This window comes from Canis lupus, chromosome 4 (assembly GCF_048164855.1).
Source record: "Canis lupus baileyi chromosome 4, mCanLup2.hap1, whole genome shotgun sequence".
Lineage (NCBI taxonomy): Eukaryota > Metazoa > Chordata > Mammalia > Carnivora > Canidae > Canis > Canis lupus.
Genome location: NC_132841.1, coordinates 64,798,410 through 65,086,767, shown reverse-complemented (window position 1 = coordinate 65,086,767; position 288,358 = coordinate 64,798,410). Strand labels below are relative to the sequence as shown.

The 288,358-nt window shown below is 36.7% G+C and overlaps 1 protein-coding gene and 2 long non-coding RNA genes across 8 annotated transcripts; 1 reads left to right on the top strand and 2 right to left on the bottom strand.

The window, feature by feature from the left end:
- The first annotated feature begins 51,512 nt into the window (after window positions 1-51,512).
- Window positions 51,513-224,287, top strand: PARP8 (poly(ADP-ribose) polymerase family member 8). Of its 6 annotated transcripts, XR_012030145.1 has the most exons (28): window positions 52,682-52,864; window positions 52,953-53,054; window positions 54,038-54,092; window positions 142,101-142,138; window positions 149,448-149,537; window positions 150,336-150,406; window positions 151,913-151,990; window positions 153,468-153,562; window positions 163,190-163,250; window positions 163,684-163,774; window positions 169,358-169,424; window positions 175,315-175,440; window positions 175,914-176,478; window positions 178,145-178,195; window positions 178,293-178,388; window positions 188,782-188,874; window positions 196,533-196,658; window positions 197,932-197,997; window positions 200,530-200,597; window positions 202,290-202,338; window positions 203,434-203,546; window positions 203,752-203,824; window positions 205,037-205,106; window positions 207,364-207,437; window positions 208,574-208,643; window positions 209,534-209,618; window positions 218,758-218,973; window positions 219,686-224,287. XR_012030145.1 is itself a non-coding variant. In XM_072824660.1 (27 exons), the coding sequence occupies exons 2-27, from the start codon at window positions 52,964-52,966 to the stop codon at window positions 219,786-219,788; spliced, it is 2,565 nt and encodes an 854-aa protein (XP_072680761.1). In that variant the 5' UTR covers window positions 51,513-51,884; window positions 52,953-52,963; the 3' UTR covers window positions 219,789-224,287. The 6 variants fall into 6 exon arrangements, 4 of the variants coding, with proteins under 4 accessions (XP_072680761.1, XP_072680762.1, XP_072680760.1 ...); XM_072824660.1 differs by lacking the exons at window positions 52,682-52,864; window positions 218,758-218,973 and adding an exon at window positions 51,513-51,884; XM_072824659.1 differs by lacking the exon at window positions 218,758-218,973 and having other exon boundaries at window positions 52,684-52,864.
- LOC140632546 (uncharacterized) lies at window positions 129,373-132,902 on the bottom strand. Its single transcript, XR_012030148.1, has 2 exons — window positions 132,828-132,902; window positions 129,373-129,962 (listed from the first exon to the last, which is right to left on the bottom strand). It is a non-coding gene; the product is annotated as an uncharacterized lncRNA (long non-coding RNA).
- LOC140632545 (uncharacterized) lies at window positions 207,081-237,263 on the bottom strand. The gene is made up of 2 exons (XR_012030147.1): window positions 236,240-237,263; window positions 207,081-231,345 (listed from the first exon to the last, which is right to left on the bottom strand). It is a non-coding gene; the product is annotated as an uncharacterized lncRNA (long non-coding RNA).
- Window positions 237,264-288,358: the final 51,095 nt, after the last annotated feature.

Below are 288,358 nucleotides of genomic sequence, written 5' to 3'. Positions count from 1 at the left end.
TCTCTTTATATTGAAACTCACGTCCTTTACATTGAAAATCAAAACCAAAATCTATAACATTCTTACACTGAATTTTCTTGTCATTATCTATGTCTTTAGAGCATAATTTTGAATCGCAACTGCATAAATTCACACCAGTTTCCTGTTGGATTGTCAAAATAAAGTTGGTTATCAACAGATATAGCTATTTTTAGAAACTATATAACAAACAGGAGAATTTAGAATTGGGTCTGTAGATGTGAAAGAGTAAAATCTGTCTGGAACCCAGAGACTAAAATCAGCTTGGATTGAAAAAGAAAAAAGCACCCCTGCTGTTAATCGGGCTGGGAGGACAGACACAGATAAAGCCAGCTGCAAAGAACAGGGAATGTTTTTGCCAAGGTCATGCAGCTCCTATAAACTGCTATCATGACCTTCTCTTTGTGAGACCACTCCCTTGTTACCAGTGAGGCCCTGGGCCCTGCTTTGCTATCCCCATCCATCTATTTTTGGGGATACCCAGCTGCTACACCGCCCTCACCTCATGACAGTGCCTAACCCCTAGTTAATTTCTGCCTTTCCTAATCCTGCTTCAGAAAGAGCATCCAACCCAGAACTGGTTTCCCTTCCCTTAGAGCTTCCTCAGAATGCTTCAGCAGGAACCCTAAGCCTTTTGAAGGACAGTGCTGCCCCCCCTCCACCCCCATCCTGAAGAGTCCCATCTACAGTTTTGGAGTGGGCTTTCTTGCTTGCAAGTCAATAAACACAATTTTGTGAAAGTACAGGTTTGAGTTTGGTAGATTTTGGCTGGTTGAGCTTTAACAGATGTCAAGTAGAAGTTGGACAGTTTTAATGATTTTTCTTGGAGATTTGCAGTTTGGAAATAAGATTTCCCAAATGCTAGAATTTTTCTTTTTTGGTGGTCTATAATTTGTAAGAAAAAATGTCTTTTAAAAAAATCAAAATCCTTTGAGACATAATTAAATTAGTATCTGAGGCTTCATGACTTTATCTAAAACTGACAACTTCAATAATAAATAATAAAAATTTTCATTAATGGAGACATAACTTTTCTAAAAGGCTTGACAGTTTGGCTAAGAAGGAATAAATTTCCATCTAGTGTTTGATTTAATTTTTTAACAAGTTGAATTAACTCGGGTTTCCCTTCTCTAGAAAACCTTGGATCTCCTCAGCAAGCACCCAATATGAACATTTATATGCCTTCACTCTTCAAACAGGTCCCACGTTGTATATATTTGATTCAAATGTATGCTCCAGGTATGGCCTATTTCTGACGTATCTATTATGTTCTGTAATTTGTTTGTATACACTCTTTCCTCTGCTTTATGCACTACAATTTCAAAATACATTTTATATCTGGTGGGAAAAACCTCTCCCCACCATCCTATTCCTTTCTCAAAACAGTCCGAATTATTCTACCAAGTACGTTTGTTAAAACTTGGTTCAATTCCAAAGGAAAATTATGTTAGAAACGTTCCCCACTTTACCAAAAATGACATTAAACTTCTAAATTGATTCTGAAATCATTGAATTTACATTCTCAGGACTTATTATGCATCTTTTCTAAATATTATGTTGTTTCTCAGCAAAGTTCCTGTTTTAAAGATATGTATATAATATTTTTACTATTTTAAATACAAAATTTATTATTTTTCTTTAATAAAGAAAATGCACATGATAGAAAATTTGGAAAATACAAAAAATATATTATTATACTCTTCTTGCTCCTATTAGGCCATAATATCAACAATGTTCAGTTTTAAATTCATATATATATTTTGTCTTTTTTCTTAAAGATTGTATTTATTTGTTTGAGATACAGAGACACAGTGAGAGAGAGAAAGCATGAGCTGGGGGTGGGGAACAGAAAGAGAGGGAGAAGCAGATTCCCCACTGAGCAGAGAGCCCAATGTAGGGCTCTATCCAGAGACCCTAGGATCATGACCCCAGCTGAAGGCAGCTGCTGAACCTACTAAGCCACCCAGGTGCCCCAAATTCATATATATTTTCACATTTGTATTAATTTAGTATTTGACCACTTTATTCAATTAGATTAATATTTCTATCGAGCTTCTTAACAAGTTCTCCTTTCTATTTCCATTTCACGTGTAATGGGCAGAATAATGGCCTCTCAAAGATGTCCTTGTCTTAATCACCAGAACCTGTGAATATGTTATGTACTTGGCAAAAGGAAATTAAGGACGCAGATGGAATTAAGGTGCTAATCAGCTGACCTTAAAAGAAGGAAATTATTTTGATCTGTCACACGAGTCCTTAAAGTGAAAAGACCCTTTCTCAACTTCCGCCTGAGAAGGATCTGATGACAGAAGAGCAGAGAGATGCGTCATCTGAAGGATTCCATCTGCCATTGCTGGTGGTGGAGATGGAGGAAGGGAGCCATTAGCCAAAGTGCAGGGGTGGTCTCTCAAGGCTGGAAAAGCTTTCTCCCCTAGAGCCTCCAGAAGGGAATGCAGCCTTGACTACACCTTGATTTCACCCAGAGAGATTCCTGCCAGACTTCTGATTTACAAAACTGTAAGATAATGCATCTCTGTTTTATACTACTAAATTTGTGATAATCTGTTACTGAAGCAATAGAAAACTATTACATATGTCTTCCTACATTGATGTGAACAATATTAAAAATTATGTCAGATTTGGGGTAGAGAAAGAGATGTTAAAGTTGAAAAAAATGAGGCTATCCTCTCTCAGCAACAAATGATGTAGGAATTCTCTTCTACTTCATTAAATTTAATTAAATTTCTAACCTAGTTTTATTGATCTGGTTTCTAATGATACATTTTAATGTTTCATATTTCATCTCTCTGGTTTACTTCATTTATTTTTACATATTAATTTCTTGAAGTACCATTTTCAAAGGATTATACAAGATTTTTCTTCATCTTATTTTATTATTTTATTTTTTTATTCATGAGAGGCACAAGGAGAGAGGCAGAGACATAGACAGAGGAGAAGCAGGCTCCCTGCAGGGATCCTGGGATCATGCCCTGAGCCAAAGGCAGATGCTCAACCACTGAGCCACCCAGGTGCCCTTTCATTCATTTTTTTAAAATAATTTTATGGGCATCTTCTCTAGTGGGTTCTTATTTCAAATACATGATCATCTTAAAATATTGGCCCCTTCTGGTACTCCTGCTATCATGTCTCTCTGTATTTAATATGACAAGAGTCAGGTCTTATGTACATATTCTTATTTTCATCTCTTAACTTTTCTCACATTTAAGCTGTATTTCTAAAGTTAGAATCTAGTCATGGGTTGAGTGAGTAAGCTATTATCTGCTCAGTAGCCCTTCCTCCTCCTTTTTGGAATAGCACACAGCCCCAAGACTGTAAATCACCGTGCCTCACCCCTTCTTAACTAACAAGGAGTATATAAACCAAGATTCTTTCTTTCCTGGGAATCTGAATCTTGAATAGAATAGCACGGTGTTCTTCAAGTTGTTCCTGGCACTCAAAAGTAACTGAGTTTCTGACTGAGGTGCCAAAAGCTATTCTATTTTTTTTCTGAGGATTTTTTTTTTTGGTATTTTTTTTTATTGGAGTTCAATTTGGCAACATATACTATAACACCCAGTGCTCATCCCGTCAAGTGGCCCCCTCAGTGCCCGTCACCCAGTCACCCCATCCCCCCGCCCACCTCCCCTTCCACTACCCCTTTTCTGAGGCTTGATTATCCTGTTTGTCGTTCTATTGTGTAAGCTAAGCAATATCCTTTTAGATACCATCATTTACTTTTACCAGAGGCATTTTCTAATGTTTTCAACCAAAGGCCTCTGTGATGTTTCATTACAGGAGACATTGGGCAAGATGATATAGAACATTGACACCTACTTCTGAATGTAATGGACTACTGCAAAAATGTTTCTTTGAATGCTATCTTAGTTAAGAATCTCTCGGTTCTAGTGTAAGACTAGAAACAACAAGAAGAAAGAAAATACGTCAAATTAGTATAAAAAGGTGTTAGAATAAGAAGAAATTCTAGTAGGATCTCCCCAGTGATTCCAGTGTTGTCAAATCTGCCTTCCAATTAACTCCTGTTTTCTCCCAGAGTAAAAGACTACTCCGTGAAGGTTGGAGTGAGATTAATGGAGTATTTACCTTTTTACTTCCTATTTTCAGTATGGATGTTAGCAAACTTTTCCCAAGTCAGTCCTATGTGACTCTCAAATTAAATAAAAGTCTCTAGCAGCCATGTCTGTGTCAACTCACTCCAGCCCTTGACTGCTGAATGGTGACATAAAAATAAGGGTGACTTCAACATAATGTAGCTTAATGGCCCACGTGGCAAACAAGGGCAAGACATCCGATGGCAAGGAAATGAGTGATAATGAGGGCAGCCCTAGAGGGAAAAACTAGAATGACATATTGGCATCAGATGTGCTAAGTGATAAACATTAGGAAATATAGGAGATTTATAGTGGGTCTGTTACTTTGAGCTCCTTTGGACAGAAGAACCTCTCTCTCAACCATTAGAACACCCACTACCTTGCCTCCCCCATGAACATTTATAAATATGAGTTATAAATCCCTTTTACGGGATTCCTGGATGGCTAAGTGGTTGAGCATCTGCCTTCGGCTTAGGGGTAATCCTGGGGTCCTGGGATCCAGTCCCACATCGGGCTGCCCACATGGAGCCTGCTTCTCCCTCTGCCTATGTCCCTCATGAATAAATAAATGAAATATTTTTTAAAAATCCTTTTTACTGAGATTAGTCTATGAGAGAACATTTCAGAGACAAGAAACCAATGGATATACAACTTCATTTATCTGAAGGGAGAAAAGAAGAATGTTTTGAAAGTTACTCAGGTATCTGCAAATCTATGGGAAGAGTGGAATATCTATTTTTTAAAATATTTTATTTATTTGTGAGAGAAACAGAGAAAGGCAGAGGGAGAAGCAGGCTCCATGCAGGGAGCCCAACACAGGACTCGATCCCTGATCTCCAGGATCACATCCTGGGATGGAGGTGGCGCCAAACCACTGAGCCACCAGGGCTGCCTTTGGAAAGGCTCTCGAAAAACAATCCTACCACAGGACTCTCATGGCTGTAACGCTCTAGTTTCAATGTTTCCTCTTTCCTTGTTTTTCCTTTTTTCCCATGTAAACTCCATTACTCTTTGATTTTCATTCTCTCTGTCTTTGGTTTTTCTCTATGACTTAGATCATTCAATTGCATTTTGTAATTTTGAGGAAAATTAAATCTTTCACTTCATTTTTTTCTCTTAAAATTTTTATCATATTTTAAATTATTTTATAATTCTCCAAAATTCTTAGAGTTGACAAGTATCAATAGTTTCCTTTCTGGTGTTATCTTTCTTTAATATACATGATAGATTAGGTGTAAAGGTAAGGTACAAAAACTAGGGTGACAACCTCTTATTTTTATAAAAATAATGTGTATATATATATGTATATATATATATATATACATATATATAATAGTTTTATACACCAAGATCCTCATCTAAATACCATTTTTCAAAAAAAATGTAAATGAAAGAGGAACAGAGTAAGTCAAGTGACCCTACAAGGAAGCAATCAACCAAATTCAGAATGTGGGAGATTGTTCAGAAGAACAGATCTAATTTCTTCAACTATAAATGTCATAAAAATTGGTGAAGGGAGAAGCAATCGATTATAAACTTAAAAATTTGGTTTGTCCCAAAATCCTCAGAGTTATCCTCATTTGGAAAAAAAACAATAACAATTAAAACACATTTTTGAGAAAATCAAGGAAATCATATTAAGAAATAAATGTTATATTTGTTGTGTGTGATAATGGCATTGTGGTTGTATTTTTGGTTTTCTTTTTTTTTTTTTTTGAGTATTTTAATTCTAGTATAGTTACCATATAGTGTTACATGAGTTTCAGGTGTACACTTTAGTGACAACATTTCCAGATATCACCTGTGCTCATCACATCAGTACGTTCCTTCATCCTCATCATGTGTTTCGTCCATCCCCCCACCCACCTCCGCTCTGATAACCATCAATTTGTTCTCTTTAATTAGAGTCTATTCCTTGATTTGTCTCTCTCTTTATCTTTCTCTTTTTTTACACTTAGCTCATTTGTTTTGTTTCTTAAATTCCACATGCATGAAATCATATGGTATTTGTCTTTCTCTGACTGACTTATTTCACTTAGCATAATACTCTCTAGCTCCATCCATGTCTTTATCCTTTCATCAATCAATGGACACTTGGGCTCCTTCTGTAACTTGGCTATTGTAAATAATGCTGCCATAAACATAAAGGGTTCATGTATTCCTTTGAAATATATATATTTTTTTGTTCTCTGGGTAAAAATCCTGTAGGGCAATTGCTGGATCATTGGGTTCTTCTAGTTTTAATATTTTGAGGAACCTACATACTGTTTTCCAGGGTGGTTGCACCAGTTTGCATTCCCACCAACAGTGCAAGAGGGTTCTTTTCCTTCACATCCTCACCAACACCTGTCATTTCTTGTGTTTTTTATTTTAGCCATTTTGACAGGTATAAGGTAATTTCTTTTTTTTTTAAGATTTTATTTATTTATTCGTGAGAGAAAGAAAGAGAGAGAGAATGAGAGAGAGAGAAGCAGAGGTACAGGCAGAGGGAGAAGCAGACTCCATGCAGGAAGCCTGATGCAGTGCTCTTGCTGGACTTCAGGATCACGCCCTGGGCCAAAGGCAGGTGCTAAACTGCTGAGCCATCCAGGGATCCCCTGAAGTGATTCTTATTGCATTTTTTAAGGCCTGTCTGTTAGAGATGCATACTGAAGTATTTTCTGATAAAATGTTATTATGGGTGGAATTTGATTTAAAATATTCCAATAATTCTTGTCAAAACTGTGTATTGGGATGGGGAAGGGTCATTGATGGCACGACTGACAGAAGGTTGATGACTATTGCACATGGATGATGAGGACAAGGAGATACACTGATGCTCTCTCTGTACTTTTGCAAACGTTGAAAATTTCCATAGTAAGGGTGGTGAGGTTATAAGTGATTTATCGTTCCTTTTCAGTATTTTTCTAATTTTTTAATATGTTAGTCGTACAATAAAATTTTGAAATATTTTTAAAGTATGTCTTATAATTTAAATGTATTCCTATTTCTAATGCAATTTGTTCATGCTTTATGTGCTACTGCCAATTTTTCAAGTTTTGAGAAATGAATTTTGACATTTTGAGGAAAAGTGCCATCTTCCATCACAAGTGCAGTTTTGAAGTTCAATTGAGATCACATTTCTGAAAATACAGTGTAGCTATCATAGTATTATCCAAATGTACTGTAATTTGTTGTTGACTTGCTTTTTCCTTTCCTTTTTTTGTTACTATAATCCAGACTGTTAGCACACATATACAAGCTTATGGACTTTTGTCTTATATTCCAGCATATTATTTACTATTACTTGACTTCAGTAGTTGTTTTACTTACTTCTGGTTCTATTCTCTTTTCCCAAGATTCACCTTAAATCTCCTTTATTTATTTATTTACTTATTTATTTGTAAAAATTGTATTTATTTATTCATGAGAGAGAGGCAGAGACAGGCAGAGGAAGAATCAGGCTCCCTGCTGGGAGCCCCATGTGGGACTCGATCCCACAACCCTAGGATCATGCTCTGACCCAAAGGCAGATGCTCAACCACTGGCCACACAGGCATCCTGATAATTGTCTTTCTCTGATTGACTTATTTCGCTTAGCATAATACTGTCTAGTTAAATCTCTTTTAAATAACTGCTATATGCAGAGTGATTATCTTTGGATGACTTTTCATATTCATCTTAAGAGTATGCCCATTAGACGGGTGCCCAGATGGCTCAATCAGTTAGGCATCTGACTCTTGGTTTCCACTGAGGTCATGATCTTTGAGTCAAGGGATCCAAAGCCCCGCGTCAGACTTGAGCTTAGTATGGAGTCTGCTTGGGATTCTCTCTCTCTACCTCTGCCCCTCCCCTCAGTTGCTTGCAGACATTCTCTATCTCTAAATAAAATAAATAAAATCTTAAAAAATAAAAAATAGTATACTCATTAGGAATTCTCACATTCCCCTCTCAAAATAAACTACCACATTCTCAAGAGGTAAATGTAAAATGTCTTGGAGCATGGAAAATATTGAGGTAATGCTAATAATAATGATAGTAGTAATTTCCTCTCCCCTCAATTTCTCTCCTTCTGCTTCTTCCACCTGTGTCGGACCCTCCTGTTATTGTCCTGTGCCCATGCACCTACTGCTTCCAGGCCTCATCGTCCATTTCATTGGGACTATTCATTTTATTTCTTAGATCCTTTTCCTCTGATTTATTTTTCCTCTTGATTTATCCATATACTCTTTTCCTGTCTCTACCTTTCTACTATTGGTATTATCCCAAACTTCTCTCTTAAGAAAAGGCAGTCATTTAGACTCTTTGCTTTATGTGTACTGTTTTGTTTGCAGCCGTGCTGTCTTGCTTCACATCAGCTCCATCACCAGAAATCCATTGTTTTTGTTTTCTGTCTCATTTCTAAGCCTTGCTTCATTGCACTACAGTCTCATGTGGCCTTCATTTAAAAAAAAAAAAAAAAAAAAACAAAAAAAAAAACACTCATTGGAGCAGGAGTAGTCAATTTATTTCTTTAGATTCACATTTTATTTATTGGCTTGAGTCTGGCCTGATTGTGTCCCTCTCAATTTTGTTATGACCAGCTACTCAGAACCCATCAAGCCCACAAAGGGACTCTTGGGGATTGTGAATCCAACTCCTTCATTTTAATGATGAGAAGCCACAAGCCCATGCTTCCTGATTGCTAGTCCAGTACTGGAACTCTTTTCCCAACACCTCAATTCTTCATACACTTTAAAAGTCATGTTTTATATTTGCATAATCCTATTGCCCTTGCAATGGGCTTTCACATCTATCTTCTCATTTGCATGTAGTCTAAAAGCCATTCCTGACCTCTAACTCCTAATCACAGCAACCACAACTTTGGGATACTCCTGCCCTGTGACTGTCCTTCCCTGTTCTGGGCACTTGGCTAATAGCACAGAATCCTGCACTGTGTTTTCTCTAATGCTTTTCCACTCTCTGGAGAACAAATTTTGTCATATGTTCTGTTACCATGGTTAACACTTGCCTTCAGTCCTATCTGGAATCATTAAAAATGTGCATAACATATATATGTGTGTGTGTGTGTGTGTGTGTGTATCCTTATAAATATTATGTTAACAAAAATCACTTGTGGTGGAGGGGAAGTAGAAGAGTAAAAGAAGGGTATACTTCCTCCTACACAAACCCACTAAGAACCTCCTGAAAAGAGTTAAGCCGAAGGAGGTTCACTTCAACACCAAAAGCAAAACAGCCAAGCTACCCCTCGAGAGAACCTTTCTGTCCCACTCGCGTCTTAGAAATCTTTTCGCTGCTTTCTCTCTTTTGTTTGTTACCTTTTTTCCTTCTCTGGGATGCCCCATTCTAGCATGCACATAATTCTTTTTTTCTGGAGATTAGTTATGTCCTTTTCTTCCAAATATGCCGTACTTTTTGTTTTTGTTTTTTGCCTGACAACATATGCCGAAAGGGATGGGAGGAAAATCAGCCTCTCCCATTCTGCTCCCCAGCCTGCAATGTCAACACAGGCAGAAACAGTGTTTTTCACCCGGGGTGTCCTTAACACCTTGTATAGTAGCCCCCTACCATGTGCAGGCCCTTAGCCTGTGCAGATCAATGAAGAAATGGAAGCTCTTAATGGGATTTCCATGGCATGCCCACTTTGCCCAATTTCTCATGCAGCCTCTCTATCTCTAGAATTTACTCTACCTATTTAAGAACATTGCCAGCTGCTGTTAGACACGTTTACCATTGAGACCATGATGACTTCATCTCACCATGCATTGATCCTCAATACAGCCCCTTAAGGAAAGCAGAGAACTTTACAAAGAAAGTGGTTAAAAAAGAGAGAAATCAAGCCACTTGTTCAAAATCAGTTACCAAGCTGGTGACAAACCCTGAATGAGCTTGAACTCGAGTCTCCAGCCGGCCGAGAGTTCAGTGCTCTTTATATTTAAGGCACACGGTTTCTTAAGAGTAGATGAACTGGAATAAAAAACAATTTGCCTAAGTGCAGGGTTCCCTATAAGAGCGTACGGAGAGTGATACATGGCACTGGCAGCATTTGGCCATGGGTCCTCCTGGTCCCTCTCGTATCTTTTGTTTATGTACCAACTTGACTTGGGCAGCAGGCAGGTAGCACAACAGCTGTCAGGATGAATTGAGGCCACAGTTTTATGTTGCTGAATGTGTTGAGTCATTTCCCTGAGTTCACACTTCTGCCTTACTCTGTCTTCTAAGTTATTTTCACAACTTTAATCTCTCCTTTATTTTGACAGTTTAGATTTTTTTTTTGAGACATTATCCAAATGAAATATTGATTCTCACTTATGAGTCCCTAATCCTTCCTCAGGAGAAATGGCTATTTCTTTGATACAATAGTTAAAGCAGTAGGATTAAAAGTGCTTTTACGAAGACATTAAAAAGTTGTTTACAAAAAGGATGGTTAATTTAAAGAAAATAGAAACTGAAACTAGAAATGACTGCCATCAGCTTTCTCTAATATCTTTCTCTAATCTTTTCCCCCCTGCGATGTAAATTGAAAGCCTTTTTTAAAAAGACTGTTACATTCAGGTGAGGAAAACAAAAACAAAAAACAACTAGCCAAAACACTGAATTAGTTGGTAGACTTAGAATTTCTAGCCACCAACTATTTTTATATTCTTTTGTAATATAGTTATTTCTTCAGCCCTCTCTGATACTGTGTTTAACTCATCTCCAAGTAGGGAAACTCTCATTTCTCTATCATTTATCATTCTTTGATTTTAATCTTTTATTTGATAAAAACTCAGCTTCTTTTTATATATAAATATTATTAGTAATCTAAAAGTATCATTTGTCAATGAAGAGGATAAACCAACTTGGGAAATAGAGAATCGGGTAATCACCATGGGAGAAATGAGCAAAGAGAGGAGTCCCCCCAGCCGGGGGAAAGCCAGTCAGGGCTGCAGCATGAAAATACTAGAGAAGCTTGTTGGAAGGGCAAGACCTGATATAGTTTATCTTTACACTTTTAAAAGATTTTACTTCTTGCCTCTGCTTGAATGCCCTCTGTCATTTATTATAACTGAATTTATTGTTTCAATAGTGTTGTACCTAGAGTCTTGACCACAGTCAAAACAAACAAATCACTGGATCTAGCTGAAGCCATCGATAAATGACATGGTAGGGATTCATGCACAGATTTGCTCTATCGCCTTCTCACATTCTCTTACCATCAATCCATCTAGCTCATGCTTTCTGAAGGTCATCAAAGGTCAATATAATTTCAATAAGGATTTTTTTTTTTATTTCAGTAAGGTTTTAACTGAAGGATGGCCCTAACATTGAGTGAACATCATGCATGTTTATAACCAAAAAGCCACTCCCTCTGCTGAATGCTCACCTTCTGCAGAAGTCCCTAGCTTGTGTCACATTTCCCAACAGTGCTCATACTGTGATGCATTGGCCATTGATTCCCATAAGCCCAGTTGCCCCAACATTGATGATCCACATAATCTCAGTTATTTGCCTGGCTTTGTCAAAGCCATTTCATTTCCTGTCTTTTTTGCTCACATTGTTTCTACCTGGAATGTCCATATGCACCTACTTCATTTTCCACTTCATCATTCCACCATCCATATGCTCTAGAGACTATCCATCATCAGAACTGCATTTATCTGACTCTCCATCAAAAAGCTTCCCCTGAACTCACCCTGAAATAACATTTTTCTCTGCTAAATTACCACTTGTCATAGATTAGTGCATGGCTTTTCTAACTATCATGAAATGGAATAGATGAAAGAAGATGGAACTTGAAAGGAAATCTGCTCTTTGAAGGTAGGCCTAGGGAATAGGCTCTAGCTGGAGGTGATGTATGGTCTAAATAGTATTTTCAGGATCTGAAGATGGTAACAACTAAAAACCAGTGTGAGCCCAGACAAGCTGTCAGTGCTGGTCCTCAAACTAGGTACTTGAATGAATGGACAAATCAACTTGGGGAATTGTATCAGCAAATGGAAGAAGGGCAGGAAGGAGTTCAGTACAAAACTATTGAGGAAAAATGGCTAAGAGATAGGAAGACTAATGCATGGCCTAAATTGCTAGGAACTTAAGGCTATTACTAAGGCACTAAATCAATTATAGGGGCATCGGACAACATAAAAACATAGGTTAGGTCAAGATGAGCAGTAAGGTGAAATAATACTGAGTCTGGCAACACCGAGCTAGAAATATTTAAATCCTTCTTGCCAAAGATAAATATAAAGGACATTTGTTGGTTCAGGGTGAATTTCAGGTCTTTTGTAAAGAAGGCTAGAACAAAAATATTCTCTTCCACTGAAAGGGAACAGTGAAGCATAAAACCCCAAATTTAGCTGCAGGTTCCATCACCTGCTGATTTGTGTGTATGGAGCATGAAAGGAAGGCGCAGAAACAAAAGCATATAGAAAAAAATAGAAGGCAGCATTTACTTGCAAAGAAATGTGAGGAAGTCAGACTTCAGAAGAACTGGCCCAACAAATTAAAAAATAGGACAAGTATTTTTAAACAAACAAACAACATTATGAATTCTCAAGCTCACATCAATCTGTTCATGGTGGAAAGCAGCAATTTTATTGTGGTTACCATATTCAACAAAGTTCACAACTATTTTCAGACAACAGCATTGCAAAAGTCAAGGGCAAAGTCATTTCCATTTAGGAGTTTGCAACTTTCAGGGAATACTCCAGGTTTTATTTGGAGGACAGAACGAGACAGAGAAATCCTTTTATTTTTTTGTTTATATCACAGCAGCATATGAGGGGTTTTTCTTTCTTCCCTGGTGAGATATGATGCACATGCTTACAGTGGTGGCAGTGCCAGGTGTCACTTTCTGTTTGTACAGCCCTTTTTATGGTCATGATTCCCTGCCCCCCATAGAACACAGTTGTCTGCCTATATTTGCTTAACAATGTTCTCAAATGAATATTATTGATTTTATATTTTAATTAGACTCATTTTATTTGCATAAGTATAACAAGAAATGTTGATTAATATATCATCACCTCCTCGTAGGTTTTGTTTTAATAAAACAATATGATAATAAGACCCAAGACTTTACTTCTAGTTGTAGGTTTGTAAAGCCTTTATGGCTTTAATTTATTTTCATGTGTTTATTAGTTCAAGTGAGAGCATACTATACCACCCAGTTCACCTCTGTCTGATTTCATCTGTGGTATTTATAATTTTAAGAGTGTCCTTTTCCCAAAAGATATCCAAATCTCTCTGTATCCATACCCTACCAGAAAGTGACATTCTTTCCCACCTGCAGGGCAGAGAGTCCCTTGTCCATTAGGGCAAGTACCAGATGAGTTTCTTGAAGGATGCTGTAGGCATCGCTCTGTATGCAAAACACAGAGCCTGTTTTTATTACTGAATTTGTCTTATCTACTTAAATGTAATTTATAGCCTGTTTATGTTAAAATTTGATTTTTCCCATCACATGGTGGTAGAAAAGAGGACAGATTCTTATTGAAGCAATAGGAATAACCACACTCTCATGGAAAGTAAAGGTTTTTATTAACAGGAAATTCATAACGATTATAATGAATTTTATACCCATGGTGTATTAAATCTCAACGTTTTTTAAAAAGTTAATTTCCAAAGCAATAAACAGAAATCTAAAAAATAGCCTTTGCTGATGTCTTTCAGAACCCAGGACATAATAGTCTGACATTAAAATTTTTATTTTCTAGTTAATGTTGGAAAATAATCTATCTTATGCCAAGCCAATCTGAAAATTAGTACTTATTTACATAGTAGATACAGAAAAATTTTGCCATATTTATGTTAAATGCAACACTCTATTCATCTATAAGTAAGGCTTTCTCAACTCTTTTTTAGAACAACCAAAAATGATGTTAGAGGAGAATGCTCATGTTGAAATTCAAAGCTGATTTGCCATTCTGTACCTTACTCCTATATGGAAATTTGACCATTTTACCACAAAAAATAAGTCTTTAACATTTAGCATTTCTTGAAAGGATTTTTGAGGAGAATCTCTATTCCCTCAGATGGCAATGTTGCTATGGGTATGAAAGGATGGGCTCCAGAAGGACTATTTCTAATCTGGTAGGACACTGTAAAAAAACACTACAACGCAAAGAGGATACTGAACCCTGATCATTAGATTTAATGAGACAAAATGATTATTAAAAGTGAGAAGGTTTTTTAAAGAATTATTCAAACTTATAGTAAGATCAAAAATGTTGTCTTCACTAAATGAAAATCCTTTGCTATCTGGAAGAGGATAACTTTTTACTGTTTCTACTAAGAGCAGGCCAGTATACAAAGATTGATTTATCAATTTATCAAAAAGTAAACCCAAATACTATTGCTTCTTTTAGGTCATCTGTATAAGAAATTACAGCAAAAAACCTCAAAAGCCCTTTAATGTTTTATATTTAAACTCATTAATATTGAATCAACTTAGTGGAAAAATTGTAAATATTTTATTGCTCATTTAAACTCATTTTTGCACTTATTATAAATTATGATAAATAAATATATTTCCCTCAGCTATTCTACTATTATTATACAACCTCAAATTTATATTTTAAAGTCTAATTTCACATTCTGGCACAACCACAGCAATTTTACTTTTAGAGAAAATTACTCCCAACCTGCCTTGATAAACAAAAACACATTAATATCTTGTGTGCACTTTCCTTGCATCCACATTGACTTAAATTCTTAAAGAAGTAAAAATGAACATGTGCAGTAGTGGGTCCTAAAGGTGTTTGTACATGCTGTTCATTTTCTTATCTGACAGTCATTCTATAATGTATAAAAATAAGGGACATGGTTTTACTTGAGTAGGCAGAGATTATTATCTTAGCATAATATTAGTCCAAGTTCTCAAAGTTAACTAGTATATTAAAATTCCATTTAAGTTGACACATTACATAGAAACAAAAATTTATACTAAAGTTCTGTCAGATATGAAATTTGAAGTTTTTTCTAAACAAGGTTAGTGTAATTTTCCCAAGGCAGTATAATGATTTGTAGCCCTATCTCAAGTTACAGGAACAAAACCTCTTAAAAGACAATAGTTACTATAATTCAATTTAATTGAACCATAAGCCAGCATAGGCCATTTTGAGAGCTCCGATTAATTAAGGTATTTTATAAATTAGAAAAAAATATGTGTACATTAATTCCAACATTGTGATAAAGTCAGGAAGAAAACTTATAATTCATTTAACCCCAAATTATCAAACATACGCATTTACCCAAGGATTTCCCATTATTAGAAGAATTACTGAACTTTATGTAAGTGAAATAGAAAAACCTTTCAACTTTTGTTGTAAAGTAACAAAGTCCTTAGCATTTTGTGCTCTTCTTATGCACCTGCCTTCTTTTGCTTCTATCCTCTCACAAAGCAACCAAGTTCATTAATTCAACTGAGAACTAAACCTCAAAGTTTTTGTTCCTCAGAACTACAGTTCTGCAAATCACCTGTGTTTATGTAAATAAGCAAATGAAAGCAGCTCCATTACATTTAAGACTTGTTTACCCTAATTCATTCATTTTCCTCAGAGATAGTAAAATATAACAGAACTTGTTCAAAATATATTTACATCATACAACAAGAGGTCCTCTTTAAATTCTGGGCCAGCCATGATTTTCTCCCTATTTTATTAGATGCATTTTTGTGCCATTTATTTGTAGTCCTCATCCAGCCAGATTGTTGGTCAAGTTAGGGACATAATTATTGAGGTTAAGTAATTCTTATAGTTGGTATATAGAACATTTCTTGCATCTTCTTGTGACTCATTTTTTGCATATCTGTGAGATTCTCCTAGTTCTGTTTTTTGTTTTGTTTTGCTTTTGGGGTATTTGTTTGTTTGTTTGGTTGGTTTTGGTTTTTGAGAGAAAAGAGAGAGGAATGAGTTTCCAGAAGACTCAACTGGAGTCTGAGTCAAACGCAGAAATTTCCACTACAAAATGTATTGGGGCTCACTAATGTTTGGTTTCTGCAAGCCATGCAAAACCCTCTTAAAAGTTAGAACTTTCCATTTTACAAACCATGTGAAATTGCCTTCCTTAGCTATTGCTACAGTAGTGACTCAACTTACATGAGCATAAGAATCACTTGGAAGGCTTATTAAAATATATATTTCTTGGCTTTCACTGGGCAATATGTGCTTCAGCAGGTAAGGTCCAAAAACTTAACAAGTTCCCAGGTAATGCTGGTACACTGGACGACAGACCATTTTTGAGAACTCATGTCCCAGAATGTTCGATAACTGACCAATTTCTGTGCCAAATTAATCTGCCAAAATTTCATGAGAGAGAGAGAGAAAAAATGAAACAGTAGTTACACTTAAAAACAGACCACTTTAAAGGCTAAGTAAACTTTCTTCACAAGAATGAAGGGAAAACTTATTTCGCACCCACAGAAAGCTTTAAAATCTAATTCATATGCCAGAAAGAAGCATAGAATGCCAAAATTTACTGACCCAGATCTCAAAGGGAGATGAGAGTCTCAGAAGTTCTCTCCATTCCAATGGGCACAAAAATTTTGAGCTTCTGTTATTTTGCAAAAATTAAAAACACAGAGGATGCTAGAAGGTATCATCAAAGTCTTCAATACAAAAAGACCAAAAAAGAAAAAGGAAAAAAAAAATATTAAGGACTATCTCCTAGATTCCCCAACACTTTCACCCAAGAGAAGATGTCTCCTTAATATTACCCAACAAAATCAAAGAATAAATTAATATGGTAAAAATTTGTTATTCTTGCTTCCTTGAAATTTTATTAAGAATTTCAGGGTAAAACAAACAGAGGGTTGCTAGAGGGGAGGTGGGCAGGGAGATGAGTTAAATGGGTGATGGGTATTAAGAAGGGCACTTGTTATAAGCACTGGGTGTTGCATGGAGATGATGAATCACTAAATTCTACACCTGAAATTATTTATTTATTCATGAGAGACACAGAGAGAGGCAGAGACATAGGCAGAGGGAGAAGTAGGCTCTTCACAGGGAGCCTGATGTGGGACTCGATCCCCGAACTGGGATCACGCCCTGAGCCAAAGGCAGATGCTCAACCACTGAGCCACCTAGGGGTCCCTCTATACCTGAAATTAATATTACACTGTATGTTAACTAACTGATATTTAAATTAAAACTTGAAGAAAAGAAAAAGAATTCCAGAGTAAAAAAAATCATCACTTTCCAATCTTGTTTTCCTAGGTGCAAAAATAAGGATGAATGGTCATGAGTTCTTCAATTGCCTCAACGGAGGCTGACCCTTTTAGTGATATAATGGAGGATAAATTGGAACCAATGCCCCCAGGGTCACAAAAATAGGCTGTGCAAAGTGGTTCACTAAGCTTTCTTAACAATTTGCAAGGAATTTATATTTGTTTGCCCTTCATAAAAACTATAATAAATTCTATAAATGTAATTTGACTTTGCCACTTCAACTCATATAAACAAATTGCTTTACTTACTTATTATACCATGAGAAAGTTCCCTCAAGTCAACAAACAAAAATTAAAACTGTTGCAAAACTGTGTAATTTTTACATATAGGTATAAATAATACATATGTGTGTGTATTTTTGTGTAGGTGTGTGAACGTATATATGTGCATATAACTAAATTCTACAAGTCATTTATTTAATCATTCTCCTACTGATGGAAATTTACCAAGGTCCCAAATTTTTCCTACAATAAACAAAGTGGCAATAAATATTCTAATTTTCTGGAATATGTCTACTTTCACACTGGTGTTTTAATTTCCATAGGCTCAAGTCCCCAAAAACTGCTAAGTCAAGGGTTGTTTTTTTTTTTGTCTTTAAAAATAATAGCAATAATTATTGCCTTATTACTTCACAGGAAGGTTCCAATTCAGATTTCCACCAACAACATATAATGTTGGTATCCCTGAATCCTCACCAGCACTGAATTTTTAAAATATAGTCTAATGGAACAGAAAAAATTAGTTTGCTTTTCAATTTCAAATTCCCTGATACTACTGAAATTAAGCATCAACATTACTCCTTTAAAACACAAATACTGAAAACATGTGTAATTATAATAAATGTCAAGACTCTAGCAGCCAAGAGCCCTGGTAAATTAAATATCAGAATTCCCAAGCGAACACAGCACTAGCTGTGGAGCTGGGAAATTCTTATATAAATCCTAGCTCTTTCACCTACTAGTTTGTAAATGTGGGCAAGTTGCTTAACTTTTCTGTTTTAGTCCCTATGATACTTAGTTGGACTAAATCATCATCCTTATTTCTTGAGGTATTATGATAATGTCAAGGAACAACCTCTGTTGAAGTGGTTAACACAGATCCTGGCACTCAGAGAGCAATAATAAACATTGGCTAGGATTATGAGGATGCTTACCATCTTCTGATATGCTTTCACTGCTTTTCTCCCTAGGATCTTGAGTGAAACGTGGTTATAGAACAAAGCACAGAATGATGTCAATCTGATGACCTCAATGCATTCACATTTGAAATACCTTAAAATATTTTGCTGGCAAAACAAAAGATACCTCCTATCCTAAGAGGCATGATCCTTTCTTTAAGCTGTATAGGCAAACAATATTATAAAGTGAAAACAGCAGCACCAAAAACAAAAATAAAAACAACTAAATGAAACTAGACGCAAGAAAACACATCCACATAAGCCTTCCTAGTGAGTTCATGAAATTCCTAATGGTGAGATGGTAATGTTTTAAGGATTACAATTTCTTCACAAGTGACTAGGTGGCCCCTGTGAAACCATGTTATCAGTTCACCCACTCACCTCACTGTTCCTCTTTCCAGTATTTTTACATCTTTATCGTTTCTGTAAATTCACGAATTCTTTCCGACATTATATTGTTATACTTTGAGCCATTTTTGTCAGTTTTCTTTTTTAAGATTTATTAATTTATTTGGAGGGACGATAGAGGGAGGGAGAAACTTAGCAGACTCTGTGCTAAGTGCAGACCTGTTGGGGGGCTCAATCTCACAACCCCGAGTTCAGGACCTGAGCAAAACCAAGAGTTAGAGGCTTAACCAACTGCGCCACCCAGTCACCCCCATTTTTATCAGTTTATGATAAACTTTCTCAAATGGTAGTTTGTCTTTGTTTATCCTTGGCTGATTCAAAGCACTTGGTATAATTTCCTTTAAGTGGTCTCCTCCCATTTCACAACACTGCATTATTTTCAATTAATTCCCAATAAACTCTTAATTGTCCATGCTCTGTTAGAGTTAACAGTCAATCCCTGTTTAAGCTAATGGTTTCAACTTCTTCAACAAACAAATCTTTCATGAAAGCTGCTGACAACCCAGAGTATTAACTGAGTCTAGTTTCATTATTTCTCACGTTCCTTAATCTTTCTCTCTCTTATTCTTTGGGAAATAGTCATAGCATCTGGTGCTAGTATATGACATGTTAAAACCTAGAGAACTCAGTTCAAGGAGTCAAACTACTCTCCTTAAAACTGATATGAACTGCTTGTATACCAAGCTTCAGATGACAAGACCATAACTTGGGTAGTGGTACTCTCCAGCCCATTCTCAACCATAAGGCAGAAAACAAATACATCTGACAATATGTGATTTCCCTTGTATCTTCCATGAGCACCAAGAATCAGAAGCCACTGTTGTATCAGATACAATGACACAATCTTTTTCAATTGGGATTAATTTTTCAAAATAGAAAAACTTAATGGTTATTTTTATTATAAAAGTAAATGCACTTATCATTTGTAAAAAGCACAAAAATGTCTAAAAGGAAAACGGAAAAAATTACCAGAGGTCTTACATCCCAGAGACAATCACTGTTAACACTTAGAAGTAAAATATCCAAATATTTGGATAAAATTATTTCCCCTCCCCAAATACTAGATTTTATTTTGAATAACCTGTGTTTCACTAATTATACGTAGCATGAAATAATGTCATCCCTTGACAATATAAACCAATCCATTATTTTACCTTGCTAGCAAGATAAATTTCATTGCATTATATATATGATATACCATGAAATATTTACTGAGGCCTCTGGATGGGAATTTAAGTTGCTCATAATTTTCTGATTATAGTTATAAACATTATAAATGTAATCTTTGCAAAAATATTTTTTCTGTGTTATTTGTGTAGGAAAATTACTAGAGGGATAATTGCTAGATCACAGATTTATAACAATTTAAATTTCAAGATATTGGGACTAATTGTCCTTCAAATTATTGTACAGAATTGTATTTGAGTTTTTCTCCCTTTCACTAGAGCCAATCATTTCAATTTTTGCCAAACTCTGAGATAGAAAAGAAAAAAAATCCAAACAATAATATACAAGGAGATTAATAGGTAGAAAAAGAAACACACAAATGACCAAGAGATGATCAATATCAGTCCAATCAGATTAGCGAAACTTTAAAGAATGCAATAATATTCAGTGTTAGCAAGTGTGTATTAGACATTCTCAAATGATACTGGTAGGAATATAAACTAGGGCCTTGTTTTGGAGGTTTATTTGGTCACAGCATTAAAGAATATTATATTCCACAGCACTTTCACTGAAGAATTTATCACAGAGATAATCTTGAAAAAATACATAAACCAAAATGTGTTATTGATGTTAGTGGCAGCAGATTATTTAAATAAAGCATAACATATTCATACAATGCAGTTGTAAAGGTAGTAATATCTTGGAGATCAATTATTTAAAGAACCACCAAACTTTCATGATATATATGCCCATCAAATTATTATGTAATGTTATTTGTCAATTATATTTTAATAAAGCTGGGGAAAAATATAAAGCCTAGGTTTTGAACATCCTTTTGTATAATTCTAAAAGATATAGCCATATTTTCTCTAAACTTGTTTAAGATTTAGATTCTATATAGGGGATATATCTTAAAGTAATTTTTAGAAAGATGTTCAAGAAACCATCAACTGTCAATGAGTGAGCCAACAATGTGGTTTCATAGGAGATATCTATTCATCTAGAACCTTCGGAGGAAGTTCTAGATGTCTGGTGGTGCAGGACTACAGGAGGAAAATTTAAATTTTATTCTTAATCCATGACTTCTAAAAAGTTCCCTGTTACCTTCCTACATCCTTCCATAAGGACTGTTTATGTTCTACAGTAACTATTTTCTCCAGAAAAACCTTATAAAGTAGATACAAAAAGTGGCGTACAACTTTTGGGTCAAACTAATTTCATGTAATGAACAAAATTGTGTAATATCATTTTTCTCAGACCTTTTTGTGATCTATCAATCCACTGAGTTAAATAGCTGAAATCACTCCCAAAACAAATCCTTTTGCAGTCAGCAAAATGAAGCAATTACATGAATAAGTTTTTCCACTTGGCCTATTTTTCTGCCCATGGTTATTAATCAGTCTCACTGACTACATTTTCCATTTTACATCCACTTTGAGGCACTACTCCAGGTGGCCAAACATTTCACATTACGTAAATAAAATAAAACCTTTGCCCATTGAGCAAATGGATGTACTTCATATCTAACTCTTCCAGCCTCTCTCAAATCATTCAGAAAACACAATATGGTTTCTATAAAAGGATACTCAAGATTTTCATTTTATTTGGCTAACTGGAATTTCTTTAAGTGAAATATTACTCCAGCCAATCTTCCCCAGATAGCTGAATTAATTTAAGTTGATGCCCTGTTTTATCTAATGGCTCCTTGAGATCTTTGTCTTGATTGTTTGTTCTTGCTTTGTCTCTTCTGAATTCAAAGTCTGGAGAATGCCCCTTCTGAAACTGCTGTTTTGCATAATGTGACTTTCAGATGACGATTCTTAACCCTTGCTACACATCATAACCACTATTTCTTTATACTAATACTCTAGACACAATCATGTAGAGATTCAGATTTAACTGGGACAAAGTGGGGCCAGGGTAATTTTTTAAAACTCCAAGTGTGATTCTGTTGGGCCCATACATGTTGGCCCTCAAGCAGGGCCAAATTTTACTCTATGTTAATGATACTTCTCTTAAATTTAATCCAGGTCCTTACAACTGATAGATTTCTGTAGGTTGATCTGCCCTGAGTGATAACATGGCTATAACAAATCTACTCACAACATCTATGCCCTTCACAGGAATTCCAGTGTTACAAAGATTAATGGTTCTTAGGCCTGAGATCTTTAAATAATAGTAGTGTTTGTACTGCTCCCAAAGTCTGACGTGTGAACTGGGCATTGAAATACTTTAAATTTTTCCCAAATGATACCAATGTGCAGCCAAGGTTGAGAACCACCATATAGGGCCAAGATACTTAAGACAATCCAATTCCTGCCCTGTCAAATGCAGTATCCCTCTTTCCCAAAGAGATCCCCAGGGATAACAACCACAGGAAATAATCCACAACTATTATATGTACATACTCTTCTGTTTGTTAAACTTTGGCTTGAAAATATTTGTGTTAGAGTTTATTTCTAGAATTCTATACAGGGGCAGTCTTAGGAAAAATAATGAGACTAGAAAATATTTTCGATGGCCTTCTCTAAGCTTCTTTTATCAATTTTCCTCATTTCTCTACCTGGGACCCTCTCATATGTCACAATCTCTGAGGGCTTTGCTCTCAGCTAATTAGCTAAGACATTAGATTTCGAAGGCATGAGATGTTTACTCACAAACATGTAGAGTATTTCTATTTAATAGGACAACCTATGGAAAGATTTTAATTCTTTCCAGGAACACTCTATCTTCTCACCCAATTCATTAGAATAATCAGGTTTCTAGACCAAGACTGAAATCCACAGTTAAAAAGTAAATTCCTGTAATGACTTTTCTACAGTCCTAGTGTGCCCAGGATTTGATTTTAGCAACAAAAATTCCTGAGCAAATGGGGATATTGACCACCTTTCCTCCTGTGTCTCCCTTTCATGACTGGGTCATAACCATGGTGGTTACGTTCTGAATGTTTGTATCCCCTGAAATTTATACGCTGGAATATTAACTCCCAAAGGTGATGGTATAAGGAGGTAAGGCATTGGGAGGGGATTAGGTCATGAGGACCAAGCCCTCAGGATTGGAATCAGTGGCCTTGTGAAAGAGACCCCAGAGATCCTTCACCTTTTCTGCCATGTAAGGACATGGGGAAAAGACAATAATCTGTGAACCAGGAAGCAGGCTCTCTCCAGACACTGCATCTACCATCACCTTGGTCTTGGACTTCCCAGCCTCCAGAACTGTGAGAGATAAATTTCTGTTTTTTATAGCTTATACAATTTGTAGTGATTTGTTATAGCAGCCTGAGCAGACTAAGACAATGATGAAGGTCATAGTGTTGTGGGTTTTTTTTAATTTTATTTTAGTGCATTACTCATTGCTGTTTCTGCATTTTAAAAATAATATAAACTTATTAGGAAACATTGGATTTAGAAAATAATAAAGAATAATACAAAAACCATTGACAGAGTCACTATTAAAACCTTAACATACTCCCTTTCAATTTTTTTCTCCAATAATTGGAACCTATTAATGTCAAAAGGAAAAATCATAGATTCACTCTTGTGAACTGGCTGTCACTTGCATATAGACAATGTAGGACAAACATGAAGCTCAAATCTAGCCAGACTTCCGTTAAGATATTATTTCTTGAGATTGAATAAATATACTTACCAACATACAAGCTTTCTCAGTTAAACTACAATCAGTTATGCTTCCCTAACTTCAACTTCACAGCATTTGGATTGTGAATGATCCAGAACATTTCTTGAATAATTCTAAAGACGGTTGATTATTCCTTTTGCAACTTACTTCTTTCCTTTCAAAGTCAGTTCTTGGAACATAACTATAATTTGGTGGTACTTTTTTGTTTCATATTCATATTCTCTCCCAAAGTTTATGTATATTTCCATATTTGAATATTGTATGTAAAAATGTGTAGAACAATAATGAGATTAATATAGTACATGCAAATTTGTATACTGTTTTAAAAAGTAAATACTGAATATATAAAATAATATTTATAAAATATGTATAATACATCCACTGTAGTAATAAAACAATAGTATATCCACCTGTAAGTTTTAAGACTAGAACATTGAAATACCTTTGAAGCCTGCTTTGGCCCCTCCATTCCCTGCTCTTCTGTTACTTATTGGATCCCAAACTAGTTTTTCTCAGAACACCTCCAATCTACTCTTCTAGTCTATTCTATATTTCAGGAAAATACATTTGCAAGTATCTTTAACCTCCAATTTTTCATTAGGCTAGCCAGTGGGAGGCCCTGGGAAAAGACAAGCTATTATATCCCCATCGCCTATGATATCTCCAGCAAATCTTGTCCCTTCTCTGAGGATCTAATTCCCAACAGATAGCCTCTCCTTCCATGAAGCCCACTTTCCTAGACAATGTTGATCTTAGTTCTAGCAGCTGCCTGAGAATCCAGTCTCTTGACTCTAATAACACCTCATCCCACTTCCTTCTAGCCCCAGGTGTATGACTGGCTTTCTGCTCTTGAGCAGCTGACTCAAAATGCCTGGTTTGGCTTTCATAATCTGAGTAATCAATAATCTGGCTTAAATCACCTCTGCTTGAAAGACCAAGAAGTTTCTGATGTATAGGTGGGCACTAAAAGCTCTTCTATCTCTAGTTTGCAAATAATAATAATAATAATAATAATAATTTATTAAACTTAATTATTTAATTTTATTGAATTCACTTTCTGCAGCTCCTGAGTTGATGATTTGCTTTTCCTCCTTTAACTTGTTAATGTGGTAAATTACATTTATAGATTTTTTCTATTGTTAAAAATCCTGCCAAGACCTAGTTTTCATTTTATAGATCACTGTATAAAAGATAATTTGCTAATTTCTAATGTAGAATTTTTGCCATTAGGTTCATGAAGGAGATTGGTTATAATTTTTCTTTATTGTACATTTCTTGTATAATGTTTTTATCAAGATTATAGTGACTCCATAAAAATGAACTAAAAAGTGTTACTTCTTTTCCCATTGTGGGATAGTTTTTGTATGACAAAAATAATACATTCCTTGAAAACATTTGTAGAACTCATTAGTAAAATTGTCTGGGTCTGATTGTTCTCTTTTTGTGAGGAGAATTTTTAACTTCTAATTAAGTGTCTTTACCAGTAAGAAAATTTTTCAAGTGCTTTATTTCATTTTGAACATTAATAAATTTGAACTATGAAAAGTCTTCAGATATTATTTCCTTGAGTACAACCTTTCCTAATTCTCTTTATTTTTCTTTTGTATGTCTTATCAGATATTGCCTCTGTTTCTTCATCCTACTTCATATATCCATCTTCCTGTCCTCCTTGTGCTGTATTCAGTATCATTTCTTCATATCTAACTTCCAGTTCCTTATTTTATCTTTGACCCTGTCCAATCTAGCACTTAATCTGCCCATTGAGTTTTTAATGTTCATTATATTTTTTATTTCTAAAAGTTCTCTTAAATTCGGTTCGAAATCTGCTTAATACATGATATATATATACTGTTGCTAACTTATGTTACTGGCACACTTCACTGATTTCTTTAAGCATATTCAATTTAGTTTTTATTGTTACATAATTCTAATATCTGAAATCTTCATGAGTATAGTTCTATTTTTATGTTTCTGCTCATGATGCCTATCTCCTCATTAGTTTTGTGATTTACATTTAATCTCACGTTTAATGGAATTTTGTCTGTAATTCTCTGAGACCTGGAATACACAGATTTCTCTAAAGATGCTTTGCTTTTGTTTGGGCTAGGTTCTTAGAGATAACACCAAACTGGGACAATTATAAAATAAATTTCAGCTAGGTTTTCTCTTACTTATAGAGAGTGTGAGAATTTAAACTACAAAATCATGTGAAGATGCACTTATTATTTTTTTCCTCCTCAACCTATCACCAAGTTTGGGGCAGAAAAATGTCCTAATTGCCCCTCTAAGGGGAAGTTATTTTTCCTATGTTATCCTTTCACTGAAATTATAGTCCTTTAGATTTCTGGCTTTAAACAGGTTTCTCTAGAAAATGACTACACTGGGAAGCTCTAGGCTCTGTGTCCCACTCTCCCATATCTTGGATAGTCATAAAAATTGAAAGTCAGGGTTCAGGGACAGCATTGTTTTGTGGAAGTATCTGGTTACGGTGCTTTAATAGTTCTCTGGATTCATATATTCTCCTCATGGTCTTCTTATGGGTATACCTTAATTCCTTGGCGAGTCAGCAATACACTTTAATAAATAGCATATACATTTTATCTGGTCTTTGTGGATGTTATACAGTGTTATGGTGGTCCAGCAAATTAGTCTACCATATTGTTAGTAGGAAAAAAACTCAGCTCTTTGAGAATACTATGTCAAATCATTTTTATTGCCATTAATATTTTTTAGAACTCTGCTTTTGTTTTATTTTATTTTGTTTTATTTTATTTTATTTTATTGTTCATGAGAGACACAGAGAGAGAGGCAGAGACATAGGCAGAGGGAAAAGCAGGTTCTCTGTGGGGAGTTTGATGTGGGACCCATCCCAGGGTCATGATCTGAGCCAAAGGCCAACACTCAACCACTGAGCCACCCCGGTGCCCCTAGAACTTTGCTTTTAAATATCTGCACAGCATTTTGTTACATCTTTTTGTTATATTTAACTAATCTGCCCTCCTTCCCTTTGTTTTTTGGAAATGAAGGTTGTACTCAGCTCTTCATTTTAAATAACATTGCAATAAATACCACTCTACATATGGATTTATGGTTATTTCCTAGGGAATAATTAGTGAATCATGGTAAATGTATAGTCTTGATGCTTGAGATACATATTTTCAAATTGTATCCCAGAAATAATGGTACCAATTTATACTCCAATCAAGCTGCATTTGAAAGTGCCCATTTCACTGCATTCCTACCAAGAAAAACTATCACTATTTTTATACCTATAAATCTGACAAAGACTTTAGAAGGCATCTTATTATTTCAATTTGTATTTGTTAGATTATTAAATTACTCAGCATTTTATTATCTGTTTTTGGACACAATTTAAACATTTTTTCTTATTGTTTTTTATATTAATGCAAACCGTATATCACTACTTTCTTGGTCCAAAATGGTTTCCCAAGCAAAATTATATACTCCTTATTTGTATGTTTTACACTGGATTATTCTTCTTATATTTACATCTTGCAAAATCTGTTAAAATATATATTAATTATGAATGATTGATCATACGTAATATCTTTACTAGGAAATTTTCTTTGGAAACCGAGGATCCCTGGGTGGCTCAGCGGTTTTGCGCCTGCCTTTAGCCCCGGGCGCGATCCTGGAGTCCCGCGATCGAGTCCCGCGTCAGGCATGGAGCCTGCTTCTCCTTCTGCCTGCGTCTCTGCCTCTTTCTCTCTCTATGTCTATCATAAATAAATAAAAATAAATCTTTAAAAAAAAAAAGAAAAGGAAATTTTCTCTGTAAACCTAAATTTCATAAATCATCCTTTAAATAGGTCTATGGAACTTCCCCTAGTTTTAATAATTGCAGATAAACCTTTCTTCCATTTCCTATTGCTTCTGGTCTGTTGCTCTCCCTTTTTTCTTCCAGAAGATAAATAAAAATTCTAGTATCAGATTCTATGATATATTATTTCTTACTCACAACCTCCCACAACATTTTAAGGATTCAAATTGACCTTTTCTCCCATTCTTCTTATTTCAAGTTACCAGTATGTCAATACCTGTGAAATCTCATCAAGAATTTAATAGTCCATACCCTACTGACTCATTCTTTATTTCAATTTAACCTTCCTTATTCTCATTCAATTTTTTTAGTAATATAACTTCTTCAAGCATTTTACCCTCTAACTCATTTCTCCAAATAGCAGCTGTAACCCATACTTGCCCTCATTCAGCAAATAAATAAATTGCACTAACTTTCTTTAAACAAATAATTATATCAATTTGATGATACCAAATCTGATGTCCTCATAAACAAATGAGGCCTTACAATCATGCTCCTTACAAGTGGAGCAAAGTTGGGAATCCCAGGGTCCCTCCTGTGCTTTATTCTGAACAAGCCAAACTTTTTTTTTTTTCTACTATTAAGGGATGTTTTCCCCCATAGTTTTTACTTTTTGTTTAGATTTTGCCCATGTTTCCACTTTTCCAACTTTTAGATCTCTATACTTCACTGCTCAAAAGGGGTAGCATCAGTTTCACTTGGGGGCTTGAGAAGACAGAATTTAAGGTTCCCTTCTGGAGCCATTAAATCAGAATCCACAACTCCTCGGGATCCCAGGGTATTAGTATGTGAAATCCACTTCAGCTGCACTGTTCTAGCAAACTAGAAGACTATTCTATCTCCTTCATATAAGTTGTATGTGACAAAATTAGTAAATCAGGCAAAAAAGATCACATTTCTTAATGAGAAGGAGCAGACACTGGCTATTATTTTTAGTGATGAAATGGGTTTTTCAGTCCCAATTAAAAATAGAGATGGCAGAGACTGAAACCAACATTTTTAATTCAAGGCTTGCTTATGATGCAATTACATTTCCTGAATGACGCTGCTTGAAAAATCAAATGTAGGTTTCTTCTTTCTTCTCCTTGAAGAGAAGGGAAAAAACAGTAGGTTTACAGAACTCAAAAAGTTGCTACCAAAAAAAAAAAAAAAGTTGCTACCGACTTCCTTCACCCCACCATATTGTTTTCTTGTAACATTGCACAGAGCCAGTTAGAGTTCAAAAAATGAGGTCTCCCAATTCTAAAACAAGTTAAAAGACCTGCTGTGATTTTATTTCAGAAGTTTTATCGAATACTATTTACAATTCTTTTCTTTTTGCTTCATTAAAATCTGACTGACAATATTTTAAAACTTCCACTTTATTCCCAATCGGTAGCCTCTCTTCTTCTGATCAGCTTTTTATATATATATATATATATATATATATATATATATATATATTAACTTGAGAAAATGAGATTTTGGAAAGTATACTCAAACTTTGTGATGCTGAGATTTTATATTTTAAAAGTGAAGTTACTCTCCTCTTGCACCACAAAAAGTACTCAAGACAGCTTAGATTACATTTAAATGTTCCTGGATGAAATACGTTTGGTGACTGAAGGTGATTGTTATACAAACCATGTATTTTTCCATTCCAAATTAAAAGAAATGAAAGAAGATGACAGTTTAAACTAGTATTCCTGTTTCAATATTACAAAAATTAGGAGCATCCACCTTCTATTATATTTACAAGTTCCAAGGCTTCTCTTTAATTAGAAATAAAATAATTGATGAGTAAATAAAAGGTGTGTGTGTGTGATAATGAAAGAATGGATAGATCTAGAAACCCAAATTGCCTGATAGCTAGCTAAGTACTTCAAATAGCACACTTTTATTTCAATGACTTTGTATTAAGCTTCAGTGATAAATAAGTAGAGTACATGGAACATAATAGATACTTGATGATTCAGGGTTAACACTACACAATAACAGTATGATAAAGAGTTTATATTTAAAAAGTGACTGCTCCTGAGACCTATGAGATATTTGGAGGATGTAAATAGCATATAAAGAGAACAACACACCAGTAGAATTTACTCTGTTACCTCCAGGAATAGTATCTGAATTGTAAGGATTCCTTTAGCTTTTGAATAACCTCCACTTGTGTTTGGATAAATCCTATAATCATGGAGCTTGGTAGGCTCTACCTATCTAGTTCACATTACTGAATGAACATCTGTATTTGGGTCTAGTTTTTCCTAATCTGACCCATTTTGATATCTTTAACCCTGACTCTTATTTTTATTTTACAATAAAACATACATTAACAGATATGACAACAAATAGAGTGGAGAATGCCAAAGAACTGGGTTTTTTTTTTTAATTGTTGTTGTTGTTGTTGTTGTTTTCACAAACCAGACACTGTAACACAGAAAACAAATTTAAGAATGTGTGTATGGGAGGGTGCCTGGGCGGCTCAGTCACTTAAGCAACTGCTTTTAGCTCAGGTCATGATCCCAGGGTCCTGGGATTGAGCCCGGCATTAGTCTCCCTGCTTAGTGGGGAGCCTGCTTATCCCTCTCCCTCTGCTGCGCCCCCTGCTTGTGCTCTCATTCTTTCTGTCAAATAAATAAATGAAATCTTAATTTAGAATCTGTGTATGTTCATTAGCCTTCAGTGCAATTACACAGTTTGTGGGAATCAATTTTTTTTGAAGGTTTACCAGGTCTGTGATGGTTAATTTCATGTGTCAACTTGATGGGATTCCCGGATGCCCAAATATTTGATCAGACATTGCTCTGGGTGTTTCTATAAGGGTTTTTTTTAGATGAGATCAGGTTTAAGTTGGTAGACCAAGTAAAGCCAATCATCTTCCCCCATGGTGAATAAGCCTCATCTAATCAGTTAAAGGCCTGAATGAAACAAAAAAAAACTGACCCTCCTCCAAATAAGAGAGGATTCGTTTTTATTCTGTCTTCAAACTTGAACTGAAACATCAGCTCTTCTTCATTCTTGAGGTTGCTGGCTTTCTAACTGTAACTACACCATTGAGTCTCCTGAGTTTCTGGTTCGTGGACTCACCCTGCAGACTTTGGGACTTGCCAGCTTTCATAATGATATGAGCCAAGATATATGTGTTTTTTTTATATCTTATTGGTTCTATTTCTCTAGAGAATCCTGACTAGTTCAAGGTCACTCACATAATTTTACCATTTTGACTTGGAAATAAGAGTGAAAATGTATGTCTTACAGTGTTCTATAATCTCCTACTATTTCCTCTTCATGCGGTATCCTGGTTTGTGTGTGGTTATTGTTATAAGATCAGATGTGAACAGAGGTGTTTGCTATGACCTTTTAGCTTTTTCTTGTATACTCAATTTCCTGATCAGTTCATACTTTCTTCTTGCCCATCTCCGCAAGATATGAGGACAAGTAATAGAGTAGCTCATGGTACATATATTGAAGATGAATTTAATCAGTCCCAATTTTTTAAAAAGACACTAGTGAAATTATTTCATATTATAACATCAAAATTGTTAAACAGATTACAGAGCTAGAAAACAGAATTGATCCTCTCCATTCTCAGATGGTTATAAGGAAAGCTATATCCACAAAAAATATAATTAAGTCAAAATCTCTTGCTACATATCCAATCTTTTGCTGCCATTACTCTTTTCTCCTTGATAACAGATCCTGTTATTGTTTAGGACCCTGGTCTCAAATGATGAATCATGAAGGATATTGAGTCAGTATGTAGTATCATTTCTCCTTTGCTTGAGATTGTTTTAGAGGCAGGTCTTTGATCCATTTCTGACCTCTGGTATATGAGAGGAAATATTTTGAGGATTCTTGAAAAGATTTCACCCCAATGAAAAAAAAAGGAAAAAATCTTTTATCCTCTTTCTCTTCTCTTTACTTTGGAAACTTTCAAATAAATATGGGCTATCTAGAGCTGCAGCCACTATTGACAACTATGAAGTAACAAGCCTCATAATGAAATTCAATACTCTGAAGAAGTCAGAGTTAAAGGATAAAAAAAAAAAAAAATCTAGTTTTTTAAGATCCCACTGAGCCACCAAACCAACCCTGGGAACCAGCTACTAAGGTTTTCTGTTGGTTTCAGCCAAGCTCAACCTAACTGGCATGATCTAACATAATTAGTTACATGTGATAATGTATGGATTTGTCTTTATTTTTCAATAGTTCTTTCTTGTTATGTTAGCTTCATACTGCATAGCCTATCTTTTTTGCATTATGATTGCATTGTGTTAACTTTTATTATGATATTTTTATTGACATTCCCATTGATTTAATACCCCATGGTTGCCTTTGCTTGCAGTGTGATCTTCTAACATACTTTATTAGAAATATATATAAAATATTTTCTGTACGCTAATGGTCTAGAGTACCCCTCAGAAGTTCACAAAAATTTATAGCAAAATGCTTTTCTTTTTTTTTGGCAAAATGAGAATTTTTGTTTTTTAAGAGACAACTCTTGATTTGATCCTGGGGCCATTGTGGAGATTGGAGTCCTGTCAGTGGAACAAAACACAACAACATGAACTGTTTATCATGAAGTTAGTGCTACCCAATTAACAGGTGTACCCCATCAGCAGGCAAGAATAATATATAGGGACTAGAGCCACAGCAGATCCTGAAGACACAGAAACCTTCCTGAGCTTACTCTCTGCACTGCTGCCCCTTCTTGATCTTTATCTGTATCTTCATGGGAAATTCCCTGTGGCCAGTTGATTAATGAGGGAAAAATTGAGCCTGTTTTTAGAAGTCACTGCACAATATATCAGTGCAAGCTAAAAGTAGATTGCTTAGACATTATAGCCCACTTGAGTATAAACTTAAGAGATACTTCAAACCATATATTTGGCTGTTCACTATTCTCGCAAGATGAGATATTATTGAGTTATGCATGGTAGCTAATAATTTAGTTAAATGATTAGGGACTTGGAAGGAACAAGATTGGAGGATTGGTAATTATGAGTTTTGGGAAAGAAATATGTGGATGAATCACTGAGAATGAACTAGAGTATGAGAACATCTATGCTTAATATGAATGCTTACCAAACTACTGTCAAGATTATCAATCAGATATGTAGGTATGAAACACTCTCTCTCATTAGGCACTACATTGCTCGTTCAGAAGGCTAACGAACAAAGCAACCTTCGTGGTGGTGTATAGAACATGCATAGGCTCAACTTCATACCTTGTCCCACACGAAAGCCAATTTATCTGCCAGGGCTATTAGTGTCCAACATGCAAGCAACAGTGACGAAGGCTAAGCATTCAAAGATATATATCAGGAGAACAAACTACTTACCTTTTGGCAGGTTCATTGACAATATTTTAATTCCTCTGTCACTGCGGCAACAGAGAATTTCATAACTGTAATAGATATCTATTCTGAGATTACATTGTCTTTATCTGAACACCATGCTTCTCTGATCACCAGTCTCCGTGGACATATTGAAAGCCTTATAGGCTGCACAGTATCTGATTTTACACTGCTTGTATGCAAGGAACTCTCATTATAACAAAATAGTATGTATGCATTGAACTTGCCTGTCTCATTATTTACCCTATCACCTAAAAATTACTCTTATCACTGAATGGTGAGAGACAATAGCTTATGAGGATGGGCTGATGTTAGAGGATGACCGGTGTGTGTTCTGAGCTAGTAATCAAGTATAGGCTTGTGTGGGTCCCCCATAGAGCAAATACAAGAAGTTTTTTATTATAGATATTGGAGTGGTATCTTTGATCTGTGATAGATGTCAGAGTGACACCTTTCACCATTACAGTTACTGATCCTTTTCAAATCCTGAGATTCTAGGCTTTATTGATTTAGTACCCAAGGAAGATCCGCAGCAGTATCCATTTGAATATGAATATGATAGACTGCTATGTGGCCTTTTAGGGTTCTGACAAACAAATCAAAAATTTAAGAGATGGTTACATTGTTGGCTGGAGAATTGGCTCTAGAGGGGAATTAAAATTGCAATTTCTGAGAAAAATAATAAAGAACACAGGGGATCCCCTTGGATGGCTTATAATTCTGCCAAGTTCTGTGGTAAAAATTAATGAAGACTAATGGCTAAAACTTGGAAGCAACCAAGATATCCCTTAATAAGTGAATGGATAAATAAACAGTGGTTCATCCACACAATGGAATATTATTCAGTGATTTTTATTTTTAAAAAAATCAAGCCACAGAAAGTCATGGAGGAAACAAATGCATTTTATTAAGTGAAAGAAGCCGGTCTGAAAAGCCCATATACTGAGATATTCCAAATATATGATATTCTGGAAACTATAGAGACAATAAGAAACATATAGAGCATTAGCAATTGCCAGGAGTTGGGGGAAGGGGGATAGATAAGTGGAACAGAGTAGATGTTAGGACTTTAAAACCATTCTTGAATGATGCTGTAATGGTACATACATGACATTATATATTTGGCAAAACTCAGATTTATACAACACAAAGAGTGGGGCTAATGTAAAGGAGGAACTTTAGTTAATAATAACATCAATATTGGTTCATCAATTTTAACCAATGAACCGTACCAGCACAAGGTGCTAAAAATTACAGAGACTAGGGGTTGGAGGGAAATGAACAAAAGGGGCATACATAGAAACTCTATCCCTTCTTTTCAACTTTTCTGTAAACCTAAAACTGCTGTAAAAAATAAAGTCTATTGATTTTGTTAAAATAAAATAAATGTCCACGGCAAGCTCATGCAAGTAGATTATGAAGGACCTTTCTGTCAAGAATGAAGAGTTGGTCACTGTAACAACAGAAAGCTCTGACTAGCAGAGATGTCAGCAGAGGGCACATTGGTCATAGCTGCCAATAATAACCTGCTGATCATTCACAGAAACGAAGTCCTTAACTTCTACCCACATATATTTTCTTGCACTGCTTGGTATATTTTTTTAAAGATTTATTTATTTATGATAGACATAGAGAGACAAAGAGAGAGAGAGAGCCAGAGACACAGGCAGAGGGAGAAACAGGCTCCATGCAGGGAGCCCAACACGGAACTCGATCCCGGGACTCCAGGATCGCACCCTGGGCCAAAGGCAGGTGTGAAACCACTGAGACACCCAGGGATCCCTGGTATATCTATATTTTTATGTGTATTTTATATTTATGTATCTTAACAAATTTCCCCTCTTCTTTCCTCTTTGTTTTCCCCTCTTTTTGTGTAGGATATATTGGGAGTGGTTAGCTTAATTTTAAAACCATACATAACAAAATATCAAAATAGTATAGTGATGGGTTTAGAAGAGGAATGGACCTCACCCAGAATTCTTGGACTTGGGGTAGTTACTGTGACTGATGAGATTTTGATTTGTTCCCTTGTGGAAGAGAGTTCGGCCATTGAAAAAATAAGGGCATCTCTTAGGAGGAAGGATGAGTCTTTGTTTTTAAAATAAAGAAGAGTTTATGTTGATAATGAACAAATCAAAGTATGGATTTTGTTATTACTATTATTGAAGTATAACTGACACACAATGTTATATTAGTTTTAGGTGTACAACATTTTAGTGAAACAGTTCTATATATTACTCAATGTTCGTCATGTTAGGTGAACACCATACAATGTTATTGGAATATTATTGACTTTATTCCCTATGCTGTACTTCTTATCTCCATGGCTTATTTATTTTATAACTGGAAGTTTGTACCTCTTAATCCCCTTTACCTATTTCATCCATCCCCCCACATCTACTTCTCTGACAACCACCAGTTTGGTCTTTGTATTTGAGTCTGTTTTTCTGTTTGTCCATTTCTTGTTGTTGTCTTTTAGAGTCCACGTATAAATGAAATTATATAGTATTTGTCTTTGTGTGAATCACTTAGCATAATACCGTGTAGGCCTATCAATATTGTCACAAATGACAAGATCTCATTTTTTTAAGATTTTATTTATTTATTCATGAGAGACACAGAGAGAGAGGCAGAGACATAGACAGAGGGAGAAGCAGGCTTCCTGCAGGGGAGCCACCTAGGTGCCCCAAGATCTCTATTTTTTAATGACTGAGTAATACTCCATTGAATATGCTGCATCTTCTTTATCCATTCATCTAGCAATGGACACTTGGTTGAAAGCATGGATATTTATTATTATTTGAAGTCTGTTGCTTTTGGAGAAACACCTTAGCCTGTCAGTCTTGATGGGAGCAAGAGACCATCTCTTTAGCCTGAGTAGCTAAAATGCCAAATGCTTGCTTTCTCAGCCTCCTTTGCAGCTAGGGTACCAGTGTACGATTTAAATTCTGCCAATCTGTTTGCCTTTGCTGAATTTTGACTCAAGAATTCATAAAAAAGAAACAGCTTTAGTTAAGCTTTCTCTGTTTCTAGTGGAAGCAATGCAGCAGCTGCTAAAGCATCTGCTGTAGAGCGCACAGTGGGAGCGGTAGAGTGGTTAAACAGGTGGCCTGGGATTGAGCAACAGGTACAATTGTGACGTCTGCAAACTGCAGCATTAATTCTCAGAGGTGGTGCCAATAGAACTCTGGACAAGTTCTGTAGCATGGTTTGGGGCATATATCATGGCTGTTTAGCTTTGAGTCTGGTTGTCCAGCCTTTCAATAATACCACAAATTCCCCAATATCTCTGATAAACTTATTTACTGTTGAAGTCAGAAATGGTAGGCAACTCTGGTTTATATTTTTAAAAGTCCAAATTATACAAATATAACAGATGCTCAGCAAACGTTTTTCTTTTTAAGTTAAAATACACTCTATGTCACAGAAGGTAGAATGAACAAAAGTCAACAAGTTGAACTGAGAAAGAAAAGATATCTTAAGCCTGGTTGGTCTTGAAAACATAACTGGATAGAACTTAAGCTTTTAAGTAAGTAGAAAATACTTTAGGTAAAATACAAATAATAAATTAACATTCTAATTACGGTTTTTTATTCTAAAATTTTTACTTTAGACTTTTGTTGCTTGTTAAAATATTTACCATGTTGCAAATCCTTGAAAGTGTGAAATATAATCCTCAGTATTTTCCAAATATATTTGAACATGGACTATTTTATGTACTAAGCTAGCAAGCAAGTGCTCTGCTAAACTCTGGCAAATTCTAGAATAGATTCTAGTACTTTAACATTTTAGTGCTTATGTATTCTGATAATTTTGGTCACAAGTAACAAAAGCATAATTCAGACTGGCTCATATGTTAAAGAGAATTTGGATAATAGTTTAATGCAGAGGTTTAGTGATGACACAAAACAAATGCTTCTTATCCTCTCTGTATCTCCACTCTCCCTTATCAGGTTTCTGTTTTATTTTAACGATTGAAATTCCATGTCATCACCAGATAACTACTTAACACTTCCTCTGCTATGCTTAGAGAGAAGCTATTTCCCCCTCAATCACTGAATGAAAAAAACATTGTGCTCTTTTCTGATTTGATTAACTGAAGGCTCATGCTCCTTCTTGCAGCAATAGTCCTGTGCCAAGAATTCAACATGGGTATCATCCCAGTCAAACTTTGCTGTGGATGGGCAATTACTTTTCTGGCTAGGAGTGTGTGTGGGGGAAAGGGGGCAGATGTTGAATGCACGGAGGCCACTACATACATTTCCAACAATGCCCACCACATGGATTTCTATTTCAGTAAACTTTGCCATTAAGATATTGCTTCAAGGGGCAGCCCAGGTGGCTCAGTGGTTTAGTGCCACCTTCAGCCCAGGGCCTGATCCTGGAGACCTGGGGTTAAGTCCCAAGTCAGGCTTCCTGCATGGAGCCTGCTTCTCCCTCTGCCTGTATCTCTGTCTCTCTGTCTCTCTGTCTCTGTGTCTCTCATGAATAAATAATAAATAAAATCTTAAAAAAAAGATATTGCTTCGAGAGAAATCAGAGGAGCAGAGCCTGGAGCCCCCAACTTTTGTTGACCTCACAAAATGAGATTGCTTCCAATTGGATCCTTTTGGATCGCACATGTGCCTTTAGGTCTCAGTCAGTCCAAATTTACATTAAATAATTTTCAAACCCTTTTGTTTAGCACATTCCATTTGTTTCTCTATACATGTGTAAATTGTATATTATATATAAGATATATATATTTATTTAACAAATGCATGCACACATATGCACATATACGTTCTTACATGTAGTTTGGAGGTCTTCACATTAACTTGTTTTCTTTAAAGAGTGAGGAGAAAAGATGGGTATAGGAGTTGAAAAGAAACACTTTTACTTTATTTACACTTGTAGCATATGCATCTAAATATTTTACATTATGTATTAATATTTTCATAAGTTTATTCATTTTTTTCACAATTTTATGCACTTGTTTATTTATTTACTTACTTACAGATTAAAACAATAGAAATTTATTTTCTCATAGCTCTGGAGGATAGGAGTCTGAAGTCAAGGTGTTGGCAGGGCCATGCTCTCTCTGATACCTCTGGGGGAGAATCCTCATTTCTTCTAGCTTCTGGCATTTGCTGGCAATCCTTTAAGTTTCTTAACTTAAAGATACACCCCTCTCATCTCTGTCCCCATCATCACATGGCCTTCTTCTCCCTTTGGGTGTCTGTGTCTTATATGGTCATCTTCCATAATTTTAAACACTACTTTAAAAGAAGCAATTTCCCTTAAATTTGGTCAACTACAAGATGTCAGAGTATATTCTACTTGTAATTTGTTTCTCAAGATCCTGTATAAAAATTTGAAAGGCCTCTATGTTTCAGAATGTACCTAACATGGGTAATTCCACACATGCACAATGTTCTCCAACTGTCAACCAAATACTGATAGAGCAACAGGGTGCTACAGAGATATGATAGCACCTGGGTTTGCATTTGCTTCTCCTCCTTCTTTCCTCTGTATCTGACATGTTTCATGTCATTGCTATTTAGCTGCTGAGTTAATATACTTGTATCTATAAGGGGTCTCATGTGAACCAGTAAATGATTAAAGACACATTAGCTCCCTGGAGAGCCAACATGACTCCCTGAACAAGCAAGGATACCTAGGGACCTAATCATGCAATTTCCCTAAACCACCTAGCTTTGAGGAAGAAGTCACATCACTCAGCAATGAGTATTATAATTATTCACAGCGGTTTGCCTGGTGCAATATAACATTCAATTTACAGAATTAGAGGTAATGTGATTCAAAAGAAAAAGAGCTGGTTTGAAGAAATGAATGGCCACATCAACTACTAGAAGTATCTTTGGGTTAGATCCTCTATATTAAGCTTTCGGAAGGCTTATATTTTTAACTAATATCCTATTCAGCCTGATAAAACTTCCATTGAGCTTCCCAAAGACAAAACAACTCAGAAACTGATCTTTGATTATAAGCCAAATAGCAGAGCCAAGAATTGAGACAAATTTTGAAGAAAGAGGTCTATCAGGACTAACCATCTCAAAAGAATAAAGACTAATCAGACAAAAAAAGAACCAAGTATTGTATAAAAACCCTATGAAATACAGTGAGAAAAAATAATTTAACTTTTTTAAGATAGAAGGTATAAACTTCCAGAGAAGAGTTAGTAGTTTTGGTAGTAAAAGAGCCAAATAAAATACCAAAGAATTACTGAAGTCTAGAAGATCAAGCTCTAAATGTTCTCAAAAAGAAATGGGATGCTAAAAGATATGGTTTAGTTAACAGGAACAGGCAATAAAAGAATAATATCTTCCACATTGTGAGGGAAAATAACTATCAACCTCGAGTTTTACAGCCAAGTAAACTGTCATTGGATAGACAGAGATTAAAGATATTACCAGATGGATATGGAAAGATTTAACTCACCAATGCCACTGTAATTTGATTGTTGAGATGTGCTAAATGGATACCCAATAAGCTTATTCGGAATTACTTACAAGCTCTTCAAAGCTTAGGTCATGTGTCCTCATTGAACACTTTGCACTTGATATATGAAGGAATACTGCCTCATCTCCAAAGAAATCTCTGCAACTTCACCCCCGCGAGTGGAAATGGCAGAGGAAGAAGTGAAAGGCTCTAATCTTGGTTTCTATTCCCTGCTTACGTGTATGCATATTTGTACGCATGGGCTTCTCTTTTAGTTACAATTCCAGAGACCATCTTTCAAAACTCTTTATATTTTCACCCCCCATGGAGAGCTGTGCTAAGTTAACTTGGTTAACTATATTGACTGTGTGGCAGTTAGCTGGTTGGTGCATTTCTTTGTAAAATATTTTATTCTTAGATGGAGAGCACTAGATAATTTCCAACTAAGAGAATATTTTCTTTGGCAGTTCCTGGACAATTAGACACAATGACTGTTAACCCCTCCTTCAGCAAACAAACAAGACAAAAAAAAGTAATCATAAATGTAACTATTTTGATCATGCTTTCAGATGGTATATGAGGTAGTCCATAAAAGGCAAATAATATTCAGGAAAATAATAATTATCTCTTAAAAATTGATGCTGAGAAAGAGAAGTGTGCGGCTTTGAGGAATGTGAGGAAAGTTTGAGTGTAGATAAATCTTACATTTTTGTTGAAGTTTGTCTGCTAAGAATTTCTGATTGCGTAATGAACAGGACGGCATGAGATGCTCTTCTTCCTCAGGGTCTGGCACACAGCAATAACTTCATACAAAAAGTGAAAGTTACATTATATGAAAAGACAGAACGAGTCGAAGAAACTGGACTTTCTAGAGGAGCGTGGAACCATGTGGATCTGAGAGTGGCAGGGAAAGGGAAAGGATTTGGGTCCCGAGTGTGGGGAAATAGGAGGTGTTGCAGAAGCCTTGTGTTGTCTTTCCAGGAAAGCTGGGTTGAAGAAACGGAAAAGGAAGGGACTCTGAATGGAGAAACAAAACAGAGCAGAGTTTCTTTCTTTTCTTTTCTTTTCTTTTCTTTTCTTTTCTTTTCTTTTCTTTTTTCTTTTCTTTTTTTTTCTTTCTTCTTTTCTTTTTTCTTTTCTTTTCTTTTTTTCTTTTTTTTGAAGATTTTATTTATTTATTCATGGGAGGCACACAGTGAGAGGCAGAGACACAGGCAGAGGGAGAAGCAGGCTCCTGTGGTAAGCCTGATGTGGTACTCGATCCCAGGACCCCAGGGACCATGACCTGAGCTGAAGGCAGACACTCAACCACTGAGCCACCCATGAGTCCTCAGAGGAGGATTTCTTCATCATTGACAGGGAGTAGAAGGGCTGCTAAGACCACTTCCTGGAGAAAGGAGAGCTGCTGTAGGAGGAAGGATGTGGGAAGAAAACCAGTGAGTCAGAAAGAAAGGCTAGTACACAGGAGGGTGGAGACTGATCAGTTAAGGCTGCTGTGAGAGGCAAGGGTGTGAAGCTTGATGGAATTTTTTGGCTGACGTTTTCCAAAATAGGTAATTCCAGTAGTCCCTTCTTTGGTCCTTGGCAGCTGAGGAAATAGCAGACTAGTGGATGGAAGACCTTACTAGAAGAAAAAAGTGAAATGCTGTCTTTTAAAAACTTGTACAGAAAAATAGTAGTTATATGGTGATGACAGGTCCACTAATTTATTCAGCATATATCTCTATCTATCTACTTCACTATCTCTGTCACCATTATTTCCATTTTACTTTTTTTTTCTCTCTCTCTCTCGTTCCCACTCAACCCTTCCAAGTACTTTCTAGACCACTATGCATGCATTGCCTCTGGGGAGGGATGTGAAAGGTAAAGCAGAGAAAAATGTTTTTCTGGCTTTGGTTCCTAAAGCTAGGAGCTCTTGGGCTAACTTCCTCATAGAGAAGGATTCTGGATAGAGAGAATTCTAGATTTGACAATGTAATCAGGGACAGAGCAGAACTTCCTCCAACTTCTCATTAAAACAAAAATAAAATCCAAAATATTTTGGGTTCAAATTGGAAAAAAGAGAAAGGAAGATGATGCAAGTGGAAAGAAGTGTTACGACCTGAAAAGGAAAAGCCATGCCTAAAAGGTTACCCTGATAGGAAAGAGGAATGCTGCAGCAAAACCCTGCAGCAGGGTGTGGGGGATGTTGGGAGGGGTGTTGGGGACCCAGAAAGCTGAAGCTGAGTGAGCAGGCTCAGACTTCACTTGCATAAGCAGACTAGTTGCCTAACCACAGGGTGATGCTTCCTGAACTTGCCCCTTTGTGACCTGTGGTGCAGCTCCCCCTCAGTAGCATTGTGCCTGACATCACAGGTGTCCCCCATCAGTGCCCGTGGGATGAATAATCACATCCCTAAGATGCCACTGGAGGGAAGATGTGGAAGTTTTATATGGAAGAGAAAGTCCTATTCCTGAACCTGATAAGATACACTTCTATTATACAGACCTTCTACTGAAATCAGACAAACAATATCTAAATGCATCCCTAGAAATTGGGGTTTACTGAAGAACTTTGTTTTAAGAAGAAATATTTCCTTTAGGGGCACCTGGCTGGCTCAGGCAGTGAAGCACACAGATGCCCCTCAAACATTTTATTTATGCCCCAATCTTTTAAATTCTCTTTAAATGCTTGAATTTTTGTGGAAGTACATTTCCAGTATTCCATTAATATAATCCAATCTTGCCTCTTTGAGGTTACATCCAAGGTCACTATTTTTGTCAGGCAACATTGATGGTGTAACAGAACTCCAACTCAAACTAGCAAAGGCAGGGCGCCTAGGTGGCTCAGTCGGCTAAGCATCTATCTGCCTTCGGCCCAGGTCATGGTCCCAGGGTCCTGGGATTGAGCTCCACATGGGCTCTGTGTTCAGCGGGGAGTTTGCTTCCCCCTCTCCTCCTCACCCCCCACTCCTGCTTGCTCTCTTTCTCTCTCTCTCTGAAATAAATAAATAAAATCTTAAAAAAAAAAAAAGCATAAGCAAAGATTTGGTTTGTTGGCTCAAATAACTGGAAAAGGTACTTGGTTGGCTTACCAAACCAAAGCAAGAGTTGGAAGAACTAGGGATTTAGGGAGTCAAACGGGACTCGATTCAACCTAAATTTTCTCTCTCTTTCCATTTCCATTTCTGCCTGGCATTTTCTTACTTTCAAATAACAAGGAAAATGATCCTGTGGTAATCCCAAATCTATAACGTGCCAGCTTAGTAAGCCCAGTGGGAGAAGGATAACTTCCTTCCTCCAGGACCAATATATCAAGCTCATAATAAAAGTAATATAATTATCCTGCCAGCTTGGATCAAGGCTCTACCTTTCATAGAGCCACGTTGCCAAGTGGATGAAGTACTGTGACCTGTGAGGCCAGGCCGAGTACCAGCTCCATGTTTGGGGGCAGTACTTAGGGACACATGGAGGCAGTATCCCTACAAGTCTCTTCCACTCTGATAAAAAATCATTTATTGCATCAGTTCACTGCATTTCTCTGGACTGGATCTGTGGTGTTCACTCATCTTTTGGGGGTGAATTAGATCAAGAAATGGATGATTTTACTCCTCACAATTTGGGTTTCTTCTTATATTATTCTCACAGTGTAATCATGAGAGTCACAGGCTATGCTTTCTAGCACTGCTTACCCCAGTGGCAGTACTTAGTGACTTATTGTTTATCTTCCTTTTTTTAAGAGGCTAAGCAAACGCACTCAGAACCTGAGTAAATTGCTATGCTCAAGTATTTCTCTTATATCTAAGCTTATGTGTGAAACACAGAAAACACTCAATAAATACTCGTTAAAAGGAAGGACGGTATCCTTCCATGGTGCAAGATAGAAACACAGCAAGAGGGCATCTAACTCAATTGAACTGGGGAAAGCAGTGGGTAGGTAGATGCTGCATATTGAAAATAATAGGAGTAAAGGAAGTGAAGAGGAACAATCTAAGCAGTGGGGAGGCCCCTGGAGTCTGTGATGTGCTGAACTGGATCACATAAGCTTGCAAGGCCGATTGTACACCTCTCTTCCTCACTCCACTGGCATTAATTGTATATTAGTAGCTTGCAACGATCTATAGTGCAGAGTATTTACCCCAGAAACCAGAAATCTTAGACACCGAAAGATTTTGAAAGGGAAAGCGCATGACACGACTTGCTCAATACTGGCTGGCTTGAATTCTTCCACAGTGGTTTTGCATAGCAAACTTGGCAGAGGGTGGCATGAAGAGCCACCCTCTATTAAATATGTGCAGTTCTAGGGAAGTTATTGCCTGTCCTATCAAGTCAATCGTAGCCAGCTGCTTGGACTAGAACTATGCCAGGCCCAACCCAAGTTTGAGTCCATCCAGACCAGGTCTGGCCCTCATAGCTGCATCACTTTAAATCTATCCCAGGTGTTCATTTGTCCCATAGAATACAAGTCTGTTTCCTCCAGCCACCTGGCACACCAGCCTCCTGAAATGTTGACATTAGCAAGCTTCCAACAAAAAAGGTTTCCAACTCTAGCCATATTTTTTTTCTGTCTAGGTTATTTTAGGTATGGTTCTGTCTAATAGTAGAGACATGAACTAAGTGGGTTTTCACAGTTCTTTGAAATCTAGGAATATATATGTATATTTTAAAGAAACATTTGTTCTTAAACTCATTACAGAGGAATCAAGTAAAGTTTTTTTTTAAAAAGATTTTTATTTATTTGAGAGAGAGAGAAAGAGAACAAGTGGAGGGAGAGGCAGAGGGAGAAGCAGACTCCCCACGGAGCAGGCAGTCTCACTTGGGACTCAATCCCAGTACCCTGGGATCATGACCTGAGCCAAAGGCAGCCGTGTAACCAACTGAGCCACCCAGGAGCCCAAAATCTAGGAATATATATATATAGAGAGAGACAAGTTTATTTAAGAAAGACAGACATACAGAGATTGGAAGGAAAAAGTGTTCTTTTGAGGTGACTGAGATGGACACGTGTAAAAGCATGACAGCAGCAGTGCATGCCAGTTGGATGAAATGAGCAAGTACACCAGAGCATTCTTTTCAAAGTCACTTCGCTGTTTCTCATTTAAAACTTTGCTTTTATGAAAGCATCTAAGTGTTCTCAGTGGACACTCTTACAAACTCCTTTCCTGACATCATGGCAAAAAGCCCTCCTTTTCCCCTAGCTTCTGATCCCTGTAGTCAGTTCACAGAGTCTTCGCTCCCTGACTCTGACCCTCTCTTCCCTTGGGGTCTTTGGCCTTTCTGCTGCCCCGTGTAGGAAATGCTGTGTGTTTACGATGATTGTTCTACCTGCTTAAACTTCTTACAGTTTACAGAGAAAATGTATAATAGAACCAGGAGTTAGAATTCATATTGCTATCCCTAGTTACTGCCATGGAAAAGCGGCTACAGAAAAACCTAGTGAGGATAATTTCTAAAAATGTATTTTTCTTCTCGCATCTCATGAAAGTGAGTCATCCGTGAAAAAGTTGTCATAGGGCAAATTTCTGTAAATCAGAATGTAAGTATCATTCACATTAACAGTATGCAACTACTACAAAAATTGACAAAGCAATTTTATAAATTCCAATGTTTATGTTGAAGTTTAATGGAATAGATTCCATTCTTACTCAAAAATCCTTCTGCCCTCCAACTAATGGGAGAAGTCTACTTCTTCTTGCTGTTGGTTGTGTGACTCTCCTTGGCCTCCTGCCAAGTGGGGTCTACACTGCTTCCCTTGCCTTTGGGCTTGTCTGTTGACATGTTTGGTCCATAGATTATTCACAGGTATGAAATCAGCAGAAGCTAGAAACATGCTCGTGTGTTTAGACTTGCTCTCTTTCACTTCTGCCATGACCATGAGAAGATAAAAACCTAGGTAACTTGTTGGTTCCCAGAAGGATGAGAGACATGTAGGGTAGACCTGGATTCATCTTGCAATTTGGAGCCAAGCCCAGTCTACCTAGCTCAGGCACAGACACATGAATGAGAACACATGACTGTTGCTTTAAACCACAGAGTTTGGAGTGCATTTGTTACTCAGCAGTAGTGTGTTAATTGTTGATTTACACAAAAAGTAAAGACAAATAAATCAACAAAATTGAGGCAAAGAGTCTACCAGACTATTGCTAGGATAACTGAGACTGTAGGTTTCTTGAAAAGAAAACCTAGTACAATAATCACTGATTTTAAGGGGTGCTTTGGTGGCTCAGTTGGTTAAGTGGCTGCCTTTGGCTCAGGTCATGATCCTAGGGTCCTGGGATCTTGCCCTGGTGTTGAGCTCCCTGCTCAGCAGGAAAATCTGCTTCTCCCTCCTGTACTTCCCTTCAGCCCTGGGTGCTCTCTCACTTGCGCTCCTTCTCACAAATAAATCAATAAAATCTTAAAAATAAAATGTTTGAGAATAACAAGAAGAGAATGGGGCTTCCCCATACTGTCCCACCCAGTATTAGCATCATGTACCTTTCAATGGAATGAAGAGTAAAACAGATGGAGAAAGTCTGCATGGGACTTACCTCCCAAGTAGGGTTCAAAAGCAATAGAGGGAGCCAGGTGTTTCCTAACACAGCAATTCAGCAGTGTTCTCTCAGTTGGGAGAGGCTTTGTGGACGGAGACAAGGGCTTCCAGCATTGACTTGAGTGGTTCACTGACCAAGGAACACATTGGCCTTCCATGAATACCTTCACACAATGTAAGCTCTCTCTTAAATTTCAGTACAACCCCAGGAGAATTGGAGTAGAATTCACAAAAACTAAAGATAAATTTTCTGTCTGCTAGACATGATAGGGTTAGAAATAGAAATCTATTTAAGCCATCAAAAGTAAAATATAGCTCCACCTCCTCCTCCTCCTCCTCCTCTTCCCTTCCTCTCTCACTACAGTCTCCGGCTTCGTGGTCACATTGCTTCCTCTTCTGTCTGTGCTTCTCTCGCTTCTCTAATCTCTGCTTCTTGCTTATAAGGACATTTGTGAAGGCCTTTGGAGCCCAATAATCTAGGATATTCTCTTCATCTCAAAATCCTTAACTTAATTACATACATAAAGAGACTTTTTTTCTTTACAGGTTCCAGAGATTAAGACCTGATACCTTGAAGGCCATTAGTTGAATTGCCGACCATACTCACTAAAGTATTTGGGGGCTAATGGGGGGCAACAGGTCGACAAAGTCCTCTTAAATATTTCAGACAAAAAAAGTTATTTGTTCTGTATTTCCAACTTTTTTTATAACTTTGTTTCAAAACAAATAAATACAGATTTCTTCAACAGTTGACAGAGAAAGAAAACAAATGTACCTCTAGGGAGGACTTTGTTCTAGAATTCCTCTAGCTCCTTCTTCTACCTCAAATCTGCTCGCATTCCCAGTTGGCATCAAGCAAATGGGACTTACAAATATGAGTAAGAGGAAGGCCCTGCATAGGTAACAAATGCATCCCAACGATATGACAGAAAATTATCAGATAAATTGGGGTTAGAGGGGAGGAATTAATCATATATACAAGTGAGGGAGAAAATTTTTAAAAAGTGGCTCCTTAAGAATAATGATTTCTTACTAAGTAAATTCTTCATTTATCTTTTCATGTGCTTATTTCATTTAATCCTTTTCTTTATCCATACAGAGACAGGGATTGTTCCATTGGGGAGCCATTGTTCTCCCCATTTTTCAGATGAGAATATTGAGATTTTATGTACACTGTGATTGTGTACCTTGCTCAAATTTACATCAGGAGGAAATTGGAAAAGTCAGAATTTGACCCTGTTTTACTTCAAAACTCAATCATCACTAGCCTTTCCTGGGATAAAATGTTTCACAACTGATAACACAAAGAAGAAAATGAATATATTCACAATTCACTGCCAAAAAAAACCAAAAACCAAAAACCAAAAAAAAACTAACCAACAAAAACCCCACGTGTTTAGTCGCCTAAAACTTTTTGGAAATTCCATAAATCCCTCCTAGTTAGGCACAGTGCAGCTGCAAATTAATTAGAGAGAAACCTAATCCATTTTCCCCAAATTTACTTGAATGTGGAGCAATTTTGGAAGGAAATATCATTGTATAATATGAAATTGATATCCAGTGGAACACTCTTGGGGAAATGCTTCTCTCTGTGAAGATAGCATGAACTGTTGAAGATCATAACAAGATGAAATCAATTAATCACTGTGTGTACTGAGTACCACCAATATACTCAGCACTGTGCCAAAGGTCATTTAGGAGCAGTGGAAACAAAGTATAACAGGGGCATGCAAAATTTCAAGGACTTTAAAACAACAGCAATAAGAAGTAGGAATCAAGATTTCTTGTCAAGCCAACAATTGCTCATCAAACTACTTATTGTGTATCATATTAAAATAGCTTCTGTTGTGTATACTAGGATGAGCAAAACCAGTTCCTATCCTCAAGGAACTTATATAGTCTAGAAATGGGAAATTCAGTGAAGAAGAAATATTAGTAAACTGGAGAAACCAGGAAAGATATATTTTTTTAAGATTTTATTTATTTATTTATTCATGAGAGACACAGAGAGAGAGGCAGAGACACAGGCAGAGGGAGAGGCAAGCTTCCTGCAGGGATCCCGATGTGGGACTAAATCCCAGGACTCAGGGATCATGCCCTGAGCCAAAGGCAGACACTCAACCACTAAGCCCCCCAGGCATCTCTATGGCACCTATTATTGAGAATGATGCAGAGAATTAGGTATTCTCAACAACAGTTAGTAGAATATAAAATAATTTTGAAAGCAATTTTCTTATACCTATTAAATTTTTAAATTGTCAGCTCCTTGTGATCAGGTCAGTCCACTTCTGCCAATCTATCCCAGAGTAACTGCTGAAAATTGTGCATAAAGATGTGTATTTATTCAAAATTGTCTTAATCATAAAACATTTGGAAAAACTCATCATGACTGCAGAGGCATGGTTAAAGTATATAATGGCATGTCCGTTCAAAAAAATTCTCTGCAATGGTTAAAAGGAACGAGCTAGATTTCTTTGCACTGATACAGAAAGTTCTCCAAGACAGCGGAAAAATCAAGTTGCAAAACAACATATATTATATGGTTCCTTTTAAATTAAAATGTGTGTAATTAAAATACGTGTAAATCTATAAAAAGGCAGATAGATATGGCTATGTAAACGCCAGAATGGAAGGATTCTCTTATAACTATTGATGCTATTTATCTTTGGGATCAGCAGTGGATTTAGGGGTTAAGATGGGTGGGAATTTTCAGATTTTACACTCCTTATTAATATACGCCTTAAATAGTTTGCACTAAGATTGTATTCATGCAGTATTTATGCACTTTTAAAAATAAACAAAAGGAGAGGTATTCCAAATTAAATAGAATTAATATGTGTGAGAACAAGCCGAGAAGTATCAGTCTGTTTGCATGGGATGGTGAGCATCTAATAAGGGCCAAGGATGCTTCTCGGTAGAAATGAAAATTAAAAGTCTATTGAGAGACAAATGCGACTATAATTAAAGAGAAGCCTGGAACTAGGAAAAGCAGTTCAGGTTTCATGTTATAGCTTTGGTGTTAGTTAAGTGTCTTAAGGTTGCTAGAAAGGTCCGTAAAACCTCAATATGACCTATGTGCTGCTCTATTTGACTTTAGGTTAGGGGATATGCTAAGGACCAAATTGTGACGAATTTCACATCAAACCACCTCAAATTCTCTTCCATTTTGTCAAGTTTATTCAACGGTGACTTTGCTTTGCTCATACTTTGATTGTTAGACCTAACAAATGAAGTCAGGATAACAGGATTAGTTTCTCCCAAAGCAATACTACCAGCAGAAAGAATTGCCCAAATCCACCTTATTTAGGAGGGCCGAGTTGGGCCTAGCAAGCATTTTGAACTCTGTGGAATTCTTTCCATTACAGAATCACTGAAAGAAGTTCTTATACATCTAATCGTTGAAAAGTGTTTTAAGATCACCTTCCTTCCAGTAGCTTCCCATTTCTCTCAGATAAAATCCCACATCCTCATGCTGGCTAAAAGTCTCTTGGTGATCTCTTCCCATGGTAATAATCCCTCAGGCTCTCTGTCCTTTCGCTCTGATTCTACCTCAAGAGCAAATTGTCACAGTGCTGTTTCCACAGCTGACCAAGGCTGCTGGTGTTCCCATGGGGATTTGCTACTGATGACACCACCATGCACTTGGCAAAGGGACTGCTTTCTTTGCAAATCCTGCCTCCCATCCTCTTTTCTTAATTCCCAAGAAATAAGAGAGGTCAGGCTTTTCCTAAGACTTTACTGAGGACTGAGATTCATTTGGGAAAAGAAGTTCAATGCAGGGAAGGGAAAGATAGCTGCCACCAGGAGAGGCTATTTTGAGAGCCCATAGACTCCAGGCCTGCTTCAGAATCCATTATAGGGCTTCTTGTTGGCTTAACTCCTGGCCGGCTGCCATCGGTGAGGCCAGTCTACTCAGAAGTGAGACTTCTGAACATTTCTTTTCCTCAAAGTTCAGTTCAACTGCTGGAAGTTTTGGAGAGAGGAAAAAGTTAATTGCAGTCTATGTCCCTCTTTAGGTAAGTTAATTAACCCCTTTGTGCCTCAGTTTCCTCTTTTGTGAAATGTGAAGAATTATAGTAACAGCTACCATAGAGGATTATTATGAATATGAAATGAGTTAATATATGTAAAGCATTTAGAGCAATATCAGGCTGCTCTAATAATCTCTGGACACGTGTGAGTTATTAATAACTACAGCACACCCATTGAACTTAATGCCACATTTCCATTGCCTTATAGTTCTGCAGCTGGGTCTTTCAGCATAGGCAAAGAATTTACATTTTTTCCCCTAATAAATTTTATTTTTCTACTTGGGATCATTTTTCTAAACTGCTGGGACTTTTTGACTAGACCCAGTCATCCAATGTATTGATTACTCACTATCTTGAATTTCCTGTAGCATACTTAACCAGTGGTCTCTCCCGTCGTGAATGATTTTTGTTTCTTTAACGAACTGATTAAAGGCCTGTTATGTGCTGTGCTCCCGAATCGTGTGAGTATTTGTGTGCACATAGGAGTGGTTAAGGCAAGGATATAACCTCCTCATCTCAAAACATGCATATAGTTTTTAATCACTGCAAAATTATCTATAAATGTTTAAGTAAGAGTCTGAATGAGGTAAGGTAAATGAGATACCGATTGTGGGCCAAGTTGGAAAGAATCATGCCATAAGGATCTAGCATGGAACACTGACGCCTTGGTATAGCTTCTTTGGAGAAACTTATCTTGCAAAAATGCATACTAGATAGATTTTTTAAGATCTTATCCCTTAACATTTAAAAATATTTCAATATATCACACTTAAGGGCATGAATGAGTGAGGTCAGTTTTGTTTAACAAAAACAGGGCGCCTGTGAAGCTTAAAAAAACAATCAGATATAGGACAAATCACAAGAAGGCCTATTTTCTGAAGGGAGTAGTAAACCAAGAGGTGATCCAGATGAAACACATCAGGTAGGTTTAAAACTATTTCAAATTCATTTGTAGTAAGGGTTTTACTTTGAGAATCTGGGTTTCCTGGATAAGAGAGACAACCATGGAACAAATTATTGGCAGTTGATAGATTTTAAGCCTTTTAGAGAAGTTAGAGCACAGAATGTGAGGTAAACACACATGATGCTAGGCCTGGAGAGAGGGAAGTGCTTTTGGTTGCCAAGGGGAGACACACCCAAGAGCTACATGAACCTCCCCTCCCACCACCTCAGGCCAGAAGTTTCAGGAAAGATCTGAGCAGAAAATGTAGCCTATCGTGACTCTGACATCAAAGACGGCAGTGGTCTTCTTAATGCAGAGGAGCGTTTCCTCTTATTATTCACAATGAATGTGCTGTGTCCAAGGCTGGACGACAAATCATTTCATGTTTTTCTTTTCTGCAAGATAAAGCGGTTAGGACATAAATGATTTCTCATTGCACTGATCTCTAAGGAATCTTAAGAACCCTCAGGGATGACAGCCATTGCTCATTCTCCTACACACCATGTTGTCCATATCAGAATCCAGGCTGGACTGATGCAGTGTCTGAGCCAGTCTGCCAGCGCTTGGGAACTTCTGCTGCTAAGGAAGTTGGTCAAGACTGTGGTAGGTAGGCATACAGAAATGAGGCTGCAAGGCACCACCCTTCGTGCATTCAGCCAACACTCAGGCCTGCCTGCTATTTTTCAGGCACTGCACCAGGCACTGGGAATGCAGAACCAGATGAGCCCCGGTCTGCTCAGGGAAGCCTTCTCAGTGGAGGAAGAAACAAAGGAGAAAAGTGCCATTGGAGGCCTGTCCTAGGGCATCTGGCAACACAGAGGCAGGACGGCTACCTCAGCCCTGAGGTGTCCTCAGGCAGAACAGGAAGTGAGGATCAGAGCCCTGTCTCACTTTCAAACAAGACGGCAGGATTGTAGGAGTTTTTCCCTCCACTGCCTGGCAAAGGGGCGGCTTTTTAAAACAAGCCAAACAGATATCCATCTTCCAGGGAGACCCTGGCACGTGCTCATTGATTCTGCCAATTTTTTTTTTTTTTTTTTTTTTTTTTATGGACGGAAGTACCTAGGAGGGGAGAACTGGTGAGTCCCTGCAAAGCAGAGGAAGTCCCTGGGAAGGGGCTGCATTTCCTAACGGCGTGGGGGTGGGGGGGTGTCACAGAGGGACTGAACTACTTGCATCTGCGAGAAGAAGGCTCCGCCAGGGAGGGCACGGGAGGGTGTCTGTCTGGAGTCATTTCGAGGCTTTTTTCCATCTTGCCTCCTGTGGCAACAAGGAAAGATCTGTTCGTTTTATTTATTTATTTTCAATTTTTTTCTCCCTCCTCTTCCCCCCCCCCCCCCCGCCCCGCGCCCCAGCCGCTCCGGGTTGGGTTTTCCATATGACTCATAATCCCTTCCGAAAGTGGAGTCGAATTCATAAAAGTGGTGGAAGGGCGGGGGCAGGCTGGGAGCCCCGGGGAGTCTTCACTACCTACATTCCCTCTCGGCCCCCCGCGCGCGAGCGGCGGCCGGGGCGGGGACACCCAGCCTGCGCCCGGGAGGGCGGCTACTATGCACACCCCGGCGGCCGGGCCCCGGTGACTGGGCGCGGGAGGGTCTGCGGCGGGCGGCGCTGCAGCAGCCTGGGCACGGCCGCCGCCGCCCGCGGGCGCGAGTGTGCGCGGGTGTGGAAGGCCGGCGTGCGGGCCGCGGGGGGTGTGCGCGCGCGAGGCGGAGCGGGGCTCGCCCCTGGCCGGCGCCCGCCGCCCGCCGCCCGCCGCCCGCCGCCCCGCCGGTGATCGCTCCCCGGCCGGCCGTCTCCAGCACCCCGGGCCCCCCACGGCCGTTGGGCCGGGCGGGGGAGGGAGAAAGTGAGACTCGGTGTCATCACCATCCATTGTCAGGAGGGGAGGAAACTGGAATCCAGCAGTGGCGAGCAGCAGCTGGGCGGTCACATCTGGGAATGCAAAGCCGACCTCCCCCTCCTCCCCCTCCTCCTCCTCCTCCTCCTCCACCTCCTCCTCTCTCACCCGGGATCACTTCCGAAACCACTTCGCCTTCGGCCCCTGCCTCGGCCAGAGGTTTCATTTTTAACTGAATATTTACGAAAGCTGGAAGCGTGCGAGGGGGGTGGGGTGGGGGTGGAAATAGCGGCTGCTTCTTTTCCAGGGATTTATTTAATGGGGATGTGTTCAAGGCAAGAGCGAATTCAGAAGGATATCGACGTCGTGATCCAGAAGTCCAGAGCCGAGAAGGACTGCCTGTTTGCAGGTGGGTGAGTTCTCGCCTTTCCGGAGCCTCGGACCCAGCGCCAGCCTCCCTTGAGCGCCCGCCGCCCCCCTTCCCAGTTTTCTGCCCGCGACGTGTGTGGCTCGGGCTGGGGCTGGGCTGCACGTCCCCATTCCGGGGTTCGTTTGGCAACAGCTGCTGCAGCGGGAGCGGGAGCCCAAAGGGGGAGGGGGCGCCAGCCTCTTCCCGACTCCCCTCCCCCCGCCCCCCGCCCCCTGTCTGGGGCGGCCACCAGCCCGGGGGGGCAGAGCCCCGGGGGCCCGAGCGGGGGTCTCGGCAGCGGAGCCGTGCGCGGTGTTCCCAGCCCCCCGAGGATGCCCGGAGCGCCCCAGCCCGCCTCCGGGCTTCCAGCGGTCGCGGCCGAGCCGAGCCGAGCCGAGCCGAGCCGAGCGGGGAGGACCCGCGGGTTTGCGCAACGGGCTGAGCGGCGGCGGCCGGGAATGGAGCCCGCTGCGCTGCGCTGCGCCCCGCTCCGCCGCGCTGGCCGGCTGCGCTGGGCGCCGGGGCCCCCGGGGGGCAGCGCCGCCGGACCTCGGCGCCTTGCGGCTCCCGCTGCTCCCCTCCGACCGGCGGCGCGTGGCCGCGGAAAGAGCGGGGCTTCCCGGGCTTCCCGGGCTTCCCGCGGCGCCCTGCTCCCCCGCCCGGGGGTCGCCCTTCGTCCATTTTGCTCCCCCGGGAGAGGGATCGGATTTTGCTTTCTCAGCCGCGAGCTCGGCGGGGGCCGCTTCCGGCCGCCCCGACCGGGAAATTCCCGCCGTTGCCATGGCACCCGGCACTTGTTGCGGGGGGCGGCCTCCCGCGGCGCCCGGCCCGGGGTGCGCCGCATCCCCTCCTCCGCGGCCCCGCGCCCGCGCCCCCCGCCCCGCCAGGCCGGCCCTGGGCCTCGCTAAGTGGGGGGCCCGGGCCGCGAGCCAGGTTAGAGACCCGCCCGAGGGGTGGCTTTTAACAGGACTTTTCCGTTTCAGATTTCAGATACTCAGACTCCACCTTTACTTTCACCTACGTTGGCGGCCCCAAAAGGTATTTGTGTGTCGAGAGTTGCTTCATTTCCTGTTCACAGGCTTGTGTTTCCTTTGTTCTTAGCATGTTCCGTGTTTGGGTTTATTTATTTATTTATTTATTTATTTATTTTTGTCTCTCTTGTCGCTGTCCTTCAGCCACATCCCGGGCTCGAGGTCCCTCCGTTTTCAAATAACAGAGGGGAAATAAAAGTGCGATTCAGGTGTTTCTAAGATCACGCCACAGGCAACGAGCAAAACTCTTGCACTGTTCGTGTTCAAGCTGTTATACTGTAGTAGCTCGCTCTTGACACGTTTGGGCGGTGGATACGTATTCCAGCGGGTGCAGAACCCGAATCCTGGGTATGAAGTGAAATGCATGCATGAAAGGTGGAAGATGCCACAAAGTAGTTTGAACACAAGTAATGCTTTTCCTGGTGAGTTGGGGCTGCATGTTTCCGTGTTTCCTGAAGGTTGACATAAATATGCAGTCTGCCAATTCTCCATACTTTTTTTTTTTTTTTTTTTAAGCAGTGGTATTTTGGTTTTCACATTTAGTTTTGGAAAGAATTTGGAAGTTATATGTAGCTGGAGTGTATAACTTCTCTCTTGAGGGGGAGTTATGACAGATGCATATATTAATACCGAATTGTTAACAGTGCAAAAGACGTCCAAATCCAATTTTTTATTTAGGAAGCAGAGTTCAAATGAAAGGTAGCTTTTAAAACATGCCTTGCTGTCTTCATTTGTTAAGTTAGGATTTTCTCCCCTTTAGCCCTTTGGGGACCTGGTTTAAAAGAGCAGTGGCCACATGACAACTGTCAGAGATTGAGCCCTGCTGTTCGGACTTGACATTCAATACCATTTGATCACATTCCAAAATGTCTCTTAGCTAATGGAAACATTTATGAACATATACATTGCGAAAGAAGCTTTCCTGTGTAAATGCATTTTTAAAAAGGTTGGAATTAATGTGAATCTTTAAAATCCTTAGGATCTGTGCTGCAATCTGTATCTCAAAAAAAAAGCTTTAATTAAAATAGTTAAGGCAGTTATCACGTTTCGCGTATGTACAGCGTAAGCCTCAGGATTGGCGTGTTGATTTGATTTACTAGTTGAAGATATAACATGTACTTTTTGGGAGAGAATGAAATTAGAGTGCTGCTTAATTTCTTTTGGTACTATCGTCTTTGTAATAATGAATAAAAAGAATAACTCTTAGAAGAGATTCAGCTAAATTAATGCTGCTCCTACACTTACTATCCAAAGAAGGTTGGTGTATGACTAATATCCGTTTGGATTATTTTAACAGTTAAAATATGCTCCGCAGCCCATTGAAAACATTCTCCATGCAATCAGGTAGATGGCTGCTCCGCGGTCAGATTCACAGTTAACTGTTGTCCACCTAGTGAGACGTGTGGCCCGGGGAACGCTCCCGCTAGCTTTTTCAACAAACTAGCTTATTTTCAATAAGATACTTGAGTTCTTCTGTGCTCAGTTTACTTACCTGTACAGTGAGGGAGAGAGCTATACACTTAATCTCTAAGATCTGTTAGATGCTGCAGTTAGATTATCAGCAAATGATTGAATTGGTGTTAACACAGCAGGAGGTGGAGAAGGTATAAATTCCTCCAGGAGCAAGGCCAGAGGCGTTGGGATGAATAATTAACTAATTAAGATAACATCAGTTTTCACTGTAGGAACTAGCACCTTGGTTGCTCTTAAAGAGATGTTTCCTTTTCTTTGTAATCCTATTAAGGGATAGTATTTTCTTTTGTCTCTGATTTAAACACCTGGGACTTGTGTATACACTAAAGAAGACTTTAACAGACTGTTCCGTGTGATTGCTTTGTCTCCCCTAAAGCTTGTTCTACAAAACGATATATAAATGTTGTTTTGGTATAATAACGATGATCATAATCCCTTTAATGACAGTCCCTTTATGAATTTATAGCTAATGGTAGAGAAGACCTTTTTTTTTTTTTGCTGAAGATAAAAATGCACTGTTTACATTAACTACATTAGAATTTGTTATTTATTATTCTATTTGTAATTGTGGCATGCCAGTTGGGCATTTAAAAATTTTTAAATCCTGCAGTTTTTATTTCAAGTGCTTATCGACTCTAACAGTCTATTAATACTGTCATTTTAGGTAAACTAGAACTTATTTCACCATTAAAGGAGGTGGGAATCTTAATGGAGAGATGGTACATGATTGGTACATGATTATCTTGAATTATATTTAACTATCGTTTCATCTAAACCACTGAGAACATATTTAGAGAATAATTTTCAATTCAGGTTGTGGATAAAACTTAATAAACCACTTTCTCTTTCTCACACTTTATTCTAAAGGCCAAGGTTGACCGTACATACTGCAATTCAAAAAAAGGAATAGTATTGAGAATTTTTTTTTTTACATGTGCATTTTTTATGTTTCTGTGGATAAGAGGAAATGCCAAGAGGCGACTGTGTCCGGGCTGGCCAGGCCTTTCATTTGGTGGTTGAAGTGCTTGTTAGCATTTGCTGTTTTGCTGCCTAGGTGTACTTGAGGTGAGCAACAGGATGTGTTGCGGGGGATGGTCAGCTGGGAGACTGAGTTCAGTTAGTTTTGCCTGAAGAGAAGGCTCAACTATATCCTCACTTTTGGATGTACAAACAGGCTTGAGAGTTTGAGAAACATGCTGAAATTTACTCCCTTCCTCGAAGAAGCTACCATGTACACCCTGTTCTGTTATATTCTTGAGACCTGTGCTTATCCCTCTACACTAGTGCTTTCAGCCTCTTTAAACATGGAGACACTTTAACGTCAAAGGATTATGCAGATATTTATTCGAGAGTGATAGTTTTAGTGTCTTTTGATGGAGAAATAATGAGAAAGAGGTGTTAAGTGTTATGAATTTGATTAATACCATTTATATATGCTTGAAAATGTATGGTATACTTACAGCTAGATTAATTTATTTTAGCAATGGTCTTTGTAACACCTCCGACTCCTGGACTTCTTGGAATAACCTCACAGCCATCAATGGTTCGGGGCCTGCCATGGACACCTACCCAGTGTTGCTTCCAATTTCAGGGGTGTGCTGACATCTGGCCTCCACTGTAGATAGTGTGGAAGTCAGTGAAAGTCATTCCTTCCTTGTACTTGTCATGCTTGTGATCTTCTGCCTCTTTCTTTCTCCCTTGTTGATTGATAGTAAAATCCTTAAGACCACAAAGGTTTGGGGTACTGATCCTTCATCTCACTTGCAGTCAGTCTTGCAGTTAGTGGTAGAAGCAGCAGAAGGGATAAAGTGAGTGGTGACAGCTACTAGGGATGGGAGAGCAGCCTGAGTCTCAGGTGCCAGTGGTCAGCAAAGACAAGCACTGAGCAAGGGGAGCCCCTTGGGCCTGGCCGTAGACCCTTGTGGGACACCTCATTGTGAGCTTCCAGCAAGAAAAGTATTTGTGAGAATACAGCAGAGGTTTAAAAATATACAAATAAGAAGTGTTTATGGTAAAAAAAAAATTTGTGCAAAAGAGATAACCCAAAAAATAAGAATTTCATGTTTTTTTCATTTTCTATTAATGTGTTAGAGTTTATTCTTTCAGAATTTTTATGTGCTTATATGCATATAAAATATACACATCCAGAGAATGTATTATACTCTTGAGACCTTAATGTTTTTTTTTTTCACCCCAGAACATAAAAATGTCTTCCCTTTAGAAAGGATATGATAACAAAGAAATGTTTATTAAGTTGAGAGGTTTTCAATCAAGGACTGTGACTGCACGATAAGAAATCCAACATTTATATTAGAAATTATTAATACATTAGAAACTTAATATTTGGCAGAATGTTCAGAGTTGCCTACACGTGTCTACCTTTTATTGTAAGAATGGACACTCACGTGGTGATGGGTAGAGTGGCATCTTTTATAAGTGTAACATACCACACCCCCCCGTTTTTAGGATTTTCTGTTCACATAAATGGTTTGGAGCATCACATGTAACACTAACAATAATGTCTGCAATCCCTTGAGTCACGTGTTAACCTCTTCTTTTCCCTGGGCCTTTGCACATGCTGCAGAACTCCCACCTACACCCTGTCCCTGCTGTCAACCTGGTAGGCCTTCATTGTTGGATCTTTGCTAAGCCAAATTACCCTCTGAGAAGCCTTTCCTGGCATCCCCTTCCCTGTATTATTCTTCTAGGTGTTTCTAAAACCATGTTGTCACATTGTATTGTTAGCACCTGCTTACCTGATAATCTGTTTGACCTTGAGCTTCTTCAAGGCAGGATCTGTCCTCTTCATTGAAGTTTCCCCAGCCCCTAGCTCACTGCTTGCTATAATATGTTTTCCGAATAAGTAGATGTTGAATCAGTGATTAAGGGAATGCTAAAAGATCTTCTGGCAACAATTTCCTAACTAAATGACCAGGTATAGAGATAGTCAGATACTTCAAGAAGCCCCAAATCTGGTAATGTCACTTGTAATACAATTTCTTAAGAATCCAGAAGTTGCCTAGCCAAGTTATAAACCTGGTGGCATGCCCAAATGCTTTTAGAGGACAGAAAGATAATGCAGTTGCTTGACATTATGAGAGAGGTAATGGGGACTATGACACTCTAGAGAGTTTGGACTTCAAACGTATTAATTCAGTTACAAAAATCAATAGCACTCTGGTGATCAAGCAGATTTTCTGGGGGCCCTAATCCACCTGGGCTCCTAGTGGTTAATTCCTTACTCATGGGATGCCATGGAGAGAGGTAATCTACTTGATTGCTAAAGTGCATTTGTTTTTACTTTCTTCGAAAGGAGAAGTGTATGTGTGTGCAGGAATGGGGGCATTGGGACGGTGGTGAAATAGCAGAAGATGATCTCAAAAAGATTAGTCAGTTTTCATTATGAAAGAATTACATACTCATTTTAGAAATCTTGAAATATGCAAGTATTTTGAAACCATCAAGTGCTTCTTAAGATGTCATAATGAGAAGAATGAATATTTTTAAAAATTGAAATTAGCATGTTCCTCTTGGCGATGGGGACTTGCTTCCCATAATTTTATACTATATCAGTTATTACCCAAAATAATGATTTTTTTTTAAAGAGGCTGTTCTTTGGAGCCCTGGGAACCTATGTTGGAAGCTGGGGTCCCTGGTGGAAGGAAGTGTGAAGGAAGGTGTGAGTGAGAGAGATCTGGGCTTTCATATCCCTTTGTAAATTACAGCTGCTCTGGCTCTTTTCTGTACAAATTTTTTTTGAAAAAGATTTCACTGTTAAATGAATTTAAAAACCACTGACCTAAATAACCGCCAATTTAACATAAATATAACTTTATTGAAACTCACATATTAAAATGCTTAAACTCCATTTATTTAATGGATTAAGATAAAACTCTTAATCATATTAATTGGGCATAGTCTCGGCTATGTCTTTTGCCTACTTTACATCCAATGCTAGCAACAAAGATAGGTAGTTATTTTGTCACTCTTTTGCATTTTATAACTAAAGAAACTGAGAGTTGATGTTTATGGAAGGTTTAAGGGGCATTGGTTGTACTGGCATGACTAGGATAGTTGGGAATGTTTGGGGTTGGGGAGGGATTGCTTAGTGGGATGTCCGCCAGGGGCAGTACTGAAAATTCCACTGGTTGGCAAGGGAAATGCCTGAGCCCAGTGCTAAGCATTAATAGGGAGAAAATTATGTACATTGGCTGTGGTATCCTTATGCAAATATTGGGCCAACCCATTTAAATTCCCCATCATTTCTCTCGGCAGCATTTTGAAAAATATATGTAAGTGAACATTTATCAGTCCTAAAAATATTTTGTAATTCTCTGCACAGATTTGCTGTTGGATAGATTGTGCTGTAGTAGATAAATCTTGTTTTAAGACAGCTGCCACTGACTTAGTATGAATTGTTAAGTTATTGGCATGTCATCTTTCTCTTTTTCATTCTCTAAATTTTTGAAATCCCATTTTCCGTGTACCCCCAGGGAAGACTAATAAGAAATTTGCTTTTGTTAATCAGGCTTGTCACTCCTATTTTATTGGGACATAATTTAGGTTTCCTGTCCAGTTGCCTCCCTTAAATGCTGGAAACTTCAACCCAGCATATCAGAACAACCCCATTGCTTCCTCGTTAAAAGCTTGTCTTCCCAGCCTTTCCCTCGTTATCACAGTATTTGAGCCACTCAGAGGGAGTCAGTCTCCTTTTGTTTATCCCCATCTCTTCATTTCTTTTGAAGCTTCATTGGCTCTTCTTTGAAATCATTGTGGGCATCTTCATCCCTCTCAATGTCAACATTTGGTCTGGGCCTTGATCCCCCCAGTTCAGGTCGATCACTTTAACCTAATGTTTTAAAATTCTTGATTAACAGCTCCTCAGCCATCCAGGTCATTGATACCTGAAACCCTTTTAAGTTTGCATTTCACCAAAGCATTGTTTCTGCTCAGAAGCCTTCAAATGTGACCATGGTTTCCTCCATCTAAGATTTAAACCACCATCCTTGGCTTTCTAGAGCCACCTTCCCCATCCAGTCATATGTACTTCTCAGGCTTCCCGCTGTTTGTTTATTGACTTGGCCTCTCCATTCAACAGCAGTTTGTGTTTGGTGCATTAAGCATACACAGCTGTTCATGGTTTATTGATTGATAGTTTCTGTGTCACATAATGTGCTTGGTTTGGATATCGAGATCATGATTTTTATTATCACAAATGCCAGTTCATTTAATCTTTTCTTTGACCACAAGTGGCATCTCTGTGAAAATTTATGATACGTTTATGCTCAAGAAGAGGATAGAGTAAGATCACGATTAGGACAAACGCAGAAGACAGTGAAATCTGAAGAGGATGGGATGAGAATATAAATAGACTGTTCCCAATCCATTACAGAATAACGACAACAACGTTTTGGGTGTAGTTCATTTGCATGTCAGTGACATCTCAGTTTATGGCTGATACCTTCTTGGTATTAACAGAAGATGTCAAAGCATAATGTTAAATTTAAAAGGGGATCATCCATGTAAACCTTTATGCAGTCAGATCAGTTTTTCTTGTACAGAAATTAGCAGAAGGCTAGCTGCTAACTGACTTTCCCTAAGATGGCTTCTTTCTGAATGTTTTGAAATAGATTGAAAAGATCTTACTGATGGCCTGCCTGACAGTGTTCTTAAGATGTCTCAACCAACTCAGAAGTATTGTAATTATTTGGATTTTCACCATTATTTTATTAAAAATAAACATGAACAGGTTGTTATCCAATCACTTTTAGAATATACTATATACAAAGTATAGAATGGAGCCAGAGACTAATATAATCACTTTACATTTGTTAGGCTTTTGCATCTATGAAGAAAAAAATTAAGACAAAATTGGAAAACAAAAATGCTATTAAGGACACAGCTGTGTAAAAGAGAAGATAGAAGTCAAATAAAAAAAAGTCACCAAAAAATCAATATTCTGTTTAAAGACTAGAATTCTAGTTTCTTGCAGAGTGACTAGAATATTATAAATATTTTCTACTATTTTTAAAACGAGAGTAATATTTTTCTTACATTATGTGTTAGCATTTCCCAAACTCTTTAATTAGGTGTTAGATATGTGGCCAAATGTGTCTGGGAAATGTTTAGTTAAACAATATTAAACATTTCTAATGTTTGGCTTTTTAGAGCTTTTTATGTATTAGCGTACATTATGCATATCCAAGAGGTGAATGAAGCATTCAGGGTTTCTCAGACTTATTTGACTACGGATTTGGAACATCTTGAGAAAGTTGTTTTGTAGAAAACACTTTGGCAAACTCTGAGTCTTACTCATTAAAAATAGTTTTTGAGTAAACAGCAGTATAGTAGTTGTAGAAATTGCCGATTCACTTTGAGCCCTAAAGAATTTACTTTCAGTAATTTTTATAGAACTTGCTTAATGACCAGGAAAGCTTTGGTTAAAGGTGGTTGGCATTTCATGCCACCAATTTTTCTATGTGAGGACTTCTTTCTCTGGGTCTCTCACTTTGTCATCAGTTGTGTTGAATCCATTTATAATAAGAGCTTTCAACTATTCTTCATCAAAGCCCTGAAGTTAGCAGGGCGCGCTGTGGTACAGGATTAGAAGTCAGCCTCATAAGGAAGTGTTAGAGATAGATAATGATTTTGTGTAGCAGAAGTACTCATTATGTCCTCTAAAATTCTGTTGCTTCACAGTAGAGCTTCTTAGTGAGCAATCTTTGATGGAGTACATACTTTTGGGAGAAATTCTTGGTAAGGGAAATACGGAATTTATTTAAGTGTTTCATTTTTTTGATAAATTACATCTAGAAATCAATGAGGGTAGATATTTTATTTTCTTCGCAGTGACCAAATGAGAAATTTACTGGAGGAGTTTTAAGATATTTCTCAGAATTTTTTCAACACAAGTCAGGCAGCAAACTCTGTCTTTCTCTTAGACAGTGTCAGTCAAGGCAGTGTTAGTCATTAAACTTTAGGAAGCCACATGCTACTTTTGGTAACACACAAATGGAGAATGATGCTTGTGCTTGAAAGTGCGTCCTTGTGGACACGGGGTCATATATATATATTTAAAATGATTCATGTTGACAGTAGACCTGTTCCTATATGAACACTCCAGAGCTTTTGTGATTCAGGGAAGCCAGTGGAACCTCATACGTACTGAGAATCTAGTAAATCCTAGGCTTTTAACTTTGAAGTCAAAATCTGAGTGAATTCGTGACTGTAGTGATATGTTTGTCAGTCTGTGTGTATCTATGTCAATGATCTTCTTAAGAACAAAGTCTTAGATACTGGTATGTGGAAGACCTAAGCAGAATGTAAAGATCTGCTTCATGGGTAAAAGCTGATGCAATCATCATTTCTTATTAAAATGCACCACAGCTAGAAATGCACCACACACACACACACACACACACACACACACACACACACACACACACACACACAAAGGCCTTCCAGCTGTAAAGTAGTCATTAGTTTATTATCACCACAAAATTTGATATGATTTCTCTAATTAATGGTCAAATTCACTTTTAGTTAACTAAGAAAAAGTTTGAATAATTCACTGTGAGCCAAATTCTTTCCAGTTTCTTTTTGGAGCAGTCCATCCTCACGGGAAAACCAGCCTAGAAATGGTGATTTAAGTGAGTTTCAATTAATATGAGAATTGCATATCCTTGGCCAAATTTGACGCCCAACTGATAAAATTTGGAGCGAGAAAGATTTTAAACTTAGTTTTTTAAAACTCATACTAGTTTGGGGTTGGTCAGTTAACTGTCTGACTCTTGATTTCAGCTCAGGTCATGATCTCATGGGTCAATTGATCAAGCCCCACGGGGCTTCTCTCTCAGCAGAGTCTGCTTGAAGGTTCTCTCCTCCTGGCCCTCCCCTCACTTGCAGGTGTGGACATGTGTGCACATGCATGCATGTCTCTCTCTTTCTCTCTCTCTCTCTGTCAAATAAATAAATCTTTAAAAAAATAAAATCACACTAGTTTGATTTTCTTTTTAAAATGAGGTATAATTGACTTATAACATCATGTTAGTTTCAGGTGTACAATATAGTGATTTGATGTTTGTATATATTGTGAAATGATCACCACAATAAGTCTTAATTAAGATCTGTCACCGCACTTAGTTAGAAGACTTTGAAGATCTAGCCTCTTAGCAACTTTCAAATATGCAGTTGAATATTATTAACTATGATCACCATGTATATTATATCCCTGTGACTTAATTATAACTGAAAGTTTGTACTTTTTGATCCCTTTCACCCATTCTTTTACCCCTACCTTCAGTTTGACTTAATGTGAGCTTTCTGTGTTGATTTCCTATGTCATTAAAGTCTCCAGTGCCCCCAGTTCTTGATGCCCAACAACCTTTCCAGCTGTAGGTAATTGGCAGGGAAAAATCTCCTTCGGGCAGTAGTTCACCAAAGGTTTTTTAAAACAGAAATGTGACCTTTCCAGTCTTTGGTGTACATTCCGTGAAATGTTGCATTTCAGATGCACTTTTAAATGAAAGTACAGGTGCTTACTTACTACTACATACCTATTAGAATGGCCAAAATCCAGAACATTGAGAACACCAGATGTTGGTGAAGATGTGGAGCAACAGGAGCTCTGATTCATTGCTGGTGGGAGTGCAAAATGGTATAGCCACTGAGAAGACAGTTTGGCAGTTTCTTGCAAAACTAAATGCTCTTGCCGTACCGTATAGCAGTCACAGTCCTCTGTATTCACCCAAAGGAGTTGAAAACTTATGTTTACACAAAACCTGCACATGGGTGTTTATAGCAGCTTTATTCAAAACTGCCAAAACCTGGAAGTAAACAAGCTGTCTTTCAGTGGGTGAGTGGATAAATCAACTGTGATGCAGAGAGACAAATGGAGTATTATTCAGCACTAAAAAAGGTGGCACAGCGGTTTAGCGCCTCCTGCAGCCCAGGGTATGATCCTGGAGATCTGGGATCGAGTCCCACGCAGCCCAGGGTATGATCCTGGAGATCTGGGATCGAGTCCCACATCGGGCTCCCTGCATGGAGCCTACTTCTCCCTCTTCCTGTGTCTCTGCCTCTCTATCTCTGTGTATCTCTCATAAATAAATAAATAAAATCTAAAAAAAAAAAAGGGATTAGCTACCAAGGCTTGAAAAGACACGGAGAAAAGAATTTCTGTGACTAAGTGAACAAGACCAATCTCAAAGGCTGTATACTGTATGATTCCAACTATATGATACTCTGAAAAAGGCAAAAGTATGGAGACAGTGAAAAGATCAGTGGTTGCCAGGGGTTACAGGAGAGGAAGGAATGAATAGGTGGAACAGAGGATTTTTAGGGCAGTGAAGCTATTCTGTATGGTACTGTAAGGGTGCATAGGTGTTGTTATACATTTTTACAAATTCCTAGAACGTACAACACCAAGAGTGAGCCCTAGGGTAAACTATGGACTCTTGGTAATAATGATGTGTCACTGTGGATTCAGATGTAACAAATGTACCAAGCTGTTGGGGAATGTTGATAATGTGGCCAGCTCTGCATATGTAGAATAGAGAGAAATAGAATATGGAAAATCTCTGTACATTCTGCTCAATTTTGCTGTGATCTCCAAACTACTCTAAAAATTAAAATCTATTAAAAAAATAGCCAAGAAAAAAAAGGCATGTGCTTGCCAAGGCTTTTTCAACTTCTAAATAAAGAACCTGATCTATAGAAGTTTAAGGATTTTTTACATTACACAGGCATATAAATTGGAATTAGGAAAATAGAAGATTAGCTATTCATTTTTATTAAATAAAAGTGGCTTGGCACAAAACTAAGACGAATAGCCTATATTACAGATTTAGTATGTAGCTAATTACATAGAAGAAAATCACCATTTTAAATTAGATTTTCTATCAGTGTTTTCCAAATATAGATTATAAAACTGTACTATTCTAAGAAATACTAAATAATTATTATAAATAGTATTCTAATAGTATTCTAAGAAATACTAATAATTATTATAGAAATCCTATGCCTGTTAATTTTTTTGTCACCATAGAAATACATAATGCCAGTGCATTTCTCAAATAAAATTGAATAGGAGTTGGTGCTCTCAGATATTTCTGTGGCTGAATACTGAGCTTAAACACAAAACCTATTTGAAATGTGTATGTTGTCTGTGTTGCACGTGATGCATGCATGCACACACAGGCATTTATATGCACATAGCTGCAGAACACCAAAATTGCAATGGATTTTAAGTTTTCCTCCTACACCTTCTAAACTGCATTTGCAGGCATGAAGAAAATAATGATATACCTACTTCTTTCTCCCTAAACACCTCGTCCCTAACACACACACACACACACACACACACACACAGATACACAGTTCTCAAAGACAGGAAGTATTGGGAATTGAATTACGCTGGAAATTTTTTGTGAGCAGAAGGAATAGGCAGACAAGGGACACTTTGTAGGTTAAAAAACATCTGATTATGGCTTTTAGAACCACCACAAACCAAAAATTATAAGTCTAACTTTAAGTTGGATTGTGTTTATAGATTAATTGTAGTCTAAATATTTTTCAGAGTTTATGAATTGTATTTTATATTTTCCAAAGGAAAGTTTTCCAGTGCTGGCTGAGTTCTAGGATTATTTTAAAAATTCTTTGTGACCCATAACATAGTATTACATAATACTATGGCGTAGTATTAACAGAAAGGACAGATTGATTTCGTTTCGTCTTAAACAACCAAATGACTTTTCCTCTTGGAAAAGTCTTGACTTTATCATCTGTGAAATGGCAGTGATATTGCAAGGTTTTTAGGATTGAACTTGATAATGTGCTTGGAGGGGGTCATGAAGACTGTTCTCAGACTCAGTGGTTTGCTAGAAAGAATCACAGGACTCAGAAAGCTATTATATTAATTGTTTATTATAGCAAAAGAATAAAGAATAGAATCAGCAAAGAGCACAGGCTCATTGGGCAAAGTCCAAGAGAAATCAGGCACAAGTTTGCAAGTGTCTTGTTAGTAGAGTCATAGGGACACACTTAATTTTCCCAGCAGTGATGTGTGACAACAAAGGACAACCAGGGAATCTCATCTGAGCCTCGGTGTCCAGGGTTTTTATTAAGGATCAATCACAAAGGCATGCTGTACCTTTACAACTGACCTCAGTTATTCAGACTCCAGCCTCCCAGAGCAAAAACATGTGTTCACCATACATCACATTTGTTAGTATAAACTGTCTGAGCAAACTGGTATTGCATGGCCCAAGACTTAGGGCATACAAAAACATTCTTATCGGGGAGACTATTCCAAGGGCTCAGAGCTCATTTCCTGGGAACTGGCCCAGGGCCAGTCTTGAGGACAGGCCTTTCTTGGGAATGTGCAGGATTTGAGCAACCAAGGCCTGCATTAACCCTTCCCTCTTCATATACTGATGATGTCCAGCTCAAGACCTGACAGACAAGGCAGCTCTTGATGTCATTATTTAAAGCACTAGCCCAGTTCCAACTCCTGGAATCGGGACCTCATAAGAAGGCAAAATTAAAGGGGAAAAAATCGTCCCCCTTTTTGGTAGGACAACTGCTCTATCTGGTTTGGAAATAAAAAAATTTCTCCATTTCTCCAGTAACAGTTTCTAATGAAAACTATATTAAATGTATATAGAAGTAAAAAAATGGCAATAGCATATGTTTATTCAAGTAATTGTATGCTATTCCCCCCCTCCCCGCCCCCCAAATAGCAAAGCATATGTTCACTCATGATTGTATGCTGGTGTTTTTTCCATGTTGTTTTTTTTTTTTTCAGTGTCACAAAGTCCAAGTTTAAACTTTTATTAGTTTTATTTATTTATTTATTTATTTATTTATTTATTTTTAAAGGTTTTATTTATTTATTCATGAGAGAGAGAGAGGAAGAGACACAGGCAGAGGGAGAAGCAGGCTCCATGCAGGGAGCCCGACGTGGGACTTAATCTGGGTCAGGCCCTGGGCTGAAGGTGGCGCTAAACCGCTAAGCCACTCGGGCTGCCCTATCAGTTTTAGAATGTAAAGTTTCTCCAGACTCACTTTTGGCCATCATCAGGTCACCACAGCATTCAGTGATAATGCTTTTTCTCTCCATTGGTCTGGATTCCTGATCTTCATCTATAAGTTTAGAATAATTAGGATTTTTTATTTAATTTGAAATAGTCTATGTTTTTGTTTCTATTCCTTATTTGCTTACCCTTGTATTATTTCCCCTTTCTTTAACTGAGTTGTTTAATATTAAATTAAGTAGTTTCTTTGGGAAGGCAGTAAAAATGTGTTTTAGGGCCACCACAAGATCCTCCGATCCAAAAGAAGTCTGGGTATATTCTGGTACATGTGGCAGTGTCTGCTGACTTTTCTTGCATTGTCTGACACATAATAACCTTCTTTGTAGGGAAAAAAGTTTTTTTTGTTGTTGCTTTTAAGATCCTATTTATTTGAGAGAGACAGAGAACGAGAGCATGAGCAGAGAGAGGGAGAAGCAAGCAGCCCATGGGGCAGGGAGCCTCACGTGGGGCTCAATCCCAGGATCCTGAGATCATGACCTGAGCCAAAGGCAGATGTTTAACAGACTGAGCCCCCCAGGTGCCCCTGCTGTTGCTTTTATAGGGAAAAAACTGTAACTTCAGGGCTGCATCAGAACTTCACCCGATAGGCAAATGGTGGCTCCGGGGCAAGTACCAAAAGGGACCCATGAAACGAAGTGAAATGGTCTGTTGATGGCCGAGCTCTCACTTTTGCTGACCCTGGTGGATAAATGTCACAACTTCCTCCTGCATAGCAGTTAGCTAAGATATGTATATGTATGTATATATAAGTAAGAAACATGAATTTTGTAATGAATAATGAAACAGAGGCTCACCAAACAACTTACTATGAGATAGGCAGGTGCCAGTTCTTGCTTCTAGCTTACCCTCACATTTTTGTCCCATTCAGATTTCTCATTTACTGCGTGGAAAGGTTCTAGGAGGAGCTATGGGAAGGAGAGGGTGTCTGGAACAACCTTATGCACACAAATAGCCTGGATTGCCTCAACATTTACATTTGTAATTAAAGTATCTGGTTGATACTTTCATTTTAAGCAGCACTGTGAAGGGAAAACTCTTCAGACTCTGTGGGAGAAGGTATTTTGGGACTGGGTACGTACCATAGACTTGCCACTTCTGTCCTCCTTCCTTACCCTGTATCCGTGCCCTTTCCTCCTACTTTTGATAGCTCCCTGCCCTCTACTTCTCACACCCTGCGTGGTCTCTGTAAGCTTCCGGTGTTTTATCTGGTTTCACAGCAACTCTCAGGGCTGTTGGAGTTGCTACATCAAGCGAAGTGGGAAACACAAGGGTGGATGAGCATAGAGGTCACCTGTAAACCATCTGTGTTCATATTGTTCCTCCCTTCACTATGTCTGCCTGCCTGTGTGCAAGTCTGTTTATGATTTTTGTGGAGCAGCTATTACTACAATTAAAACCTGGGAGGGGGGAATCTATTATTTTTAAGAAAATACCACCTGGCAAATAAATGAATTGACTCCCCCTAAGCCCCCCTAAAAATTGCTTAAGTGCGTTGTTGACTCCATACACTGGGTAAAGAAAAACAGCACTGTCTCATAAAGTATGCTTCGCTCGGGACCCTGCGTGGCAAAGTCTGTTAAGGGTCCGACTCTTGGTTCTGGCTCACATCCTGATCTCAAGAGTCCTGAGATCGAGCCCTGCCTCAGCTCCACACTCAGTGGGTAGTCTGCTTGGGATTCTCTTTCCGTCACCCTCTGGGCCTTCCCCCACTGCACAGGCTCTCGAGAGTGTGCGCCTTCTCTGGTTTTCTCTCTCAAATAAATAAATCATTAAAGAAAAAAAAAAGTATGCTTTACTTTCACGTGCCTTCCTTATGGCAGAAACTCAGGCTGCTCTGCTTTAAGGGTTAGCCTCCCAGTAACGTTGGAAGCCTTGTGGTAAGAGGACAGAATTATAAAATCAGACTTAAATAAAAAAACTAAAGTCTTGGTATATTTGGCAAAGGTCCATTAGCCCTGTATATGTTATGACCTAAGGGCATGCCTGGTTTACATAAACACAGTGTATTGCCATTCAAGCAAACAAGCAAACATTATTTTTGATACCCTAACTTGAAAAGGTGTGTGAATACCTTAAGAGTATTAAAAATTTTGCAGATGGTTGAAATTTTATAAAATGCTGAGTTTTATCTTTTTTCATGAATCCAAAAGATAGGCCTTATTTTCTTAATAATAATCTACATAGATGATTTCCCTAGTAGGACATAAGTGAGTTTTAGTTACAACTAAAATATCTATTACCATAGATAGAAGAATCATAAATATTTCTGAGCCTTTTAGAAAATATTACTTTTTTCTTAAACTTTTAGAAGATAAGAATTTAATATCTCTTGACTATATCTTGTTATATTTTTAAAAATTGTTTCAGTAAAATACAATTGAGCAACTGAAGTTTGTTTTCCCAATAAGTACAGGCTTTCTTTTTTTTTTTTTTTTTTATTAAGTGTGTTTGGCTTTGAATCCAGTTTTTCCATTGCTGAAGGTCTGTTGGGTCTGATCTCTAAAACAAAAGTCATTTAATCATCCTACATGTGGATGGTGACTCTTGAGAATCTTTTATTTCTTGTCTACTTAAAATGAGAGGGATTAGCTTTGGGAAGCTAGAAAAAAAGTGATGGTGAGCATTCCTCTTTGATAATCTCCAGTAAGAAGTTTACAGGTTCATTTTTCTTGCAGCTTTAAATTGCCTAAGAGCGTCGTGTAAAATTTAATGCCAGTTTCAACTAGTTGTGAAGCACTTCACCCAAAATAAAAGTCTTTGATTTTAAGTTGTAGAGGAGACTCAAGAATGAGAACAGAAGTTTCTTTCAACCTGAAGTTCTTTGGCATCTGTAAGGAGAAGGCCTGAGTAAAAAAGCAAACTATTTAGTTTGGTCATTAAGGGGGAACTAATTAACTAATTCAGCAGTTACAATGCCCTGTTAAGGAACATTCCGGTTTTGAATCCCTCACTCTCTGACCTGTCTCTCCACACCCCATTCTTCTTTCCACTCTACTTATAATATGATGTGATTGGAAACCAGATAACCAAGCCTGTTAGAATCCTGTCTAAAATGGCAGACTTCGTTCATGGACTCCAGAGGGAATGTAAGGACATGGCCTTGTGACATTATTTCGGTGGTTTAAAACCTTTTTTGTATGTTTTGTTTTCTTCTCTGCTTAATTTTATGGTTATTATTATTTCTCATAATCTGATTAGGTGCTTTAGCTACAAAGCAGTATAAATGTTGCTCATAGTACCATTTGTCATATTGACAAATGGCAGTGTATTGATGGTGGGATACTGCTGTGTGGTCAAGGCTATGCCATTAGAAACTTGTTCTCCCAAATACCGGTGCCTCCTCCACTTCTGCTTAAGTGGAGAAACCCAGATCTGAGGTGAGCCCACCGGGGTGGGCCTAGCAGTTGTTGCCACTTCTTTTGCTTCTAAATTGTTCCTTGCCTTTGAATATGAATAAAAAGGGTTACCACCGAGAATATGAAAGTAACATTTGCTAAGCTAAATTTTAATGAAATCATTTCAGCTTATTTATAGTCACTTAACATTTTCAGTTCGTGTGTTAATATTCTACTTACTGGAGAGAAATTACAGAAAATGTTATTCAATGTGATAACCACCTTGTTACTGCAGAAATGTAGAAGTTTGGCATTTTAAATATCACATGTTTTAAGTTAAAAAAAATTACCAGTGCCCCATGCACAGAGAGATAAATCTGTGCTTGCTGGTATCCCTTTAATTTTCCTTTTATAAAATTAAGCCTGAAGGCTTTATACTATTTTAAATTTTCAAAATTAGGTCACATAAATGTTGTGTCAGACTTCCAATTCATAAATAGTATCTTCATGAATAGGAAGATACGATATATTTATATCCTAATTGCTTAACTGGGGATCAGAGGTGAACATAGATGATAATGGTGTTTTCAAATGTTAGTAAACTGTTTTTTTGTGATGTCTACAAGTGTGATGGCTTTCCCCCCTCCCTGAGCTAATATTAGAACATATGGTCTGATAAGTGTGAGTATATTTGAGGAAGGCAGGATAGAAATCAGGATTGACCTGGAAAAGACATGGTCATAGTATTTGTGGATTAGTAGAGGGAGGGACTGAGGAGGAACCAGAACAGCAGTGACCAGTCGAAAGGATTAGCAGCAGAATTTGAGGGGTCCTAGGATTTTCCTGAAGAGATTGAGGAGAGTTCTTATGGTCACTGCAGCAGGGGCTCAAACTGAAAGCCAGCCACAGAGGGAATGATTCAGATACCCTGTTCCCAGCTGGGGGGTGAATGCTTTATTTACTTTGAGAAAGATTTTCAACCTGACCCCTCTGTATAGATTACATCAATTTCAGATGTAATGTAAATACATTTTCCCTTTGGCTATTTTACAAGGATATTGAGGATTAATTGTATTTGAAAGAAAATAGCTCTTGAACTCTGCAGTGAACTCTCAGGAGAGGAGGAGGAGCTGTTTATCATTTTCTCATCATTCATTGTTTATTCATTCATTTAACAAATATTTGTTGAATACCGATTATACTGAAGACACTATACCAGGTGTTCTAAATGGAAACACAAGATGAATGATTAGGGTGACTTCTGCTCTCATTATATTATGTGTTCATATTTTATATTAAAAATTCCCATTATAATATGAATAATTGTGCAGGGACGTAATATTGCCAATCTCAGCAATAGCTGATCTTTGACTAACATCACTGACACATATTTTTACTTTGTAAATTCATTTTTCCTTTCTAATTTTAGAACTACTCTTTAAATTCTAATGTAAAAGATGTACAACATAACCTCATTTTCCCCCTAAATTATCATCAGTACTATATGAACTACCTTTTCTTTTTTAAATTTATTTTTCTTTTATTATTATTTTTAAATTTAAATTCAATTGGCCAACATACAGTACATCATTAGTTTCAGATATAGAGTTCAGTAATTCATCATAAACTACTTTCATATTAAAACAATAAACACAAATAAGAGTAGCAGACCAAAATGAAGTCCCTACACATTCCTTCTTCCATTTAAGATAAGTTGATCTTATTTTGGATGGCACATTGAGAGCCATTTTAACTCCATGTTATTACTTGTGAAAGTATTATTCAGTATAAGTTTTAAAAAAAGAGAGCTACTCATATTTATATTCTTTAGTTAGCATTAAATAAACCTATATTAATCCATAGTTTGAATTAAAATATGTTCGTTATCAGGGACATGAACTTAAGACTTTTCCAACAAACATTCATAGGATGTTCTAGTACAAGAATGCTAGCTATTTTCTGAAGAGGCTGATGAAAGTTTCCTAGCTTAGGTGATTTTTTAGCTGGTTGGTTCTTGAAGTTCACTCAATAATGAGTGAACAGTTTTGACTACCAGCCTGAAAATGTTAATCTTTAATTTTAATCAGAGCAAGTGAAAGTAGATAAATTAATAATGTGTGCCTGATTCTCTCCTTTGAGTTTGACAAGAAATCAAGACTACTTCCTAAATTAGGATAGAAAGGAGGAACGTTTCTCTCCTTGATTATTTCTCAGTTTGGGTTTGTGTTTTTGGAAAAGAAAAAGAATAGTGCTGGTAGCAGTAGCCTTTGTCACTGCCAAATAACGTAGTTATGTAGATGTTTTGGACTGGTTATATGAAACAATAGTTAGGCATGTAGCCTCAGATGACAATCTATAAAGTAAGAATGCTGAGCATGAAAATGAGGGGTTGAAAAAAATGCTAGACTGAGAATAATAAGTGATAACTAGAGTTATATATATTCATATATTCTATTTCTCTTCAGTTTACATAACGTCATAAAAAATGACAGAGTGCTTAAGTGTAGTCCTGAAAGAGAACTAGCATCCAACTTCTGCGTAAATCACAAGAGCCTATCAGAAACCTTATGACAATAGTTTAAGAATGACCTAGTATTATTTGTGAACCAGTGTCAGGAGTGACTTCTAGCACTCATTTTACTTCATCTTTATAGCATGGACTTTAAAAATGATTAGATCAGTATGACTACTTTGAAAACCAGGAGTTTAGTGAGTGTCACCAATGGCAGATATTTCTTTTACTGCGTCCTGTTCCTTCCCCAGAAGCAAGATGTGGGATGAGGTCTCTTTGTAGGTAATATGCTTGCTGGTCAGCAGACTAGTGGTTCTGTTGCATTTCCATCCAGGGAAGATCAAATCTTAGCATTACTATTGCTTTAGCTGTTCCATTTATGGCAGTCACTGTAGACTAGTCACCTGTATGCTCCTTTTTCAGAAATGCAGACTTCATGATATTCCTAATCATTCTCCTTGCATTTAGTTTAAACATGTTTTTAGTCTTTTGGAGACTGGGGAGAAGCAAGCCAGGATTTCTGGAATGCACAGTAGTCTCTCAGAGCGCGGGGAGCCACAAGAGAGCCATGTGTCTTGACATCTGTGCATGTCAGGATCCTTTATTTGCTAATGACAGAATACTCAGATTGGCTTAAATCAAAAATAATTTTCTTGCTTATCTAGCTCTAGGTTAGGTGGTAAATTGAGTTTCTGAATTGATTGGTTTAGGTCTTAACAATGTCTTCAACAACCTGGTTTCTTTCCAGAGGTCAGCTCTTGCCTTCCATGTCGGCAAGTATCCTTTCCTCGTGGGACTGCAAGACAGCTGCAGACAACTCCAGTGCTTTTTCCTCTTCCATTTCCAGAGAGGGGAAATGCTTTCAAAAGCTGATTATTTTAGGCCTAAATTCCATTCCCATTGCTAGAGTCAGGGGTAAAATTAGCTGTCCCCAAATTAGCTACCCTGAGGAAGATATGATATAGTGATGAATAATAGGAACATTTCTAAGAAAAAGGAATAGATGTCGGTATGACAACCCCAAAGTCTACAAAAGCGAGAGCTTTCCACTTTCATATCATAGCTTTTTATTCTGTTTGCCCTTGGATAATGTAGGGAACTTACATGGACTTAACCTTAAGCAAATAACTGTACTGTGCTATGTGAGAATAGGTCACTTTTACACACACAGCATCTGCAGCACAAACGAAATCCTAGATTTGAGTGTACCCAGGGCAGACTTCTGTAACCAACATCAGTAGTTTTGCCATGAACCTCAAAAATTCCTGATGAGCATACATTCTATAGGAAGAGATTTCAAAGGAGATAGATTTACCAGGATGTAAAGCAGAATATGACATAATGAACCACCCCATTCCCCTGCAGATGGTAGAGATGATGTATAATATTTTATTCTTTTGGATAATCTTCTACAATTCATTTGAACTTATTGGTGTGATTTCAAACCCACATATGTGGCATAAAGTGTGTATTAATACTTTAAACCAATAATGATAGGAATAAAAATCAGATAATTCTCATCTCTGTATAAGATGTAATTATGAAAGTTCTCAATTAATATTTATATAATGCCTAGAAGTTAATTTTAGCTTTACTCTTCAAGTACTTATCAATTAGCATTTAAATTCTTTACTGAAAGAAAACCACTTATATGCGATGAGTGACTAAATATATTTTATTCTTTTTATTATAGCCCTGTCAATTAAGAAAATTAAGAACATCATTTTACATTATTGGTTGAGCTGTCGTCCAAGGCACTTGAACAAGAAAATGATCATTTTGATGCACTTGATCTTGGACAGATATCATGATTCAGAACTGCTTCCTTGTTTAGGCCAAAGGAAAGGGGTAGGGTTTGGGAAGATGTTTACATATGAATAATTTTTCTTGAGGAGTTCTTTAGGGGATGCTACATTTTTCCTTAGGGCTAAATTGCTGTATGACCCACTGGCCTTCTAGGGAAGAGATTGTTTGGTCCACCTGTTATTGGAGATAAGATTTTCTAGGAGGATGAGTTGGTGGGGACTCTTGGTCAGTGTGGAAGTTTTCTATTTTTGGTGAGCATAGCCTTCTTATGTTGCTATAACCAAGTAATCATGAAATATGAGCCACTTCTAAGGTTTATTTCTCCCTTCCTCTCTATATTCATCTTTGGCTGGTGGGTGCTCTATATCATCACTTGGGGAATCAGATTGAAGACCTTCCATCTCGTATGTGCATTATCTAGAAATACACCCTGATTATTCTCCATTTCAGGTAAAGAACTTGGAGAATTCTACATGGGCCTTTCATTGCATCACTTCCTCTCACATATCATGGCTCACATTAGTCATGTAGACCTGCTCAACTATAAGGGTTACAGTAAAGGGGAGAACAAAAGGAGTATTGGTGAACTTTACTATATCTGCTGTATTTTTCCGTGACCCAGGAAATGTAATTTCTTAAGACTTGGTAAGGTTCCTGGGGACTAACTAATTCATGCCTTCACCCTATGTCACTTGGTAGAAAGGTCTGTTGGAATCCATAGACCTAATTTTCAAATGAGACATATGTCCCACCATGTACCTGGATTGCAGATGTTTTCTCTTGGAAGATTATTTTTGGAAACACCATTCTTCTAGCCATTGTGGCTGCTGGTGCGGACCCAGTAAGGCTCATCAATCTCTAGCCTTCAGTGGGGTTTAGGCCTTTCCTGAGATCATCTCCTCCTAGGCTCACACCCTTTTTGCTTTACAGTTAGAGCCAGGACCTGTGAATTATGTATGATGGCAAGAAGATAAAAGTATTCTCACTTGATGGCTTCTATTCTTTCTTAAAGAAGGTAGAGGAATAGAAATTAAGAAAGTTGGAATAGTCAGTGTGAAGAGGTGTGGAGAAGGGAGAAGAGATGCCCAGTGTTTTCTTTTCTATCCTGTGTGAAATCATGGGCTCTTATTAAGCTGATTGTTTTGCTGTACTACCTTCTTTTCCCTCTTGCCGGTTTGTACCAAAAGCCTAGTCATTCACCCTCCATTCCTGGGGCCTTTGTCACACGGTTTGCAGTTTTTCAGTCAGCCCCAAATTCAGCCAGCACATGAGTGACACTCAAGGATCCACATCTGTTACCTACTTGATATCCACAGGTCTCTTAATTCTTCGACTATTCCAACACTAGTATTTTCACATCCTCACCATATTTTTTTTTAAAAGATTTTATTTATTTACTCATGAGAGACAGAGAGAGAGAGAGAGAGAGAGGCAGAGACACAGGCAGAGGGAGAAGCAGGCCCCATGCGGGGAGCCTGATGTGGGACTCGATCCCAGGTCTCCAGGATCAGGCCCTGGGCTGAAGGTCGCGCTAAACCACTGAGCCACCTGGGCTGCCCCACATCCTCACTGTGTTAACCTCATAGTCCACAATCTGGATTTGCTGTCTCCTGGAACTGCTTAAACCCTGGTGTATTTAGCATACCCTCGTTCTCAGACACTGTAGGTGTTCTACCTTTCCTGCTCTCATGTTAATACTGATGCTTAATTGAGACCTTAGATCTCATGGTCCATTTAGTTTCTTTCTATTATCTTCCTCCTAATTTTCTCCACTCTCTTTTTAGCCATGTTTCATCATTTCCAGAGACCCATTTGGCAATATCCTCTCAACTACCTTGTCTTTTTCTCTTTTCATGGGACCCATCTAGCTAAACTGCATCTAAAGACCCATTGACCTACTTATTCCACACCTATACCTGGGCTGATTAACATTTGTTCAGGTAGAGACTCAGGAGTGACAATGAATGTATGATTTACAACCTCACTGGGCCCTCACATATCAAGTGTTGCATAAATCATTGAAAGAATGTTGAATAGTGAGAAACAAGCATGGTCTGTTTTCCTGGTTAGCTTTCCCGTTTTCCATTGTAGTCTCTCTTCCTCTTTTCTCCACTCTTCTCAAAGCTCTTATTCCTCCAATCTCTTCCAGAACACATTCCACTAAACTTCACATTAAGATCCGTAACCAAAAGGTAGTGATTCTTTTTACGTCTTGCCAGGTGTCTACAACCTGACTGTGTTCTAGAGCATTCTTTCCTCCATCATTCATCTTATCAGAAAAAGCCTGTGGCTAACATGCTAACACCCACCACTGGGCTCTGAATGCATCCGTTTCATGATTTATCCCTCTTCACTCTACTGGCTCATTTCTGTCTTAAAAAATAGTTTACAAATAAACACTCCCTTACCTCCTATTCTCTTTTTGCTTCTGCCTTCCTCCCATCCAAAGCCAATTTTTTGATGGAAATCTTTGTGTTCTTTTCTTTACATCCTCATTCAACTTCTCAGCCTAACAGCAGTCTGTATTGATGCCGGTTTTTTTTTTTTTTTTGTAGCTTTACTTGACTTGTGCAACTGTGGCCTTGGAGAGGGTTAACCATACCTTCCACATTGGGACTCGCTCTCCTGTCTGGGCCTCTGTGATGGACTCCTGGTTTTGCCCAGTATCTCTGACTGCTGTATCCTTCCAGGGGCTCCTCTTCCAATTTCAGTTCCTTACATGTCTGTATAACTTAAATGTTTCCTTCCTGTTCTCCCACCTTAACCTGCTTGAGACATTCTGGGAAATCTCCATCAACCCCCTTGTGTTAATATCTATATTTTCATGTCCCAGATCTCCCAAATCCTTGACCCTTCATTTTTTAATGTTCCTACACTGTGATCTGTTTTTCAGCTCAGATCTGCCTTCTATCCATATTACCTCCCTGCCTTCTAAATGGTATCACAACTCGGACATTTGAAGAATCTCCAAACTAAGTATAGAATAAAATGAGTCTCATCTCCCACCTCCACCCAAGTTCCTGTGCTTTTGAATGACACCCATATTTTCTCCCATGAAACACTTGGGAGATATCCAAGATGCCTTTGTCTTCCATATACCTTACATATGTGATTAATCACCATGGTCATATCGATTTTTAACTCCTCAAAACCTGTCAAATGGCTGATATTGAATGGTGGCTACTTTTCATCACAACTTCGTCTACCTTAGTTGTGACTACCACCACCACCACTTCTTACTTTTGTTTTTCCAAAAGCCTTTTCCAGATTAGTCTGGCTCATCTAGTCTTGCTCTATTCCATTCCATTACACCCATAGCAAAATAATCTTTCTTAGGTACAAATCTGATCATATGGCTCCTTTCTCTTAAAGCCCGTTCTAGTTTCTCCACTGACCACAGGGTGAAATCTAAACTCCTCATGGTCTTTTAAAGCCCTTTTGCGATCAGGCATCTCTTGACTTTCCTGAGCATAACTCACTAATCTCCACCACTTATTTTTGATATTTACTTTTATTTTGCATTTAAAAATTTTTTTTTCTGCTTTGATTTCAATTTAGATGCCATTTCCTCAAAGAAGTTTTCTCTGAGACACTCAGAATTAGATTTTATGTCTCTCCTAGATGTTACCATAGCTTCTGATACTCAGCCACATGGGGATAGTGATCATATAATTAAAATTCTCTGCTTATGACTCTGTCTTTATATTCCTTAAGGGCAGAAACAGTTGTTTCTTTTTCACTTAGCACAGTGCCTGAGTTAAAGTAGATAATCAAAACTTTTCAGTGAAGGAATGAATGCTTTTGGGACAAAATTAAACAGGCCTATTGATGGGAAATGCTCTTTGTCCCTTTTTCTTCCTTCCACAGGGTGGTAAAAAATTAATACTCTACTTTCTTAATCATTTGACTAAATCTTAACTGTCTTTCAAGGTTCAGCTTAGCTTCTCACACCTGGTCAGTCATTACCCTGTCCAAGAGGCACTTACTCTGGAGTCCCATGCCACCCTATACTTGTTTGTTTTAACACTTAAAGCAGTGATGTATAATTACTGGTTTCCCTGCCTGTATTCCCTTCTTGACTTTAAATTCTTTGAAGTAGTGGTTTATATTGTTCTTATTTGTGCCTCTGAATGACTGGCCCAGGAAAAGAATAGCTCTTAAAATTTTTATAGTAAGGGTATTGGAGACTGCTGTTAGGAATTTTGCATATAAATTAAACCTAGGCGTTCTCAAGATGATTACCAAACTAAAATACCATTGGTGGATTTTAAGCCAATTTATCAGTTGATACTAAATGAAGTATTTAATTTTTTTCCCTAGCCTTTAATTATTTATTACAACTGACCATAGATTCCACTACCAATGGCCTATCTCAAATAAAATGTGAATAAGCACAGGAAATAGCTAGTAGCTGTATGGCCCCAGTGTTTTCTCATCTTTTATTAATTCAGAACTACAGTTGAAAGAATCCCCAGGCATAGAATGGATTATATGTAGCCAGCATTTTGAATCTAAGCCTTGTTCTGAAGCCATTAGGAAATTAAGTCTGTCCAGGTGTTCTGATTGTTTTGGCTGTCTCAGGAGGTCAGAACCAATCTCGGTATAGAACATAACTACATTTATAGAAGAACATGTTCAGAGTCTGAGACAATATTGTAGAATTCTAAGCTTGTTTGGTTTGTTGTGTTCACATCTGTATTGCCCATGATTTTATTTATTTTTTTTTATTTTTATTTTTTATTTTTATTTTTTGCCCATGATTTTAGAGTTATACATATTTACTCTAAAAATCTTGACAATGCAGGAAGATGTGAAAAAGAAAGTAAAATTATGGGACGCCTGGGTAGCTCATCAGTTTAGTGCTTGCCTTCGGCCAAGGGCATGATCCTGGACACCCGGGATTGAGTCCCACATTGGGCTCCCTGGATGGAGCCTGCTTTCTCCCTCTGCCTGTGTCTCTGCCTCTGTGTGTGTGTGTGTGTGTGTGTGTGTGTGTGTCTCATGAATAAATAAGTAAAATCTTAAAAAAAAAAAAAAGAAAGTAAAATTACAGTTTTAGCACTGAAAGATAATGTAAGTTTAGTATGTCTTCTTTCAACCTTTTTTTTTTTTTTTGGTACACACACCATGTACACACACACAGATACATACACATGTGTACATACTTGCTCCTCACATTCTCGTTTTTTATGTATTATGTACAAAGAAGATTATCCTAAATTCCTAAGTGATATTTTACAGGTAGTCTTTTTTCACAATAATCTAAATCATTGCTTATGACCATTTATAAACCATACTTTGTTTGATTCAATATTTTTATTGCTCTCAGGGTCCTACAGTGAACAAGGATTCTTGGACTTATATTTTCCAGCGCTTGTCTGCTTCCTCATAATATATTCCTACAGCGAAAATTCTGAGTCTTTTGATACATGTTGTGAAATTGACCTCGTGAAAGTGATACCAATTTACACATCTGGCAACACTCCCATGACATAGCTCACACAAGGATGTTCGAATTCTTTTTTGTTTTTGCCAATTACACACATGCAAAGTTGAATCTCATTATAATTTTAATTTGTATTTGTTTAATTGCTAGTGAATATATATATGTGTATATATATAAATTTTTTTAAGATTTTATTTATTTATTCATGAGAGACAGAGAGAGGCAGATACACAGGCAGAGGGAGAAGCAGGCTTCATGCAGGAAGCCTCACGTGGGAGTCAATCCCGGGTCTCCAGGATCGTACCCTGGGCTGAAGGCGGCACTAAACCACTGAGCCACCCGGGCTGCCCAATAGTGAATGTATTTTTTTATGTTTAGTTTATTCTCCTGGTTTTGATCAAAATCCCCTTGGAGGGTCTTGGAACCACATTTCCTGTGGAGGGGGTTTCAGCTCTGCTTATATGAGTTTGGTGTCCTTGAGGCATTTCCTTACGGTGGTTTCAAGAACCTTGCTTTTAACTATAAGTATGATAGTACAGCTTGAGATCTCCTCCTTTCAGAAACTGGGATCACTTGTAGACTCCTTATATGGACTCTATGGAGTAATTAGCTCCCCAGGATAGAAATTTAGTGTCTTGACAATTGTGAATTGTCCGTGCTCAGATAAGCCTGAGCTTTACGTGTGACCATGCAGCCCCCACAATGCTTAGAAAATGAAAAAAGTAACAACCGAGTCCATGTTCATGCTCAGTCATTCAGACCTCCTGAAATATTGAGTCTAGGTTGTAAATGACTCTTGGAGTCTGACTAGCTAATTAAATATTTATTAGACAGACTTCCTAAAAGCAAATGGATAGATTCTATAGTTTATACTAATAATGTGCACTAATTAATAAATGATTATTATTGTCAATAAAAAAGCAAAATATTTCAATAAGCTTTCCTTTTATGGCTCTTTTAAAAAATAAATGTAGTCACTTTTTTCCTTTGGTTAGTGTTCAGTTTTGTTCTTTTTAATATCTGTATCCTTGCCTCAGTAATGGATTATTTCTAAACTCTTTTCCTAATAATAAATTATTTTGATTTAAAAATTACTCAGCAGATATGGGATCATTATTCCCAGAAGCACTGCAAGTTGATTTACTTTTGAATATGCAAAATTCAGGCTTTAGTGTACTTGAGCAATGTTTTTGTGATTTATAGTTGCTGTGAGAAATATAAATTTCAGAAATTTTCACTTGGGTGAATTCTAAATTATTCCCTACCATGGCATTATTTTGATATATTTCAGTTGAATATACTGTTTATTTTTGAACAAAGACACGATTTAGGTGAAAGGAATGCATGTTGTTTGGTGTTAGGAATTATGTAAATCTTGGAAATTAAGTCTGTACATCAGTACTTAGAGGACATAATTTGGTACTTATACAGGGGAGATGAAAGATTTTGTTTTAAATGAGGATAGGAAAAACAATTACATTTAATTAATTTCAAATAAATACTGTAGCAAAGGAATGAGTAGAATCAAACTAGAACACAGTTCCTTCTATGAGCTAATCTCATAATACTTTATAGTCACTATTTAAGCTACCTTATGATAGTTTATAGTCACTATTTAAGCTACCTTACCAACAAAAATAATAGAAAAAGATTAAATCAGAATTCCTTCAAACTTTACTGGGGTGAAAGCTTAAAAGTTTTATTTTAAGATTATCTTAAAATTGTCCCAAATTTTAAATTAAATTTGGGTATCCAAGGTACCATATTTTAATGTGTGTGGAAAACATCCATTCTATTTCTTGAATGATTAGCCCATAATCTTCAATTTGAAAGGATGGAAACTGGAAGGCAGCCATGATTACATTATCTGAAAACAAAGCAGCAGTTCTTTCTGCCCATTAGATATTTCCCTTTCTCTTTCCCTTGAAATAATCTTATATGCTTATTTCTCATTCACTCACTAACCCCTTATTATTTGTCCTCTGCCGTCACTCATCTGCTTCCTTCTCCTTTGTGAATTCTTTTCGTAAAGTCTTTTTCATCTTGGTTTTACCAACATTACTCCTAGTTTTTTTCTTTCTTTTTTTCTTTAATCACTTCTTTGGTTTCAGCATTTCTACATTTGTACTTCATCTGCTTGCCCCTTTCTTAACTGACTCTGTAGCTGTTGGAATTTCTTTTGCTTTTCACAAACTTAGCTGGCGATCAGCCACTGAGGACACAACCTTCTTATCTGTGCTCGGATTTACTGCTCTAGCCTTGGGTGTTTTAATTCTCACTTAGGACAGAAACACCCAGCTTGCCACCACAACTGTCACTCAGATAGGACATGAAAAAGAATAGGTCATATACTTCTGAGTCAAAAATTCAAGGGGTTTTTGGAAAGTTATTAAACCAAAGGCCAAAATTTTATCTGGAAATCCAATCTCTTTTATTTGAAATCCTGGCCAACAGTATTTGAAAGAAGAAAATCAGTACTTAAATTGAGATGTTAGGAACTTAAAAAGGCTTATTCTAGAAAAAATAAAAAAAGCAAGATTTTTGTATCATTTTCTTGATAAATGTGTTGGTGGTGATAGGTATTGGTGAATACTTAGAGTTGTATCTTTTTATCTTTTTAGTAAGTAATATTCTTATTTGTTTTCCATAATGTAATTTGGCATCTGGCTTTTATTACCTGTAATTTTATTAATAATGATAATGATCACTGTGTTGGATCAGTGGCACTGAATTTCTTTTTTTTATTTTGTGTGTATGCTTCTGGTCACTGTTTTAAGTATCATATAGGAACAGTCTGTTTCTCTCACTCTTTAGGTTAAATTCTACTAGAGATTTCTCTTTGCATCACAAATGCCATTTTACATATTTGTACATGATTATTTGAGCAGTTTCATTTCTTTCTCTGGACCATGAGTTTTGCAAGGGCTTTTGGTGTCATGTCTGTGGCTTACCATTCCTAAGGCCCAGTTTGGTACCTGGTACACAACAGGTGCTCAGCAGTTATTTCTCCAAGCGCATGAGTAAATAAATGAAGCAGTTCGTGTTTCATGGCTAAATTGGAGATTTAGATAAGAAAACCTCCAAGAACCAAAATGTATAAAATATTTACTAGTTGATTTCCTCACCCACCACTCCAGCAGACATAGGCAACAGGGAAACAAAAATGAATTCAACATGACTCTTGCACTGTAGGTGTCTGTCTAATCTCAGACTTTCCCTATTTTCAGGGCTTTCTGGGAATCTTAGAACATCTGTGTATTATAATTGAAATATAACTGAAATAAATTACCTTCTAGCAGGTTCTTCATATCTCCTTCTTATTCCTTAGCATTTTTTCATTACTTATTAAAGTGATAAAATGACCCTTTGCCTTAGATAAAGCCAACAATTATACCTGAGAATTTTATATGCAGCAGAATCTCAATAGAAATGGGATTCTTCTCCGAACAGCACAGTAGAGAGCAGGAAGGAGGCCAAAGACCATTCCTCAAAGAATAATCAGTCTCTAATCCTGATGAGATTTTCACTTTACCCCCTCTCTTTGAATGGAAGGAAAAGCCATTAGAAGAAATAAAAAGGAGACCAAAAATTTTGAAAAGAAGCCAGGGGGTCAGGTATTCTTTAAAAGGATTTACGGAAGGAAAAAGAATAGAAGACTAGGTGTTATATAAGATGTGCTAGCTCAGATGATCTTTAGCTTCTATCTAGTAAGTTAAAAATGTACCAAGTAAATCTATTCAAAATGTGTCCTCCTGCTAGGAAGACTTAGAACAGGATTTTACTTAGTTTCACAGGGAAAAAAAGTTTCTTTGAAAAAAATTCTTCCAACTTTGCCTCCTTGGAACTATAGTGGAAAGATTTTTCCACATCCCTGTGTTTGAGAAATGAGGACACTGTGGTGTCTTTGGTTCTTGTGTGTGTTTCTGGAAGAGGGTGATAACCTGTTTTAGAACTGTGGTAATGTCAGTTCCATACAGACAGAGTCAGGTCTGTTTTATTCTCTGCTGACTATATTCTTATTTATAATATAGCAAGACATAGGTAGTGTTGAATAAGCATGTGTTAAATGGCTGACCAAGTAAATGAAATATTGAGAAAGGCCTTCAATGCTGGAACGTGGGAAGGATTGATTGTTGACCGGTTGGGTTCCTCCCTTGCCAAGCCCATTACCTAAGGGACATGGCTCTTGGCAGAATTGGAATCTTCAGAGGAAATCACAATACCAGTAGTTTTTTAAGACTTTACCAATTTCAGAGTGTCTGTATATACATTTTCCATGTAATCATTTCCATAGGTGTTTCCCAGTTTCCTGGTGGACTTGAGAGCATGAGTGTAAAGAGGTACTCAGATCAGAGGAAGCATATGTTTGCTCAGCCATCTTCATTAAGACAACATCACCTGCTTAGGCTTCCTCTTAAATCTGGTTCTAGAGAGACCCTTGTAGATTAGCCAAATTACTTATAGTTCCGTCTCCACTATCAATATGATGAAAATAGCAAATGTGTTTTGCATTAAATCTTAAACTGGAGTGTCATAGGAACTATATGAACATCTGTTGAATGTAGAGTAAGATTCAGTAGATGTGAGGTGTGCCAAGACATGATATTTTTAATAGTCTCCTAGATGAACAGATGCTGCCTGGCCTGTAAATGGGCCAAATTCTGAGAAGTAGTGAGTTGCTAGCGCACTGGAGGTCTTTTAGATGCAGCCAAGGCCCCTCATTGTCTTTCTTTGGCCAATACATGCTTGATAGGTTAACATCACCCATTGGGTAATTAAAAGTTCCATTAACAGACATGAGTGGCTTATGGAACCTATTTTCATTGAAAATTAATGAATTAAACCAGACTGAATACATACCCATTTCTAAAAGTCCAGCTGTAGGCATTCTGGGGAGAAAAATGAGGCTTTCAGATGTGGTTACTGGTTTAAGGTCAAGAAATGGACTGAGTCTTAAATCATCAACATGCGTCCTCTTTCTGCTACACCAAGGGCCAGATGTGCTGGAATCAGCTTCCAGAAAAAAAGAATTATACTAGTTTAGGGTGAAGAAAGCTGGTATTTTTTTTAATCTTTTGCTGCCATGCTGGAAAAATAATTTATCTTGATGTGATTTTTCTCCTTAAAGTTCTCTGAGTAACAGGATAAAGCTTTTTCACAGTGAAAACCAAGTTCCATCTAGCTATTGATTATTCCATAGATTGTTTCATTCACAGTTGGTAGGCGAGATAAGTTTGTGCATAAAAACCTTTTTTCCTTGAGAGGCCTGTGGTTACCAAACATAAGTTTTTGTTTTGCTTTTTTGTAATGCAGTAAAATTAGAGAGTTAACTTGATCAACTGCAAGGAAATAAAATATAACATGACCTAAATTTACTAAACAATGCTTTAAGGCAAGTATTTAAATTAGTAAGAATTAAAATATGTTTGTTTTTTTTCTTATATTAAGAGTATTTGTAGTCTCTTGACTGTTGCTCGTACTTAGTAACCAAATATGTGTGTCAGGACATCATTTCTCAAAATTATATCCCCCACCCCATGGATATAATTTTAAATTAATGCAATAATGCTAATTCAGCTACTATTTCATAAAGCTCTATGTCTTTTTTTTTTTTTTATTTAGTGAAATCCTTCTCTCAGGATAATCATTACACTTAGCAAGCCTACCTCTTGTACTTGAAGTAGTTACTAGACAACACTCCAAGTAGTACTCCAGATTCATCTAAGTATTCATTAAAACACTTTTTGATAATATTGGAGTTTCTGAATTTTTGTGTCTATGAGACAATGGAAACTCCCCAGATGGTGCGATGGAGACGTATTTGTATTATAATTGAAACCTAAGTCTTACATTGTTTGAATACCCTCGTTCTAATTTTAAATGTGATTTATTTTTACTGACCGATATGAATTCAAGTTATAGATTGTAATTCTGGAGTTCAGTTAACTCAACTCTGGTCCCTTTTCTCACTCTTTTTTTTTTTTTTTCTCAGTAGAATGATAAGATGGAAAGTGTTTTATGTAATTTTAATAACGGATGCTGTTACAGTAGTGGCTATAAAAATGGGGATAAGTGGATGAATTGAAGAAATACTCAGGGGCAGAATAGTAGGATCAATGTTGATTGGATGTGTTGGGTGGGATGTGTTGATTAGATGTGAGAATTGTGAACTGAGGGAAGTCATTAAAATAAACTCCTAAGCACGGTGATTTGCTTATTTAGGGATAAAACCTTTAATTTTTCTAATAAAAAGAATATGCTTTTTTTACCTCAGTCCTTTTTATAAATATTAATTTGCTTTCCTTGGCATAGTTTCCACAAATGGCATATAATATATGACATTGTGATTATGTAATTACATTTACAGTTTGAATAATCAGATTTGAAGTGACTTTGACTAATATGAATGGGTCTTTTGAAATCTGGAAAATTTATAAGGTTGCTAAAGAGACAAAGTTTGCTTGGAAAGACCGTTTAAAGCACGTGTTGATTAGTGATTGCAAAATAAACGATTTGCCGTTCTGTGTAGATAGAGATACATGGCCACATCTGGAGATCTTGCTTGCTTAAGAAGCTACATATAGGGCTTATTGAGAATTTTTGTTTTTGTTTTTGTTCAGTAACACAGTTATACGTAGCACTTAGAACTTCTTCCTTTCTTGTTTAGAAACTTGGAACCTTTTTATGTCCCACTTTTATTATTAAAAAATTCAAGAACTTGACCTTGTTTTTATAGCTCTGACTCATGAAAATATGGGTGTAATTGTGGAGTTGTGATTGTTTTAGCTAGTAAACAGAAACTAATACTTTTTTTCTTGTTTTGACAACCGACCTTTTAAATACAGCAGCAGCTTCCCTGAACTTGGGGTCTGATTCACAGAATAGAATTTGAAACCTGATGAAAATGTATTCATCTTTATTAATTGTTCTTAAATTTGGCCCTTTTAGAAATAAAAGCATCTCCTTTTATTTATTTATTTTTTTAAGCATCTCCTTTTAATTTTAAATTAAATCTTAATTTCTCTAAGAAAGGGCATTAAAATTTTTGAAAAGTACATATTACACATAATCACACAACTGCCATAATTAGACCTAGTCTTTTGTGACAATAAATAACTTGATCTGTGATCACTGAGAAAACATGAAAATAAAATCATTTAACTCAGTAAATTCCGACTTTATTGGTGGTGTCTGGAACAATAGTACGTTTAAAATTCACACCTGCCTGTCAAAGTGACAATGGTCATGATTTCTCATTTTGTTATTTCATTCTCTAACACATTTTTATTTTCTAAAAAGTATCTTAAATTTATTCTCAGTCAGAAAACCCTCTTTCATTCCAAACTAAGAATCCAGTAAATAACACCCTTGTTTCTGACATCTCTTAACTCTGTAAAAAAAAATTAAAAAATATATATGTAAATCCCAAAATATGTATATAAATATATATAAATCCTCCCAAAATATATATAAATATATGTATGTATACAAAATATATATAAATACATATGTATATATACATATATACAAATACATATGTATATATGTGTATATATATATATATATATACACACATATAAATCCCAAACATCATTGCTATAGTACTTCTCTTTTCCTCACCCCATTTCTCTCTCCACTTTATTTAACAAGAGTTAGTAGGAAATTTTGTTATTGTTAATATAGTATCAGGTGTTTTTAAGCTTCCTGTAGAAGTAATTGAAGCACCAGATAATGTTAAGGGCATTTCAGGCTCTATTCTCAGCCTTGGAGAACAAAACTGTCCAATGCCCTGGTCTGAGGGAATCTGCTGTTCGTTCTCTGTTCCTTTGATATACCCCACCTTGGCGACACCTACCTGGAATTCTGTGTCCACCTCTCAGAAGAAAGCCTCAAGGGGGAGATGCCCTGGGATATGACGTTAGGGCAGCTGACATTTGTGCACTTCCTTAGGATTGGGAAAGTGAAACAAAGCCATGGTCAGAGAGTAAGATTTTAGAATTACTTTCTCACTCCTAGCTTCAGAATTTCAAAATCTGTCTGTCTTGTTCTTTCTCTACCTTTCAGACCTTAGCATGTTATTTCATCTTTCCTTTCCTTAGTCTCATATCTAGACTGTGAAATGATGGCAGTAATGACTTTCCTCACTAGGTTGTGTGGAGGAATAAATGACCATATTGTAGTGAACTTATAAATACGGCAAATGAGTGCTTACTCAATTATTGATAGGAATTACTGTTCCTGTGTTGATCCCAATTGGATTGAAGGGAAAAGAGGAGAGGTTGAAAAACTAGTTATCTGTCACACAATTTATTATGGCATCATAGAGTTTCCCTATCTTAAGAACAGAACCTGTCTTACCTATTTCATTTTTGTGGTGTTTTGCATAGCATCTCACATGGTGCTCTCCACGGGTGAGATGCTGAATCTTCATGAATGACTACCTGTGTGTTCAGCCCATTGATCTAGCAGTTTCTGTGTTGCAAGCCTTTGAAAGTCTTTGTCTTCGTGCCAGACATTAGTTTTTGAATAATAGGCCTTTTCAATGAATGCAATAATGTCTCGTTAAAAAGATACTCATCTGGAGACCTTACAAAATTTTCTTTTGAAGATTTTATGTCAAATATGGGAGGTCATTAATAAACTTCTGTTTTTACGTTTGCCTAATTAATTTATATTTGCTTTAAGACTTTGTTCTAAAAATAATTTGTTCTTAGTTAAAAATTTATTTTTATTTGTTTGCCTTAAGACTTGGAACTTTCAAAATATTCGTAATATAGGGATTGAAGTTTGATTTTAATTTACTTTTTAAGAAAAAATACTGTCATTTGGGGAGAGCTTACTTAAAAAGAATAATGGACTACATCTCTAATTTATTGATTCTGTAAGTTTTTATTAACATCTACTGTGTGGCAGGCACTTGGCGGGCTGCTAGGAATGTAACAGCACAATGAATGTGCTAGATTTCATTATGCAATCAGGCTAAAGATAGTCAATGAAATATTTCTAGTGCTTTTGTGGAAAATGTGATATAATTGTTAACAACAACATCCCTGTTTTCAAGAAAACTGGGACAGAGTTAATAAACCTTAGTTTAATGAAGAAATTTGATGTAAGCAGGTGAGTGTTGTATGATACTGACTTACATATATCAGCAGTGTTTCAAAGAAAGGAGAAACTGCATTGCCTTGAGCGATACCTTTGATTTTTAAAGTTGACTATAATTTAGAGAAGTATCAAGAAAGAGAGCAGTGACATTAAAAATGGTTAACATTTATCAGACGTTTACATGTTGTAGACAGTTACACATACACACGCACACACCTCATACACAAGTCTCACACACTTTGAATTAACATTTTCAGTTTTTGAGTTTTAATTCTCTTAACAATTCTGTTATTGTAAGGGCCCATGGGTGGCTCATTTGGTTAAGTGTACAACTCTTAACTCTTGATTTCAGCTCAGGTCATGATCTCAGGGTCCTGATATCAAGCCCTGCGTCAGGCTATGCACTGGGCACAGAGCCTGCTTGGGATTCTCTCTCTCCCTCTCCCTTTACCCCTCCCCTACTTGCTCGTGCATGCTCTCTCTAAAAAAAATCTGTTATTGTTTACTACTGAAATTTTGTAGGGAGTGTTTTCTTCCTTTATCTTTACCACCTCAATTATACCATAAATGTAATGAAAATGAGAGACTAGGAAGCAATATGATATAAACACGACAAAGTCTTATAGGAACTTTTTGTGTAATTAGTGTATTATAAGGAAATACTAATTTCATAGCATTTCGTGAAGAGAAAATGAATTTAAAAATATGAGCTTTTAAAAAGCTTTGGTTTAAATACAGAGAACAAACTCGTGGTTGCAGAGGGGAGGTATTGGGGGAAGGTGAGACATATGAAGGGGGATTAAGAGTACACTTACGATGATGAGTGTTGAGCAATGTATTGAATCACTATATTGTACACCTGAAACTAATATAACACTGAAACTAATATAATACTGGAAGTAAAAAAAAAGAAAAAAGAAAAAAAGCTTTTAGTAGATATTTTAATATTGTTGGCTTAGATAACCCCTAGGTTCCTCATTGTTTCAAGTGCTGCTCCAACTTCATTTCTCTCATTTCTCTTTGAAAGTTTGCAGTGCTGGAATGCCTGGGTGGCTCAGTAGGTTAAGCTTCCAAAGTAGGTTAAGTATCCAACTCTTGGTTTTGGCTTTGGTCATGATATCAGGGTTGTGCGGTCGAGCCTCACGATTCCCTCTGCAGTCAGCTCAGGGTCTGCTTGGGGTCTGTCTCTTCCTCTGCACACTGCCACTTCTGTGCACCCACGCACTCTTTCCAGCTTTCTCTCAAATAAAATAAATAATAAATAATCTTTAGTTATTAATCTTTAAAAAATGTTTACAGTGCTCAGGAAATAAATTTGTTGCCTTTTCTATTCCAGTTTGTTCTTAGAGAGAAGCCAGAAATGTCCCAGATTCAGCATCTGAGCTGGAGCAATCTTCTATGTCACATAGGTGGGGAGCTTGAGATTGAGAGAAAGAATTTATCCTGGGTCACACAGCCTATGCCCATGCAGGGGCTACACATGGTGTGCAAGACACACTTTCTTACTCACTTCAGGACTTTTTTTTCACAGCACATAATTTTTCTTGGAGGGGAAAACAAATCTAAAACATAAGCTCTTCTCTCTTGCCTTTTAATTTTTAGAAACCAATCTTTTTGCTTATTGTAGAAAACAAGCCTGAATGAATGGACTTAGATTTCTTAATTTTAATCTTGGAAACCATTGAAAGATGAGAGTAAATTAAAATTGTAGTCTGCTTGTTTATATTCATGGATTTGGTGAATGTAAAGCTATGCAAGATACGCAGGGAGCTTAGACTTCCCTCTATTGCCAGGCAACTAGTATGCAAAAAACTAGTAGAAGAGTAAAATAAGGAAAAGCTTATTTAGTTTTGCATTTCGACTCAGGAGATTTCTTTCTGGGTAATACTGTATTCATTTAGCTTTCCCAGATTTTATTCTGAAGTTCAAAGCCCACTATCTCTGCCCAAGCCTTGTATTTATGGTGCCTCATCCATGACTATCCAAATCAAACACTTTGTTACCTTGGACAGCATCTTTGGAATTCTGTGTTTTTCAGCAGCACTTGACTGTTTAGAGAGTATGACCTTGTTGATGGGATTGTTCTGATTCTGCTTGCACGCAAGCTCTCTAGTTTGTTTGTTTTTTTAATAATTTGGTTGTTTCATTACAATTCTTACTCCACATCTTACTTGGACCTATTAAAATATTGAAATCTGAGAAAACTTATTTGAATGAGTTTGTTTTTTGAGTAAAGTGAGAATAATGAAGCAGAGGAAGGAAGCTGGAACCTCCACTGGTACTTAGATAATAGGGGTCAGATTTGCAAGGATGTTCTCTTGCAATGGCTTTGTTAATGTTTAGGTACTCCTCCTTTTGGTTGTGCAGATATAACTGGGTACATTACAGTGCTTGCTAAGATTTTATTATATATATATATATATATATATATATATATATATATAATATAAGCCACATATTTTTATTTTATTTTTATTTGCATATCTCTCCAAACATTGGCATAGTAAAAATACACAGGGTTTTCAGCCCCTATCATTGATGGAACTCAGTGAGAAACAGCAATGCAGTCATTATAAGAGTAAATTTAAATACACTTGTAATAAATTTTCAATAGGAAATAACAAATTTGCAGTAAAAATATTGATGTCCCTAGACTGAAGTTTCAGTATATCTCAACTTCTCCTTTTCTTATATGAAAGGTTATGTGTTAGATCACCTCATTTTATAACAGTCTGAACATTCATTCTTTGCTTTTTTTGTTTTGTTTTGTTTTTAAGTAAACTCTATACCCAGCATGGGGCTCAAACTCCACAATCATGAGATCAAGAGACCCATGCTCTACTGACTGAGCTAGCTAGGTGACCCTGAACATTCATCCTTTGCACATTATTTTTCCAATTTAGACAAGATTTCGAGGAGAAAGTACCTATTCCATAAGGCAAGATTTAAGATTTAATTGATAATGTATTGAAATAATTGATTTCGTTGTTGTTATTTTGAGCTTTATTTAACATTTATTTATCTTGCCATCTTAACTTGCAGTAAATCTTTTCCTGTTACTAGAAGTTGTCTTCTGGGTGCATTCCACAGTTAGAGTGTCAAATCTGCCTTAGGCTGAAGAGCCTGGCCTACTTCAGGTACCTCAAAGTCCTTCTCCTTCTAAATGGGAGAACTGATATTTACTGACTTCTGTGGCTAGCTCTTATGTCTATATACCACAGTAATTCTCCTTGGCATATGTAGATTTGGATCACCAACTGACTATCGCAAAAAGACCATTTTAACTGTCTTCTTTCAGATCATAATCAGAAAATACTGTTTATTTTTCTACCTGTTTTGAAAAGCTACCCTGACCAAGGTATTAATACCTAAGTGAGCACATGGTTATTCACTTTATTTTAATCATTACTCCCTAAATGCTCACTTCTTAAGATAGGGTGGCTACTAGCCAAAAGTGGCTTTTGAGCTCTTGAAATGTAGCTATGCACCATATTTCAAAGATTTAGTATAATAAAAGAAATGTAAAATATCCTATTAATAATATTCATATTGATCACATACTGGAATGATACTGTTTTGGATATATGGGGCTAAATAAAATATTTTATTAAAATTGATTTTATCTTTTTATCTTTTTAACTTGGTAATTTAAAATTACATGTGGCTTATAATATATTATTTTGGACAGTGCTGCCTTAAAAGAAACATGAAAAATGGTTTGTTTAGAATGATTTTGTTAGCCTGGGTTTGTTATCTGTGTGCAGAGTTGCAAGATTACTTTAGAGCAGTGTAATTTTCAGATTTAGAATTACCTAATGATTAATAATTTGCTTCCTTCGAAATCGAGTGAAAACTTGAAAACTGCATATGGGGTGGATATGACATTTACAAATGGACAATTGCAAACTGCCAGCACAGTGCCTTTATTGCCATCCCGATTATCTTCTCAATACATGTTGACACTAATGCACACAGTGGAAAATGTTTTAGTGGACTTTTTTTTATTTTTATATTTTTAAAGATTTTATTGATTTATTCATGAGAGACAGAGAGGCAGAGGCATAAGCAGAGGGAAGCAGGCACCCTGCGGAGATGCAGGACTCCATCCAAGGACCCCAGGATCACAACCTGAGCCAAAGGCAGAGGCTCAATCAGTGAGCCACCCAGGCGCCCCCAGTGGACATTTTTGTTTTAAAAATTAAAACATGTATACTTTAAAATTGTAATTATTGTCATGACTGGTACTGTAGGGGAGCCTTGCTTTGGGTTTGTGTTACGCTTTAATGAATTTCCAGACTCCAGAGTAAATCAAGGGTTTTTCTACATGTGAGTGAGATGGAGTTTTTCTGCATCTATGTGCCTTACTTGATTATAGGAAAGCAACCATGGTAGCTAATTAGCTTGCTTCTCTTTTAATTGCCATTTCCTAATGTGTCACACAAGTGAGAAAAGAAAAATACTAATTTGATAAAGATGACTGACTTATTTTTAGTTAACTGGGCTCATTTTCTTTTTAAAATCAGAAGGCTGCAATAAAGCATATAAAAATTGGAAACATAATTATGTAGAGATAAATTATTCAAAATGAAGTTTTAAAACAAGTACTTTTATTACTCTCAGAAATAGTTCACTGATTAAGACAGTTACTCTATTTCGTCATGGCTCAGGAGAATGTGTGATCATAGGAGTGAAAGATGAAAAGGATGTAGGTGATACCTTTTGGCCAAACATCTAGGGACTATTTTCTGTAATATCTGGCTCAGCTATGAAGGGTAGTGGAGAGTCAGGATATGGACAAAAATCAATGGTCTAAGAAATTATGATCTAGGTATATTATTTTAAGGCACTAAGGTTCATACCAATTGAAAAATAAAGAATAATAGAGTTTCTGTACATACAGTGTAAACAATGTAGAGGTGATACAATAAGATCTAAGTGTATGGAGATAACTATCAGAGGAACTAAAAATGCATATGTTTAAATAAATGTCTGTGGGACTGAGCTGGGATTTGATTTTCATAATGAGGTAGCTTCCTGTACCTTGTAATGTTGCTATTGGTCAGCATTTCCTTCATATATATTTTTAAGTTGGTCTCAGGCAGGGAGTCTTAAAATGTGGTTCAGGGTTTGGTTGCATCAGAATTATTAAAGTGCATGCAAAATGTGGATTTCTGTGTGCCACTTCAGAACAGTTGAATCCCATTTGCTGGGTGTGATGCCTGGAAATCTGTATTTTGACTTGAATCCCAGGGGAATCCTGAGAGGATTAATGTGTGAGAACCTCTGTAAGGTGTCAGAGTATTACACTTGGTGAATATTTTCATGACACGTAAAGTATTTTGGCAACAACTAAAATGAATATGCACTATAAATTTGTTGGGGTTGGTGTAATACACAACTCTAGCCAGCCCTGAACAGGGTAATATTGGGATTTACAAAATACTTTTTGGTAGCGGTAATTGGGGATCAAGAGTTTCTGTATCAGTGGTGAGAGGTCAGTATACTATTTCTATACTATTTCCCAATTATTGGAGCTAAAAGTGCTCTGATTTCTCTTCAGATTGTATGAATCTTTCACCTTTTACCAATTCTTGGGGCTAGCAAGTCTTTTATGGATACAGTATTTTATAACACTGTGGGCAGCGTATAGAGAATTAACCTTAAACAAAGTTTGTTCTTTACCTGGGTGGTAGTCTGTTGTGATCATGTCAGGGATGGCATCCCTGTCTCAGCCAGGTTACCTGCAACACCATACACACTGCTTCTGCCTCATTTATGATATTTTGACAGCAAATAATAAAACACTAGGACTCAAACTAGCTTAAATATGAAGGACATTTATTTTGCAAGATGAGAACTGCTGGAAGCCGCAGTCAGAGGCTAAGTGATGTCATCAAGAAACTGGTTATATAGGCTTCATCGTAAGGTTGCTTTTCCTCCTGCTTTCAGGATGCCTGCCATTAACAACTGGTATTTTGCCTGCTTACTTGTTCAGATTTAACAGAAAGAGTGAGGGGAAATCCATCACATAAGCCAGGAATTCACATCCTTTCTTTCATTCTTACTGGGGCCAATTTGGAGCTAAGGATGGAGCCATCTTACTCTTAAGTCTTGGCAGCAAGAGAACTGGATACTCCAAAAAAATTAGGACTTTTTTTTTTTTTTTTCAAGAAGGAAGAAAGGACACTATAAGGCAACTAACATCGCCTGTTGTATAGACATTTTAATTTATTGTTTTTAAAAATACTTATTTTTTCATGAGAGACAGAGAGGCAGAGACATAGGGAGGAGGAGGAGCAGACTCCCTGTGGGGAGTCCAATGTGGAATTCAGTCCCAGGATCCTGGTATCAGTACCTGAGGCAAAGGCAGATGCTCAACCACTGAGCCACCCAGGTGCCCCTGTGTAGACATTTTAGTATGTTTCATGACAAGTACTACTGGTAATTTGTAAAATAAGTAATTCAAACTTTATAGGTAAAAGTATAAATGCAATGATACATAATAGTTGATGAACACTGACTATATTTTAGGCACCACTCTAAATAGTCTTTATGTATTAATTCATTTCATACTTAGACCAGTATGTTAAATTAAGTACCACTGTTTTATCTATTTTATGGATTAGGAAACTGGGACATAGAGAGATTAAATGACCTGACCCAGGTAACATGAGTAGGAAGTGGCAGATGGGGATTTGAACTTTCAGACTGGCTCCAGAGCTCACTTTCTTACCTGCTGCAATATGACTGTCACAGTAAGTGCTGGACGATGTTGGTAAGCTTGAGTTGAATAAGGGCTTGAGAGGTGAAGAGTCATAGGGTTCATGAATCAAGGTTATTGTCACAACTCTTTAAATTGCTGATGATCAGGACAGCTTGCTCATGTTGGTGTCACAAAAATTTCAAGTTGAAATAGAGTAATTATTCAAACCAGAGGTAATAATGGTAACAACAATAATGCTTATGATGATAAATAATAATAAATCAACTTACATTCCAATTATCAACCCCTATGGTTAACTTATACTTATGGTTTCACTATTATCTGGGAAGGTAGCTATTTTAAATTTCCTAAAACCATGCATTCATTCCCTGCCTCTTTGCATTCGTTAAGCACGATACTCATTTTGTTCGGCCAACACATGTGTATCTGTTAAGTCTGATTCTCTAACAGTGATTTCAAGGATAAATAGACACAGCATCTTTGCTTTTAAGTAATGGATGGTACAGTTAAAGAAAACCAACAGGTAAAAATGTAGCCATAAGATAGAGTAATAATTACTGAAATAATTATTACTGAAATAATAATTACTGAAATAATTATTACTCAGAGAAACTAGCATCGAGACAAGAGGTCTGCAGTTTGTTGGGAAATGTCAGCAGTTTGGGAAAGTTCTGATGGCAGAAGGTTCTGGAAAATGAAGTGAGTACACCCAATCAGGAAGATTAGATAGAAACATTTTAGAAAAGTAAAGAGCGTATGCAAAGGCACTGGGAACTGAAGAGCTTATACGTTTGAGAAATGTAAGTGAAATGCCTCATTAGGTTCTGAAAAGAGGATTGAGAGGAAGGTGGTAGGAATTTAGATTAGACAGATATTTTTGGAATCTTTAAATTTTTAAGATTCACTGAATTTTAAATCTTCAAGATAAATTATTTGTGGTTTGGGCTGAGAAAAGGGTTTTTGACCTTTACCTTCTTGATTTTTAGTTTTGATTTACGATCTTTATTCAAAGATCCCTGATATTTGGAAAAATAGATAAATTTGGGATTGTTGGTCACATTGTGGTGTCTCCATGGCATAATTGTTAAAGAATTCTTTAATATTGGGTGTGTTTCAACGTGCTGAAGAAGTGTGTAATTTGAATAAAATTATTTAAAAAAAATTTGATGCTCAAAATGAAGACCCTGAATTATTTATTTTCCACACATATTTTTGAGTACAGCATGCCAGAAATACAGCTTTTCCATAAAATATGATATGTATGCACTTTTAAACCTTTGGATTATCATATATCAGTTTCATTGTAGTAGAATTATTGTATTCCACTATTATGTGGTTATTTCAAGTTAATATAGGTATTAGTTTTATTGAGCATATTTGTATGTCTCTTTATATACCTAAACTAGATTCTCTAGGGTATATTTTAAAAGTGGAATTGTTGGATTAAGCTAGGCTAATATTCAAAATTGCTTTCTTAAATTGTTTGTATCATACTTCAGGTAAAATGAAAGCCACCATTTCTCCCATTCTCGCCAGTAGTTTATGTTACATTTTAAAATTCATATCAATATTATAGTGTTAAATCATATCCCATTGTTATTTTAATTTGCATCTACTAATTATTAATGAGTTGGAACATTTTTTAAGTTTACTGAAAGTTTAGAACTTTGTTTCTGTGAAGTTTTATATTTTTTGCATGTATGTCTTTTATTGGGTTTTAAATATTTTTTCTTAAATATTTTTAGGAACTGTGTGTTCTGAATAATTGGTTTATGGGATCCAAAACTTTTCACGTCTGGTGTCAATTTTCATTTCCCTGAAAGTCATTTAACTCTCTCCCTATTCCATTTGGTTACACTTGGAACATTTTGATTGTAAACTTCTTGTGATGGTTAATGTCAGAAGCAAGCCTGCTTCATAATTTTAGTGGTTAAGACGAGGGTTTTGAGTCTAAAAGTTTTGGTCTGAGTCTAGGCTCTTCATGATCTTCGGTAGTTACTTAATCTCTCTAATTTCTACTTAGAAATAGTAACTTGTTACAACAAACTCACACAAACACAAATATTTAATTGAGAGCTTGGAACCATATCCACAATAAATGGAAACAATAATAATATTACTAATAATAAGAAAAAGAACAGCATCAGTACTTTTTGTTTTGTCAAATACCTTGTGCTTTCGGAGTGCTCTTATTTAAATAAATTTTGGTTAATCTGAACATTTCCTAATTCATATTTTAATAGTTCATTGTGATGTTAGTTGCATACAGTGATTGATTTCTGCAGTTTCCATATACTGGAAGTCATATATCTTGCTTATGAAATCATTACTCAAGGGTTTCATAATTTGCACAAAATCTATATAGCTACTTCTTTATTGGGTAGTCTTGACTAAGTGTTACATTTGCATATATTTATGTAGTTCACTAAATCAATATGTTCTTTGTAAACTGATATATATAAAATCTTTTCATACACAATTTATAAGAGCATTTATTGATTTAATAAATCAGACATTTGTCAACCATGCATAAGTGTAAATTATTGTTTATAATATAAGCATAGTTCTTTAGAGTACGTAATTCATCATTCAATTAACATAAGTATATGATTAATCAGTATTTACCTCCCATGGCCCAGATCCTGCAGGAAAGGAACTTTCTTTGATACATAGAAGTTAAAATTGTTTCTCGTTTGCTGATTCTCTTAGGGTGCTTTTGTATTTTGCAGATGTTTTAAATTTAGATTTTTTTAATACTCCATAGTAACAATTAAATAGACTTAACAGCTAGTTAGAATGCATAATTTCTTCTCAAAGACAATGCAGCAATTTCTGAAGGTTTGATTAAAATTCCTGATTAAAATTCATCAAAAACTAACCTCACAATATCTGAATATAATATTTAAATGATTTTAACGCTTGATCTTTGGAATATATTCCAAAGAAATATTCCGGAGAGAGGGAGAGTGATTGATGAGGGGACATGTTCTGCTGCTTTTCAGGGAAAATAGCCAAGTGTAGAGACCATACTACTTGCCAAGATTTTCTTTTGAAAATGACCATATTGACTGCTTCTTTTGGATTTGAGTGAATGCTGATTTTATCCTGCTTTTCCTTCTCACACTTTTCTTTTGTTATCAATGGGGAGTTGTTGTTTTTTTTTAATTCTTAATTAAGAATTAATTCTTAATTCATAATTACAAAATTAGGCAGTATGGGTTTATAATCTATGTATTTACCATATTTTAAAATAATACACTTTAACTTTTCTTCATTCACTTAACAGTTTTAGACAGTTTCTGTTGAATGCATGCTATATTAGTATTTGTCTCTCTGATATCTTCTTATTCCATAATGTCTCAGTATAGCCATTTTACAATTTTTATTTGCATCAATAATTAATATTTACAGTGATTATATCATTATATCTATATATGTTTTTCCTTCTACAACTGTTTATTGTTCCTAGAGTTAAAAATTGCCTATGAATTTTTTTCCATTAGCTTTTCTTTGACTATATATCAATTATTTAAAACAAATTTTTTTAGAACACTTGTCATGGCTTTCAGTAATTTTCTCAAGTGGTCAAACATATCAAATAAATTATCAGTGACTTATCCGTTCCCACTTCCTGACCCATTCCTGGAGTCTTTTCTTGGGTCCATTTTTTTTTTCTTGAGCCTGACCCATATTCTCTGCAGGTTTGATATCTTATCTCCTTTTTTTTTTTTTTTTTTTCTTTAAGACATACACTCTTCTGGCAGCCAAAGAAAAGTTGTGTTTAAAGTTATTTTTTTGAGTCTGGGCATGTCTAAAATAACTTGATTTGATCCTCACTTGAAATGATAGATTGAGAAAATATGGAATTCTGATTTAGAATTCATTATTCCTTATAATTTTGAGGACATTACTCAGTAGTCTTACAGTATCCAGTGCTTTTGAATAATCTAGTATCCTGATTATAATTACTCATTATATAACTTGTTTCTGTATCTCTGGAAGCTTTTCAGAACTTTCTTTACCCTTGAAGTTCTGAAATTTTACAATGATGTGGTTAGGAGTAAACTTTAGAAAATAACTCTTGGACTTGGCATTTGCAGCAAATTTTCTTAGTGTAGAGGCTCCCATCCTAGGAGATTTTCTTGTATTACATCTTTGATAATATTTCTTCAGTTCCTTCAACTCCTTTTTTGGGGTCTGCTCCTCAACTTTCTTTAATGTTCCTCTGTGTTTTTTATCTTTATTTTCATATTTTCCATGTCTTTATCTCTTCTGCTTTTTCAAGGTTTCCTCAATTTTATCTTCCCATTCCTTTGTTGAAATTTTAATTGCCAATATATTTTCTATTTCTAGAGTTCTTTCTTATTTTTTTTTTCCTTTTGAAAATACTTAAAATACTTGGTTCTAGTTTTATGCACAGATCTACTCAGTTTACAGTGGGATTATATCCTGGTAAACCTATCACAGATTGCAAATATTGTTAAGTCAAAAATGCATTTAATACACGCAACCTGCTGAATATCAGTAACTTAGCCTAGGCCATCTTAAATGTGCTTAGAATACTTACAGTAGCCTACAGTTGGGCAAAATCAATCCAACACAAAGCTCTATTTTATAGTAAAGTTTTAAATATTTTCTGTAATTTATTAGATTCATTTTCAAAATTCTAAGTATAGTTTCTACTGAATGCTTATTGCTTTTGCACCATCATAAAGTAAAACAATATATATGTAGAACCATTATAAGTTGGGGACCATCTGTAGTCAATATCTGCATTTCTCTATTTCTCTACATCAACTTAGTTTCCTCTACTTCCTTCATTGTTTCTGTTTTCTCCACGTTTCCTTTTGGGTTTGTTTTAGACACCTACATTTATGTTGGAAGCTTTTCTCAAATGTTTAGTGATCTTTCCTTGCCTGTTGGTAAAGCAGTGGGTGAAGGAAGAATCCTCACTGTCATTAAACCCTATTACTGTTGGAAAATATAAAAGAAAAAAAGGGAAAAATGAGAAATGAGAAGACCAAAAGAGAGAAATATAGACAGACCAAGAGTCAAAGATGAGTGGATGGATTGATCAGGGTGTGTGTATAAGTATGTATGCAGGAAGAGGGGAAGAAGGAGACAGAAAGAGAATACATGGTAATGATAATATATATTCAGGGATGTTTGTGACATGAACTTAATGACCCTTCAATAGAGACAAGCTGTATGCAGATTTTGGCTAGAAAAAAAATGGCAATGAGGGAAAGGTCATATTAATAATTTTCTGGAGTTCATTATTATGTTTTAATTTCTTTACATTATTATTCCTAAAATATTCCTTTCTTGGTTATTTAAAGGTGATAAAATGAGCACCTTCCATCACCTCATCACTTATATGCACATTTCTGCTACTGTTATCAAAAGGAAATCTATTTGCAGTTTTGGTTCAACCTGAAATATATATTGAAAAATCTTTTTTTTGTAATTACATGAATCTTTGCTTAAATTCTCTCTTCTACTGATTTTTACCTCTATTTTGGGATGATTTATGAGGCAGTGGTTGTTGGTGCCTTGGAACATATCAGCAATAGTAATAGAGAAGTACTCGCATGATTCTTATTTATATCCTTTTAAAAAGAAAATTGTCCCATGAAGAGGAATCAGAGATTAGATGGGGTTCAACACCCAGTGGTAGCCAGATCTTACAAAGTCCTGCTAATTCTCGTTTCTGTAACTACTCTTTGTTCTGGTAGGACACTTTTTAGAGAAAGATAAGGAACAACTTGTTTGTGTGTGTGTGTGTGTGTGTGTGTGTGCGCGCGCGCATGCATGCTCCTTTATGGTGCACATGTTCTTGGATTTCATCTTTTTCAGAGTGTTAATACTTAAGGGTAGGTAGTAGATTTAGCAGTTTAACTCTGCTCTTGACTTTTGAAACAGACTGCATATTTGATGAAAAATTATTATATCTGAGAGATTTTGGTTTGAATGACTACCTCGCTTTGGTGTATCCAACTCTATCTCTTATCTCATTTCTATCTATATATTATTATTCACATACACATTCATGGATGTGTTTGTATACACTCAAGTATTTGAATGTTTTCTAGCGTAAACGTGTTAGTATGTTTAGCTACTTTTTAAGAAAATGAATGGTTCCTTGTTATTGATCATCTATAAAATGGAATGTTAATCCCTTCTCTTGTGAACACAGCTGTATATATGTGTATATGAACCTTTGCTCCCTTATCCTACCTCCTCAGTACTTCCTAATTCGACCTGTAATAGCGCTGACTCTTCTGATACCATTCATTTATGTTTTGAACATTACTGTCTATAAGACATGGATCCCCTCTCTCTCTATGCCAAGAGAAAACCAGTTTTGTTCACGAAATGACCCTTTGTGAAAATGAGTGACCTCCTTCCCAGGCCAGGGGGAAAAGCAAGGTAGTTTAATCCAGTCATGTGTCTTGTTGCTCTTGCCTACCTCCCCCTTCTTCCCTGTCCTCATTGATTCAGGACTGGCTGTGGGACACACATCTGGCCTCTAAAATACGAGTTTGCTGCTGCAAGGCTTCAGGAACTGACTCCTATGCTGGGAAGAAGGAAACACACATAGGAAGCTGCTTCTGTTTTAGACGTTCTCCTGTCTGGATGTAATGTTGGAACTGCAACAGCCACCTTGTAGGCCACACAGGAAGCTGACCCACAGGTGAAACTGGGATATCCTAAGAGAGCAAAGATGGGAAAAAATCTGAGTCATGGATGACACTGTTGAGCTGCTGAGTTAAATGATCGTGGAGTACCTCACTCTTACTCCCCCACCCCAACAGCTATACTCCTGCATATATTTCTGTACTTATAATCAAGGTCTTTTTTTAAAAGTCGTTTCAGTTTGGATTTTTGACACTTGCAGCCAAAAGCATCATTGGTAAAACATATTACTGCTTTAACTTTTATTTCCGTTTTCCATAGTGATTATTAATACACGTGTTAGCCTTCTTTTGGCTTTAAAGCCATGGGGTAAATGATAACTAGGTTATTTGTCTAGCTTTGTTTCAATAATAATAAATCTTTGGAGAAATAAAAATCTAAAGGGTTTTTCTGCAAAATTGATTTATCTACTTCCCGAAAGATCTCATTATTTCTTCTGTCTCTGATAAATATTTATGGTAAAATATGATTTTCTTCTTTATCAATTTAAATTTGTATTATTCTTCACTTTGTTCAAGATGGTTTGAAGTAGATTACAAAGTAGAATGGCAAGAACTAAATTATGTTATGTCCAAAACAATAAGAACATCAGTATATACTGACCTTTGGCAATACATTGGTTAACATTTTGTAGACTTCTCCCCGAGCTATGTATTTAGAAATAGATATTTGGCATTTTATTAAAAGAAAAGAACTTTTGGAAAAGGTTTTCTTTTTCTCCATAGTGAATATATACTGATTTGTGAAGCATCTATAAAACAACAAAATGTTCATGTTTTTCATTCTCTGATTATTGTTGATTGCAGAAACAAAATAAACAGGAACATTTTGGAGTCTATTCAATTTCTCATTGATTTTATGTTAATATATGGAGATATTTTAAGAAGCATACAAAATGGTATTTTTGTTAAAGATCCTTGGCAAAACAACCTACCAGGTGTTTTAATTACTGCAGTTTATTATTTCTTCACTCATTATTCAATAAGCCCTGAGGATCAAGCTCTACAGGCCATCCTGAATATAGAGAAGTCCCAGTCCTCAAGACACTCCCAGGTTAAGGGACAGGTAAAGAGGCAGACATTATAGTCTATTCTAATGTTACAAGTGACAGACAAGTGCAGGGAGCTATGGGAGCATATGGAATGGGAACCAAAAATGTCGCTGGTAGGGAGAAGAAGGAAAGTTTTTATACTGGTATAAGGAATATTTAGGGGCACCTGGATAGCTCAGTCGGTTAAGTGTCTGACTCTTAATCTCAGCTCAGGTCTTGATCTCGAGGTTGTGAGTTCCAGCCCTGTGTTGGGGTCTACTTAAAAAAAAAAGAAAAAAAAAAGAGTAAAATTGGTATAAGGAATATTTAAAATAGGAAAGGAGGAGGCACATAAAATGTTTTTAAAGAATTTCTAATGTTAATTATTGGGCTCGATCTTTATTTTGTTTTTATGTTCATGGCATGAGATTTATGTAATAAATTCAGTGCAGGGATATAATAGTAATACAGCAACTAAAATTTACTCGGTGTTTACCATAGTGGTTAAAGAGCATGAAGATTGGGGGCACTTGGCTAGAAAAAAAATGGCAATGAGGGAAAGGTCATATTAATAATTTCCTGGAGTTCATTATTATGTTTTAATTTCTTTACATTATTATTCCTAAAATATCCCTTATTTTAGGAATGGTTAAGTATCTGCCCTTGGCTTAGGTCGAGTCCTGCATTGGGCTCCCTGCAGGGAGCCTGCTTTTCCCTCTGCCTATGTCTCTGCCTCTCTCTATTGTCTCTCATGAATAAATGAATAAAATTTTTAAGAAAGAAAAGATTTTAAATCCAATGTGACTTCAGGCATGGTAATTGTGTTGTATTTTTCTCATCTGTAAAATGGAGGTAATGGTAGTCTTTATGTCACAGGGTTGTTGTGAGGTTGCAAAGAGTTGAATCTCTAAGGGATTGAGAGAAGTGCTTGGCATAGCTTGAGTGCTCAATAAATTTAAGATATCATTGTTATTATTTGGATGTTCTCACTTAATCTTTCCAATAATCTAACAAGGTAATTTGGTAGACAGAATAAAGCCACCACACGTCCACATCTCCTAATCCTTGGACCAGTGAATATGTTCCTTTACGTGATACGAAGGCATTTGCCAATAGGATTAAATTAAGGTTTTGAGATGGGGAGATTATCCTGGATTACCATAGTGAGCCCAGGGTAATTATGCAAGGATCCTTATAAGAAGCCGGAGAGTCAGAGTAGCAGGTGTAACAAAGGCAGCAGAAGGTGGTGTGTGTGTGTGGGGGGGGGGGGGAGGGTGCGGAGACAGAGTCAGGGATTTGTTTACTGTGAAGATGGAGGAAAATACGAGGAGCCAAGGAATGGAGGCAGCCTCTGGAAGCTGGACATGCAGAGACCTCATTTACTCCCAAGCCTTTGAGGGGTGTGTGGCTCTGCTGACAACTTCAATTTGACTTGGTCACACTCATTTTGGAATTGTGTCATCCAGGACTACAAGATAATAAATTTGTAAAAGTTTAAGCCACTGAATTTGTGGTAATTTGTTACAGCTGCAGTGGACAACAAATGCAGATTTTTACAAAGGAGTAAATGAGCTCTGGGTAGTGAAGTTTCGGGCAAGGTTATTGGAGATTGTAGGGTATGAGTGGGGCACATAGGCTGATAGGAGCCTCCAGGGAAGGACCCAGGCCTTTAATCCTGTGTAGTCTGATGTTAGTCTCCCTCCAGCTTACTGTGCCTCAAGTCCTGAACCTGTCCAGTGTCTTAGGGGGGCAAATGGCCTCTCCTTCTTGAGATACATTCTTACAGGGTAGCCCACCACTAAGCTTTTCTACTCTTAAATTACTTAACACTTTTCTGGCCCCTTCTCTTTTTTTTGAAAGTGTTAGAAATTTTCTTTCCACTGATGGCTCTCCTTTTCTTCCTGTCCTTGTGAATTTATATGCCCCCTCACCTTCCTTTACTGTCATTTTGGTAAGGGTTTATCAGGAACTGAAAATCATTGGTCAGCTAGTCACGTCCAACCCAAGCAGCCTGTTAATTTTTGACCTATGGCAGGTCCTCCTCTTCAGTACCTCAAAAGACTGCAAGCAGTAGCATGAATTCAGCGAGGCTAGTGCAGTAGAGCAATGTCTCACGTGTTCTTTATGAAAGCACCCACAGTTTTTGTTGCCTTTAGTAATCTCTCCATATAATCTTTTTTCATTATTATTCAAGTATAATTTGCTCCATATTATCTCAATGGTGGATCAGTTAGGTAGGAGACAAAATGCTCCTACACAGCCTGCCAAAATAGTCATTATGGATAAATTTCATAATTTTGAACACATTTTTATGAATTCGCTTTTAGTTTTATGATTTTTTTTTTAGGAATTTACTCATACTTCCATGAACTCCTCTATTTTGGGAGAAGAATGGAAATTGCATTTCACACTTATTTGGGGATCTGTCAGTGTCCTCGTATTCCTAAAGACCTTTCCTAAAAATGAAATATTGCAAATAGAAGTTACCAAAATTGGTCATTTGATAAGGAAAAGATCATATGATTAATTAAAATTTTTAAATGTTTCTTTTTTTAAGATTTTATTCATTTGTTAGAGAGAGTGCTTGAGAGAGATAATGGGGTGGGGGAGAGGCAAAGGAAGAGGGATAGAGATTTTATTTATTTATTCATGAGAGACAGAGACATAGGCAGAGGGAGAAGCAGGCTCCATGCAGGGAGCCCAACGTGGGACTCGATCCTGGGTCTCCAGGATCAGGCCCTGGGCCGAAGGCAGCGATAAACCGCTGAGCCACCGGGGCTGCCCAAGGGAGAAAGAATCTTAAGCAAACTCTGCACTGATGGGGAGCTCCATGAGGTTCCATCTCACGACCCTGAGATCATGATCTGAGCTGGAACCAAGAGTCAGACGCTTAGCCGAGTGCACCACCCAGGCGCCCATAAAATGTTTCGTTTTAAACAAATATTCAGACCACTACGTTATAGTCAAATGTTAACAAGGGGAACAAGTAAATGTTAAGAGAATAGTTTTAAAAAGCTAGTATTTAAATAAAAATACATGTTTAAATAAATTAAGTAAAAATAGCATGTTTAACTTTTGACTTACGTTAGCAAATTCCTGGGCCAGCATGTAACTGGAAATTTTAACTATAAGGTCTTCACAGCACAGATAGGTACAGAGCTGCTTTCTCAGTCTTGTGTAATGCTCAAGAGCAATGCAGGCTTTTTTTATCTGTTCTTTAAAAATGAACACTATATTAGATTTTTATTGTGAGTTTTTGGTTCCCAGCTTTCTACTTGTAATTCCATTCCTCTTTAACGCCCACTTGTAAAAGCACATCTGAATGAATGAAACTGACATTGTAGCAAGAATCTCAAATTTATTATGCCTTACTAAAATGAGTAATTCTTTCCTAATCTTTGCTGTGCTTCAAAATGGCTATATGAAACACTTGTGTTTACACATGGAGATTACGAATTGTCAAATGGGAGCCTTTTTTGAAGAAAGGAAAAAGCTGTTATTCCTTACATTAGAATTCTGTCAAATTACAAAGGAGGCCAGTTTGATGGTATTGCACAGAGCTTTCTAAGTGAGATAATTATATGATGTAGGATAGTTCTGACTTAATAGTTGTATCACTACAGTGAATATCATGGTTCTTTACTTGCTCATCAGAGAGTTTGATGATTAAGCGAACTAATGCCTTTGCAACACTAAGATTCTCAGATTAAAGGAATTTGGTAAAATGTTTAGTTTCTTGATACTAATGAATGTAAGGTGTGTTTGAATAACTATATTGTAAGTTTGTGATGTGGTTTATGTTAATTACATTTATTAATTCATTTGACAAATAGCAACTGCACAAGGCAAAGTGGGCAGGTAAGATCATGTTGGGCATTGTAAGAAATTTGAATTTTATTCTAACTACAAGGGAGATCATTGGAGAACTTTAAGCAGGGAAGTTACAGGATTTGTAAATAGTAAATGAGTTATATAATTTTTAAATAGATCACTTTGGCATCCCACACACAATGGGTTATTTGGGAGTAGCAAAGAGGGGTTTGGAAGACAGGATGGAGGCATTACCGAAGTTCAGGGGAAAGATGATGCTGGCTTGCCTTGGGGTTAAAGACAAGGATATGCAGAGCAGTGGATAGCTTCCAAAAGTGGTGTCAGATGTGAGGGCAGATGAGGGAAGGCAAGGAGTAATCATGATTGCATAGTTTTTGGCCTGAGCAAGTATTTAGATGGTAAAGATAAAGAAGTCTGAGAAGGAGCACATTTGAGAGTGGTAGGGGAGGGAATCAACAGCTAGGTCAGATGGGAAGTTAGATTTTTACCTGGGGTTCAAGTGTGAAGTCAGGGTAGGAAGGAGGGATTTGGGGTTTGTTGAAGTAGAGGTGACATTTAAAGCCTGGGAACAGATGATGTAACATTTATGCAGATGAGAGAAAAGGTTGCAGGACCAAACCCTGGAACATTCCATAAGTTAGAGGTCAAGCAAGATGATAGATTCAGCATTTAAAACTAAAGGAAAGGGCAGCCCGGGTGGCTCAGTGGTTTAGCGCCGCCTTCAGCTCCGGGCCTGAACCTGGAGACCAGGGATCGAGTCCCACATTGGGCTCCCTGCATAGAGCCTGCTTCTTCCTCTGCCTGTGTCTCTGCCTCTCTCTCTCTCTCTGTCTCTCATGAATAAATAAATAAAATCTTTTAAAAAAATAAAACTAAAGGAAAGAGAATAGACATAGATACTAAAAGAGGGTATGGTGTCATGGAAGCTAAGAAAGTGTTGTAAGAAAGGGAACATTATTAACATTATCAGTGCTAATGACAGTACAGTTGTGATAGAAGTTATCATTGGATTTGGAGTTATGAAGGTTGTTGATTATAATAACAGGACAGAACCTGTTATTGGCTTGGAAGAATTACATTAGATTATCCTAGAGTATGTTTGGATGCTGACAGAAATGATTTAAAAGGTAAGGAGACTTTGATGATGACAAACAGGCTAATTTCACATGTGAAGTTGTTGAGAAATTGAGAGTATAATCATGAAGGAATTGTACAGTTGTGACCAATTGAAATTAAATTTAAAATCTGGGAATTTGACCATCTGTAAGAACTTTGGTAAAACTTAATGAATATTTGCACAATTTTACAATTTCACAGTTTCACCATCAGGGTCTAACTCAGGCAGTGGTTTGCAGTCATTAAGGATCTAGTACATGTGTCAAGGGAAGTTGTGTGTTTGGGGGCCCTCTTACTCTTCTATTTTCGGTTCCTCAGACTCCAGGGTCTTTCCATTAGCGACTTGGCTGCAGTTCACAAAAAGCCCATAATACAATTGGTGTAAGTGGGAAGTTTTGTCCTTCTTGTGTACGTCTTTCAGGTCTGTTCTGAGACCCAGGCCGTTTTCACTCATTCTTTCCTTTTGGGGCAGGATGGTATTCCTGTTCCTGACAAGATGGAAGATTGGAGAAAGACAGTGGCAAAGGTACATTTACCACCTGCCTTTTATTTTATTTTATTTTATTTTATTTTATTTTATTTTATTTTAATTTTTTTACCACCTGCCTTTTAGAGGGTGAGCCCAGAACCTGCTATACAATACTTTTGTGTTTATCATATTGACCAGAATATGATGATATCATAATTCCTGGATACGCAGGGGAAACTGGAACATACAGCCTTGATTTGGGGCAGGCATGTTCCAAAAAATACCAGATTTCTATAAGAAAGGGTATGAATAAATATAATCCCTGATACCACAAAGGTCTGTATTTCCTTGAAATAGACCATGCATTTGAGACCATCTTTCCTCTCTTCCTCGCCCTCACCCTAGCTATCGGACATGGATCTCTGATATTGAGAAAATGGCATCCCTTCCTCCTAGCTGAGCTGGGCTAGGATGCAAGGCTTACTGGGCAGATAGCGTACAGGCTAGATAATGATTCTCTTGGGAGCCCTTAGCCTGGAGCCCTTTTGCAGTGCACAATTTGCACAGCCATACATGGCAATCCTGTTTCCTTGCTCTGACATCTCTTCTGTGTCCTCTGCTACTTGTGGGAAGAAGAGTAACGTAATGATCTAACAAAGTGATTCACATGAGGTAAAAATAATTGCTTTTTTACTGTCCTCGGGTTATGTATGAAATATTTTCAAGTTGGGATAAAACCCTTAACTTCTCTGTGTGCAAAACTTTTCAATAGCTGTTTTCCTGGTTTTAAGCGAAGTCACTTATTAGGTTTTGTTAGGATATTGCAGCAGTGGGTGCCTCCCATGTTTCAGAAAACATGCCATGTAAACACCAGTGGGTCCAGGAGACTTGGCTTTGGTTTTTTTTGTTTTTTGTTTTTTTGTTTTTTGTTTTTTTGGCAGAGGTAGTGTTAGCTTTTGTCATGCAGGCATACTCAGATGATTTATCGAAATACGAATATTGGCCAGCTGTTTCAGAAGCATTAAGCTAATTGTGGCTTGTATTATAGTCCATGCACTCAGTAATTTATCTCAGAGTACAGAACTGACTTTTTTTTTTTTTAAAGTAAGCTTTACGCCCGGTGTAGGGTTTGAACTCCCGACACTCCAGAATCAAGAGTGGCATGTTCTACAGCCATGTGCCCCCAGAACTGTCATGCTTGAGAGACCATTCAGTTCACTGAATCTTCCCTCCTGTTTTTCTGAATTCCTGGAGTCAAGTACCTGTGACTTCTTAACCAGTTGTATTGTTCTGTGCCTTCCTTTGTCTGTGGTTAATTCATTCAGATGGGTAGAGTATAGTGGCAATAGCTTGGCCTAATATGGGAATGAGATTGATAATATTTCGTGGCTGAATCTTTCTCCTTCTTTGGTAACTTTTTAGGTATTCTTTTTTTCAACACAATCGGGTCTTATTTTCGCGAGAATGAGTGAATTCATAGAAAATGTTTTCTCCCTAGTGAAAAGAAAAGTTCTTACTGGATGATAAGAAATCATGCCTTTGTATGCGACATATAATGATTAAATAAAACTGCTAAAGCTGTGTCCTGTTTTCTGTTTATCTGTATCATGTTCTGAAACTTTTGTAGCTTTGGAATAGTATTAAGGAATGTGACTAAGTAGATGAATCAGCTTTTATTTTTCATGTCCAAGCTGTTCCCTTTTCGTTGTGTCCAATTAAAATATGTTAACAGTTTTCATAATGAATGTTTTCAGTGTAATATTTGAAGGAGGAAGGACAGCTGGACTGAACAGGTTTTCATGAAAGTTTTTGGGATTACTGAAATCTTTAAAATTACAGGCATACCTCGTTTTGATTGTGCTTTGCTTTATTGTGCTTTGCAGATATTACATTTTTTACAAATTGAAGGTTTGTAGCGACCCTGTGTTATAAGCCCATTGGGATCATTGTCCCTCTATCATTTGCTCACTTTGTGTCTCTCTGTCACGTTTTGGTAATTCTTGCAATGTTTCAAACCTTTTCATTGTTATTATATTTGTTATGGTGATCTGTGGTCAGTGATCTTTGATGCTACTGTTGTAATTATTTTAGGGAGCTGTGAACTGTACCCGTTAGATAGGGAACTTTCTGGATAAATGTGTGTGTTCTGACTGTTCCACTGCCTGTTCCATATCTCTCTCCCTCTCCTCGGGCCTCCCTTCCCTGAGACACAGCAGTATTGAAGTTAGGCCAGTTAATAAGCCTGCAATGGCCTCTGAGTGATTAAGTGAGGGGAAGAGTCACATGTCTCTCACTTTAAATCAAAAGCTGGAAATTATTAAGCTCAGTGAGAAAGGCACATCGAAAGCTGAGGTAGGTCAAAAGCTAGGCTTGCCTCTTGTACCACCAATTAGCCAGGCTGTAAATGCGGAGGAACAGTTTTTAAAGAAAATGTACAACTGCTACTCCAGTGAACACACAAGTGATAAGAAAACAAAGCAGCTTTATTGCTGTTTATAGAGAAAGTTTGAGCGGTCTGGATAGAAGAGCCCCAACATTCCCTTAAGCCATAGTCTAATCCACAGCAAGGACCTAATTCTCTTCAGTTCTCTGAAGGGTGGGGAAGGTGAGGAAGCTGCAGAAGAAGAGTCTGAAGCTAGCAGAGGTTGGGACAGGAGGTTTAAGGAAAGAAGCCATCTTCATAACATCAAAGTGCGAGGTGCAGCAGCAAGTGCTGATGAGGAAGCGGCAGGAGGTTACCCAGAAGATCTAGCTGAGGTCATGAACTTGGCTACACTAAATGGCCGGTTTTCAGTGCCCATGAAACAGCCTCATGTTGGAAGAAGATGCCATTTAGGACTTTCATAGCTAACCAGGAGAAGCCAGTGCCTGGGTTCAAAATTTCAAAGGACAAGCTGACCCTCTTGTTAGGGAATTAATGCAGCTGGTGACTTGAAGTTGAAGCCAGTGCTCTTTTCCCCTTCTGAGTATCCTAGGGCCCTTCAGACTGATGCTCAATTTACTCTGCATTCTGTAAATGGAACAATACAGGCTGGATGACTGCACATCTGTTTGCAACACGGTTTACTGAATATTTTAAGCCCATTGTTGAGACCTCAGGAAAAAAAAAAAAAGAGTTCTTTCAAAGTAACACAGCTCATTGACAGGGCACATGGTCACCCAAGAGCTCCCCTGAGGGAGGCGTGCTACGAGGTTAATGTTGTTTTCATGCCTGCTAACTCGGCCTCCATTCTGCAGGAGTAATTTCAACTATAAGTCTTATTATTTAAGAAATACATTTCGTAAAGCTTTAGCTGCCATAAGTAGTGATTTCTCTGATGAATCTGGGCAAAGGATACTGAAAACCTCCTGGAAAGGATTTATCATTTTAGATAGATAGCTTTAAGAACAGCCCTGATCTTTTAAGGGAAGAGGTCAAAATAACAACATGACCAGGAGTTTGGAAGAAGTTGATTCCAGCCCTCATGGATGATTTTGAGAGAGGTTCAAGACTTCAGTGGAGGAAGTAACTGCAGATGTGGTGAAAACAGCAAGAGAACTAGAATTAGAAGTGAAGCCTTAAACATGTGACTGAGCCACTGCATCTCATGATAGAACTTTCACAGATGAGGACTTCCTTCTCATGGATGAGTGAAAAAGTAGTTTCCTGAGATGGAATCTGCTCCTGTTGAAGATGCTGTGAAGACTGTTGGAATGACAGCAAAGGATTTAGAATATTACATAAACTAAGTTGATAAGTCAGTGACATGGTTTGAAAGGATGGATTCCAATTTTGAAAGTTCTCCTGTTGGTAAAAAGGCTATCAAACAGCATCTCATCTACAGAGAAATCATTCGTGAAAGGAAGAATCTGTCGATGTGGCAGGCTTCATTGTTGTCTTATTTTAAGAAATTGCCACAGCCACCCTAGCCTTCGGCATCTACCACCCTGATCAGTCAGCAGCCATCCATATCAAAGCAAGACCCCCCATCAGCAAAAAGATTACAGTTCACTGAAAGCTGAGATGATGGTTAGTGTTTTTTAACAACAAGATATTTTTAAATTAAGGGGTGTACAAAGTTCTTTTAAACATAATACTATTGTACACCTAATAGGCTACAGTATAGTGTAAATATAACTTTATATGCACCGGGAAATAAAATTTTGTTTGCCCTGCTTTATTGCAATATTTTCTTTACTGTAGTAGTCTGGGCCTGAACCTGAAATCTTCAAGGCATGCCCATATGAACATTTGTTTTTCTCTGCCATTAATTTCTAATGTAAGGTGTTGGAAAACCGAAGTTCTATAGTTAATGGAAGAGTTTCAAAGTAATTGAATTTACCATAAGCCAAATGTATTAATAATATTAAAAGATGCTGTGGTATAGACTTCTGTATGTTCACTAAATTCCTGCTTGGGCACACAGCTAGACTACATTTTCCAGCCTCCCTGCGCAAGGTATCATCATACACTTGCGTTCCAGAGAATGGAGTATGGATGGAAGTGATGTATGTCACTTCGAGGCTTTACCAATGAAACTTTTCATGACTTTCATGCACATTTGTTTCTTGCACGTGTGGGTTGAGTGCAGAGGAGGATGAAGCCTTAGAAGATTGTTTAATAAGCCTGGACCCTCACTGACTGGAGCAGGATCTCCTGCTCTTCTCCATATTCTGTGTGATACGTATGAGAAGTCAATGTCTGTTGTATTAAACTACTATTGATGTAGTTTGCAGCCATCTTGGGACCTTGGAATCCAGCTGTGTGTTTGGGAAGAAACAGGATTTAGTGAACACAAGACATTGCCCCTCTCATAGATTATGTGCCCAAATGTTCAGGCATGGATGTCTTGTGTACTTAAAGATTTTACACTTCTCATGTTATCCTAGACCTTTCCTAACCCTTAAGAATGATGTGAGTGGTGTACTCAATAGGTAGGAATGTTTGGTACAGTCTAGCAGCAAAGAGGCATTTCAGTTCACTCTAAATCATGAATATTTCTGCAGTGGATAATTAACATTGGTAATTGTATTGTTTTATAGCCAGCTTACTGGAATGATCTGTAATGTGGCTTGGCAACAGTCAACAGCTATCAGATGCCATTTGAAATAATTTACTGATTAGAGATAACTTATTATTTCTTGCCCAGCCTTTTCACTCTATGAATGTTTAAGTATATTTTTGCCTCTTAAATATGGTAATAGATTTTACTTTACATGCAAATATTGGCAATAAGCTAAAAATTCCTTTCCTTTGTGAGTCAACTTTCAGATGCCTTTAATGGATGATAATTTTTTTAATGTTATCATTTAGTTCTCAGATGCTTGTTTTAATAACTTCCTTCAGAGTCCTGAAGTGAAGTCTTGTCTTAGGAAGCTAGATATTAAATTTCTCCTTCTTGCACTCTTGCCCAAGGGTTTTGAGTTCTATATATTCTCTACTAGGAATAGGTTGTTTTCTTTCATCTCCTAGATTAAATAGTTGCCTTCTCAAGACTTTGGGGTGATAATGATAATCATAATGACAATGATAATGATGATTTGACATTAATATGGTTAAAGTGTTTGGATAGCAAAGGCCAGGGGCCATTCTCTTTGAAAAGAAGTGATGGTTTGTTCCTGGCTGTTTTATATTTAATTTCATTTATGTAGTTTGGGTTTGCATGAATACTAGGTTCTTGTGGCACTTTCTGGCTCTATGGTATCAAATAAATCTGTTAACCTCTATTTGCTTTCTTATTCAGTCATACTTATAATGTGAGAAACTATGAAGACCTTTAAAGCTCTATAATAGTGTGATCCATTGAATTTATGATTCACCCATAACAGGTAGTGAGTACCTTTACACTTGGTGGTGGTAATCCTACAATTAGAGGTAAGACTAAATTCTTGAGGAAGGAAAATAACAGAAAAATGAATGAGAAAAATAAAGGATATAGAAGAAAAAACATGCATTATTGGAGAGTATTTCCAGATTTCCCCAAACAGGTTTATTTCTATTCCTTATGAAATTTAAAAAAGAAAAAAAAAAAACCTCTTTATGAGGGAGGGAAGGAAATTTTAAAAGTTTTTCTTCTCATTCAGAGTTAGTTTAATCCTGGAGACATTGAAATATTTTTAAAAATTTATTTATGGGGAATTTAATTTCCCTTTTAAATTTTAAGTAGAGGATTTCAGTTTCTCCAGAAGAAATTATTCTCTTTGGGTCAGCTTCCATCTGTGCAATGGCATGCCTATAAATATTCTTCAGAACTAACTGTAAAAATTCTCAAAAATATGATTGTCTATTCAGATTACATGCCTTTCCTTTCTGTGTTTGGAATGAACAAATATGTAGCTCGGTGAAATTGATTGTATGTGTGAAAATGGATTCTTTACTTTTACCTACCTTAATAAGCTTGCAGATTGCTAACTTTTCAGTAGATGCATTTAAAATACATTATAGCTAATCAAATGTTAAAATAAATTATAGCTAATCAAATGTGTTTTTGTGTTTCCTTTTAAATGACACAGTTCATGGGCCAGCACAGCAAAGGAAAAAAAAAATCAGTTTAGTTACCCTTTACTGAAAACAAGTTGATTCATAAAGGAATTTGCAGTTAAATGAATTATATTGACAACGTGATATGTTAGATAGGTGAGAATCACAATCATGCCCATCAGAAGCCACTGTCCATGACATATGGTGAAATGTTAGGTGATTTTTCCCTCTTCCAATCATCTGCCTACAATTTCATTTTTCATTAATGGAAAATATTATAATCATGTTACATGTTTTTAATTTTTTTGGTAAAAGCAATACATATTATAATTTTGGCTGCGTATCACACTCTTTTATTTAATACTTTTATTTTGATTGTAGAAGTTTTTTGATTGGAATAGTAGCTTAATATGAGGTAAATGAATGTAGTTGTTATTTATAAAGAATCTTATTTTATTATTATTTAAAACTTATTTATTTATTTATTCATGAGAGACACACAGCGAGAGGTGGAGACACGGGCAGAGGGAGAAGTAGGCTCACCACAGGGAGTTTGATACAGGACTTGATCCCCAGGCCCAGGATCACGCCCTGATCTGAAGGCAGATGCTCAACCGCAGAGCACCCAGGCGTCCCTATAGAGCATTTTATGTAGTGTTTATGTATGTGTGTATTAGCTAGAGGTGAATGCTGGCTGATGTCTAAAGTGGGAAAAACAATCAATGAACTATTTTATTTACAAACTATACTTTTAACAAGATACTTACACATAGGCTCAAATAATCTTACATTCGAGTCATCACTATTAATCTGGGAAATTATTGGCCAACTTTTGCATTCTAACACATTCTAACATGAACACATGTTCAGTCAGGAATGTCTCTGGAATTCAAACACAATTTCATGTGTTTACTGTTAATAATGGCTATTAAGTAAAACAAAATTAGTGGTCTACATAACACAAATTACAGAGCAATTTATTAATTTACTAATTGTTTTTTCTACCGCAGACCTTTTCAGTTGTTTATACAGTATACAACCCTGGTAATGAAAAAAACGGTTTATAGCTAAGTTAACAACAGCCGTGGAAGGTCTTAAGCCAGGCTTTCTAAACTATAATCGGTATGTTCCATTCTGTTGGTGGTTGTGTTTCAGAATGGCACTGCTAATGTTACAGGCCTTACCAGTTTGTAAGCAGTCCTGCTTAGATCGTTTTTCTGATTCAGTGCTTATATGCATTTCGTCGAATCGTGACTGTAGAAGCATCCCTTGGAACCTGAGCTGGGTATGGCTGTGCCACCTACTCCCAGGGTGTTTCCGTGCCTCTTTTTGGAAAGCTGACAGTTCGATTGCTTTATATGTGACAATTTTACAGCTATGCCGTGTTGCTTCAAGTTGCCCCCTCCCTACTTTTTTTGAATAAAGGTTCTTTTTGTGGTGTGTCAGACAAATCTGGATTTGAAGCTTCACTTTTTCTCTCAGTAAGGCGTGACATTGGGAGTGTTTCAAAGCTTGGGAGTCCCTGTTTCCTCAACTACATAGTAATAGTGAATGTATGGCTTTTTTTTTTTTTAATGATGTAATTAAGTGTGTGTTACATAAAAAGTGTTCAATAAAAATCTGTAGAATGAAGTATGTGGAAACTTTTTCATTAGCTATCTTCCAAGTTTTGTGTCTTTTTCCATTTTATAAATATGTTCTTACCCATAGGAGTACCTTAGGTTTGATTTCAAAAGCTGAGGGGGGAGGCTGTGTCTTCTCATTCAGCCACATTGATTAGCATCACCAACCGTTGTAAAGCATGTTGTATGTTGCCAATAATATTTCAATTAAAAATTCCCTCGGGAACAAAGCTCCATTTAATAAAGTTGGCTTGGGCACAGAGATGATTCAGAAAGTTCCCTTTCCCCAGTGCGGGAAAACTCACAAGGGAGCTGCTTTGTATGCTGGTCTCATGTAGACTTGCTGGCTCCTGAAAATTCTCTCAGAAGGGCGGGACCACCAAGGATTGTGCAGACAAGTCATACCCAAGTGTAAGAGGCACCGCTCAGGACTTGTCACCATGAATCATCTCTGTCCGCTTGCAGTAGACCTTTCTCAAAGGGCAGAAGCCAGGCACCTCTGCCCAAAAGAGGAAGGGTAGAGTGTACTGGGGAAGGAATTCACATCTTAGAATAATACATCATTCTGCGTTTTGTATTGTTTCTTTTTGTGGAAATAACCAAAAGAGTGGTCATTAGAAACTACTCTCCTGTGTGAGGATAAGACAGTCCCATGTTATATATATGGTAAGGATGACATTTATGGTCGTAAATCAAGATAATCTGAGATTTCTCAGGGCTTTTTAAGTTGATAAGAAAACCACAGGCACTTTCTTTGTACTAGTGTTTTGTGAGTGATAGAGGATTGCCACTATGATAGTTTTGTTAATCATTTTACCCTTATCTCTTTATCAGCAGGACTGTAGTATTTTTATGACCACCCCCCCCCCTTCTTTTAATGAACACCCGAGCTACTTCCTTGTACAAAATGCTGTAGGCACATTTGGACACGTTGTGAGTCAGCCCTGGCTCTTGTGTGCCAAATACTCCCTTCTGCTAGAGTCTGCCCAGTGCCCACGCCTACTGCTCCTGCTTTCTTCAGGGTTTGGCTTCCTCTGGAAAAGATGGACACTGATCCCACCAAGATATTGTGGACCTCTTTTTGTGGTTGTCTTCTGTGTGTAGATACTGTGCTTTGATCAAATGGGTGGCAAGTGTTTTGGTCAAACTTGTGGCAAGGGTAGATGTGGACTATATTTTTTAAAAATTAAACGCTTCAGGTAGCCTCCCTTACTTGTAGGCTTGGTTTCCATTCTTTTCAACAATATGTTAAGGCAGATCATGATTTGCACCTTCCAGTGGGCCAGGGGCTACAGATACTGCAGATACCTAGAAGAATAAAACACAATGCCTTCCACATTTAGTTTGGAAGCTATTGGACTCAAAAATGAAATGAAAATTTTGAAGAACGAGGTGGTGTATTTAAATTCTTCCACTCCTTTTCTTTTACTAATTTACAGATTTCTGCGGAAGACTTTCTATCCCTTCACTAATGGCAAGTCATGTGCCCTTGTTTTATGCTCTGGTTTATGGTGTCATCTTCCTTTAGAGCATTTGTCACAGCTGCCATTTTCATCTATTGGGGCGATAATTTTACTGTATTTTCCTTGGTCAGCCTTGAAACTCTCTGAGTTCAGGGGCTCTGTCCATTTTAATTCAGCCGTGTTGGCACAGAATAGGTCTTCAGTAATCATTTACTCCATGACTGGTTGAATGAACGTATGAGTTCTATTAATGATTGGGGGGATCTACTCATTGACTTATTACTCATCACTTCTTTTCACTCTGAGTAGGAATGTCATTTGTCTCAAGGGCTTAATATTTGCCGTATTTATAAAAGCTCTCATCTGCTTTTAAAAGTTCTCTTTTGTTTTGTAGTATTCTTAGTCATAGTAGGATAATCACTTTGAATTGCTTCCTCAGAGCCATGTTTGTAAATGTCAGGGTGGGTTAAGATGGTGCGTGTTTGAGAAGGAAGATCTAGGGACTACAGCTGGACAGACGTGACCATTGAATTTTGAATTATCTATGAATCGGCTCATTAAAAATGGTAAAAAATGGTTCTGTTGATCTTAACACTTTGAGTTCTAAGAAACACTTGTTATATCATATTTTCACATAATCCCTAAATTCACATCATTCTGATATTCTTGTTTCTCTCTAATATTCTGAGTGCTCTTTAATTGATGGCTGTCTCAGCCTCTTTTGCTTTTTTTGTCAGACTACCTATTTTTGTGTCAGGTTCTTGTTTTTGTAGGAGTCAATTTTCAAAATTAAGGTCCTACAGTTTCCTCAGTTCTTAAAACTACGCAGAGGTTTTCTTTTCTTTTTCTGTCTTTTGTTTCTCTCTCTTCCTTCCTCCCCCACCCCCTTTTCTTTCCATTTTGGCACCCACATGAAACTTTTGGGTACTCCCCTCCCAGAATTAGTCGCCTTGCCTTTCCCAAGAATGATATAAAAATATTTCTCAAAGAGAAGGTAAAACTAGTTCTTGAATATCAAGGAAACTTAATATATTTTGAATTGATCACTTCCCCAACAGAATTTAAAATGTTGCGTAACTTACAAAGTATGATTTTGATATCACTCAAAATGGAATTTTATATGAAGTATTTAGAGTTTTTCCATATTCTTTCCTATTGGAGGTCTATATGTTAACTTTGAAAAATATTTATTTATTTATTTATTTATTTATTTATTTTGAAACATATTTAATAATATGGTGAGATAAATCAAATATCTTCATTGAGGTAGAAAAAGGAATCTGAGAGCTCATTTTTATTTTTTTATTTTATTTTTTTTAAAGATTTTATTTATTTATTCATGAGAGACACAGAGAGAGAGAGAGAGAGAGAGTCAGAGACACAAGCAGAGTGAGAAGCAGGCTCCAAACAGGGATCCCAATGTGGGACTCGATCCCTGGACTCCAGGATCAAGCCCTAGGCCAAAGGCAGGTGCCAAACCACTGAGCCACCCAGGGATCCCTTGAGAGCTCATTTTTAAATATTGAATGAAGACTTAAAATATTTTTTCCCATAAATGTACTTAGATACGTAGTAATTTTATGGTCCAGTCTTATGATACATATGTAAATGTGTGGTTATTGAACATAACTCCTTCTAAAGTGAGAATCTCATTCATTTAAAAAAACAAAAGTAGATGCATTTTGCTTTCATTGCTCTGGCAACTATGAACTAAGTAAAAGTAGTTTAAATAGTCACCTCATCATTAAAAGAACCTTCCTTTGATAACTAATATCGATCTGCAAAACTGTTGCCAAATAGAGTCGCACATGTCTCTATTCAAAAACAGTGCTTTGCTAAGGAAACAATATATAGAGGAAAAGTGACTTTTTTTTCACATCAGGTTGTTAAGGACATTTCATGATTGTTTTAAATTGATTGATTTCTGACTTGGAGCAGGAGATGGTATTCTGCGTATAAATGTTAATAAATATGCTGTACAAATTCCATTAAATAATCGAGAAAATGGTAAAAACTTAATGAAAGGCATCTAGGTCAAAGGAAACCTAAGTTCTGGACCAAGTGCTCTGTAACCAAAGACAAATTGATAGACCTCTCTGCACCTTAATTTCCTTACCTATAAAATAAGAGGCCCAGATAGATGGTCCATTTTTATGACTATAATTTTATGAGTGTTATGGGAATAAATTTTATTTCTCTTTGCAGTTCAGAAAGGTAACTCTTTTTGAAATATTTCTTTTCAGTTAGGTATGAATATCACCAGCAGGCATCTTCCATCCATCTCTTCCAGATTAGCTGTCTCAAATGTTTTTCCTTCCCTTTCTTACCGATAAATTTGGACTCCTTTTTAACACTGATGACAACTTCAGTATCCTTCTTGTCACCTTGCAGACTTTAACCATAAAAATACTCATTGGTTTTAAAAGGAGAAAAAAGTATATATTAGGATTATGAAGCCTGGCCTTGAAACATTTCCTATCTTTTATTAAATGTCTGTTACCTGAACAGAATTTTTTTTAGGGTGGAAAGTAGGGGAAGAAGGGAGCTCGATGCATTCGAGAATGCAGGTAACTGTCATACCAACATTTTAAATGCCTTCTTAAAAGGAGCACACATGGGAACGTATTAACTAAGGTATTAAGAAGTGTTACTGCAAGTCTGATACTAATTAGGGCAAGCATCTGGGTATATTTCCTCTTTTGAAGTTGAAAAAATATTTTTAAAAAGCACAAAACTTAGAGTCATCAGTACAGATTGTATAAGAATTTTAACTGGATTCTGTTTGGTCTTAGTTTCATCATTTTTTTTTCTTCGTTGTGATTTTATAAATGTCAGACCTATTTTTATTTCTTAAAAAGCTGATAGGACAGAACTGAGTTTGTGTGCTGATTATTTAACCAGTACTTTAACTGATGGAATATTTATTCAATGCCAAAAATCATCAAGATATTTTTGTTGTAGTCTCAGGGTCTTCCTTTGAAAACAAAGCTATACTTTTAGAATGTGAATCAGTTATTTTGTTAATAATGATCAAAGGTGAAGTAGAACAGATGAAGAAATAACTATATAAACTTAAGCATATTAATTACAAGAGAAGCTTGTATTCTGTGCAAGAAGGGATGCCTGGTGGCTTTGACTTCTTTTGGGACAGTAACTTTTCTCTGTGGCTTCTATCTTCAGAAATATTTTGAGGAAGAAAGATTAGAATCTTGTCACAAAATAATCAGAAATTTCTTGCCATAACAAAGTACACTTTATAAGATCACAAGAGGCAAAATGACTCAGTGGAAAAAGTCAGAAAATCTAGCTCTGCTTCTGGTTCCACATGGAAATAAAGGAATCCCTATAAATTTGTTTCTTCATCTGGACAGTGAGAGTGTGCATTAGGTTCTTCTGTTTCACTCTGCTAGTGAAATCAAGATCATACTATGTATATTTGCTGTACCTTTCCCACCTCTCAAGACTTTTATCCTTTGGCCTTTAGAGAATGAAATTAAAACAAAGTCTTTGCCATTTTGAATTTTTTTTCAATTGATTTCTCTTTTGTTCTTCTGCGCAAAAGAATGAGCATGTTTGTGTGTTGGACTCGAGTCAAATGAAAATGTAAACCAGAAAAATCACAGCATTGTGCCTTTGCTTGTACAGGTGTGGCTCATGTAAATCCAGGAAGTCCGGTAGAGTTCTTAAATTTATTTATATGCTGAAGAAGATGTGTTTGTTGAACTCTGAATAAAGGATCACTAGACAGCTTTTTGTTCTTTCCATTGTGAAGATATATTTATCTAATCTTACTGTGATGGGAAATGTTCATTATCTCCTGCAGTTATTTTATTTCTCTCTCTCCCTTTTCTTTTTAGATACAGACATTAGTATAGGACTCAATGCTTAGGTATAGATTTCTTATAATCAGTTGTGTATTTGCTTAATTACAGAATGTGGCCTCATGAGTTATCCTTTCAAATATTAAAAGTTAAAATATACACAATTGTGTGTGTATATATATTTGTAATATATATACAACTTATTATCCAGAATTTCTTATTATATACAACTTATTATCCAGAATTTCTAAATCCAAAAAACTCTGAAAATTGAAACAAAGTTATTAAATTTGGCCCATTCACAAACTGATCTGAACGGACATGAGTTTATTTATAGTGGGAACGGTCATGCCTGTCTCTAGATATATTATTGTTTTTGATAAGGTGTAAGATGTGCACTCTATTACCTTTCCAAAATATGGAAAATTCTGAATTTCAGAATATACGTGGCCACTGGGGTTTCAGATAGGAGACTCTGATCCTTAGCATCTTGATTTTCCCATGAGATTATTAGCATGTGAGCGTAAGAATTTTGGTTTCTCATTGTTACTGGCAGTGGAAATCATGTGATAAAGAGACAATAATTTAGCGCTTGCCCCTAAAAAAACTGGAACTAGACTTTGGAGAAATAAACTACATACAATATGGGAGAGAATCTTAACAAACACAAAACATGCCATACATAGTACTTATCCATAAAAGTTAGTGCATAGTACTTGTAATTTTTAAAACCAGTTTTGTGCTTGCTATAAATACAAATAGGGTTTTATACCGTTTTGCTAAACATGTTTAAAAGAAATTCTGAATAGAAATAGTTGATATGCAGACTGATATTTGCATAAAAACTAATTAAAGGATGCTTTGGAAATGTTCAGTATATTGTTGAGTAATTTGGCTTTGGAAGACAAAGTAGTAAAAATCGTTTTTTTAAATGATAAATGCAAGCGACATACAATAGTTTTTACTCAGCAGATAGTATCTTCTTTCTTTTTTGGTAACTATAGGAATGAAACTGAATAAGTCACACATAACAGTGCTTTTGTATCCTGTGACTTACGGTCATAGAAGACTGATTTAAAATTGACAGAAAACTTGTCTCTGATATCACAGATGGTGTCTATTAGACTCTTTGGTGGGCAGCTTGATTAAGAAAAAAACTAAAAATTCAAATTGCTAATGTCAATACTTTATGAAAAAAAAACATTTTCTTTTGCTTGAAAAGTCTTTCTAATCTTGAAATAGTTTTTTAAAAGCTTTTAAATGATTCCCTGATTGATTGACTTTATCTTAAAAGCTTTTAAAGGATTCCCTGATTGACTTTAATTTAATACTTTATAATAAGTGAATTTTTGAAAGATTATATTAAGCTTTAATAGTATTTATATTTAAATTTTAATTACACTATATTCAAAGATAGACATAATGGTGGTTAAATAATTTAGAAAATGACTTATCAGTTAGTTACACACAACCTCACAATCTGTTATACCAAAAAAGGTATTTTGTCAATATCTATGGTGGAGTCTAATATCTTTACTATCATTGTCCATCTCTCATCATGTGAGGCTTCATTTTAATATTCAACATGGTTACTTGTCCTACTTGTCACATTCCCTACAGTTCCCTACAGATTTATTTCTCCAACTTGTTCATCTGTAGTACTCCTCAATTTCTAGTGTGTTCTCAAGTATAAATACACATAACCTCCAGAAGTTTTCCTTAAATGACCCTGTCCCATTTGGAGCATTTCCCTACTTTCCTCACACTCTGTATATTAACTATTAGAAGAGTTTCTAATGAAAAAAATAAACTTAAGTGTATCATGTTATGAAAAGTAATTTCGGAAGCGTTCAGAAAGTCTTGAGGGAATGTATGATATGATGGTATTAAATGTAAAAATATAGATAAGAGTGATATAAAGGCTTTTAACATTGAACTTTATCTTTTTTTAATGGAAGTTTTATTTAAGATCTCATTTGGGTATTTATCTTTTTTTTTTTTCAATTGGTATATGTGAAATTCATAATAATTTATAAAGGATTTCTTGAGGGTAGAAATGGGGATTGGGAAATCTCATGACAGAAATTTTATTATTTTCCTTCTTACTGGCCCTCTTAAGAAAAAGAAAGAGGAAAAAGAGAAGAAAAGACCTTATTGATGCTGTAGGAATATCCAGTTTTTCATTTGCTTTGGGTTGTCACTAGATGGTTAAAGTGATGATTCTTACATATTCAGCTTGTATATGATAGCATAGAAGTGAATTGTTGCTGAAGATCACACAATTGTTTTAAACAATTTGCAATCTGTCAGTAATGTGTTTACTGTTACATAGAATTATATAAAATTGATTTTTTTCCTATTTCATGTCTTTAGAAATGTGTAATTCTCAACCAAATTGCACATGTTCCCAGGATGTTAGTATATATTTTCTTTCTCAGATTAACTGAAAAAAAAAAAAAAAAAAAAACCGTTAATGCTCACTCTCTCTCGTTCTGTTTTTCTCTGTAACCTGAAGAATTTCTTCATTGACTTATCTGAAGCTAAGAGATTTGCCTATTTTTAGAAATTAGAGAAGTGACTTTCCATGGGTGCTAGAGTTTTCCCATTTTCTTCAGTGAAATTCATAGTGCCAAAATCAAGGATGCCAAAGACACAGATTGAACCATGCACTGCCTAGAAAAGGAAGCTGAAACAGTGTGATATTTATGCCCACCCTAAATCCAGACTCTAACAAGATTATATATGCAGAACCAAGTGTTAGACAAATCTATATTCTAGAGCCTTATTATCATTAGTATCACCATAATGTATCACTATAATAGAAATTAATCATGAACAGAAGGATTTGAAGTGACTGGAAGAACATTTTTATTTTTTTATTTTTTATTTTTTGGAAGAACATTTTTATAAGCCAAATTGATCATTGCCTCTCTCATGTGGTGGTGCTATAATAGGATTCAGTGTACATTTGTTTGGTTCCTAGGGAGCTATCTCAACAGAATATTTTCTGTAATTTATTTAAACATATTTGCATGGCCTGCAAATATTGAAATTTCAAGACCTTTGAGTACCCTTTACTGTTTGTTCAGATTTTGTAATCAATGTTGCAAATATCAAATGTAATATTTTCATGATTTTGAGCATGTTGAATTAAAGATGAATGTCCTTGAACCCTCTGCATATAACGTATAAACACAATGTGACTCCTTTGTTCTCACTTCACGACATTATACAGTACAATAAAATTCCATTACAATGATTTGCTTCATACAGACACATTACAGACCAAATAATATCCCTTAAAATATTACATATGTAAAAAATCTATTCCATGAGGGAAAGGCAAGTGTTATTCATTTCTCCTAAAATCAGACTTACAAAGAGACTTTAGTTAATTGGATTTAAGTTATCTTTGGTAAGACATAAACTACTTCTTACTCTACCACATTTTAAGAGTCACTCAGTGTACATGGCAAGGAAGCTATATATATTTTTTGAGCACCCCTTAGGATGCAATATGCATATATATTGAATATCTGAGGCACAGCAGTGAATAAGATATGGAGAGAAATTAGATCTAGTGGGGGAAAAAAGCATTGATTTGATATTGACCCCACTTATAGTTATGAAAAGTTTTAAGAGGGGTTCATAAAGGGCCCTATGACAGTGCTTAGTAAGGGGTCTTAATCTTATCTGCATCAGATTGGACAGTGAGAGGTAAAGCTGAGGGGGAGGGCTCTTGAAAAGTAAAAATTCTGATTCCTGATAGATGTATAGGATTTAGCCAGGAGACATAGAGGTGTTTCCCCCATTTTATTGAATATATGCTTATGTGGCTTGTGAAATACAATTTTTAAATTAATTCTAGTAGTTTTTCTCTGGAGGTACATTTAATATTAAAATATTTATTCCAGAAGAATTTGGAAGAAAAGAAAGCAAACACTGTCAGCAATAACAACCATAAGTGATCCAAAAATCTCCCCAGGAAGCATACCCTTATACCCTTCTCCACTCCCAGCAAAAAGCCCTATACAACAGTAAATACATATTTTAATAAAGATATGTAAATCCAAATTTTTAATAAAAACGAAGTCACAGTATTATTAGATTACAGTTTTATATCCCCTTAAGTGTCTGCAGACCTTCGTAATAGGTATACCATTATTTATTTAATCAATCTCTACTTGTGAACCTTTTAGTTACCTCTAACTTTCTTACAACCCAGAAATATTTTAAGTGAAGTCTATTGAATTTATAAACGTAATCATTTATCACCTACATTTCAGAATGGAAAGACATTCATTTGTCAACTCCAGAGCTTTTTTGCTTATGTTTGCATACTAAAGATGGTTCAAATAAGAATTGGTGGTACAGATATAACTTACCGAGATATTTATTCTTTACTGAAAAAAAAAATCAGTCGCAATGCCATGAACAGGAATAATTTGCATTATGATCCCTTGTTGTGGTTTGTTTGGGTTTTTTTGTTTTGTTGTTGTTGTTTTCTACAACTTAGCTTTTGACCTTGCAGGGTATAAAAATAGCTGAACTAATCAGAAGCTCCTTTACGATCAGAGAATCTCTGCAGGGTCCAGTGTTTCAGTGGAAGACATTCAGTATCTTTTTTGCTCATTTTTTGACAGTTTTTCTTAGAATCATAAGTAATTTACAAAGGCAATTCTTCATAAGAAAAAAAGCTGCAACAAGAATACTAATTGGCCATAGAGGCCTCCCTGAGTTTTGGAACTATAAGCCGTTGAGGTGATTGATAGAATTAATTTCTCTCCAGAAATTTTTATTAAAAACTTTGGATTGGATTCTTAAAAGCCTATTTTTTACTCCTCTAAGGCTAGGAAAACAAACCAAGAAACTCTCCAACACATTTCATCTTTTAGTACCTGTGTTATTGGGTAAATTTCTGTCTGGTTGAGGCGTCTAATATTTGCTAAGATTCTGGTCCTCATTGAAAGAGACCTTTCTCACTGTCTTGTCACTTTGGGAGCCTATCAGCCAGGTTTCAGGCCAGTTTTCTTGGGGGAGATTTGTAAGCATAACTTACACATGTAAAGTCAATCCTTGTCCCTCAGTAGTTGTCATCCTTGATTAAATGAAAATAATTTTCAAATATGATTCTAGGGGTAGCTTTGGTTACACAATTGATTTGTCCAGTAATACTCTGATAAAAAGAGAGGGTAAATTCTTATTGAACCTATGAAAATAACTATATGGTCATGAAAAGTAAGGACACTCCTTAGTTTTTAAGTTCTGGAGCGATCAGTGAGAATCAGATGCTCTATTAAAATGTTTTGTTTCAGTTTGAAAAACCAGTGTCTACCAAATTGAAAGTTAGGTATAGCTTAAAAGGGAAAAAAAAAAAAAGGATGAAAGTCTTCCTCATACATCCATTAGAAAAAAGGTACTCATCCATTAATTCAGTCTTCTGTAATTCCTGTTTCATTGGATCTAGGGGTCAGCAGAGTCTACCCTATGAATTCTTCTTCCACAGGAAAAATCAAGTTTAGTGTTTAGTTTACACATATTTTCACAATTGGTATTATACTTGTAACTACTTTGTTAAACTGCCACCTTTCCTTTGCTAAAACATATTTGCCTAGCTCTTTTTGTGTTATATATTTGTTACTTTGAGGCTATCTTTTAGTTACATATTCACTGGCTTAAGAATGAATTGCATTTGTTAATTGAATATCTAGTAATCAATTAACTCTGTGGTCAAAATATGTCAGATTTAAATACAGTTCCCTTGTTTTCAAATAATTATACTTTCCACATTAATCTTGTGAGAACAAATCATTTTTCAAAAGCTTAATGAAGAGTGAAAGGCTAATTGATTGCAGTAAGCACTTAGAAATACTGTTCTAGGCTAAAAGTATTCCCACTCTTGTTGAGTTGCTGACTTCCCAAAAGGGTGTAGTCCAGAAACAAACATGAAGAGCAGTGGCTAGGACTAGTTTTCCAAATCCAACTTTATATACATATATACATATTGAAACAAAATAACGAAACAAATGCCTATCCTATGAAGGACTAAAAAAATCATTTAACTAGGCGGAAAAAAATATAACCTAAAGAAGATAACCTTATCTTTGACAAACAGAAAAAATCATAAGACCTGTGAACTTGCAACTTTTGTTGTGTAGTATCTAATTTATTACAATTGTTTTTAGGTCACAAGTTCTATAAATGTATGAATATTACTCAAGATCCTAAGTAAATCACTCAAGTATATACTTTGTAACAAAAATCATAAAATTAAATGAAGGCTATATGTCTATTAGTTTTAATAGCTTGTAGATGTTCACATAAAAACATCTCAAGCGGCTTACTAGGTATGTGTACAAGTTAGGATGATTTTGGTTGTAACAAAAAGATATATTTTAGGCTGACTTAAAACAGCAAAAGGGGGGCGTCTGAGTGGTTCAGTTGGTTGAGTGTTCGACTCTTGATTTTGGCTTAGGATCCTGGGATTGAGCCCCATGTCAGGCTTCTTCACTCATAGCTTGGAGTCTGCCTGTCTCTCTCCTTCTGCTCCTCTCCCTACTCAAACACTCTCTCTAAAATACATAAATAGATAAAATCTTAAAAACACAAACAACAAAAGGAAAGTTATTTGTTCCTTGAAAAGTTCATTGATAAGGAGATTTAGGTTTAATTTGATCAGGGCTCTGAGTCCACCTCTGAAATTTTCTAGGCTTTACCTTTCTCTGTTTACCATAGGTGTTAGAAGTCTACCAGCAGAAACTTACATTTGCTCAGCAATTTTCTCCCTGGGAGAAGAATTCTCTTCCTGAAAATCCATGGAAAATGGATAGTGAAGAGGTCCACTGCAGAATTATTTTGTATCTTCTCCTGGTTGAGCTATGGGAAAGGGGAGGGAGAGAGAAATATGTTCATCGATTGCCTCCTCTCATTACACAAGCTGCTTTCTTAGGCTTATCATCATCCCTGTAATCCTCTGGACAATACCAGGAAGTAGATGTTATCTCACTTCACAAATAAGCAGAAGGAGGTTAGCCAATTCTTTTTCTCAGGCTCACATGGCTTGTGGAGACATATTCTGAAGTCTGTGCTCTTCAGGCTATAAGCTAAATCATAGTTGTTAAATAATTTTGTGAGGAAGTTTATTCCAAGTTGGAAGGTCAAAGGATTTATCCACTTACTAATAAATATTCATTCCATAATTAGTTAACAGTATTCCTACTACATACTAGGTATATGGTAGTTTCTGGGAGGTTAAAGTGAAGAAAAGTGAAGTGCCTTCCAATGTTCTAGATTTAGTGGGGGAAGCAGATGTTAGTGTCATGCAAATGAGTGTAAAACTACACGTGGTAAGATTTGTCTGAAGTCTGGAGGGCTGATCACAAAGTTTCTGCCTAGGAGGTGACATTTGAGTTTAGAGCTGAAGAATGAGAATGAATTAACAAAGCAAGGAGTGAGAAGAAGGGAGGGCATTTCAGAGTGGGAACCTGGCATGTTGAAGTGAAGAGGTCCTTTTTGTTGGAACCCAGAGAGAACACAGGACAAGTTGGGGTTGAGACAAGTAGATAGACTAGATCCTGCAGGGTCTTCAGGTGGTATTAAGCATTGTGCTTGATATCCATAAGAAATTTTCTTGGAAAGAACTGATCTTATGTATCTTATGTATCTTAAGTATCTGAGAAGGTTGCCGAGATAATATCTTATTAGTATTTATTGCAGTTATCTCTGAGTATTTATAGTATTTTCTTAAAACATGTTTTCTTGCCTCAACAAAGCTTTACTTCATTTTTAGAATTATTTTATCATATTTCCAGTCCTGGCGTGTTGTAGCAGCTTTAAACTTTTCATAACCATTTATAACTTGAACTTAGATTTAAAACAGTGAAGGTAAAGACATCTTCATTTTAATGAATATTTATCAAAAATACTTACCAAAAAGAGTGTTGAATTAGTTGCAAATCAAGCAAAGGAGAAAAGTCCAGACATTAAACTTTGGGGAGGAAATATGAAAGTAATATTTATATATAATTAATTTAATGTTGGTGACTTGGCATGTTCTATCCACTATTCAGGTCTTGTTGAAATTGCATTTGTGACCTCCCTTTTGTTTTTTTGGTTATAATGAAAGAATTAGAAACAGAACTTTGTTTAAATATGCAGTTGACTCTTTCCTTTGACTAAGCAATATAAAAGAAAAATTTTGCTCATAACATATGGCATATTAATATCCTAAATAAAGCATGCATCTGGGTTACTAATCAAAGCTGGACTTAGGTCCTTTAAGTTCATCTCTGTTGAGAAGATGGTTTACTTAAAATTCTAAGCATTTGACCTTTAGTATAATATTTAAGCATGAAGTTGCTGACTCAGTCAATTCCCTAAAACTTACACAAATGAACACCATTACTTTAATCATCTTACATCACTTACTGAGCCTATAACTTTAAAAATTATCAAAATAAGCTTTGAAAGTAGAAACATATGTATTGAGTAACTTAATGTTTGTTTGGGCAAACATCTTCACCCTTTTACCTTTGTAAAGGGTAATATAAATTCTCCTCTATCAACAGTTTATTTCATTGGCAGGAAAAAAACATGTCTTTTCTTCTACAATGAGAGCCTAGTCCTCATGTCTTGATGTTGAGTTCTGTATAAGAAGGGCAGGGCAAGTGTATATACATGGTTGTCATTAGAGGCCTTGTCTAAAGCCTACATGCTCCTGGCATGGAATACAAGATGTCGAAACAAATCCCTGCTCAAACATTTTCTGTACCACTTCCCTGTTGTGTCTAGTAGGAGAACTGACATTCCTTCTATACTTTCAAGATAGGAGTAAAGATAGATTTCAAGATAGGTTAAGTAAGGACTTTCCTATATAATGCTCTCCTGACAAGTAAACTAGTAAACTAATGATCAGTTTGAAATGCAAACATTTCTACTTGTTTATATTGAAACTGTGATGCTTCCATTTTTTGGAGCATCTCCGAGATCTTCCCCTACATTGTGTCATTGAATTTCAGCTCATGCTGTCAAGACTGGCAATTATGCAAGAATCACCTTCAGTATGTAGATTTGAAAATGAGAAATACAGAGAATACATATGATCTGGGCATTTGGAACCCACTCTGTTCTGTATATCACAAAAAGCCTGCGAAGAGGATGTGATGTAAGAGCCCGACACTTACATGCATAGTGTATGGAGTCACAGGGGGACTTTTGGGTACCAACCAACATTTGCTGATTTTCATCATTTCAGCACTTGCTGAAGTAATATGTATTCCGTCAAGAGCTGTCATGGTATATCATCCAGTAATTTTGGGAAAAGATATGATTTGCTCATTTATTCAGAAACTATTTTTTGAGTGATAGGTTACTGTGTCAAAGCCCTGGGAATCTGAGGATGAAAAGGTTTTGTCTGTACTTTCAGTCTAGAGATGAAGGGGGACATAAGGGAAGAAGCACCCAAGTCTGCCTGGGTTGTTGGAGAAGTTTCATAAGGAAGTTGTCCTTAAGACTGAGTCTCGAAGGGAGAGGAGAGTGTTCTAGAAAACTAAGTCTATGTGTAAGAGTAATAATAATGATATTTATTAATGAAGCAGCTAATGTTTATTGAAAACTTTGGTGTACTTTGTTTCTTTTTTTTCTTCAAAGTGTTCTACATGTACTAACCTGTTTACTCCTCATAGCAAGCTTAGGAGAAAACTGCAAATACAAAACTGAGTTCAAAGAGTGGTAGTTACTTACCTAGCCCATAGTCATGAGAAGCCAGATTTCACATCCAGAGTCTGGGGCCATTTTCCTTTGTGTGAATAAAAAGACCTGTTTTAGAAATGGTAGAACTTGAAGTTGTTAGAAGTTCAGGCTCTGGGTATTTGGCAGGGTTTTGGCTGGTCCAATAGTCAGGGGTCAGATCGTGAAGAGCCTTGCAAGACATGCTAAAGAATTAGTATGAATTTTGTTGAATCAGTATCTATCTTTTTTTGGAAACAAGGTCTAGAGCTTATCTTCATCAGAATCACTTGGGGTGCTTTTTAGAAATGCACACTCCAGGTCCCTCCCTTCAAATAAACTAAATCAGAATTTCCCTGCTCCAGGGGGTACCTGGATGGCTCAGTGGTTGAGCGTTTGCTTTTGGCTGAGGTTGTGATCCTGGGGTCCTGAGATCGAGCCTACTTTTCCCTCTGCCTATGTCTCTGCCTCTCTCTGGGGTGTCCCTTGTGAATAAAAGAAGAAAAAGAAGGAAGGAAGGAAGGAAGGAAGGAAGGAAGGAAGGAAGGAAGGAAGGAAGGAAGGAAAAGAAAGAAAGAAAAAGAAAGAAAGAAAGAAAGAAAGGAAAGGAAAGAAAAAGAAAAGAAAAGAAAAGAAAAGAAAGAAAGAAAGAAAGAAAGAAAGAAAGAAAGAAAGAAAGAAAGAAAGAAAGAAAGAAAGAATTTCCCTGTTTAAGAAAGTGGCCAAGTGTCTTGCACTGATATGGTCAAATAAAAAGTAGATCACAGTTCCTAACAGCAGGTGCTGCTATCATTTGCCCCAAATTTCTTGGCATTTAATTTGTTGAGTTGAAAATTAATGTAAAGAAGGCAATGAGTTCTGTTTTGTAGGAGTTGGGTTTAAGTTGCTTGAAGAATATCCTACTGAAATGTGGGGAGCAGAAAAAGCTGCCTACTTGGTTTGGAGTTCGAGAATTTTGAGCCTTGTGCTCATGGCTGGTAGGAGACTCATGGATACAATTGAGATTACTCATGTGAAAAAAATAGAGCAGTCAGCATAACTGGAAAGCATTGAAATATGAAAACAGCATGAAATGTGAAATATCAAAAGTCAAGAGCCAAGAAAGGGGGGGTTTCATAATGTCTTTGTTTTTATTAAATGCATCTGAGAATTTGTGTAAGAAAAGGAGTAGGAAAAAAAAAACTGCTATTGTGAAGAAGCAGAATTTTGGTGGGCTACTCAACCTGGTAGAAGCCAGGTTGGAATATGCACATGCATGTGGGCAGGTAGTAAAAAAGGCTTAGATAACTTTTTGCAAAAACTTGATTTTAAGAAGGAAAGTGGAGTGATAAATAGAAAAGGTTACAAGGTAAGGAGAGAGCTTAAACATTATTAGTTTTCCTCCTTTTTATTTTATGCCTTCATAAAGATCGGAAAAAATAGATACAAAAAATAAAAGTTCTCTTTTACCCAATAAACAAGAGATAACAAATGTTGAAATTTGTCATTATTTTTCAAGGCACCCTTCTATTAAATATTTGTAGTCAATATTTACATATTTTTAATGAAAATATGTTGCAGCTGTCTGAATTTTCACATGTACCTTAATGTATCAGAAACACTTATCTAATTACAATATTATTTTATATTACTTTTTCACAGTTGCCTGGTGTTACATGTGTATATATAATAGTTTATATAATCCTACTATTGGCATTTTTGCTTTTCTGGCTACTTCTTCATTTTAATAATCCTAACAATATCTTTGTGAGTAAATCTTTTCACGCTTCCATAATTAGAAATTTTTTTATTAATTCCAAATTGTAGGACAAGGTCCCAAATGGAGCCTTCATTTATAGCATCTATAAATCAAATAGATGGATTAGTCTTAAATGAAAGAACAGACATTTCCATCTTTTTGGGTACAAGGAGAAAAGTATTAGCTTATAGGTGGTTGGAGGGAGAAATAAATGAGAAAATCCCTAGAAGGAGTAGCCATATAACAATCTATTTTATCTCAATGTGGTTAGTTGAAACGGCAAGGTAAGTTAGAAAGTTGTGAAGGTTTGAAAAAGGTACCAGGAACAAGACACAGAAAGGAGTATGAGGGCTTACTGAGCAAAGTTGTGCAGAACTGCTGTGGGTTACCACATGACTGCAGTGGTTCCAAGATGCCTTGGTTCCACTCTCCTCTCCAGCAGCATTCAGAGTCCAGATGTAGGGAGTTGAGAATGCCAGACTTGACTTATCTATGGTATGGCAAAATAGGGGTACAAGATGAAGGAGTTGAAATGGTGAGGAGAGAGCAGTTAGGTCTCTTCAGTCACATAAAGAAGGAAATGAAGCTGAAAGGTAGACTATACAGAGCACAAAGAAAGCATGGAGGATTGGTGGGTGTCAGTAGGAATAAAGGAGTGAGGGCTGAAAAGTTAAAAATTGTGGTAAAAAGTGGGACGCTGGGTTGAGATTTTAGGAGAGCAATTATGCTTCAAGCCAAGGTCCAAGGTGTAGCCATGAATTTGGTGAGCTAAAATTAAGGGAAGATGAGGTCATGGAACCATATGTAGCTTAGCGTTGTCCATATGGATGTGGGTGATGTGAGGATTTTTAAGTAAAGAGGAAGAGAGTGCCCTAGAAGTTCCTAATCCTGGATAAATGACAAAATAATTGGTAGCTGATCATGGTAAATGATGAGGGTGCTATTGCTGGTTGACCTGGGCATTTAGAAAATGTTTATGGAGGATAAAAATGATAAAGTGATAAAGAATATTTTGGGAAGTAAATGGCATCAAAGGCATCAAAATAGCAATTGTGAGCTTCTAGCGTGCCAAGTCACCTTCTAGCTTGAGATGCAAGAGTTGGTTGTGGAGATGGATAGCCAGACAGTGTCTTTTTTCACCTTGTACCACTGAATGTTGAGGAGGAGGTACCAGAGTGAATTTTCTTCTGGTAAGTTCCCAGGGAGCCTGGGAAGGGGGAGGGAACAGATATCCTCAGGTCTAAGCTGTTGTCTTGCAAGAGAACATACAGAGTTAAGGCCTATACTCATAAGCACTGTAGCTAAGGTGGAGGACTGCTGGCCAAGATCTGCAATTTTTTGTTGGTTTCTGCATTTTGCTTTTTCTCATGTAAATTTTAAAAGCGACCTAATTGGGAAAGGAAAGATCCATAAGGATTGGTTTATCAGATAAATTGTTTTAGAGAGTATAAGACACAATGAAATACTGGGTTTTGCTTGCTCTGTCAAACCCCCCAGATGTAGATGAAAAAATATGAGCTCAGAACCCAGCAGTCTTGAGTTTGAGGTAAGAAACATTTTGGGGCTCACTTGTAAACTACAGCTACTGAATCCAGTATCTCCAAGAGGTCTAAATCTAAAACGATTTCATCTTCAGATCTGAGTCCCCTATTATTTCAAAACTGCCTGTTTTCCTCAGCTCCCTACTATTCTTAAAGAATTTTCTTAGATTTGTGAACTCTGGAACTAGATCTAAACTCCTACCTGTTCATAATTCTTCGCAGGCATTTTAGAAGAAATAAGATGGTAATGGAGTGAGTGGTGAGTGTAGGTATAAGAATGACCTTAGGAATGCTTTTTAATTACAGGAGCAAACAAATATAGAAACAAAGTACAGAATTAGGTAGGTAGTGAACACCTGAGTCCCCGCCCCAGGATCTCCTTCAGAGGCTCTTGGCAGTGGACAGAGATCTTTGATAGGGTCAGTTGTTTTCTGAAGAATAAGAGCTGTAAGCAGCCATTTGTATTTAAGAAATGATTGAGGTTATAGAAGTGATTTATAGATTCTGATCTTAAATGTGTATATTAAGAACCCAGTACTATGCAGTACATGCAGTATATACCAAACACACAGTGACCGACCGAGTTCCTCTGACAAAGCACCTCAGTAGAATTGTCATTTAGCCTAGTCTAAAAGTTTGAAGGCATTGTTTCCTGAATTAGAATTCGGAGCTTGCTCCAGGTTTCTATTCCTTCTCCAGTTCACCTTCTTTCTTGTTCACTTCCTCATGATAATTTTGCCTGCTTTAGTATGTACAGTACATGCTAACCTTTCTCCTATATCTATTGAAGCTTGCTTCTTTGCCTCTCCCCGCCCCCAGCCCTGCCTATTAAGTCCTTTAGCTTAATCATCCATGTCTGCTTGTACTAGATTGTTTCCCTAAGAACTCTGTAAGCCACAGAGTGAAACTGATTTGGATTTTACAGCCCTGGTGATTTTCCTTCTGGTGTACTACCAAGAAAATGCTATATAGCACAGGACCTGATGAGTCATTTTTGTAAGGCTTTTGCTTTCTATTTTGTATTTGAAAAATTAGGTATGATCATGAACATGGAAATGTCTCCTAATATCATGAGGATAATACAATCATAAAATAAAATCAGTGTTAGTTTTGGTCTCTGATAAATGTATTATATTGTGATTTTGAGTAAATTGAGTCCCCCAAAAAACATTTATTCCTGTAAAATGTCAATTTTGTAAATTCTCATTGCTTCTGTTGGAAGCTGACTAGAATTACTAGGCACCTGCTGCTCTGAGTCTGGTGGTGTTCTGGGGACCTTACACCTGTTAAACCATTAACTCATCACAGCAGGCTATACTGTAGATCTGGATTCTCCCATTTTACTGAAAAGAGATTGAAGCTGAGTGCGCTGAGGTAACTTTTCTTATGCCACTCAGCTAGTAAGGCTCAAAGCTGGAATTTGATCTCTGTTTGTGTGGCTCTGACTACATCAGGCTCCCTAATTGGAGATAGACATAGGAACGTATTAAGGCTTCCTTTTGTATTTAGACATTCATTTGGGTAAGATATGAAGCCAACTCCTATTGGTTGAGATGGTAGGGTGTTGGGAATCAATTCAGCTTAGTACTGAGTGTAATCTCTGGCAAGATCCCAGGCTTCTGTCACATAGTACTGCCAGATGAAGGGTTGCCTTGATCATCAATAATTTCATTTCTACACAGTATTGTTCCATCGTCTAACGGGATGACTTGTGGGAAAATAAATTCATTGAAGTTGTAGTGTGTATTTCCCCCTGCTTATCTGAAGCATCACTGGCATGCTTATTTTATCTTCTAATTCTTGGCATTTGATTCAGGGCCATGATTTCCAAAGCTGGTCTCTTGGCTGAACTCCAACATCTGCCGTTTGTTCCTGCCTTCTCCACGCACCCCCACCAGTTACATACCTCTCCACTGATAGTTGCTCATATTTTGCTTCTATAGTAGCTTCTGAATCCAATCTCCCTCCTCTTTAGCCTATCCTAAATATTGCGAATCATAACGACTTTTTTCCACATTACTAACTTGCCTCAAAATACTGTTGTGCTTCATGTCATACTCTGTGATTCCATTTATATAGTATTCTTGAAATGTCAAAATTATAGAGTTGGAGAACTGATTAGTGGCTGCTTAGGGTTAAGGATATTGGTTTGAGGGTTAAGGATATTGGTTTGAAGGGAGATAGGTTTGATTCTAACAAGCATGGCATGAGGGAAATCCTTGAATGATCAAATAGTTCTGTATCTTGATGTACGGTAGTGAGTACATATGATAAAATAACACAGAGCTAAACCCAAACTTAACCTAATGTCAATTTCCTGCTTTTGATATTGTACAATAGGTATATAACCTGGATAAAGGCTACATGGGACCTCTCTGCTATCTGTGCACTTAATGGGATTCTATAATTATATGAAAATAAAAAGTAAACAAAAATAGCATTGTGCTTTAAAATGCTAAAGTTGCTATGTCTGTCATATTCATTGCTATATTCTTTGTTTCCTCCCGAATTAATCATACAAAATCATCTCCTGATTTTTTTCTAAGTTGACATTAACACAATGTTTGTCTTTGATCAGGTTACCAAGAAATTGTTAATTAAACAATTAAATATGCTTTATGAAAGAACAGTATATCATTACTTGGTCTCATTACTAGCCATCTTGTTTTCCTGCTCACTTCCTTATTCATTCTTGTCTTTGTGTAATCTCTTTCCATGCATTTAAGAAGCATGCCAGAGGTTTGATTGGTGGAGCCCTGGAGACTTGGGCTTGCCTAGAGCTGTTGCATTGCCTGTGACTACAGTCATTTAGCCAAAAATCCCGTCACAAATTCTAAAAGGCGATGGCTCTTTGAGGACTTAAGAGTTAGTGTTATAAGAGTCAGATGAGCCAGGAAACCCAGGATATGAACTATGGTGAATCACAATCATCCATCCGTTCACATTTACTAGACTAGTTTTATAACGCAGTATATGATCTTTCTTGGTGAACATTCCGTCCTGGAAAGAAAAAGATATCCTGCAGTTATAGGGTTTTTTTGTTTGTTTGTTTTAAATATTTTATTTATTTATTCATGAGAGACACACAGAGGCAGAGACATAGGCAGAGGGAGAAGCAGGCTCCTCTCAGGGAGCCTGATGCAGGACTTGATCCCTGGACCCCGGGATCTCACCCTGAGTGGAAGGCAGACGCTCAACCGCTGAGCCACCAAGGCATTCCTGCAGTTACAGTTTTTTAAATGAAAATCTGTTTGAGACCTTCTATGTCTTTAATGATTTTAGAAGGGTCTAGATCTATTATTGTGATTGTGCAGTTGTCCAGTTCTGTCAGTTTTTTTTTTGAAGCTCTATTAGGTGCATACACATTTATGACCCTTATGCTTTCATCCTGATGAATTGACCCTTTGTCAGTGATCTCTTTGTATCTTTGCCTTGAAGTCTTTGTTATTTATTTAAACACTTGAATCTTATGCTTACCGTTTGCATGGTATAACTTTTCCTTCCTTTACTTTCAGTCTGTGCCTTTATATTTAATGTGAATCTCTTAAAGACAGCATAGAATTAGATCTTGCCTTTTTTTTTTTTTTAATCGATTCTGGCTATTTTTGCTTTTTATTCAGTATAATTCATCCATTAGCATTAAATGCAATCCTTGCTACAATTAGATTCAGGCACCATTTAGTATTTGTTTTTTATTTGTCCCTTCTGTGTTTTGTTCCTCTGTTCTTGCCTTCTTTGGGATTAAATGTTCCAAAATGATTTCAGAATTCCACTTGCATTTATCTATTGTTTTTTCTTTATTTTCTGCTTTTCTAGGGATTACAGTATATTCTTAATTTTTCTTAGAGTTATTGTTTGGGGTTAGTATTATAACATTTTATATAAGATATAAGAACCTTGAAACTGTATATTGCCATTTAATCCCTCCCTGACATTATGCTATAATTGTCATGTCATGTGTATTACATTTACATATTTTATTTTAAAAATCCCACAGTGAAGGGTTAGAATTTTTACTTTAAACAGTCATATATTTTTAAAACATTAAGAGAAAAATAGTCTTTTATATTAACAATTTCTGGTGCTCTTCATTTCTTCTGGATATTTGATTTTCTGATATCATTTACCTGGAGAAATTTGTTTGGATTTTTTTTTTTTTTTGTATTTTTAGTTTGCTGGGACAAATATTGACAATTGTGTCTTTATTTGTAAGTCTTTAAATTTATTTTTGTAAAGACCTATGGCCCGGATATAGAATTCTGGGTTCACATTTGTCAGCCCTCCTTCCCCTCCGCAGCTCATTACTGTCCCCTGTCCTCCATGGTTTCTTAATAAAACATTGATTCTTATTTCCTGTATGGAATGTGTTGAGTTTTTTTCTTCTTTTAAAAATGTTTCCTAAAAAAAAATAAAAAATAAATAAAAATAAAAATAAAAATGTTTCCTTATATTTTATTTGGTTTTCAGCAGTTTGACGGTGTGCACCTGGATATAGCTTTTTTTTTTAAATATTTTATTTATTGCTGAGAAACACAGAGAGAAGCAGAGACATAGACAGAGGGAGAAGCAGGTTCCTCACAGAGAGCCCAATGTGGGACTCAATCCCCAAACCGGGATCATGCCCCCAGCCAAAGGCAGACACACCCTCAATCGCTGAGCCACCTAGGTGCCCCTGGATGCAGCTTTCTTTGCACATACCCTCTTTGGGTTTTTCTGGGCTTCTTAAGTCTGAACATTGGTCTTTCATCCAAAGTGGGAAATTTTCATTTCTTTCTTTCCTACATTTTTCTCTCTTTCTTCGCCTCCTGAAGCTTTAATAATACAAACCTGTGCTCTTTTGTTAGTGTCCCACAAGACCCTGCTGATCTGTTTCTTGTTTATATTGGATTTTCCTTTTTGCTTCCTTAAACATATTTGTAATAACTGTTTTAACACCATTGTAGGCTAATTGCATCACTTGGGTCAAATTTTCTCTTGAATATAGGTTAGATTTTCCTGCTTGTTCGTATGTCAAGTAATTTGGGTTTTATTGAATTTTCTTTGTGAATGATACTTTGCATAGGCTCTATTCTGTATGTTCCTTCAAAGAGAATTGATTTTTTTTTGTCTTAACAAGCAGTTAATTTGGCTGAACTTAAAACTAAATTTTGACTTTTCTTTGGCAAGTGTCAGTTCCACTGATCTATTCAGAAAGCTAATATTGAATATGTGCTGTGTGTCATGCACTAAAATAGGTGACTATGCTAAAAATAAAAATAGACATGGACTCTAACCTCAAGGGACTTACAGTCTAGCTGACAGAGATAGGAAAGTGAACAAATAAGCATGATAACTTTCTGTACGTCACTGAGATAATACCTGGAGGCAGTAGGGTTACTGAGAAAGGAGTTGTGAAATAGTTAAAATACAATTTAAAAATTATTTTTAAAGCAACTCAATCCTTCTGAGAATAGGATATAATTTATTTATTATATGTCATGATGATGAGAAATTGGCTGATGAATAACTAATTAGTTACACTGTCATCCTTTTGTTAATTCTTTGAAGAAAAGGACATGTTTCAAAAGCACATATTGTGGGGAAGCAGTATTAAAAATAAATGTTTAAATTCTGAACTGCCATAAAAAGTAGGAGGAATACTTTGGTAAAAAAAAAAAAAAAAAAAAAAAGCTTGATTTGATAAAATCATCTAAACAAACAATACAAATGATCATAGACTAGGGAATATTAGATATTGCTGAGTTTTTAAAGTCCGAGCTATATGAAAAGTACCACTGATGGGAGAAAGATATTTCAAAGACCATTTGTACTCATGGAAAATATATCTTAAAAACCCCTAAGTTTCATATGTCAAAAAGCAAGGCAAAGAGGTTGTTTGTTTATACTTATACCTGTACTTATATCTGAAAAAATGAATGGGTAATGTGAGTTTGGTTTTTATTTTATAAAAAACATTTACCTTAGCAGTAATTTGAGCCTTTTTTTTCTCTTTTTTCCCTGTTTTAACAGTGTATCCTATTCAGTACATGTATCTGAAGATTACCCAGGTATGCTTTTCTTCTTTCTATTTTTATTACAAATACTTGTGTCATGATGTCTTTGAATAGTTTTTTCTTCTGGAGATGGAAAATGTATATAAATATATCTAGGAGTGAAACGTTGGCAAAAGACTTGAAGATCTAGGAGAATTCTTCATTTGGTTGCCTGTGAAATACATGTCTTACCCTGAGATGCAGTCCAGAATCAAAATAGTTTCCCGATGAAAAGTCATTGACTTGAGCCCATGTGATAGGTTCAGCCTGTATATATTTATCACATTACAAGTAAAACAAATTCTCTGAACTGGTTTAGTTGTTGGATTTGGAACATCATTTAGCTCTTCATGACATAAATAACAATAGGTAAGAATAACAACTAAAATAATAGCTGAAAATAGTAATAGCTAAAAATGGGCCTGTCTTCATTTTTCTAAGTAGTATAATGAAACAATTCTCATAATAATTCCTATGAGATTGTTACCATAACATCATCATTTTACTCATGAACGATGATACATCTAGTAAGAGGAAGAGCTGGGACTTGAACCCAGTAGTCCAGAGCTGATGAACTGTACCACTGGACTAGACTAGGTATCTTGTGCATGCACAGCTATTCTCACTGTATCGGTCTCCTGAAATATATAACTAGGCCCACAAACACTTGTCCCTAGAAGACAGAGTGTGAGAACACTGCAGATCCATCTTTCTGTAAATGAAAAATTCTTCCTCTAGGCCATGGTCAGTCCTGTTTTCTAGACACATGTCATCTCATAGAGCCCCGGCTGCAGATGCCAACATGTTAGTCATGGCAATTTGAAGATACAAACAAGATGTTCCTCTTTAGTATTTTCCTCACATGTGATATCTATAATTTTATCTTGAATAAGAGCATTAAGTATTGTAGAATTAGTGCAGAAAAAAATATAACTTGTTTAGTTTACATCAGAGATAAGAGTATAATGCAGGAATCTATTGTTTATCATATCTCGTGGCAAAGAACAGCAAGGTTTAACTGCCAATATTTCATATATACTACTCCAGTATTCTGAGTTCATAAAATCATATGGTCACCAAACTACCTATTGCGGTCTGCCAGTGTCATAAATTGAAATAAATTCTTATTTAAAATCTAGCCATTTTATTCACATACTCTGCATGATTTGGATCATATTTTTCTATGTAAAATGACTAGATTGCTATAAGTAACTTTGATTATTTGTACTTTGAGTATTTTAAAAAATAATTAGTTCATAAGGTAGTATGAAGGTGTAAAACGTATTTCTTTAGCATTTAGGCTAGTATTTTTTGTGGCAGTTTGTATCATGCATATAATTTTTTTTAAGATTTTATTCATTTATCCATGAGAGACAGACGGGGAGAGAGAGAGAGAGAGAGAGAGAGAGAAAGATATATATATATAGAGAGAGAGAGAGGCAGAGACACAGGCAGAGGGAGAAGCAGGCTTCATGCAGGGAGCCCGACATGGGACTCGATCCCGGGTCTCCAGGATCACACCCTGGGCCTAAGGTGGCGCTAAACCGCTGAGCCACCCGGGCTGCCCCCATATAATTTTTTATACGATCAAATGTTACATTTCAAAATAATTTTGTAGGGGCACCTGGGTGGCTCAGTCTGGTAAGTCTGCTTTTGGCTCAAGTCATGATCCTGGAGTCTTGGGATAAAGCTCCGTGTAGGGCTCCCTACTCAAAGGAGAATCTGCTTTTCCCTCTCCCTCTGCCCCTCAACCTGCTCATGCTCTTTCTCTTTCTCACTCTCTCTCAAATAAATAAATAAATCTTTTTAAAAAGTACCATGGTTAACATTTAAAAAAATAAAAATAAAAATGAAAATAATTTTATAAATCAAAAACTTCCTTATAATTATTTTACCATGATTGCCATATGTGTTAAACATAGTTTTCTTTAAGACTATTGTGCAGTTTTACAAGAGGAGTTACTCATTATTAAAGAGATACTTATTTTTTAATAGTGTAAAAAGCATTCTAGGCAGATTTCATTGGAAGAAGCACGACAAAATATTTTTGAAGAAGAATTTTTGTGGATGATTTTGCAGTCAGCTCTCTCCATTATGATATACTATGTTTTTGATGCTGAACGTTTGCTAAGTATGTTAGGAAAATAAGTTAACCTCTCTAGTTTTTAACTATTATAATTATTGTGCTTCTCATCTTAGGCAGCTCCTAGAGATGTCAATCATGAAAGAACTTTAAGTCAGGGTGATAGAAATAATGCCACAAATAAAAACTCACCTCAGAGACAGTTAAGTGAATTGTTCTTGTAGCACAGGAAATAGGGCTGAAAGATGCCTTTAATAAACCAAGTGAACCAGATGTTTTGCTCCCTCTTGTGGCCAAGAGGTATCATTGACTTTTTCTTGCCTTGCAGGAGGGAGACCCTCTTGGAAATGCAATATACAAAACTTAAAACTAAAACACTGGTTATATCATGTGTGCTTTTTATAAAACAAATTCCCATTATGGAGAAAGTCTGTAGCAAATTTGCCATATAATTTCATTTCTAAAAATAAAGGAAGTGTAAATAAAACACAAGTATGGGTGAGAGAGATTAGTGCATTTCGGGGTAGAATTTTGGATTGGTTGCTGGAACCAGTGCACTGTGTGCCAAGTATTTTCATATACATAATTGAATTGACTCTAAATACCAGCCTGTGTATAGGCAGAACAGAGGCTTTCATGACATTTTATACTTGAAGAAATATGTCAAGAGAGGTTAAATGGTATTTCCCAAGGACATGTAGTTTGATGGCAAAACTGTCTGTAATTTGGTTCTGATTTCTATCACTTCTAGGAGAAAAGTAGTGGTAGTATTTTTATGGAGCTTTCTTCAAAGTGAATATTACCATGGTAATATTTCCCTCTTATTAAATTTTAATCTACATTTAGTTGTACTAACCAGTTCAGTTAATACACTTGATTTCTCAGGTAGATAATATTGTATAAAAATTATTTGTTTGCTCTTCCTTTCCAATATTCATCCTTGTGTTTTCTTTCTCCCATTACACTGCTAGAGCCTCCAGAATAATTTTTAATAATTGATATGAAAGTTGGCAGCTTTGTCCTTTTTTCCAGAATTAGTGAGCACAGTTCCATCTGCTTTCAGGAAACTGCTTTTCTCATTTACCAAGCCTTTTTAAAATTTCATTGTAAAGAATGAGTATAAAGTCTTTATTAAATTCTTGTTTAACATCTGTTGAGGTATCATATGTGCTTTCCCCTTTGACAAGAAGGTGACAAGTTATTTTATTAGCAGGTATGTTAATGTTCATCTGTAAGATACATTTTGTCATATACTTTGTCATTAAAGACTTGACATTATACCTACCTACTTGGCATTCGACAGAACATGCAAGCAAATCTCTGAGCCTAGTATCTTTTTAGGGATGGTTCTGGGATTAATAATTGTTATTTTTCTGCTCTGTTTATTATCTGTTCTGATTTTCTATCTCTTAGGCATGTTTAAGCATGTGTTCTTCTTGAAATCTTACTATGTTGGTGAAATGTGCAACTTTTTCAGCAAAAAGTTGTGTATAGTATTCAATATACATCTGAAAACCTACTGCACCTCTGTGGCGATTTCTCCTTTCTCATTTCAGTTGTTTTATATTTGTTCTTGCCTTTTTTCCACCTTTGATTTTTCTTCCCCAGAGTTTTACCCATTGTAAAATCCTTTCAAACAAGTAGTCTTTTTACTTCATTTTTAATTTCTAAATGCAGTAATCGTGATAGTACTTTTGTTAATTCCTTCTGCTAATGTTCCTTAGTCTTTTTTTTTTCTCCTACTTTTCCTGGATTATATGGTTGAGTGATTAGTTCATCATCCACAGTTGAAAATTTGGAACTTTCTGTGCCCTATGGAAACATATGAGCATAATCCTTCAAATTCGGGATTATGTCACCCTGTTTATCTCCTTAGGAACGGATTTATCATTTTACAATTTTAATCTGTTAAGTAACTTGTGCAATCTATTGAAATTCATCATAGTTTGGTTTTCGTGAACAAAGAGATTCTTAATTGAGCCTTAGGTATTCCTTAAATAACATGTATATAAATGCAATGCTAAATGATATGTTGGCTCTTTAAAATAAAGTGAAGAAATAGAACAGCCTTCTGGTTTACTTGTACTTCCTTATGTCATTTATACTGTAGACAGATTCTTGCTTTTTGAAGGTAACTATATATTACAAGTCACAGATAATTGGCTCTGCTATAATAGAACAGCAGAGTTTTTTCTCATTAGTTCCCACCTTTAATTAGTAGGCTTACCTACTGGTGGGTGTGAATTCTCTCATAGCTTTTATATGTTTTACAACATACTGCAACTGTCGAATGACAATTTTTTAATATTAAAAAAGCATAGCAAACATCGATGTTCGGATTCAGACAGTTTCACCACTTACAGTCATGTTAATTTTAATTATGTAAATAATTTGGGCAAATTGCTTAATTTCTCTGAGCCTTGGTATCCCTATCTTTTTTTTTTTTTATCCCTATCTTTAAAATAGGAATAATAATTGATTGGCTTGAAGGTTGACATGCAGTACATGAATATTAATATTTAACATTCAGGGGAGAAATCCAGATTATATTATAAAACCAGTATAATTACTTAAGTTACGTAGTGATGAATAATGGGGTGACTTGGCCTAAATTATGTTGCATACGAAATGGGATGAAAATAATAGTTTAAGAGATAGTTTTTCATAGCTTTCCACCCATCTCTCCCCAGTTGTCCATGGAGGCTCCCGTAATGCTTGCGTAGTCTGGTAGGGCGGAAAAGAGAAAATATTCGTACTGTTAACAGCCTTTAATAAAGATCCTTAGGTCATCTACAAAACTTACACATTAAAAACCTAACTGTCCCCAGAAGTTTCAAAAAAAGAAAAAAATTGGCATCCCTGGAGTCAAGTGGTAGGATTCCAAAGAAGGAATTTGAGTTTGAAAACATTCTATTCTGTCACTGACTCATTCTGTTACCTTAAATGCATTCTTATCCTTTATATGGCCTACTTTCTCATGTCTAAACAAAGATGATGTTATTATTACAGATGTCAAAATAGTTTGAGGGAGGTTTGGAAATGGTTATTTAAACAACAAGAAGAAAAGAAAACATAGAATTCATTCATACAGCTGGGACGATCCTCAAAGCGCATCAGCAAATCTCCCATTTTTAGAACTAAGCTGACCGTGGCTTAGTTAAAAGCGTTCATTAGCTAGTTGATAGTTGGGTCTAGATTTTATGTGCTTTGTCCACATTCCTACATTTGTATTCTTTGCTTGGGTATACTTCTTTGATCTGGCCTATTATGTTGTAATGATGATTTTATAGATGATGTCTTGAAACCTGAAAACATTTTGGGTCCGGTAAATTAAGCCAGAAACAGAAATTGAAAGTGTTCTAATGTCTAAATACAGAACAAAACACAAACTGGTAGAAAATCTCTTAGAAAATGATGTTTGCATAATCCTGTCTTCCTGCATTATGCAACATGTATTCACCAAATTATATTCTCTTGAATCAAAGCTGACTGCCTTTCAGTATCAACCCCACATAAACCATTTGATCCTTTAAATTGCATTATTCAGTTTCCTGTTTGCATAAACAGGAAGTCCTAATTTAATGCTCACCTCTTGAAGCTGTAGTAAAAAACCTCCTTGTCCCATGACACTGAAATATGCATGATACTGTGTCCACTTTATGGATTTTTCTGGATCTCCCCTTGTAGTTGGTGGTCAGCGATTACTTCTGTTGCTTCAATCCACACTTCTAATACTCCTCTTCTCCGTAAATTTGCTTCATGGAATCCATTGTGCACAGGGACAGTCTAATTCAGTTGATTCAGTAGCACAGTACTTGGAATCAGTAAGACTCTGAATGTGGGTTTAAGAAATTTAAAAACTAGCTTTAATAGAGGGATTTTGACCCCCTACCACAGAGTATTTGGTTACTGACAAAAGAGACTCCAGATAAAAGGTCAAAGTCTCAGTCAGTATGATGAGACAATAATTAAAACAAGTTTATATTAAATCTACTTCTTAATCTGTGGTCCCGCTTGATAAACAAAATCTCACACCTTCCTTGATGCTATTTGAAAAAATAAGGCAAAATTTGCAATTAAAGTAATGAGGCGAACTTGTTTTGTTTCAAATCTAATCCACATTATTGTCCTCTTACTTTCCAGAATAACTGTGAAAGCCTTATGTCTGTTGAGCATCTTTTGTGGCTATGCCATGACTATGTATCACTCACACTGACTCACTACTGTAGGTCTAAAAACAGTGCAGATGTTTCTTTGGAAATAAAGTAATGACTTTGATATTTATCAATTAAAAATCATGTTCTCAATGTACTGACACAATATTATGAAAACTTGGCTCAAGATCTTTTATCATGTATTTAGACAGTTGTCAGAATACTCATTTCCTTTTGCTGAAACTGATACAGGTTTCTATTATTTGTTGGGAATATTTTACACTTTTTATTTTTATATTTTATACAACATTGATAAGAGTATTATAGGACCATTATTAATGAACTGGTGAAGTTTTTGTTAAACAGATCTCTCACGGATGCCCTGTAATCCTCAATGAACAAAGTAGAATAAGTGGCTTTGTGTTGTATTACCATATACATGAAGGTCTGTATTTATTAGGGAAAAGTCCTAAATTTATAAAATATGCTTTTCAATGAAAACAAATAATTAATAAAAATATTAAGTAAGCTGTGGAATAAATATTCTATGAATTCAACTTGTATAGTACTATTTAATGAAATTCATGGAAGAAGAGTTGTGAGACTTTATCAATTTAAAAATGTATCTTAAAGTAATATGGAGGCATGACTTTCAACAAAAGCTTTAGTTCAAAATTTTTAATGACTTGATATTGAATTTGTTGCAGCAAAGGTTCTTGTTTAGCTTTCTTCTTCCAATCACTAACCTGCTTCTATTAGCAGATACTGATAATGGGAAGGACCTGTTCAGTGAGTTGAGGCAACCAGTTGCATCCAAATGATCTGTTGTCACATGGGATCTTAGAGATATATTTGGGTAATAATTTCTATCCAAAGTGTCTAAGCATCTTTAAAGAGGCCATTTAAAATTAAGTCACACATAAATCTGAAGTATACATAATTTTTTCTGAGATTTAAAGACACAGTAACTTGAAAAAATATACCCTTTATCAAAAAATGAAGTTATATCCACATCACTTCTACCACTCGTGAAGCACATGCTACTACTCTGATTACTGTGCCTTTAATTGTCAATATTTCTTTGCAGATAATACATATGTGTCAAGTTCAGAAAATGATGAAGATGTATTAGTTACCACAGAGCCAATTCCAATAATTTTTCATCGAATAGCAACAGGTAATATGAATACACTATTTTTTAAAATTCTGGGTTAATATTTTCTTGACTGTAGGTAACGCTTTTGTTTGTTTGTTTCTTTTAGCTCATGTAACAGATATTTATCTTTGGAATCTATAAATCTGGTTCCCCATATAAATTTTCTATTTAATTTCTGTTTGCTTTTATACAGTTTTTTAAACACAGAAATTTACAGTACTTTAAAAAAAGTCCTGTTTAAATGCATTATGTTGATATTTGCTCTTATGAAAATATCCCATACATAATGGCACTTCTAGACAAACTGAATATTTAAAAAGTTTACTCAGAGGAGACAAACTGTAAGAGGCTCTCTTAATCATAGGAAACAAACTGAGGATCGATAGAGGGTGGTTGGGGGGGATGAGGTAACTGGATAATGGGACATTAAGGAGGGCATGGGAAGTAATGAGCATTGGGTATTACATAAGACTGATGAATCACTGACCGCTACCATGGAAACAAATAATATATTATATATTAATTAATTGAATTAAAAAAAATAAAAATAAAAAGTTTACTTGGGGCAGTGTAGATCCCATGAAATATATAGTGAGAGCTGAAGGAGTCTGTATAAGTGGCACTTTAGTTTGACCATATTTTTATAGGCAGTGAAAGACTTGTATAACACATAACTTCCCAACATAATATAATTTCAAAATATTCCTTAATTTTCTTGCAAAAGGAGAATCACCTGAGGGGTGTTTTTATACTGAAACTTATGAATGTTTGGTAAATAGGATACTGAAAGTGAAATGATGTTTTGTAACTTTCTTTCAGAATTAAGGAAGACAAATGACATTAACTGTTGCTTATCCATAAAATCCAAATTACAGAAGGAAAATGGAGAGGTATGGAAATTACATTTCATATTTTATATGTATTCAAAGCAGCATAGGTATATATTAAATTTACCTTGCATTCGTAGTTAATATCTTGTTATTGAGGTTAAGATCACATATGAAACACAAGCTCATGACTGAGAGACTTAGTATGTGGGAAGGGTAGTGACCTAGAATTAACTCTGAGAAGGAAGCTCCCTTTAAAATAATAGATAGAATGTCTGGTTTAAACCTAAATCAAGTACATATGAAGTTTAATTTATGCTCTGTTTGTCTGTCAAGTAATGTAGTTGACTGAGGAGCACTTATGTAACTTACAGTTCTAACAACTATATGTGGTTATCCATAGTTTTGATGGGACCCTTAACATTTCATTTGTAAAAAGTGATCTCGTTAGTGAAGGTAGCAAAGAGTATGGGTATGTAGTCTTATCATTATTGGCCAATGTTAAAACAACAACAAACTCATACCCCTTCCTCACCTTTAAAAAGTTTGCTTCAATCAGTCAATAAATACTAAGATGTGAAACAAACAAAATGAGTGCAACAGGACTAACAATTATTTACTGTTAAAACTATGCACCCAGTACAATATGTTGTATCCCTTCTAGTGTTGTATCACTATTCTTCTTTATCCACAACGAGAACCACCGATCTAGCAATACTGCAGCTAAAACCAAAAACTTCTCATTTTATAAAATCCAAATCCCCTTTTGTAGGTTTTTCTTTTTCTGTAAGAACTTGAAATTTGTTCTAGAAATTAAGGGATGCTTCCAAAATGTTGGATTAATAGATTCCTGTGTCAAATGGAATTTGCCTTTCTCCTAATTATTTTAACAGAGCCAGGGAGAGGAATATCATCATTAGTTACTTTAGATGAGTTTTTGTTGTTTGCACTTTAGACACATAACAGATGTGGTTCAGTTCATTAGAAACTCAAACTTACAGTTCAAGCATATTTAATTAAATATCCTTTTGGAATCTAAAAGCAAATAACTTCTATATGCAAGAAGTTCTCTTCCTAATGTAATTCATATTTATTTTCATAATTTGATTTTTATATTATTGGAGTTGGAGTGCCTTTTATTTCATACCATTGTGTAGAATTGGCAGTGGAAGTGAGAATAGTCAGGGATAAATGCTGAGGAACTTTTAAATAAAAATTGAATCAGTATGAACTTGTCAGATGTTTTATCAGAACAAAGCCAAAGTTGTAATTGATTATACATGGTTTTATACCTATATCAAATGGTTAATTTTGCAAGATAAAATCAATGAAATATAACTTTTATAAAAGATATCCATAGCGCTTAATACACTGGCAAGCCTGTCTCTTACTACCTTTTGTTTTTGGCTTGTAACTGCACCCAAAATGTTTCTTATATAAAATGTTTTTTTATATAAAAGTCATTTTATATAAAATGACTTACCTATTATGGCCATTTGCAACTTTATTTTCAAAAGAAGGCAAGATAGTTTGACCATTAAAACTTTCTTCTTATTCTATTATTTTAAGGAGTCAAGACAAAATAGTACAGTGGAAGAAGATTCTGAAGGTGATAATGATTCTGAAGAATTTTATTATGGAGGACAGGTGAGCACATAAGGTCCTCCAGCTATCCACTCTCAGAGTTAGCAATAGCTGCCATGTATGTCCTAGTGGAATCCTGTGCTTGATTGAGAGACCTGTATATTAATTCTGATACTAACTTGGAAATCTGTACAATTTCTGTTTATTTATATATATAAATATATATTCAGAAATTAAGATTGCTTTTGCAATTCTTTGTCATCACTCACATTGAACTAACTTCATTACAGAGATTTTGAGGACAGCATTTTATTATGTTTTTGACTTTTACATTTTTTAAGCATATTGGGGTCAGCCACTGTTTTGAAAAGATGACACTTCTAACAAAAGCATGGATAGTTAGTTTTAAATAGAACCTGATTAACCTTTATAAAAACTCATAGTCCGTAACTACTGAGCATCTTCAATATTTGTATTCATTGTCTTCTCCTTACATTGAGGTAAAGTGTTTGTTGAAGAATCGTGGTGAAGAAATATCATAATTTTTATATATGAAAATGGCATAGCCATATGTGCCTGTATATAAAAGAATTCACTGTTTTTCCATGACAATGTTAGAATTATAAAGTGTGCAGTTGATTTTAGGATATGGCTGTATAAGGCATCTTGTTCTGTTTCTATAAACTTCTTGATCAAATATGTTTTGTGACTTGTATAGTATAATGGGAAGGTGGTAGGTTAAAGTGGTGCTTTTTTTGGTTGCTGTTGTTAGAAAGAGAGAAGAGAGAGAGTGGGAGGGGGCAAAGAGGGAGAGAGAGGATCTCAAGCACAGAGCCCAACACGTGGCCCCATCTCATGACCCTGAGATCATGACCTGAGTCGAAATAAAAAGTTTGACACTTAATCAACTGAGTGAGCCAGGTAACCCTAAAGTGGTGCTTTAAAGCCAAAATTGTCATTATGTGGAAGAATGTAAGTCGGTTTACTTCTTTGGAATGAAAAATCACTAATTAGTCAATCACATATAAGCAAGGCAGTAGAGGTATGGACATACAAATAAAAGTGGGCTACTTCTCTCCAAGAATGCCTTTCTAGCCATGGTGATGCTAATGATTGTCTAACCAGTGTTGCACTTTAACATGAGGCAAAATAATCCTTCCAGTTTTGATTTTTGTTTACACAGCTAATATTTGCAGAGGGGAAGTGAATGTTTTTTTTTTTTTCAGTCTAGGTATTCAGTCTAGAAGTTTTCAGATTGTCTGCCAGCCCCTTACTGCAGTCCCTTTAACATTTGCCTTTCCCTCACATCAAAGTGGTCTAATTTTACTTTTCAAACATAATCAATTATACGAGACATTCGTAAATTTACGAATTTTTGAGTGAATATACTGCTGTATCCTCTAGATTTTTCAATGAAGACGACAGAGAAAATGTCCATGGCAAAACCTATGAGGGGGGGCCTGTCCAAGAAATGGTTTGCATTTGATTCTTTTGACTCTCTTCACCCCTGAGTCATTTCTAAACCATCCCTTTTCACCAGGTGAATTATGACGGGGAACTACACAAGCACCCCCAGCTTGAAGCTGATTTGTCGGCAGTGAGAGAGATATATGGGCCGCATGCAGTTTCTCTCAGGTAAATAGTACCTCTCATGAATAAAGATTGAAATGACTTGGTACGTCATTGGGATTTTTTTTTCTCTTGAGTTATTTAAGTAGAAGTATTCTTGGGCTTAGTTATATTTGAAATTTTGAGAGACATTGTGCCATGTTTTTACTTTTACAAAATGGTATATCTTTGGCAGCATGGATTTTTTTGTTTTGTTTTTGATACATGTGGTGTAAGAGTACATTGATGCATTGAAGAAATTTGTTATTTGGAGAGTTAGTTTAATAAAATATCAGTCTTAAGTAGCATCATAATCAATTCTTGTAATAGACTTGGCCAGTTGGGCCCATGCTGTTAATCATAATCGTGTGAACAATAAAAGTAAATAATGCATAACCATTGGTGTCCAGATCACATTGTGATATGATCTGACCCCCAAAAAAGAAAGGAAAAAAAAAAGGACATAAATTTGCAGAGTGTTTGTTTGAATGATAATGTAGTTTATCTTGCAGTTACTTCATACATAATTTGGTGACAAATTTAAAGACCATTATTTATCACTTTTAATTATTCAGAAGACCCCACTATCCTTCCTAACCATTGTCTTTCCTTTAATTTAAAAAAGAAACTCTTTCCTGCTACTATCTAGTTTTCCTCCATGAGTCAGATCTGATTATTTCACATCCTTTTTTCTTTGCCTGAAGGGCAGCCTCCCAAGGTGCCAGGGAATTCCAGAACCCTGTCTCAGACTGACCGCCTTATCCTCAGCCGTCTACACCCAAACCCCACCTGACCCTATACTCCAGATGTGCCGTGTTCCCTATTGGTTTTGGGCATTTGCACAAGTTGTTTTCTTACCAAGGAGTGCTTCATTCTCAACCCTGTTGCTGTCTTTCATTCGAGCCACAGTCCAAAGGCCAGCTTCTCCCTTAGCCTTCAGCCTTTGTTGAATCTCCAGTGCAGATTAGTTTTCTGCCCTTCCCACTCCCCTTATATTTGGCTTTAACCTCATTTAAACCTCATTCTTGGGATGCCTGGGTGGTGCAGCAGTTTGGCGCCTGCCTTTGGCCCAGGGCGCGATCCTGAAGACCTGGGATCGAATCCCACATCAGGCTCCCGGTGCATGGAGCCTGCTTCTCCCTCTGCCTATGTCTCTGCCTCTCTCTCTCTGTGTGACTATCATAAATAAATAAAAATTAAAAAAAAATAAACCTCATTCTTCTTTTTCTTTTTTTTTTAAGATTTTATTTATTTATTCATGAGAGTCAGAGAGAGAGGCAGAGACACAGGCAGAGGGAGAAGCAGGCTCCATGCAGGGAGCCCGACGTTGGACTCGATCCTGGGTCTCCAGGATCACACCCTGGGCTGAAGGCAGCGCTAAACCACTGAGCCACCAGGGCTGCCCTACTTCTCAACTTCTTATGTCTTGTCATTATTAGTTTACATCTCACCCTATAGACCCTAAATTCTGTGAATGCTGGGACAGTGTGCTTCGTTTGTTGTTTGCTTTACATTGTTTTGGTTTTGTATCATGCTTATATTTTGGTAATAATATAGCGCAGGAAACATATGAAATGTGGGCTGATGGACTCTTGATTGTTTTCATTGGCATCCATGGAAGATGTTTACATTATCTGGTTATTTCCTCTTCCATTGACGTATCCAGATTTTGAGAGAGCCAACTTAGAAGTTGGGAAGTACAACATAGCTATAGTTTATAATTGTCAACTGTTTCATTTTAACTTCAGAAACAAACTCACTCACACCTGCCACCTTAGTAATTGGGGTTGTATACACAGGTCCTGTCTCCCCCATTCTCTGGTAGGCTGCAATTGAGTGAGAGTGATTGGGATTATACTTGGAAAAGCAAATATTTGCAATTTTCAAGATTTTGGCAAATTAGCTGCAGGTATTTCTCAGTTGATCTCTGCAGTGGCTCCAGGGTAGAAAATACGGATATTCAATAAGTATTAGAATGAATAAATGAAGAAGGCAGTAGGGACTAAACCATAAGTGGTTCAAAATAATGATTAAGTTTTTAACTTGAGTCAAAATTTGCATGACTGCTTAAAACTTTGATCACAGTGATTTAATCCCCTCCCCCACTAAAAAAATAAGTCTGGGATGCAATTAATCATACAGTACAACATATAATCTTCTTTTCCTTTGAGATACCTGTTTTAGGGGATTACCTTAGCACATGTTGATTGCTTTTATAGTTAAGGATTTTTCTTAAATACATATTTCCATGCTAAGCTCTAATTACACTGTTTTTTTGTTTCTTCAAGAATTTATTACATACCAGTGATCATCTCTATCAGTATTTTCCATTATTAATAAAATTGATAATTTACCAATTCTTAAAATTAGATAAATATTTGAAATTTCATTCAAATGAAGTATCTAAAGTCATAAGTGGCTTGGATTTTTTTTCTCCTTCTCTATTTCACTTAGAAGTTTTGATTCAGTTTAAATCTTTATAAGCCATGTTCTTGCCTGCTCTAGAGTTTCTATAGCTACAGAGGATGTCTCTAGAATAAATAACCTCCCAGAGGCCTCATGGTATAAGGTATGAATCACACCAGGACTAGCCTGATTTACTTGGAAAATATACGAATGAACTTAATGCTTAGTATCAAATACTGAGGCTTGGGCCCATAGCAACAGGAGTAGTTAGGCATAAGGTCTTGGGATCTTCTTCCTTGCAAAGTTATAAGCCTGTTGAAAACAGACTGTTCTAATTAGCTGTTCTTTTGCTTAATTGAGGTTTATAAGAACTTAATGGAGTTTGAAGAACAAAAGTACCTCAATATGCATAATAGGCTATTTGGTGTCATTTTTTTTTATGTGACGTCTAAATGAGAAAGTCAGTTAACCACATCTAAGTTCTCTGTAAGAGATGAAAATAACTGGCAGTGCCTCACTTGTGATAAAACCTCTTAAAGTAGGTTGAAAGAGGATATAGAAACAGGAACTAATGACCAGTTTATTACTGAGGTAGGTAATTTCAGCTCTACATGGCCACATTATTCAAAAGCAGAATCCTGGCTGTATTGAACCATAGTTATAAACATTGATGACGGTTCCAATTCATAGGCTCTTATGTTGGAAGTGAGTTAGGTCTCTGGAGAAACATGATAAACCATCAGTTTGTCAGTCTGAATGAATATGTCTTGTCTTGAATCAAGATATGCAGCAAACTGAGGATATTTTATGTTTTTCATTATAAGTTTTCTCCCAGAATCATGTATTTAACAACAACAACAAAAAAATTTCACCAGTGTCATGCAAAAACAATATGAGGTTCATAGTTTTAGGAAGATATGGGGAATTACAAGTCACAAAAGATTCATTTGGTCGTGAATGAAATGATTCTGACAATTTGCTTGTGATGTTTCAAACTTCTAGCCTATGTGAAATAACCTTTGCTCTGTGATCATACCATCTTCTGTTTTAAAAGTTGAAGTTGTATGAGTAATATTCTAGTCTTTTTATTGTGACTAATGCTTAATGAAGGTTGGAAGATTGCATAATTATGACTCTTCTGTACTTTGATCACCTTTTGTAGATGGACAATTATAATAGGGCCTCTTTGGAGTTGATGTTCTGAAGGACAGGGCATACTGAAGAGTTTTTAAGGTTGAGGAAGTTATGCTACTATTTTCAGGCCCACAAACCTTGAGAGAGAGAGAAAGAGAGAGTGAGTGAGAAAGAGGAAGGAATGGAAGGAGAGAGAGAAAGAGAAAGGACAAGGGAGGGAAGGGAAAGGGGGAAAAGCCACAAAAGTCCGCATGGACCACTTTTCTGGATTTCTGTATTTTTGTTTGTAGTGACAGTAGGACCACTTCCAGATCTTCTGGCTCCTGTCCTCTGGCATATGGCAGCATTTTATTTCCCTGCCCCTTTTAATGTCATGAGTGGACACAGCTAATTTTGGCCAGTGAAATGTAAGTGTAAGTACTAGGACATGAGCTCCTGTTGCTGCTGGACTCCATCAGACTGGGTTCTTAGGGAACACAGTGAGTAGCATCTCCCCTCCCGCTCTTTGAGTCCTTAGTAAATATGTTGTGGTAGTGAGATATAGATCCTTTTATGTGTTAAACCACTGAGATTTGAAGAATTTTGTTAGTCCAACATAACTCAGCATCCATTGAAGTATGTCATTCATCAAAAAATCTGGAGCTAGATATTTGTAGTGCCCTTTCCCGCATATTGATTCTCCCACTCCTGCTTCTAGAGCCTACAGAAAAATGGTCTGACTCAAAACCAAGGGAAAGTGATGACAGGAAGCACATAGAAGAAACAAAAGGGAGACAGTTCTCCAAAAACACTGGCCCATAATCTAGATGAAAGCTTCAGAATGTCAGATCCCAGACAGTCACCCCTGTTCCCAGTGTCTGTTCTTTCTTCAAGCAAAACCCAGGATTTTTTCAACGGAGGGGAAGTTGTAGCGACCGTACCTCTTATACACTGTCATTTGATATGGGCTTCCTTTTTTATCTGGATCTCCTTTTTTAAATTCTTCTCAGTCCTGTTGCCTTTTCGAGAAACTTCAGAGCACTTTGGATACAGTGTTGCCAGTGCTTTAATCTACCAAGATTTCTTTCTGAATACTGAGTTTGCATAATTCTTGGCCCATTCACTAACATCTCTCCCACACTGAGCAAAAAACACACATTGAGTAGGCATGCAGAGATAGACAGGCAAGCTGTTGAGTTTCAGGTGTCATAGAAAGTGTCTGTTTCCTCACAAAATAGATTTCTTCTCAAAATATAACTGACCAGTCACTGAATACAAGAAATAACTAAGTAGCAATAATTTTATTTCCCTGTAACCTATGGTAGAGTTTCATGTATATGTCTGTATGTGTAATTTCCTTGACAGCTAATAAGAGAAGGCTAGGTATCTAAAAATATTTTTATAACCAGTACAGTCATTGCTGATTTTCATCAGGTAGTGTTATAAAACATCACAACAGTATAACAAATAAGCTGTAGTTTTATAGAGAAAGGAGGACCAGCAGAGATGGGTTAACATTTACTATACTGAGAGTATTGACGTTGTGTCTCATTAATGAGGATGTTATCTTGATTAATTCCATTAAAAAATAGGAGAAAAAAATTGCCAAGACTCCTAACACATAGTACCCTCAAAAATACATGTTCATAGAAAAATACATTTCATACATATGCTATTAAATGAACTAGGTCACGCATAAATATCCAAAATCAAATGACCAAATTTTAAGATATATTGATTCAAACAGTAGCTCAGATGTCTGGAAGAAAATTTGTCAGGCCGTCCTTTGTCAGTTCCAGGGTGTAACAACTACATCAGATCATTTCTATGTTGTTCCCCTTATCTTGAAAAAGTACTCAGGTTCAATTTGATGCAGTCTTTTCACAGTGAATAAATATAGTCAGTGCATGAAATTATTTTGAGTTATTATAAGCCCAATACAGCATTCAGGACACAATCAGATATCTGGCTTCACAATTCAAGTTGCATTCATATTTCAGGCTTTTGACTTGATTCTGCATTTGCTATTCATGAGATCCGGGGCAACTGAAAGTTATTCAGATATAGAAGCAATCCTGATGACTGGGTCGCTGCATCTGGACAAACTGTAATCACGCTTTGTAATCTCGCAGTGGGAAATGTGAAATTACTGGCATTATATAAAAAGGGCATCACAACGGAAATTGGTTTGCATATACGCAGCGCTGTTGTGAATTCTTTGAAGTGTGACATAAAAACAAAAAGTGTAACTATTTACAGATCTACACCTGCAGAATCCAGTTAATTACAAACCTTTAATGCCTCCCCTCCTTAAAATTTTGTATTTGTGTTCTTTGTGCTCTGCTGTGGTGGGTAGAGCACGTAAATCTTTATTTCCTTGTTGTTGTTGTTGTTGTTGTTGAAATAAATTGATAGTATTAGAAATTTGACACAAAAGTGTTGAAGAAATTATAAAGAATACCTTAAAATTCACATGTTAAAAGTTTTAAAAGAATACATGTCACTTTCTGATTGTAACTTTATGATAAATTCTGTTGAAGTAATCTGAGAAACTCTGAACAAAACAGCTGTGGGTAAGGTTCTTACTGATTTTTGTTGTCTCTGATTTCCTTCTCTCTGCCTCTGATTGCACCAAAGTCTTGCCATTTTAACTAAATCCAAACAAAAATTATTCTCCCTTGTGAAACTGGCAATGACCAGGTGGAAACGAGTGCTGGGTAATGATGGGGATATGGGAAGTGGTCACTGTGATAACCTGGCTGGTATGATAAGAAATGGTCATAACCTTTTAAAATGGTAATTGAATAACATATATTAAGACTCCCGAATATAATTATATTATTTATTTCATGCAGTAATTCTAGTAGAAATTATTCTATGAGAAGACAGATGCACATAGATTTTTTTATCCAGAGACCTTTTTATCAATATTTACAGTGTAAAAAGAATCAACAGCAACCTAATAATTGTATAATTGTTATATTATTAAATATTGATTATATTTATACAAGTAAAACCATTTAAATCTATGATTTTGAAGAATATTTAGTAATATAGAAAAATACTCATTTTAGAAGAAGTGAAAGAGCAGGACAAAAATTTTATATACCATATTTTCTTTATATATATACATATATATATATATACACACACACACGGAATGAAATATAAGCAAAGATAATTCTCTCTGAGTGATACAAGTTGCTTTTTGTGTTTTTTTCTGTTTCTGACATTTTATAAAATAAGCTTATATTACCTTTGTAATCAGAAAAAGTAGATATGTTTTTAGAAAACACATAACATTTTTTTGTAAAAAGAGTTTTACCCACAATCTATAGTTAATAAATAAGTACTTTAGAAAAAGCTTTTTTGGTTTTTCTATTTCTATTTTATTTAAAAAGAGCATTTCAGTTTCCATACATTTTTGGTACTCTGCTTGCTCCAAACAGTGTATTTTGGAACATATCCCTCGGGATAGTAAATATTTTTATATCAACTTCTTTAGTAATGGGTAAAAAAAAAATTTATTGTAGAAGTGTACTATAGTTTACTTAAGTATTTCCTTATTATTTAACATTCATTTCTGTCCCCAATTTCTGCACTCACCAACATCCTTCTACACAGAAGTCTACACGTATTTGTTACAATTTTCACCCCACTTAAATGTCTATTGAACATCATTAGTAATCAATCCTCATCATTACAATTAGTGGTTCTTTCTTTTAATTTGCCTAACACAAAAGATGTTTGACTTTTATATTTATGAATAATTTGCTGATGTTCAAGATCAAATTTGCTGATGTTCAAGATCAGCCAATTTTGATCACTGGGTCATGGGGACCATTTTTGAACAGCCTCTGAGATACAGATAGTGTTTGCTTTTTTAAAAGGGATTCAAGAAAAACAAAAACAGAGGAAGATGTGACAGAAACCAGAAAAGGCCTGAAAAGGATAAAATACTATCTTGACCTTTACAGGAAAATCTTGCTGACCCCTGCACCGGAGGCATAAAAAAGATGGTTTATTTGCCTGGTCCTTATTCTTGGCACAGTGTCTGTATAATTTCGTAAATAAATTGGCATATTCTTATATCTAAATTTGCATATCATATCATGTCTAAATTTGCATAAGGTTATAAGTGTTCTTACCCTTTATGAATAACACAGATGTTTTGAGACATGCAGTGTTTTTAAAAAATCAGTTCTTTGTGGATAATTTTTATTCCTGTTCTTCTTCATATAATCTAAGAATATTACCATCAAAGAATAAAAAGTACGATTTCATAAATAGTGAAGATTGGTCAGTGTTTTGATGCATGTATTTTTTAAAGTTTTTAAAAAAGATTTGTATCTATTCATTTGAGAGAAGGAAAGAGCACAAGCAGGGGGGAGGGGCAGAGGCAGAGGAAGAAGCAGACTCCCTGCTGAGCAGGGAGCCTGATGTAGGGCTCCATCTCAGGACCCTGGGATCATTACGACCTGAGCCAAAGGAAAACACTTAACCACCTGAGCCACACAGGTGCTCCTTTAAATTTTTAAAAAATTTTTAAAAGATTTTTATCTATTCAAGAGAGAGAGGAAGAGTGCATTAGAGGGGGGAGGGGCAGAGGGAGAGGGACAAGCAGACTTCCTCCTGAGCAGGGAGCCCTGTTTATATATATATTTTAAGGGGACTGTGGAAAAAAACACAAAGGCTGAGTTCTCTATTCTAACATGCTGCTTTTTGTGTTTCATAGACATTAAAACTCCAAAAACCCCTTCATTCCTTCATCAAATTACATAAAACAATTTAATCATCAAAGGTGGCTTTCTGAATCCTTTGCAATTGCCACAGTTTTGTATGATATAGCATTACTTGACTACGTAGCACACAGAAATTGTCTTTGAGGACTATGTGCCAGATACTGTCCTACACACAAGAAATTGAACAGGAGTTCAATGCCTGACTTCCCTACTGACTTATCGACTCTTTGGCATCCTATTACAATTCTCTAAACTTTAGTTTCCTCGTTTGCGAGTGAGGGTGGTAATAGTATCCTTGTCATAAGGCTCTGACGAGAACCTAATGAGACCATCCATTAATGTTTGACCTGGTTTCCTGCAAAATGGTAGTTAATTGTATGTTGAACCGATTAATCGCCTGCGTAAATAAATAGGATGTGTGTGTGTGTGTGTGTGTGTGTGTGTGTGTGTGTTTAAATCTTGACTGCTACAGAGTGATAATGAGTAAGTTACTTTATTACTCTGGGCTTCAGTGAATGCATATAAAAATTAAAGTGGTAGTGGTACCTATAGTAACTATGATTATGTGTGTGTAAAATTCTTAAAATAACTTATGGCTCAGACTTAATGAATGTTGGCAGTTAACTTTTATCATTTCAGTTATCTCTATAATTGTATCCCTCACCGTGGATAGCATTTGTCAGTTCATAATTTTATAAAAATATAAAAAATATAGATATGTGTAAATAGAGAATATGGGAAAACTGTTGTTTTTGTATTCTTTCATTAACTTTTAAAAAGTATATTGGTTTATGACACCATCTGGGCTGGAGAAAAGTTGGTTTTTAGAATGTCTTCATGTGGCACATACTGTTGTGATTTGTTTTAATTTTGATATAACAGACTTTTAGAGCTGCCTATCAAAACACAATGACATTTAAGTGGCAGAGCACATGGATCCGGTTCAGAACCAGTAATGTTTACCATGGAAGGGAAGTCATGGGCACATCATTTTGACAGTGAATTATTTCCCCACCCCTTCCTCATGTTGGAAACTCCTTCTCTTGCCCTTTGAAAGCAGCTCTTCCTCTTCAGAGAGCGCAATGAAAACCAAGTGATCATATGAGAAGATGGTTGAATTTGCCACAGAGAACTGGGGATGTTTGAGACTATGAAGCAAACAATTCTTGAATTTATGTATGCAAATGCATGTATATAAAAATAGATGTCTAGATGATAAAAAAGTCACAGAAGATGAAAATCCACTACATGGGGTTAGTTAATTCAAGTCACCAGTCACTTCTGAGCTCTGTAGAGGTCAGGGATAAGAGTTAGTAATTGAATCTTTGACTTAAACTAGCACACATTATCTTTTAAGGAAAATGGAAAAATAAGTGTTAATCTTTGCTTTCAGGGAATATGGAGCCATTGATGATGTAGATATTGATCTGCATATTGATGTTAGCTTTCTGGATGTAAGTATCAATTTACACAATGTGATTGGTACATTCAAAAACATTTATTTTTATTGTTGGAAAAAATTAAATATTTGTTTCTTTTATGTTATTAGTAACATACTGATTTTGTTACATTGATTAGAAATGCTATGGTTGAAGAAACAAATTTTATATATGTATTTTTACATTGGTTCTTTTAATATATTTTGAAGTTTATGGGCTCTTATTATAGTACTTCGTTATTTCTTAAATTTTCACTTTAATTTTCCTATGTAGAAGGCAAAAACTGAGAATGCTTTGACATTCTTTTCCAAACCAATAGATCTTGAGGTAATTTTTGTGAGCCTTATTGATTTATGTATTTCTTTAAAATAAATTTAGAATTTTTTTCATTTTGGAAAAAAAGTCAAGAATGCTAAAAGATGGCTCATCTTTTAATATATTTGCACAGGAGGAGATTGCTGTGGCTTGGGAAGTGATTCGAACAGAACCTATAATTGTCCGACTACACTGCTCACTAACACAGTATTTAAATGGCCCAGGTTAGTTTTATTTCTGTTTGTTATTTTGAATATGAATTAATTGTGCATTGTGCATTAAACAAAATGTTCATTTGGTAATTCTGAGCATAATTGCAGCTATCTTGATAATGGTATTTAAATATACTGGCATCCTTACAAAGATGGTTTATTGTCAATATAACTTAGGGAAACAGAAACCTACAGGATTAGATTGTATAGATTTCAGAAGTTGACAAGTTGATGTGAAACAAGCAGAATAAAACCTACAAGAGAACTTTGCATATAGTAGAAGCTCAGCAAGTATCTTTTGGGTTACCCTTAGATTTAATTATTTATGTCTCTGATTCTGAGATTTAATTTTAATGTTTACTTCTCCCTCCTTTGATTACTGATGAATTTAGCCTAACTATAAATATAACATAGTTATATTTTTGAAAATGGAGATCTTCGTAATATTTTCGTTTTCCACCATCTTAAAGGATGATTTTACTATATCTCAAGTGATAACTATTTACAACAAAGGACGCTCTTATTTAATCTTCCCAAGACTTACTGGATTAAGATATTTTCCCCTACCAAATACACATGTACATGCTTGTGCACATGTGCACACATACATCCCCCAGCCCCCCCCACACAAACTGTATCTACTCATGTTGCTCTAGCTATATACTTCTAAATAACAAACCACCCCAAAACTTAGTGGCTTAAAACAACCTACCATCTCTCACTATTCTTTGAGCTCAACTGAGTTCTTGCTTGGAGTTCTTGCCATGCCTTTGAAGTCAGATGGTAGGTGGAGCTTATGTTTTTTAAAGCCGCTACTAGGCTGGATGCTCATGATGCTGGACTTTGAGATATCTCACAGTTGATGTATATGCCATCTTGGAGCTCAGCTGCAGCCTCTTGACTTGAGTGTTGACTTTACACATGGCTTCTTCATGTGGTTCAGGCTTCTTGTAGCATGGTGACTGAGGGCTGAAGGCAAGCGTTCCAAGAGACAGGCTGTGGATGCCATCTGGAAAACGGCCCAGTGAATCTTCCATAGTATTGTATTGTTCAAAGTGGTTGAAAAACCCACCCAGAATCAAGAGATGTAGACATAGATAACACCTCTTGAAGTCATAGCTATCTTCACACATTCTTTGTGCTCTATAGAGCTCTCTGTACTCTGATTTTAGTATGTTTTTCTTTATAGGCATATTAAGGAAGTTACATCGACTATTAGTTTTTACACAAGAAATATTCCTGACCTTCCAAGTTTATGAAATACATAGGAAAATCTCTCATTTTGAAAAAGTTTCCATTGAGTCACCTCTTTTCTATTTTTGTAGAATGATTTCTACTTAAATAATCAACTCTTAACATAAACAACATGATATGACTTAATGCCAGGCAAAGACAACTAAATTTTTATTGTGATTATTTCAAATGGATAGAAATGTAATGGAGAAGAAAAAGAATTACTCATAATCCCTCTATAGTGAGAAACCTATAATAGTTTAGTGTTTCTCTTTTCTGTGCACACATGGCTCATTTTCATAAAGTTGACATTGAATTGTATAGTTATGCACCATAATATTATGTCATGAGACTGTCGTTAAGTCATTAAATATTCTAGAATGGAATAATTTGTAATATCTGCACAATATTTCAGGTTTTAGGTATATATTTTTGCTCCTTCCCCAGATACTCTGCTGTATGGCTAATTTTTTTTCTTTCCTTAGAGATTTGATACGTGATCATTCAATTTTATTCTGTTAGTGGTTAAAAGAAAAAGCAGCTCTTATGTCTGGACTTTCTTTTTAATTATCAGGGTTAGGGGCAAAATTGGGTCAATTCATCTCTACTTACTCCACTCCATCTGTGTGAGATGAGAATGTGGCATGCTTTTATGTAATCTTATGACTGTTACTCATTTTTTAAATATAATTTCGAATTTTAGGCAGAAATTTTCCTTCTCAGTGTCTCTTTAAAGATTTGTTATATTTGCATGGTTTTATAAATGTTCTAACAACTGTATTCTAATTCATGTTTATTTGATTTTATTGTTCACCTTCTTTGATGTTAAAACTTACCCATAATTTAGTTCTTCTGTTTTCATTTCTATTAGTTCATTTGCCTATTTAATAGTTTATAACCCAAAGAAACATGAGGATTATGGTTCTTTTTTTCCATACATAAGAGTGACTATTTTGTGAATGAGATAAATTTGACCAAGTGTAAGTAAGTTTATGGAATCATAATAGTTCCCCCACAAAAAGGTAAAAATACTTTGGAGACTTCTGCTAGTTTGTGTCTGAAGTGTTTTAATTTTGTTCATTTGTAAAACATCTATTTTGGTGTTGCTTATGTTTTGTTATGTATATTTATTGGGCTGGTTTTTCCTCCTTTTCCTTGATATTATCTTCCACGTATTTATTTTCGATTGGTACACTTCAGTCTTCATTTACTTCAAGCAAGTTTTATGACTAATCCAAGGTTTAGACTGACCTAGTTAACAATTATTTTTGAAAGCATTCATTGCTAGGTTTTTGAAATATATGATTAATACTTATTTGAGCTGTAATATTTGGCCGGGACTAATCTGACAAAATATCTATAAGTAAACAGGAATGATAAGAATTAAAGAAATGTACCTCCTTATCCACTTTAATATAGAAGATAGGGATTATTTTCATTGTACATGAAGAAATACACTTTAAATAAAAAGACATGATAATTCTTATGTATTTTTTTTTTCAGAATTGCTGGTGTATAAGTCTAGTTTCTGATCTGAAGGGCAAGGCTGCTTTTAGTTTAAAGTGACAACCAACCAACATTATTAAACATGTTTTTATGTGCACATCATCTCATCATTGGTACCTCTGCATGTACATGGCCAGTGTTAGAATCATTTCCACATATCTTAAACAGCCCTCACTGACTGCCTTCCCAACCTACTTTATATGAAAGACAAGGAAAAATTGAATAACTTTCACCTTTTTTAAAATATGAAAATATTTCTCTAGTGCATTCTGTCAAGTTCTTCCTTGTTCTCTTGTCCCTAAAAATGAAAACTTGTAGGGAGTTATGTGGTTATTTTAAGGTAACTTTTAAATAAATTTAGGAAGAACAGACATTTTTATATTCACTTTTCCTTTAAAGGAAAATTTGTTCATTGCTTTTAGTTATATTGATCAGTACAGTTCTATGTTTTTTTCTGCCTTAGGTCAGTAATTTTAGCTAAATTTATTCATGAGTACTTGTTTGCTATTTGTTTGTTAATGGGACTTTTGTATTTCAGTTTAGGATTTTTGTATTCCAGTTTATTTTCTAACTGATTATTATTTATCAGAAAGCTATTACTTTAAAAAAATTATAAGAATTGGAGTGACTGAGTGGCTCAGTTGGTTAAGCATTCAACTCTTGATTTCAGCTCAGGTCATGATCTCAGGGTGGTGAGATTAAGCCACACGTTTGGCTCTGCACTGAGTATGGAGTCTGCTTGAGATTCTCTCTCTCCTCCCCCTCCCCCAAAAAATTATAAAAATTAATCTAAAACATTTCTAGATTTACGGAAAAATTGCTGTACACTCTGCTTCCAGTTTCATTGATTATTAACATTTTCTGTATACATTTAATGCAGCTAATAGTAATAATTGCATTAATTTAATAGCAATATATGTTCTTTCACTTGAATCTTGGAACAGTTTTGGAAGTAACATCTTGTTACCTCTTTCGGTATATTCTAAAATTTGGGTCATCCAGATTTTATACTACTAGTTGAGTCAGTGTTTGTAACTTAAGTTTACCTAGGAGATTTATTATTTTAGTAAAATATTGACATTTATTTTCTAGTCATTCATAGTATAAATAAGTTTTATCTTTGCATCATTAATTTGTAGGAATGATTTGTATATTCTGGGTAAACATGCATCATTAATTTGTAGGAATACTATATATATATCCTGGGTAAACATTTGTGTCTATTATCTCTTTCTCTGTGCATTTATACATTTTTTTCCAGTGACAGTTTCAGTTTTTCTAGTGCATTTTGGAATTTTCTGCATTTTTTTTAAACCAGATCCCTTTTGTTTCTCTGCCTCCATCTCCCCTGTCACTTTTTCCATCTGCCTGAGAAGAGATTGTGTCTTCTTCAGTCTTTAAAGAGAGAGCACAGCATGTTCCAATGTTGTCATCTTTTTCTTAAAAAAATAATTCTGCCGAATTTTCAAGATGTTAGGATTCTTTATTTGTTTTTTAATTTCTGTAGCCTGGGTTTGGGACAAGTAGGATTTGAGCAGTGTCCACTCTGTTCCTCAGTCTGTATATAAGGATTAGAATGCTTTTGGAAAAGGAACCGATTGATGATACTAACACCAATTTTCTTTGATCAGTGGAGTATTTGTGTCCCAGAGTAATGGCCAACACAGGAGGTGAGGAATTTGGGGATACCAATTTGGTTTCCATTGTGGAGCATGTGTGGTCTGAGAATGTCCTATTAGCAAGACAGTTCACCATCTCCATAGATCCAGACGACAGTATCTCTTTCCAATTTCTTTACTAAGTTCCTGAGTGATTTTCCTACTTCTACCCTTGTTTTTCATAGAGATCCCAAGGTCCTTCTCAGATTTCGTCTCCTAAAATGATAATTTGCTCACTCCTCTGTAGCTCCACGGATCTCCTTACTGTTCGTAGAATACTGAGCACTTTTTTTCCTCAGCGGCTGTGCCCTCCTGGTTTCCTCTGATAGGACACTTTTCTTCCTGCCATACTATCTAGTGCTGGAACCTACTATGCCCATGTACCCTTTACTCCAAGACCCTTTCCCTTTATTTTTCTCCAGAACCTTTACCACCATGTGGCATTTTGTATCTGTCTAGTTTTTGTTTGTATTTTCCACTGGACCAAGGCTTTATGATAACAAGAATATTTGTGTGTGTGTGTGTGTGTGTGTGTGTGTGTGTGTGTGTGTGTGTATTTGCCATTCTATCTATTGTAGCTGGCACGGTGGACACTCAGAAGGATATTCTTTAATAACCCTGTGAATAATGAATGATGAGTGACCTTTTTTGAGAGATTATTAAATTCATAAACATCATAGTTATTAGCTTACAGAAATGCATATATCTGGTAAAACTACATGACATCAGGCTACCCAGTGAAAGGTAAGTCTGTTATACCTCATCATCCATTGTTTAATTGCAAAAGAAGAAAAAGGTGCATGTTTATTTAAACATTTCTTTCTTTCACTTGAAGAATCCTGTACAAACTGTCCTACACAGTGCTATTTACACTTACATATTTTTTGGCAATTCTTTATTTTACATACTATATATTTATGTACACATATATTATACATTAGTGTATGATATACAATGACCAAGAATGATCTCCAAATCCATATATATTATGCATAAATAGCAATGTATAGGACTGTATGTACACTGTTTTTAAGTATGAATATGTGTATAAATATAATCTTATGTATTATATAGCATAAATGTATAATTATGTATATGTACATATTAGAGTGTATCATTTATAATACTTTTCATTCTTTTTCCTGGCTATGGTTAAGTTTCAGCTCAACATTTTAACTCATTATATTTTCCTTTGCAGTGCCCACTGTTGATGTCTTTCAGATTTCTACAAAAGAGCGATTTGGATTGGGACATCAGCTAAAAAAGTAAGTTTCCCAAGAATAAAAAATAAACTTCTATTAAAGAGAATGGATTTATTGCTTTGCTCACTTCCCTCCCCCATTCTTGTTCAATAAGAGCTTTTAAAGTGAGTGCCTCAGGAGAGGAACTCATGCGATGCCAAGAGCTGCATCAGTAATTTAGCTGGCAGAGTTCACATCTAGACCAGGCTGCATTCTTTTTATTTGCCTGCCCGGATCCACTCTCCTCCTTCCAAAACTCTGCCCTCACCTGTGGAGCTGATATGGTGGGTATAGCTTCTAACGTGTCACTGTGTCTCGTGTGACCAACAGAGGAGGAAGCAGTGTTAAGAAGGGAGTATTTATTGTCTTTGGCTTCCACCCTAAGAGGTCACCTTGAGTTAACTAGTTCTTCAACTGAAGCTCTCTTTTCTGCTCTAGGCCACAGCATTTGCAGGACTCTCTCTCTTACTGGGCTCCATTACGGTTTCCCTCTGCTTGTCCCTTGGAGCCTAGACATGGTAACAGTTAGCAGCCATTGGCCCTGGGCAACTGCACTGTGCTTAGCTTCTATACCTACACTCTTCAAACAATCAATTCTTTTTTAAAAATAAACCCTTTATTTCCTTGTTAGATCTTGACTAATTCAATGGATGGGTTTATATTTTATAAACATAAAATTACTACCGTGGTCAAAATGACTTTTAAAACATAGTAGCAAAAAAAAAAATAAATAAATAAATAAAAAAAAAATAAAAAAAAAAAATAAATAAAACATAGTAGCAGGGCGCCTGGGTGGCTCTGCCAGTTAAGTATCTGCTTTCAGATCAGGTCATGATCTTGGGGTCCTGGGATTGAGCCCCACGTCAGGCTCCCCTGCTTAGCGGTGAATCTACTTCTCCCTATCCCTTTGCCCCTTCCCCCTGCTTGTGCACTTTCTCTCTTTCTTGCTCGTTCTCTCTCAAATAAATAAAATCTTTAAAAACAAACAAACATAAATAAAAACAAATAAAACATAGTGTATAGTCAAAATATAAGTTTAATAAATCCCATGCTATATATCAGCTATAAGAATTTGTATTACTGGAGAATACCTGAAGGGTTATTTATTCTTCTGAATATGCAAATTTTATTTCAACTTAAATTTTTCTCTTTTTTTGATTTTTTTTAAATTTATTTATTCATGAAAGAGAGAGAGAGGGAGAGGCAGAGACACAGGCAGAGGGAGAAGCAGGCTTCATGCAGGGAGCCCGACATGGGACTCCATCCCAGGTCCCCAGGATCAGGCCCTGGGCTGAAGGCGGCGCTAAACCACAGAGCCACTCGGGCTGCCCTTAACTTAAATTTTTCAAGACAGATCATTAGATTATTGTATATTTAAACACATGATTTGCACCCACCATGATGATGGAGTTCATGTGTTCACCTGTATTTTAATGAATTTTAATTAGGTATCAGACATTAGCCTTTATTGAGCAATGTTCTAAGAGAAAGTACTTTGAAACTTTTTTATTTCATTTACTAAATAGGGGATTTATTATGATCATTTTACCTGAGATTATGGATACAGGTGGAAGCTTATGTGTGTTATTAAGGGTTACATATTATGGAGCTCTAGAATTGTCTTGAAGTTTTTATGATTTGACATTGCTCAACTGTGAGTTATGTGTGGATCACATTTGAAAGAAAATTAAGATAAAGGAGTATTCTTGCAAATTCTCAGTGTTGGGTTTAAATGTGAACATAAAAAATTAGATAATAAGCCCTTAATGTTTCAAATTGCACATCTGTAGAACTAAATTCAATTTATAACATATATTTAGTACATTATAGAATGCAGTGTTATTTCTTGATAAGGACTCAAAAGAGAAATTTTCTCAGTTTTCTGTACTAGGATTAGGTGTGCTTTTCCAGTGGAATTGGTTTTGTTTTTTAAAATTGGATTTTGTTTTCTGTGTCAAGCTAGTATCTTGCACATCTTGGAGCTAAGTATAGAGTCTGCCTCTGTTATGCCATCCAAGTTGGTTACCACCATTCATTGGCACATTCCCCCTCCTATGTAGTTTTTTCCCCCTCACCCAATTTTCTTCTTTGTTTTTAATTTTTTTAATTTAATGATTTTATTTTTTTAAGAGAAGTTTTAGGTTCACAGCAAAACTGATACAAGATACAGAGATTTTCCATATATCTCCTCGCCTTCTTATTATCAATATCTCTTACTAGAATGGTACATTTGTTGGAGTTGATGAATATATATTGATACTAAACTATCATCCACAGTCCATAGTTTTACTTTATGTACTTCTGTTAGCCACTTAACAAAATTATGTCATGAAAGTTAAATGAGGTTGATTCCAGCAAGACAAGAATTACAAAACAGAAATCTTGAAATATATAACTTTCTGCCCTTTAATGTTGTCTGAGCCTATTGTTTGGGCTTTGGAAAAAAAAAATGATGTGTATAATTCCAACTCTGAGAAATTAAGGAAAGCTATGTTCTATATTCATTGTTTAATCACTTTGGATATATAACATTTTGTTAATATTTCCATCTAAATGTTTAACATTTTAAAAAGGTTAATTACTTCTATGGATAAATTTTAGTTCTATGGCCAGTTTAGTATATGCACTAGAACTTTTTCTTAATGATTCCCGATAAATTTTAATCTAATTTGCTTTTCCTTAATTATAAATAACTGGGCTTGCCTGTGATCCCTGCTAGTCTAAAATTACATGATTTCCAAAAATCTGATCTCATCTTCATAGTAAGTCATAAGAAGAAACTTGAAATATAAAGAGATTATTTTCAAGAAACATATGGCAAGTTAGGAAGTCCGACTCAGAATCTAGGTTCTTTGTTATTATTGCTCTCGTTTGTTTTCAGCAATAAGAAACACTCATTAAACTTTTTCCATGATTCTTTATCTGGTGTGTTTCCAGCAAGTAGATGGGTTTAATGACGATTACAGTAGCCTTTTTTCCTCTTCTTTTATTCTCAGCCAGTGGCAAATGTAGTACTCTTCGGAGTGCCAGCATAATAGAAACACCAGTGTGAACACTAAAATCTCTTGGTGGCCCTCTGCTATTAAGAGGTGGTCATTACACCACATGTATATTTCACATTACTATGGACATTAAACACAACATTAGCTTTCTTTTTTTTTTTATTTTATTTATGATAGTCATACAGAGAGAGAGAGAGAGAGGCAGAGACATAGGCAGAGGGAGAAGCAGGCTCCATGCACCGGGAGCCTGACGTGGGATTCGATCCTGGGTCTCCAGGATCGCGCCCTGGGCCAAAGGCAGGCGCCAAACAGCTGCGCCACCCAGGGATCCCCAACATTAGCTTTCTTACAGGACAGTTAACTCCTGCTTTTTGAATTCAAGAACATCTAGGGATCTGAGTGTCCCAAGTTTAAGAATTACTGGTTTTAGCTGCTGAGATTACATTGTGGAACGCTAATGCAATATGAAAGTTAGAACAGCTTTAGTTATTGACTCGTTATTGTTTTGTCCCAATTAGTCTATCAAGAATTAGAAAAGCACTTGTTAGGTTTCTTAGGGAATGGTGCACAGGAATGGCAGTTTTTCATAGGAGGAAAAGAATCTGAATGTACGTAGTGGAAAGGGTTAGTGGTGTTACAGGGTGTTTAGTGGGATTTCAGGTTACATACGGGGAAAAACAAAGTAATATTACTATTACATTTAAATTTTGCTGAGATCTTGGGTGAAAAAAATCTTCAAATATAAAGCATTAAATAAAAAATAAAAAATTTCCATTGGCCTGAGCTTGAAGGCGAATTTACTGCAAATTTGGAATCCTGCATCATTGGCTTCAGTTTTATCTCCTTCTTCCTCTCCATTTGTAGCTAAAAAGGTCCCAAAATATTCTATGAATGTTTCTTCTGAACTCATCTAAGCTCGATGACTAAAGGTCAGAATAGTAAGGCTGAGGTTGTACTTTTTGGTAATTTGAGTTAATTTGATAGAACCTGAATAGTCTTGAGAATAGTGCTTAGTGCTAAGAGTCCCACCTTTCCCTTTTGAGCAGCATAGGTTAACATAGGTCAGTCTAGACTGCACAGCATAGGTGTTGCAGTTTTTCCACCAGGCTAAATTGGGAAGATTTCAATCTTTAACCTTATTTGTGTGAAATAATGGCTCCTGCTCTCTGTATTGAGAGTTAAAAGAGAAAAAAAAATTGTTCTATAAATTACTCCTTGGCATATTATAAAAGGTAAATATTGATAATTTTTTTTTTCTCCCAAAGCAATCTGTGTTAGAAATAACTGAGAAGGGCAGCCCCTGTGGGTTAGCAGGTTAGCGCCACCTTCAGCCCAGGGTGTGATCCTGGAGACCCAGGATCAAGTCCCATGTCGGGCTCCCTACATGGAGCCTGCTTCTCCCTCTGCCTGGGTCTGTGCCTCTCTCTCTGTGTGTGTCTCTCACACACAGATTTATTTATAAATAAATAAATAAAATCTTACAAAAAAAGAGGAATAACTGAGAAGAACATAAAAAGCAGGCAAAGCTGAATTAACTTTTGAAAGAAAATCAGAATGTTTAATTTATTGTATAAATAATGTTTAATTGTAAAATTTCACATCTACTTTAATATCAGCCTTAACAAACCCTCTGCCATTGTCACTTTAAAGATGAGATACCTAGAAGTTGTCGCAATCTGGGACCTTTTTCAGAAAACAATGCCATATATTCAAGTCCACAGCTGATGTTCCAGAATTCTTTGCCATAAAATAGTGATGTGCAGTGGTCTTAACTTAGAAAATACTGAGATCAGAAGTTACCAAATTCCTGCTTTATGATAGTAAACTAAAAGTTTTTAGAGACATACACATTTGTATTTTTTTGTTTTTTTGAGATTTATTTATTATTTTATAGAGAAACAGGGTGTGCGTGTGTGCACAAAAGGTTGGGGCGGGGCCTAGGGAGAAGGAAAGAGAGAGAGAGAGAATCTCAAGCCGACTCTGCACTGCCACAACCAGCTGGATCTCATGACCCTGAAATCATGACCTGAGCTGAAACCAAGAGTTGGTCACTTTAGTGACTGAGCCACCCAGCCGCCAACATAGCCGACACAGATATTTTTAAGAAACCAATGTATTTAAAAGTGAATGGGCTGTGCTGAGAAAGAAAATTTGCTGATTTCATATTTCTCCATAGAGTCAGTTTTACATGGTTTGTTTTTACTTAATGATTTCACTTTCATTTTATTTCCCTTTTCATGAAGAAAACTGCATATGCAAATCAAGTGAAAAGAAATTGACTTTAATTGTATCTTAATAGATAAAATCATAATTACTATCAAACATTTTATTCAAAACTGTTTCTGGCACCAACAAAATAATTCACAATGTCCTTTCAGCTAAAGAGCTTTGGCTAAAGTTGTTGATCCTAAAGGCTGCCCTTCTAAATCTCCTTATATCCTATAATATATAATTTTTTTTGAAATTTTTATTTTTTTATTTGTTTGAGAGAGAGTAAGCACAAGCATGAGTGGGAGGAAGGGGCAGAGGGAGAGGGAGAAGCAGACAACTCACTGAGCAGGGAGCCCAACGTGGGGCCAGATCTCAGACCCTGGGACCATGACCTGAGCCGAAAGCAAATGCTTAACCATCTGAGCCACCCAGGTGCCCCCATTTTTTCAATTCTTTTATCACTTGTGTTATTAATCCTATCACAGAAATTAATGAGTTATTAACCAAAATGCAGTAAAGTCATAGAAATTTTCTGCATGGTGCTTTCCTACATGTGGAAACATCTCGTATGACTCTCAATTAGAATCTCTCCAATTACTGTGCATTTATTTTCCTTTGATAAATACATTCCCCCTATAGTAGAGAAATCTCATATTACATTATCTTGGAACTGTGATGACAGACTTACTTTGGATTGACAGGATCATGCAGACATTTGTTACCCAGCAGTGGAAACAGAGCAAAGAAAAATCCAATTGTCTGCACAATAAGAAGCTGTCAGAGAAGAAGGTGAAATCTCCCCTGCATTTATTTTCTACCTTGCGCAGGTGGGTAGTAGATGACTTCGTTGTCTTTTCTCGATTCTTTGGTACTTCGGAGCATTCTTCCTATAGTCTTGGCATCCATTTATTTTCTGTATGACTTCAAAGAACAGACAAAGTTCTATCCATTCCATCGAAAACATAGAAAGATACTCATTTCTACACTGAGTTTCTGTTTTCTTAATGTGAGTTAAATGTGTTAAAATGACATTCTTTGTTTTCTGATCACACAGAGTCGTCTCTATGAGATTAGTTGTGCATAGACTTCTGGGGGAGGAGGGGCCAAAAACCTGATAATCCTTTTTTTTGCTTTGCAGGAAACACATAATTCAGGTCAGCCCGTGTGATCACGGCGCACATACCTTTTGGTTTCTATGTGAGCCGCGCGGGCTGTAGTAAACGAGGGGGTATCTAGCAGAGCGGAGTTGGCTAGAGGCGCCCAGGTCTGCCCCGTTGTTAATTGTTGTTCCCTTTTGAAGGTCGCCAAGTTATCCTCCCCCTGGTTGCGGCAAGAGCAAATCCAAACTGAAATCCGAGCAAGACGGAATCTCCAAAACGCATAAGCTGCTGCGGAGGACTTGTTCCAGTACCGTCAAGGCTGACGACGTGTGTGCCACCAAGTCGCACAGGACCTTTGGCCGCTCCCTGTCCAGCGACCCCAGGGCGGAGCAGGCCGTGACGAGCATTAAGTCGCACAAACTCTTGACCCGGCCCTGCCCCGCGGCTGTCAAGCCCGAGGACTGCCTCACCCTGAAGTCGCACAAACTGTTGACACGGTCCTGTTCGGGGGATCCGCGGTGCGAGCACAGCTCCAGCTTGAAGCCCCACAAACTGCTAAGCAGATCCTACTCCAGTAACCTCCGAATGGAAGAGCTGTACGGGCTGAAGAGCCACAAGCTGCTCAGCAAGTCTTACTGCAGCGCTCCCAAGTCCTCCAAGACGGAGCTTTTCAAGGAGCCTAACGCAGAGGGCAGGAGGCTCTCTCTTACCTCAGGGCTTATTGGTATCTTAACACCATCCTCGTCGTCCTCTTCCCAGCCTGCTGTGCGTAAACCCTTTCCATCCCCAGTTCCCATATGATCACTAAGGGGCAGGAGAGGGGTGTGCGTGTGTGGGTGTTGTCAGGTCTGGTAGAGGAAAGAAGCAAGATTTGTTTCTGGTTGGTTTATTTTTATTTTTTTGGTTTGCTTTGTTTTTTTTGTTTTGTTTTTTTGTTGTTGTTGTTTTAATGTATCCTTTTTTTTTCTTTGGGGATAGGATTTAGCAGACCAGACCTGTGCAACTGGTACTGGAATGTTCTTTTCAGTTCTGAAAAAAATAAATAGAGCTATTGATTTAAGGTCTAGTCCAAATTCTGGTCATGGTCAGGAATGCTGCTAAAAATGGATGTCGGTTGGATCCCTAAAGCCTGGATCCCTAAAGCCTATCCTGCTAAGCGAGCATGGCATTTTAATGTTTTATCAAGTAAGTTTATCTGTTTGCTAGTTTCCATACATAGGTAGTGGAGGACAGAGTTAGTCTAATAATTATATTATTATATATGTATATTACTCTTACAAAGGAACACTTTGCCTATGAACATCATAACTTGTAGAGAGAAGCAGCATTTCCTTCTGTATCCCAGAGCTTCACTTAAAGCTGCTCTCAGTGGCTACTTTATAAAACTGAAATCACTTTATCCTGAAGTTTTTTGGTGGAGATGGGGCTGGAAGGTGACTGTGATAAAACTTGAGTCCTTTGGGTGGTATTTATTGGGAGTCAGTCTTACACAAAATTTATCTTTGGAGTGATCAATTAGAGCCAATTTCAGATGAAGAAAACAGACCTACCTTCTGTATATTAATTACATAAAAGAGTTGATAAAAAATGTTGCTTTTTTTTGGGGGGGGGAAATGTGTGTATGTGTGTGTGTGTGTGTGTGTTGGGGTAAGCATGTATGTAACTCTTAACCATACATATGGATACACTTAGCAATCAATGAAATTGAAAAAAAATGAGATATATTTTCAGAAAGTTATTCTGCTCTTGTATAGCTTTATTTCTAAAATTACATTGTAAGTGGTATCACAAAATTATATTTGTGTTAAGAGAATATACTTAAATATGTTGATAACTTTAGTTGGAGATCCCTAAAAGTCCATTTCCTAGCTAAAGTAAGCATTAAGGACACACACACAGGAAATAATGTCAAAGTGTTAACAGAGAGTTTCCCATGATAGTTACACCTACGAAAGATAATTTCACATATTCTGTAAAGGAAAATGCCTTACTATCTTCCTGTATGATTAACCCTCATACAGTACAATAGTTTAGTGTTGTGCCTCCTCAGTAGCTATCTCATATATCCTTGGAGGAATAATTCTCATTGTAAAATAAGATAGAAAATAGTCTAAGTGAGGAGGTGGGAGCATTTGACAGTAAGCAGTAGAGGAAATGAGCTTTTGTGCTCATTTAAAAATGCCAATCATTTTTACTAGAAGATCAAAAATTAAGAATACTATTCATTTAGCTTAGACAAGGCTTGCAATAGTAATGGCAGAAAGTATAATAAAGAAATTCTAAAATCTTGATGTCATAATCGGTGATTTAATTCATATTACAGGCCATCTTAGATCACACTTGTATTCACTGTTGCAGAAAGTCAAAATCTGTAATTTATATATTCTTTGAGTTAAAAAATTATTTTCTTCTTTTACTTTGCTTTTTATAGCCAAATGGTGCCAAATGCATTCCAATACGAGACCGCGGCTTCCTCGTGCAGGTATGAGCCAAGCCATCCACTGCAGAAGGATTTTAGCTTTTAATGGGTTTTCAGATAATTTCTGAGCTTAATTATTTCTCTTTATTGTTTTATTCAGACAATTGAGTTTGCTGAACAGCGGATCCCTGTATTGAATGAATACTGTGTGGTTTGTGATGAGCCACATGTGTTTCAAAATGGCCCCATGCTTAGGGTAAGTTCTCACTGATAGAACTATCAATGCTAATATAGAATATAAATGACAAGGGTTAAGATATAAATAAGTAAATGACTTGACTTAGCAGTAAATGCTCTCCAATGAGCAAATTATGTAATGCACATAGTGGTGTAATTTTGACAAATGAATCACTGTTTCTGAAGGAGTCTGTGAAAGAGCAAGTTGTTTCATATTAGGAAAATATTTCTTAAATGTGCCTATCCATCATCTCTCTTTCCATCCATCTATTTGCGTGTATCTCTCTATCCATTTACATCTATGTTAATATCAATTGATGTAGATGTAGGTGGATATAGAGATAAATATAGCTATAGATGTATATATATAAGCTTGTGAACAGTGTTTCTTCAAAACCACACAATTTTAAGATGCTTACTCTAGAGAGGAAAGGGTTGAAGTTAGAAGAGATATAAAGTAGCATTCAGAGAATTAGAATAAAGATTTTTTAAAAATGCCAGCTCACTGACACGTTTGGGGCATTATTGAGGGAGTATAGAAATAAGAATCGGTGTATATATGTGCAGTTTGGGGGAATTCACCCAATTTCAAGTTTTCCTGCAATTTTTAATTGAGATAAAATTCACCACCATGCAATTCACTATTTTAATGTATACAATTCAGTAGTTTTTAGTGTATTCATAAATGTGCAACCAGTACCACTGTCTGATTCCAGAACCTTTCTGTTACCCTCCAAAACAACCCCTCACACGGGTGCCTGGGTGGCTCAATTGCTCAAGTGTCTGCCTTCTGCTCAGGTCCTGATCTCAGGGTCCTGGGATCCAGCCCCATGTCAGGCTCCCTGCTCGGTGGGGAGCATTCTCTCTCTCTCTCTCTCTCTCTTTCTCTCTCTCTCTCTCTCTCTCTCAAATAAATAAAATCCTTTAAAAAAGAAAAAAAGAAATCCATAACTGTTAGCAGTCATTCCCAATTTTGTCTTCCCCTCATTCTCTGGAAACCATCAGTTTATTTTTTTATTTCTATGAATTTGCTTATTCTGGACATTTCATACAAATGGAATCCTATGTTATTCAGCCTTTTGTTTTTGGCTTCTTTCACTTAATATAATATCTTCAATGGGGTGCCTGAGTAGCTCAGTGGTTAAGCGTCTGCCTTCAGCTCAGGGCATGATCCTGGGGTTCCGGGATCAAGTCCCATATCGGGCTCCCTGCATGGAGCCTGCTTCTCCCTCTGCCTGTGTCTCTGCCTCTCTCTGTGTGTCTCTCATGAATAAATAAATAAAATCTTTAAAAAATATATGTTCTCAAGATTCATCCATATAGTGTCTATCATTCCTGTATTCATCTTTTTTTGTAATAGTATTATATGGATATATGACATTCATTTATCCATTCATCATTTAAAGGAATTACCAGGACATGTGTTAACTCTGTTTAAGAAACTACCAAACTCTTTTTGACAATGGCTGTACTGTTTTATATTCCCATCGACCGTGCATGATGGTTCCAATCTCTCCACGTATTCTCCAGCACTTGTGATTCTCTTTTTTCCCATCCCAATTATACCCATCTGAATGTACGTAAAGTGGTATTTCCTTATGGCTCAGATTTGCACTTCCCTAATGATTAGTGATTTTAAGCATTTTTTCATGTGCTTATTGGCCACTTGTGCGTCTTCTTTGGAGAAATGTTTGTATTCATTGCCCATTTTTAATTGGACTATTTCTGTTTTGTTGATGAGTTATTAGAGTTCTTTATATATTCGGAATACTAGATTTTTATTAGATATGTGATTTGCAGATATTCTCTCCTGTTTTATGGGTTTTCTTTTCACTTTCTTGATAGTGTCCTGTGACACTCAAAAATTTTTAATTTTATGAAGTCCATATTTATCAATTAAACTATTGCTAATCCAAAGTTACAAAGATTTATACCTTTATACCTATATTTCCTTTTAAGTATTTTTATAATTTCTGTCTTACAATTAACTCACTGATCCTTTTTGAGTTAATTTTTGTGTATGGGGTTAGGCTTTAAATTTATTCTTTTGTATATAGATACCCAATTGCCTCAGCACCATTTATTGAAAAGACCACCTTTCTCCATTGATCTTGGCACTCTTATTGAAAATCATTTGACTCTAGGTGTATTGGTTTATTATTGGACTCTTAATTTTATTCCACTAACCTGTATGTGTATCCTTGCACCTGTGCCTCACTGTCTTGATTACTGTAGCTCTGCGGTAAGTTTGTAAGAAAGAAGTGTGAGTCCTCCAACTTCGTTTCCTTTTATAATATTGTTTTCACTATTTAGAGTCGCTTGCACTTCTATTTGAATTCTAAGGTCAGTTTGTTCATTTCTGAAAAAAAAATAAAAGAGTGGGGGGGAGTTGGAATTTTATAGGTTTGCATTGAATCTCTAGGCCAATTTGAGAAGTACTGCTGCCTTAACAATTTTAACCCTTCAAATCCATGAACACAGGAAAAATTTCCATTTATTTGGATCTTAAAAAAATTTTTTTCTACACTATTTTGTAGTTTTCATCGTTCAGGTCTTATACATCCTGGGATAAACTTATTTTTAAGTTAGTTTATTCTTTGTAATGCTCTTGTCACTTCTAACCAACATTGCACTGGAGGCTTTAGCTGATTAGATAAGAAAAAATATTAGAAGATATCTAGATCAGAAAGGAAAAACTGAAATGATCTCTATTTGCAGATGACATGAGTGCTGTGTGCTAGACACTGCAGTAAATAGTTTGCATATTGCTTCCTTATTTGATTTTCACAAAACTCTTGTGATTTATGTATTTTTGTGCCCATGGTGCACAAATTAGGGGATTAAGATTGAAAGAGGTTGAGCAATTTGTTCAACATCACTCAGCTAATATGGGTAAAAGCTGGACTTTGAGCCTGATGCTACCTGGTTTTAAAACTGTATCATAACTGCTTACTGAAGGCTTCTTAACTATAAGGCATCATGCTAGATTCTGTTGTACTGTTTAAGAGAAATTTGTCCTGTTCTTGGAAATGTATATTTGAAAAGACAAGTTAAAAAGCCTAGAAAGAGACAATTTTATCAGTACTTGTTTGCATTTCAAGATTTATACTCTTAAAAACCTATAATAATCATTTCTAATCATGATCTTTTGTCAAGTTGTCTGATATGTTGGTTTTATTTTATTTGCTTATAGGAAACAGATAAACAAAAAGTTTTTCTTGCCCCCCATACACTATTTTTTATCTTCCTTCAAAGAGATACAGTATTACTCTGAAACCCAAATTAACTAAATCAGCATTTATTTATTAAATATTTGTGCAAGTGTGTGTGTGTATTAAATATTTGTGCAAGTGTGTTACATGATACTTGGAAATGTGCAGTTACGATGAGAATAAGGAGAATCCTTTGGTCATCTCAGTTTACCCATCAGAGGCCCATCTTTATATCTGTGTATCTTGATCTATTGCTTGATCTATGGCAATGCAATCTTCACTCCATAAATTAATAGTAATGTTATTAATGGCACATGCTTTTTTGGTGCTTTTTATGCGATCATGTGTTCAAGGTGTTTTACATGGATTGATTTAATCCTCATGATAACCCTATGAGATGGCTATTATTATTACCCCTGCTTTACAGATGAGGAAAACAATAATTTTTTTTTAATATCAACACTGCTAGTAAGTGATAGAGATGAAATTCAGATCCTGTCAGAATGGCACAAGGCCATGGTTCTTAGTCATGATGCTACTTTTGTACTTGAACTGACTACTTTTATATCCTGGAAATTTACTACACATGTTGTGGTTCTTATGGTTCAGTTACTGGCAGTTCATTTTTGTAATAAGTGGTAGAAATGTCCTGATTGCCATTGGTATTCTCTGTGCCTTGTTCCAATTTTTGTTTTACTTTACCTGTTTTATTCTGAACCAGTGAAGCTACTGGTTTCTTTCTAGAAATGGAAGTGCTTTTGTAAATAATGATGCTTTCTAAAGAAATAGAGCTAGTTATCAGCTGGTTTTATATTGCTGCAATTCAGACTGATATCTAAGGAAATCAGAAAACCTACTTAGGTTTCTTAAAGAGTAAGATAAGTGACAACTGAAATCAGAACAGAAAATGAAAGTCAAAGAAACGTCTGATTGTCAAAGGAAAAGAAGTAAACAGAAAGCACTGCTTCTTGATTCTTTTAAATAGATATTTAACCTAAATCCAGCATACTTATTTTTTATATATCTCTCCTTACATTGCAGTATGTTTTATTGTAGTTTTAATAGAAATGTATAAAATTATAAAATTTCTTATGAGGTATTAATCACTAAACTGACCCATTGACCATTTATTCAGCTCAGGTGGCACATTACAAACTGTAATACTACTAGAGATATAGAGAGAAGAAGTTATACCCCAGTGGGTGGTTAAATAGATCAGATAAAACTCGGGTTTCCATAGAATTCTATGCCTGATGTTCATTATGTTTGTTAGATCTCTCTCTTTCAAAATTCAAACTGTGTCTTACATTTTTTCTCTTTTTTCTAAGCATGATTATTAATTGAATGACTAAGTCGCCCTTTACTACTATTCCCCAGAAGTCCTAACATTTTGGTCACTAGTACTGCTCTGTCACTTTCCTCAGAGATCTGGGTAAGCATATCAAACTTTCTGCAACGTGGGTAGCCACACTGCTTACTTATTTAGAATACATAATGATCCACTTATCTCTTTGTTCATTGAGGTCATAAATGTCACTCCCAGGTGTGAGGCCTGACATGAAATACTTTGAAAATTCATAAAACTCACATTAACATCACAAGTTTATAAAGTCCTGAGTTTTTTTGTGTAGTTTGGATTATGATCAGAAAACCAAACCAAAACCGCATCAGTGGTTTACATTTTGAAATCAACTAAAGTATTAATAGAACAAACTGTTGATGCTTTAAAATGTTGATTTTTGTCTTCATCTGGTTTTTTGGAAAACATGAAAATAAGGTTTTATCACCAGACTCACCACTGTTTTCTCAGTCTCTAACTTCCTAGTGCTCTTTTTATTAGACTCACCCTGAGCACCAGGATCAATGTAATTGTTTGTCTTCTTTGAACCTTACACAAGGGCAGCTGAACTAGTTTGGAGAAAACCACACACTTGGTTGTAGGGATTAGTGTCCCTACAGTTAGAGGTTTATCACTGGTACTTGGCAATCATTCTGTATGTCCCTGGCTAATAGACTTTCCCATTCCCAGATCAACGTAGGATACAAAAATTACGACCTCGTTTTCTTCTCCTATCATGTGAAAATGTTCCAGATTGCTTGCTATGAATGGATTGATCAGGCCTGAGATTTTGCTGTCATTGTTTGGGAATAATGCCCCATAAACTGAACCAAAATCAGCTGAGAAACCTGAGAATCTGTAATTTTGTGTATCCAGCCTTGTTTTGGACCTTAGGCAAATGTTTGTAACTAAGTTCTTATTTTCAGAGGGAAATTAACAGCACCCAGTTATAACTTCATCATTAGTTTAAAGCATTCCCATGAAAATTGTTGAGAAACTGAGAATATAGTTAAACCTGGATATGTCCTATTTTTTACTTCCTAAGAATAAAACAGCAGGTAGGTCTTCTTGTAGTTAGGTCTGACTTTAATATTTAAAGAATGGGGATCCCTGGGTGGCGCAGCGGTTTGGCGCCTGCCTTTGGCCCAGGGCATGATCCTGGAGACCCAGGATCGAATCCCACATCGGGCTCCCGGTGCATGGAGCCTGCTTCTCCCTCTGCCTGTGTCTCTGCCTCTCTCTCTCGCTCTCTCTGTGACTATCATAAATAAATAAAAATTAAAAAAAAAAAAAGAACTGCATGTTTAAAAAAAAAAAAAAATTTAAAGAATGGATGGAAAAGCACATCCTGGTCCCTCCTTACCCAATCCTCCCATCCCACAGAAGTAAGATTTCAACATTTGAAATACAGGCTAAGCTAAATAATAATTATACCAAAACATTTTAGTTCAGAAATAGGACTTTTTTTTCACATCTAAATTGAGTAGAAAGAAATTGGCTCAAATAACAACTTTAGTTGTATGAGACAATAGGAAACACTGTTGAAGCATAAACAGGCATGAGCCTATCTTTACTATATATCTGTCTTGATCTCTGTGGGATTCCTGTCTTTCTTTATGGATAGTAAACTTTCCCCCCACCTTGAATGTGTTTCTCTTCCAAACTATGAAAAGAACCTGAAAAAAAAAAAAAAAAAAAAAAAAAAGAACCTGAAGCACTGAATATAAAATCAGAAATACAAAGAGCTAAAGGCTTGTAGGTTTTGAGTTTCTAGCAGATACTCTTAATTATTCTCATATGTTTTCAATACTAGTTTTTTAATTATGAATTGTATTTACACTGCTCCTTTATTTTTTAGCAAGAACAATTTTAATAATAAATTAAGGATTTGGATAAACTATGGATATGAAAATAAAAATAGCATTTCCTAATAAGCTTCAATGAAAATTTTTATTAAACATTTATTTTTGTATACAAATTGGGCTAAAAGAAGTAGAAGATATGACTTATCCAGGTTACCTAGTTAATATTTAAACAGCTCTGTACACCTCAGGGAGATTTTATAAATCTTATCTTACTTCGTTCTCTTTCTCAGTCTTCTTATCAACCTGGTGCTCTAGCTGTGATTTTTTTATCCCTGTTTTACAGATAGGAAAACTGAACTGTGCACATGAGCCCCAGCTAGAGCAGTAACCACTTTTTATCTCTTCTATATGTAAGGCTTACATGACAAATTTTGTTTAAACGGGAAGAGGATGACAAAAAAGGTTTGAAAACCACTCACCTACACCATACTATATATAAATACATAGCTAGATTCTCTTGAATTTTATCATTTCTATTTTTAGTAAGAAGTAATTTAAATTCATTGAAGACACAAAGTTTCTAAAATGCATTTTGGGTTCTAAAATATTCTTTAGGGCTTAACCATTTTTGAAATATTTTTCATTGCTCACATTTAAATTGTTTTGATTCAAATAAAATTTAAAATGCATTTCTCTTAGCTTTAAAGCTTCTAAAGTAAATCTTTGGGACATATAAAATTCTCCATGTGTTTAAATGGTACATAATGAATATTATATTGCAAAAAAATTATGTATGTGAAATGGCAAGAGGGACTTGTCATGGTTTCACAGTTTAAATTATAGGAATAATTGCTTGAAGAAAATATATAACATTAAGAATTGGTAATACTTTACAAATTGAAACTTACCGATTGATTGAAAACTCAAAAATGAATTCATAAATGATGTACATATTTAGTTATATTTAGGCATACACACTTTGTATTAAATTATATGTAGTAAGACATATCATTGAACTTATCCTATAAAGCGATTAAATGACTGTCTTATTTTTTTAATATATTTTTAATTGGGGTATATTTTTATTAATTTATTAATTTATTTTTTAAGTAATCTCCACACTCAATGTGGGATTTGAACTCACAACCTCAAGATCAAGAGTTGCGTGCTGTACCAACTAAACCAGCCTGGTGCCCCAACTATGTTCCATTTTTTAATTGATGCTAGAACTTTCTGTATAAATAGCTTAGTAATAGCAGAATTTGTTGGGGGCGGGGGATTAGCTCAGAGTCTGCTAACATGGGAGAACACTAACCCACAATATAATTACTTATGTTTCTTTAGGGAAGAATAATTTGGTTTCCCTTTCTTGAATAAGATATCCTTTCTGTGAGCAATGAGATATCTAATCTTGATTACTTAATATGATTTGAGAAGTTTGTTTTAGTATGCTATCTTGTGTTGACATTTTGAACTTCTCAAATAAGATGTGAATAAACATGGGGGAAGGGAGGGAGAAAGGTTTACAAAAACTAGTTTGTAAATGTTTATCTCAAAGTTAAACTGATTTACATCTCAAGTACTGTCTTATACTTTCTAGTAAAAATGAGCAATAAATATAGAATTGTTATTTTAAAAATTCACTAGTATTTACTTAATTTGGTGTTAATACAGCATATAAATTAATCACCTATTACTACCTCTATGTTTGCTATTTTTTTAAAAAAGGGGAAGATTATAAGAACTTAAGGTATACTTCAAATTTTTTAGTCTGGTAGTGAAATTGCCTTTCCTCCCTCTCAAAGTTTTCTAGTTTTCTAGGGTACCTGATTTCCTTCTTCATATAGTTGCAGTAACCGTATATTCCTGTGAATCAGCATCATTTCAACCAAAAAGATGCAGGAAAGAAAAGAAGTGTCCATAAAGTAATCAAGTCATAGCTTTTATCATTAGGAACATAGATTTATTTTTTAAAGTCATAGGTCGGTTGGCAAGTTCATGTAATTTGGAGATTGGAATATAATCAGGTCTGGCAGGGGAATGAAATGGAAATGCAAAAGAAAGCAATGACATGTTGTTTTTTTGTGACCCAAGATAAAAGAAATAGGTCAGGATGAAATTGGTAAAAATTATTTGAGACAAAATCAGGGTGGCACATGAATACTTAGGATTGGGGACAAAGTGTGCAATTGAGATATGTTAAGAATAACTATTATATTTTTTCTTCAGTTTTCAAAAATTTTCCTATATTGAAATCTTAAAACTTTATCCATCCAATCTCGTATAGTGTGAGGTATTTTATTTCATTTTCATTTCTATTGTTTAAAGCAACAATTTGGTACTGAGAAAGATAGTTTATATTATTTTAAAACAGTTCCTAGAATCTGTGTGAATATACATGTAGATAGGTACATATATACATATTAGGATGATCACCAAGTATAATTGATTGCCAAAGTTCAAATGAAAAAATAAAACCAATTATTACTGGTATACACTAAGTAAGCTTTATCTTATTATTCCTTTGGGATTGATGGATTTTATTCATAAAAAAATGTATGGTTATTTGACAAGAATAGTATTAAAAATAAATAACCTTCTGTATCACTGTTTACTTCCTCAGTGAACTTTGTGGGGTAGCTGTACAGGAATAAATTCCTAGGGCCCTTTTATGATTTCCATGGTTTATCTTTTCCTTGGATTCTTTTTGTATACAGGTCCACTAAAATACCAATATAGAAAAAAATAAATAAAATAAAATAAAATACCAATATAGTGTTTGGCAGCATAAGAAATATACAATAAATGACTGCTGTTACTATTTCAGACCGTATCATGCTTCCAGAAAGTGAACAAAAGAAACAACCAATGTCCCTGGAGAAAATGGAGGCTGACATATATTGCACAGAAACACACACAAAAAATAGAAGATTAAAAATAGGTTAAACTTAAGAATAAGTAGCATAAATTGAACAATGTGCTCTAAGTATGGCTATCTATATGTAGCAGGTATATATAGGTTGAGTCTGGATAAAGAGCTTTCTCCAATTTATTTCCTCTGAGGTAGATTTTCCTGATGTTTCTGAAATGTAATCAAACTGTACTTTTAAGGTGTACAAAAGAAATGTATCAATTGATTGTTTTCCTGGAATTCTCTTAGGGGAATGTCAGCCAGAAATGTTTGTGATTGGTTATGCTTATGTCTACAAAGCAACCATATGGGCCCATTACGAACATAAAGGATGGACCCTAAAGGACCATACTTCCCACTGGTTAAGCACTAGACCAAGCACTAGACCATTTCTTCTGAAATGAGTGAGCACAGGGCCAGTGGCACTAACAAATGACTTTTGTCTGCTAGGCAGTGGCACCATGGATTGTATCGTGTTAGGCTTCATCAGCTACCTAATGCAATGTATCTCGAGAGATAAGATAGATCAAACAGATGACACCATATTAGATTTGAAAGATGAGAAGTTTTCCAAAGCAATTGCAGAGTATATATTTCAGTGCTGTTGACTTCAGGAGGTTATTGAAGTCAAAAGTCTTTGCAACAAAACCAATCTTTCAAGAGCTGGGTAGCAAGTAAGCAGTCATGCTTATTTCTTCCAAAGAAAATTACCTAGAAAAAAGTAGGATTCTTCTTTGTATATTTGTTTTACACAGCTGTAGAGTCTAATCTCATTTTTTAGTATATCACCAGCTTAGGTGTCTGCTTTTTTTAATATATATATATATCTCAGGTACAAATGTGTATTAAGTAGGAGAGATGGATTTTCCATCTATTGCTAAAAAATTCTAAGTGCTGGTGCTAACAGCTATTTGAAATGGATTTCTTATATTTGTGAATCCATATCACTAGATGATTATTTACCAATTGTTACCCAAATTTAGAAATTTAACTTTTGTTAAATAAAGTCCTATGATTGATTTCTTTCTTTTTAACATTCTGAAATCTGCATTTTCTTTAGTTATTTAATGGAATGTCATAAATTTAATTTAGGAATTGGAAAACGGAAAAAACAGCGTTGTAACTGATTGCCCTTTCTTTTACAGCCCACTGTGTGTGAGCGAGAGCTATGCGTGTTTGCTTTTCAAACCCTGGGAGTAATGAATGAAGCTGCTGATGAGATAGCAACCGGAGCTCAGGTAGGAACACATGGTGCTAATTATCCTGATTTTGATTTGAAAAATTTATTCTGATCCACTAGTTACCTTCAGTCTGTTCTTCTTTTGGACACATTTTTGATAGTTTGACGGTAAACCAAAAAGCAAGCTGGCGTTTGACTATTTTATTTTATTTTATTTTATTTTATTTTATTTTATTTTTTTAGCTAGAAACTCAATTTTGCTATCTGTATCTAGTGAGTGTTTTGTCATTTGGCAGTTGCCAAGGGAAGAAATTAAGCCAAATTTCTTGTGTTTGAAAAATAACTGTGACTCTGTCATGGTGAAGTTGAAATATCGAAACCCTTGCACATGCATTATGTAAAATTTATTTGTAAAGTTATAGTGCCATAAAATGGAAGCCAATTTATTTTTAAAACTTGGGTGAAACAATAAAGGGCAGAATATATTAAAAAAATCCAATTTTACAATAACAGTGTTTATGACATGGAAGAAAAATATAAAAACAAATGAAGCAGCTTGGAAGTAGAGAAGCTTTCCATGCTTCTGAAAGGAAAAAATAAATTCTAAAGATGCCAGAATTTACTTAGCGAATTCCATCAAAATTTCAATTTATTTTTAAAATTTCTTTATGGAATCTAACTTTCTAATAAATTTATAAGAAAAAAATCAGAGAAAACAAAAAAATGAATGTTAATTAAGGGAGGCTAGACCAAACATATACAAAAGCATATTATGCAATCCTGGGGTGCCTGGGTGGCTCAATTGGTTAAGCATCTGCCTTCAGCTCAGGTCATGATCTCAGGGTGCTGGGATTGAGCTCCGTGTCACACTCCCTGCCTAGCTGGGAGTCTGCTTCTCCCTCTCTGTCTGCCTGCCACTCTGCCTACTTGTGCTCTCTCTCTGTCAACTAAAGAAATAAATTCTTAAAAAAAAACATTATGCAACCCTGTATTTTTTTTTAAATGCAGCCGTGGCAAAGAATAGAAAGAGATCTAGTTATAAATGTATTTAATATACTTTAAAGGCGGTATCATGTCAAGTTGTAAAATGAAAATGATTTAGTATGTGAGGCAGGAACAAATGACCTCCAACATGGGGGTGGGAGTCAATTTAGCCCTGTACACTGTGTGTAAAAACAAATTCCCAAAAAGACTTAAAGAAGAGTTTCATTTAAAAATACTGTATACAAACTAGGGGAGAGTAAAACCAAGCATGCACAATGCAGATAGTGTATCAGGTTTGTGCATTTATGCAGTTTCAAGAAATGGTGAAGGAAAATACCAACAGATTTGAGTCCTCACATACTTTACATTTTTTACTGGAAAGAATAGTGAACATTAAGGGCTAACCATGAGAAAATTTGTTTTGCCTCAAACATAGTTGTATAAAAGCACATAAAAATTGAAAAGAAAGACATGAAGACCATTAACAGATTAATTGTGGAAATGAACGCACGATTTACAAATATGGACCTATAGTTCATAAAGAAACATAAGAAAATTTTCAGCTTTACTGAAACCAATGGGAAGCTAAATGTGAAAAGAATTACCAATCTGTCATTGATAAAATTTACAAAGATGTTTAGGAAAAAATGAACATATAACAGACATTTAGTTCAACAAGTATCAAACACCTACCATGTAACAGGCATTACACCAGATGGAACTACAACAGTTAACCTAGAATGACACAGGCCTCATGGATTTACATACATCCTCTTAACGTAATCATTTCACTGATTAACTAAACTGAGATATGTCCACTTGAAGAAATACTAAGGAAAACAGTTGTAATATAATGAGTTCTTAATGACCAATAATACAAACAGTATAGAATTGATCAGATGTAATGTGGAAAAAAAGATCAGATGATTAAATTTCAAAAATATGGCTTGATACTGCTCCTATACCAAACATGCACATATTTGCATATTAAAGGCTCTCAGAATCCCTGAAACTAAGAAAATGAGTAGCCAGTATTTAGAAGATTTCTCAAATATGTGTCTGACCATGGTAGGTCTTTTCGTTTCTTTTCGTTTCGTTTCGTTTCTTTTCTTTTTTTCTTTCTTTTCTTTTTTTGGTGAAAGTTTTTCTCATCAATTGGAACTAATATTGCTAAAAAAAAGATACTTTAATATATGCTGTTTATAGTTATGTAAAGTGCTTGCTTCAGCAACACATATATTAAAATATAGCTATGTAAAATGATTAAACTTCACAGGTGTGTGTATGTGAATATACATATATGTATACATTCATAGATAGGTATGTGAGTATATATGTATAAAATATATAAATTTAATATAAATGAATTATAAACAATATATAAGTAAAAATTATTCAAGTGGTAAAGTTAACATTCGTGCATTTGAGTGGATATAAATTGCCCTTAGACGATGTGAAAAGGGAAGGTATCGGAGCCTGGAAATAAATAATTAATTAGAAGGAAAATTTTTTTTGAAGATTTTATTTATTTATTCATGAGAGACACAGAGAGAGAGAGAGAGAGGCAGAGACACAGGCAGAGGGAGAAGCAGGCTCCATGGAGGGAACCTGATGTGGGACTTGATCCCGGATCTTCAGGATCACACCCTGGGCTGCAGGCAGCGCTAAACCACTGAGACACCAGGGCTGCCCCTAGAAGGAAAATTAACATCATGCTAGCAGTAGGGTAAGTTGATAGATTATTAGGTGCTTTTTGTCCCCTCTTATTATAGATTCTCAAAAAATAATGGTTGTTAAAGAGAAGTTAAATTTGGATTTTATAATGATCATTATAAAACACAATTAATCATATCAGTTTAGTAACTCAATTCTAAAGATCAGTATCCAAAAATCAGAGCGTTTAGTGATTCTACTCTGAAGTGGAAAATTCCGTTCACTACTTTAAAGCAAGTAGCCAATATTTTGGTTGTAATTCTAAAGATTACGTGGAAACCGATTCTCTTTCTAGACAGAAAGAAACTGTATGTCAGTAGTCCTACTGTGTCAATTGACTCCTGCATTTTAAGTGGTTCTCTGAGGTTGCAAGAATATTCCTTTTTTTTAAAATTTTTTTTTTAATTTTTATTTATTTATGATAGTCACACAGAGAGAAAGAGAGAGAGGCAGAGACACAGGCAGAGGGAGAAGCAGGCTCCATGCACCGGGAGCCCGATGTGGGATTCGATCCCGGGTCTCCAGGATCACGCCCTGGGCCAAAGGCAGGCGCCAAACCGCTGCGCCACCCAGGGATCCCAAGAATATTCCTTAGAGGGATGCTGTAGGAGGTTGGAGTGGGACAAGAGTGTCTCAGCAGCAAGGAGTCCAAGCCCCTATATACTGTTTCAACCAAAAAAGTTCCGTTTTATTTCTTTTGTGTTGAGCTCTCATATTTTTTTTAAAAAAGAATCAATATTGAAATGTTTGAAAGCCATTGATCTTCAGTTTTAAAGTCCTCTGTTTTCCAGAATACATTATATATCTGTAGGCCATTCCTATATGTGCCTTGCTTATTACTCTCCTGGACTTGAATTTTCACATTTGCAAGTGCTCCAAGGTCTTCCTTACCTGCAGAGGAGGGTGGAGAGAGTCTTGCTCTACCAGTTGGGTTGTATATAATAATGACTTTTGGAAGCTTGTGATTCTGTAAACCCACAGACTTTTTCTCCCTCATCAAATGGCCCAATTCCCTTGCTTGAATTCTGTATTTCCCTATCCTAATATCTTAGCCTACAGTTTGCCTCTTCAATTAGAGTATCCAATCTAGAAACAAAGATGTCTTGCTGGCTGTAGCACTCGCTATTATGTGCTAAGATTCCACTAAGAATCTTTCATTTCAGGGCATCGGTGTGACTCAGTCAGTTAAGCATCCAACTCTTGTTCTTAATTTAGGTCTTGATCTCAGGGTCATGAGTTCAAGCCCCATGTTGGCTCCACTCTAGGCATGGAGCCTACTTAAAAAAAAAAAAAAAAGGATCTTTCATTTTTAATGCTGGGAGTGGGGAAATACATATTTTGGGGTAAAAGAAATCATAGTCGTTGTTATCTTTTATTTTTTTAAAGCAGACCTTTTACTCTATGGAAAAATTAACGTGCAAATGAATACAAATCCAGACAGTGTTATACAGATCTTTGTTCAAAAATTCTAACTGCTAACTTCTGTAACAGATAAATCATAAAATTACAGGGGCTTAAGATGATAGACTTTTTCATTTCTTGCTCACACTACTGTCCAGTTAGAATGTTTGTTGGGCAGCTTCCTGTGTGATGATTGAGGGAACTGGACCCTTTCTATTGTGTGGCTGTGCTGTCCTTAGTACATGGCATAAGTAGAGGCAGATAAAAGTGGAGAAGGTGCACCTGTCTTTCTCCATCAGCACACCCCTTTCCACTGCTGACCCATTGGTTAAAACTAGCCACCTAGTTTTAGCCTTACCCGGACAAAAGGGGTGGAAATGTACACAGAGCAGCTGCCTCCAGTCAAGAGCTCTATACAGGGGGAAACAAGGAGTAGGAAGCTTGGGTGGACAGCTTGTCATTTTGCTGTGGTAGTTATGTTACTTCTCTGAAGTTGGCTTAGAACATTATTAGCAGAAATATTCTAATTAAATTCTCTACCCCTATGTCTATTATTTCACTATAGTTTACTTGACTCCACTGGTGAAATTATTGGCAAAAGAATGCATATAATTTTTGGTAATTTTGATTGTTTTGATGCTTCTGGCACAAGGTATTTAATAAATATTTGATTGAAAGGGACACACTGTTTAGGTTATATTACTGTATATATTTGTATCTTTATTCTTGTGGAAGAAAACACAACGCAAAATTTACTATCTTAACCGTTTTTTAAGTATACACTTCAGTAGTGCCATTTGACTTGTCGTGAAATAGATTTCCATAACTTTTTCATCTTGCAGAACTGAAGCTCTATGTCCATTAAACAATTCCCCTTATGTAATCATCATTCTGCTTTGTGTTTCTATGAATTTGACTACTTTAAATACCTTATAAGTGGAATCTTACAGTATTTGTCTTTTGGTGGTTTATTTTATACTGGTTTATTTTATACTGGTTTATTTCACTTAGCGTAATGTTCAACAATGTTGTAGCATATGACAGAATTTTCCATTTGTAGGCTGAATAATATTTCCTGCATGTACATACCACATATTGTTTATCCATTCAACTGTCAATGGACATTTTGGTTGCTTCCATCTTTTGGCTATTGCAAATAATGCTGCTGTGAATATGGGTGTGCAAATAATATCTTTAAGATCTTCTTTGAATTATTTTGGCTATATATCCAGAAGTGGGATTGTCCCTTCTTGTCAAGATTATATGGAAGTTCTATTATTAACTTCTTGAGGGGCTTCCATAGTGTTTTCTGTAATGGCTGCACCATTTTATAATCCCATCAACAATGTACAAAGGCTCCAATTTCCTCATGTGCTCAAACTTGTTATTTTCTGAGTTTTTGTTTTTGTTTTTTGATAGACACCATCCTGCTGGTTGTGAGGTGATACCTCATTATGGTTTTCATTTGCATTTCTCTGATGATTAGTGATGTTGATCATCTTTTCGTGGACTTGTTGGCCAGCTGTATGTCTTCTTTAATGAATTGTCTATCTGGGATTTTTGCCCATTTTTAAATCAAATTATTTAATTTATTCTTGTTAGTTGTAAGAACTCTTTATATATTCTGGATATTAACCTTGTTTCAAATATCTGATTTGCAAATGTTTTCTCCTATCCCATGCCTTTTCACTCTATTGATTGTGTCCTCTGATGCACCAGAGTTTTTAAGTTTGATATAGTCCCATTTGTCTATTTTTGTTTTATTGTTTGTGCTGTGGTCTCAATCCAAGAAATCATTGCCAGGTCCAGTGTCATGTTTTTCCCACACTGTAGGAATTTTATAGCTTAAGGTCTTATGTTTAGATCTTTATGCCATTTTGAGTTAATTTTTGTGTGTGGTATAAGATAGGCATTCAACTTCATTTCTTTTTGCATATGGATATCCAGTTTTTCCACCATCATTTATAGAAAAAGCCATTCTTTTTCCATTGAGTGGTTTTAGTACTCTTGTAGACCATTTGACCCTATACATAAAGGGCATATACCTTTTTAAAGCTTCAATTTCATACTGTGACATGTGAATTTTTTAATTAATTTTTTTTTTATAAGATAGCACCAATTCCCTCCCCACCACCAGAGTTTCAGAAAAGGCTATTTTATTTTACTGATTATTCTTTTTCAGGAGTTTTTATTTGGATTTTTCTTTTATTGGGAGAACAGATAATGCCCAAAACAATTTGTATCTAGGTTAAAGCGCATCTCTCTGGGTAGAAGGAATGTGAGTGTGGGTACAGAAGCCAAAAAAGGATTTTATTATATCTTTATTCTATCTATTGCTTTGAAATCATATATATATATATATATACACACACACATATATATATTTATATATACACACACACACACACACACATAAGTGAAATAGTGTGTTGAAAATGTATAAGCTGTTTCAGTTCTACTGTTTCCTGAGTGAGTCTTATGGGATATATATCTATGTACTTTGGAAGTGTTATTTATAGATCACATATCCAATGGCTTGAGTGTTGCTGATTATTTTAGGTCACTGGAAATTCTGGATGCTGTGATTGGGGTGGATGTGTTTTGTGAGTATATATACAACATAGTGAGCCCTACTGTCATTAGGTCACTGTGCCCCTCTCATTAACCACAGAATCAAACATTGTTTTACTCTTACTGTACATTTTATAAATGCCTGTCTAAAAAATTCCTAGAAATATTTTTCTCTGTAAAGATTAAGTCCACTGCTTTCCTTATGATGTCCCTTATCTTCACACTATAGGGATGTCTGTTCTGGTTCCTTCTCTCCATTTAGACAGTGTTGGTTTTCTTGATTCATTTGCCAGAAGCATATTGTTTTGGGAATTGGAGAGAGGAGCTTTGCTCTAACCATTAAATAACACTGCTTCTTAATTGTAGTAAGAGGTCCCAGAAGGACATAGGAATAAAACCATCATATTTAGCATATCCAAGTTCATTTATTAATGGCCATAGGCAGAGAGTAAGAAGTAAGATGATGTCAGGAGCTTTACTGTTCTTGGAGCACATCAGACTCACTTCCTGAATTTGCAGTTTCCATCACCTGGAATGGTTTCTCCCAGAGCTGTATCTCCTTCTCTTATCTTCACTCTGGTCTCTGTTTAAGTATTACGACCTTCCTAGCCATTTTGAAGTCTCTAACACCTGCTTAATATTTACTACAGCATTCAACACAACCAGAAATATATTTGAGCATATAGTGAACTGATTATTTTTTTGTGCATCTTCTCCATTAGAATATAAATTCTGTGAGAGAGGAGCTGTCTCTCTTGTGCATGTCTGCCATAGAGCCTAGAGCAATGTTGGAGCATAATACGAGTTCATAACAAAGACATACCAGGACATAATTGGAAGCAACAGCAACGCATGTCAGCTATTTCAAGCTAATGGTTAAGTTTGGTCAAATGTGGTCTGAAGCCATAAATTACAGATTTGAGAAGTTGATAGCAATTCTGAGGCTTTCCTACTTAACTTCCATGACCACGAGAGGGAGGAGTAATGAATGACAAAGTGTGTGCTAAGACACCAGGGACACTAACTGTTTTATGTATGTGTTTCAAGGTGGTAGATCTACTGGTCTCCATGTGTAGGTCTGCATTGGAATCTCCTAGAAAAGTTGTCATTTTCGAGCCATATCCTTCTGTGGTGGATCCTAATGATCCTCAGATGCTGGCCTTCAACCCCAGGGTGAGTACTTGTCCTTGCATGCCCCAACCATCCCCTGTAGCAGCAGCTGTGATTTTAGTCCTTCTCACTTTCTTCCTCCTGTCCTACTCATTCATCAGGCCCATCCCTGACCTGTTGTGGACCACATATCCATCTAGTAGATACGGTTCTTTCCCCAAAACTCAATTTACAGCCTCCTTTGATCTTTCCCATATCTCACTTCCCCATCCTTTCATCTATTAAAATCACTTTCAGAACTTTGTCTTTATGAAACTAGACCCACTTCATCCTCTCAAATTGCCATCTTTATACATACTGTCTGCCTGAAGGGCAGGTGCATAGCAGTAATAAATTGCGTGGTGATGGTTGATATGATGAATTTAATTTCACCATTTTTTGAGATTCTAGCTTTAGTATCACCTCATTGTCATTTTAAATGTTGTGGATAAAAGAACCGATTTTTGCTTTTCTTTTGTATTTTTACCTAATCTTTCCTCACCTTCTTCCTTCCTCCTCCCCAGTTATCTGAAGATCAGTGAAAGTAATAATAATAATAAGTAATGCCATATTGTTGACCAACTGGCATTTCTTAAGAAAACAATTTTATAGATATTTGTGGAGATGAGGCAGGATCCTTCTGAGAGAGCAAAATTTTCAAAATTTGAGCCAAAATTGCCTTAGTTTCTATTACTATCCATCTTGAAATCATTTTGTAGAAACAATGGCTATATAAAATGCCCTTGGAAAAGCTTCCTTCCTTCATAAGTGGCAACAGTACACATAGCTACAGTATCCCTAAAGATGAATTATAAGTTAAGTGTGTGGTGTCATTTATACACTAACTATTCAACTAGTCTACTCTTTTGGTAACAGTCTTTCAATCAAAAGAAAATAGAAGCAAAATGATATTGCAAGATTTAAAGTGGATTTTTGTATTTTAGAAAGATTCTATTCTTATTTTATTCATCACGGCTTAGTTTTCTTTTTAGTGAAATTAAGAATCAGGAGCCCAATATCTTTTTTTTTTTTTTGTATTTATACTTTTCCCCCTGTAAGCTAAACATGATTTTATGTACTTATATTAGGATTGGTATTGCTTTCTCTTTTCTTCCCTCTCAGTTATACATCGTACATCCTAGAATTATTTTAAAGCCTTCCATTTTATGTACACAACACAGTCAGTGCTTTCAAATCAAGTCTGATGGAAAATCCATGTACAGAAATATGTTCCTCTAGTAATTTGTAGGCCTGCAAAGGCTTATAGTGAATACTGTTTTTCTTTCCATTCGAACAGAAGAAGAACTATGATCGAGTAATGAAAGCGCTGGATAGCATAACTTCTATCAGAGAAATGACGCAAGTAAGTATATCATCTTGTGGTCTTGTATGGTTCAGTTTTGCTTGAGTAAAATCGTATTTTAAAAATGTCTGAGAGTATTGGCTGTGTAGTGAAATGTAGATTTTTCTGTTAGATGGGAGTATAATTAAAGTACTTTAAAAATAAAGATTGTGGCGTACTAGGACGTTTTAATTAAATTACGTCAGTGTACTGGTGGGCTACCACTGGGACTTTTGGAAGGTAATTGCATAATTGTGATCCTAATGTTCTCTGCAACAATTGGAGTATGTGGAGATGTGTCGAATACCTTAAAGCAAGGGTTAAATTTGGTACCATCTTCCTAGACTTTCCGTTTTAATTAACAGTAGTGATTTTATTTTAGCACATTATTTTAATGTTAAAAGAAAAACAAATATTCTATCATGTAAATTGAACGTAAATAGTTTAGAACATAGAATCTCAAAACAACTTTGGAGGACACAAGACTCCTCGAGAGTATTGAGTTTATTATATTTGTAGACATTACGGAGGCTTGGTGATGTTTGATGAGCAAGAATTGAGGTTTATTATGAAAGTCTTAACATACCACTGGGCTATCGTCTAGCTCTTCGGAAAGCAAATACTACTGAATTATTGAGGCCTATCCATTGCCAAAGATTTGGAGAAAGGCTTAAAACTCATCGTGATAAGTAGAAATTAATAATCTATAATTGACAACAATACACACTATGGGTTTGGTTTGCATACGGTGGTTTCAAGGCTTGCACTGCCTTAGAGACCCTGGGGGCTTGTAAGTGTTATCCTACGTCATTTCTGTCTTTTGGAAAAAGTATTGGATTCCTTGAGGCCTGCAAAGCTTCTGTGCCACTCCTCCCTTCTTCCCTATCACCTCCACTGTACTTGAAAATGTGCTCCCAAGTACATTTTTGCATTCTCAGATTTGAGTTTTGAGTCTTTGGATAGTTATTTATTCATGTAATCAAATATTCATCCATTTGTTCAACAAATAGCGTGTGTCGGATGATGGTAAACAGAGATCTTTAATTCACAAGTTATATTATTTGCTTAAAAACCATCATCCTTGCTAGTTGTTTTTCTTTTTTTTTTTCTCTTTTTTTTGCTAGTTGTTTTTCTATGCCATACTTTTCTGTATCACCTGAATTCCTTTTCAAACAAATATTTATTATTTGTATAAGGAAAGGAAAACAGTGAAGCATTTCCGCTTGGGGGAAAACATGAACCTACTCCAGTGGCTTAAACAAAGTTAAGTAAACATTTTTTAGTCACCAAAGGCTTTGGTGGCAATAGGATATTTATTATACTATACCCCAGACCCAGATCATTCTTGAACGAAAATAGCTACAAAATGTTGACTCTGGGATCAGCTCTCTGCCAAAATTTACTCCCTTTATTCTGGGTCATGTGTAAGCTATTTTAATAGAAGGCAGTGGAGATGATTGGGTGTCAGCCTAGTAAGTCAGAGGTCTGTGTTGTATAATTTGCTCATCAGTGATGCGGCCTGTGACCTTGGGCAAGTTGCTTAATTGCTTGATGCTTAGCTTCTTCACTGTCAAGATAGTAAATAGTAATGCTGCACCCCCTTCCAGTGTGCATTCCTTAGGGATGCTGTCAGATTTTATTGCGTCAAAACCTTTACTCCTCTCCAAGTAAATTTAACATTATATTGTCCTATTTTCTAGAAGGTACTTACTGCTTTCTAGATAGACCTAAATTGTCACAGATGGATTGCCTTTTGTTCTGTGAAAAGGTTAATTGTCTGGGTAAATTCCATTAAATACTTTGAAAAGAAGGGTTCTTCTTATGTAAATATTGTCCAGTTGTCTCTTGTAAAGCTCTGCACCTAAGTCAGTACCTTCAGATATGAGTGTGAAGGGTAACTATTACAAGTTTTGCTTTTAATGTTAGCTAAAAGGTAAAAACAGTCATGCTCAAAGAGAAACAGCACCTGACACTTGTTAAAGGGATAAACTTAACTTGAGGGCTACGGTGGGGGAGAGTGACTTGCAGTGCGAGGGAGGTCACCTCCAAGTAAGACAAAAGTGGCTGGGTTTTTTTAAGTGAGAGCAGAGAAAGAGAGGGAGCCATGGAAAAGTAGGGGTCTGTGGGGAATAGGAAATAACAGGAGAGATGAGTAGAAAATTACTAGAAGGCTAGCAGTGTTGGTGGGTACAAGGTAGGTACCTTGTGTCTTTAGGCAGCACTGAGTTTTTCTCCATCAGAGACTCAGCAGGGGGCCTAGGATCACCTTTAGACATGGCCTAGTGCATGGGAGCCAGGCTAAAGCTTGAGGAAGCCTCTGGAGCAAAATGTTGGGGCAAGTCCATTGTGCCCCATGAAGTTGAAAGTTCACATCACTTGATGGTGTAGGGGGACACGTAGGGTAATTGTTGCTGTTACCTTGTCACAGCCACAAACTTCCGGGTTTAACTAGATTAGACATACCTGTTCAACCTCATTTTCCTTTTGCATAAAGGAAAAAATTAAAAGGAAAAAAAGGAATGTTTACAAGAAGTATAATGACTTTTTTTCCAGGCACCATATCTGGAAATCAAGAAGCAGATGGATAAACAAGACCCCCTTGCTCATCCCCTACTGCAATGGTATAAAATTTTAGTTTTCCTTTTAATGAAAACAGAATCATTTTCTACTGCCTTCTTTAAGGGGGAAAAAAAAGGCCTATTTTACAAGACCTGCAATGCTACAGTTCTACAAGCCTCTGAGGCCTGGTGATTTTACAATCAGAGTCCTTAATGACTCTCACTTTAATTAAAACTTGTATATCACAAGGGGAAGAAAATGCTGTCCTATGCACTACACAGATATACAATGTATTTGACAGCAGTTTGTCTATAGTTTTAAAAAATGTGATTAGCTGGATTATATGGTGAAGCTGTTTTGGTTCATTTAATTTTCTAGTTAACTGGGGACTAAGTGACAAAACTCACTGTTTCAAACACTTATTGAAAATCTTTCTAAAATGTCTGTCTTAACAAGAACAGTATAAATTTGATGAACTCTGTTTGATGGCTGCAGATGATGCTCTGTTCAGAGTGAGCCTGGTGAGGGGTATAACCTGCATGGAAACTAGGAGGGCTCACCTGATAATAGGAGAGCCAGTTGAGAACACCCTTCCTACCACACCTGCTTCAGAGCCTTTGCCCTCTGGTTTCTTATTTGCAAAATGAAGACAATAGTATCTACTCCCCATATCTATAAGGGTTTTATATACAAATCTCTTTGAAATCACTGAAAACTTAAGGACAATGGAATTCACCATGATTATAAATGCAGTAATACAAATGTAAAGATTACAAGAGATTGATCTGAATAAGACCTATTTTATGCTGCAACCAGGAAGTTTTTAAAAATTATGGAAAGATAGGCAAAGGAGAAGGAATGATTCTGGTTACTTTCATTTAGAATTTTACAATAATCATTTAGTGTATTAAAACTTTAAAAATTAGATTTGGAGGTCTTCCTTCTTTGTATCTGTTATGACCTATTATTGAAATTTTGATTGAGTAGAATAACATATTTTTCACTGTAATTTTTTACATTCTCACATTGTCATATTCAAAATGAAGGTAAAAATCTCAAATATCTAATCCCCCCCACCCTGTAGTCAGCCTGATTATTAACTTTTAATTATTTGTGATCATTTTCTTCAGCTTGTTTGTTAGTCACTCTTCTTTCAAGGAGAAAAAAAATCCACCAAAATATTTTTTTAGAGTTTTCCCTAGTTATTAATTTCTGTACTGAAAAACACAAAATAACTAGTTCTTTCAGATACCTGAATGTAATGTTTTTCAAACTCAGCGTCTAAATATGGTGAATAAGCTTTTGTGTACAAACCACTGTATATATCAGCACAATGATCCTCATATATTTAAAGAAAGAAAAAGGTCTTCGCCAAAACTGATTATTAATTAGACAATGTAGGGAAGAGCCAAGGAAGCAGATGTGTGAATCAGCTTTGCATCTAGATGATCATCCTTTAAAAGTATGTTTAGAAATGTTCATTTTGCTGATATCTGAGGTTGTAATAATTAAAAATCATTATCTCTTAGGCTCTAAGGAACTACTTCTCGGATTAAAACGTTCTTTTTTGTTACATAAGCTCTTTAAATTGCTTCAGGAAGCAAAGAAAAGTGATGTAATAAGTAAAATGATTACTTAATTTAGTTAATGTCACAGTAAACATAAGTTTCAATCACTTGCCAACTAAGGAAAAAAAATCATTAAATATATTTGGCATATATTTGTGACTGATGGATTATTTTAATTAATTTCAGGGTTATTTCAAGTAATAGGTCACATATTGTGAAACTGCCAGTTAACAGGGTAAGTTGGTTTTTCACTTATATATACAGAAAGGGAAGAGTCCTGACTAGTGGGAGAAGTGATTCTTGTGATTTTTAGTCAGCTTCTTCAGAAAATTGAAGTAATCTCAGGTTAGCCCTAATTCCTCAGTTTGAAATTACCATATGTACACCAGCTCCAGGTTTTCCCAAGAAATCAAATTCAAATTCAGGCTGCTGCCCCGAACTTTTCAGTAAGTAAAAGGGTCAGTATGAAATCATTTAGTTATTCCACAAGTGATAGGAAGAATCGAGATTGACCAGAAACAGGTAATGTGCTTTTTATCATTGTCAGTTTCTTGTTGGCACAGCTCCACTTTTCCAGAGCAGAGAAGATATTGCCTTATCGGCTTAATACACTTACAAATAAAGGAAAAGCTAATGGACTCTGATTTCAGTTCTGATCAAAAACCTAAAAAGAACAGTATCCAGAATCTTAGCTTTCCTGTCTATGAAACTCTAAACTGTGAGATTTCCTTTGTATTGTCGTCCTATATAAATATATTCCTAAGTGAAAGGGCAGCAATTAAAAAATTTTGTCAAGTGACTAATTCAAAAGATTCTGTTTTAATTTCTTTTCATGAACAAAGGGGAAACTATATTTGAATGTAGGCAATTTACAATTTTATAAATGTATGCAAATAAAGCATGATGATAATTTTTGCAATTTTAAAATCTTGAACTAACTTTTCTGCTTAGCAAACTCAGATATTTCCCCAGTTGAATAGCTACTGTATACTTAGGGAATTTAATAATAAAAGTCTTAAAAAGAAACATAATTAGGAAGGCAGATCTGCTCGGACATGATTACGGAGTGTATTCCAAAGCTAAATATAAATGACTTGAATTGTCTGTCTCCTATTACTTTTCCATTAGCCTAAAGAATTACCCTTCATATCAGCAACTCCATATGATTTATCATTTATGCGGGTCTTTCTTTTTAATGAATGGTCTTGTTAATGTAAGTTAGTGTGGCTTGAATCTAGATAATTCTTAAACCAGTAAAATTTGAAATTGTCATCAGTCTGATACGTGTTAGTTTTGACATATTTTCATTTGTCATTATTTTAAATGGCAGCAACTGAAGTTTATGCATACTCCACATCAGTTCCTTCTTCTCAGCAGTCCACCAGCCAAAGAATCTAATTTTAGAGCTGCTAAAAAACTCTTTGGAAGCACCTTTGCATTTCAGTGAGTATGGCTTGGTCTCCCAGAAACGTGTGGGGAGGAAAACATTCTTTTAGTAGTTGGCTATTAACCCTGAATAGTCCCCTGCCTGAGACTTGTCTTGGATATTCAAGACTTTCAGATGGTACATGACTTATTGTATTGTGGCCACTTTAGAAGATTATTAATGTTTGGTTTTACTTTGTCCTTCCCCTCCTCTGTGCTTTAGTGGCTCACACATTGAAAACTGGCATTCTATCCTGAGGAATGGTCTGGTTGTTGCTTCTAATACTAGACTGCAGGTAAATGTTCTGAATGCTTTCACAAGACCATATATGCTTTAGTGTAAGAGTTCAATAAGCAATCCTGGTGCTTTTTTATTATGAAAAAGGGGAAGCAAGTGGGCTTCAAAAATTATATAGAATTTCTAACAGGTATAAGAAATATTCATAAAATAACTGAAGCAGAATGGACCTATACACCATATAGGGATGAAAAGAAAAATAAATTGAATTCCCTATGAGAAAACTGTAAAATCACTTTGAATTTAAGTAGAAAAAAAGTTATCATGCAGAAAGAAAACCACACAAGCATTCTGTCTGCTAATTCAACACAGATTTCTTGAGCACTGCCTCAGTGTAAATACTTTACAAGAAGCAAGTAGTGCTAAGAATCAGCAAGAGAGAGATTGGACACCAAAGAACCATCTGCTGCCTGATTCATGGTCTCTGAGGCAGCACTGGGAGTTATTGTGGCTATAGTGTTTCTCTTTATTTCTGCCTTTCACCTCCAACACCCCCACTTCGCTCTCATTCAGCTGATTTTTATCTGACTATGGAAAGAGGTCAGAAAATGATATGCTCAATCCCGTCAGCTCTGCTGGATCTCACGCTCCAATGACAGTTAAGATGATACAGTTAAATGCAAATATCCATAAACACACACTTACTGAATTAGTATTTAGTTAGTAACGACTAGGGTACAGGGGCCCTAAAATGTAGAGCTCATGAGAGAGAATTTTTATTGTCCTGAGTACTTTCTTAGACCAGTCAGAAAGTTTCAGTTAATGAAACTTGTAACCTACAAGTTTAGAGGAGATAAGAATGGGTTGACAGCATTGCATAATGAAAGCCTGAGTAGGCTACTTTGTTGATATACTACCATGTGAGTCCTAATCACAGCTCTGTCGTGTATAATTCAGACTGTTTTGTTTTCAGTATTTTGGAGTCATTAACATAAAAACCTATTATAGTACTTTATAAGTGACTGTCTTTGTCATAGGTCAAGTGGAAAACCTTTATCAAGGATTTTTTTCTTTGGCTATGTCTGTTCATATATCAACTCACTGAATTTTGAAGACAAGGGTATCAGTAGTATTATTTTCACGTTAGACCTTAGGAAAGCACTTTATCGTTTTCTAAGAGTTAATCCTCCCAACATAAGACTGATTCCTTTCTTTTGTAAAATATTGACCTTTGAAACCATTGACTGTCCACTTTCTCTCCCCCTTTTAGCTCCATGGTGCAATGTATGGAAGTGGAATCTATCTTAGTCCAATGTCAAGCATATCTTTTGGTTACTCAGGTAAGCTTGTGTTTCATTTCTAACCTCAAGTTTGTGAGGTTTTTGTTATATCAAGTGACTGAAACTTACTTGATATATTTGCATTTAATTCATTTGGTATATGTCAGAAGCGAAAACAAAGCTCACATGTCAGTATGAATTTAAAATATCCTAGTATATATATATTATATACATAAAATATCCTAGTAGAATATGTGGTTTTTCAATTTCAAAATTAATTTCAGTCTTGTTGAGTAGTTTCTACATTTATTCCATCCACAAGGAAATATTGAGAATGCAGTATGTGTAAAACATTTTGTAGAGCACTGAAAAGTATTTGTATATAGTAGTTCACGGCCATGGATTGTAACTCTGTATCATGCCAACATCTTATCTTTGAATTATTATATATCATATAAAGAAATTTTGAACAGTATGGAAAACTTAAGATTAGAAAAACACCCCCACAATCACCCTACTTATTGACATCTTGTTTGGTGAAACTTACGAAAAAATTATTTTGGAAAAAATTGAAAGCATGTGCTAGAGAGGAGCCTGGTAAATTCAAAATATGAAAAGAATGATCATGACATTGTTAGTATTCCTTATCCTTATTCCAGGTGGTGGAATTTGGGGTGATTTCTTTGCACTTTTAAATTTGGGGGAATACTTTGCAATGATTGGTATGATTTTTTTTGAGGGGGGCAACAACTTACTAACTTACTGTGTTTAAACGTAAAGTAATTGTGCTCACTATAAAGAAATTGAAAAAAAAAAAAAGAAATTGGAACTACATAGAGCTGTATAAAATAACAAGTGAAATTTTTTTTTCCTTCTCCCCAACCTCAGTGTTCTCCGTATTCCCCTTCAGACTTTCAAATATTTTTATATTCATATACCTGCATGTATAATTGGTTTTGCTTGTGTACTCCTGCGTATGTACAATTATGTGATTGTATTGCACAACTTCAGGAGATGTCATTCATGTGGTACCTGGTTAGTAAGTCTTAAGATGCTTTATTATAGAAAAGGATATCCTGAGAGGTCTCATAACCAGGTAAATGTTAACCATCTAATTCCTTTGCCTAAGTTCATGCTCTTTCAACCACAGCAAGTTGTTTCTCAGGGTTCCACCCCAACCTTTTCCAGAACACATGTCCTGAGAGCACCAGGTGGACTTTGTAGGCTTTTTGGCTCAGCCTCACAAGTCACATGGTGACACTTCCCACATATGCTATAGGTCAAAACAGTTACAAGCCCCTCCATCTTTGAGGGTTGGGGTATTAGACTCCATCCCTGAATGAAAGAGTGGCCAAGTCACATTGTAGAAAAGCCCATGGCTTGAGAAATATTGTTGCAACAACCTTTGAAGATACAGTATGTCAAAATAACACTAAAAAAATAAATACCAGGAAGAATAAGGTAATAGAGAAAATAGAATAATATAATTAAAAGGACAAAACAAATTAAAATCAGCATAAATCAGATGATAAATCTCATTAAAACATAACACAATGAAAAACTAAAATGAAACCAGTTTAATAAAAGACATCCTCAGCATTGGTAAGACTTCAAGTACTGTGAAGTAACTTTGTAGTTGGCTTTCAGGCTGCGAGTTTCAGGAGTAGAGAACAGGACATTCCCTCTGAGGGATTTTTCTCACAGAAGTACATGTCTGAAACCCTACGCCTTGTTCCTCAGCTTGGCCTTCTCCACCTCTGCACCTTTAGGGGTATGTCTAACTTGGAAAGAATTATATTTACACCAGTGGCAACTTACTCATTCTCATCAAGACTTTACTAAAATAGCAACAACAACAAAAAAAACACAACGTACTTTTCAATTTTGGACAGTTTTCCAAATAAAATATAGAAAAATATCTATCTATTCTAAAACAGATATGAATTTTAGTTCTATCTAAAATCTTTCACAAAGTAAAAAGTCCTGGCATTAACAGAGTAAGCTAAAACTTGTGAGTATTAAAGACAAAAGAACTTGCATTATTTTCCTTTATTAGAAAATACAGTAAATTCCACACCGAATTAAATATAGATCAACAATCTCTGTTTTCAGTACAAAGAAAACCAAACTGAATCATCTAATTTTTAACACTATCAGAACTTCCACCCCAGGTCACAGCAGCTTCTCCTGGCACCCATCATGGTCCTCTATGCCACAAAGTCTTTGCCTAAAGTGGAACTTTGCAGTGTCACTGGATTGTATTTGAGGGATGTTGCATAGCTTTGTTCCTAAATTATTATTTTGTTGGTGTTTTCAGGGATGAACAAGAAGCAGAAGGTGACAGCCAAAGATGAGCCGGCGTCAAGCAGTAAAAGCAGCAGTGCATCACAGGTGTTGTAGTGACTCGAGTGGCTGCATGTGATGAGTGAGCTCTAGCTTCATTAGCCAGCAGGATTTCCATAAGCACGCAGGCTTTATAAGTCTGCAGAGTTATTTCAAATGGCCATTACTCAAAAGACATAAAATCTACCCTAAAATGTGATAATCAAAATGCCTTTATTGAAAAATACTCAGCAAGTATTTATTAAGCTCCTACTATAATGTTAGAGATTCCTAGGCATTGAGCTATCGTGACAGTCAAAAATAGAACAAAAAAGCATTAGAGAATTCCTCTGAGACTGTTGAGTGGCTATTAACAAATTAAATATATGTTTAGATAGAAAGAATGCTAGATGGTAGAGAAAAATGGAGAAAAATCAGGGCAAATACCATGGAGTGGAAGGGGGAAACAAGAATGAGTATTGCTTGGGGTAGTCAGGAATGGATGTTCCATCTGAGGTTACTATGTGGAGACTCGAGGCAGTGGGTGCATGAGCCGTATAGGAGAAAGAGAATTCAAGGCAGAGAAAAGAACAAGCATGAATCCCTTGTTGTTTCAATAGAAACAACCATTCTGAACAAATTAGAAATCTACTTAAGGAGTAATGTGATTTTAAATTGGGGAAAAAAACATATGGCTAACCTAATATCAAAAACAAAAAACTACAGATTTTCTGCATGAAATTTTCCTGAAACCTCTGCAGCTTAGTTAATGGTGCTGTGAAAATAGGTTGGTTTTGGGTGAGTTAGATGATCTGGAATAACTGATCATAATGTTTGAAAAGATCATGCAATTTTTATTTTGTTTCCCTTGAAATGAGGATGCGAGGCTTCCAATGAATATAAATTTGAGTTCTAATTCTGTGATGTGAGGCTGTTAAACTTTAATTGAGCATCTTTAGTTCACTTATCTTGAGAGTGATTTAATAATGATTATGTACAGAAATTAAGTGTTATAACAAATACAGCTTGACATTAAAGAAAGATTTCAAGGATATCCCTGCTAGTCTAGATAGGTTTTGTTTTTTTTTTTTTTTTAAATCTGGAGTTATCTTAGTGGCTATTATTTCTTAATGATGATGAGTTCTTTTTTCACTTGAGCAACTGCCCTATTTTCACTCTGATTTTCAAATTCTTTTGGAATTTAGTCACAGAAAAAAGGACAGCAATCCCAATTTCTGCAAAGCCGTAATTTAAAATGCATAGCCTTATGTGAAGGTAGGTTGAAAGTTTTACAAACTTCACAGAGTTAATTCTCTATGTTATCTGTATTTAAGAATTTGACTGTATTTCCAGAATGCTCATAATGGGTTAGTGAAAGCATTATTCCTTGCGACCTTCACTAAGAGCACAGATGGAAAACAGGTACAATTGAGATCTTAATATAGGTGAAAAACAGAGCAGAATTGGCAAGAATTCAAACAGTGCTGTATTTTATTCTTGGCAGATATCTCAGAATGGTAATTATATTTTTCTGATCAAGTATTGCTAATCTCTTTTGTGAATATGCCGCCTTCCTCTTTAAGTTGGTTTTGGAATCTATCATACCATGAGAAATGTGAAAGATGAACCAAGCACTAAGAACAGAACCTGATAGGTCTTTCTGTTTCTACACTGAAATCATTCTTCTATTCTGAACTTGGGGTAGACAAATTGATAGGCGATTTGCAAGATCATATACTTCTCTTTGTTCTTGCTATAAAATCTAACCTTGACTAAAAAAAGCATTTTTCTTCTTCTGCTGGGAATTTCAGTAGCCACTGTTAACTGCCTTTTAAGTTTTCAACCCTTGATAGTTATTGGAGGACACAAAGTTGCTTTCTACATCATCCCCGAGTCAGGATTATTTGCTTTTGATAATAATAAACGAAAACAAGTGACTTAAAAAAAAAAAAAAACAAGTGATTCCCTTCCTATTGTTAAACTGATGGTATTTAAAACAAAATCATTACATTACATTTCATTGTTTTCACTTAGAATTTTGGCAGCTAATAAGGCTAAACATTTTTCATGTGTTTGTGCATGTGCTTTTTGCTTCTAAATTTCTAAGATGAGGGATACAGTAACTTAGAATAAAATGAGTTTTTAATTTTATCTTCCATTTACAGTGATCACCTCACCTGACCTGCACAAACATGGAGAGATATGGGTCGTCCCAAATACTGATCATGTCTGCACACGATTCTTTTTCGTGTAAGTGTAAAGGTTCAAATTTTTATGTTATTTTCTTCTCCATGAATGAGCTAGTAGTGAGTACATTATTATTTGGTCACTTTAGCTGCCAGTATGTAACAGAGAGGTAGTTTCTCATCTGAATGCTTCTGTTTTATTTTAATGAGCTGTAAAAAACATAGTGATATTTAAATACCATTAACTTAGAAGAACTGAAGAAAAACCCTCCATTGGTTTAATGAGCTGTAGATGTACATATGTGTACACCTACATGTACATACACATGCAGATAGATTATATATATACATACACATATTATCTTTATTTGTTTATGGAGTTAAAAACATTATAACTGGAAATGAAAAAATAACAATAATGAGAATGTCCTGTCCTTATAAAAAGTTGATCATCTTGGGCTCCTGGGATCGAGCCCTGCATTGGACTCCCTGATTAGCAGGAAGTTTTCTTCTCCTTCTTCCTTTGCCCCTCTCCTGCCTCGTGCACTTGCTCTCTCTCTCTCTCTCTTTCTCTCAAATAAATAAAATTATTAAAAGAAAAAGTTGATTATCTGCTTTTCATATAACAGGCTGGCAATGCAGGGCATATTGGTGTGGATTTTTTTGACACAGCTATATCATAAGAGCTGCATGAAAATATAATAGCATTATTTTTCATCCCTGAATAATGAGTGCAATAGACCTGTCTGGTCTTCACCCACACTTGCTTGACCCTCAACCCTTTCCTTGCCTGTTTGTTCTTCATCCACAGTCCTATCACAGGAAGCACCTCAGGGTAGAATTGAGTATGTCTGTTTTGTACTTTCACATAGTCTAAAGAGAAGATGGAAAAATGCCCACTGGCTTATTTTATAAGCCATGTCAAAATGACTGCCTCAAGATTGCTTCAATATACATGCTGCTATCTACAGCATGCTATGCCTGCATCCACAGGCTTATTGACAGGCTGTTCACAATGACAGTTTTATGAACTGTCTGGTTTTCTTTTGGATGGTATGGAAACTGTGACTTTCTTATGATACTGATTTATGTATTATGCATTTATGTATCTTCTGTATTCGATACATCTTAATACATACATTACATATTGTGAGATATATACATATCTATAGATTTCTTTCTTCATGACCAGACAGCCTCGAGAATGGTGGGCAGAGCCTGCTTTGGTTAGACAGCCCTTTGTTCTTTCCAGGCTCACCAGTTAGGTGACATTAGCCACATCGCATGACCTCTCTGAGCTTCATCAGTGCATTCAATCAAGGATCATCGGTAGATGTTGTAGCACCATATGTCTACCGTATCAGGTAGACTCCCAATAGGAAACCTGTGGCCCATGAGAAATACAATTTCTGTCACCCACAAGCAGATTACTTTAAAAGTGTGGTTTATAGGGAACCATGGTCTAGTGTAGCAGCCTGAATCTAGTAGCACTAGAGCTGTTCTACATCCCCAGGGCCAAAAAGGACAAGGACAAGAAACAGTTCTCAGAACCTGGCAGGAGATCTCTTTCTAGTTCAGCAGCTTTGAAAGGAGCCAGAACCTTCAGCTGAGGGACTTACGTAGTGCAAGGAGCCCTTATGATCCCGGAACCAGGGGAAACCTAAACTTTGCCCTCCTGCCAGTGTCCTGCTAGGACTCCTCATTGGCCAAACCCTGCCAGAATGTAGAGGGCAAGTGAGCATATTGATGGAATCCATACAAGTCAGCCTCCTGGGTCAGATTGCAAGTTAGAGAAGGATGATGCCATGTGGGTCTGGAGGTTCCTAGGGAAGCTATCTGCATGCTATTTTAAGGTTATTATGAAAACAAACTTCGCACAGTGCAGGTCTTCATTGAAAGGCACTCATTAGGGGCAAATGAGTGGCTCAGTCAGTTAAGCATCTGCCTTTGGCTCAGGTCATGATCTCAGGCGTTAGGATGGAGCCCTGCCTCAGGCTCTCCTGCTTAGCAGGGAGTGTGCTTCTCCCTCTCCCTCTGTGCTCTTGCACTCTCACTCAAATAAATAAAAATCTTAAAAAAAAAAAAAAAAGGAAAGTCACTCTTTAAATTTTCTTCTCTCTTATTTTCTTGACCATTGTGACAATTATCCATTGTTAAAAAGACTGGCCTTCCAAAAGACACATCCAATCACAAAGTTGTTTGATTGACTTGCCTTATGATTTAGATGGAAAGGTAAAGCCAAAGTCCTTTCCTTAGCCTGATGTTAATCGTTTAATTTACTCCTTTTAGTATCTTACTAAAATTCAAATTTGTTAAGCCAAATAAACAACTTTAGGCAGTAGGCATTTTAGTGTTATTTCTTTGAAATTTTACATAAATTATATGTAAAATAAATCTGTAGGGGTATATATTTATGTGTCTGGAGGGAAGGATTTCTATATTTATTAGAAGAAAAAATTGGGGAAAGACCATCTGAAGAAAAGAATAAAATTCTTCCCTTATACTTAGATACTTCCCAGATAGTATAAAAAAAATTAAGATAAAGATTTTCATTTCTTTATAAATACAGATGAGATTTCATCCTTTTTCTCTGCACCCTCAGGAGAGAAGGGACTAATTAAGAAAAATTGATAAGATTCAAACATATCAAAAGGAGAATCCATTCACTAATTAATGTACATTCTAATTACAACCATCAGCTTCTTTATAAAAGATGTAATCACAGAGTACTATGAGTATTGTGTTTCCCCAGTGAGTGGTAACATCCAGGAAAAGATAAATTGATGAGGAAGAAATGAGTTATCACAAATACACTGTTATCAGACAGAAAAATCTCATTTTCTTATTCTCATTTTATCCTGATTTTTTTTAATTAACATTATCTGATTCCGTATGTTAGAAGTTTGGCCTGATGACCAGGATATAAATTAATGTGCTTTCCTTTTTTATCTATTTTGAAGTGAAACTACAAAAAATCAAAATAATTTCCATGCTGATCTGATTTCTGGAATGGAGATAATAAAACAGTTGTTTAATATCCTAATCATACTCTTTCCAACAAGTAAACAACAGCACAGAATCAGAGAAGAATTGGGGGGAGGGATATTTTAGGAAACAGGCTACTATATTAAGAAAAATTGGAAAGTAAAATTAAATCAATTCCTTTAAAATTTAAAGGAAGATATCACATAGAAAAAAAAGTTTGGAAAATGTTGGATAATTTCAGAATGAATAAACTTAATCAAATTTTAATGCTTCAAGCAAAATGTAATAATTCAGATGTTATGAGTAGATTCCAGCCAATTATTTCATTGGCCCTGAGACACATGTACAAAGGCATTAAGGCCAATGGGTAGAGATAAGGCAGCAATTTTTTAAAAGGGCTAGAAGCTAGACTTAAGCAGAAGATGCAGAAACCAAATGGACATATTGTGCTCTAATCATAGACAATAAAAATGTTTATTTCACAGCAAATGGGGGATTTTAGAGCAAGAGAGGAAGACTTACTATTGGATACATTCCATAAATAAGATTAAATAATAAAAATCAGAGAGAAGGTGGTTGCTACTTTGGCAAGGTAACAGAACAGGTGTATCTAGTGCTATGGACTCCCCCACACTACCTACCCCCCCACCCCCGCACCGTAGTGAAAACTATTAGAGGTAAGAGTGTATGTCTTCCCCCTCAACTGTCTCAGACCAAGGAGAGGTTAAGAATTGCTAGGTTTACATATCTTGCTTATTTGATGTTACAGTCTACCTGCTTAATGCTTTTGTGTTTCTTTGATTTAGAGTAGGCAGGCCTGCAAAATCAGTTGTTTCCATATTTTGCCTATTAGATAAATTTAAGGCATACAGTCCTTCATGTTTTTCAAGGCATGCCAATAAGTCCAGAAACTTAAGAACGGGATGGACCAAATCAGACAAGTCTGCAGAAGAGAGATGGTGTATGTTCAGGTTCTTGAGTTGGGCAGCTCTCAGCACTAAATTAATTTCAGGAATTCTTATCCAAAGTCTGTCTTTTAAGGTCTAACTCAAATACCACCTCTTCTAGGAAGCTCCTATTCAAAATTAATCTCTCTTCCTGGTGTTCCTGCAGCTCACACTGTAGAATTTCCATTTAAAATTCAGGTTTTTCATTGTATTTGACTTTTCCATGAGGCCATCTAGTCCTAAAGGGCAGACTCCTACTGTTGCTTTTCTTTTACTGTCCTAATACCCTGCAGCACCTCCCCTGGCACCTGATGCACAACTGTTTGTCAGTGCATTTTTAATGAATGAACAAAGCCAAAGCTAAAAAGGAAAATATTTTGGACTATGTGCGGTTTTTATTTTTGGTCAAAGTTTGGAATATATATAAAGAGGCATCTACAAGAAAAATTTGTAAAATAAGAACTGTATAATGGCCATTCAGTGAAAAGAAAGATAACTTTCATTGTGATTTTGCGGGGTGGGGGGGAACACTAGCGTTTGAATGGGAACATAGTGAGGAGACAGACAAGTTATTTATAACATTGGAGGACAAACCTTCAGTCATGGCTCAGTGAAGCTCTGTGACATAAGCTATATGACATCAAGCTGATACGATCGGGAACTTTGCTTTATCCCTAGCCTATAATAAATCCAATTTCTCTGTCTGCAACCTAGATCCCTTTCCAAGATTTAAACTGCCACATCACTCTCCTACTTAAAACTCTTTGGAGCTGCTTGTTCCTTATAAGATGAAGCCCAGTCTCCTTTGCAAAGAGAACCAACTCACCCTCCAAGCCCTTTGTTCTTCCTTCAACATCACCTCATTGGAAGGTCCAGGGAATTTAGTCCTCAGCCTCACGGCCCCCAGTTTTTTATCACCCACAATTTCTCACCTCCAGATGTTATGCTTCACGACCTAACTTGTACGCTATGAATCCCACATTTCCTCTTTCCTTTCTCCAGTAAGCTTGGATTCGGTCTTCCTCTCTGCCTTCATGCTAATTTACCTAATTCCCACTCCTCTTTTAAATTTTAGTGTATGTCTTTCCTCCTCCCAGAAACTTCTCTTGACTCCTTTGTGCTACTTCTTTATGTTACTGTGTGATGTCCGTAAGCATGTTTTTATCATTGGATTATTCTTTCTTATGTATGGTCTTCTCCATTGTTCTGCATACATCTTGAGGTCAGGGACTGTAGGGCTTTTTTTTGTCTTTGTGTGCCTAGCACAGCGCTTGGTAGAGAAGTAGGAATGAATGCAATGCCCACACTTAACTGCTCCTTAGGTATTTCCCCTCGAAAAGTCTGCTCATACCTTAAAATCAGTTTGTACAAAGTGGAACCCCTTCTTGCTAAAATACCCAAGTCAAGTTCTTGGCTTCCCCAATCTATGCAGTAATTTTACTCAAAGACACTTGAATCCTGAGCTGTAGTTTTTAATTTCTTTTTCCTTATATGCCCAACATCTATCTTTATACAGTTTTCTCCTTTCGATACCTTTGTTTCCACAGATGTATCATTCTCTGCCCCAGAGTCCATCAAAGGATTACTAGTTATTCTCCATGCTTCTGATATTGTCATTGCCCCTAATCTATCTTGTACAATGTCAAATTTATTGCACATTAACATTATTACACTAATGATACCCGTTCATTGTATAGAAACTGAAATTAAAGGTCAGCAAAAAAGAAGAAAGTCACCCATAATATCTCCACTTGAAGTTAACTACAGTTAATCTTTTGGTATATAGCCTACATTTCCATGCATATAATTTTTTTAAGATCATGCTGTTTATATCACATTAATAGTCCTAAAGCAGAGCTTCGATTATACCCTGTTCATACACACTGGTAGTTTTTAGCAAATAAAAACATGACATTCTGCAACATAGAGCCCTTTTTACCGTATTTCAACGACCCGTACAAACTACTGATCGAATAAGAGTATTTCTTGAAAACAATGTGGAATTATTTTTCCCACTACCATGCCTTTGTTCAGTCAGTCCAAACGATGAACCTTCTTGCCAGCTCAGCCTTAGCTGACCTTCCATGACTTAACTACGTGGTCTTTTCCATGGGGTCTTTCCTGACATCGCAGACATGATGTCTGTCTACTGTAAATTTTACTCGTCCTTGCTTATCCTTGCTGCCTGTCTTACAGTTATTTGCATAACTCTATTATCTCCCCTAGTAAGATGCAAATTCTATTTGCAGAAACACTTTACACATAGTGAATGAAAGCAATGACAAAGACTGAATGTTCCAAAGTAACGACGAGATATGGTACATGAGCAGTGATGTAGACAATGCCTCAGATACCTTAAGGAACTTTGGAGAAGTGCTGGATATCATTCAGTTCACAGTGAATTTCTCCTCTCTATTGCTAATAAAAAACAATGCTATCATTTCTGGGTTCCAGATTCAAGCAGTCCGAAAACAAATTTACGTGTGCCATTCTTTAAAGCTGTCACAAAGTTGCTCCATCAGTTTGGGAATAGAACTTGTCAGTACATTCAGAAGTTTTTATCCACAAAATTTTCTAACATACCCAGAGAGTTCCAGACAGCTAAATTCCCTCTGTTCTTTTATTTTATTTCTCATAGCTTTTTAAGCACATTGGTTTATTTTTTATTAAAGTTTTAGTAATCTTTTTATGCTCCTGGGAACTTAAGTAATTCTTGTCTCCTTTTAGATGCTTTCATTTTTTTCCTTCTTCAGAAAACCCCAGTCAAGTGTATCATTTCCCTATTGGTATCATTCTTGCTCCATTTCTTTTTCTTTTTTTTTTAAATATTGGTGCTTTCTGGACATAAATGAAATTCACTGTTTAATTAGCAATTGAGTGTTTCTCTGTAATACTAATAAATAGCTGCAAAGTATTCTGTATGCCATATTGTAGTAAATGCCCTAATGCCACCAGTAATGCATATATCTAAATGCTGCCAGTTGGCCAAGTCAAATGGTAGTTTGTCTTTCCTTTTATTATTATATATGCTTCATTATTTAAGACACCTGAATGCTTGTGGCCAGTTTTATCCTTCCAATTTACAAATGCTTCCTCTGGGCATCCTAGGCAATGGAGAAATGTGCATTTTTCTTAATACTTTTAATTTCAATCGATTGCTCTTGCTCTCTATTCCCTCTACCCCAGACTCTTTCTGTCTTAAATTATTACTGTTTATTTAGAGAATATAAGTCTCATCTTCTCTCCATTAACTACAAATGCTTTTCAAGTATCAGTGAACAGTAGTATTTGGGGATATCAAACCCTTCCATCTGATGGAGATAGAGTATTGGAGGAGAGGGATGTGGCTGGAGAGGAAATTTAGGATTAGGTTATGAGGGACCCCAGTGTGTCATGCCAGTGCTATTGGTTTTGCGCTGCAAGTGAAGTGGAGGCCATTTGTATCACTCAAGCAGAGCAGGAAATCATCTTACAGGAGGGACGATGGGGCTAAGTGTGGAGACAGAGAGATCAGTTATAATGTTCTTATAATCATCTAGGTCAGTATTTCTCACTCCAAAAGAAAATGTGTTTGACATTGTGACCTGAGAAAAAATCAATGCTTACTTTGTGTGGTGACTTTAGTATTCCATGTCCTATTCTATTCTAATTTCATTGAAAAATGCTAGCCTGGACAATCTAAGTTAATTTCAGAACCTGCTAATTGTACATAACCTGAGACTTGAAAATCACTTGTTTAGACAAATGATAATGAAGCCCTAAACGAAGGTTTTGGCGTCAAATGAAGAGAAGATGCAAGTGGGAATAATTAGGAAAACAGAAGCAAGATAACTTGGTGATTTATTGGATTTTGGCACATGGAAGAGCCGAGAATGGCTGAAGTTTTCTTGTTGAGAGACTGGGTAGAGGATGGTACTCCAAATTGAGATTTTGATAGAGTAAAAAAGGAGTCTTGGGTAAAAAAAAAATAAGCTCAGCTTTGAATATACTAGATTTGTGATTTCTGTGGGAAAATTATAGTTAGGGAAAGATGTAAGGATTAGAGATATAGTTTAGGAATCAGCATGTGGGTGATAATTAAAGCAGCGGGAGAGACCGAAATAATTGAGAGTTTGCATATCATGAAAAGCGAAAACACTGAGAGTGAATTGTGGCTAAAACCAGCCTTGAAATGGGAGGCCAGGGAAGAAGACGAGATGAAGGAAACTGAGAATTAATAATCAAAGGGCCAACTAGGGAGTGAAGAGATAATATAGCTTCAGGAAAAAAGAGCAGTCGACTGTATCACATACTGCAGATGTAGCAGGTAAAATCTGAATCTCTCATCTATGAGGCTATGGGTAACCATTGTCCCTACTTTCAGTAGAGTGGTAGGGTCAGAAGAATGATTGCAGTGGGTTGAGGAAAGCAGGAGCAGTTAAAATGTACTGTAGACAAATCTCAAAGGTCAATTTGAAATTGAAAGGAATAGAGATGGTAATATGTAGGCTGGGTATCAGTTAAGCCAAGAGTATCTTACTCAACTTTGTGTCCAGTGGACAGAGGACACAGATGCCATAGAGAACGAACATAAATGTGTATTAGGAAAATGAGGAGAGAGCCATGTGGACTGGTATGTGTAAGCACTATGGTTTCTTTGTCTCTCCAGTTGTCTTTTTGGTAGTGTTTTTTGCTTTCCAAAATCCAGATCCTTGAGGAACTAGCTGGATCAGCTTGGTAAACACCATTCTCTCTCTTGGGATGAGCCTGCAAGCCAGGTTGCCTCCCCAGCCTTGACTCAGCATTATGGATGGCTTAGTTTACCCTTTGTCCCATGGGTAGCCAGGATGTGCACAAAAACCAGTATAACATATTTTACTTGCCCAGTAAAATGTATCTTTTACACAGTTTGCCACAAAGCACCAAATTGGATTCAGACAGTGCTTAAAACATTTCGCTTTAACATTCTCCATTTAATTAACAGAGCACTTTTACAGTTTGGTCTCCTGGGAAAATAATTCTAAGTGAGCCATGTGCCACATATCCCTTTCTTTTCTTCACAGTGAGTGTCTGACACGTACATATGCGTACACTCGTGTGTGTGTGTGTGTGTGTACATACTATATGGATCAAATTAATCAAGTTGATAGGCAACAGGGGGTGAGTCCTTAAGAGTTTAAACTTGATACAAATGCAGTGATCACTAGGTATTTAGGTAGTGGATTACATAAGGACCAGAGTTCTCATTGCTGTGTGTCATCTATTCCATTTTCCTGTATTGTGCTATTTCAGGAGAATTTTAATGTGGTGAGGAAAAGACAGTGGTGCGCATAAATCTTTGAGACTGCTTACACCCCTGGTTATCTACTTTGAAGTAATTACCACTTCTCGAAAGCTTCTGTCTTGAAGTCATTTTTATGAAGTAAAATTAATTCATCACCTAATTCTCCTTCTGAATATTACCATGGAAGTTTAAAAACCCATTCTTGGAAAATTCTTATTGCCCAAGTAAGTTTATTTGAGGAAATGAATAATCGTCTAAAATGCAATTATTTCTTTCTAAAGGACTTAGTAATCGCTGTCCTTTAATGCTATATCTCCACTTCTGTAGCTTAGCTAAACTTAGCACACTTGCATTCCTCTGTGAGGTACCAGCATAAATAAGAATATCTTCTATAGTCAGTCTACATAGAGCAACCAGTGATAAGGGGAAAAACGGTGGCACCGATCACAACAGAATAATAATTAGAAGGCAGAGCAGCGGCAGAAAGTGAAGTAATTTCTAAAGTGTCACAGATCAGAAAATAAACAAATGATTGAAGTACAAGTGGGGCTAACAAGTTTCGAACCTAAGGAATGGAAAGCTAAGGCTGGTGTATGTTCCTTCAGGGTAGGCTTCATAAAACAACTGCTGAGGGAAAAGTCTGCCAGGCCAAAGACACAAGGTGCTTCCTGCAGCACAGGCGATGCTTTAGGGATGAAAAAGGAAGGAAGGGACAAACAGGGCATGATGTAGGATGATCATGTGTTTAGCAGGCTTTTCTGTGTTTATTAATGCACACACATTATTAAATACAACTGAGAAATAACTTCTTCACTGCTCATTCCCTTTGGCTATTAAAGGTTTTAGGTACCAAATAGCATTTCTAAGGCAGCTTAAGTGCTTTTTGGATATTTTATCCCTTTAAAAATGTCTTCTGTTTCTTTTTTTGGGTTTTAGCTATGAAGATGGCCAAGTTGGAGATGCGAATATTAATACACAAGAAGGAGGCATTCACAAAGAGATCCTTCGAGTAATTGGTAATCAAACTGCTACTGGTTAAAGGACCACCATTTAATTAACATGATTTGAAAGCCTTCCTCGGGTTCAAAGCTGGATTTTGAACTGAAGAAGATGATAAAATAATTTATTGTTATTATAAACAAAAGTAACCCTTTGAATACTGATTTTTTTCTTAGTATTTCTAAGTATCTCATTAAATACCTAAAATGGTATAAAATTTATCAATTGTAGGGTTATGGAATCTAGTAATAAAATTACAACAGCACTTAAACTAAAGTTTGGGTTGCTCACACAATAAACAGATTGAAAAAACAGTTTTGTGCTGATATTTTTATATTAAACTCTTTAATTGGAAATTTGGTATTATATACCGACATTTTAGGTTACCAAAATAGAACTGAGAACATTTTATAATGACGTCTAAATCTATATGATACTTTGCAATAAGTACGTTTGCACATTCTGATGTGCTGTTTAATTAGTGGTATGAGCATTCAAATGTTTTGGGGAGGGACGTTTCCTATTCTCCTGTTATTTTTTCTTATACAAAAATAATTAGGTCTTAGATGCAGTGCTTTGCCCAAGAGTATGTAATGTACATATCTATAGATTGATACATCAAAGTGTGTGACTGTGCATGTATGTGTGTATGTATACACATATATGTGTTTCAACAACAGATGGCACAGCTCCACAATTCTGTCTATGCTCATTTAATGAAAAGAATAATAGTAAGCAGTAAATCTGGACATAAACCAAGATATGAGTCAAATTTACCACCATTCAGTCATTGAAAATATTTACAATTTTTCTATTTGTTTAAATAATTTTCCCTTCAGTTAAAATTCAGCTCTTTCGTGATGTTATCTAACAGTTATAATTTGGGAAACATAGATGCCCCAGGTGGACTAAATCTATATTTAAATGATTATATGTTTAAGAGAAGGGCCTCAAAATTTAAACAAACTATATTTTTTATTTCCTACAATGGAGCATTTTTAAAATTTATTTATACCACACCAGCATTTTTTATATTTTTTCATCTAATACCTCGGCTTAGTTTTTTTCGTATTGAGAAAGAAGATAAACTTTGAAGTTTCTTTTATATTAAAAGAACACAAATAAGTTTATAGAGAATAATAACACCAGCTCTCAGCATTTTCCTTTTAAGAGTCATGTGCTCATCAAAATCATTTATATTTCTTTGAGTCCTAAAGTTATTCATATTCATCATAAGTTTTAATTGATGGTGTTTATTTTCCTACATGATGTCTTTGGAATAAGGCCATTCATGAGAGCAATTTAATTAGCAAGTCTGCCACTCTATTCAAATCCTGAATCAAGGCTCATATCTGCTGCTCAGTTATTTAGAAAGAAAATAAATAAATAAAAAAGTTTAGTCATTTGCAAGTATAATGTTATAACTTCTATGTTTATTTCCTTTGGCATAAAAGGTGAGCGAAAAGGTCATACACGTTGTTAAGGGTTGCTATTCAAGAAGTATTTATTAATTGTTTGTTTTCTAATACTGTAAATAATCGCTATGCCACTTAATTTCTGCAAAAATAGACTTGAAGTGGTTGGGATATTAATCATTGTGATAGGATACACTTAAAACATTGATCTATTCTGATTTGTGCCTCTGAACCCAAAGCCAGACTGAGGGACAGTATTGGCATGGTAGGGCCAAAATAGAGCATTTTACCTAGTGTTCTGTGACCAGATACTTGAAGACTTTACACAGGACAAGAGGACCACTTGCTTTTTTCCTGTCAAGATTCCCCAAGTCTTCCAAATCCCTTTGTGTTTTAAAAACATTTTTAAGCAACAAGATAATTTTTCAAATTAATTTTGTGGCACATTCTATAAATACCATAACTACGAAGATGTACTAGCAGGATTTAGAAATTGAGGTCTTAGAGCCCCACCTATGTGGCCACTGGCATCATTGAGGCACCTCCCAAAACAATGTTCAGTGCCTCCAAGCACAGTTTTAAAACCATGGACCCAATCCATTAAGATCTGACTTAACAGTTGAGTGATCGATAAGGAGTATAGTATTAAAATCTGAACTGGAAGGGTAACTTGGAGGACTCAGGGGAGAGCATTTCAGGGAGCAAACACTGGCTTAATGCAAACTCCTATTGCCAGTTCAAGAATAAAAGTAAATTCACCTCTTAGAACAAGGAAAGTAGTTGATAGTTTTAATGCCTACTAAATACTACAGATAATAGACATCTTTTATGATAATAAAATAAGATGTCTCCTAATGGTAATTAATTGAATGCTATTACAATGCAGAATGACAGATCTTAAGTTTATTTTGGAAAATTAAGTTCAGATCCTTTGTAAGCAAATATTCTAAGTATTAGAGCAATTAAAGTTCTTTTAATTGAACTTTTGATATTGGGATAGCTATAGTATGCTGTTACTTACTTTATTTTTAAAGAATTTAATTTCAATATATACCAGTAGTAAATGAATATCATGCTTACAAGATCCAAGGAGGTCTTTAAAATTTAGAAGCTTAAACATTATCATGCCTTGATTCAGTCAACCCATAAAGATATTATCTATTGACATATTTGATGATGCCAAATGTGATATTGTATTGTATTTATATAATATTTGAAGTCTGTTCACTGATGCTTTGTAATAGTTATATTAATTGTGTGACATTACTACTTAGTATTAACCCACCGAACAAAGGTAATCTTTTATTTTCATTCTTGAAGTAGGGGAAGAAGAACCTTAATTTATTTCTACTTTTTCCTGCGTTACTGACTTTGTGAACATTTCCCTATAAGTAATTTGTCCTCTTTCACTGTCCACTGTATTGAAAAAGAGAAGAAAATGACTGGACATTCGAGAAGAGAAAAAATAATATACTTATAACCTAGTGCTATAGAATACATTATAGTAAGGCACCAAAGGTGCCTTAGACTACATTATGTTGAAATTATTTTTATTTCTTTTTGCTCAGCAAATCTCAGTCAAATGTTGGACATGGAGGTGTTTTCAATTTAAAATTTAAAGATGTGCCACATCCTTAAGCTTAGTATTAAATATGTGATGTAAGAAACCAACCCCAAAACTATTTATTGTTAATGTTCTGAATATCTCTCATTGAAAAATTTAAGAGTTTAGAAAAGACCTCTCTGTTATTCTCTGCTTTGCTAAAAGAAAGAAAACTTTTAATATGCAAGTCTATGAATTGTTAATACCATTGAAAGAATTTTAGCAGTACTTTATACCATAATATCATAACTTGCCAGAGGGCATGGCATTTGAGAAAGTTTTAAGGAAAAATTCATCATCTTTGTTAATGTCTGGATGCCTTCATCAAATAGTAATTTCATATGTCATGAAGGGCCACTCAACCTTGGACTATCTACCACTTAAATATGTGGATTTCATAGTAGCACTTGAAGCACATTTAAAAAATATTAGGATGTTATTCGATTGTTCCGCTGAATTCTTCATTATAACACTACCTCAAGACAAATGATAGACTGTTTGTGAAGGTAAATTGGGTTTCCAGTAGAAGGAACAAATAAAATTTTGCAAATGAAAGTTATCAAATAATTCAATGGTCAAGACTGTGTTGGACATAGATATTGTCAGTTACCTCTTGACAGTGCAGTAATATGGATATTTCAGTCACTGGTGATGAATGATGTAGGTACGACCCAGTGAGTTATATGAAGGGGTTTCAAGTTGCAAAATTTGAATATAATTAGTTCCCTTTCAGATTGGTTTCTCCATGGGCCAATTTGACTTCAATTCACCTAAGCCACAAACAATTGCTCACTTAACAGTTAAAGGATTAAAATACTCAACTGCTTTGCCAGAATGGCAGACTGAATATTCAATTATTTTGGCATTGAATGCCTGCTAAATTTTTGTCAGATTATATATAAATTTGATGTATATTATTGTCCAGTCAATTTTTCCTGGAGATTTTGTATACAGTATGATATATTAGGATAAGTTTTTGTAGGTTAAAAGAATTTCAAGTAGTTTTTAGACAAAACATATCCATGAGTGTGAAAAAGCTGTGTTGAAGAATAGATTACATTACACATTTACCAGCAAGTCAGTAAAAAAAATAGTGCTTATTTACATAGTCAACATAATTTAATGTTCTAAAAATATTTTCTTCAATCTGCCCAATATTTAATGTATCATTTGAGATTTAAAAAATGCAGCCACTCCTTTATGTAAACATTAAGATATGCCTATGTTTCTTTAACTATCCAGCCTTCTTTACAATAAATTTCTTGACTTTTGTGCACAAAATAGTATATTGCAACCTGCTATTTAGCCTTTGGTGCCTTAGAGTTATTATAAATATTTAACAATATGTACATAATGTAAATACTGCCAAGAGATCACTAAGGCCAAATATTTTCTCTATTCACTTTTTATTGCACTTGCTTTCTATTGCTACTTAAGCCTCTTTTATCCAGCTTTGTAATAGTTCTAACATTGTAGCCAATGTAAATGTTTACTTTCAATAAATCTGAATTTGTTCAACAAGTATGGTATATGTGGGCACTATTTTGAAAACTTGGCTAGGTCTTAGATACTATCCTGATGATGAATCTTGCTTCTGGGGACTAGATTTTTGAAGTTCTCAACAAACTCTAAAAACGATTTTGCCTTTTTTCACTTATAAAATACTTTTAAAATAAGAGGGTATTTAAAAAAAAAAAAAGCCCTTCTTACCAATATTTCCCCCAAATAGTCACAATACATTTAATTGGTCATGTTGAGTACCATTTTAATTTCAAATTCTGTCAAGAACTACAGGATTGAAACAAAAAAAAAATTTTATATGTTTTGTAGATATGCTCTATAAACACTTAGGCATAATATCAAAAGGAGCATTTCAAATGAATCATCTTGAATTTTCTAAGCATTTCTGGCTTGATTAGTAATTGGAAAATGATTTTTAAACCACTACATTTTATAACATCTCATTAACTGAATAAGACATTAGTCCATAAACAAATTTGGTTTTCTAAATACATTAATAGTAAATATGAGGAACTAAGTTTATATTCTCATAAGAAGTAGCAGTTTTTACTCATGTTACATTTACAGCTGAGAAACCATAGAGAGTTAACTTCTGTTTATTAGACTTGATTTCAGTTACTCTAGAAATACTTGTTAAGAGTCTATGTACATACTTAGAGTTTACAATATTCTTATAAGGAATAGAGAGTTTTATATTTTGTGTTGGCCTTAAGGAACCTTCTATCTATTTGGGAAAAGCAAAACCATGTTTGGAAATAATTCATGAATCTCACAAAAACAATAATGTTGAATGGAAAAGGCCAAAAATGCAAACAATGTTTAGGAAACAAACAGATAATCTACATCATAGGTAAGGGGGAAATACCATGGATGCCCCATGGTGTTAGCCCAACCCTCAACATCCCATAGACCTTCCCCAACTTGAGGAAAAGGCCTTTAAAACCAAAATGAAAGGAAGATTGGCATATGAAGGAAAGTAGGCTTACCAATGCAAGGGTCTTGAGTGAACCTGCAAAAATTCATAAATAATTTTGAAATCATTGAATTAAAAACTGCAATCCAAAGGACATTTTGAAACCTTAAATTAGTGCCAATGAGTACTATATTGCTAATTTCCATTTGCTTATTCACCAGATACTTTTTGTAATCTTTTTGCAACAAAGTTATAATGATTTACTCATCTGCTTCTGCTTTTTGCAGATAACACATATATTAGAAAGCACTTAATTTTTTGAGTTTTTAGCTTTTCCTCATCCAAATTTTGTATATCTTTATGATTTCATGGCTCAGTCTTACTTTTGGAACTGCCATTCCTTCTTACAATTATCTGCATTCCTCATCATAATATAGTTGGCAAGAATGTACCTCTACATCCTAGGGTTTCTACTTGAAACCCTTTGAAGCCCACTCTTTGGGAAAACCAATGTTGAGAATCCCCAAGAATTTGTTGAGTATTTATTTTGTCTCTATTTCTGTTCACAACCTCTGGGTCCTTCTTTTTAATTATTTCATATAGTAGTGACTTCTGACTTGTATCTAAGAACACTGAAAATTTCAAAGCTATCAAACATATACATTGTTTAAAAATCGTGTATTCCTGAATTTCAGATAAGAGAAATTTTGATTACATAGGGTTTGCTTTATCTAGCACTTTATAATTTAGAAAGCACGTTCACATAGATGATCTCATTTACCCTTCAGAATAACCCTATGAAAGGTGTTAGCAGATTTCTTTATCTCTCAGAGATAAGAAATTAAATAGCTTGTCAAAAGAGTCACTAGGCTTCAAACTTAGGGCCAGAGTTTCTGAATCTTATCTCTGTGCTCTTTCTAATAAACCATGTTTCTTACTGCTGAGACCCCAGCTCGGCAAAACAGAAAACAAGTGTGTGAATTATGCAGACTAGGGGGGTGAGTCAATGAAGATTTAGGTCTGATTGCCTTGAGGAGCTCTATCAGGGAATCATCAAAACCATTCATAGGCTAGGTGTGATTTTATTCTAGAGAGTGGGCGGGGGGGGGGGGGGGTGCGGTATGCTCTTGGTATAATTGACAGTGGAAAAGTCATTGCCAGCTCTTGGTGAGTGACATCATGGAAGTGGAGTTTGGGAAGTATGCTGGCAGCCATATTCAGAAGGAGTTCTGAGAGAGACAGAAAGCAAGAAGCTATGAATTGGTTTTAATAGTTCTCACAGGTGCAGAGGCCTGGAGAAGAACTAAGAAAAAGAATAGGTAGACAATACATAGAATTTAGGAAAAAGCAGTAAATTAGTAAACAAAAGACCCAATTTATATGTTAGGATAACTTAAGATAAACTGAAAATAATTTTTCTCCAAATTTTTTATTGGAGATCAATTAAGATTCTCCCATTCCTTTTAGTATTCAGGAAAGAGAGTAGGGCTAACTGAAAACAGTGTTTCTACACCATCTATAAAAGCACATATTTTTCCATGTGAAGAAGAGTAGGGGAGAAATATTCTATCCACAAAGGGACATCTTTGGGAATGCACTTCACCCCTAACCTAGGAAACCTATAAATACTGAGATATGTAAGAGAGTGGTTAGTAAATCTCATATGGGTTTTGATATGATGTCCAATTGTGTGTGTTTACAAGGCACTATTGCCTAGGGAACACCTAAGACTCACTGTCCAAGATGGTGGCACCTCACTCGATATGCTCTACTTGGAAGACATCGTCCACCGTGAATGGCTTCAACTCCCACCTGTAATGATGACTCCTAAACCTGCGGCTCTTGTTCCTCTCTCTCCTGAGCTTCAAATTTATAGGATCATATAATGCTAAACAAACATCTCTTCCTCAGTGTTCAAGAGATACGTCAAATAAAAAACTCACTGGTTTTCCTATCCCTGACTATTCTACTCCCTTTTCACACTTCTCAATGAACCAATGAATGGCCACTCCATCCACCTGTTTACTCAAGCCAGGAGACAAGTCATCCCCTATTCCCCTCCCTTTCACTCCATCACCACCAATTAATAGCCAAGTCATTTCATTTCTCTTTCTGAGTGTCTTGAGTGCATTCAAGTGTTTTGATCTCTCCTGTGACATACTTCTATTTGGGTTATATCAGTGATCTCCAGTGGCTCTCAACCGAATCCAGTGCCTTCTACCCAGAACAGATATTCAGCTAGGACATATGAGTGCAGCCTTATGATTGCTAAGATACTGAATACCTCTATATGTTAGTGAATAGACACTGCCTCCATCTGCGCAGGCCTGGAGGCAGCAACTGAAGTGTTAACTCGGCTCACATAAGACCCTCCTGCCCTTTGGTCCTGGCTAAATACGCGACTGGAATTTTTAATATCACCAGTGGCTTGACCCCCTTTCATAATGCTGATCTTTCTGAAATGTAAACATGGTTTTATAGGCCCCTTACTTAAAATCTTTCAGGCATCCTAACATATTCCTCAAGATAAAACTTCTGGCTCCTTTTCCCTCTCCAGCCTCATTTTGCACCGCCACCACAGCGATCCTTACACTCAGCACTGGAGTCACACTGAGTTATCCGCAGTCCAGAGAACAGCCCATTGCTATTCACTTCTCACAGGCTTTTTTCTCTCTGCCTAAGACAGCCCTACTTCCATCTCCACATTTTACTCCCCTTCACTTTCATTCTGTTTTCACTTCCTCCACCACCTTCCCTCTTTCTCCCAGACTGGACCAAGTGATTGTTCTAAGTCTTCTCTGAGTATCTGACCAGAGCTCATCCATCTCACTTAGCACATGGTGAAAAGGTTTATTGATTGTCTACTTCTTGTCCCCTGATCACCTCCCTTCCTTCCTACCAGGCACACATTATTTTCGGTACCTAGTAAATGTTTTGACACTTAGTACATACATAAAAAGTAACTCATAAATATCTGTCTCATGGAGATGGTCTTCAAATCAAGCAACATTAAAGCCAAAAATCTTTAGAATGTGTCTTAAGATTGGCACATAATATTTTCATAAATCTAAACAACTACTCAGCAGGAGGAACATAACAAGCCACAGCTATCATCATCATCATCATCATCATCTCCAGCTCCCAACTCCATCAGCTGAAGGAAACGTTGCTAACATCTACTCTCTCGTCAGCCTTGAGGTATATGCTTTCATCGTCCTGTTACTCATCCTAACTGGATCAAGCAATACCTGCTTTGGAAGGTCATTTTGAGGGCCTGGAATAAAACATAAAACTGGGTACTCACAGATTTATAATTTAATGTCAGTAATTTGCATAATCAAAGGATCATTGCTTTGCTAAATAATTACCTTAAATAATGAGCTTCTTTAGCATATTTAAGAGTTCATTTACAGGTCATTAACTACTTGACATACATGGAAGCGAGATACTTTAAGCTAAAGTACTAATCCTCATTACCAATAAAAATAAATCAGTGATGGAATTAAGTACATCTATAATTATAAGTCAGTGGTGAAATAAGGTTCCTTCCAAAGGAATTGCTTTCTTCTAACATGGTATAAATTGTAACAAACCTGAATTTTATTATACATACTTACTACTCTGACATCTAACTAAATTTTTGCAGCTGTGTAATTGGGAACATTTCTATTCTTTATGTGTTTCTGGGTTAACTTCTGGGATACGTATTTCTTAATACTTGTAGGCTTGCAGCATAATCAATATTCTAGTGCCGAGATGCAGCAGCCGTGGAGCAGTATAGCCTCCTGCAATTTATTATTTGGAATATTTTTCCTTGAGTTTCTGCGTATTGCACATCTATCCATAATTCAAGGCCAAACTCATGTGCCCTCAAGTACATGAATACTTTCTGGATCACCCAGCCATAAATGATGTCTCTCTGTTCCAAATTTCTGCAATACTTTGTAGTTCTCTTGGAGCACTGGCATAGTTAATGCAATTGGGGGGCGGGGGGGGGCGTCTTTGGGTAAAAAATGGCATTCCTGAACATTATTCTCTACCTATCAACACCAGTAGTCTCTCTTTGCTAATGTTATGCTTAATTTCATAACTTTAATATGTTAAACATGCAGTGTTTAATTTTTATAACCTTATAATTAAAAAGCATTTTAAATTTCTATTAGCATTACTGAAGAAAGTGGACAGAGAATGCCCCCTACACACACACTTTGGACTAAAGGGGACCACTGTCTCTCTCCATCGCTTTCATACCTTGTCCACATCTGCTAATCAATCAGGATGATTTAGGAGAAGTACAGGGCAACATTATACCATTTACCTACATAATATAATGAAGAATAATAGATCCATCATTTTCTTTCCATTCTCCTTAATGGGAGTTTTCTTATTTCGTAGAGGGTAAAAAGGACTGGTCATACGTTGGACATGAGGCAAGATACTAAGCTACATATAGACATTCAAAAGGCATCTGACAAACACATAGATTTGCTTTTTAGTGTACAGAAGGGTTTTTTAAAAATAAGCAAATAGTAAACTTCATAAACATTGATTTTGTTTTATAATATCGTCTGAGTGACATCTGTTTCCAGGGATCAGGAATGGTATTTTGGCTTGCATAATTCCAAGAATGAGAGTTTGGAAGCTTGCACTAGCACATTTTTCTATAGAAATAGCAGTGCTCAAGACTTACGTTATTTTTGTTCCATTCCCGAAGTCACCACTAAGAAAACTATTTCTCTTGCCTGCTACATCTACTCAGTCTCCAAGAGCTGTCAAGCCTCCGTCCAAAATATCTCTGCTCCCCTAAAATGCTATAATATTTGTCAGCTCTAATATTTTCATTTATCTATTCAAATCATATATATTTTTAGCCCATTGTGTGTACCAGTTTCTGTGATCCATGTTCTCCATATGCTCATTTTCACCTTCCAAGATGAAGTTCTTGCCTTAACAGGAGTCCACACTAAGAAAGTACAGACAAAGGCAACTACAGTCCGGGATGCTGCATGATGTGATAGGTGGGGACATGGAAGGAAATCTCTCATCCAGCCTTGAAGATCTCCTCATCAGGGTCCTATCCTGCTCAGAAGATTTTGTGGTTTCTCATTCATACATGAACCACAGATTCTAACACAGTATTGAAGCCCTATATGAAGAAACCAAACAGTTTTCTATCTATCTATCTACTCACTTCACATGACTTATTTCCAGTCAAACCAGGATCCCCATTAATACCTGGATCCACCAAACCTTGGACTTTGTTAATTCTATGTCTTTCCTCACCCTATTTCCCTATGAGTCAGCTCATTCTACCCATTACCACTGTCAGATCCGTTGCTTTAATCTTTCTTTAAAAATCTCAAAGGGAATCTTACCTCCTCTCTGAGGCCTGTTACCAGATACAGTCTTACAGCCATTAGGGTGAACATTTCTCGTAGGTTCCAACACATTGTGCTATAGGTAAGAGTGACAGCCTTTCTTCATTTCCTCCACTAGACTGGGAGCTCCTCCAGATAAAAGTCTTTATCTTTTGATATGCTCCAAGACCTGAATAAGTTAGCAGCAAATATTTTTGAATAAAGACAGATATATAATTTGAAGAATTTGTGGCCAAAGCAGTACTATTGTATGCTACCGGCACTTCCTTAAGTGGTTTCTGCTTTTCCACCCCAATGGTACCAAACTATAAACTGAGGCTAAATTAATATGTCTAAATCTTGTTTTGCAAATTCACTACAACAAAATGCTACTCGTTCCAATAGCAACTAGAAATCCCCTGTGGGAAAAAAAGAAAATAGCTGAACCTCAACTTGGGATCCTGGTTCTCTCTGTTTCCTAATCTGTCTTGAAAATACTGTTTTGATATCTTCCTCACAACCCGTTTCTCACGTCAGACTGGGCAGGCCTGGTCAGGATTTGTATGGTTGTTAGCTAGAGAAAAAGGAGAGGGTAAACCCTAAGACTCTCCTTTCCCTCAGAACTGTAGCCTCCAGTCGCCGCTGGTTTCTCCTCTCATCCTCAGGAAGGATAAACTTCTGTTTCAGCTTCATTTATGAAACTCCCAGGAGATGCACAAAGAGAGAAACTTCTCCATATTAGATGAGGCTATGTTATTCCTTTGAGTATCCTTGTGACTACGTTTTTCCTGTGGGCAAAAAAGAAAGAGGGTTGGGAAGGGATCCCAATAAGCTCAGGTCCTCTTTCCTGACTGGAATAGCCCTTGGAAAACCTAGAAAAATTAGCCACATGTGTTTTCCTTCACTGGTGTGGGCTGAAGAGGTGGGTCCTAGGAGAGAAGTTGAGGAAGTTGCCTTTCATTCCTTCCACAGCCAATAGAGCAAAGAAGCCAGGTCAGAAGCAGCAGAGAGAAAAGGCCAATAATCTCAGAGCCCTCTGACACCAGGAAGAGTAAGTAGCAAGAGAAATTTCAGAGTAGAGCCTCTTGTGGATCCTGGCTGTCTCACACTGATTTCCCATGCTACCTTTTAGAAACAATATTCAACTTGTTTAAATGCTTAGTAACTTGGTTTTTCTTTATAGGACTGCCACCTTTAATTCTTTTGAGTTGTCTAGCTCTTCGGGGCTCTCTCCATATATATGTTTATTTGTCTGTTTTTCTTTTTTTTTAATTTTTTAGATTTTATTTACTTATTAGAGAGAGAGAGAGAGAGAGAGGCAGAGACACAGGCAGAGGGAGAAGCAGGCTCCCTGCAGGGAGCCCGACGTGGGACTCCATCCCAGGTCTCTAGGATCACGCCCTGAGCCGAAGGCAGCGCTAAACCGCTGAGCCACCCGGGCTGCCCTCTGTTTTTCATTTTATTTGTCTACATTAGTGCTTTCCTCAGCACGACTGCAGCTGTTCTTTTACCCACACCCCCACAACTGCACTCCAAACCAAGTATGTTGACATATTTCCAGAAACGTCATTCTGGAAGGTGAAAAGGTGAAAGGTTAGCCCATACTAGGTTGTGACATTATTAACAAGCTGTCATCATCTTAGGACTTGCAGACAAAAGTGAGCAACATGAGCACAATTTAGGAATCTAGGTAACCACGATTTTCTACATAACCACCAACAGACCTCACAACAACAGAGAGATCAAAGTGAAAAGGTTTCAAGGCAGAGACAGGGAGTGACATATAATAAAGATGGCAAAGGTGAGGAGTTAAATATTAAGTACAGGCTGTAAGATACCAGTGTCTCTTCACAACAGAACTATCCAATGTGTTCAATTGGCCAAAGAAAGACTGTAATTCATTCATTCATTCATTGTTTTCCCAGAAAGTACAGAATGGACTCCTGAGTACAGAGTGCATAGTGGATACTCTAATTAATTAGACTTTTTTTCCCCTGAGATCTAGGCTTTGCATAATTTGACTATTCCCATCAATCTAACCTTATCTCCACTGTCTCTCCTATCCCAACACTCTGAATTCAGCCATTCTTTTTCTTATGTCCTTTCAGCCCACCATGTCTGTCTATTCTCACGCCCCAAGTTTTTCTCCTTGCCTAGAAGGTCGTTTTCTTCTGTCTTCCAGATACTTATCCCCAATTTATACTTGCAAGCCCAAGTTAAGCTCTGTCTCCTTCATGACCTTCCACACTGTAATCTCTGTTGTTTAAAGGTGTGCCATGAGGTTTTCTTTTTTTTTTTTTTTTCTGATCTAATATTTTGTGAAGACCCAGGAGGAAAAAATATCATTTTTTAAAGATTTATTTATTTTAGAGAGAGCAAGAAAGCAAACATGAGTAGGGGAGTGGAGCAGTGTAGAGGAAGAGAATCTCAAGCAGATTCCCAGCTGAAAGCAGACCCTGACTTGGGACTCAATCCCATGACCCTGGGATCATGACCTGAGCTGAAATCAAGAGTCAGGCACTCAACTGACTGAACCACCCAGATGCGCCAAGAAAGTATCACTTATACTTTAGATATTTGCAAAGGTCAGCATATAGCAAGTACTTGATAAATAATTATTGAATAGACCAATTGAACTGACCAAGATAATTGAATGTTGAGAGAAGAAAATGAGAAGTTTTGAAAAAGACTGGATATGTAGCCAAGAAAAATTCCATATTTTACTTAGTCATTCCTACTTCTTTGTCCATACAGCACTCATATGTACTTCTGTCTAAAGTAATTCACTAATATAACTATTCATTAGCATTGATGTCTCTTTATGACTTCTGAGGCTGAGGCCCAGGACGTATTCATCTGTCCCATTTGCCTTAGTCCAGTGCCTGCTACAGATGAGGCACTTAGTAAACCTTAGTAAATGAGCCAATTGCCCAGTGCAGAAATGAATTAATGAACAAAAACAGCGAGATCACATTTGGGCGTCTAGGCAGTACCTACACGGGCCTATCAGGGAAGTATGTCTTATGTTGAAAATACTCCTGTGGGCCCAGTAGAAACACATCATTGGGCCAACGATTTGGGTGCTTTGGGGGAAGGAGGAGGCAGGCCTTCTACGTGAAGGCAATTGCACAAGGGTCCACATGAGAGTGGAAACAGAATGTGCGGTGGAAGAGAATCGTTTTTCATTAATTGTATTCCCTTTCAGTGCTGGGAGCCATGCCATGTCTTCTGTTGGCCCCCTCTCTCTGTTTACTCTGACTCTGCCTTTCTCATCTCTGCTTTCCTTATTATTTCCTTGTTCTCTACTCTCCCTCTTAAGCTCCATTGGTCCCAAAATGCAAACTGAGGGCAGACAGAGAAAAAGCCAAGAGACACTGTAGAGGCTGGGGTGCTGTATACAGTATGGATTTTCCCCAACTGAATGAATCAGGACTGAAAGTAGAGCATTTTCTAATAGGACAGACATAGTAAGCAACGTGATACATTTCAGTATTGAGTTCTATTTGAGTAGAATTTAAAAAAAAAGTAATTAAGCGTTCTCTAGGTTCTCTGTGCCGTGTCCTCATTAATCTGAATGATGATGATGATGATGATGAATACTCTGCACAATGCATTGTTCTCACTTAATACAATGATCTTTGAGGTCGATGCTGTTATTACCCCCATTCTACATATTGGAATACTGAGGTAGAAGAACATGGGATTCGGTCATGGTCACAGATTCATCGAATGGTGGAATCATCCAACTTGACTTCACATTCTTAACTGCCCTGTGATTTTGGGTCCCTCCCTCTGATCAGCACAAGGCCAACCACAGAATCAATATGCCAAAATATTTGCTGAACGGAATCACTTTTATGCAGTGTTTATGAAGAGTTTTTACCTGGGCCTTTAGAACTAATTTTGGCATTTATGATGGCCCAGGAAAAGACCTTGGCCAGTGAGAGGACCTTAGAGGAATGAGAAGAACAGCTGCTCATAGAAATGCTGCTCACAACACTTAGAGAGTTTTGCCAACAAGTTCAGCAGAATTCTGGAAAAGTCTGCTCCAGAAGGGCTTGAGATCAATTCCGGTGCCCTATGCTGTGCCCAGGCTTCAGAAGGCAAATTGAATGCTCCACTCACAGAATGTTGAATACAGCAGCTGTAAAAGGTGCTGTAGGGACAGGCAACAACACTCTGCAAAATACAGCAGAATGAAACCCAGAAATTGTCACAGCAGCTCACATTGCCCGGGGTACAGTGACCTTGATAATCTTCTGGACTATGAAACCTTGGAAGAGTATCAGATTTATGAGGCCCAAAGCAAAACACCACAGAAAACATAACCTGCATATAGGACCCATAAGCTACCCATGCGGGGAGTGGAAGCTACACTCTTTATTTGGTATCAAGAGATAAAGCCATCCAAAGTATTTTCTCACCGAGCAGTTTGTCAGAGATGTAAAGGGAACCATGAGATCATAAAGATTATATATCTTTATGATTTTTTATTCTTCAGTGAAGGCATCCAAGATGCATGTTGGCCACGTAGTAGGTGCAACCCTATGCCAGGAGTTAAAGATACAGAAGTGACATAGAATGAAATGCCCATGTACTCACGAGGGTAGGAGAAAATTTAAAAGATTTATTCACTGCTGTGCCAATCCTGGGCGTTTTTGCCCTCAGATCCATCCTGCACCCTTCCACTGCTCTGCTCTGTGTCACAGTGGGAGCCAAACCTACTGTATTTCTCATGCTCCTGCTCTAGATGGCTTCCAGATGGACTTGTCAATGGGAAGCACTAGCAGGAGACTGAGGAACAGAAGGGAGAAGACAGGAATTTCTCCCTCCATTTATTCCTCTGCTGGCCTCTCTAACAGAAGCTGCTCTTCCCCTCTGCCTCCCGCCAGCTCCTGTGGGGCATGGTTCTGGGTTCTGAAAGGTGATCTCCACCCCTGGGCTCTTGTAGGTTCTCTTCCTCTGTTAGCTTGTCCAGTCCCAGAATGCCCCCTTCCCGGTGCTGTTAACTTCTGGACTGCTTCCCTTGCCCGGTTTGATTTTCATCCTCTCTTACCAATACCTCGAATTAAACCTCCTCTGTTGTAAATTCCTCAATAGTGCTTTCTATTGGAGACCCTGACTTCTACAACTGCTATCTTCCCTGTGCTCAGAGCAGGGCCTCATACATATTTATTGCTGAGTCTCTGTTAAATGAACAAATTTGTGGGGGGAGCAGGTGTCCAGACAATTCTACTAAGTACTTTATATGATTAAATGGACACGCATGGGAACGCAAAAAGAAGTGCTTGGTGAGTTTTTTGAGAGTTTAGAGAAACTGAGTTTTGAAGGAGGCATTTTCAGGTGGACAGCAGGGAACATGCTTTCCAAGAGTCAGAAGCCATGTGAATAGAGACAAAGACACAGGAAGGAGAAGGAAATAAACGCTCAGGGACCTACCGAGGATTTCTTCTCAGGTGAGAGATAAAACTACTGTTTGTGAATTGTGCAAATCAAATTACAAGATGACCAGATCTAGACTACAAAAGGCCTCATGCCCAAACTAAAGGGCTTGGAGTTATCCTGCAAAGTCATTGAACAATTACAAGCAACTATAAGAACACCCCTTGCATTTTGATATCTCTGAATTTTGATATCCCATTTCTGAAACAAAGCAAGCATTTAAGATTACTTCATTTTTACCTTTTTTCTGTTTGCCCGTTGTTTATTTTTCTCACAAAGAGCAACAGTTGCCGAAATATTTTGTCTAGTTAAAAAGGATCTTCAACAGCAGTGGCTGCTTCAGTGTGAAGAGGCGTCCGTGAATACTGATGAGCGAAGAACCGCAGGTGTACGCTGCTCCCTGGGAATAAACAGCAACCACCTTTCGTTGTTTTTAACCACTGGCAGGTCACCTTACGGTGTCAGAGGTGTCCTCCTTTGCTGGCTGCCAGATGGCCGCGATGTGCCAATTGCCTAAAACGCCACAAAAAATGTCATTCATCTAGGATTACTCAGAAATGAGAAAAGAAGGCTGTGGAGTGTCAGAACTGTGTTTTTACAACCATGCTGATCTGGAGCCTTTGCTAAGTATGCTCACATGTAGGCATAATCCCAAAGGCCGAAAGCAGCATCCAAGCCCAGTCCTGTGAAGGAAGAGAAAGGCCAATCTTCTTCTTCTTCTTCTTCTTTTTTTTTTTTAAGATTTTATTTATTTATTCATGAGAGATCCAGAGAGAGAAAGAGACACAAGCAGAGGGAGAAGCAGGCTCCCTGCGGGGATCCCCATGCAGGACTCGATCCCAGGACCCCGGGATCACGACCTGAGTCAAAGGCAGACTGTCAACCACTGGGCACCCCCAGGGGCCCCGAGGAAAGGCCAGTCTTGTCCACTCCAATCTCCGAAGCACATAGATTCTGTCTGCCCCCAGCTTCGAAAGGATTTTCACAATGATTCATGGTCTCCTTACTCCTTGGATTCTAGGTATCATTGGATTCACTGCTGAGGTGGAGACTTTATGGAAATCCAAAGCCTGACTGAAGATCTGTGTAGATGGCTCCCACGGACAGGTCACCCTCACCTCCCGGGTGCTGACTTGTGCTGTTTCTGTGTCATAGGTGTTGACAGAGACAGAGCTCGGCTGCTCCCTCACTTTGCACACACACTGGGCAGGACTGCATCGCATCACGAGTGAGTTCTCGCTCCGCATTAACAAGTCGGTTCAGCTCTCTCAGCCCTCTTGCCTCTGAGTTTCCCACTGGTTCTTCCCCAGCCCACTCCCCACTCCGCCCCCCAGACCCCCCACCCCAGCCACTACACTTCAGCTTCCTCACCAGGATCCTAAACAAGGAATTTATATGATAAATGTTGCAACTCCATAAAGGATCACCCTTTTATTTTAGCTTACCCACCAACACTCAACACTAATGAGGAAGAAACTTCTTGAAGTTAAGCCAGCATAAGGGATCAGTGAAGGTGATCTTATCATTGAGGCTATTGCTATGGTTTAAAGGCCATACGGTCCTGGCTCCCTCAAGAAGCTGATAAAAATGCTGGACTTGCACTATCGCAAGATGTGGTGGAAGTCTGGGTTCACCACTCAGCCTCTGTAGGCCTCTGGGCGAGTGGACCCCTACTTACTATTTATTGGATGCAAGTGGAAGTTGTGACTCCCCACCAGGCCCTGCCAATGTCTCCCTGGTCAGCAGGAGTCGGAGTGCCCTGTAACTGTTCCCTACCTGACCTCCACTAAAACCACAGAAGGAGGTCATCCTCATTCCCCCTGGACAATGATGAAACCACTAGGCCTTTGCGGGTGTAGATAGGGGGGAGCCAATCATATTTTCTTATCGGTTGGTTGGTTTTGTGTGAGTGTTGTCTTTTTTGTGGTGCTTGGGTATAATAGAGTGATTATTTCTAAAACTTCTCTTTGCGGCTGCCCCTTGCCTTGTCCTTTGGTTAGAGACTTTAGTTTGATTAGAGGTTAGAGTTTAGTTTCCTTTGATTAGAGGCTTTTGCTGAGGCGTTGTTTGTTTGTGTCTTTTGATACCTGGGTTGGTGGCTTCTTCCAGTCCAAGTCTAAGATACATGAGGAAAACAGCCCCAGAGAACTCACCACTGTTTTGCCCCTTGAATCCCCAGGTCTTCAGCCAGGCTTGTCGCCTTCTCTTCTTATGTTTGTTTTATACAGAATGGCCAATGTTTGTAGTAGTACTTAGTGGAGGAAATAGGGAAAATGTGTCTACTCCATCTCCTGGGAAGTAAAGTCCACTTCCCCAGTTTTTGTGAGGTTTTTGTATTTATTCTTTCATGAATTTCCTGTTTATGACTTTTACATATTCAACTATTGAATCATCGTTGCTATTTTTATTTCATTGCCTGTTGTCAGTTTAAAATTAACACTGTTGGGATCCCTGGATGGCGCAGCGGTTTGGCGCCTGACTTTGGCCCAGGGCGCGATCCTGGAGACCCGGGGTCGAATCCCACGTCGGGCTCCCGGTGCATGGAGCCTGCTCCTCCCTCTGCCTGTGTCTCTGCCTCTCTCTCTCTCTCTCTCTGTGACTATCATAAATAAATTAAATTAAAAAAAAAATTTAAAATTAACACTGTCATGGCGCTGGGTGGCTCAGTTGGGTTAAGCATCTGTCTTCAGCTCAGGTCATGATCTCAGGGTCCTGGGACTGAGCCCCACGTTGGGCTCCCTGCTCAGTGGGGAATCCGCTTCTCCCTCTGCCTCTGCCCCTTCCCCTGCTCATGCTCTGTCTCCTCTCAAGTAAATTAAAAAAAAACAAAAACAAAAAAAAAAAAAAAACTTCAAAAGTAAATAAATAAAATTAACAATGTCATGCTGGTTGCAAATATTTTACCAGGTCTTTAAGGCATTTGATTTTGTTCATAATGTTGATGTATAGAAATTTTAATATTTAGATAATCAAATTCCTACAGTACTTTTCCATATGAAGTTTTTACAAAGTCTTTCTCTATCCAAATATTAACCATTTGTAGATATTTGTGGATAAATATTCATAGATGTTTTTTAATTTGCAAAACTTTTAGTTTTGCACTCCTTCGTCCACCTTAAATTAATATTGTTTTATAGTGTGAGCAGACAGATTCTTTGAACTATGGTTTCAGGAGAGGAATTCTTGATCATGTTGGAGACTTGAAAATGTTCTCAAATATCCTGAATTCCAGTACAAAATTTTGCTGCAATAACTACAGACAGTATCATTTATTTACTGAATGGATTAACAGTATCAGTCCTTCTATTTTTTTGTAAATATTTGTAAGATTTTATTTATTTATTCATGAAGACACAGAGAGAGAGAGAGAGAGAGAGAGGCAGTGATACAGACAGAGGGAGAAGCAGGCTCCATGCAGGGAGCCCAATGTGGAACTCGATCCCGGACTCCAGGATCATGCCCTGGGCTGAAGGTAGGCCTTCAACCGCTGAGCCATCCAGGGATCCCCTTGGTATCAGTCCTTCTAGACAATGTATTTGCATGCACCTCAGGTCATGCTAAGGATGATGGGAAGAGAACCGTATCAGAGCTGTCACTGCCCAAGAAGTGGTCATGCTGAAACTCTATGTGGATGAGGATGGATGCCTTGAGCTAGACTGTCAGAGGATACTGTTGTGCCATCTTGTTGAGTCTCCTGATATCCCACACACCATTCCAAGCTCAGCAATAAGAAATGACCTCTACTGAAGTATTAACCAAGTGATTGATTTACTTCAAGCATCTTGATTCAAGACTCAGGACATTTTGAAAGATGAGCAAGTGTGCACTGTGCCTCCTTCATTTTCCTTCCCAGGTGTAAAGTCTTTGTTAAGAACTCTAGGGCTAAACCAAGGTCATTTCTTGCTACTCTTTTGGAGGCTGGAGGTGTTTGTAATCATCTCTCAGAATACAGATGGGCCAGTGGAGTGTTGCCATCTTGAGACATGAGGAAAGGAATCTACAGTAGTGGACCCACCACTGAAAGCACATCCCTCAATGCTGCCTTTGTCTTTTTTTTTTTGTCTTTGCTTCTAAGTCTTTGCCAAAACCATATACTGAGTAAAACAATAATTTTTCTCTGCTTAATGCATCAAATTAAGGAGAAAGAACTCATAATTCCTTATTAACATGGGTAATTCAGAGTCAGAAAAAGGAATCTCATTGCTGAAGTGAGAAAAAAATTGGTGCTACTATTAAACATGGCAATTATAAAGGCTACATAGAAGCATGGGTGGCATTTCTGGGTTACATTAAGAGAAAAAAAAGCAAAATGAGAAATATATAATCTGCTTGCCATATTAGGAAATAAATACAAATTATGGTGGTAATAGCTTTCAGGTGGTTTTTCTCTTGTTTTTCTTCACCACTTGTAATGTTGCATATTTATGAGAGAGCCTAAATTAATCATAATTTTTATTAATAAAGGAATGGTAATTATATAGAGAATATATAGAAGCAAGAGTTACCTTGGTATACTTTGTTGCTTGTTCCCTGGAGTTAACGGACAGAGTGACTTTGGATGAAGGTTTGCGTAGGCTCCTTCTGCAGAAATAAAATATTGGTTTATTGAACATTGCCTCATCACTGTGTATTTTTATTGCTACACAACCCAATGGTAGATTAAAAATAACTCAAATGCTATAGTACTTTCTAAATTTCTGTGCTATTTTATAAGCAATGCCCCATTAGAAGAGAGTACAAGATAAAGAGTGCTACTTCCCAAAGTAGCCCTTTTGATGTTCTCCGAGCTATGAGAGGGATGCTTAAAATCAATGAAACCAGTAAATAGCAGCAGAATAGGTTTGTTTCCTTGGAGTTTCCTTGGAGTGTGCTTTGCAAAGAGGCCCTTTGCCAGGAAGCCCAGGCCACAGTATTTTTTAAAGCCAACTAGAGCCTTCCGCCATGCCAAGAATTACTTGGGAAAAAAAAAAAAACCCGCCAGCAGCATTCCATTCTCCAGAAGGCAGATCTTGGTGCAGACTTGAGGCAAAAGTGTGTGTGTCACTCAAGGCCAAGTGGGTTCCATGCTTCACAATAAAAACAGCAAAGTCCAGGAATTATTGCAAGCTGGGAACAGAAACATAAATAGTGACAAGACAAAAAAATCAATACTTCATAAGTAATACATGAAAAATAAAAGAGAATACAGGTATGGACCCAAACACACACGCACACACACACACACACTCAAGGGAAGGGTGCTGTTAAATGTATTTGGCCAAAAGAAGAGATAAGCTCTCTGGAGCCAGAGGAGGGACAAATAATGTATAAAAAGAAAACAGAATGGGAAATAGAGAGAAATTAGGTCCAAACAGCTCCTCGTCATGACCAATGTTTCTGGATAGAGAACATTAATCAATTGTCTCTGAAAAACAACTAATGTTCTCAAATTTTTCAAAGAGTCCCACGGAGAATATGTGCTGGAGAGAATCTCAGATGAGAGAGCTATATATTTGTTTTATATTTCTCAAGCAAATGTCTTTATTTGTTCTCAGTCTTGATTAAGGATGCTAATCAAGTTCTGTAAAAACTTGTGACTCTCAGTGTGCAAACAAACCTGTCACTAAACCAACACCCAGAGAATACCAGATGACTCGAGAAGAAAGGGAAGTCGGATCTCAGAAGGAAACTCTTTACAGCCTGTGCTTATTCTCCATGCTCCCGGGTTATCATCATCACAGGTCGCAGTTGAAGTAAGAAGGCTCAGAGACTTGCCTGGTCCCCAGTTAGAACAAGTCAGCTTGGAATTAGAGGCCAAAGTCTCTGCTCGCTGTTCTCCACGTTTTAATATATTTATACTCAGTTGCTTAAACCCCCCCCTCCCCCCAGAAAAACCACTCAGGTGCCACTGCTCTGGGCACTGCTCGGGAGGGAGACAGTCCTCTGGTGGTGATCAGTGGGCACCACTGACAGAACACAGCCAATTCTCACCTCTGTGTTGTGTCAGCTTCCACTGAGGTCATTCTTGCTCTGTAGCTAGTCCTTTCATCTATGTTCCCTGATGGGTCATTTACATGGCAAACCAGTGCCTCCTGTTAAAAATATGCACACAAATTTTTCCAGTAAAACTACGCTATGTATTTTAGCTTAGAAAAATGAAAAGGGTAATGTAAATTTTCCAGACTAGTATTTCTCTAGGACACATTTACCTAACTTGTTTTTTTTTTTTTTTTTTCTGCTTGCCTCACTGTTTTTCCATTTACACTAATCCCTAAATGCCAGCAGCATTCTGGTGTATGTCACTGTTCACCTGACACGTTCCTCTGGTGGGGACATTCTGTTGGCATGCACTTGCAATATTCCACTGTTGGTGTCTCCATCAGATTCTGCAAATGTTAATGTTGTGTCTGTTACAATAACATTCAAATTATAAAAATAAATATTGGAGACTTGAAGCTTCAAAAGTAACCATAGAGATACTTCTCCTATAACCTTTCAACTTTAAAAGTATTCACATTTTTGTTGACTGAAGTGGGTTTTACAAAGAGGGTAGAAGCAAGAGAAACAACTGTATTTAAAGTTTTTATTTATATGCAGTGTTTTCCACTCCTACTTTTTTCTTCCTTTATTTTTATTTCCCTTAAGATATTATTTGTAGTATATTGAAAATGTATTATTTGCAGTGCATTGAAAAGGAAAAGTTGAAAAGTATGTATGGTTTCACAAGATTGATTTTTCTTCTTATCTAGGATTCTACAAGTTGAATTTCTAATACAGTGTCATTCCTTATATTTATCATTTTTAGTCATTAGCTCAGAAAAAAATACGGCTACCTTTCTGATTTAAAGATGTATTAGGGGGCACCTGGGTGGCTCAGTCAGTTGAGCATCCAACTCTTGCTTTCAGCACAGGTCATGATCTCAGGGTCGTGGGATCCAGCTCTGAGTCAGGCTCTGCATTCAGTGTGGAGTCTGCTTGTCTCTCTTCCTCTGCTCCTCTCCTGCTTATGCTCTCTCTCGCTCAAATAAATAAATACAATCTTTTTAAAAAAAATGCTTTATGGTTGTTTTCTTGAGCAGAGCGGGACTTTGGAAAGTAGTCTTTTCACAAAACATAAAAACATCCTGAGGCTAACTCCACCGTGTGTGTGTGTGTGTGTGTGTGTGTGTGTGTGTGTGTGTAGGTGGGTGTAGAGATGAGTTCAGCATTCCTGGGCTGAGTTGTTCACAGCCTGTGCCCCTGCACAGGCATTTCTAGATTATTGTGTGGGCACATGTCTTAACATAGCTTTGAGAGTGTGGATGTGGTGAGCACACAAAGGAAACATTAAGAGAATGGTGACAAGTGGATGGGCTCAGCATACATCTCATTTTTGAAAGAAAAGAGAATGATAGAAAGTATTGTGTTCAGTCTATAGGGTCCTCATGGACAGACTCCTAGGTCTCTCTAAATTGAATTTTAATTTTATTGAATTTTTGAATTTTATGGAATTTTACATGCCTGACACAGAACACATGAAAACGATTACACATTATTACAAAAACCTTTAAAAATTTATTTGCTCCATGGGTAAAATAGATTTCTTACAATATTATATCTGCTTACAGTAATTCCACGTTGGAATATAGAAATAGAGCTTATTCTAGTGAATAGGGACAGGCAAGGCTAGGAAGAGAGAGAGGTAGGGGCAGCATGACTAAGCTCATGTAGGGGGTTATGTAACCAGACTTACAGAAATCTCAGATATGAAGAAATGTTACAGAGGAGATATTAACCAGAGAGAAGGAACATAACAAATGGATTGTGTTGCTCCAACTATAGACAGGATATTCTCATGGTATTTACAAATCCACAATGTAGGTTCTAAATATTTACAGATCCACCGATTTTGTCTACATGTAATTGATAAGATATTTACCAAGTTCCCTGGTCAGTTTTCTATAAAAAGCTCTCAGTGGCAACTCACTTGGGACCCCTCTCACACTAGAGAGCTCCTTTTCTTTCCTCTCAGTTCTCACCTTCACCTAATAAAGTTTCACTTCACTTCACCCTCTTAGTCTGGGAGATTTATTCTTCTACTCTGTGGGACAAGAACTCTGCAACCCTGCAACACTAGGAAACCAAGAAGTTCAAAGAATATGAAATCTTTCAGTAAGATGTACTGCTAGTTTTACTTTCTTGTGGTAACGACCTTATCTTGAACCTTGCAAGTAGGGTGGCAGGGGCAAACTCTATCGCTTTGCCCCAGTTTGCGCTTATTCAGTTGAAATATTTATCTACTATATCTACTCCTTGCTCTCTTTACACAGTCTGAATAAATGGACCAAACATATCCCCCCCCCCCTTCTTAGTAAAGATCACTTGGGCCACCTGCAGTTTCAAACACCATTTTGGTTTTTGTTGTTGTAGGCTTTGATTCATGCTTCACCTCAGTTTCCAGGTAGAGGTTTCACGGCATGAAATATCAACAGAGAAGACCCTTTAGGTCCCAGAGATCCTTTTGTGAGCTCTGTTAGGTTAAAACTATTCTCATAATAATACCAAGACATCATTTCTCTTTAATAATTTCATGCCCTTATATGTCTACCATGGCATTACTCAGTGGCTACACCACGTGTGATGTCATAACAGCTTTTAGGCAGGAGCAAGTATGGCAATCCAACTATCTTCTATAGAGCCAAACATTCAAGCGGTTTGAAAATAAATAAAGCAATGCCATTTTCACTAATTATTTTTTTACTTGGAAAACATAGTTATTTTTCTTAAAAATATATTAGCCATGTTTATGTAATGGTTAACAAGATTTTAAATAAATTACTGAATTGATATTTTAACATTTCTCAGTTTTATTCATTTTTACAAGACATAAAGCCCACACGAATTAAAGGTTTTTGGGGTCTTCAGTCACATTGAATGTGTTGAAGTGAAACCAAGTGTTTGAGAACTGCTGTTCTAAGTTTCTTCTACACCCCTTTGATCTCTGTAAATAACCTTCGGGTGGCTGAAACTTATTTATGAGGTGCACATCACATTTTTCTTTCCTATTTCACCCATAGACCTTGTCTTTCTCCCTGTACCCAGCCCAGGCTCCCCAGGCATGTGAAACATACCCACAGAAGTAACCAACTCAATTGTGTCACCAGGAAATAAGAAACCAGAAGAAAATGAAGAAAAAGGGATAGTGTAATTAAAAAAAAAAAAAAGCACAGGATATAGTCAATAGGTGAGGGTTCTAATCCTCCTACCAGGAGAGGATGTTAACATTCCTTGTCTGTAAAATGAAAGAGGAGATTAGTTCTTTTCAAAATGCATTCCACAGACCTTATGGTTCTGAAGATGTGACAATGTTTCCAAGTGGGGAGACTCATGGGGAGGCTTCCTCCTCCTCTGTTTCCTCCAAGGTAGAGCCATTTCTAGAATGTCTTACATAGCAGGATTTGGGATAAGACTTCATCTGCTAAGAGATATTTTGCACTAAAAAAGTTTGGAAACCACTGGCTTAGATGATTTCTGTGAGCCCTTGCAACCCTAACTTGAGAGAAAAGCAGGGGCTTCCCATAGAATATGTGTATACCTTGACTAGGATGATGCAGTTTTATTATTTGTTCTAAACTTTATGAGTTGAGATTAGAGTGAACTTGAGATGACAACTATGCATGGGTCCTAAGTGAAGAAGTTGTGGAGAGAATTTTCCTGTGCTCTACTGGTGATCTGTGTTGCTTTGACACATGAACACAATCCTCCAACTGGATTCTTGCTCCAACATTTGACTAGCCCCTCCTGAGTGGTGCCACTAACTTCACAGAAGCAATTTTACTTTGAGTTGATAGAACATGATTGAGTAGAAAATCCAAGAACTTGTGAGGAGTTTCTTTACATCTGGAGTTCATGGAACATTTGCTTTGCTGTTGAGGTGAGGATAGGAGAAACAAGAAGAAGAAGAAGAAGAAGAAGAAGAAGAAGAAGAAGAAGAAGAAGAAGAAGAAGAAGAAGAACTGTATGACCTAATAACTGTTGAAATGAAGTAAATTTTAGAGCAATAAAAAATTAGAGCAATAAAATAGTTCAATGAATAGCCTTTTTTAATATTTGGAAGGCTTTCTCATATGCTATCTCAGTTTTCATTTCCTCAATAAAATCTTTAGACAAGATACCATCTGCATTGCCAATATAAATATTGAGGCATAGAGCTGTAGGAGAACTTGTGTGAGGTCACTAACAAGAGGCACGATAAAGAAGACAGAGCTACACTATAAGGATTTTGGCCCATCCCCTGACTTGTTTGTTTTATGTTCAGGAGAATGGGTTTCCTCTGTATGACTAGCCTTACCAATGCTAGGAAGTGCCTGAGGACTATATTTTTACAACATGAAGTATTTCCTGAAGGAGTTATTTTCTTGGGCAGAGAGAGCACTTGTTTTCATCTCTGCTTACCCTCCACCCCCAAAATCCAGCTCTTTTTTTGTCAATAAGCATATTATAATTTTAAGTGAAATAATTTCAAATCATCTATAATTGCCATTTACACAAAACAAAGGATGTGCTTTTTCATGTCCATAATTTTATAATATAATTTTTTAATTAAAAAAAAGATTTTATTTATTTATTTATTTATTTATTTATTTATTTATTTATTTGAGAGAGAGAGAGTGCATGAGCAGGGGGAAGCTGCAGAGGGAGAAACCCATGTGGAGCTTAATCCCAGGACCCTGGGACCATGACCTGAGCCAAGGGCAGAGGCTTAACCTACTGAGCCACCCAGGCGCCCTTTGTTTTATGATTTTAAAGTACTTTGAAAAGCTCTTGCACCGCAAATGCTTACAGTTTAAAAAGGAAAGAAATGCATGATCCTACTGTCTTGGTTTCCCCATGAGACATTCCATGCTGATTGTGAGTCCAGATAAAATAGGGTTTGAATTCAATTTCTCTAGAATTTGAAGAGTTGCTGTTTAAACTCCTGTTCTCTGAGATCTTTCAAAAAATGGTAACACCCTTGCTAAAAACAAAATCACAAGATTTAAAAATCTTTAATGGAAAACAGTTTTCAAGTGAATTTGAGATTTTTCTCATCAATCATAGCTGTGTCACTTTCAAAAATGTGTGTTTTCAATATAGCTCTCTATAAATGTATGCCATTCTCTAGTTTGATTTTCCTCTCACGTAATGAGTGCTTGATGTTTCACCTGGATCAAGGAAAAAAACTTGAAAGAGAAATGACATTATAAAATTCAGATTCTACACCATTTGCTGTTCCACAGAAGCTATGAAGGGGTTAGTAATTTCCTGCAATTATTAATGACCTTAATGTGATCACTTGATGAAAGACATGCTATCTTAGTCAGTGATTTTTTTGGTTCTTCTGGAAGATTTTTTGTTGTTGTTGTTTCTTTGGACCAGTTCTCTGGTGAACTAAATTAGTTAATTTATGTCTGCTATTTCAGTCGTAAGTTACATATAATTCATTTTTGTGTGCTTATCTGGGAACAATCCATTATTGACTTAGTTTGGAGTAGACATAATGTACCAATCTTAGTCATCAGAAATATGTCCTACTTAGAGAAATTTTCCACTCACTTTATTTCTCAAAAGCACAGACCACTTTGAAAAGTCCTTATCTACCAACAACAGAGAGGAGTGGTTTCACACTCTAAGAATTCATCATAAGTCACTGGAGAATTTGACATATCCTTATGCTTCTAACTTATTTGCCTGAAGTAAATTTCAGCACAAACCCTTAAATGATTAAATGAAATTCATCCAACCATTTTCTTACATAGTTTGAAGATTTGTAACACGACGGATGGTTATATTTTGGGAAGAAGAAATATGGCCTCAATGGCTGATTTGACACCAAACAAAACAACCAACTCTTAAGTTTTTCAAATGCTTGAAGTCTTTTGGATTTAGAATGGATATGAGTTTTTGCTTTCCTGCTCCAGTTTTATCTTAATGTCTTATTTTTATTTTCTCTTTTCATCCCTCCTCCCCTACCACATAATCTCTATCTTCCTTTGGTCAATTTGCTTCTGTATGTCATGTACAACATTTCTGTAGGAGACCTCAGACTTTTTGGAACAGGGCATTATGCCTTCTTTCCACATTGCTCTTCTTCCTCATGCCTTCTTTCCACATTGCTCTTCTTCCTCATTATTCTAAGAAAATATAATCTAAAAACGAAAAGTTGAAATTTATCTAACAAAATATTTGAAAAGACTGTCTGTACTCTATCAAAAGGACATTGTAACTCTTTGTGGGAAAAAAAATGCAAAATCTCTTTCTTTATAGAAGTAGAGTTTTAAATAAGACTTTTGATTTCTTGTTCCCTTAGTTTGCTAGGGCTACCATAACAAAATACCACAGATTGGCTGGTTTAAACAATAGAAATTTATTTTCTTACTGTTCTAGAGACTAGACATCTGAGTCTAAGATGTAAGGAGGTTTGATTTCTTCTGAGAATTTCTTGGTTGGCTTGCAGATGGTCTTCTCACCATGTTCTTACATGGTCTCTCCTCTGGCTGTGTGTACCCCTATTGTTTCTCTCTGTGTCCAAATTTCAACTTCTTATAAGTCATGTTGGATTAAGGCTCACCCTAACAGCTTCATTTTAACCTATCTATGACCTATCTCTAAATAAGTCATATTTTGAGGTACTAGGGGTAGGGTTTCAACCTATAGATTGGGGGGAACACATTCAGCCTCTAATACCTGTGTTTTGGTAGAACCTTCTTCAAGTAGCCACAATAGATTTGTTGTAGCAGGATCTGAATTTCTCTTCATATAAACATTAAAATGCCATTAGCTTTTTCATTATATCTGTGATTAAAAGTCACATTATCCTCAGAAATTAGAAGAGCTTATCTCTTTGTCCTAGGAAGGGTTAATATCCTTAAGTATTCTGGAGGGCCCTGCAGGTGTAGTGTTACTGTTCTGATTTATTTTGTTTTACTTTAAGTAATACACTATAATTTTGGAATGAAGTGATCCAGAAGAGAGGATTGCTAAAGATCAGATATTGAAGACTTGGTCTTCTAGCTGTTTGCAACATACCATTTTATAGACTTCTATATTTGTAAAGGTTGATCTACACTTAACCAGAAGGAGAAGCCAGATTGGAAGCAACTGTCCCCTAGGTTTGGTTATGCATTGCTCTGTATCAGTCAGGCCTTCTAGAGAAGTAGAACCAATAGGGAATCTAGGTATCTATTATCTATCTGTCATCTATCTTTTTTTTTTTTTTTAAGGAATTGGCTCACATGATCATCAGGCTGCTAAGTCTAAAATCTGCAGGGCATGCTAGCAGGCTGGAGAGCCAGAGAAAAGTTGACATTGCAGTCTTGAATCCAAAGGCAGTCTAAGACAGAATTCTTTGCTTTTCTGCGGACCTCAGTCTTTTCTCTTAAAACCTTCAACTGTTTGGAATAGGCCTACGCACATTATGGAGGATAATCTGCCTTACTCAAAGTCTACTGAATTAAATGCTAATTGCATCTAAAAAAATTCCTTACAGCAACACCTAGACTGGTGTTTGAACAAACAACTGTGTACCATAGCCTTGCCAAGTTGACACTTAAAATTAAACATCACAGGTGGCTTTTAAAGTACATTGGTGACAACTTACATGGACACTATGTCCAAGAACATGGCTTATGTTTTTGCTATAAGTTAACTGTTCTTATGCATCTAAGAAGGTGGTGATGTCAACTCATCCGTAACACAGCCATCTTAATGTGGAAATGATCAGTACTGTAATCATCTCTTCCACATGCACAGCTACCTAATGCATGCAAGAAGGCCACCCAAAGAATGTATATGCATTGTGAAAGTTCAACTTCCTGACGCACAGAACCACACTACATGTCTCTTACTATAGTTTGGCTTTTTAAATCCTCTGTACATCACCAAAGACATGATTTACACCCCACAATTTTACAGCAATCATTCATATTTTGGAGGTAGAGGGCTTCTGAACCCTTTCTTCAAATGAAATTTGGAAACATAAACAAAGGAAAAACGAAATGGAGCAATAAGAGGGCAAGTGGGTTTATTCACTACTGGCCCCAACCTCACTGTTTTAACACCATACTGTGAATGTAAGGAATTACATCGTTCACATCCTGGAGATATCAAATCTTCAGAAACCAGGAAAAAAAAAGAAACGAAAAATCTCCATGATAACTTGAAAGAGCTTTTGCAAACCCCCTGCTCTCTAACCAGCACTTTATTGTTTCAGCCATCATACGTGACCTCATTGTCTCAACTTAATTTTCTGTTCTAAGTCCAATTACAAGCTTTCTCAGGCCATCACGTACAGTACTGTGTTGGTGAACAAAATTCTTACTGGGAAGATGAGTCTATCCAGTGGATAGCTTCTAAGATCTTCTCCCTCTGACTTAGGGAGAGAATTAGTTCCAGGAAGATGAAATGAGAAGAAAAATGACAGACAAGACAGATGTGCAGAGGTCACAGAATTACTGCAAGATAAGGGACATCTATATTAGTAACAATGAGTCAAATGAGTTTGATTTATATTTGGTAGCCTCTCTCCTTAAGAGAGCGGAGGAATGTTTTAGCAACTATTTTAGAGAAGTATTTGGAAAGTATTTCAGACATACTTCAGAGGACTATTTTAGAAAGCTTCCAAATAGATTGATTATCATTGTTTTGTCAAAGTTTTGGCACACATATGGGAGAAGTCAGTTTGGAGAACTTCGTTTACATAAAAAATCTAAGAATCCTGATTATATAATCACATGTTTACATGACTATTTTACAATAATCCATGAAAGTGTGCTGTTTTTCTCAAGTAAGCTCAGAATTTGAAGCATGGTGCGTGGCACTTGCCCTTGAGGAGGCTCTTTCACTGTAGTTACAGAAAAGCAAACATAGTTAAACGGGATAACCTGTCATTAAAATAATGGAAACACCAACAACAATAACCAGAGCTTCAGTCACTAAATGCCTCTGTGTCAGACACTGATCTAAGCAGTTTCCAGTAAGAAATTATTTATCTTCCTCTGAGGCAGGGCCATTCTGCCCGTTTGCAGCTAAGGAGGCAAGGGCATGGGAAGTTCAGGGATTCAGGAACTGAGCTGCTGGAACCTGGAGAGACAACAGGACCCACAAGCAGTCTGGCAACCCCCTCCACGCTCTGGGGCCCCGGGATTTGGAGTGATCAGCCTCCAGAGTTTACTGGGAAAAGCTGCATGGACAAAGTGGGTCTTCCTCGTTGAGGAACCAGGAGGGTGGATGGGTGGTAGGACCACAGGAAGCATCACATGATCTGAAACAGCCCACAGCCCCAGAGGTGGAGTCTAGGGCCCACAGGGACAGCCGGGGCCTGGGTGAGGGTGTCCCAGGGACAGCTGCAGCAACAAGACGGAGAGACGTGCAAGCCACAGTCAGTCCATGGAGGATCTCAGGTCGAGGCCAAATTTGGCTCCTGCTCCAAAGGACGACCTGAAACCCACTGGAGGCTTGTGAGTGTGCAAAGCGTGTATCCGTCACTCTGAAGACATTCCAGACCCCTGCAATAAAGCAAATACTGCAATAAAGGGAGTCGAATGGAGTTTTTGGGTTCCCGGTGCATATAAAAGTTACATTTACACTCTTCAGTGGTCTATTAAGTGTACAATAGTATTACGTCTAAAAAATAAAAATAAAAACCAATGTATATACTTTGAGAAATACTTCATTGATAAAACCCGGTAACCAACATCTGAGATTTCGGTGAGCTGTAATCACCGATCACAGATCACTGTAAGAAATATAATAATAATGAAAAAATTTGAAGTATTGTGAAAATTGCCAACATATGGCCCAGAGACACGATGTGCACGAACGCTGTTGGAAAAATGGAGCTGAGACCTGCTTGATGCAGGGTTGCCTTCAATTTGTAAAAAGTGCAGTGTCTGGGAAGCACAATAAGATGAGGCACAAACAACATATGCCTAAGGTGGAAATGACTTTGGTAACCTGGTGCCGCAGAGAGAGGGAGAAGCTGATTCCAGAAAAGATCTGGACTGCCAGTGCCTACCCTGAATGCTGTTTGCCCTGAGAACACAGGTTAAGGTTTACATAAAATTCCTTATAGCCCATGAAGGTCACATTTCCTACACTATTTGCCAGAGGGCCCCCAGAGAACTTCAGGGAACTATAGGGGAACAGCAGGATATTTTAAATCCTTGAGGGAAGCAGCAATACATAATGTCTTTTGGACAGAGGCAAATTATTAGCTTAGGGACATTCACAGTTTCAACATTAGGTTGTGTTACATTCCATTTACTGATGCTATATTTTTGAGAAGCTGGGTTTTCCAAAGTCGCTGTGATAAAAAGCAAGTGGCAATGCAGAAATCAATGGGAAGGGAAATAAAAGGTGGCAGTGTCCAATCTGACTGCAGTGTCTCAGAAGCTGTGCAGTGCCCCAGAAGCACATACGTTCAATCCATTAGTACATTTAGTTATGGTTATTTAAAGTTGAAATGAAATAGATTTTTTCCAGTTTGTTTGGATTAAACTAGTTAAAAAAAAAACCATTAGGTAATTCATTTGCTGTTGCTGATGCCGTGAAAAAATTACACCAAAGGCATCATGAACTGAGAAAGTTTGCAAACCCCCATGCTAGGGATTATGCCTGTGTTTGGTATCCTACCAGGTAAAGAATGGCCTTCAGAGTGTTCTAAATCTGTAGTTTTTCACAAGTAATTGTCTACAAAGGAAAGAGAGAGAGTGAGAGAGAGTGCTTCGTATTTATTTTGGCTGCATTATACTATTTTGTTTTTTTAAAAAAGACTATTTAATTTTAAAAGGCATAGGGATGTTTAATCTCATCTCAGAATCTCCTGCCGATTCCTTTCTCATTTGTTCCACATTGGTAAAATGGGAACACCATCCAATCAGAAACCTAAACCTAAATCTTTCCTCTCTACTACCCTCCACAGTGAATGAAGCGCTTCCTGGGTCTTGTTGCCTCTGTCTTCAACACAGAGTTCCAGTCTGTCCATCTCTCTCTGGCCTCACTGCCACCCCCTTCCCCAAACCACCTTCTTTCCCCCCCTAGACCGTGATGTCTGTAACAGCCTTCCCCAGGTCTTTCTGCTTCCATCCTTCCTTCCCCTTTTTCTGTTCTCAGCAAAACATCCTCAATAGTCTTTTGAAAATATAAGGGGAATCAGCATATTCCCTTACTTAAAACCTTCAGTAACTTTTCATTTCACTTTATTTTTTAAAAAAATCAAAGTTACTCACCATGATTTAAGCCAATCCTGTAACATTTGTTTACTCTCTGCCTCCCTGACCTCATCTACATGTCGTGCCCTCCGACTCCATCCTCCAGCACCCTGGTTTCTTTCAGTTTTGCTGAGACTATGAGCTCTTCTCCCACTCTAGGTTTTAATGCCTCTGTCTAGAACTCTCTCAACCATAGCCATCCCTATGACCAATCCTTTCATCCTTTGGGCAACAACTTCACTGTGACTTCTTCAGGAAAACCTTCTCTGACCACAATGCCTTCTGCAAAATCCCTCCACACAATCAAAAGTAGAATCTTTTGTGTGGCCTGAACTGATCACAGTTTTTATTTATAGTTGCCCGTTTACTTTTTTATTGCCTGACTGGCCCCCCTAAACTAACTGTAGGCTCTGCTAGAGTAGACAATGGGTCTGTGTACTCCTCAGTGTATACCTGACACCTAGCAGTGACTCTGGTATTCAGTAGGTATTCCATAATAATTGTGAAATAAAGGGAAGGATAAATGAATGAGTGAATGGGAAGATCGATAAATGAATGAGTCAGTGGGAGTGGTCTGTTTGATCTGTCCCACTCTGTCGACCATTACAGCCAGCCTGGTCTCCTACCATCATCTGCCAAAAGAAAAGTGACTCCATAGGTTCAAATTCGAAGACAAATTTGGGACACAAACAAGGTAGCAGAGTCCCCTTTCCCCTGAATAACTCGTTAAATCCCCTAACTTTGTGAGTACAAATAAAAATTTCAGATTATTTTCTTTGGAACATTTTTTCCTGCCCTAAGAACATGGTTACTTTAGTATTTCTTAAATGGTTTGAACATATACCATATATAAGAGCTTTCTTGAGCAACTATTTCCTTTGTGCTAAAAGTCTGTCCCATTTTTTAAATTGTTTTGTAGAAGGAAGCCCCAGAAATGATGTTCATAGAAACAATGTAGGAGCAAGAGTTCTTGTGATGTCTGCTATATATAGCATGAAGAATGTTGCAAAACAATTATTTTGGTTTTCTGAAAATGAATCTCATCTCCAATTTTTTTACTGTATTAAAAATGTCATTACAGTTCTGGAAAAAAACTTTATTTGGTGCCTGAAGATGGGAAATTTGGGCAAAGCTATGCAATAACTGGCAGAAAGAGATTTTGAAAGAACATGCATTTGCATTACGTGCATTTAAAGTGTTTTACTAGTTTTAATATTTTAGTCTTAGTAGAACATGCGTGTATATCATCACTAATCTAACATTTTACAAATATGTAAATATTTGCTCCCTAAATACCAGGGGTAAGGCTCTAGAGTAAACATGAAAGAGAAAAAAACTGTCTCTACTATTTGGTTTCACCCACTGGGGGTTTATATTCCAACTGAGAAGCGTAGAAATGTATACACAGAACCGTAGTAGAATGTCATGTGTAGTAAAACTTATACTTACAGATAATAAGTACTGCAAAAGTGTGGAGAAAGAAGGAATTTCCTTAAATTCTTTCTCCCATCAGATTTATTGAAGTATAATTAACAGATAAAAATTGTGAGTATTTAAAGTTTACAATATAGTGTTTTGATATACATATACATTGTGAAATGATGGCTACTATCAAGACAATTAATGCATCCATCCCCTCACATAATTGTCTTCTCTTATGAGAACACTTGAGATCTACTCTGTTAGCAAACTTCAAGTGTATAATACAGTGTTATTAGCAGTAACCATGCTGTACATTAGATCTCTAGAACTTACTCATTTCATAACTGAAAGTTTGTACCTTTCGACCAATACCTTCCCATTTCCCTACCTCCCGCTCTCTCACAACCACCATTCCACTCTCTGCTTCTATAAGTTTGTCATTTTTAGAGTCCATATATAAGTGAGAGCATGCAGAATTTATCTCTAAGCATGCTTATTTCCCTCAGCATGATGCAATCCAGGCTCATCCATGTTGTCACAAATGGAGAATTTCTTTCTTTTTTATAGCTGAATGGTATTCTATTGTATGTAACTATCACATTTTCTTTATCCATTCATCCATCAAGGAACATAGATTGTCTTTATATTTTTTGAATTCTTTTAATTCCTGAAAATGCTATGGAAAAGAGATGTGTTTGCTGGTGCTGAATGGGGAGATTTCTTTTTTTTTTAAGAATTTTTTAAATTTATTTTTTATGGAGTTCAATTTGCCAACATATAGCATAACACCCAGTGCTCATACCATCAAGTGCCCCCCTCAGTGCCCGTCACCCAGTCACCCTCATCCCCCGAGATTTCTTTATAAGTAGAATTTTTAAAAGAAGAAATGGACAAGGAAATAGCTATCTTAGGAAAGTATTAGCAATGGATGAAGAGAGACAACAAATGTCAGAGATGTCTGTTTGTGACCTAAGGTGAAGGATGGTCCAAATAACGATCAATGACCTGCAACGGACATCAACCTCAAGTATTGGGGCCTGTTCAGTTAGTACAAAATATATCCTGGTAGCCATGGCCCTCTCATCTTTCCCACGCCTGCTTAGCTGAAGAACACTGGGCCCTTCCCTAGCACTCCTTTTTCTGCTTAGACAAAAAAAAAAAAAAAAAAAAAAAAAGGAAAAGAAAAAAAGAAAAAAGAAAAAAGAAAAAAAAAAGGAAGAGGTTGAGTAGATAGATTTATCATTAATCCCTTCCTAGAATGTAAACGATGTTGTAGGGAAGACACTGGTGTACTTCCTTCTGACTCTTGCATCAGACTGTGGCCTGGTCCAGATCCCTCTGTGATGATTAAAACCCTGAGAAAAGAATGACCTCAGGCAGATAAGAGAGTTTCAGTGACAGAGTATCTACCAAGTGTTTACCTTAATGGCATTTACCAGAAGAATCCTGGATCAGTATCTCTCAGTGGGAGCTTCCACTTATCCTCTTAGAAGATTTTTCCGATTAGGGAAAGTTGTTTCAAAGGGAGGGATAAACTCAGGTGAAGCTGGTGACAGAACTTAAGACTGCTGACTGCAACTCTTACTTGAGGCATGGTGTCATTTTGTCTTCTATTTTACTGAAAATATTTCAGATTTAGTAGAAAGCAGGGGGGTGAGCCTTTTATAGATGATTCAAAATTCAAAATAGACTCCACAAAATAATGAATGGTAAACAGCATTGTGCTTGTGCCTTCAGTGTTCATATGGAGAATTCAATTTAATCTAAAAAATCCAATTAAAACGTGAGTGTTTGCACCCAGCTTAAGTCAATAAGCAATAGATGTTACGATGTATAAGGTACCATAAAAATGGCTGTGGAAGAGTTGGAAAGCTTAGTGTCTGGTCTCTGCCATCACTGGGAAGAGGAGACATAATCACAGGAAATACAAAATATATAAGGCAATATGTAAGCACCAAGTTAAGTGATTCAGCAATTTAAATTTAAAGACTGAAAGCCTCATTTTAATTGTAAATTGCATAATTGCATTTTCTTGTTTTACAATAAATGAGATGAATTTCTCTCCAAATTGTTCTTTTCTTGGAGAGAAAACTTGGCCCACAGCATCCTTGCTGAAAGCCAAGCCCAGCACCCCTGCAAAATCACTAGTGTTCCGAAGCCACACTGCCCCACTTGCACTGTCTAGGTTGGGTAGATGGAAGAGGTTTGCCTCAAAGGGAAAGGTGGAACATGCTGTTATTAGGGATGTCCCAATTCTGAGATGATGGAAAGATTTCCTTTTCTCTGGCACTATGAAAACAAGTTATGATATTTCCCCAGTAAACAAACAAGAGAATTAGTTTGAACACAATTACACACTGGTGTTTAAAATCACACTTGTATGTTTCAAAGACTAAGAATCTCAAGGTAGATTTTGTGGAGTGGAGAAGATATGGCTACTTTCATTACCTAACACACAATCAGGATTGGCTTTGGGCATTTTCTCTGATAAGAAAGCTAGGCTGAGCAAGTTAGTCCTATGCTCAAGTTATTATACTAGATAAAATTTTCTGGGTGAATCCTATAGCTATTATTTTATATATTGGGAGGCTAATTTATGTAAGCTGGAGCCCAAGTTCGGCTCACTACTGGGATTCAGAAATGTTCAGGGATGTTGGATAAGTTGATCATATGAGCAGCACACATATACACATTCACACTCTTTGATTCACACAGGGAAAGAATTTGCCTCAAAACAGGAAGACGAGAAGTGGGATGGACACTACGGTGTCCGCTTAAAGGCCCCATAGTGGACCTATTGGATATCTGCTCAGTCCATGGGCCATTTCCTCTTTTTTGAGATTTACTCCCATTTCCTAGAGGCCAATGAATTGCAAACATGTTTGTATTCTATAATCCTAGCCATGGCTGATTGGACCTGGAATAGACATTCTATTCAAGATAGGTCATTCTGATTTTCTTTCCTGAGATCCTGGAATTGAAATTCCAGATGTCCAGGAAGTCTCTCCATAGCGCTGAATCATATAAGCCACTGAATTATAGTCACAGCAATACAGTCTGCCATGTGAAGGAAAAGCAACAAAAGCTAGTTGGCAGACAGAGAAAGAAGAGTGAAGTAGATACACCAGAAACTCGAAGTTACAAGTGGTACACCTATGCTTCTCAGTGACAAAGGATGATCTAGAGAGAAGAAAGGCATTTTTACACTGAATATAGAACTGGCCCTGGCATAGACACCAGTAGTCTCCTGGAGGGCACAGTGAGCAATAGCAGTATGGGGATGCTTGGAAGGATCAGGTCAATAGTTGAGGAAAGGAAAATAGTGCTGGTAGATTGACTTATGAGTAGCACCTGAAGACCTCAAGACATAGGAGTGTAAGATACGCATCCATGAGATGAGGAGAGTAGTGAGCCATTGAACATTGGGTAAATAGAATGAAAGTTACCCCTTTAGTACCCAGGATTGGTTAGGTCTAAGGAAACTTGCAACCATATAAGAGCAAGGGCTATATTTTCAGAGCAGTTGTTTTGCAAATAGGAAGCAGAGAATAAAGCACAATGGTTTATTTGTTTGTTTGGTTGGTTGGTTGTTTTTTACTCCCAGATGGACTTGAATCCTTCAGTAAGAAGTGGCACTCTGTGAATAGGTAGCTTTGGCCAAATCAGTCACCTTCTCAGGATCTCATATGCTCATTTGTAAAATGAGGCATTTGAACACAATGATGCAGGTGGTATTTGGGGGTCTCAAACTTGTATTTATGTGAAATTATGAATATCTTACAGTTGTTCTCCTTCAAAAGGATCCATGAAACATATTTTGTGGTAGCTAGTTCATTTATTTTGGTTTTTCCATGCGTAGAATTTATTATCTATATTATTTTATTATAAATCAGCATTTGTTGTAGTCTTTCTTATATGCTGAAGGGCAAATGGCAATTTTCTTAAGACAGGATTGCAAAGCAATAGGTTTTTCACCCTAGATTTTAAAAAAGAAATAGTGTGCCAAAATTAATCCTTTCCTCTATGAGGTATGGGACCCAGAAGCTATTATAAACTTGCCTCTGGTACATGTCAGTGACTGAGAATTGGAAAAACTAGTATAGCTGTTGTTAAAAGTCTGATTTGTGTTTGCTGAAGTATATCAGCAGTATTTCAGGAGCCCTCTGAGAGGAGACCTTTCTGAAGCTCTTACCAGGGTTGGAAATACCCCCATAGAGGCCTAAGAAATGAAAGGCTGTTGAAGTAGTAGAAGAGAGATGATGATCGATATGCCTAAATCTTTGATAGACTATGCAAGGTTTTGCCCATTATAAAACTTGGCAGAAGAGCCAAAGGGGTAAAAAGAGTAAAGACCCAAGGATGCAGGACAAGATTTCCATTGGAGAGACAAAGTGAATCAGAAATAGTGTAAAGACTCTCCTACATGGAATTCATAGGATAACTTAAGACTAGCCTTAGGCAAACCTTAAAGGTGGCAAAGTGTGTTTGGAAATATCTCCACTGGGCTCTAAAAACTACAGAACTTCTTTTCCAAGATATAATTTTTTATGTGTTAAATAAAGCACCATCCTGTATGCATGGATATGGCTAGAAAATGAATCGCAAAGTCACAATCCCTACTGGAGGATGAGAGTTCCTCAGTGTTTCTGGTTAACTCTCTTTGCTGAAGAGACAAAAGGTGTTTTTTGTTTGTTTGTTTGTTTGTTTGTTTGTTTCCATGTTTTCTAGAGAAAAATATAGATGTAAGAATGAGGTGCATTGATGTAGCAAATGAAAGAAGGGAGAGAGACAGAGAAAGAAAAGAGGAGAGGAGGGACTGAAAGTTTAGATTGCCAAAAAGGTATCAGACACTGCTGGAATATTCATAAATGTGATTTAATTTTCACCATGAAAGAGACTGAGAATCATGTAGAATAAATACGGGAGGAAAATGGAGATTTTAAACAATGTATTGAGTGTTGAGATAATATTACTCTATCCTCAAAGGGTTTCAGTGACAATGATAACTATGTAAGGTTTTGTATCCTGCTGGTCCCAGAGTAAGCCTTCTTTACTATCTGAGGGAGGTATTGATATGCTCATTTTACAAATCAGGCACCTGATAGGCAGAAAGGTTAAGTCTTTTGTCAAAAGTTACAGTTGGCCAGTGGTGGTATACCTAGGTTTATGACTCCAAGTCCAGAGCACTTTGACTTACCTGGGACTTTGATCAGAGAGGCCAGAGCAGAAGCAGGCAGAGCGAAAATGGCATGCCATTTTGTACCTCTCTTCTCCTCACCACATCTTGTATGGTCCACTGGTCCCCATGGAGCTGGGAGTATGCTAACAGGACTGTGCCCTTGGTAATGGCCCTTGAGTGACTCCTTCCCCTCTTCCAGTTCCCTTCACACTAGTCCCTGAGTGAATGCTCTCTCACCTTGAGAAGGCGCTTTATGTTATGACATTATCCTATGATAATGATTGGAGGGGCCACCACCCCAATCTCATCCCAGCTATTATGATATATCAGAATAAATTTTCAAACTCCCAAGTCTCTCATTCTCATGATATACCCTCATTCTCCACACAGAGAGTTATTCACCAGATCACACAATCACCAGGAGAGATGGTTGGCTCACTTACAGCTCACAGCCTTGGGGAGCTGACCTTTGTGCCAGGCTGGACTCCTGTATGTAACTATGTTGTCCAGCACTGGGTTCAGGGTGGTTTTCTTCACCTTAATCAATTAAGTTACTATTTACGGAGTATCTCCTAGAAACTCAAAATTAGATCATAAAAAAAGATAAACACCATGGTTGGCCTCAAGGGCTTTCTATATAGAGTATCCAAAGGGAGGTCAGGGAAAGTTTCTAACCATCTCTGATTGCTTGTTGCTCCCTTTCAACTAACGCTTCATCTGTAAGGCTGATTCAAGCAAATCTGTTAAAAAATGATAAAGATTTTTGTTTATATTAAATGTTGCAGCCACACCAAACACTGTTACACCAAGGAAAATCTAAGGGATCAATAAAGACTGATTCTGGATTCCTTTTCTGGCCTTTCAAACCTCCTAGCAGAATAAACAGAATTTTAAAAAGTCCATCATTAAAATTACACCTTAAAACAGAAGACTTAGATCCTGGGTGAGATCCACCAGTGAGTAACTGGGTGATCTTGGATAAGTTACTTAACTGTTCTACATTGTGGTATTCTTTTCTGTAAAATGAAAGGGCTTCATGTGTGAGAGATTACATGCCTATAAGGTCTTTCTTTCAGCTATAACTATGAGCTGGGGCCACTCTCCACAAAATTTTATATATATACATACATATATATACACACACATATATACAACGTGTACATATATAATATATATGTATATATAGTATATATACTCACATATATATATATATATATTATTGAAGTTTGATTTGCCAACATAAAGAATAACACCTAGTGCTCATCCTATCAAGTGCCCTCCTCAGTGCCCATCACCCAATCACCCCATCCCCTTTCCCTCCTCCCCTTCCACTTCCCCTTGTTCGTTTCCCAGAGTTAGGAGTCTCTCATGTTTTGTCACCCTCTCTAATTTTTTCCCACTCATTTTCCCTCCTTTCCCCTTAAATCCCTTTCATTATTTCTTATATTCCCCGTATGAGTGAAATCATATAATGATTGTCTTTCTCCAATTGACTTACTTCACTCAGCAAAATACCCTTCAGTTCCATCCACATCAAAGCAAATGGTGAGTATTCGTTGTTTCTAATGGCTGAGTAATATTCCATTGTATACATAGACCACATCTTCTTTATCCATTCATCTTTCGATGGACACCGAGGCTCCTTCCACAGTTTGGCTATTGTGGACATTGCTGCTATAAACATCGGGGTGCAGGTGTCCTGCTGTTTCACTGCATCTGTATCTTTGGGGTAAATCCCCAGCAGTCCAACTGCTGGGTCATAGGGCAGTCCTATTTTTAACTCTTTGAGGAACCTCCACACAGTTTTCCAAAGTGGCTGTACCAGTTCACATTCCCACCAACAGTGCAAGAGAGTTCCCCTTTCTCCACATCCTTTCCAACATTTGTTGTTTCCTGTCTTGTTAATTTTTACCATTTTCACTGGTGTGAGGTGGTATCTCAACAGGAAGACCTAACAATCATGAATATTTATGCCTCTAATGTGGGAACTGCCAAGTATATCAATCAATTAATAACCAAAGTAAAGAGATACTTAGATAATAATACACTAATAGTAGGAGACTTCGACACGGCACTTCCTGCAAATGACAGATCTTCTAAGCACAACATCACCAAAGAAACAAGGGCCCTAAATGATACACTGGACCAGATGGATTTCACAGATATATACAGAACTTTCCATCTGAACGCAACTGAATACACATTCTTCTCAAGTGCACATGGAACTTTCCCCAGAATAGAAACTGGGTCATACTGGGTCACAAATCAGGTCTAAACCGATACCAAAAGGTTGAGATTATCCTCTGCATATATTTTTAACTTCAATTATCATTATGACAGGTGGGTGGACTTGGCTTCAAGGGCAACCTCCAGTCTTTACTGAAGTTTCAAGCTTCTGCAACCACAGAGGGCAACGGTAAGCTTTGCAACATGTAGGGACTGGAAGGAAGTTCCCTTGGGCACCTCCAGTGGCCCGTAAGACAGCCCATAAACTTACAGCTCCAGCCTACACCTAACAGTGATCACAGCTTAATGCAAATCAATTGAGAACTACAGAGAGTATCACTCCCTGATCTGATGCTAATTTGAACTGTTACTTTAGACAAGTTATTTACACTGTCAATTTTACATTGTCCCCCTTGATCAAAAGGGAAGAATTATATTGGTTCTAATCATTTCATTGAATCATGTGAGGATCACCCCATGCTCTCTGCATAGTACTCAGATATAAAGTGAACATCTTTGGTGGATGCTGGTAGCAGTGTGGTTTGTGATGCAGATCTTTGTTTATAATATATATGTCACTCACTGGCCTCTCTGCATGATTGATCTTAAGGGACCACTCTTAGTTTGCCACTTCTGTGTTCAGAAATCTGTAGCTGCCACTGCTTGACAAAGGTAATCACAAAGACCTGGGGCCTCAGCCTGGTTACTGTGAAAGTCATAGAGACTGTTAGACTCCATATTGCCAGCTCAGCAGTTTGCAACTGTGTCCATAAAGCCCTCTGCACTTCCTTTTCTCCACTTTGTTTCTTTGGAGACCTCCATGAGGCTGTCTGAGGACGTGACTCATTAGCCTGGGGCTCTGATCCCTTCCTATTGCAATTCTGCATCTGTCCTCCACTGAAGAGCTGCTCACCTGATGCTGGCACAGCCTCTGCCCCCAACTGTCATTCGATCTCCTCCCCAGCGTCCATTCTCATTGCTCCTGCCTCTGCAGCTCAGGCCTGGGTGACTGACCGCCGGGCTTCTGCTGCCTGTCAGAACTGTGCTCACTACGCTGAAATCCTGGGCAACGTCTTTGGCAGTCTGACCCCAATCTACTCCAGCCTTGTCGCCTGCCTCTCCCCATGGTAGCTTACTGCTTGGGGTGAAATTTAGAATAACTGCTTAAAATAAATTCTGCCTTCCCTTCCCTTTTGTACCCATCTACATCTTTGCCATCTTGCAAGGTTTCATCAAAATCTCACCAGCTCTAAGAAACCTTCCCTTGCTACCCTACTCAGACTTAGCAGCCTTGTTCTCTTTCACCAGCAATAATTCTTATTCCTTGCACTCTGCTTCTGACACTGAAATGCTATCACAGCTGACTTCAAAGGCAAGACTTTAGTCCTGCTATGGACTTTGTAAATCTTACCATTTAAATAAGTTTTCTGAGTTTTTCCCTAAAGCCCAACTAAAAAGCATATTACTTGCAACAAAAAGTTGAACAGAGTAAAAATACAGAATAGTCTTGTTTAGTTGATTTTTTTTTATCAGACCTGGAAGTGATGAAGTGGTGGACTAAATATAGTCAGGATCTATTTCCAAATTATTGACAATATTCTTTCCCCGACTACCTCCAAGGATTCTTTCAAATCCTAAGCAAAGAGAGCGGGATACAAGGCCAAAGCAATGCCAACAGAAAGTGGTGGCTATGCTTTTACTGCTTCCTTAAATGCCTTGGAGAGCAACACATGTGTGATTATTCAACTGCTTCTTTCCAGGGACAAGGACGGGGTTGTATAAAATTATTTGATACAGCCTTCCCTTCGAATCTAGGGGATGCTGTGACTGCCAGATGTCTTAGTTCATTTTGGCTCCAATATAGCAAAATACTATAGGCTGGGTGGCTTAAACAAAAGAAATTTATTTTTCACAGTTCTGGAGGCTGGGAAGTCCAAGAACAAGAGGCAGACAAATTAGGTGTCTGGTGGAGTTCATGGACTGCCATCTTTTTGTTGTGCACTTGCGTATGGGGCAGGAGTGAGGGAGCTCTCTGGAGTCCCTTTTATAGGGCAAAAATCCCATTCAGGAGGGATCCACCCTTATGACCTAATTACTTCCAAAGGCCCACCTCCACATATCATCACACTGGGGATTCGGTTTCAACATATAGATTTTGGGAGACACAAACGTTCAGTCTATAGCACTTGACCAGTTGAATACAGCAGAAGTAATGCTGTGCCACTTTCTGGGCCAACGCTTCCAGAGACTAGCAGCTTCTACTAACTCTTACACTCACATCTGAGATTGACCTATCTCATGAGAGGAAGCCCAAGCAGTCCATGGAGAAGCCCAAAGCAAAAGAAAGAAAGGCCATCAGGGGAGTTTCCAGCTGACAACCAGTACAAACTCCATGCAGATGAGCCATCACAGAAATGGAAACTTCATCCCTGGTCAAGCCATTCTAGTGGATGCTTCAAGGAACAAAGAAAGATGAGCAGTCCACAGAGAGCCCTGTCCAAATTACATATCATTTAGCAAAATGAATAATTGTTGTTTTAAACCACAAAACCTTGGGTTGTTTGGTAGGTAGTTGTAGACAATCAGAATATAGAACGAATTCCTGTCTTGCTGGTTGAAATCAGAGTTGGTTGAACTGACCTGATAAACTTCATGATTGCACGTTGCTCAAAAAATTCTACCAAAAATGTGGTTGTGCTCACATTGGGAATTTTTGAAAAAAAAAAAAATTAAACAACACTAAAAGCACCAGCTCAACTTTTTCAGTGAAATGACTACAGAATAACACAGCTTTTAATTTCTCATATGTATTCTATAAGTTGGAAGGAGAGCATAAAGACCATTAAATGATGTCTGGCCTAGATTTCCCCTCTCCTGTCACAACAGGGCATAGCCAGTTAGCCATTAGAAGCCATTAGAAATGGGCTCTAGGGAACTCAGGTCTTAGGTTGGGGGGAATGTTTAGGTATTAACAATATTTCTACCCTTTCAGGACCTGGTGGAGAAGGGTGGCATCCTTCATTCACCAACTACTTAGTGAGCTTTGATTACATGATTACGGGTGAGGCACCCTGCCAAGCTCTGCAGGGAGAGTGGTAACAAAGAAGATGCTGTCCCTGTTCTCATGGAGCTTACATTAGGTGAGAGACTTGAACAGTCAACAAGTAACCAAATACCAGATAACCACGGACCAGTGAGCGAGCCGCTCCTGTGAGGTGGGAAGGAGCACGAGGATTGGAGTGACAGAGAAGTGACTGACCAGGGCAGGGAGTGATGGGGGGGAGGCCACCTGGGGGCTTTCGTGCAGGGCTTTTAGGTCACGATAATAATTTTGAGTTTTGATCTGAAAAGTGAGGTGACATCCATGAGAAGCTCTAAGCTGTGAAGTGATATATTGACTTTTTCAAAAAGATGAACCCCCGAAGGAATGCTTTTGGGGTGGCATCAAAAGCAAACTAGCTATTTCCTTGAACAAAGGAGCCACTGTTGACACCTGACTTCATCTACCTCATGCATCTGCCCAGAACCAGCCTTCACTGTAGCTGACCCCAGGTCCCTTCCATCTACAAAATATCACCTGACTCTGCATCTGAGGTAAATAAAGTCTCCCCTGGGGGCAACAGACAACAGCTAACCTAGACCCCTCTCTGGGTCTCTTGGGGCAGGGAGGAGAGTGTGGCACGAGGCAAGTAGAGAGAGCAGATGGTGAGGTGCTCCCTTCACACAGCTGGACCAGGAGCAGATACCCTTTTTGCTCACGACTGAGAAAATTGAACTGATTATTCTGAGGGTGGCATTTTCTTTCCTACAATCAAACTAATCAGTTTCCTGCTGTGGTGGCCAGAGACACTAAATTGCTGTGACAGCTGCCGTTCAGAGGACGGAAAACTTTGAGCACCTCCAGCCGGGTCCAGAAATAACTGGCAGTTTTGCCCCGGGGACAGAGTTGCTGGCCCCAGTGTTCCCACCAGATGCTACCTTAGCGATCACACCACGGCTGTCTAAGTTATCCGCAAAATTTCAGGGAAAAAGCTATGCTTTTTTGCTTCGGACAAAGCAAAAAAAACATATTTTAAGAAGCACAGGTTTATACCTGACCTGGGACTTTTGGCCGAACATCTCCAAATGCACCACACCCAAGAGAAAGAATCTTCCTATAGTTGCTCATCTTTTTTTTGTACTTGAATGTGCCTATTCTCAAATCTGTTTTGTTGTGAAACCAGTATGGGTCTGTAGTTATTATATTTATGTATGTTATATTTCTGTCATAATCTTATCAAATTTCAGTCGTAATTAAATAAGCAGTATTGAATAATAGCCATACGTCTAAAACTCTCCTAGCAATCAATCCTCTTATACTTGATGGCATCTTAAGAATTAACTTTGTTTATGCAAAACCTTCTTTTCTAATGAGATTATTTCAGCATCACTTTTGTGCCGGGTACTAGGGATATATCTGGGAATTCTTTCTGCATGTGAAAGGATGACCTTTAGGTTATAAAACTTTCTTTTCTAAAGTCCAGAGGTGGGACGCCTGGGTGGCTCAGTCAGCTAAGCACTTGCCTTCAATTCAGGTCATGATCCTGGGGTCCTGAGATTCAGCCCCATATACAGGTCCCCACTCCGAGGGGAATCTGCTTCTCCCCCTCTCCCTCTGCCTGCTCTTCCCCCTGCTTGTGCTCTCTTTCTCTCTGTCAAATGAATGAAAAAAAGATTTAAAAAAATAAAAAAGTCTTGAAGTATTCTTTATTCTGGTGGCATTTAACATAAATATTTATAAACCTGCTATTATTGTGTGTGATTTTGTGTCCATCCTTCCACAGAAATATTTGAACAATCGAATAACAGTTTACTTTTCATGCAGACATTCATAAAGACACAGCTTAGATGCTTTAATATTACTCTTCATTTTATTTTTTTAATCTTTTAAAAATATTTTATTTATTTATTCATGAGAGACAGAGAGACACAGAGAGAGGCAGAGACACAGGCAGAGGGAGAAGCACGCTCCCTGCGAGGAGCCTCATGAGGGACTTGATCCCAGGACCCAGGGATCACACCCTAAGCCAAAGGCAGACACTCAACCACTGAGCCATGCAGGGGCCCCAATATTAGGCTCCATTTTAAAGGGACCTTATGATAATAGTGGGATCTCTAGCACATAGCCCTTAGAATCTGAGATTTTTGAGAACTTCTCCCAGTATCATTCTTTCATCTTTCATATCTAGTTCACTGGAGATTTTCCAGTCCTGCTGTGACTCTCACCACCCGCATCTATCTGGCTTATGGAAAAGGCACTGCAGGATGCTCCTGCCTCCCTATCTGATCTCATGGAACCTTCCCCACAAATCTGCTATTAATGGCTCCCCCCTGCCTTTCGTAACTATTTCCATTTCTGCAGCTCAGACTTCAAGTCCCCAACTGACTGGCTCCCACAGAACTTTCCACTGTTGTTCTTCAAAGAGACTTTTTTTTTCCTTTGGTTTTCCCATTGCCTCTGCCCCCCACGGGCCCCATACAAACATGTAATCCACATTCATTGCAGCTGCACAGACTCTGTTTGTGATACTTCTCTCCGTGCACAGCTCTCTTTCCTTTATTCCATTTTTTTTTTTTAATTTTGAACTTAGGTTTCTCTCTTGCTAAAGACCCACACTGTAGGGATGCCTGGGTGGCTCAGTGGTTGAGTGTCTGCCTTAGGCTCAGGTCCTGATCCTGGGGTCCTGGGATTGAATCCTGCATCAGGCTCCCTGCAGGGAGCCTCCTTCTCCCTCTGTCTCTGTCTCTGCCTTTCTCTCTGTGCCTCTCATGAATAAATAAATAAATAATCTTTAAAGAAAAGACCCACGTTGCATATGATGCCTTATGAGATGTGTTAAAGCCACCTAAGCAGTGAAGGGAAACATACCGTTAAGGGGATCACGAGAAGCCAGCCGGTTGGGATCACAGACCCAGGAGAAGGCTCAGCCACATGTCGCCTCCCTTCCTGCTCAAGTCTGGGAGAAGCGGGAGTCAGAAGATCCAGACATTGTTTGTACATTTGCCTGGACCTCAGGGCAGGTCCCATGCTGGGTAGCCAGGCAATTCTTCCCCTGCCCCAGTAGATCCCGGGGGTTCTGCAGAAAAATCGAATGAGAGGGGCTCAGGACCAGGGGACACCTGACACATTGAAGAGAAGAATGAGGTAGTATATTGAAAAGAGGAGGATGAATTGAAATTCTACCCATTGAAATGAAGCTTTGGCAACCTTGTATTCCTCGGTTTCAAAGAATGCTGTGACCCAGGCACATATCTCAGCCAGAGGACTGCAAGTTTCTTCTTTGGAGAAGCCAAATAACCTCGAAGGAAAAAAAAAAAAATCGATTGCTACTAGTATTTGGAAAAATCCCCTGATGAATGACCAGATGTCTACCATTTCCTCTGTGGTGAAGCTCACCAGTTGCAAAGTCCTGTCCAAGCACAAAGGGTTTTGAATTCTGGTTTTATTAATTTTCAGAAAGTCCCTTCTTGAAAGACAGAGATGAAAACAACTGTAGAGAGGAAAAGGAATCTGAAGGAGACCGAGCTAATGCTGGAAATACAAGGGAATATCAGAATTATGGTCAGTTTCTTAGGAGACAAAAGGAGGTATTATATTTGTTGAAAAATGGAAAGTTATTAAAAAAACAAGCAAACAACAATAATAAACTTTTGAAGGATAGAAAATGTGATACCCATTAAAGCAAATTGAATAAAATTTTGGAATATAATGTTGAAGATATTTTTCGAAAAGTGAAACCAAAAACAGAGATCGAAAGTAAAGAGTCCAAATAAATGAAAACTTGATCATTCCATGATGGATCAATATGAAATATCCAACATTCAAATAATAGGAGTTCCAGGATAAAAGAGGATAAAAGAAATTTAATAAGGATAATAATAAAAATCATAATAAATGCTTCTTATTTGGAAGGCATGAGTTTCCAGCTCAAATGAACCCTCTGAGAGCCCAGTTTCATAAGTGAGAAAGACTACACCAACTCATGTTGTGGTGACATTTCAGATAATGAGAGTTAAAAAAAATTCTAAAATGCTTCCAAAGAGAACAAAAATATGTCCCATAGAAAGGATAAAGAATTGAAGTGACAGTAGACTTAGCAGTCATGCTAGAAGCTAGAATATAATGGGGCAAAAGATAGGAAATTTTGAAAGGTATTCCAACCTAAAATTCTGTAATAAGGCAAGTTGGCAGGCAAGTATAAAGTTAAAGAAATAAATTTTAGGACATAAATGGTCTGAAAAAAAAAACACCCCATGTATCTTTTCTTATGGGTAGCCATTAGAAGATTTCCTTTCATAAAATAAGAAAATAAACCAAAATGAGATAAAAACAGAGGCAAGAAACATGGAATAATGTCTCAGATGACAGCTGCAGTCCAGCAGGCCTTCAGGGCAAACAGGCCAAATTAATAAGGAAGTTACCTAGGAAAATCTTAAATTTAGAGACCAGTATGTATCTGGTTATGTATTTTTAAGGGTAAAATGTATACAGCTAGTACCAGTTTCTATTTCTATTGCTTGGTAAACTAAACTAGATTTACACATTCACTATGTAGACCTCTATAGATGATATGTGACAAATGACAAATTCAAAACACACACACACACACACACACACACATACACAAATAGTTAGTTTGGTGATACTATAGCCCAATTCAGGCTCCAGTTTTACAAATCCAAGTTGTTTTTCTTAATTCAACATGAACTTTTAGTTTGTTCATGTCCACAAACAGGTTCCCCTATGTATCCTTTCCACATTTGTAAAACCATAGTTGATGCTGTGACATGATCCCTATGTGCCTTGGGCACCTACTTATAATATCCCTCGACTGAGATAATTTCTCTGATTCTCTCCTGCTCCACTTAGCAGTGTCCACTGACTTCTCCCTCTGTTAATATCTGCCCTCTGTAATTCCTCTAAAACTGGGAAAGGTTCTGGAATGCCAACAACATATCCATCCTAGGAGCATATCTTTGACAAGAACCAGGCTATTCTTTCCTAAGCCCTCTCCCCTTCCCAGAGAAGACAAAGACCTCACAATACTGGCATCACTACTTAATTTTGGGGGGGTGGGTAAAGGGATAGAAGTTTATTAAGTAAAATACAGAGAAAGCTCTCGGAAGTGAGAGGGGTCCCGACGGGGCTGCCCACTACTTAATTTTTCATCATTTCAGGAGTTTTTCTAGCTATTGTTCTCAAAACCCTTGGGAAAAACAGAGATGTAAGAGTGATTAGAAATCTTGTCAATAGAAATTACATCAGTTTCTTTTTAATCTCTTGATCAGTGGAAAAAAAAAAAACAAATAATGCAAGGCATTGTGGGTTTGGCTGTCTCCAAGATGAGTTAATGTGGACAGATCTGATTATCTTAAAAACCATCCTTTTTTCTTACTTTATCTTTTAGTGAGTTTGTCATGTCGATCAATCAGATGAATTTAGCCAAGGGCTGCAGAATCAACTTAATTTCATTTTGTTACCCTGTCAGTTTAGGAGTGTCTTTACTTTTTAAATAAATTAAGGTTAGTATAGTTTAATTTTAAATTTCAATTGGATAAGATCATTTATACCTGCTTATGTGCTCCAAAGGTAGGTGTTTATAAGCTTTTGTTGTATGGGGACACGTTAAATAGTATCAGGTGGTAGTGCTATAATTAATTTCCAATTGGCAAGTTTAATGGCATCTTCTTTGGTAGAAAATTAAGTAAAAAAAGTTTGGAAGTTCAACACTGTATGGCTCAATATAATACGTGTTAGTATTATTTTGAAGAGTTATGACCTTCAATGACCACTGGCCTGGGATTTAAAAAGCCTTGGTTGGTTATGACCTAAATATTTAACATTAAGAAAACCATTTACACTTTCTGGATATCAATTTTCTGTCAGTAAAGTGAAAGATTTGGACAAAATTATCTCTAAGACCAATTTCTAGCAATATGATTTTATAAATACTATCTTGTGATGGAAAATTACCAATAAAAATGAGGAAATACAAGTTAATAATTTTTATTTGAAAATTAATGCAAATGACTATTAAAATTGATAATAGAGGTTAAAATGATTTATGTATTGCTTTAACAAATTATTGTGGTTAAGAAAGAAATGTGAAACAAAAGGGATTTAGTTCCAAATTGTTTTCAAGTATCATCACAAGTTTTGAATCTTACTGTTCTTATTAATATCATAGTATTGGGCTCAAACTTACATAGTGATTTCATCTTCCAATTCTCATTCTTCATTTAATAATGAGAGCTATCACAGACAGAGGCTTATTATGAGCCAGGTGTTTATTATGAACATTTTATGAACATTTTTAAATTTAATTGTCATAGAATGCATAGGAGGTTAGTTACTACTATCATAAATGAATTTGAGCCAGAAACTGAGGTATAGTGAGGTTGGCTAATTGTTCAAGGTCATACAATTAGCAAATGACAGATTTTCAACTTGGATCCATCAGACTCCAAAGTTATTCTCTTAACCACCATACTACTCTGTTTATAATTCTTCATAAATATTTTAGCAAGTAAATGTGCTACAGCTTTCTCCAATTTCTAGTCACTCTGTAAAATGTTGGAAAGTGTTTTTTTTGTTTGTTTGTTTGTTTTTTTTTTTTGCCCAGTAAGATTCTGACCATTACAAGAAAATAAAAAAAAAAAGCTCTGCCATTGATACATAAATAAAAGCATTAACAATAGAAGAAAGATGCCTCCTACCCATAAATCCAAGATCTTGTGAAACAAGCAGAAAACTAAAAACAAGACTCTCTCAAATTGTCTATTTGAAGATTGATTTTTCACGGACCACATATAGCTACTTCCTTGTGTACAGACATAAAGTCAATGGCAAGTTAGAGATGAGCAAGTTTTCAAGAGGCACAACTTCCCTCCTTAAACCATTAATACAATGTAATAACTAGTTCCAAAAAATAAAGATGTTATCTTATAGCCCCTTGACACTTTCATTTGTACTTTTCAAGTAAAAAAAAGTGAAAATGAAACTTTTCTTTTTATGTAACCCATGTGTTTGTTATGGGTTGAATCATGTCTCCCACCACAACACCCATGATGTGTTGCAGTCTAAACCCTAAATATCTCAGAATGTGGCCTTTGGACACGTAAAAGTGTCATTGCCGATGTGATTAAGCTAAAATGAATTATTAGTGTAGGCTTAATGCAATATGACTGATGACCTTATAAAAAGGGCAAATTTGGTCACAGAGACAAACACATGTAGAAAGAAGACAATGCCTAGAGACATAGGGAGAAGATGGCCATCTACAAGCCAAAGAGAGAGGTCTGGAACAGAAGGAACAAGCATTCTGAGTTCTGGCTTCCAGCTTCCAAATTGTGAGATGATAAATTTCTGTTGTGTGAATCACTCCACTTGTAGTACTTTGCTACAGCAGTCCTAGCAAACTGATCATGTTTTCCAGGCCATATCAACAATGTGCTAAGAACTTTAAGATACAATATCTACATTTTTCTGGCTCCACCCCCTTTTAGAAAAACCAGATTCGTCAATTTACTAATAAATGTTTATTAATACTATGTGCTCCAAAGCCTTTCCACTTTTTGTCCTTATATTTTCCTTGTCCGTCTAACATGCTCTCCTTGATGTCTTTGCTTTGTGAATTCCTATCTTGGCTTCTCTCATTTTCCTGGTGGAGATCAAGACGAGGACACGGAATAGAGAGCAGGGACTTGGACATGGTCCAGCACACATCACAGGGAGACTGCATATCTTCAAGGCATATTTCCCTAGGTGACCATAGAGGTAGTAGGTAGCTGCTCTCCGACGAAACTCCTAATCTTGACCATACTGGTTACAAATTGTGTTATGAAATCAATAATTAAATGGTATTATGTATTTAAAAGTTTTAATATTTAATATTCAGACTGCCATTATCACATTCTATATGGTTATGCATAACTAAATGTCTAATAAATAGGTTTTGAAAAGGCTGAAGCACTTATTAATATATTCTTTCAGCAAATACTTATTGAAGATTTTCTGTGATACAGGCATTTGCATCATTTGAAGAAAGTCATGATTGTAAAGATTTTCTGATATGTGCTTTTCAGCCAGGGACATGATCTCCCAAGTCTTGTTTTTTTCTATTTGTGTGAAAAGGGAGTTGTACTCTATCACCTGTAAAGGTCTTCACAGCTCTCAACTTCTATGACTTTTATGATTCTGTTCATTTAATATTTTAATAATTCTTTGTTTCTACTGTTTGATATCTTTAACTTGATCAGAATCCATTATCCTGATTAAAAAGTCCAAATGTGGGACTGATTCTTCAATCTGCCTAAGGCTTTGAGCTGTTAAAATTTTCTAGGTCATAGACTAAATTTGGGAAAATGGCAAGATTTTAAGCAGCTACTACTTTAAGATTTAGTACCATGCTTTCTATTATCCCAAAATAGTCTTTCTTAACATTTACCTTCTACTTCTCTATATGCTATAAACAGTCCACTTACCTTTTCAAAATTAACAGCTATCATGAGCACATTAAAAGGGCACCATTGTGAAGTTTGTTTTATGTTTCTTTCCATTAAAATGTATTATTTTCAACATCTCGCTGTTTTACTTCTTTTCCCTGGTGTTGAGTACAATTACCACAATATTCTTATGACTCTGCTTTAAAGCTCTCCTCCTAGCTGAAAGCCACACTATATCGTTAACTCCACAAGGTCCAATAACATTTTCCCAAACATGTTGTGACTGTCACCACTGGAGACCAATGCTTTTAGGGGAAAATGTGGAGTTGGTATGTGGCACATTCCTTTCTTTCTTTTCTGCTTTCCTAATTTCAGATAATTATCGAGTTGAAATTTATTAGCTAATTGTATACATGCTGTGGTATATAAGTACTTTCATTTATGTAGTTGACAGTAACTAGACTTTTCTTCGATCTAGGTATTTTACTTCAAAATTGGGAGGTGAAAACACACTCCACTAATTGTGGTGCTTGGAAGCCCAGAATGGCTCTAACTGGAATTTAATCAGTTGTAGTCATTAGGAAATATTCCATGTACCTTATGGAATTATGTTAATTTTTCTCTGCCAAGATATCATCCGAGAGCTCCACTGAGATGTCGACAATTGTGGCATTGTTTTACCTGCAACATGGGGAACAAGGTTATGGCTAGGGACTTGAACCATTTGAACAAAGCAAACTCAGATTCAAGTTCAGTACAGGGTAACATTTTACCATTCCAAACGCCAAAAGTGGTAGACACCTTTAGGGAATCTGCCCTGATCACAAAGAGCTTCTCTTTCTGGGAACTGTCTCCCACCCTCAGGTGAAGCCAGTAGTCATGCTTATAACTTTATGTACATATGGACTTGTCTTCATAGACCCAACCACTGTTGATTGAACCAATGTGGTCACATGACTCAGGTCAGGCTTATCAAAGTCTCTCTTTCCCTGGAGTCTGGCAGGCTCCAGGGAGAAGCACCCATCCATCTGACCTCGGTTACCTGAGTGGGGAAGAGGAAAACTCAGAAACTATAAAGCATCCGTGTCATTCCATGCATATGGAGAAGCAAACTCACAGGTACATCCTGAACAGTACTTTGTTTACAATTAATGTTTCTTTTGGAGGAAAGCAGAAGAAGAGAGTGAATGATTGGTCTGGGATCCTAACAGCTTCAAGAGTTCCTCGTCCCAGCTCTTAAATGGCCCAACTGTGCTTAGATTCTGTAAGATCCTCCTGCATTCCAATGTACTCTATTCTTTTCTTTCTGCTTTCTCCCCCCACCATCCCACAAATGGCTGTAGTTGGTTTCTGTTATTAACAGCCAAAAGAACTTTGAATAGACCCCAGGTCAGACAAATAAAAAGAAAAAAAAATGGAATGTTTCTGCTCTTCTTAATGATTTCAGAAAATGTATAACTTTGATTTAAATTACAGTTAATTTATTTGTTATATTCTTGGAAAACCCTTAGCTTGGTTTGAACTGATTTATTGATCATGGTAAAATAAATTTTACAAATTGAATTTGATTTTGCAGCTACCCTTAGCAAAGTTTTGTAACATACTTTATTTTTGGCTCAGGGCACCATTTGATTTACAGGCCTATAACAAAAAGGTCTCTTTGGTAGAGATGAAAGTTTATCCACCATGTGGATAAAACATGTGCATCAATTCTCCAAATTATCTTCACACACCATACACACTTGCCAGTGCTCTAATTGGGATTTAATATAAAGATTGGTCATCTGGAAGCCTTGGGTACCCCAAAAACATGTCTCTGGAGCTGAGAAACACCAGATACTCAAAGGAAGTCCTAGGCTCTGGCCACAGTCAGGTAAGAGAAAGCAAAGTGATTTAAAGCAAAAAAGATATCAGAAAATGGTGGCAGTGCTGATTCTTTTTTTATAACTTATTTTTGGAATAACCGACATATAATAAATTACACTTATTTAAAGTTTACAGATAATAATAGACCCTCCAGGGATCCCTGGGTGGCGCAGCGGTTTGGCGCCTGCCTTTGGCCTAGGGTGCGATCCTGGAGACCCGGGGTCGAATCCCACATCAGGCTCCCGGTGCATGGAGCCTGCTTCTCCCTCTGCCTGTGTCTCTGCCTCCCTCTCTCTCTCTCTGTAACTATCATAAATAAATAAAAATTAAAAAAAAAATAATGGACCCTCCATTACTCCCCAAAAGTTTTCTCATGCCCGGCTGTACTTCTTCCATTTGCTCTATTCCTAGGCAACCAGCAATTTGCTTTCTAGACAGACTGCATTTTCTAGATGTTTATGTAAAGAGATTCATACACTGTTTATTATTTTTCTGGTTTGGCTTTTTCACTCAGAAGAGTTATTTTGAATTTTACTCATATTACTGTGTATACTAATCAGTTATTACTGTTATTGCTGAATTGTATTCAACTATATGAATATACCATGATTTGTGTATTCATTCACTTATAGATGATAACCAGCAAGAAAATGAGCACCTCAGCCTTACAATAACAAGGAAATTAGTTCTGCCAACAATGTGATTGAGCTTGGGATAGGATCTTGAACCTTCAATGAAGTTGAACATATCAACATTATGATTCAGTCCGGTGAAACCCTAAGCAGAGAACTCAACTAACTTGCTGCCAGACTCTTGACTCATGGGATCTGTGAGATAATAAATCTGTGTTGTTTTAAGCCTGTATATTTATGATAATTTGTTACCCAGTGAAGGTCAAGAAATACCCCCTTGAGGAAGTGATACAAAAAAGAGTCAGAGTCTACCAAAGAGATAATAGGAGAGGAGAATATTGTTGATAGAGGAAGTAGCCTGCTCAAAAGCCTGGTGGTGGAAGGGAATGTGGAACATTCAAGAACTGAAAGAATGCCATTTACTGGGGCATAGCTATTCAGATAGAAAATGAATTGAGATGAGCCTGGAGAGAGAACCAGGCCCCATAAGAGCTTTGTCTTTTTGGTAAGAGCATTGAGACCTCAGAAAGAGTTTTTAATGTGAGTTGTAGGGTAGAGAAAAAGGAAGGATGACTACATGAACAGATTTACTTTTTTGGAAGAATGATTCAATCTGAAGTTTGGAGGCTGAGTTTAGAGAGGGTAATGGTGAATGTGGAAACCAGTTAGGAATGCAATATTGTAGTCCTGGAGAAAGAAGTGGGCAGTACACAGTTAAGTATAAGTAGTAGAGGCCAGAAGTGAAAAACACTGAAAAATATTTAGGAAATGCCTTGAAGACAACCACATGGAGATATCAGGTAGAGTGTTACATGTACTGTTTTGAAACTAAAAAGATAGGTCTACAGGGAGAAATAACCATTGTCCCATTGAAGGCAATTGAAGCCACGGGCATGTCTGAAACCAGTAAAGGTACCAGATTTTTCAACATTTTGTTTCTGCAAGATAACATTGCAAAGAACACTTTTAGTAGCCAAAGATACAAGAAGTAAGAAAGTGTGTCAAGGAACCCAAGACAATATTTTTAAAAAAAGAATTTTGAAAAGGAGGGAATGGTCTACAGGATCAAAAAATACTGAAAAGTCAAAAAAATACTGAAAAGTCAAATGACATGAGGTCAGTTGTACTCTAAACCTTTACAAAGTAATACTTGGGTGAGATAATGAGAACTATGAAGAAATGGTAATGGTGTAATATGAATCGCATTTTGGAAAATTCCTGAAAAGGAGGATGGAGAGAGAAGAAAGGAGGTCAAAGAGACTTTCTGCTTGTTTGTTGCTTGTTTGCTTAAAAATAGGAAAGATTTAAATACAAGGGAAAGATTCAACAAAGGGGTGGACTATTTAGTCACTCATTACTGCTGTGCTTTTATTACCTAATGTGACTATCTGTCCAATGGAAAATGACAACATTTCTATTTAACAGCAAAAGCTTCTAAGACTTTAGAACTATTATTCCTTTTATTATTTTTCTTTAGTATTCTCGCTTAAATTTGAATTACAAATAATTCCAAAGGAAGTTTTTGCAATAAGTATACAAATACAAGAGCTCATTCAGAGCTTAGTGTTTGTTGTTATAGTTGGTTTATGACCTGGGTTAATCAATTAACAAGGCAGTACCTTTAATAGCACCCCTGTCTTCTGAATACTGTCTAAACATCTGTGATAATTATTTAGGCTCTGAAAGGCAGGATTGCTACTCACCAGGAGCTCAAACTCTAATGGATGAGCAGATGAATAAAGTACTGGAAGGTATATGGAATAGCAATGGGAAGAGAAATTGAAGGGGAATTTCTATTTCCTGCAGTGTCATTAAATCCCACTTTTAAAATTAATTCTTGTCCTTAGGAGTCTATACAATGTTTTTTTTCTTTCCTTCTGATAACATATAAGTGCTAGAACCAAGAGTCTGTCATCACCACCCATCAGGCTCTACCCATGCTACATGACATGATTTTAAGAAAGTCATGGAAGTCATTGTACACTGATTAGCAAACTTTATATGTTAAGTGAATCTTAGCAGTCATACTTTTTCATTTCAATAGGATAAATTCAATATTTACTCTCCTATGCTTCTATTTTCCCCCAAACTTTGGATTTTTCTATATGCTCTGCCCTCAGGATATGGTTGATATAGCAAAACTGCTGCGTAATTGCTCAGCATGAGTCTCAAAATAAAAAAAACTTGTGACAAGTACAACAGAATCTATAGCTTTGAAATAAATGAACCTGAATATTTTGAGTACCAAAAGTCTGAAGTTTATATCATAGAAGAATAATAAATGAACAGAACCGAAGTTCCCCCATCAGCTCTAGGAGGCTGCTTAACTGCTATCACAGCAAGTACCATCTTTGCCAATATTAGGAAGCCCACTAGGAGTCAAATCAGCTTGTAGATCATTCAGTGATTATTCAAGGATACACTGAACATTAATTGTGCAAGGAATACCTTCTCGTAGCTACTCTGACAAGTCATCTCATCTTTAGCTTCCAGCATATGGTTGGTTGATTGTCTTGTAAGAGTGACAACAACGTATACAACTCAAAATATAAAACTCAAAGTTATGGTTATTAATATACTTGCAGAGTTATGAAACCATCACCATAATCAGCTATCAGGACATTTTTATGGACTCCAAAGGAAGCTTTGTACCCATTAGCGATCCTTCCTCCCAGACGTAGGCAACTACCAATCTACTGTCAATCTCTATAGATTTGTCTATTCTGGACATTTCATAGAAATGATGTCATATAGTACATGATCTTTTTTGACTTGCTTCTTTCACAAGAGAGAAAGTCAGTACTCTAGCATTTATCAGTACTTCATTTTCTTTTATGACAGAATGATATCCCATAGCATGAAAATCCATTTAGTTCATCAGTTGATGGATTCTTGGGTTGTTTCCACTTTTTGGCTCTTATAAATATTGATGCTATGAACATTTTGTACTTGTTTTTGTGTGAACATGTTTTCTTTCTTTCTTCCTTCCTTCCTTCCTTTCTTTCTTTTTCTTTCTTCTTTCTTTCTCTTTTTTTTTTTTTTTTTTTTTGGAGAGATATCCATACAACTAATACATGACAGTTTTTTAGCAGCTACCATTGAGAGCTTTAGATCTCTATAGACCTGGTAGTTTGGAAAAATCTCATTCTCTTAACTCCTGCCTCCACATATAATCTATACTTGAGTAGGAATAATCAGAAATAGGGTGAGACCTACACTAAGCACACAGTATGTGAACTCTTTTCTCTCCTTGTAAGATCATTTATATATTCTTGGGAATTTTTAAACTGGTTCTATATTGTTATATGGGGTCAGGACATAGGAAGCATCAACAAAGTTATTGAAATTAACATAACTGTTAGAAGATATTTAGGAAAGTTGGACTTTTAATTTTTTTAATTTTTAATTTTTTAAAACTATTTTATTTATTTATTCATTAGAGACACACACAGAGAGAGGCAGACACAGGCAGAGAGAGAAGCAGGCTGCATGCAGGGAGCCCCATGTAGGACTTGATCCCAGGACTCCAGGATCACACCCTGAGCCAAAGGCAGACACTTAACCGCTGAGCCGCCCAGGCATCCCAAGTTGGACTTTTTAAGAAAAGGTTTTATTTATGGGCACCTGGGTAGCTTAGTGACTGAAGGATACTCTAGTAAAAGAATGGACTTCAGAAGGAGAAAAACCTGGCTTTGAGTCTCAGCTTTTCCACTTATGTGTTGTTTTGCTTTGAGTAAGCTATTCAACTTCTTAGTTTCAATTTCATCATTTTTAAAGCAGGATTAATAACAATTTTTATCTTTTGAGATTGTTAAAATTAAATCAGAAGGCCTGGTTCACAGTAAAAGCTCAAGAAATAGAAGTTGTACTTATCTTGGAATACTAAACTCTGATGAAGGTGATCAGATAATCATCCAAGAAAAGTAGGCTTTATTTGCAAGTAGTCTCTGATGTTAGATCATAACTAATGAGAAAAAGTTCTACATGTAAACTTGAAATGGGAAGAAGAGCTCATCCCTACCAAAATGTACAATTTCTTCTTTTTAAATTAAAAGAGAATCTCAGGCATGGGCCAGTGCAGATATATTAAAGGAGACAAAGGAATGGGGTTATCATTGCTGGATAAAATTAACAATTGGGGATGATCACATCTTTCTTTCTTATTAAGTCAAATTATCAACCAATTTGTAAGGCTGATCTGATTTTGGAAATCCATACCAATTACCTTAAAATGCTTTTTGTATATTCTATCGTATGTGTATCTTATAACACTTTGTGGATAGTTCACTTGACAAGTGACAAAAGTAGGTCTTTTTTGACTCATGATGTCCCCAAACTGTCAGGGCAGTGAGAGTTCCTGATGTGTTCTAAACATGCATTGCTGAGGCATGCCCTCTGTTAGTGAAGTAATGAGCCCTTGGAATGGATTCTTGTGGTGCTAACTTGCTCTATGCAATTCTTCAACATGTAGAGTTTGAACATTTTTGTTTATGTAATAGTAAAAAACTGACTGTTATTTTTGACAATTTAATGCCATCAGGTAACATTGCTCATATTTTACTGCTGCCTTCTTTTGAAAAGTGATGGGTATGATGCATAAGTTGTTTAATTATTTGGCTGACTTGGCTCCTAAGGTCTGCCAAAATATTTTCTTTTTTGGCTTAAGAATTGTTTGGGAATAGCTTTCATGTGAAATAGCAATGAAGTCATTTGTGAAGAAATTTATAAATATATACATAGAGAAAATTCTAGAAAGGTATAGAATAAAATATATACAATAGCTCTGGAGAAGAAAGGTAAAAGGTAGAAACAGGAATGCCTGCAGAGGTTGAGAAGGAGAATATTAATTTTTTTAATGTATAATTCTATAGTGCTCTTTTTGGTTCTTAAACTATGACCTGATATTAACTTTGTGATTGAAAAAAATGTCTCTGTGCCTTGAGAAACTCACCAGGCTCTGATTTCACATTCTTCACTTTGCATTTTAGAATGCATTTTCTCCTTTTCTAGGTCATCCCTTTTCCCTGCTTTGCATATAAAACACAACAAAAGAGATAATTCTGTGACTAGACTACAGAATGTTTTGTTTTTTTCTTCTTTTTTCTACAGCAAAGGTTTGTAAAATGAGATCACTAGAAGAACACTGAGGTTAAATAAAAATCAGCAATGGCACTAAATTCTCCAGATAGATGTTCAGGGGCATGTATTAATCACAGATTGTGTATCTTGTCTATGTACCATCTTCAAATAAACTTATTTTAGTAGAGTGAGTGGATTTGATTTGGTAAATGTTTAGAGCAATATATTTCCAGAATAGGCATTTCAGGAGTGGGATAGATTGAGCATTCATGTTTTGTATAGGGAATGACAAATCCAATCAATGCTTATTTCACTTTTTATTATTCTCATAATAAAAAATACAATAAAATAGAGTATGAATGTTCTGAGGCACTCATTACTCTGTATAAATAGGATTTTTAATTAAGGAAGAAAACATGTGATTTCTTATTTCATTAATTTAATCTTCGTTTTTGTCATGGCATGCCTTTAAATCAGTGGCTATAAATTTATGTCTGAAATACCATCATGCCAAATAAAAGTCTAAAAGTGAATGCTGCTAAAGAAATGGAGATATTATATCAGGGACATTCTTCAGGTTAGAAAACTCATTTATTTTGTTTTAGATGACAGCCTTAAAACCTCTGATTTTTTTTTTTCAGCTAAAGTAGTTTTTTTTCTTTTAATGTCATAACAACATTGCTATTACCAAGTGATTTTAGCAGAACAGTTTTTAATTTTTATAATAATTTTCTTTGGTAGTTAAATACTAAACGTATTGATTGATTATAAAAAAGAAATATCATCATTCTAATTTTGGAGGTGAATCAGAATAATAAGAGGAAAACCATCTGACATAGTTTTCAAAAAACATCCAGACAACTTTTAAAGGAAATGATTATTATTTAATTTTATAAAATCAAAAATTATTTTGAAAATCTTAAAAATATTCACTTAATTCAGCAAACATCTATCAAGCTAATACTAAGTATAAGGCAATGTAATAGGTATTTTAGAATTCATTTATTCAAACATATTTACTGGGCATCTACTATGTATCTGGCTCTATTCTACATTCTGAGGATATGTTGGTGAATAAACTAGACTACTCAAAACAATTTTTGAGCACCCTGATGTTCCAGACATTATGAATTAAATAGGAAACATTCCTTGTCCTCATGGGGCTTATATCCTAGCTGATAAAGACAGAAATGTGAAAGATAAATAAGTAAAGTATATATTATGTTTGACAGTGATACTTGCTAAGAGGAAATCTATATAAAGTGAAACTGGCGGTATGACACATCAGGGAGTATGTGTGAACTCTTAGAATACTAGGGTAAAATTAAATGAGATCATGAAGTTTTAGTAAACACCTGAAGGAAGCAGGCAGAGCTGTTTCTGGGGGATATCTGATAGTTAGGCAATGTGAATCTTAGGTGACAGCAATAGAAATGCAAAGGCCCTGAAATAGGATTGTGTCTATAGTGTTCCAGGAATAGCAAGGAGGTCAATGTGGTCAAGGAGAAAACAAGGGAAGTGAATAGGAGATGAGGTCAAGGGGCAATGAGGAATCAATTACTTTTGTAATGGATTGTAAATGGCCTTGTAGACTTTTACTCTAAGAGGAATGAAGTCTTTAGAGTTTTTTGAGCAGCAAAATGCTACAACCGACTTCTATTTCAACAGGATCACTTTGCTGAAACACTTTGTTGTCTTTAAAATATCTTGCAGAATGGCAAGAAAAAAAGCAAGGAGGCGAGTTGAGAGGCCATCTCAACAACTGAGTTTAGATATGATGTGGCTTTGATCATAGTAAAGAGGTGGTGAAGGGGATCCCTGGGTGGCGCAGTGGTTTAGCGCCTGCCTTTGGCCCAGGGCGCGATCCTGGAGACCCGGGATCGAATCCCACATCGGGCTCCCAGTGCATGGAGCCTGCTTCTCCCTCTGCCTGTGTCTCTGCCTCTCTCTCTCTCTCTGTGTGACTATCATAAATAAATAAAAATTAAAAAAAAAAAAAGAGGTGGTGAACACCTGAGTGTATCTTGAAGTTGGAGCCAAGGTCTTTCTATGGCGTGTGAAAGTTGGGAGTCAAAATGTGATGCCAAAATCTTGGGCTAATTGTGTTAAAGTAGGAGTTTGCCATTTAATTGAAATGAAAATGACAGCAGTGAAGGTTTCCCTTCCCAAACTTACCCCAGGAGTGGCATAAATTTAGTAATTCGGTTTTGTGTGTATTAAATTTGAGATGCCTTTGGACATTATTAAATGCAGACAGAATATACGGTGAGAGATTCAGGTTCATAAAATAGTTGAGCATCATTATCATATAAAGGATAATTAATGCCATGAGATGGAATAAGGCCACTTGATGGGGATAAAAGGTAGCAAAGAGTGGTTTAAAAGAGTGGAGGGAAAGAGAAATTGTAGACACTTAGTGTAAACAATTCTCCAAGGAGTTTTGTCAGAAAGGGAAGGAGAGAGAGAATGGTAGCAGGAGATGGAAATGAAGCAAAGATATAAAATATAACTATACAAATAAATAAATATAAATAATATTAATATTTGAAAAGTATGTTTTTGAACCACTTATATCATTTTCATTATAGCATCTCATACAATTCATAGTATTACTGTTAATTAAAAAAATAAAAAATAAGAACTCAAATAGTTTGATGAGGATATAGAAAATGGGAGACAATTACTGAAGAGATTTCACACCTAAGAGGCTCACCTGACCAGTGAGCATGATTTTTACAGTTGTGTTATGAACTCTGAGAAGGGGTGCTTGGGTGGCTCAGTTAGTTAAGCCTCTGCCTTCGGTTCAGGTCCTGGGATCCAGCCCCGTGTCGGGCTCCCTGCTTAGCTGGAGCCTGCTTCTCCCTCTCCCTCTGCTGTTCCCCTGGCTTGTGCTCTCTCTCTCTGTCAAATAAATTTAAAAATATATTTTTTAAAAAAAGGGTTAAAAACAAAACAAAAAAAAAAAGGTCAAGTGATTTTCTACACACTTTATAAGAAAGTCAACTAGCCAGAGGTCATTGTATAAGGGAGGTGGCAACAGATTGCAAAGTCATAATGTGATTTTGACTTAAATTGGAATTAGGACTTTAGAGGGAAAAGGCCCCGTTATGGGAGGCAAGTTTTTCCGGCAGAAATTGAACAAAGGGCATGTGTATTATGAATCCTTATTCTTTGTGAAGAAGCATTTTTGAAGTAAGAGATGGCTGTCGTAAAACTTAAATATTTTATATGATGGGCTTATTACTATCTATTAGGGACTGAATTATATATTCCAAAAAGATACGTTGAAGTCTTAACTCCTTGTATTCCAGAATGTGATCTTATTTGGAAATAAGGTAGTTGCAGATGTAATTAATATGAAATCATATGGGAGTGGGTGGGCCCTTAACCCAAAATAACTGATGTGCTTCAAAGAGGCTAGGAGACAGAGACACAGACACACAAGGGGAGAATGCCCTGCGACAACTGAGGCAGGGATAGAGGTACTGCAGCTATAAGCCGAAGAACACCAGGGATTGTTGGCAACCACTAGACCCTAGGAAGAGGTGAGGAAGGAGTCTTGCTACAGAGTCCAGAGGGAACATGGCTCTGCTGACACCTTAATTTTGGACTCCTAGCTTCTGGTACTATGAGACAATCCATTTCTGTTGCTTTCAGCCACCCACCCACCCACCCACCCAGTTTGTGGTGCTTTGTTATAGTAACCTTAAACAAATGCACTGTCTATTCCCAAATACAGGAAAATAACATTTTAAGTCTTGCGTAGAGTTTGGGTTCCATCTTGAAATCAAAAACGGAAACAAAAAAGTAGCAATTGGGATGAATGACTATATTAATGAAGAGTCCTATAGTATTACCACATTATTAAGTGCAATTATTAAGCATCAACTATGTGACATTTCATATTATCCCAGCTCTTCAAAGTAGCCTATCTGCAATGGAGGGATTATAGCCCCCATTTTCCAGAGGAGGAGTCAGAAGCTTACCAGAGTAAACAATAATCAATGAGACAGAATTCTGTTGGGCCTCAGCCCTTTCTTACTTCTTTTTATTTTTTAAGACTTTATTTATTTATTTTAGAGAGTGAGAGTGTGCGTGCACTAGTGAGTGGGGGAGGGCAGAGGGAGAGAGAGAATCTGAGGCAGACTCTGTGCTGAGTGCTGAGCCAATGCAGGGCTCGATCCCAAGAGCCTGAGATCATGACCTGAGCAGAAATCAAGTCCACCACTCAAGCAACTGCGCCACCCACGCGCCCCGTTTCTCACTCTTTTTTTTTTTTTAATTTTTATTTATTTATGATAGTCACAGAGAGAGAGAGAGAGCGGCAGAGACATAGGCAGAGGGAGAAGCAGGCTCCATGCACCGGGAGCCTGATGTGGGATTTGATCCCAGGTCTCCAGGATCGCGCCCTGGGCCAAAGGCAGGCGCCAAACCGCTGCGCCACCCAGGGATCCCCGTTTCTCACTCTTATACGCCTGCCTTCCATTAAACTACAAGAGAAAATAACATGGGGAAAAGTTATGAAACATGAAAAGAATATGTGGCTTTCTGTATGTTCATGATTTCCTAGCACTTCATTTTTTAACACACAAGATCTTCTGCTTCCCATTTTATATAGTCCAAGATAAAGAGATTCAACTGATAAAGCCATTAGGCAAGTGGCTCATTGTGCATGGCTTGTGTGAACAGATACTAATGTGAAAAAAGTTACTTATGTGCCTCTAAAGATATTAATTAAAGAAACATACCAGATACTGTGATTTTGGGAAAGGTGCCCAAATGAATAAAAATAATTTGCCCATATCCCAAAGAAAGAATGTAATGAAAACGAAAACTTGACAGAGTTCTTTACTATAATGTAAAATGTGTCAAATGTAAAATGTGTCAAAATCAGAATGAATGAACAAAAACTATGAAAAATGGGTAGGCTGAGAGCATGTTTTTTAACACACCTATCAAATAGAAAACTTAGAAATGATTACACCACAAAACATGAAGGAGAGATAATATGCACTATGACTTTTGGTTATTCAGAGGCTTGTGTTTTGAAGAAAATGGAAAAAAAAGAAATAATTACATGAGAAAATATTCTGTTAAATCATAAGTGGAAAAATCAGGGGAAGTATTTTTGGCTACATATCAGTACCATATATCTGTATCTATGCTTTAGTACTTAGCTTATTGACATTTTACAGTCTCTTATGTATCTTACCTGTATCAATGCTTAATGAAAGAAAGTATTTTTTAAAAATAACTCTCGATTGGATAAGAGTCTCCAGCTTTTATGAATAAATTTACCTATTATCCATTTTTCAAAATGTCCTGTTTATACTGGCCTCATATGGCTGAGCTCTTGACCATAATCTAGTTGAATTTCATTCTGTGTTGTCCAAGGAAGGCATCTTTATCTTTTTGGCAGACTGGGGGAAGGTCAAAGGTCAGGCAGCTGGAAAGAGTAGTGGTTAATTTTTCTCACCTCCAGTCCCCTTCATTTCTATCCAATTCCTTCCTTTGCTGTCTTATCCCAAAGCACACTGCTTACTGCAGCAGCTGACATTTTAGGGAACATACTGCAGTGGTATCTGCAAAGCTTTTTCATGTTGAGAAATAGAAAGACTGGGCTCCCTCCATTGGCTCCGTAACATATTCCTCTGTGAACCCAAGAATGAAACTGCTATTTCCTGTTCTTGTATTATCAACATCGTCTGCAATGGTTTCACACACTCTTGTGAAATGGCATAGTAATTAGGAGGATAAAATGAGGTGCCAGGCGGAGCTGGTTTCTGGATTCAGTCTTTGCTTTGCAAGGTGATGTGGGCAAACAACTGACTCTCTCCAAGCCCCAGCTTCCTCCAGCGCTTGCTGATTGCGTTCATGAAAATAAAGGACATAATGCTTAGAAAGTACTGCCATTAGTTCCTGTAGCAAGTGGACAGTATTAGCAAAAATTTTCCAATATTATCCGTACTGTCTTAGACAAGTTACTTAACTACCCCATACCTCAGTTTCCTTACTTATAAAAAGGCGATAATGATATGATCTGATTCATGGAGCTGTTGTAAGGCTAAAAGAAGAATATTTCAAAAGTGCTGAGAATTGTGTTTTTCTTTTTAGATAGAGACTGAGCACCTGAGGGAGTGCTCACCCAAGTGAGGTAGGGGGCAGAGGAAGAGGAGAAAGTAGGCTCCATGTTGAGCGTGGAGCCTGACCTGAAATTCAATCTCACAACCCTGAGATGATGACCTGAGCTGAAATCAAGAGTCGAATGCTCAACTGACTGAGCCATCCAGGTGTCCCATACACATACTAAGTGGGCAATAAATGCAAGTTGTCATTATAATGATGATGATGATCATTAGTAGTATTAATGTAATCAGCAGCATTATTTATTAATATGATAGTAGTAGTACAGTGAGATTCTAGCTGCATTCATTTATAATTGGTATACATTAAGTGTGGTTAGCTTTCTTTATATAGTAGTAGTAGTGTAATTTTAGTGAGTAGTCTGTTATATTTTAATTTAACTCACCATGAGACTGAGTTTAGAAGTCCCTTCTCCAGTGTATCTCCCTTAAAAAGGGAGCTTAAAATAAGTATATATCTTTATTTGAGGATTAATAATGCCCAAGGTAAATTATAACATAGGTCAATTTATCGGGTCGTTTATGTTCTTGGTAGCAAGACCATGGTAAAATTGAGGAGCAGTGGGATTCCCAGAGTGGTAGAGTAGGATCTGTAGGCAGTAAAAGTTAAAGTTTGAGTAGTTCATTATCCCAGGAACTGAAAATATTGAAGCTTCTGTTCCAATTCCTAATTTCTGGAGCAAACATGGCTCCGGAAAGGTTTGGGTAGGAAATCAGTAGCAAAATGTGATTTATAAAAAATTTCCTCAGAATGCCGTAGGAGGAAAACTGATAGTAGGATGTCTCCCTCAGAAAGAATGAAACAAATGGATGCATTCAATTGAAACTTCCATAATGGGAAAAGAGGTTGTTGATAAGAAATGACTGCCTGATTAGTCTTTGAGTAATAAAAAGGCAATAGAAAATGTGCATGAAAAGAAAAAATTGGAAAAGTTTAGGCTTATGAAAAAATGTTATCAGCATAAAAGTTACTACGTTATAAAATCATTTGTGAACTGAAATGAAAGAGGGAATTGGAAATTTAGCAAAGGGATATTAAATATTAAAATATCACAATTTGCATTGACTGTTGATTTTAGTGACTGTTAATTAGCACCAAATATATGTGGGGTCATTAGCAA

Bases quoted from the DNA above. Each gene is read 5' to 3' on its own strand.
- PARP8 (XM_072824659.1), top strand. From the start codon at position 52,747: ATGCAAAGCCGACCTCCCCCTCCTCCCCCTCCTCCTCCTCCTCCTCCT. The intron at 142,139-149,447 runs GTATGCTTTTCT...ATTTCTTTGCAG, and splicing joins TGTATCTGAAGATTACCCAG to ATAATACATATGTGTCAAGT. The intron at 163,251-163,683 runs GTAAGTATCAAT...ATATTTGCACAG, and splicing joins TTGATGTTAGCTTTCTGGAT to GAGGAGATTGCTGTGGCTTG.